The 227,447-nt window shown below is 50.2% G+C and overlaps 2 protein-coding genes across 7 annotated transcripts; both read right to left on the bottom strand.

Moving 5' to 3' along the window:
- Positions 1-10,202: 10,202 nt before the first annotated feature.
- NKX6-3 (NK6 homeobox 3) lies at positions 10,203-14,335 on the bottom strand. Its single transcript, XM_054565975.1, has 3 exons — positions 13,954-14,335; positions 11,966-12,135; positions 10,203-10,442 (listed from the first exon to the last, which is right to left on the bottom strand). Exons 1-3 carry the CDS (start codon positions 14,333-14,335, stop codon positions 10,203-10,205), a joined length of 792 nt encoding a protein of 263 aa, XP_054421950.1.
- A 4,017-nt stretch (positions 14,336-18,352) lies between these two features.
- ANK1 (ankyrin 1) lies at positions 18,353-211,790 on the bottom strand. 6 transcript variants are annotated; one of them, XM_054565964.1, is made up of 44 exons: positions 211,619-211,790; positions 110,151-110,252; positions 89,470-89,568; positions 85,274-85,372; positions 84,588-84,686; positions 83,353-83,538; positions 81,368-81,466; positions 80,784-80,882; positions 80,417-80,515; positions 76,933-77,130; positions 75,462-75,560; positions 74,920-75,018; positions 74,281-74,379; positions 72,998-73,195; positions 72,338-72,436; positions 71,797-71,895; positions 67,987-68,184; positions 65,683-65,781; positions 63,528-63,626; positions 63,183-63,281; positions 61,951-62,043; positions 61,421-61,493; positions 60,669-60,692; positions 59,751-59,847; positions 58,582-58,660; positions 56,336-56,433; positions 56,019-56,243; positions 54,873-55,027; positions 54,358-54,569; positions 53,627-53,831; positions 53,157-53,253; positions 52,680-52,908; positions 51,129-51,254; positions 50,920-51,039; positions 49,605-49,683; positions 49,229-49,303; positions 47,632-47,763; positions 46,645-46,791; positions 34,024-34,582; positions 30,751-31,048; positions 26,427-26,510; positions 25,321-25,386; positions 24,855-24,986; positions 18,353-19,441 (listed from the first exon to the last, which is right to left on the bottom strand). In XM_054565964.1, exons 1-43 carry the CDS (start codon positions 211,742-211,744, stop codon positions 24,888-24,890), a joined length of 5,766 nt encoding a protein of 1,921 aa, XP_054421939.1. In that variant the 5' UTR covers positions 211,745-211,790; the 3' UTR covers positions 18,353-19,441; positions 24,855-24,887. The 6 variants fall into 6 exon arrangements, with proteins under 6 accessions (XP_054421939.1, XP_054421943.1, XP_054421942.1 ...); XM_054565968.1 differs by having other exon boundaries at positions 34,024-34,096; positions 211,619-211,789; XM_054565967.1 differs by lacking the exon at positions 211,619-211,790 and adding an exon at positions 117,312-117,462.
- Between the last annotated feature and the right edge of the window lie 15,657 nt (positions 211,791-227,447).

Here is a 227,447-nt window from a genome sequence, read left to right as displayed (position 1 = left end):
ATCATCCACTTCAGCCTGTGCAGCTCCCTGCCTGCCTGCCTGGTGTGAAAGATCATGGCCGTGTGTACTGAAGGAAAAGGGAGTCTCCTGTCACGTTGTGTGACCGCGTGGGGTGGGGGAACGTGTCTCCCTAGGGCTATCAGTCCATTAAGAATCTCTGACCCGAGGCCCCCACTCACCTTGTCTGAGGCCTGGGGCGGCTCCTGTCCTCTTCCTGCGCCAGGGCCTGTCCTGCCCCCTGGCATCCCACCCCCAGCTTACCCCTCCCCCGGCCTGCACCTGTATTGGCGAGGAGGGGGTGTTTCCCTCTTCTGACTACCCCTGTACATCTGGGCCGGTCTGCCCTGGGCTTTCCGTAGCCAAGGGGAGAGGTAAAGGCCAGAGGTAAACACTACTTTCCTATTGACACAACATTAATTCTCTTGCTCGACAGGTGAATGTGCTTTCACTCACTTTACCAAGATTAATGATATTTGTTTGCCTGCAAAGAGAGGCCTAATGAGGGGCTTTTGAATGCATGCCCTCTGGGCTGGCCGCAGGGGCGCGGAGGGGGAGGCAGGCAAAGGTTCTACTTGCAGGAAGACCGGCCTCCTCTACCGCTTGCATCGTCATTGTCCCTGTTCAGGTGCAGGTGCCTTCCCCATGGGAGAAACAGGAGGAAAGAAATATTTAAAAGAGTGTGAGCCACTTGTGTCCTATCCCAGAGGGTTATTACTGACAAGGACCCCTCAGTAGACCTGCACACCAGGGTCTGGAGGTCCGCCGGCCCCTCCCCCTGCCTGTCACCTGAAGCTCCTTCCTACCTGTGCAATCAGTCTTTGCCCCATTTGCACCCAAGGCTGTTGTTGCCTCAGAAAGGGTCAGGTCTTTGGTTTATTGCTCTCAAGAGTGACAAATAGTATTGGAGGGGACAGGCCAGGACTTCTGAGGTGGGGAGCTGGCAGAGGAGCATCAGGACACGTGAGGATGCCCCAAATAAGACCTTGGGGTAGGAAACTCCTAGACCGTGAGTGGTAACAAGATTGGATCCAAGCAGCTTCTGCTCCTTGGCTTTGGAGGCGCAGCACAGCTCGAATGGCGGGAAGGAGCCAGCCCTACTGCAGACTCTTCTCAGAGCAGCGCAGGCAGCTGGTAGAGGTGTCCGGGTGGAGTCGCTCCGACCAAGGCTCGCCCAGATCTGTGGACTGTTGAGGCTTTCCTCTCCCCTGGGGTGAGGTGGATAGGCCAGCCGATCTCCTCCTGGAAGGCAGCCTGAGTTCCAGACCCTCCAAGGAACTGCACGGTCGCTCCCCGGGACAGCCAGGTGCTGCTGCTCACATCAGGAGTTTGACCCAGAATCGGAGCTACCGTATTTGGTGTGTATAATGCGCACTTTTTTGCCCAAGTATTTGAGGGAAAAATAAGGATGTGCATTATACATGGGTATAATAGGGGGTATAATAATCCAGTGTATAACGCATACAAAAACTTGGGTGCACATTATACACGGCAAAATATGTAATAAACCCTGGGGATAGGAGGAATCATTCAACCCAGGCCCTTTCTGTCACTAAGGGTGGTCCCCTATGACGTGGCCGTCTGAGATGAGAGTGAAGAGCTGGGGAGTGAAGGGAGAGAAGGGGGAGACCCAGAGCTCAGGTCATGGTTGCCAGGGAAATAACGCTGGGGAATTCTAACTCAGGGTAGTGCCCCTCCCCCATGTGTCCCCAAGTTGTGGGCTCCCTGGCAGGGCCAGCTTATAAGCAAACAACAGGGTTTTAGTTGTTGGTTTGTTTTTTTTTAACTCAGATATATGAGGTATATATTTTTACTTTATTACTGTCCTTTCTCTTATAAATTATAGAAACCCAACTCAATCAGTCTCAAGACAAAAAGGTATTATTGTCTCCTGAGAAGGCTGGGGTAGATCAGGCCTGGCCGAGTTTGCACCTGAAACAATGATGCCCATTCAGTCCTGCTCTCCTGCCCTCCCTCGGATTTACTTTTCTTCCCAGCGGCCTCCTTCTCGGGCAGGCACCCCTCGCAGTGGCAAGATGGCTGCAGCTGCCCAAAGGGGCTCTGGGTAGAGAGTGAGAGACGTGCTGCTGAGAACAACCTGGGTCCTTGGCTCACTGGCTGGAATTGAGCCTGGGCCCATCCCTGAGCTAACCTACCACCTGACCGGAGAGATGGCATTCACTGATCGGCCCAGGACTGTGTCACTCCTCTACGCCTGGATTTGGGGGTGGGGTCAGCCTGCCCACACTAGACCCCTCCGACATGACAAAAGGGATGTTGCTCCTTAGAAAAGTCTGGGTGGCATCACCAGAGGAAGGCAAGGATCAGTGCCAGGCGAGGCCAAACCACAGCTGCACACTGCACACTCTCACGGCTCTCAGGGTGGAAGTGCCATTCACCGAGCAGCGCACTGTGCGTTACAGTTACCCTGTAGCGTGGGCACGGGCCGCTCTGCCCTGGCTGTTTGCACCTTGGCACGTGATGGTCCCAGCCAAACCCTACGTGTACTTGACCCGCAAGCCCAGCGTGGCTTTCTTTTCCAAGACATAGCGGCAGTGATTTAGCAAATTCGTTAGAGCAGCATCTGTCCCAAGAGCCCTTGGAGATGTGATTATGTCAGACCTTTCCACAGAGTCGCAGCCACGGGGCTGATGCCGAGTGGCTGTGGGAAACCTTAAGGGTCCCGCCGTCGTGCCCCCTCTCATTGGGAGGAAGAGTTAGCCCTTGAGCAGCTTTGTTCCACTCCTGCGGCTTTTTGAATCTTGGTCACTTGGGGAAGGAGGAAAAACTACAGAACCCAATGAATGTCTTTATGAATAACTCCAGGGTTTAAACTGAGCTGGGCTTCTAAAATCACCGTTTGGCAGATCTGTCCATTCCCAGTGCCCTGGGGCAACGGTGAGCGGGCCACGTTCCAAGGCTGCACCCCGCCCGGCTGAATGGGAATATCGGGGAAGGGCCCTGGGAATCTGTCCGTCTCCTGCTGTCCTCGCGGCAGGCTCGGGAAACGGCCTGAAAGAGTATCCCTGGCTGTGGCATGTCTGCTCCTTCCGGGGATGTTGACCTTCAGTTACAAAGCAGCAGAAACCGCACCAAGAAAAATGGTGTTTGCTATAATCGCGCACTACAACACAGTGATCATGTGTCTTAAAACATACCATAAAAGAAAACATCAAATTTAAATTTTTAAAAAATCAGAAATTGTCTGAAAAAAAATCAACGGAGCAAGTCAGCTCTTAAAAAAGAAGGCAGCATCTTGATCACATGTATTGAAAGTGTTGAAAAAACATAAAAATGCTATTTAGCTTAAGAATTTGTTAGCTGTGTGAAAATCAATTCATTTCTGGAATGGAAGAATCCTTGGTCATTTCTTAATATCAAAATGTATGTGGATTTCTCTTTTGAGTATCTCCTACATTTAAAGACACAATAATACAAAGTCTCCTTATTTCCATACAAGGTAAATTCCTTGTGTAAGCCAAATCTTGATGGAAAGGCAACTAGCACAACACCATCTCCCTGACAAAAAGCATTGTAATATTTCATTTTGTTGATTTATATACCTGTCCATGTTTCTTCATCAATGTCTATAGTAGTCACAATTTCTTCTACATCTCCTAATATCATATTTAAATGTTGGTTATAAGCATGTAATCTACCTCGAAGCTCTCTGTCCTTCCTCATTCTCACATAAATTCGTTCATCCAGGCTGAGCCTGATAAGATCCAGGGGCTGCTCTACATGTTGGTAGTTTGTTGCTGGTCCACGTTGGCCGCCACGTTTCAAACCCGACCAGTATGTCTTTGATTAGAGAACTTCAGCTGGTCCTCTCATGTCCTCTGCAGCTTTCAGGTCTTTATCCACCTGGGAGTGGACACAGCCCTGGGCTTAGGGTTGGAAGACAAGGAGCTTTGACCTTGGATAGGTGTCCTCCGCACTCCCAGCTTCAGTTTCCTCTTATGCGAACTGGGGATCCAATCTGACAGGCAGTCTATCTGAGAATGAAATGGAATAACATCCGAGGATGTAGACATAATGTCATAGTGAGCACAGTATTGCTGCTTGGTCATTGCTCTTCATTCAAACTCCGTAAAGTCTAAATTTTAGGTGGTGTCGACACACTGATTCTTACCGATGAAATATGCCTTTGTTGTAGTGCTCCTTCTTGTACGTTAAAGGATGTAATGCTTTTGATGATCAGTTGTGATCATCAATTGCAAGTTGCACTTTTATTAAGGTTCATTGCCACTAATTAAATTCTTACCCTTAGCCACTGCCTCCTGTGGGCTCTGTTCCCGGTGAAGACATCCCTCGCGGCACCAACAGCTTCGCGTTCCCTTGCTTTCCTGTCAGCCTGTCTCCTTCTGGACGGTGAGAATCAGAGCCTGTTCTGTGTTTGTACTCCCAGCAGCAAGCACAGTGCCTGTCAAAAAGCAGAGCTTCCACGTTGATTACATGGAGTTTAATTTATGACACATACAATCCTAGTTTTCTTTTTAAACAGTTTACAACCCACACTTACATCAAACAGGCCTCTTCTCTTTCCCCTCGGGGTGATTAAGGGTGGAAGCTCCAGAGTCCGTAGGACTTGGTTAAGTTATGTGGCCTAAGGCAAGTTACTCAGCTTCTCTGTGTCCCAAGCTATAAAATGGGTATAATAACGGCGCTTATTTCATGTGGCTTTTCTTCATTCAGTTAAATGAGCTAAGTCAAGCCCCTAGAGCACTCGTGGGAAGTAACAGCAGGAGCAGTGGCAGATTTGGTCACGGCAAGAGCGTGTGGTGCGGGGACAGAGCAAGGACTATGAAACTGAGCAGAATCACTACCGACCGTCCCTGGGCCTGGGGTACAGCAGCTCCTTTCTCTGCCTCAGCTTCCTCATCTGGAAAGTGGGGCTACTAAATTGCACATAGCTTTCGGAAGACAAACGAAAGGATGTGAGTAGGGCATTTAGAAGGAGTCCCTGTCCAGAAGGGGCCAGGTAGAGCCTTCCCTGCCCTGTGGACCTCCTGCATTGTAGGGAGCAAACAAATGCCTCTTTGGCATCCTGACCTGATGCCAGGTGGATCCTGTTGGAGCTCTGGGCCCTGGGGACAAAGTGGCCAGAGGAAATCCCTTGGCTTCTTTCCCATGGGCTCTGTCCCCCGAATGATAGAAATCCTTTCCACCACAGGTTTGTGTGAAATTCCTCCATGAACTCCCAACCCAACCTCTGACCAAACAGAAATGACATGATCCAACAGTCAGAAGAGCAGATTTTTTTATTTGGTATTATTTTGTTTATCTGAGCATCATCAGACAGTGACTTATTCTAAGTAAAATAATTTCCCAGCGAAAAGTCTTCTCAAATATACTCTTCTGACCATTTTATGCAGAAGGCAAAGGACACAGTTTACTATTTCTGAAGGCGCTGAGACATCCGTATGAATGTGAGCCACAGTGCTGTCCTCAAAGACCTCTGAGCCAGGCTGGACTTTCAGTCCTATTACCAAACGCCCACCGAGGGCTGTGCCTCTGAAGCTCCTCTTGCTGCTCATTTCCTGCCAACAGCTGCTGCTCTGTGCACGGCCCCGGCTTCTCTGAGTCTAGTCTTGGCCCCGAGGCAGCTCCAGCCTCACTTGGGAAAACAGCGTGTGTGTGCCCTGCAGCAGCTACCGTCTTGTCTTCAGAGACTTTTTTCCTCAGTCCAGTTCTAACCATGTGACACGTGGTCACAAATGCTAGGAGTCTCCTCACACCCATCTGAAACCGCCCGGGAAGTTTTTACTGAGCACCTGGCCTGGCCAGGCCCTGCGCTCCAGGAAGAAGACTCTAATCCAGATACATTCCCGCGCCCATGCCCGCTTGCGATCTTCTCACACTGCCCTGTGCGTCGCATGCTGGGCATCTTGCTAACATGCAGCTTCTGATTCTGGGTCTCAGGTGGGGCCTGAGAGTCTGCATCTCTAAAAAGTTCCCAGGTGAGGCCCCTGCCGCTGGCACTGTGGTCCTTGTGTTGGAGCATCAGGGCTTTAGCAGGATGTACAGATGCAAACGTCTTTAGTGGCCAGGAAGGTGACGGACCAAGCAGAGCCCAAGCATGTGGAAGTGTCGGGGAAATGGTGGGGATCGCCCCCTGGACCAGGCTTGCGTTGCCTAAAGGCCTGCTGCAGTTACAGTAAAAGCATTGTTCTGCCCCCGAAGAAACAGCCGCAAGCCGAGTTCAGCCCTCCCCATCTTGCTCAAGAATCCAGGATCTCAGGTATTTTGTAGGTAAACTAATCCGGTCACACACAAGTCCTTCCATAACCTCCCAGAGAGCAATTGACCTGTAGGGCTGACTACTTACAGGAGAAGGTGGCTTGTCCCCTTGTTGAGAAGACCTGCTTAGAACAGGTTCTGCCACTTCCCAGTGGCAGGAATTTGAGAGGAAGGAGAGTGTGAGTGCACGCACGTGTGGGTCCCCACGCTGTTCTAGTATTAGACGCAATTTTGTTCATTCTCCTCAGCCTTGCACAGCTGGTCATTGGCCTCATTTTACAAAGGAGGAAACTAGGCTTCAAGAAGTTAACTTGGTCACAGTGACCCAGGTACTATGTGACGAAGTGGGGACTCCAACTCGGGTCTGTCAGCCTCCAAAGCCCTCTTTGAATAATATAACAGCCACTGTACATGCCAGGCACACTCATTAGTTCTAATCTTACAGAGAGGCTGCACAGTAGGTATCATTATTCCTGCCTAACAGTTCAGTCAACTGAGGCTCAGAGGTTAAGTAACCCACCCAAGGACACAGAGTGGCGGAGCCAGGGTGTGAGCCCTGCCCGAACTGACATGTCCCCTGTGCCCCCTGCAGGCCAAGACAGGGGGTAGCTGGTGTCTGGGCTCCAGCCCCAGGGGTGGTTCGTGTATGGGGGAGGGGTGGCCAGAAGTGGGATTTCAGTGGCCCCTGTCCTTTCGAATTCCTGACAACCGGATATGGGCATTCTGAGCCAGGTGTGACACTGCCATTTCCTAACTTCACACCCGTCCTGCTGGGGACATGTCCCGAGTTCTTCTAATACTGAAGCCACCAACGTGAGGGCTATGGGATGCGGCAGAATGTGCACCTGCCTGTTGGAGCCCACGGGGCTGCGTCTCAGGCAGGGCTTGATGGCTATTGGGAGCACAGGCTTTAATTTCTTTCCCCTTTGTCTCATCCCTGAAAAGTATGTGATGTGAGAGGAGAGAAGTTGCAAGAAGCATGAATATCTAAAACGTTTTGTTTAACTCAGCATATACAAGGTGTCCCTTTTATGATCCGATATAAACAAGGCTTGGGGGGGAAGTGTCTACGGCTTATGATTTCTATATGATGGATGAAGTTGAGATAACCTTTTCTCTGCAGCAACACACACATGCACACACATATATTCACACATGCACACATATGCGTGTATGGGCACATCTGCAAGAGAGCAAGACTTGCTCCAAATTGCCCTCAGGAACCTGGCCCATTCACCCTGGGCTCTTCTCTTGCTTCGGACTCCAAATCTAGTCTCCTGGCGAGGCCTGGGCAGGATAACGAGCTCAGTGGCAGGCAGTGCCCCTCCTGGCTGGCGCCTGTGCTCAGGGCAGGGTGGGAGCCAGGGGACGCTGGGAAGGCTGGAGTCCTTGGGCCCCAGGCTCCAATGGTAGGTGTTCCAGCACTTTGATTGGAGGAGGTTTTGTTTAGCTCAGCAAATGTCTCCCAGGAAAAAACTTTTCCCAGGCTTGATTTAATACTGACCCCAAACGACTTGAACCAGACAGGCAAGAAGGATAGCTATAATAGAGCAGTTAGGACTACAATATGCTTACAACAAAGGCAAAGGAGCACAGCTTTTTGGTGATTGGCTTTTCCCTGCATACCTGCTTGATGGCTTCACACACCTGGCTCCCCGAGCTCCTGGAGGCTTTTTGTCTTAGTGGCTGTGCTGAGCTTGTGCTCGGGTCCGCCCAGGCTGCTGTCCTGTCGGCTGCAGTGCGGCTGCAGAGTCCCTCGCAGGACACCCCTGTCAGCCGAGGGCTCATCACTGCGGCTTGTGAGCAGGAGCAACAGGGTTGGTGCTCGGTTCTTAGAAGCGGCCTTCTTATTTCCTTCCCACTTTACGTGGAGAGAGGCGACATGTGGGCATCATCGTGAATTGAGGGGCGGGCTTCAAAGCAGTCTATATTTTACTGTCACATCACCCTTGCTTCTGGGTCCACTAAGGTTGTTAGGAAAGGCCGGTGCCTCAGTTTCCTAGCTGGGGTCTTCCTCCCACCTTCATGCTGGCTCAGTGACCAGATTCTCCTGCCCCGGGGGCCAAGGGACAGGCCGAAGGACTAGATGGGACAGCAAAGAGGGCAGAATGCTGGCCACTACTTCAGCCTTACTGCTGTTTGCAAAGATCATTAAAGGTGGAAGGGTCCTGCAAGCGTATCTCAGTCTAGCCTTTCGTTGTACAGAGAAGGGTCCGAGGGGCCGCCCCTTGCGGCAGGGCAGATAGATGTGAGGGCCTTGGACCCAGCCCTCAGGTGGCGTCGTCCATTTTCTGTGACTTGGTTCAGCTTCTTTCTGAGCCTCCATTTTCTCATCTATGCAGCGAGGATAACACTGCCTTCCTAGTTCCTTGTGGGGTCAACTGGGCTAATCAAGCCTTCACCATGGGAGCGATTAGTAGGTGTTCAGGTAATGTTAGCGTTTTTATCTCTTCCCTCATTCTCTTTCCCATGTGGTATCTAGTTCCCCAAACAGATAATTTTCCCCACTAGGCTATCCTTTCCTGGAGGTCAGGGACCCCAGTAACTCTTCTCAGTTTTCTCAGCACCCACCACAGTGCCTGGCGCCTACCGAGGAGATTTCAGCTGACCGATGCCAGGCGATGCTTCGGGGACTCCCAGGCATGAGATCCCCTGGGAGCAGAGGCCCGGCCCCAGGGAGGCCCCTCCCAGTGGGCACGCCAGCGACAGCGTAGCCGGTTCCACAGAAGCACGGGAGCCATGAGGAGGTTTCGGGGACTTTTATTTTTCCACTTTATTTTTTAAAAGCCAGTAAAGATGGGCAAACGCTCGGTCCCTTTTGGGCTGCATTTATCTGGTCAGCCTCCCCCGCCTCCCCCAGCCCTCCCACCTGCCAGTAGCTCCGGGTCACCTGGGATGGCAGACACCGCCCTACTGACCAGTGCCCCGCCCAGCATCAGCTCCGGGCCGGCAGGGGCCCAAGGAAATGAAGGGCTGGGGTCCCGTGCCAGCCCGGGTGCGGCTCCTCCCTGCAGAGGCCTCTCCCTTCCGGCGGGCACTGGTGTTGGCGGAGCAGGGAACTCTGAGGTTCCTTCCAGCCCTGCTGTCCGCCCCTCTCTCCGGGTGGTCCTCGCCTCAGCACCCAAGAAAGCTCGGGTGGGTGGCTCTGGGGCGCAGCATGGCTGCTAGGATTCTCTCATCTTTTCTCTGCCTCTGCCTACAACCTCGTCTTCTCCAGCTGCCGGCGGCTTGCGGTCGCTCCTTGTCTCGGGGAATCCCCACCCGGAGTGAAAAGGAGAAAGGAGGCCGGGGGACTGTACCCTCAGGGGAGTGATCCTTGAGTTTGGGTGTCAGGGGCGTTTCTTCTTGGCTGGGACCCACTTCCCCTCCCTGGGGTGGCTTTTCTCCAGCCTGGCCCTTCCAGTGGGATCCTTCCCCTGCCCAGGTCTGGACAGGCCACCGTTTTCTCCCGCGGTCAGCCAGCATCCCTCCCTGGGCCCCGGGCCCTGGCTTCCCAGCTCCCGGAGCAGAAGGGAGCCCCTTGCCCAGGGCAGCTGCCTCCCTGGGGGAAGCCCCCGTGGCTGGACCACAGTGGCATGGCTGGGACCCCACAGGCAGTTTCCTGGCTGCAGAGCCTGGTCATTTTCATCTGCCTGTGCACTTCGCAATCTGCGAGCTGTCAGGGCAAGGCCCCAGCCCCCGGAGATGCAAGATGGCAGAGAGGGTGCCAGGTCTGGGGACCAGTTTGTGGCTCCCTCTTTGTTCCCTCCTCCCTTAGCCAGGCTGGCCTTCACCACCACTTCTGTCTCCTCCTCCTCCTCCTCCTCCTCCTCCTCCTCCTCGTCCCAGTGCCCTCCCCCTCCCTCCTCCGCAGCCCCCAGGTGAGCGCTGTGCCCCAGTCCCCCTAGCAGCGGGGAGGGGCGGGGCTGCAGTCTGCCTCCCGGGATGCGGACGGCGGGCCGGTCGGCGGAGCGGCGCGCCGGGCGTCAGACGCTGTGCGCGCCCAGACTGAGCACCGAGAAGGCGGCGCGGTGCTTGCGGAGCAGCAGCCGGATCTTCTCGTCGTCCGAGTCGGGGTCCAGCGGCTTGTTGTACTCGTCGTCCTCGTTCTCCGAGGCCGCGCGGTCCGCGCCCGCGCCCGCGCCGCCAGGGGCCCGGGGCGTGGAGGACGAGGGCTCCAGGGCGCTCTTCTTCCGCCACTTGGTCCTTCGGTTCTGGAACCACACCTGGAACGACGAGGACTCTGAGGATCATGCACACCCAGCACACACAGGGCCCCTTTTGAGGAGGGTGACTCCCCTCGGTGGCAAGTACACTCAATCCTTATTTTTATAATAAATAGGCGGCTTACTAATAGAGTGAGCTGTAATATTCGCACGACCTTTTAGGGGAGGGGACAATAAAAAATTAATATTGTGAGTGCAGCAGTCCTTTTGGAGGCGGGCTGGCCAAAACTCGTACCTGTGCCTACAGTCTTTACCCCACAGAACACCATCACCAACTGTCTCTGTATTTATTTATACCACATGCAGGAGAGAAGTTTAAACACTGAAGTGGCATGTGCCCTGCCCCTCGGAGTTCACCTTCTTTCTACGCTGCCATCTGGGCACTTGGGTGGAAGATGCTGGGATGGCCCCCCAGAGGGGGGGGCGGGGGGGGGGCGGCGGGGGCGGGGGCTGGGGCGGGGGGGGGAGGGAAGGGAGCGGCAGCAGGAGCTCAAGATTCGCCTACTTTTACCACAGTCCCTCACTGAACTTCACTAAAAACTGTCCCATTAATTATAAAAATAATATATTTTCAATGTTTGAGGTAGTTGAAGAGCACAGAAAAGTGCCTAAAGCAGAAAAACATGCCACATCGTTTCGGTCCATTTAGGTTCGGCAGCGGCAGACCTCAGTGGCTGGAGAGCTGGGGCCCTGAGCAGAGCCCAGGCCTGAGTCCCAACCTTCCCCTGCACTGCCCTTTCCTCTGAAACCTGTCACCATGTCACAGAGCCGGGCAGTTCCAGCATAGCTCAAAGCTTTCTTCCTTGGTGCCCCTGCACCCGAAGTCCCTCAGGAGAGATCGAGCATCAGAGTTGCCCAAGTTGTCCCCAGGAGCCTGAGGAGGCAGAAGCCCGGTTACTGATCTCAGGCTCTGTGGTGTGCGGCAGCGGGAGTCTCGAAGGCCTCCTGCCTCTGGTATCCCATCCAAACTTCCTTGGAGAAGGAGCAGGCATTATCTTCACTTTAAAGTTTGATAAACCAAGGCCAGCTCCCTCTGCCAGCTGATAGAAGAAGCCGGAACCCGGTCCTAATCGGGCCCAGAGGCTGCCTCCTGATCTGAGTCAGAGGCTGCCATCATCAGCGCTTGAAATTTCTGGCCCAGACCATGCAAGGGGGCGGGGGGGCGGGGTGCAAGAGGCTGGAGGCCCACAGATCGGGGTTGGATTCCCACCTGTGCAGGTACCAGCCAGGTGGCCAGGAGCGAGAGGCTGTTCTTTCATTCGTGAATCCCATCTTAAGGTTGCTGTGAGGGTTAAATCAGGTTCTACAAATAAGGCCCTCAAACTCGGGCTTATTCTCGACAGTCACTTTTTGGTGCAGGAAACTACCACAGTCTAGGGCTGGGCAGACAGGCAGCGCCCAAACAGCAGGAGCTGCTGGGAGCGCAAGGCCACCCCTCTCCCACCGGGGGCAGGGCGGGGCGGGGGTGCATCCTGTCCTTCCGGCTCCTCACTGCTGGGCAGACACCTCCAGCACACACTCACCTTGACCTGCGACTCGGTCATCCCCAGTGAGTACGCCAGCCTTGCCCTCTCAGGGCCAGCTAAGTACTTGGTCTGCTCAAAGGTCTTCTCCAGGGCAAAGATCTGGTGTCCCGTGAAGGTGGGCCGAGTGTGCTTTTTCTTGTGGATGCTGTCGCTCAGGGGGTCCGGGGCTGGCGGGAGGAAGGACGAGCACAGTGAGCTGGTGAGTGGGCGCCAGCCCGGCCCTGCCTCTCCCCTAGGGCGCACCCCCTCCTGCGGAGAAGCCCTGCATTTGGGGTGGGCGGGTCATGACACCTCTCACACGAGCAGCGTCCCTGACAGTCTGACCATAGTGACTTTGACCTCCATGTGGGTGGGCAGACACCTGCTGAGAAGGCACCTGCCCCAAGTTACAGCTACTTACAGAGGGAGCTGAGGACCCGCCTGGGACACATGCCTCTCTGACTGATGTTCTTACTCAGCGATGCTGCCTTCCCCCAGGGGCAAGAGGACTTTCCTCTTGGACACAGGGACCCAAAGAAATGGATTAGGCACCTTCCACCAACAATCAGGGTCCAAGGGGCCTGGGAATTCTCCCGCTCCTGAATTCTTTGTTCTTAGGATCCCATTTTCCAGGTCTCCAGAAACCAGAGCCTAAAGCCCCAAGCTACTGTTTTCCTTTTTCACCAGGCCTGGGAGTCATCCACCCTGCAGAGTACAGACACAGAGGCTTAGGACCTGACGCTCTGCCCAGCCACAGCGGCTCGTTAGGAAGGGGCTGGGCTGGAGGGCGGCGGGGATCAAGGGACGCAGAATGCCCCGCTCACAGCATCCTGATGGCCCGTGCCCTGCCTCCGTGTGTTACAGATGAGGACACTGAGGCACAGAAAGGGGAAGAGACCTCCCAAGAGACCATCACCTTCAGTCCTCTCTTCCTTTGCTGACTTTCTTAGACATCTTCCTGTGTGTGAATGGGCACCAGGATTGACGAGCAGGAGTGTGGAGAAGGTGTGTGTTTGGTGTTGGTGGGGGGGATGGAGGAGAGAGAGGCGAGGGGAAGAGACTGCTTGAGGCCCAAAGCACCCCTCAAACCAGGTTATAAAATAAGTCCCAAGAGATGGGGTCTCCATCCCCAGGGAACTCGCTGTGTTTCAGGTGGAGTGAGGGGGGACAGGCGTGCGACCCCCGGGAGCTGTGCGGCAGAGGGAGGCCCCACCGCAGCTGGCAGCCCCGTGTTTAGACAGGAGCGGAGGCTCCCCTGCCCCTTCGTGGCACAGGGATGGCTCCCGCAGCTGCCGTCCCTCTCGCAGCTGCTTCCCAGGTCAGCCTCACCTGTTTGTGCGTGTCCTGCCCCTCCTCCAACCCCTGAGAACTAGCATCCTGGGCCAGTTCTCTGTAGCGTGAAGAGAGCCCCCGCCACAGCTACAGCCAGGTAGCTGCTCCTGGGGACTAAGCAGTTGTCGCTGCTACTACTGATGCAACCTTAAGGAGGGCGGTAGGAAGCAAGCCCCCTCGATGGCAGGCGGGGCTGCAATGGAGTCAGTGTACATTCGGGGTCCCTCAGTGGTCCAGGGCATGAGTGGGCTCCCCAGGAAGGTGATGCTGTGGCAGCTGCTCCTCACTGGGGACAGCATTTGCCCGCTTTGGGTGAAGACGTGGTTTCCGAGGGGAGAAGTAAGGTGAGCTGCCAGCTGGACCCTACACCAGGTGGGTGTGGGCTATGTGGTCTTCCCCAGACTTAAGAGACTCCCAGGTCTCCTCAGGGGCAGCTGAGGTGGCAGCTGGTGAGGGGTGGAAAGTGGGGGGAAGATGCCCTGTCTAAGCAAGATGGGGTGGTGTGTGGAGGGGTGGAACCTGCTCTGAACCCAGCCAAGAGATGGGCCCAGGCGCCTGAGCTTCCAGCTGTCCGATGGAGGCTGAGGAGAGGTGGGCGGCGGGTGTGGGCCCCGCTGTGACTTGTCCCCTTATGGCACCTCCTCCTCCCCGATCCGGAGGTTCCCTGTACTCACTGTTGCTGCACTGCCGCCCGCCTCGCCAGTCCTGGCCCGTGTCTGCCCAGCAGTTCCGGGTCCGGGTGGGGTACTCATTCCCAGCCTTGGAAAAATTCCCCACCTGGGGGCCATAGTAGACCCCCTGGGAACCCAGTCCACCAAAGCCTGCCACGTGGGGGTAGCTGGAGAGCAGGCTGCTGTTCGGCGTGGCCACGGGCCTGCTCAGGATGTCTGTGATGCCGTGGGGGGTCCCGGCAGCCAGCTGGGGGCCCAGCCCCGGGGGGCTGAGCTTGTAGAAGGAGTTCTGCACGGAGTACTGGCACACGGGGGCCTTCATCTCTGAGAACTGAGCCAGCGGCGTGTTGTTCAGCAGAAACGTCCCTTGCAGGTTGGACTCCATGTTCCTCGGGTCAGGGTGAGGGAAGGCAGGAAGCCCAAATGCAGGCCCCTAAATCCTGAGACCCTGTGCTCGGGTCCAGAATCCCATGGCAGGTTCGGAGGGTGAAAAGCACCCGAGCCCCAGACCGCCCTCCCACCTAAGGCATCGACCCAGCCCCTGCCTAGGAAGTGGCACCCACGTCAGCTGCTCGGAAGTCAGGTGCTCCGGGGCAGGTGAAAGGCCTCGCCCGTGCCCCTTCCCTCTCTCCCTGCCGGGCCTGGAGAAAGGCGGTCGTCCCCCACACCTCAGCTCAGACCCCTCCTCTGCCTCTGAGTCTGGGGACCCTTCATAAGAAGTTTTAAGTTCAGAGAAGCAACATTTCCCTGATAAAGATATGGCCCATTAGAATACAGACCAGAGACTGGCTGAGCTCCACCAGCTGCCTCGCCATTGGTTGAAATCCACATGGGCCTCACATTGGCTTTTCCTAGACAAATTGCACTTTGAAAGATTGACTGTAAAATCAGCCAGGGTGTGTGTGTGTGTGTGTGTGTGTGTGTGTGTGTGTGTGTGACAGAGAGAGAGAGAGAGAGAGAGAGAGAACACGCGTGCGCGCGTGCACTCTCTGGAAGCTCTGTTCATTCTCAGAGGGTCCACCTGCTTGTGGTCCCCCTGCTACAGCATCTAAGGAAAAGGTGGGTGGGTGAGGGGTCCTGGAGGCTCCTGAGGCAGCTGCTGGCAGTCAGTCACAGTTCTTGCAGCTGCTCCCCTGAAGGCGAGGAGGCCCCGCTCAGGGGTCGCTGTCCCAAGGTGCTCAGTCACTCAGGCGTGCAGATGCCCAAGCCTCCGTGGCAGTGTGCGATCTGAGCGTGGATGCCCACCTCCCTCCTCCATGCCGGGATGGGTAAGTTGGGAGGCTGGGCTTTGGGGAGGGGGATTGCAAATCCCTGTGACTGGCCGGAGAGCCTGGGGTTGGGAGCCTACCAGGCAGACTGGGGCAGCTCTGGGCACACTGGGTATGCGCTCTTCCTGCCTCTGCCTCTGGGCCACCTGCCCTGACCCCCTCGGTCTTCCCGTGCTCTCCACCAAGGAAACATTTGTGCCTTTGCCGGGGTAATTGCCATATCCTGTCTCGCTTGCACCTGGGTTGCAAATCTTTGATGGCAGAGATGGCTGTTGATTCAGCAGTGGTTCCCTGTGCTGAGCGCTTGGTTGGCACTCTGTGGATTTTTGATGGATGAAACTAGATTGAATCGCAGAGCACCCATATGCCTTTTTTTTTTTCCCTCCTGAATTTTTACAATATACATGGCTTTTCTGGGAGCTTTCATTTGACACACAGTGAAATAGCGGTAAATAACTTGGGCTATTTCTGCATGGGGCAGCATCCATTCTTGAAGTTTTTGTGTTTTGTCTTTTTAACGGTAATCAGCATGCCACTGGCCTGAACTGGCAAAATGGCAGGAAAGGTAGTGACTGCCAGGCGTGTGGACTCCTGTCCCTCCTCTACCGGGCCGCCCAACACCCTTCTTGAGCAGGCTGTGGGCTCCTGGGCTCGCTGAGCCACGCTCTCTGTAGCGTAAATGTAGTTTAATGCAAGAAAGACCTCACAAAGCCTGTGTGTGGACACTGTTTTGCTAGAAGTTTGGGTTAAACACAAGTAAAAAGGTTCTCATCCATCTGAGCTGGCTGTGCTACCATGCTGCTATTTTGGGAAACTGAATTCTGAATCCTGGAGTTGTCCCGCAGCCCCATCCAGGCAGCTGTGTTTCTGAACCCGCGCTTTTGGAAGCCCTACGGGCCACGCGGCTGCAGAGCCCTGGCTGGCCCCTTGGTCCGGGGGCTTTTCTGAAACTGAGAGAGAAGCTTCAGAGTGAGGCCTGGGGGTATTCCTGGGACCCTGCAAATGTGACTTTGTCACCCAGCAATGATGGGAATGTATGAGGAAGAAAAGCTGCAGCAAATGGTTAGGTTCTCATTTAAAGCCATGCTTGACAAGGGCATTCACGTTTTGGGATGCCGGGATGACACACTGGAGACCTTTTAACAAGTACTTAATCCACCCTCCCCCCTTTGACAGATGAGGAAACGGAGGACAGCTTGATGGCCAGCCCTGCACGCAGTGTTAGGAACTAATTGCTAGGAACAGGGTGATTTTCTCGAAAGTTCTTCAACTTTGAATGGCATTGAGTGCCAAGGCCAGCCACCTTCACAGGGAGCACTAGGGGGTCCCCGTGAGCATATACCAGCTGTGGCCTTGGCCGTGACCCTGGTGGTTTGGGGTGTCCTCCTCCGCCTTGGACTTGCCCCCATCTCGTGGTAATCATTAGGTGGGGCGGGAATCAGCTCTACCGCCTCAGGGGTGGGGGACCTTCTCCCAGCGTGGGTGGTCCTGACTGGGGGCGGGGGACTGTCCAGGTTTCCGGAGGTGGTTGTCTCCCTGGCTGCAGAGCACCCTTCTGACGGGTCCCGCCCCCAGGCTTCACTCCCGCCTCAGCACCTCAAACTCCCAAAGGACGAGCCAAAAAGGACAGATAAGAGCCCTGTGCCATGAGTCAATTTCTTTATTAATTTTGACATTTGTTCAGCTGGTGTAGGGAGAATGGTCTATACATCAGAGTGGGCAAGGGGAATTCTCTCCCGATTACAGAGCATGTGGGAGAGAGTCAAGAAAAGATTTATTTTCATAACAATTAGAAAAATCAAGGTAATTCCAAAACTTCTAAAAAGCGTCTAATGTGCAGACTGCAGCATTCTCTAGGCATCGTGTGGAGACCCCAAACTCCTCCCCTAACAGCTCCTACTAGCAACCGCAGCGGGCAGCCATGCCGCCGAGGGCCCGGGCCGCGGGGGCCAAGCAGCCATGCCGTACGGAGCGGAAGGTGCCAAAGCATAGGCCGGGGCCGCGGGTCGCGCGGGGCTCTGCGAGGGGCTACTGGGGGCGGCTGCAGCGGCGGCCTGGGACAGGAAGGTACAGGATCCGGGCGGGAGGCGGGCCCTGCGCCTGTCTTCCTGGGGCCAAGCGGCCTCGCCGGGGGTGCCCGGGGGCGGGCGCGCGCTCCCGCCGAGCCTCACCGCCGGCAGCGGAGCAGCTCTGCGCTCCTGCCCCGCCGGGAGGGCCGGGGCCGCGCTTGCTCGGCACAGCCCTGGGGGCCTGAGGCCACCAAGTCGGCCTTTGCCTCCCGTGCTGGCCCCTCTGAAAGCAAAAGCGAAACTGCCCGGACCAACAGGAGCGCCTAGGCCCGGCCGGCGGGGGCTCCGCGGCGCCCAGGCTGCCCTCTCGGCTGGGCCGTCCCCATGCCCCGCTCCGTCGGGACCTGTGCAGCCGGCGACAGGCACCAGGGCCGTGGGCGCTATGACACTGAGGGAGCTTCTGTGCTACTTGGAAGGTGTGAATGTGTTCTGAGGACACGTCAGAAGAGTGGCAGGGAGGAAGGTGACTGGACACCCACGAACTGCGGCTCTGGGACAGCCAGCAGAGCCTGCCAGTCTCTCTCTGGCCCTGGAGGGCGCCCGCCGCGCAGGGCGGGGCCGGATTGTGCTGATTCGGGCCTCCCTCTGCCGGAGGCTCTAGTGTAACTTTAAGGCTCTTCCCTGGTGGCACCGAGGCGAGGAACTGCCAGCTGTCGGTTTCCTTCCTGCTCTGACCCGGGGCCTGGCCTAGAGGGCTCTCCTTCCCAGCCTCGGGCCTCCTGGTGGTCTGCTGCACTCGCTTCCTCCGGCTCTCCCTCCCCGGGGCTTGTCAGGAGTGGGCCCCTCCCCCGTCTCTCCGGGTGGGGCGGAGGGGCTTGGTCAGAGTGGGGGCCCTGAGGCTGCCCAGCCTAGGCCCCCCATCCTGCGGGCTGCCTGGACTTAGAGCACCAAGTTCGCTCTGGGAGACCTTGGGGGTTGTGGCTGACTTCTGAGAACCCGCAGATACATTCACCAGCCCTACTCCCTTCCTCTTTCACTGAAAGACAGGCTGTAGCTCCTTCTCCCGCAGCTTGGAGAAGTCCTCAGGAGCTGAGCTGTTAGTGCTTTGCACATACTGCTAAAGTGTTTCTATTGGTTTGCATAGTATTTATTATTTTTCATATACACAAGGCTGATTACTGTACAGTTTACACTTTGAACACAGACTATGATATAAGTGCTTGAAGATATAGAAAAACCTCTTCTCTATTGAACATGCTGGTGCAATCCTGGGACAGCCACCAACTGAGAGAGAAGACCCTTTCAGATGGGGCGCTGGCTCCCTTTGAGCCCTACAGCTAAGCCTGGGGTCCTCACTTCAGATTCTTAAGTCCCTAACACAAGGGACCCCGAATGCACTCTAAAGGTAATGATTTTTTCCATTGGAAGATGATTAATACTGAAACTGGCAGAGAGAGAGAGAGAGAGAGACAACATAAAAAAAAAAAAATCCAGTTTATCCACAGGAGATTCTATACAGCTTCGGACATCACAGTAAAATCTGTGTGTATACTCAGTAGAGGGGAGAGGTGCCTCTGTGTGTGTGTGTGTGTGTGTGTGTGTGTGTGTGTCCTCAATGTCATGAAGAGCGTTCTGGGGGAGCAGTCCGCTGGGGATGGGGAGGAGACTGTCACCAATGGAATGGAGGTGTGTGTGGGTAGGGAAGGCTGGCAGATGAGGACAAGGATTAAGGTGCTGAACTGATTTCATGCCTAGTTCTCTTTTTTTTTTCTTTCCAGGAAGCCCACATGGATTTCTTACAGATGAGGTTGAAAAAATAAGTACCCTGTAACAAGTCAAAATTAAAAGGATTTAAAAAAATACATCCTCCCCAGCCACAAAGAGCCCTTGTTCACTTCTGTCGTCATGCGCTCTCTTGCGCGTGCTTTCTATCCCTCTCTCTCTCTCTCCCCCCTTCTTGCTGCTTTTGTCCTGATTCCCGACAGAGACAGAGATCCGTTGTCAGTTGTCGCTAGAGGCAGGATTGAGGACTGTAGGTCATGCGTCTACAGTCAGTCGTTCATGCGATTATGAGACTAAAGGAAGTCCCTTACGGAGATCAGGCCGTTAGCCTAGAGGAACGTGTGCGCCACTGTGCGGCCCTCCTGTCCAGCTCTCCTCCCGTGTGCATGGCGGAGTGTGTGGAGTTCAAGGGTTGGGTGTCGAGGTGTGATCCTGAGGGACACAAAGAGAGAAGGAGACACTTAGAATTTATAGGTGCAATTCCCAGCAAAAACCCTAAATTCTGAGTTTTGTGCTGGTTGCTCAGGGAGGGTCTGATTCAGGAAAAGCAGGCTCCGCAAGCAAGGTGATGAGCAGAAAGGTGTTGAGCTCGGAGCCCCTGACCTTCCTGAGATACCAGCCGTCCTTCCCCTGCTTCCCAGCCCAGAGGCTGCCTCTCCGAGGTGACTGACCTGGCCTTTACTAGGTCCTGGCCAGGTGAGTGAACCCCCAGGAAACCCTCCTGTGTGGGTGCTCTGTGCCTCACGGAGGAGGTGCACGCCTCACCCATGCCTATGAAGTCGCCTGGGGAGAAATCTCCCAGAGTAGATCTTGTACCCACAAAAGAGGCCATGATTGCGACCCAGGGCTTGTGCCAAGAGAGAGGCGAAGCTACGCTGCGGTCTGCTGTGTGCCGGCCCAGGGTGCCAGAGATGGAGCAGACAAGACCACGGCCTCAGGAGCTCGCGGCCTCAAGGGGTGACAGTGCCTCTTCAGCCCTGGTCCAAAGGGTCTTTTGGTCAGGTGCCTTTAGCTCCCTGCCTTCGTTCGGGGCTCTCCTGGCTCTGACGCCTTGTGTCCTCCTCTCTGCTGACGTCCTGCCCCCACCCTCAAGACCTCTCCTCCACAAAGCCTCCCTAACTCCGGCTTACTCTTGTTTCTCTCCTCACCGCTCTGGAAACTCTTCCCTCCTGCCACTGCCTTTTATACACGGCAGTCATATACTGTGGTTAAGAGCGAGAATTCTGAAGCCAGATTGCCCAAGTTCATATCCTGTCTCTGCCAATTTCCTCTGTGTAACCTTAGTCAAATTACTCTCTGTGACTTAGTTTCCTCTGCTATAAAAGGAAGGCAATAAGAAGGATGCACCTCATTAGATTGTTGTGATGTTTAAAAGAGCTAATGAGCCCCAACTGGTGTGGTTGGGCGTCGTCCCACAAAGCAAAAAGTGCAAAAAAGTCACAGGTTCAATCCCTGGTCAGGGCACATGCCTACGTTGTGGGTTTGATCCCAGTTGGGGGCGGGTGTGAGAGGCAACCAATCAATATGTCTCTCTCACATCGATGTTTCTCTCCCTCTCTTTCTCCTTCCCTTCCCCTCTCTCTAATAAGTAAATCAATAGATATTTAAAAAAAATAAAAGAGCTAAAGATATATAAAGTGCTTTGGACAGAGCGTGGTACATGAATGTGACTATAAATGGGCTCTCTGGAAATGCTACTGTCCTCGCCTGCCTTTCCCTTCTCGTGTCTGCATTCTTCCCCGGTGGTAGCAGCCTTGCTCTTCCCAGCGGTCCCCGCCCTGCCCACCCCAGTGCGAAGCATACCTCAGATAAAATCTTGAGCCTGGGGAAGACGGACTACGATCTCTCACCCACTCTTCTGCCCAGGCAGGGAGCAGATGAGAAAGTTCAAGGCTAAGAGAGAATCCTGTGGTAACTGCTCATTTCCTCTTTGGGTCAACTGGGCGCGCAAGAGGAGCAGAGACAGGTCCAGTGGGCGCGCCCAGGGAGCAGCAGGGGCAGGGCCAGAATGCCGGCCTCCTGGCTGCCTCCGGTTTCCTTCCTCAGTCCTGCACCGCTTCGCCTGGGTGGCCCTGGAGAAAGGTCTCACCCTACAGAGAGCTTGGAAAATGGCCCTACTGCACTTCGTGGCTGCACTGGGCAGGTCCTTTTCCTCTGCTCCCCCTCTGTGCCTTCCCACCTGTTCCCACCCTCTGCCCAGTGTCTGCGGCTCTTTCCTCTTTCCCCAGCACCGGACTCCAATATACCTGCAATGTCTGGGAGTGAGGCTGGACTGTAACTTAAAACAGCCAAATAAAACACAACCCCTCACCTCCCTACCCCTTCCCATTGAGATTGTTAAGCTTTAACCTTAATAAAATATTCTGTGGTTAGAGGTAACACAAGACTGACAACCACCATGTCTGAATGGGAAGTGTCTCTTAAAAAGGAAAACAAAACAAAATAAAAAACCCAGAAGCCTTTCCATGCTGCAGCTTCCGGAGAGTCTCCAGAAGGCGGAGCCACGTAGCTGCAGAGGACCGCCAACGACCAGAGCCCTGTTCCGGCCCCTGCTCGTAGCCTTCCAGCCGCCCTGCTCCGTGCTGTCTCTCATAACAGCACGGACACCCTTACTCTTGGACCTAAATACTTGGCCCAAAGCAGAACTCACCAGCTGTTACGGTCTACCTCAGACAATCAGGCCTTGACCAAAGAGCAAGCATTTAGCTTCTTAAAAACTACCAGGAAGCACGCTTCTCACACCTGCCAGGCCATAGATGCCAAATTCTTCCCAAGGTAGGAGTGATTGTGGGGACATCAGAAGGGGCGGTTGGGGGCTACTCAGTCCTCACCAGGGGCGGGGGCGTTCTGCCCTTTGTGGGGGTGTTCCGTATCTCTGAACAAACTATAACCATCATTCCTTTCAGCTCTCCTTTTAAATATAAAGTCTACGACTGTACCACATCACCTCTAGGAGGTTTGTAAGAGAAAACCACAATCAGCCATCAAAACTCACTTTTCCGTATGCATAGAAATCACTTGAGGAGCTGAGGCAGAAGCCAGAGTGCCGGGATATTAATTCAGTAGGTTGGGGGCAGGGCCCAGGACTCTGCATTTTAACCAGACTCTCAGAAGACTGAGTTACAGGGATGTGGAAAACACTTTGAGAAACAGTGGGTTAGAACTCGACAATTCATCAAGCCCTTTACAAACATAAACTCATCGATCACCATAACCACCCTGTAAGGGGAGTATCTGTGGCACTGCTATGTTCTGGCTAAGGAACCTGAGGCTTCAGAAGATCAATTGCCTTGCCCTGGTCACACTACAAATAAGATCTGCAATGGACTGACAGCCAGAATACACATGTTCCCTACCCTCACAACAGTCCTCACAGCTACCCTGATTCTTTTTAAACCTTTTTATCGAAGTGTAGCACACATTCAGAAGGGACTATCGTCAGCCTCCCTTGAGGAGGAGGACACTCAGGGCTGTTAAATGACTTGTGAAAGGTAATACAACATGCAAATTGGACAGCCAGGTCTCATCTAGACTCCCAAGCCCCAGCTTTCACCCTTTGTGAAATACATAGAGTTGATTCTTGTTACCCACAGTAATGTTCTAAATAGTCACCATGAACGCTGGATTAGCCAATACTGAACCATGGCTCCTAAGGAAAATACAGCATCAGGTGCCTGCCAGCCTCTGACTACGATATTTTTGTTAACTAGTGAATACCTAAGCTGGTTCTATGTGTGTTTTCTGTTTAAAGCCACCTTCTCTAGATATCATTGCTTCACTAAGATTGAATGCATGGCCAATAGTGCTCCAACTCATGCCTGAATGAAGCTTATCAAACACACGTATGTTCTCCATAAGGCACATCACAGGCTTCCTGCACTTAGGAACTCTAGGCAGCTCTTTCAGCACTAGTCTTGGAGGCTAAAACAGCAAAAGCCATAGACAGCCCAAAAAGGCAAAAAAAAAAAATCAACCCATGGCATTAATAGACTGCAAAAAAGACACTTGTTTACAGTCTGAGAGCTGAAACAAGGGGGCAGAGTGCCTTGTTTGACCTCCGCTGGGAGCGTGCACACAGGGCGACTCAGATTCCTCACCCCTGTGCGTGCGCCGTGAGTGACCACGGAAGTGCGGTGAGTGTTGGTTTGAGGGTTAAGTAAATGTGAGTTAGCAGCTGACTCTGCTCGTAGGAAATCCACAAATAATGAAGGCTGAGTGGGTGGCAGCCTTAAGGACCAGCGAGCTCTCCTCTCCTTCACCCTCTCCTCTGCAGCCTGCCTTGCTGGGGGTGGGGGAGGGCACGGCAGGCCTGCCTCAGCGTGGGCTCCCCCGCTACTGGCCCCGCCACACGCTTCCCTGGCCTCCCCTTGGCAGAGGCCCCAGCACTGCGCTGGAGCCGGGCTGCCCTGGATGCCTGACACCCAAGCTCAGTGGTCTGGACTCACATCCCCTGTGGGTGGTGCAGGGAGGTCATTGACAGAAAATCTAAAAGATAAAAATTCCTAGGCCCTGCCCGTCTCCCCAGGCTGGCTTGTGGGCTGCCTCTCTCCCGTGCGGGAATGCCGGGAGAACCCCAGCCCAACACAAGCTGAAACTGAAAGTCCCCACCATCAGGAACACAGGGCAGGAGGGCGTACTTTTGCTTCCACTCTGCTTTTTCTAATTATTTGCGCATTTGGATTGTTCCCAGGACTGATCACAGCTAATTTCCTAAACCAGCAGCCTGGCAGGACTCCCTGGCAGCACCAGGGTTAACACTGTGACCTCCTTAAGCTGCTGAAGAGTCAGGTCTAATTTTATCCTATCACTGGATCTGCCAGTCCTCTCTTTTGCCCAAGTGCTGAGGTATGTTGGGAAGCCCAGAGTCAGCACTTCTGGTGGCTGGGGAGCGGAGGCAGCAGCCCTGCTTTTTGCTGGATGCAGAAAGCCAGAGCTGGCTTGCCGCTCAGCCCAGAGCCAGGCCCTGGGGGGTGAAAAATGGCAACAACCCGGTTAGTGCTGTGCTGGGACCACAGTGCTTCCTCGCTTCCTGCCGACTCCCACCCCGATGCATCCTGTACTGAGCTGCCCCGAGCTGGGCACAGTGAAGAGCCTCGGGGCAGCTCAGTACAGGATCCCTCAGGGAGGACGAGGTCAGAGCTGGCCGCTGAAGCCCCCAGCACCGCGTGGCCCACAGGAGAGCTTCGCCGCTCCATCTTCACGGCCCTCCTTCGCTACACATCACCGCACACCCCGGCTTCTCAGCCCCGCGGCCCCATGCTCACTCACGCATGCTCACGCACAGCCCCCCTGACTTGTCGGGAAAATTCCATGCACCCCTGGGCCTGTTCACTTCGCCCTTTCCTAGAAAGCAGGAGAGCGACAGGTTTTAAGAACCACCAAGGAGAATGGAGGCCTTGCGTGGCTGGGCACTTCTGAAGGGTTCCGGCTTCAAAGGGCGGTACAGTTCTAAGTCTGTCACCGTTGGAGCCCTTCCTAGGGACATGGGTTGGAACAGCACAGCCTAGACAGACTCAGGTCCCCTCTCTGATGCCCTCTTCCAGATCCCTGTTGCTTGGTTTCCAAGAGAACATTACTATTGAGATTACCAAGCACTTTCACTCATCCAAGCATTTTCAGCTCTATATTTTTGCACTTCCTGAGAGGTAGGTCAGCAGATACTGATGATCCTGTTGTCTTGATGAGGAAATCGAAACTCATGAGAATCTATGCCTCAGGACCACAGCTGTTCATCCTGCACCATGCTGGGGAGAGGGGCGGGGTGAGGGGGGGAGCAGCCACTGCCAGGACCAGCCACTCCACGAAGAGCAAGCCATGCAGAAAGGGTGCAGAAAGACCGCGTTACCTCCAAAGAGGCCACTGGGGGGGGTGCTCGAGGTCACTGTTTCCCCCTTTTCAGGCTTGCCCGCTTCACTATCTGAGCCCCTTTCCTGCCCTCTATCAGGTCTGGCTGCAGGCTACTCCCTCTTGGCTCCACCTGGAGACAGCAGTAGAGACAGAACACAGGACAGATCGCACAGAGAGACAGGCAACAGGGAGGCAAGAGAACGAAAGGCGTCATTTGGAGGCCGTGGGAACAGTGCCTCCTGGGGGGAGGAGGGCTCGAGGCGGGGCCCCGAGCGGCAGCACAGTGCAGACTGAAATCCAGAGTGGGCTGGTGCGGAGGTGAGCAGCAGGGACAGGCGCCAGGCCACTCGGGGGAGCGAGGGCCTCAGAGGCCGCGGCCACCGCAGTACCTTGACGTGTTTCATAAAGTAATCAATATCGGCTTCCAACTCCCTAGGATCTTCCGGGGGCCCCTCAACAATCACCTCCTCATGCTCCTGGGTGTCATCGGCACCAGATGAGTCTATCTGCCGAACAACTTTGCGAATGATCTGGAAGAGAGAGAAGGGAGAGAGGGCTGGTGAGGCCATCAAGACACAACTTGAAAAGTGCAGGTCCCCGGGAATGATGTTGGGGGAGAGGCAGCCTTTGTCCTAAAGTGGCAAGAACAGGGACGGGTTTCTCACTCCCGCCACTGTGTGGAAACACTCGCACTGGACAGTCTCAGAGGGACTAGAACTTGCAGAGGGGCCTTAGCAGGTTTTTAATGACCCAGGCTCGACCACGCACGACTTCTATCTAGCTCACAGCATCTCCTCTGTGTTTTTTTGGTATCAGTGGAAGTCTACGCTGTCTTGCTGCCTTCCTCCGACGCCTGCAAGCTCCTGAGGGTAGAGGACATCTCTTCTTTTCAACTACAGGAATTCAATTCAATCCACCACTCATTCCCTCATTCATTCATCCAAATATTCTAACTGTTCACTCTGACCTACCATGTGCTGGGAGCGGGAGAGGAAAACGTAAACAAGACGTGATCCCTGCCTGCACGAAGCTGCACGCAGAAGGGAAGACAGGCCAAAGGGGTCTGCTCCAATGTCGTGCGAGCAGCACTGGAGGTGGGCACATGCACGGTCTTCCCTTTGCTCCTTCTCCCTTCTGCCCAAACCTAGCCCGGTGTCCAACCCTTGACCGGCAACCTCGTGTCTAGTGTGTTAAAATCTGCTACCCATTCAATGCATTTCCACATCCTTCTTAATGTGAGAGGCCAGTGGTAGTCTGGGGACCACTATGCCGCTGTCTTACAGCTCTTTCCAGGGCTCGGCATCAAGGACTAGGTTTGGGCTGCTCCGTGGGGTCCAGCCCTTCTGGGACAGTGTAGTAGGAACTCACTCAGGCTGAACCAGGCACAGTGGCTATGAGGAATGTCCTGTCCAGATCACAGACGACAAGAGCTCCTGGCAGCAGAACTGCCCCGCCTGCGCCGTGCCTACCCCTCTGTTAGCGCGGCAGCCAGTGGGGACAGCGTACTGCCTGCCCCTTCAGCCTTTGGCCCTCCTGCCTCCCCCCAGCTCAGGGGACTCTTCGCACCCACCTTCTTGGTGACAATGTTGCCCTGCTCATCTGTGAATTGTTCCTCAGTCACCTGCTCCCCTGGAATATTCTGAAGCTCATTCCCCTGCAATTAGAGAAAGGGAGAAAACTCAAGATTAGTAAGTGGGCATTTGGGAACAAGACAGCAGGGTGTGGAACTAGAACAGCAGCGGCAGCAGCAACAGTCCCAGTCCGACGAATCCTCACCCCGGCAGGAAACTCCAACTCAGCACGTAGCGGCAGCCAAACCCGCCTCTCCGAGTGTGAGAGGCGCCCCGTGGGGCCATGGGGACAGAGGACGGGATGGAGCCCAGAGCCTGCAAGAGCTCTGTGTGCTCATCCTCCCCACAGCACCGGAGGGCAGGCAAAACGGGGGCGATTATGCAAGTTTCATGGAGGAGACCCTGAGAGAGTGCGGCGCCTAATTTATTCCCCTACAGCACTTCACAGAGGGGAAAGCCCTCCCACAGATGCCATCACACTGAGTGTGACCTGAGGACAGAAGCAGGATGAGAGCGGGCCTGCCAAGTCCCAGAGCCGAGCTTGCTCGGCCATCACGGAGAGCCTGTCCCCGGAAGCCCCTCTGTCCCTTCTCTCCCAACGTGTCTCCGGCCCTGGAGCCTGGCGCCTTGCCCCAGGTCCTCCCTACACACATCGCAGCACCGTGCCCTGTGCCCCGGCCCCCCGGCCCCCAGGGCGTCCACCTCCAGCTGCAGCCCTGCCTCCTGCCTGGCGATTACCTTCAGGAGGACCCGACGCCGGATTACCCTGGTGGAGATGGTCTCCTCGTCATCGCTCAGGGCCTCATTCTCCCCCAGCTCCTTGTCCAGTTCCTGGTGGATGTGCTTCAGCACAAAGCACAGAGAGCCCTTAAAAATGTGCATCACATTCTGACAGCTGACAAGGAAGAAACCCAGCAGCACCAAGGCGACCAGGAGCTGGGTGATAAAAGTCCACATCCTCACCAGGCCAGCCCTCCGGGGACCAGTGGCGCCAGGGCTCTGGCCACTGCAGGGGTCCAACCTCTCATTCTCTTCCTGGACCCCTGAGTCCCCGTGGGACCCCTTCCATTCTCACTCCAGTCTCCAGGCAGGAAGCTGACCGGCCGGCCTCTCACTAGAACTGCCCGCCTGAGTGTCCTCCTGCTGAGCAGCCCCAGGCTCTGCCCTCACGCCTGGGTGACGTCAGCCTTCGATAATTTTAGCTTCCAAACCAGCTGCTGGGGTTGTCCAACTGGGCTAGAAGGAAGCCGGCAGGTGTGCATGTCCTGGGCACTGAAAGCTCGTGTCAAAGTCACTGTGAGAGACCCTGCCCCGCCCCACTCGAGGGCTTGAAGAGGCCATGGCCCCTCACCTTTCCTGCCTGCGGGCCCCCATGCAAATTAGAGGCAGCTCTACCCAGGGAAGCTTGCCCATTCGGGGACTCCAGAAAAGAAGGCATTCAGGGAATGCAGCTACTTGTCTGTTCCCATGGCTGCTACTGCCCGTGACCAGAATGACGTTTACTCCTTCTCGTGGGGATGGGACCAGCTGATACCCTGGAGAGTCAAGGGTTTATTTCAAAAATAGCCTTGGGATGAGTGATGTGCTCGGGCCCAGCGCAGCAGAGTCCAGAGCAGGTGGCAGGGCCCGTGCCGTTCCCATCAGCCCCCTTCCTGGGCACAGCAGCCCTGAGCGTAAGCGTGTAACGGGTGTGCCTATTTCAGGCCTGTCCTCAAAGGCTCTTCCCAGGCTGAGCTGTCAGCGCCCGCCCGCGAGGAGCAGGAACCACGCGCACGGAACCCGCCTCCCCAGGGCTGATTCACAAATGCAGCCGCAGCAGCTGCAGCTGAAAGGAATTCCACTTTCGGGATCAGGCTGTTCCTCCTGGAGCAGCAGCCCATGTGGCAGAGAGAACAAAGATCTGGGACACGACACAACGGCCCTGGAAGTGAAAGATGGGCACCTCCTCTGGGCCTCAGGTCCCTCATCCGTCAAACAGGGTGGATTCAAGTGCTCTCCTTACCCCCTTCGGTCTCGAGAGCGCTCTAAGGCGCAGGGTTGGTACATACCACCACCATGAATAGGAACGGCAACAGTTACTATAGTGCCCGCTGCTCTGCAGGCTTTGTTCCACGTGTACTTCACACGCACGCACTTGGTTAAGCCCTGCAACAGTCCTACCATGCAAGTTCTATCATTTCCCACAGAGGAAAAGAAGCCACCAAGAGGTTACATAACTTGTCTAGTGAAAGAGTAACTAAATGAAAGAGTCAGATTTCACACTGCTATCACTACACAACATTGCCTCATCTCAGTAAGAAAGCGCCGGAAAAAGAGAAGCCACAGCACATTTGGTTTTGGCCCAGCCACCAAGAGGCCAGCCTCAGGTGTCTCCCTCAGCTCCTCAGGGAAGGACTGGCTGTCTTACAGTCATTTCAGGCCTGCCTCCCAAGCCCCAAATTACAGGGCATCTCTCCATCTTTCTGTCACTATTTTCAGAGAGTCACTGGACATACCAGCGAACGGGTACTTTGCAAACCGGCACCTTAAATGGACCTTGTTTTCCTCCCCGGGGGTCCTGTCCGACGAGTAGGACAGCAGTTCCTCTACACCATCCAGTCCTGCCCTAGGCTGGGGGGCGTCAGGTATGGTGGGCCACCTCCCCTCCCCGACTCCCTCAGGTAAAAAGGAGACCTGGGCTCGCTGTGTGACCCTGGAGACACCCTCAGCCACTCTGGGCCTCAGTTTCCTCCTTTATAAACGAGGCAGTTGGAACAAATGACCCAGAAGGTTTCTTCCTGGATCCTCTGGGGTGGCCCCGTTTTCTCCCCAGGCCTCCACTCACCCAGGGCAGAGGAACGGCATCTTTCTCTCTCCCCGGGAGTCAGGGGTCCAGGCCTGGTTAAGAGCCCCTGTGCTCTGGGCCAAGCACTTGCTAATGGGAGCAGCAGAAGTGGGTGCCAAGCAACAGCTTGATGGCCAAAAAATTTCACAGGGTGGGCTGGGGTTAAACACGGACGCTGCCGCCTGTCCTGTTCGAGGCACATACTTGGCAAGGGCACATTCTAAATAAAACCTGATTTAATTCCTAGCAGCTTTGACGGTCAGCAGCCTAGGACCATTGCGGAGGCGGCCGAGCCCGGCGGTGTCCAGAGGTGCCTGCGAGGGCTGACCCCAGGCAGGAGCGCGGGGCAGGGAGGGAAGAAAGAAGCAGAGGGAGAGGGAGGAAGGAAGCCACCCCTGGATGAGGAGACGGTGCAGATCGGACAGTAAGAAACCGAGTGAGACACAACGTGTCATTTCTGCACACATTAAGAACACAAAGGCATAGAACAGCAATGCAAATTTTTATAAGAACCCATAAATTAAAAAGGCACATTAATAAGATGTCTGGGATTTGCTTCAAAATAATATAGGGGAGGTGGGAGAGAGTGGAGGGGGGTACAGATGAGACAAGATTGGCCTGGGCAGTGTGTGCACGGAAAGTTAATATGATATTCTGTCTGCTTTTGTATTTATTTGCAATTTTTCATAATAAATTTTTTTTTCAAAAAACACATTGAAATGGATGTCTATGGGAATGGAGAGGGGCAAGAGAATAAGAATGGGGCATGAACATAAAAGTGAATTAATAAAAAAAGTTCAGTGGGATAAACCAAAAGGGATGGAGGGAGGACAGAAGAAGGAAAAGGCCAGGCCACTGGAGGAGGGGGGGCGAGCCTGTGGCCGACTGCCCCCCGCCCCCGCATCGGTCCCCCGCTCCCATGGCGAGCCCACCCACAGAGTCACAGAATTCCTTGGCGATAATCCATTCACTCCCCGTTTACCAGCAAGAAATCAAGGTGCCAAGGGGACAGTGGCTTGTCCACTGCCACGCAGACCATGGTAGGACCAGAGTTAGCCCAACACCCAGTTCTCTCAGCTCTAAACCCTTTCTAAAACATGATGGAAAAAGAAAACAAACAAGAACCATGGCTTTGGGTCAGCCAGACCCGACTCAAAGCCCACTTCTGACCCTGTGACGTTGGGCAAGCTGCTCAGCCATCAGCGGCCGCAAGGCAATGGCCTCGGAGAGCCCGGGCAGTTGCGAGGACGAGGGCAGCCCTGGCTGTGCCCGGAACGCTAGGGAGCGCCACCCTGGTCAGCCCGCGCCTTCCCTCAGCAGGGGTCAGGGCGGTAGGCTAAGGCCAAGGAAGCTTGGAGGGAAACTGAAGTTGCCACCACAATTTCTAAAGAAAATAAACATGCTCGGCTCTGGGCTGAGTGAACGAGAGGTCGCCTGGGCCTTAGGCACCTTCCGGCGCTGGTGCAGGACTCAGCAGGTCCTGCTCTGCGGGCTCTCACCTTTAGCACCTCGGAGAAGGCGCGCTCCGCCTCCTGCACCCACTCTCGGGAGTCTTGTCGCCTCCGTTCCCAGTCAGCCTGCAGCCCCCGGGCCTCAGGCTGCTCTGGCTGCAAGCGCTCAGTCGCAGACACCAGGACCTTCTCGTACTCCCGAGACCCGCTGGGCTCCAGCCCTTTGACGGTGGTGACTGTTCTCTGGAACGAGTGTGGGCCTCGTGTGACCTCCTCTTGCCAGGAACCTTGGGCAGCATCTTGCAGGTACGAGACGATGGAGCCTTCGCCCTCCCAGTCCTGCAGTCTGCAGTCCCGGAAGAGAGAAAGGACACCTGGTCACCCCTCGGTCTCTGCTCCTTCAGGCACCCTCCCCCTCCAGAGCCCTGTCTCACCCAGGACACATCCTGTACAGCCCACCCAGGGGGTGGGAGAGCCTGTGCAAATCACACAGCTGACTATCCCGTCCGGAGAGGTACAAGTGGCCACCCATGCTGTCCAGGAGGGCAGGGCTCCGGGTACCAGCGCCACTGGCTCCTCCGTGTACGTGGATGGCTCCACTCTGGGCTCCCGAGGCCCTGAGCTCCCAAGGCACTAGGCTCGCGCCGAAAATCCAGTCAGGGGGGCCCCATCCCCTCACCTCACTGCCCCCCCGCCCAAGCCCTCCAGGCATCCTGCACTCAACAGTCCTCATCGCGGTGCTCATCTGACAAGGCAGTCATGCTCTCCCCAGAAACAGGCTCCTCCAAGGCTTCTGGGACATCGCATTGGCCTGGTCCCCCCACCTTTGGTCACTCCTCCAGTGTCTTCTGTTGGCTCCCCCTCATTTCCCTGACTTCTGAACACTGGGGCAGCCCAGGGCTCAGTTCTCCGGCCTCAGCGCCATCGTGTCCACTGCCCACGGGCACTCGTGCAGCCCCTGGCGGTCGCCCTCAGCCGCACGCTCCTCACAACCAGACGTCCGTCTCCAGCATCCCTTCCTTGAACTGCAGATGTGGGGCTGCCTCCTCCACATCTCTGCCCTGCATGTCTGACAGGCGTCTCGAGGACAGCGTGGTCAAATCCACACTTATGACCTTCTCCCCGAGCCTGCTGCACCCAGTCTTCCCCATGGCAGTGAACGGCACCGTTGTTCAACTTACACGGAATATCCTGAACACAACCACTTCTCGCCACCGTCACTGCTACACTCCCAGTCCGTGTCGCCGCCAGCGCGGGCCTCCCAGCTCCTCTCCCCGCTTCTGCCCCTGCCGTGCAGGCCATTCTCACGGCGTTTGTCAGATCGCCTCGAACTCTGCTCAGAACCCTTCAACGGCTCCCCATGGCTCCCAGTAAATGCCCAAGTCTTTCTATGAGTCCCGAAGCCAGACACGTCTGGCCCCCGGTACCTCCCTGTCCTCACTTTCCTCGATCACTGTGCTGGAGGCTCCGCGGCCGCCACACTGTCCCTGGCCTGTGCCAGGCATGCTCTACCTCAAGGCCTCTGCACTAGCCAGGCCTTCGGCTGGCTGTCTCCTCTCAGGTACTGGCGTGGCTCACCCCCCGCCCCTGTAAGCCTTTATTCCAATGCCGCTCTCTCAGGCTTCCCTGGGGGCTGCCCTATCTACAGTTTCAACCACCCCCTCTCCACACACATACACACCTCCTACTCCCGGTCCCTGCTTTATTTTTCCTGTCACCACGTATTACCTAGCATTTCTCTTTCAATTACTTTGAATTTTATTTACTTTATCTTGTTTACTGTCAGTCTCCCCCCTGGAATACCAACTTCTTACAGGTAGAGACTTTTGGTCTCTTCTGTTCAATGCCACATCCCCAGTACCTGGGCACTTCTGCAAATGCCTGGCACATAGTAGGCACTCAATACATATTGCTGGGTAAGGGAATAGAATTTGTCTGTCCCCGCTGGAAGGCTGACCAAGGTCACAGAGCCAGACTGTAACACAGTGAACCCGAGCTCTCAGGCCTTCTGGTTCCCCATCTGATGACCTCGCTGTCACAGTGGTGCAGCGGCCAGCACACAGGTGCGTTCAGTCGATGCTTGTTGAATGAACGGCCATCACAGGTTGTTGGGTGGCGGCCTCTGTTGCAGGGAAGCCAGAATTTCAGTTCAAATCCGCATAGGTTCGGTCTGTCCAATTCTGCCTCCTACTCAAAGGATTCGTTTAGGAACTAAATAAATCTGTGCTGTCTCACCTTCTGAACAACATTCCTTTTCCTTTTCCTCCTATGATGGTATTTGGGCCACACCAAGTGGACCCTGGGGAATGTCTAGTCAGCGCAGGCTTTTTAGTTGAGTGATGTGGGTGGGAAGAGGGAATGAGAGCAGATTTCCCAGGGCCTGGCCAGACCTGAGTGAGCTCCTTGGGCGGCCCCAGCCTTCTGGGAGCACATCAGCTGTATCCTTGCTTTAGAAGAAACTTAGGAAACACAGCAATATGGAAGAAACAACTGCTGTGACTTGTTTCCTGTGCCAGTCCAAGAAGGTGAAAGCAATACCCACCACACGTCTGTCTCCTCTCTCTCACCCGAGCCCCACCCTGTACTTGGCACAGCACCGGGAGTGTGGCATTGGCGGCGTGGCGGTGAGTCGCGCCACGGCCAGGGAGCTCTCTGTGTCTGCAGAAGCGCATACGGCCCTTCCGCCCGAACCGCCACCTGTGCTTCCCTGCCTCTGGCACAGTACCAGCCTCTTGTCACGGGAAGCTTGGTGAGGAGCTACCCACAAGAACAACCGCGCCTTAACAGTTGCAAGCTCTGTCCTGTCCTAGATAAGCCCACCAGCCTCACTCTTCCAAAGGCATAGAGTAGAAAGGACACCATTATCAGCTCCGTCACACGCAGGCTGTGTGACCATACAAAGGACTATCTGGGCCCTGGTGCTTTCAGGTTTCTAAATATGGTCTTCAACGATAAGCGCGCAACAGCGATAGGAGCCCAGAGCACCTACCCCAGAGGCACTGTTCCTCCAAGCCTTATAATCTTTCTCCTAAGTGTGCTACACCCCTCCCACACACAAACCCGAAGCCTCTCTCCTTTTAGCCACACCCAGCAGGTGTCAGGGAGGCACTGGCCTTTGCACATCACAGCTCCGTCCTTACAGGACAGAGGCCTGAGTGAGGGCTCTGGCGCCTACAGAACAAATTCATCCTAGGGCGTTTAGAACAGAGTCAGCGTCAGCAGCAGCGCCTAAGAATTCCCTCTGAACTCACTGCCAGGCACAGCCTCGCCCGGAAGCCCAGGAGGAGGAAAGGCATCCCACCGCCGCAGCCCCGCCCTTACCTGTCCTGGCTGGTCTCCAGCACCCGACTCACAGTGGGGGACTCTGTGATGCGGGCTTGCACCTTCTGCTGGCCTGAAACAAGAGACACTTCATTCTCTGAGTCCTGCCCTGCACCTGTCGAGTCCTCCTGCCTCTTACGACCTGGCAGCTTCTCTTCTGACCTCTGACCTTCCTCCTGGTCAAGCAAATCGATAAGGCCATTTGTGGCATCTGAATCCACTGTGTCGTCCTCCACAAGGTCCAGAGAGCCCAGTGTGGGGCCCTGGGGTCCCTCGGAGAGCACCCCCTCCGGCTTCCACTCGTGGCCAGTGGCGTCAGAGTCCTCGGCCTTGCTGCACTCCAGAGAGGAGTCCTCAGCAGTGACCAAAGAGGGTGTGAGGCCCGCAGACCACACCTGCATGTCAGACATCTCCAGCATGGCGTCATGCTCCGTGGCCGCCAAGGGGATGGCGTCTATGACGGCCACCTCGTTCCAGTACTGGTCTGCACGCAGCGGAGAGGGAAGCGCGTAGTGCAGGGAGGCAGGGGACAGCAGCTCGTCCTGCAGCGAGGAGTAACCTGGATGGGCAGACAGAGGGCAACATGCTCCAGAAGCGATTTCTGCCACACACGCTTACGTGCAAGTCCACGCACACGCACACAATGGGCACAGCCACAGAGAGGCATGCGCATTCCGGGCGAGGGGCTTTCCAAGCTCGAACCCTTTTGCTCAGGCCTTGTGGCTGCTGCCCAGGGTACCTGGGCAAGAGAAACAAGGCTCTGGGTTGAGTGGGCGGCAGCCAGGGAGAGGGGCGGAGAGGCAGGCGCCTGGATGGCAGAGAGAAGAGATTGGAATTTGTTTCCAATTTAGAGCACTAGATCAAGAGGCCTTGATCCAAAGGATTAGTGCCCCACCCTGTCTCCAATCAGAGGAAAACCGCACTTCTCCATGGCTGGGCAGAAAGAAATGTTGTTCTTTCTTTGCTCAAAACTTCCCTTTAGCACAGTCCTTAGGGTATCTGTCAGGAATGTGTTTTAAAGGGAGGGAACAGCCCACCCAGAGCCAGGCTCAGTAACTGAGCTGCTTTGGAGGGGTCTAATGGGTACGCCCAACACCCACAGACTTTGGCGCAGCGATCAAACAGGAAACCATTTGGTTTGGGATGAAGTAACTTTTCCTCAAGTTGCAGACCGGTTCTAGAATTTAAATGATCTCAAGAGGCGCACGTGAGGGCTCTGAGAGATCAAAACAGGGGCCAGGTCAGAGGACACCAGGAGGCGCCAGGCACACGGGCTGCTACCGGACTGCTCTGCCTGCAAGCTCCTCCGCCGCAGGCCCTGAGCCTCACGCCAGCTCCTGGGCAGCCGTGAGTGGGTGGGATTGGAGCCGGCCAGCCCAGGATGCTGTGCTTGGCCCCCCGGGCAACACGGCCTGTTCACGTGTTGGTTCCTTGCTGCCTGGCTCGGACCGGAGTCCCTGCTAGCTTTCTGAATGGCTGGTATTGGTTCTCTGGTGTTCAGAAGTGACTTGACACCTGAGTGAGTGGCACGTGTAAGTGTGTGAGGAATCTGTGCGCCAGCTGAATGGGCACTGTCCTGTCAGACGGCTCTTCCGCTCTCCTCCAGCCAGGGGTGGGGGTCCCTGTGAAAAGGGGGAGAGAGCCTCTGACTCCCCTTCAGAGCAGGCGCCAACCTGTGGGTGGGAGGAGGAATGAGAAGCCAGGATTCTCCATTTGGCTCAGCTCACCCGGGGAACTAGGGAGCCGGTGTGTGCCTGCAACTTCGGAAGACCCAGCAGAGCCAAGGGGGGACCGTGGGTAGGGGAGCAGCTGCCTCCTGCAGAGTCTCTATAGACCTTCCTGTGTCGGCAGCAGCCCTTCACCTAGTGTCCAGGCTCTGCATCCTGCCATTCACCCTGACCCGCCGGCCAGCTCCTTCCCGGGCTTGGCCTTTCTGTAGCCAAATGGGCCTCCTCATCCCCAACTCCAGACCTCAGCTGCGGCTCCCCCATTCCTTCTCTACGTCTGACAATACCATCTCCAGCTATCCTCATTCACTTGTTCAACCACAAATTATTCATTGAGACCCAATTACATGCCTTATACCGTGCTAAAGGGTTGGGGATTACAGACGCACAACACTCACAGAAAAGACAAGTTCTCTTTGGCCTCTTTTTTCCTGAAGTTTTCCCCATGACTTCTGCTCACATTGATTTGCCCCATCCCTGAACCTGCTCATGAACAGTACACTCTCCTTGAGAGCAGGGATGGTGTCTACCTTGTCCTTCCCCTTGCCTAGAACAGGTGGGGGTTCATTGGCCCTAATGACTACGGCAGAGCTCTCCAGGTATGTGAGGGGGACACGGGAGCAAGAACAGGTGACCTCACCCATATTTAGTAAAGCCACAATCGCTATCATTTACACATATTTCAATGAGCCAAGAACCGTGCTATGTGATTGACATACTCATACATCTTCTTTAATCTTCCCAGGAGAGTTTTCTTCCTGGCTGATCTCTACAAGTCAGTGTGGTTCCATGTCCCAAAATTACGAGAAAGAGGAAGAGACCATGAGGTGGTGGAGTGGCTGGCAGGTAGGGTTTTGTAGTGGCAGAGACTAAGGGGATCCCCCTTTTGTGTGTGACCAAACTAGGAACAAAGAGATGGGAGAGCAGGAGAAATGGATGGGTCAAATCTTACCACGACATGAACTCCACGTTACCGTATGTGAAACCGGGACCCGAGGAATTGGTAAACCAGGGGCAACGGCCTTCAAATCTTCCAAAGAAATCTCTCCAGATATATGCCAGCAGGACTTTCAGAGTTGAGTGCGTATTTTCCTTCGTGTTATTTTGAAAGCTTTATTATATTATTTCCATTACTAACTGAGCATCTGTTTTGTATAAAACATATTCTGACACGTTATCTTAAATTATTATCACAACAACCCTGTAAGGAAAGTAGTATTACCTACTTTATAGATTAGGAAACTGGAGGTTCAGTAACTCGCTTAAGGCGCAGAGTTTATCAGAGTGGCCTTTTAACTAGATTCTGCCATTAACATCTTTTAAAGATAGCTTTACTGAGGAATAGTGGACATACAACTAGTGAACATTTTTAAAGTAGAACATTTGAGAGGTTCTGATGTAGGTGTATATCCATGAAACCACCACCGCAATGAAGAGAGAGGCACTCATCGTCCCTGAAAGGCTTCCTCACGCTTCTTTGTAAATCCTTCTTTTTGCCACCCCATCCCCAGGTAACCTCTGACCTACTTTCTGTCACTATACATTAGTTTGCATTTCCTCGGATTTTGTGTAAATGGAATTACACAGTGTGCACTCTTTTTTTTGTCTGGCTTCTTTCACTCAGCTTAATTAGTTGGGTATCATCCACATTGTTGCATGTATTGATGATTTTTGCACTTTTATTGCTGAGCTGTATTCCCTTGGGTGGACAGACTACAGTCTGTTTATCCATTTACCTCCTCATGGGTTTTGGGGTTCCAATATGGGACTTTTACAAATAAAGTGTTTTCCAAAGTGGTTGTCCTATTTTACATTCCCAACAGCAGCATATGAGAGTCCAGTTCCTCCATACTTGGAATGGTCAGTCTTTTCCATTTTATTCTTTTACGTAGTGGTATCTCCTTGTAGTTTTAATTTGTATTTTCCTAGTGATTAATGGTGTTGATCATCTTTTCATGCACTTATTTGCCACTCGAACATCTTATCGGTTAAGTTTCTGTTCAAATCTTTTGCCCATTCTAAAACTTAAGTTGTTTGTCTTCTTATTCTTGAGTTTTGAGAGTTCTTTATATATTTCTGAATACAAGTCCTATAGCAGGTCTACCAATATTTTCTCCTAATCAGTGATTTGTCTTTTCATTTTCTTCGCAGTGTAATTTGAAGAGTAGAAGTTTCGATGAAGCTTAAATTATCAATTTGCTCTTTTGTGGACCGTGCTTTTGGTGCTGCATCTAAGAAATCTTTGCCTTATCCAAGATCTCTGAGGTTTTCTTTTATATATTCATTGAGAAGTTTTACTTCCAAAAGTTCTTATATTAGGTTTTAGACTTAATATATAACCCATTTTGAGTTACTTTTTGTATATGGTGCAAAGTATGAATCCAAGTTCATTTTTGCGGACGGATATCCTACTGTTCCAGTATCTCTTGCTGCTGCCACTGAATTGTCTCTGCACCTTTGCCGAAAATCAGTTGTTCATACACATGTGGTGCCATTTCTGGACTCTATTCTGTTCCACTGATTTATTTATCTTTATGATAATACCACACTTATTGATTACCGTAGCTTTGCAATAAATCTTGAAATCAGTTAGTGTGAGTCTTCCAACTTTGTTCATTTTCTAGGTCATGTCCATATGAATTTTAGGATTACTTTGTTAATTTCCACAAAAACTCATGCTGGGATTTTTGTTGAGTTTGCATCAAACATATAGGTCTATAGGTCCTTTAAGGAGAATTGACAACAATGTCAAGTCTTCTGGCCCATCAACAAGGTGTATGTCTAGTTTACTTAGGTCTTCTTTAATTCCTTTGAGGGATGTTTTGTAGTTTTCAATGTGTAAGTATTTCACATTTTTGATCAGGTATATCTTCAAGTATTTCAATGTTATTGTAAATGGTATTCTTTTATAATTTCAATTTACAATAATTCATTGTTAATACATAAAGTTCAATTGCTTTTTATACATTGAAATTGTATCTTGCAACTTTAATTAAACTCACTTGTTAATAACTTTTTGTAGATTCCACTGGAGTTTTTATACAAGCAATCTTGTCTGTGAATAAACTCAGTTTACTTCTTCCTTTCCAATGTGGTTGCCTTTTATTTCTCCTACTTGCCCTGTTGTACTGGCACCCTTACTACAGTGTTGAACAGAAGCAGTGAGAATAGATACCATTGTCTTGCTACTGAACTTAGAAGGAAAGTATTCAGTCTTTCACCGGTGAAGCGTAATGTTAGCTTTAGGTTTTTTGTAGATAACCTTTATCAGGCTGAATAAATTCTTTTCTATTCCTACTTCGTTGAAAGTTTAAAAAAAAATCAGGAGTATATGTTAGATTTGTCAAATACTTTTGTCTGCATGTATTGTGATGACCATATTGTTTTTCTTTTTTAATTTGTTAATGTGATGAATTGTCTTGATTTATTTATTTATTTATTATATACTCTCTATTCTTTTAAATTTGGTTGAGGTGAGTTTTATGGTCCTGAATGTGGTCTATCTTGGTAAATGTTCCATTTGAGCCTAAGAAGATTGTGTATTCTGCTGTTGTTGGATGAAGTAGACTATAGATGCCACTTACATCAAGTTGATTGATAGTGTTGTTGAGTTCAACTATGTCCTGATTTTCTGTCTGCTGGATCTGTCCATTTCTGACAGAAAGGTGCTGAAGTCTCCAATGATGATAACAGATTCATCTATTTCCCCTTGTAGTTTTTTGCCTTGAATAGTTTGATGCTCGGTTTTCAGTTGCATACACAGTAAGGATTGTTTTTGTCTTCTAGGAGAAATTGACCTCTATATTATTATGGAATGCCCTTCTGTATCTCTAACTTTAATTGCTTTGAAGTATGCTCTGTCTGAAATTAATGTAAGTATTCCTGCTTTCTCTTGATTCGTGTTAGCATGGCATATTTTTTCTCCATCTATTTACTTTTAACTTGTATGTGTCTTTATATTTAAAGTGGGTTTCATGTAGATAACATATAATAGGGTTGTGTTTTTTGATCCACTATGACAATCTCTATCATTGAATTGATGAATTTAGACCATCAACACTCAGGTGATTATTGATATAGCTGGATTAATATCTATCATATTTGTTACTGTTTTCTCTTTGTTGCCCGTTTTCTGTGTTCCATTTTTGTCTTCCAGTCATTTTCTTCCTTCTGTGGTTTTAATTGAACATTTTATATAATTCAATTTTCTCACCTTTCTTAGCACATTGCTTATGTTTTTTTAAACTTTTTTTAACTCTTGCTCTAAGGTTTGCAATGTACATTTACCAGTAACACAAGTCTACTTTCAAATAACATTATACCACTTCATGGGCAATGTGACCTTATAATGACATAATAGTCTTAATTCTTCCCTCCTGTCCCTTCTTTCATAGATGTCTACTGTCATCCATTATTCATTTTGCCCATATATAAGCATACATAAGCATATAAAAATGTGTGTATGGAGATGCATATGACATATACTTAAGCATACATAATTAAATACATTGCTCCTATTATTATTTTGAACAAATTTATCCTATAGATCAACTAAGATAAGGAAAACAGGAGTTTTTATCTTCATTCAATCCTTTGATGTTCTTCCTTGTTTTATATAGATCTGAGTTTCTAATTTGTATTATTTTCTTTCTCTCTAAAAAACTTCTTTTAATATTTCTTGCAAGGCAGGTCTGCAGGCAACATATTCCCTCAATCTTTGTCTGAGAAGTATTTATTTCTCTTTCACTTTTGAAGGATAATTTTTCAGGATACAGAATTTTAGGTTGCTTTTTTCTTTCTCACAACACTTTAAATACTTCACTCCACTTTCTTCTTGTTTTCAGGGCTTCTGAAGAAACATCTGATTAGAAAATTGTATATTTACCCTATCTGGTATCCTTTTCCTTTCGCCTGAAGGGCTTCCTCCTCCCCCTGCCTGTTAACATTGCTTATAGCATGACTTTCCTGGCGATTAAGTCTTTCAGCTTCTGTGTGTCTGGAAGTCTTCATTTACCTTAAGTTTTAAAAGTTATTTTTGTTGGGTATAAAATTCTAGGTTACCTTAGAGATGTTCTTTAAAGATATGGTCTACTTTAAAAATGTTGCTCCACTGTCTTCTCACTTGTATTGTTTCCAACAAGAAATCTGATATCCTTATCTTTGTTCCTTTATACATGCCGTTCTCTTTTTTTCTGCTTTTAAGACTTCCTCTATCATTGGTTTTGACCAGTTCGTTTAAAATATGTCTTGGTGCCTTTGCTGTGTGCCTCAGTTGGTTGGAGCATCATTCTGCGCACCACAGGTCTGCTGGTTTGACTCCTGGTCAGGGCACATGCCTAGGTTGTGGGTTAAGGGAGCTAAGGGAGGCAACTGATCGATGTTTCTCTTTCACATCCACGTTACTCTCTTTCTCTCTTCCCCCCTTTCCCTTTCTCTAAAAGTCAATGGAAACATATCCTCAGGTAAGGATTAAATATATATAAATGGGCCTGGGCATAGCTGCTTTTGTTTCTTGTGCATGTATTTCATTGAATTCCTTGGATCTGTGTTGCTGTAATTTTCATCAAATTTGTAGATATTTCAGCCATTATTTCTTTAAATACTTTTCACTCTGTTCTCTGTTGGGAACTTTAATTTCACAAATATAAGGTCACTTGAAATTGTCATATAGCTCACTGAAAGAAAATTTTCTTTCTGTGTTCCACTTTGGAGAGTTTCTATTACTATGTAGTCAAATCCACTAATTTTTTCTTCTATAATACCTAATGTTTTATCTTATCCAGTCCATTTTTAATCCTACACATTACAGTTTTATCTCTAGAAGATTGGTTAAGGTTATCTTCCATGTCTCAACTTTTCACCATTGTTGTCTGCTAATTCTAGCATCTTAGTCAGTTTTGGGTTAGTTTCAATTGACTGATTTTTCTCCCCATCATGGGTCATGTTTTTCTCCCTCTTTGGATGTTTGATAATTTTTAATTGGATGTCAGACATTGTGACTATTTTCTTGTTTGGCACTGGATATTTCCATATTCTAATAAATATTCTTCAGCTTTGCCTTGTTATGCAGTTAGGTTATTTGGACATAGTTTGATCCTTTTGAATTTTGCTTTTAAGGTTGATTAGGCAGGGCTGGAGCATGCTCAGCCTAGGGCCAGTTATTCTCTGATTCTGAGACAGACCCTTCCTTTGTTCCCTATGCAATGTCTGTGAGAGATCAGTCTGACTGTTGGGAATAACTGATTAATACGCAAGCAGAACTTGCAGGGGAGCCTCTCAAGGTCTCCCAAGTCCTTTGTCTGTGTAGCTGTCTCTTCTCTGGTTATCTATTTTGGGACCTCTAGCTACTCCAGTCTCCCTGGACTCTCAGGAACTTCTCCTCAATCCAGGGAGTCCTCTTGGACTTCTCTTCCCTATGCCATGGCCTAGAAACTAGCAACAGGATTCACTTCGTATATTTCCACGTCTCATGGATCACCATCCTTTGCTGCCAGATGTCCAATGTCCTGAAAACTTTTTTTCCATACATTTTGTCCTTTTTTTTTTTTTTTTTTTGGCTGTATTAAACAAGAGCGTATACCCAGTCCCTGTTACATCATTTTGGCCTGAAGTGAAATGCATCTTAAAGAGCCCCTCAGGTGTGTCCTGGTGAACATTCTGTCACTCCGGGAATCTCAGTAAGTCTTGATGAGGACTGAGAGATGGTAGCTCTGGTGGCCACAGAATACCTGAGGCTCGTTCTTGGGTATTCTTTGCGACTTTTCCACCTTGAAACTTCCAATGGTGTTCACTTTAATGAAATTTCACTGGAATGAAAATATGTCCATGAAGAGACCTCAGGCATACCGTCTCGTGGCGTGTGCTTCTCCTGGAGCCTCTCCCTTGGGAGCAGTATTTAGGGACTCTGCCTCACTGCTCCCTCTCAGTCTCCAGAGGACCCCGCTGACCCACCCACACCCCCACAAACTCGGATCTGAGGCTGTAGGTGGCCAAACCCAGTGCCAGAGGGATTTCTATAAAGTCAGAACAATGCTCAGTAATGCCCGAGCACATCCTCATAAAGAACATCTCGTGAGCGAGGGGCCAGACCCTAACAAGGTCTGCTGAGTTCCCTAGGTTGCATTTCAGAAGGATCTCTCACTAGGCCTCTCATGTGACTGCCGTAACTCAGTCACCGGCACATCCTTCAGTCTAGAGGTCTCCCCTCTGGGGTGGCACGTTGGGGAAATCAGGTAAGAGGCAAACATACATACTGATTTGGGGGCAGAGCACAGTCCAGTGGTCCCTCCCAGGTCTCGCCTCATCTCGGGTTATCACACTGGGTCTCTGCCGATCCAGATGTAATGTTTATCCTATTAGTTTAATGTCAGTAGCAAGCTAGACGAAGAGTGGACAGACAACCTGGCCTCAGACAGGAGCCATATTCAGTACTTGTATTCATTTTATTTCTAAGTAGACATAGACATTAATATATGTTCAATTTATCAAACCAAATGGAGCTGACAAATACGGGTGTGAGGGTCCTTTTTTCCTTTCATAGGAGAAATCTGTTTTATTTTTAGGAACATGCTATTTTTTCTGCTTTTGGGCAAATTTTTTCCTACATGTTTATTACCCGAGGGCCGAGGTTATCTCCTCTTGTGTAGGAGAAGCGGCCTTTTGACTTAAGTCTCTTCTTGTCTGGCCAGTCCAGGTGCACGTGGCAGGAGGAACCAGGACGGAAGGAAGAGACCTCAGGTTTCTATTTCCCTGGCACCACGGGGCACCCAACCCCTGCCCTTGGTTCCCATGGCTTCATAAGGAGGCTCAGACAGGAGAAATGAAGTAAAACACAAAGGAGGCGAGGTACGACCGTGACCATCAGTGCAGAGGGCTGGGCTGGCCCCCGGACAAGCCACCACTGCGCCCGCCCAGGAGAAAGCCAGAGAGACCGCAGGAGGCTCCTGTCTCCCTGCCTCCTGCCTCTACCCCTCCTGCTCCTTCTGTTTAGGCCATAAGCGCACCCAGACATGGGTGGTCTTCCTGGGACAGGGAAGAGGGCAGGAAAAAACAAACGAAAGCCAATTTTGGTGCCCAGAAAGGCAGAAGGGACCGAGCTTGGGGTCTGTTTCTGAGTGTGCGCTCAGGCTGTGGGGGGCAGCACGCACATGGGGCACACATCCTGTGCCCACCTATCAGGGGACCTGCTGGGGGAGGGGGTGCAGAAGGGGTTGACGAGGTTGGACAGAGAAGCCAGGAAGCTTGGGATCATCTACAATCAACTAAGCAGGGAGAGGGAATCCTTTAAAAAACTTAAGTTAGATCATGTTACTCTTTTGTTTCAAAGCCTCCGATAGCCCTCCATCTCATTCCAAGTAAAACTCAATGTCCTGAGGATTGTCTGGAAGAGCTGGCGTCCTGCGGCTCTCTGACCTCTGCTCCCGTCCGTTCCTCCTCCCTCCTTCTGCCCCTCTGGCCGCTCCCTGCTCTGTGGTCACGCCCGCATCCCTTTACGGGCCCACTGAATGCGCCCTGGTCTGGCTGCTCCTTCCCGTCTCCATGGCTCACACCCTCCTCTCCTCCTGGCCTTTGTTCACATGCTGCTCACTCCCACCGTGACTTACCCCCTACCCCAGCACTCCCAGCCCCCTCACTAGAGTCTCTTTTCTTCCACACCACTTGTTGTAACCTGTTAGCACATTATATAATTCCCTTACATAGTAGGTTATTGTTTCACTCTCCAAATAGAAGGTAAGCTCCATGAAGGCAGTTTTGGGATTTTTGCAGGGGGAGGGAGTCTGTTTGAGGACCGATTTTTCTTCCCTGTCTAGAAGAGCAGCTGGCACGTGAGAGGTGTTTGGAAGGTATTTGTCAGGTGAGCTGACCAACTGAAACAGGGACCTCCCCGCAGGGCACAGAGAGCCAGCCTCACACAGGGACTGAGAGCTCTGTTCGGGCAGTGGCGCCTCTGGGCCGGACTGGGGCTGCGAGGCCTATGGCCAATGAGAGGCACTCACAAATGCCTGGGTTTGTTACTCTTCTTAAAAAACATGTATTGTAGTAAGAACACTTAACATGGAATCAACCTCCTTCACCGATTTTCAATTGTTGTAATGCCTTGTGTATTGTCACCTAATTCTATGGGCCCGTTGTCTTGTAGATTCATAACTGGGGCATAAAGAACCCAAGACCTTGCTGATTTGATTTCATTGAAAGAGCCTGGGGATGTTAAGAAACCCAGCCAGGCGGTGGGCTATCACACAGACAAGGAGCGCTGGGCCCGCGGGGTTTCCTGACGTTGGCAGCATTCCCCCACCGCCCTCCCTTCTTTCCTCTGTGGAAGCGAGTGGGTCTGCCTAGGGGTCCCTACAACGCTCCAGCCAGGTCCCTGAGACACGCCGGGGCGGACCACTGTCTTGAAGCCCTTTACGCTGAATGTGAGGAGTGAGCAGTGCCCAGCGTGCAGCCTCCACGGGGAGCCGGAGACAAGCCCCCACGCGCACACACACATGCCCTCGCACACAGCCGGGAGACACGGGGCGGGGAGGGCTGGCAGTCTCCCACGACATGCATCTGTGGAGGCCGACGGCTCCTGAACACCTGGCCGAGGCGGAGACAGTGGAGACAGGCGGTGGGAGAGGATGAGCGGACTCCAGGTCCAGATGAGGTCAGAGGCAGAAGAGGAAGGTGACAGGGCGTGATCAACAGATGAGCCCTGCACCCAGGGGTGCTAGATGGCGTGTTTCAGGAGACACAGGACATGGAGAGAGACATGGGCGCGGGGCTCAGCGTGAGCAGGCTCCACCCGACAGGAGGAGGCCCTGTGCCCGGCCCGGCCTAGGACTTACCCACTCACGGCCCATGCCCGGTGCCACAGGTGCCCCCAGGAGCGCACGTGTGCGTGGCCGGGGGCGACCATTAAACTAGGAGCGTGGGGAGCGTGAACAGCACGCTGCGGCTGTCCAGGCTGGCATGTTAGGTGCCAGAGGAAGACAGTTCACAAAATTAAAAATTGTTTTTCAGGGTCTGTAAGGAATCTTAGGGATTTAACCCAACTTGCTGATTTTACAGAAAAGAAGATCTCTCAGCTGCACATGGAGTTGGGGGAAAAGGGACTAGAACCCGGCCTCCTGGCTCCCACCACAGAGCAGGCTCTGCTTCTGTGCCCACTGGCTAGGGGCGGGCAGGTGCAGGACTGGGGGCCGGGGTGGGAGGGCCGCAGCCTGCTCCTTCATGCGGCTGGCTCCTTCCAGGGCTGCCGAAAGGAAAGTGGTCCTCCAGAGACCGTAGTGGGGTGCTGCGGGCAAAGGTCAACCCCCGCCCCCAGGGCCTGGTCACATTGGGGACTCCCGTGCCATGCTGAACCACATCAAAAAGAGTGAGGGAAAAGGGATAGGGTGAGAAAAAAGGGAGAGAGAGAAAAGAAGAGACCGGACTCAAAGCAAAGTAACCCACTTCGCCTCACAGAAGGGGTTGCAATAGGACTTCTAAAACGGCTCCCAACTAATCCACATCAGACCCTGGGCCAGACGCTCCACGCCCTTTGCTCTTTAGGCACTGACTGTTTTAGAGATGGGGACACAGGAGCCCAAAGAGCACCCATGCTTGGCGCAGAGCCACACAGGGCATCTGTGAATCGTAGGGGCAGAAGTCGAGCAGCTGCTCCAAAGTTGAGCTCTTCCCACTATGACACCCAGTCCCCCAGCAGCCTGTCACCGATCGGAGTGTCAGAGAGCCTCCGCGCGGAGAGGCGCAGGCCTGTCTCTCTTGCTCACCTCGGTTCTCACTGCCACCGGGGAGGGAGTTTGTGGAGACAGACCTCCCACCAGCGGGAGATGGTTTCCTTAAGTGTCTTGTCCCGGAGGCTGGAAGGCCGGGCTTGGCTACGGCCCAGCTCCTTCCAGGAGACACTCACCATTCATCTGGGAGGGCGAGGAGGAGTAGTCCCGTTCCGTGTGCCGCCGGTCCGGTTTCAGGTTGCGGCTTTGCCTGCCAGAGCCTTCCAACATGTTCACGATCTCGCTTCGGTCAATGTTCCGCAGGGCGGCGTATAGGTTCTCCACTGCCAGGGAGAAAAAAGAAGGCGCTTGCTGAGGGAATTCTATCGTGGGGCTGTGTGGGATCTCACCGGGCTTTGAAGTTAGCCCCGGGGAAAGGGGAGAAGGGGGGAGATGGTTTATTTTTCCAGACTGCGGAGGCATTCCTCTTTTGTCAGGATCCAAACAAACTGCCTCTTCGGAGGAGATGCCATTACCCTTCAACAGATCTTTTCCAATCCCTAACAGCGGCCCATCTCAAAGCACGGAAAAACTTTTGTCATCTAAGAATACTGCAAGAAAAGGAGAGGAAGAATGACTGGATTCTATGCTTTTGAAGAAAGCCTCGGTCCTTCCCAGTTGACTTGAGATGCAAATGAAAACACTCAGTTTCCTCTTTGTGCTTTTGACTATGGAGATTTGGTTGAGGGGGATCTGAAAAGAGTGGGACAAATCTTCCTTCCGAGTTGGAGAAAAAGATGTTTCTGGGAGAAGGAGAACAGGCTTTGCCCACCCGCGCTCCATCCTCAGAGGACAGTTCTCATTTGTTTGAGAGGTTCAACAGGACGTCCCATACCCTACCCGTGTGCTGTTATCTGGGGGTCCCGGTGCAACTGCTCTCTCATTCTGGGGGTGGGAAGAAGACGGAGGCCAAGAGTTTCTGGTACTCTCCTCTAGCAGGACTGCCTAAAGGCCTAGTCACCCTGAGCTCTGTGTGTGTGAGAGAGATGGACAGAGAAGGCAAAACAGATTGATTCCAAAGGCGAATGTCACAAATGGAACATGAAGGAAGAACTACTGTGGAGAAGGCTAGGTCCTAGAACAGGTTTTGGAAAGAGAGGCGCCCTCAGCTTGATGGTACTGACTCTTTGCATTTGTGCCTTCACGGATGACCCAGAGGTTCAACAAGGCTGCACTCTGCTCCAGCAGAGAGTTGGGGTTTTCTACACGGATCCTGTTGATGTCTTCCACGCTGAACTGCAGCTCCCGGGCCAGCTCTGCAAGCAAAGAACCAAGACCGGGCGTGAGCCAAGCCAGAGCTCAGCTCTGGCTCCCAAACTGGGCCCTGCGGGCTGGGGTGTCCAGCAGGGAGCACCTTTGGGTTTGGCATTCTTTCTAGAACAAGAAATACCAAGTAAAATGCAGACACCTACATTTTTGTATCCCCAGGAAATGGGGCAGGAGTAGGGGCGCTCAATAAATAGGCATTGAATGAATTAATGGACGGACATCGTTTCTTCCTCTCATCATTTCATCTATAAGATGATGAGGCGGCCTCTCAGCGAGGTTAGCAACTTATTCAAGGCCACAGCCCCAGCTGAGCCAGCTGATGTCCACTCCATGGCTGTCTTACTACACCAGGATGCCACTGACATTGCACCAGGATGCAATTATAATGGAAATGCATTTCTCGCATTTACATTTCTTCAGGGAGAGGCATTATTTACATTTTAAATGAAAATACAAGTTCCCATCTAAATGCAAGGCAATAACACAGAATGTTTACTTATTTTCCCTCTCATTATTTTTATTGCTATTTCTCACAGGTGCTTTAGAAGGGAGAACAGCATCAGAGTCTAATTTCAAGGATGAGAAAGACCAAGGAAAATTAATAGTGAACAACCATCTCCCCCCCATCCCCCCCCCGCCCCCGCCCCAGCCCCATAAGAAGCAGGAGCAGACATTCTTTTTTTGGATTAAACAATGAACAGCCTCTGAATTTCTGCTGTGAACCTTTGTCACCCTGCCCTCCAGCAAGTTACTGCTCAGGTTTCTGACTGAGGGGAGCCGATGTATATAAAAGGGAAAAAAAGGGGGGGTGGGAATTAAGTTATAGGGCCGGTGGCTGAGTAAAGCACATTTTGAGCTTTCACTTTATTTTGCCCACTGCGTCACTTCAAGTAAGATCAGCCGTTACTGTTGACAAGACACCTGGTAGACTTCAGCTACTGCTGGAGGTTGTAAGTGAAAAATGTTGAGATGTGGCCTTTAACTTGCCTTTCCCCTCAGCAACACCAGCTTGTGAGGAAAGGCACTGAGAAGTGGGCAGGGGGCGGGGGATGTGCTGCCAGGTGACAGATCTTTTGTTTGAATGTTAGTTATTTGTTTGCTGGATTTTCTGGGCACTGTCACTAACTAGCTGCATAAATAAAGTCACCCTGTTTCTCTGGATTTCAGTTTTCCCATTTGTAAAGTGAGGTGAACTAGATCATGTAATGTCGATCATTGATTCTTTCTTACCAAGGAAAACCATACAGGAATGAGGGAGGGAGGAAGCTCCCACCTTTCTATTGGGCCCCAGAGGTGTTGCTTGGACAACAGATCTAGCTAAGACAATCACAACACAATCGATGGTAAAAAGAGACTTAGAAATGCTTTCACCAGTAGCTCCTTAGAGGGAGGGGGTGCAAAGGTAGATGTACACAGGCCAGGTACTTCCCTCCCTCAAATTCCCGGACTCACCTGCCCAGCTGAGACCAAGGTGTTCTGCTATAATCGCCATCTTCATATCTGCTCGATCTGTCCCACTGAGAAACCCTGGGGAGAAGCATTGGATTTCATTTAGTGGCCTCGATGGGACACAGAACCGGCAGGGGTGAGTAAATGACCGCAGGCGGGTGCTCAGTCGGGCGGTGGGCCTCAGCGTGCACCGGGCTGGTGGCTAACCCTGTAAGGGTGAGGTGGGAGCTCAGGCCAAAGGCTCCACCTGCACCGCAGTGTTGATAGCGCGCTGAGTCAGTCTTATCGACACGGCGCCGTTGTCAGGGTGCGGAGAAGTGAGCTCACTCACAGCCTCCTTGGGAGAGGTAGCAGGCACATATCACAAAGAGGTTTATACCCAGTGTTGATTCGCTGAGGATGCTGTATCTCAGGGCCAGCGGTGTCAAAGTCCTTCTCCTCTCATCGGTTCCGCTCCCCTGCAGAAGGAAGACAACAGAAGGGTGCTTGGGGTTTTAGGCTGATCCCCCTTCTCAGAGAAGGTGATTCGAGCCCATGGGCCGTGGGGCGGGGAAGGACCCAGTCCTGGCGAACAGTAAGTGCCCCACTTTGGATCCTGAACACGAAAAGTATCAGTGTGAGAGCGAGAGGGAGTGGATGAGGCCCACACACTCGATTAATAACACCAGCAATGGCAACTCGTGAGGCCCTCTTCCTGTTCCAGGCCCTGTTTAATGCTCACAACAACCTATGAGGAATAGCTATTATTCTTCCCATGTCACCGATGAAGAAACCGAGGCATAGAGGGGTTAAACAACTTGCATAAGGTCACTCAGCTAATGACTGGTGGAGCTGGGGTTTGACTTAAAAAAACAAGCTTCTCTTTCTAGATTCCTTTCTGTTCAAAAGACCCATCTGTGATACTGGTGCGAGGTTCAACACCCTGTGGAAAAGCACCCAGGTGCTTACTCAAAGCTGCAGGAAATCCTATTTTGAAAGAGAGGCTCGTTCACCTAGTCCCCAGACAGGAAAGAGAAACCGAGCCATGGATGTATGAATGTAACCTTGCTTCTTTTCCAGTTTGGCAGGGAAGGCTGATTACTAAAACAACCCCGACAAAAACGCGGAGACATCCATCTCCCTGAAGTCCCTGGGATATGTGCTGACTCCGCTGCTCTTACAGGTATCGACAAAGGAACATCCTCGGTCAAGATGCCTTGGCTGAGCCCCCAAACCTAGGTGTTCGCAGTGGTTGAAACACCAGGGCTCCCTCCCCAGAAGGCCTGGCTCCCTGGGGAAGATAAGCAAGTCCATTAAAGGAGGCTCAAAAAACACTATCAAACGGCTGGGAGATCTTGAGCAACTCGATGCCTAGTTCCAAGCCTCAGGGGCCTCAGACGGAGGGTGCCCAGGTAGAAGCCTTTCAGGCTCCTGCAAACCTCCTAGAAGGAAAGTACTAGAGAGCTTGGAGTCCCCGTGTGAACAGGCATCTTGCCGTCTGCCACTGATGTTTCGTTCCTGAGCTTTGCAGAAAAGGCCACGCCATGCTGTCCCTGCCAGGCCACAGCCAAATGTCAGAGGAGACTGAGGGCCTTTCCGCACCTCAGGGAATTCAAAGGAGGAAGCCCTTTGGAAGTGCTCACCCTGCGGTCTGTTTGGGGACCTCCTCAGGGACCCTACCTCTAGCTCAGGGTCCTCCGCAGGGGGCAGCTCACCTTGGTGCAGGGGGGCATGGTGATGTTCAAGTGGCACAGAATGTGCTGGGTGTCCTCATACTTCATTGCCTTCCGCAGAAATGACAAGGACCCTCCTGGTTCTCGACTGCTGTCCCTCACCTAAATTCAATCACACAGGAGAAAGACTCATGAGTTGGCTGAGAGATTTCTGCCTCCTAAACTTTCCAGGCTCAGGGGAGAGGTCGCACCTTCACAGGAATGGCCAAACGGTTCTCCCGAAATGACTGGAATTGGAAACTCCGCTGCTGGGCAGCTTTTTTGATGGGCACCAGGTTCCCGGAGAGTTCTGCAAACAGGGCCGTCCCTTCCAGCACCTGTAGGGGAGGGGGAAACACATACAGCTTGTCACATAGAGGTACCCAGATGTCCTGTCTCTTGGCTTTGGTCTTTCATTCTGCACGACACACCCTGTCTACAGCATGAGGTACAGTCAGTTTGCTCCAGGAAACCACACTGTTTTGAAAAGGTTTTTATTTCCAGGTTACACTTCCTTACTGAAAAACATATTTTTTTAAAAGTTATTTATTTATTTATTTATTTATTTATTTATTTTTAGAGAGAGGGGAAGGGAGGGAGAAAGGGAGAGAAACATCGATTGGCTGCCTCTCACAAGCACCCAGACTGGGGACTGAACCATCAACCCAGGCATGTGCCCCAACTAGGAATCCAACCAGCAACACTTTGCTTTTTGGGACAACACTCAATCAACCGACCCGCACCGGTCAGGGCTGAAGAGGACTATATAAGAAGCAGGAACCACCATATGTCCCTGATGGCTGATCAGGGTTGCTCATTGCTGTCACAGTACTCTAGAACTCCACGAGGCTATCACAAAATGACTTCTGAAAAAAACTGGTTTTCACACCTGTCCAAAAATGTTCAGTTGATGCAAAGTGCCAGGAGGATCACAGGATATTTTAATCTCACCCTTAACATAAGGGCCTCTACTGTGTATAAAACGTTTTCAGCTGACCCATTTGACAGTTGAGGAAATTGAGGCCCAAGCAAAATGAGTGCTTTGCCTAGTCAGTGCTTCCTTCTAGGCCCTCAGCCACCCACAAAGGCTCAGCACCAACTCCGAGGCCAGACGTTTGGAAAGGTCCTGGCTTGTTACACATCTTAACATGAGTGAGTATCCTGGGATCAATGGCAGGTTCCAATCCAGTGCTTTACTCCTCACATCATTTGTCCAGCCCTCTCCCCTGCTTTCTCCTCTGGACGCTAACAAAATCCTGGCACAGCAGGTCAAAGTGTGGGTTCTGGGGTCAGACTACTCAGACAAATCCTTTCTCTGCCCTTTACTCTGTTATGTAATCTTAGGTTGGCTACTTAACCTCTCTCCACCTCAGGCTCCTCATTTGTAAATTAGGGACAATAAAAGTACACACAGTTATGAGAATCCGGTGAGATTATGCTAGCCAAGCACTTTTGCTATTACCTGGTACCTAAGATCTTTAGTAAACACTGGCTCTTATCATCACAGATCACTGGGCCAAGAAGAAATTCCTCACCTTTGGCGAAGCTTCCCTAGGATGCTGCTCAAGAGAGGCATCAGGGAGACAGCCTAGGAGGCCTCCCCCGTCCCCCGAGGAAGGCCTTCCTGACCGCTCTGGGTCACAGTGTCCTGGAGAAGCAGCCCACATGTGCCCTGTCCTAAGCCCAGACGCTCTGTCTCACTGTGGGGAGCGAGGCAGGCCCGTGCGTGCCCAGCAGCAAAGGGGCCTGGGTGCTGTATGTACCTCTATGTCCCTGCTCCGGGCCACTTCAATGAAGTTCTCGTGCTGCTCCAGGGTCTTGTCCACCTTATCGTCTGTCATACAGTAGCAGCGCAGCCGCCCTTCTCGGGGGTCATTCATCTTGGCAAAAATCACAAACTTGGCCATGTAGGGCACCGCAGTAAGCTCCTTGTACAGCAGAGTGGCGAAGTTCACAGCTTCGGCGGTCCGAGGACAGTCCGACAGCCAAAACCTGAAAAGGAAGACTAATTATAAGCATGCTTCTCGGTGCCCGGTGGAGAGCTTCATTCCCCACCGGACAGGAGCAACCCGTGAGCCACATATGGCCCGCTGGCCACGGCGGGGTTTCTATGTGGCGACGCTGAGCTTCGAGCCTGCGACGGGCACGTTGGGGCATGAGGACGGCTCCCTGCCGGGGCAGCGCGGACCCCGCCACACAGGGCCCCGGAGTCCCCAGGGCTGGGCTGAGACGCTTCTCACCTGGCAGAGACGTTGGTGGTGAAGGTGGCACACTCGTTGGCATACACGAGCTTGGTTGTTCCTGTTATGTCTTCCCACTGGGCTTGGTCTGTTCCTCCTGCAACAGGAGCAGAAAGCAGGCTGGGGGACAATCTTCTGGACACAGACACAGAGCTTGCCAAAGCAGTACAGGCCCAGCGCGCCAGGGCAGAGACAGGCACATCTGGAGGAAGCCCTGAGCACACCGGTCCTCCCAATACTCTCCCCCTCCACCTGGCAAGCCACAGCACCCTTCCTTAGCGGTCAGAGGGAGCTTCCGGCAGGGCGTGGATGCCACTCAGATGCATCGCCCCTCCATCCCTTCGAAGAGCATATCCCCGGGAGAAGCCACCAAGGGCAAGGTGACCGCTGGATTCACCTTCTCCCATCTCCCCCTCGTGAGGTCGAAAGGAGGACAGGAGACAGGCCAGAGGCAAGGGGCCACCTCTCACCAATGACACTGCAGAGCAGGCGCAGGCTGGTGGTGTCTCCCTCCCCGCTGTCCCGTGGGTTGTCTGTCCAGGAAGGAGGGAGTGGGATCCGAAGCCCGATGGGGCGGTGGAACTTCCGGCGCCTCGGCTCCACGGTGACAATGGGGCTGAAGGTGGCCTGGTTGCCCAGGAGTTTGGTGACTAGGTCATCTGGTACAGGCTGGGCCTAGGAGGAGCCAAAGGGGGACGCTCAGCCCCAGAGCATCGGAGGGGCTCGTGGGCAGGAAAGAGCACAGTCCCCAAGCGGAGAGTGAACTGCCCGTGCGGAGTGCGAAGGGGGCGAGGGCGTCCCGCTTCTGTTGGACCAGGGGGCCTGCCCCGTCTGCCGTCGCTGCCTCGCTCTCCTCTCTGCGCCCCTTCTCCCCATCTCCCCGCGGCTCCTCGTTCCCGGGGTGGTGCCTCTCTGCTCAACAGTAGGTGCCCCTCCAGGGGGCCATGTGGATGCCTGACAGGAGACTTGCAGTGACTTGACAGGGCGCTGCTGCCGGGCCTCACCCACCCAATTTTCCTTTGAGCTTTAAGGTACAAAATCTCTAACCGAATTTTCAGGCACTGGACTGCAGTGCGGGGGAGGTCCTGGGGATGAGGGTTGTCCTCCCGAGGGCCCTGAACACCTTCCCCGTTTCGCGGACTCTGTCCGAGTGCAGGGGGTAGGGGGGTGCCCCAACTGGTGAGGCGGAGGCCTGTGTCACCTGCAGAGCCAGCTTCACTCTCTTGGTGACAGCATTTTCCGGAAACGTTGCCTGCACCAGGGGCACCAGCTTGCTCTTCAGAGAGCCCCCCTCAGGGCCGATGGTGTCATAGTCCTGGCAGAGCCGTGACATGATCACGAAGTACAAGGGGAAGTCCGTGGTGATGATGCGGCAGACCCTCTTCTTCTCCAGCTCTTCCAGGCTCCCCAGCTCTGGAATCACACGGCGTGTGCCGCCAGGCCTGGTCATGCTGAGCCCAGCTCGGCCGCCACGGTGCCCCAGAGCCCCCTCAACCCTGGCTCCCGGGCTGCGCCTCCCCACCAGGCGCTGGAGGCTGAGCTGCCTGGGGCTCCCTCAGATGTCCCGGTCCCCGGAACTGGACTTAATGGGCCACCTCTTATTTCTCAGGGCTCTCCAGACTCCAGGTGACCCAACAGCACCCCCCCAAAGTATGACCTCAAGCTCCGTCTTCCCAAAGGAAGGCACCTGCCCTGGGGCCCCAGGGCCTCAGTCACCTTCGTCCATTCCATTGAGGATCTGATCCAGGTAGCTTTCTCCATAGCGGCTCTTGTGCTCCTTCCACACGGAGCCGTTTTCACTGCGCAGCACCACGAGCTCACGGTCCCCGCGGCCGTGGGAGGCAAAGTGGGGGATCTCCACAATCACAGGGCTGAGGGGACAGAGCGGATGGTGAGGAAGTGCGTGGGTTCAGGGGTGTGTGCTTTGTGGCAAAGGGAGGGGGGAGCAGGCATGGAGGGCAGTTGGTTCCTGCCTGGAGGGAGAAGGGGTCCTGTAGCCACAGTGGGGGCCCCGCCTGTGGGCAGTCCCGACGGTGGCACACATCCGCCTCAGGTCCCTGAGCCACGCCAGGGCCCCTGTCACTCACCACCGGGCCCCCATCTCACTTTGAGGCAAATACCCCCGCCCTTGGGCCGGATCCTGAGAACCCTCGTGACAAGCCCGCACAGGGGCCTGAACCTCTGTGAGCTTCTATCGATCAGCGACAACGACACATCCTGTGCAGGGAGGCCTTCACAAGCACATTTAAAAGGGGGAATCAACACAGAAGGCTTCTGCAGGCTGCTGTGCGAACGGTGGATGGAAGCTCAGAGGTGGGGACAGGAAGTGGACAGAGGCCTCCTGGGCGAGGCCTGCTTCTCACTTGGCAGCTGGGGAGCCTGAAGAGTAACGAAGCCCCAAGCGCAGCAGAAGCCCAGCCTGCCCCAGACAGGGCGGGGAACGGGCCTCTGAAGCCCGCTGACCTCGCCGTCCTTGGGGGCAAGGCTGTAAAACTGTCTTTTGTAAGACTGTTCCAGAGCTGAAATATTACACCCTTGGGGGTCCCCAAAGTAGCCCTGTCTTCCCTACCCCTGCTCTAGTGTCACACAAGGTATTCAGCTCCACCTGACCTGCGGTTTCCTTAGTGTACCCAGAAAAAGGCAGTTACACGGGGCCAAGGGCTCCGGGTTCTGGTCCTGTCAGGACAGCAGAGAACGCGATAACGTGGAGTTCTGGGCTCTCCTCTCTCTCGGCCCTGTGCTGGGTGGACCTGGGCGGTCGCTGCTGAGACAGTGACAGACCCGCAGCAGTGACAGACCCGCAGGGCGGGGACAGGTGAGGGACATGCTGGGCACACGCACCCAGGGAGAGGGGCCTCTCACCTCAAGAACTGGGCGCCGGTGGGCCCCAGCGCAATGATCCTGCTGGCCAGGCCTTCCTCCTCGGCCAGCGGGGGCGGCGTGTTCAGCTTCTGCGGCTTGACCAGGCGGCAGGTGATGCGGGTGGGCGCCGCGCACGTCCGAGGCGGGATCACCACCCTCAGGCCATTGTGGCGGCTCCCTCTCATAGAGCCTCCCCGGGCATCCACCATGAAGCTCACCAGAAACCTGAGGCACAGGCAGATCCATGTTGGGCATCTGGGCGCTCCCTCTGAGAGAGGGAGCATGGGGCCCAGAATCCCTTCCCGGGGGTCACTCACCCTGTGTGGACGGGGCTGGCTACAGGGCTGATGTTGTCTGAGGTCTCCGTGGCTGGGCTGCTGGGGATGAGCGAGTCTTCATCATACTCTTTAGATGCCTGAGGGGGAGAGAAAGGCCAACTGTCTTATCACCTCCCAGGTGACAGGTGCTGCTCTCAGGACAGCGATGTCATGTCCGGCTGGGGAGGCTCGAGGGCGCTTCCTCACCAGTAACCACAGGGACCCATGGAGGAAGTGCTTCCACACACTCACCCCTGACCCTTTGGGTACAAGGCACCCTGGCGTCTAAAAGGAAGCATGGGCTTCTTCCTACTGCCATGGCCCGTGCGTGGCTCAGCGCCCTGGGACAGAGCTTCTGAAGGGGTGGGGCAAGCCCTCACTCTGGTCTGGCTTCAGCCTGAGGCCCTATACCCACCGCTGACCTACCCACCCTGTTCTCCAGCTACACCCCAACGTGCGGCCTCTGCTCTAGGTGGCCTGGTTTGCACGCTGGCTTGGCAGTGAGCCCTGCACCATCATCTACTAGCTCTTTAGCTCTGGGCGAACCCCCCACCCCGTAGGCACCTGCGGTACATGAGGGGGCTAGAACAGGTGTTTGCCCTTGGTCGGCGGGGGGTCCCTGTTTCCTCATCTGCAAATGCGGCAGTCCCCCTGCCTCACAGTAATGTTACAACTACAGGGACACAGGGCTGCCTCACGCAGGGCCTTGCACCTCCCTGGGACTCATGAAAGCCAGCGGGGCCTGGATCTGTCCCCGTCCCCTCAGGTCTATTCTCAACTCTGCTCTCGCTCACGCTTCCCCACGGGAGCGGACGCCCTGTCCTCCTCCTTCCGTGGTCCAGTCCTGTCATTTGTCATCTCTCGTCTCCACCATGAATCTTTCCCATTGACTCTGATCTGGAAAAATTCACACCATGCAGTTGAGCACTTGGGTAGTTACGCTTCCTGCATCCTGGGCTAAATGATTTCGCGTAGCTGAGCCCACCGTTGCTGGGTGGACCGTCAGCTCGCTCCTAGGAGGCAGGGATGGGTCTGAGTCCACCATCCAGCCCTCTGAGGGACACCTAGTAGGACTCTAGCAACACCTGCTGACTTGAGTTCCTGGCGTAAGCAAGGAGTCAAAGAGAATGGGTTGGTCAAGGAGCAACGGGACACAGGTCCCCTCTGCTGCTTTCTCATTGCTGTTTTTGGCAGCGCCCAGGGAGCATACCCCAGCAGTACCGGGGCCGTATCTGACCATATCCCCCACATGCCACCCAGTGAGTGACAGCAGCACCTGCCGCCACGGTATACCCGGCATGGAATGGCTGGCTGCACAGCTTCACAGCCATCTGGGTCCGGGCTGTGGCCACCACACTCAGACTCACACCCTTGTGGTGCCGGTGGGGGAGACCAGCCTTCACTGGGACACAGGCTCAGCTATCAGGCCTCAGGTGGTCATTTCCAACCTCCAAACACCACACTGCTTCCTTTTAATCTTAGAAAACCCCCTCGCTCTGGGGGGAAAAGTGCCAATGGCATAAAATTAACTAAGGGGACATTAAACTATTTTCAACCATCCTGCCCTTTTGGGGGGCAAATTCAGGTGGCACCCTCGGAAGCCACAGAGTAGGATACTACAATGAGTAACAGTCCAAGGTGGGAGCAATCTCTCTGCCACCCTCTTTCCACCACCAACCAGCCTCCCAAATACAATAAAATTCCAAACACCAATACCAAAATACAAGGTATTGGTATTTTACGCTCCCCATAATCCCTTGAGGAAGGTGAGGCAGAAAGTGCTCCCTCTCTTAGGGAAGTAAAAGAAGAGGAGCGCCGAGTCCCATGACTTGCTCGCTGCTTCACGGTAGCTGCGTGCTGCGGCCTCGGGCTCCCTGTCAGCGCCGTGACCTGCTGCCCCCGCGTGCACAGAGCATGGGCCCCAGGGCTGTGGCCCTGAGAATGTGGGCTTTGAGGCCGGATCATCTGGGGTCAGGTCTCAGCCTTACTCGTGTCTGGACGAGCATAATGATGCTTGACACGCCCGTGAGCTCGGTAGACGCCCATCCATCGAGTCTGGAACAGTGAGAACTCTGACAGCCCAGGAGCAGCAGGTCACGTGGAGCCACGGACCCGCAGGGCCCAGTAAATGCTACGTGCTTCCCAACTATTAGTTCCTGTCGCACTGCAGGTCATCTCAAAGCAATCATTGTTCCAGGGTCCCTGTTCTCCGCAAAACGGAAGATAGGAGAAAGGCTGCTTCTTACCTGTTCTGGCTCTTCAGACCTGATCACCACTGTCTCAGGTGTGACACAAGGAATCCTCGGGATGGCTGGAGATTCCACCCTGTGCACCAAGAACAGTGGAGAATCAAAGGGATGACCCTTCTAAGTGTACCCCTCCTTCCACAATAACCTACCCAATCCGCCTGGACCGCCGCATTCGCACATGCAATACACCTCAGCCTCCACCACCAACCAGCCGCCTGCCTCCTCCTCGAAGCCCTTCCCCAGAGCCCGTTGCCCTCAGATCTCGCTGAAGGACCTGCCTCCTCCATGAATCTTCCCTGCACTCATCACCGCAGTTCGTAGCCGCAGAGCCCTTGTTGACGGGATCCTCGCTCTGGCCTTCACGTCTTATTCTGCATTGCTCTACCTCTCGGTGTGTGTTTTAACCCTACCAAATAAACCTGTATTTCCTTTATGGCCAGGGGCTGAGTCTTGCACTTCTTTCTAACCGATGCTCAATAACTACTAATTGCTTACACATCCTTGTCGTTTCACTTCCTGCTTTTTCCACTGCTCTGCTTTGCATAAGCCATGGCACTGAGCTGGCACACGCCTATCTTTTCAGAACACGCCAAGGGCTCAGTGTTTCTATGCCGCTGTCACTTTTAGATTTATTTGCAAAATATCCCTGTGCGCTAATGTACCCACAGCAAAATAACTCACAGTGTCACAGGGAGGAATGAGAAATGTGTTCCAGGCAGATACAGACTCTCTGTGGGTTTCCCCTAATGTACAGAAGGATGTGGTCAGTGTGTGAGCTTAGCTTGCCACCAGTTTCTCATGTGAATTTTCCTCAATGGATTTTTCTGGTGAGAGGCTGAGAGTATATGAGAGGGAGTGGGGTATGCATATGAGGCTGCGAGTGAGGGGAGGGAGACAGTTGGGAGGCAGAAATACCAGAAGAGGAGGGGAGACACTACGGGCCAGCATGCTGTAAGGGAAGCCTCCCTGTCCCCTCCTGTTGCTCAGGTATAGAGCTATAGAGCTAGTTTATCCTATGGTGCTGGATAGTCCAACCGACCAGCACCCTCTCCCTGTTAGTGGCACACCCAGGGCCTGGCCTTCTTGTGACTTTTCCCTGCTCTGGGTCCTTCTACTCTGAGGTCCAGGGCGGGACCTCGGCCATCCACGGTGCGAGCACTGCTTACACTTGGTCTAGCTTCGGCACAAAATCCAGCAGCTCTTTCTCTTCATCTATATCCCTGGAGTCCTGCCTCTCAGCCTTGGAGCCAACGAGTTCTTCACCTGAAACCACATAAGTTCGAGTGAGTGACAGAATAGAGACATCCTCTTTGTCTTTAAAAAGTGCTTTGCCCGGCCCTCAGTGCCAAGGAGTGGAGGAAGGTCTCCGATGCGCGAAGGGCATCGTGAGCAATGTCTTCGACCAGCCCTGTCCCTCCACCCTGGCACCCAGAGCAGGGCAGCCAGCTCCTGACATCTTAGTCTGTCCCAGGCTTTGTAGAAGAAAAAAAAAAAAACACAACCAGAAAGAACTTTTTTTTTCTTGGCAAATTCCACTTCCAAAGAGCCCTTGCAGAGCGCACAGTGACACCAAAGAAAGGGTTGCCTCTGTTCTTTCCCACACCGCACGCTACAGAAGAGTAAGCCACAATGGGACAGAACCCGTTCGCTTAGAAGGGCTGTGCGGTTTTTGTAACCAAGAGGTTCAAACGACGTCTGCAACCCAGACTGCCTCTTTGTTCCTCTCTCCTTGCTTGACCTGGGGTTGGAGCCCTCGACCTTGCAGGGTCATTTGCTGTCCCTTAGAGTGAGTGTCCCGACTGTGTGATCCGGAGCTGACAGAATGAAATAACCACAACAGCTCATGCAGTCATGATCACAAACACAGTGGCATGGGTACAGACACGGAGATGGAGAGGCAGGCGCTCCCCGCCAGGGCATGGATCTCATGGGTGTGAATTTCCTGTTTCAGTCAAGCTCCTGGCATCGGGTTGTTAGCCGTCAGAGGAGGGTGGAAAGCGGGAATGGATTAGTGAGAACTTGGATTGCTTAGGGTGAAATGCACTTGTGAGAAAGGACCACAGGGAACAGAAAGTGTTTCATACCCATTATAGTTATATGAGCAGTTCCTGGAAAGCAAAGAAGAGCCAAGTTTAAGAAAGGACAGGATTGAAGTCAGTTAAAGCGAGAGGCACATCACCACAAGGGCCACGCGGACGGCTTTCATCATCTACTTGCGAAGTTATTAATTCAAGGGCCAGGGAGATAACCAGTCCAGTCCCACCACTTGCAGCCTGAGGGCTCCTTTCAAACTTAAGTGAGGAGATAGGCTTATCTCGGGCGGTAAAATACTACAATACTCTGGGATTCATAGAAGTTGCAACTACAGTGATTTCAAGAGCATGGATATTCCCCAAAACTCACTGCTTCATTTTATGTTCAGAAGAGCACAGTATTAAAGGAATTCGTAGATTTTAAATAAACAGCTTGTCCTTCGCTCAAAGCAAAAGGAAAGCATCGGGCAGACTTATGACAGTTCTTTACAGCTTTGGTGATTGGTCTGAGTAGAATCATATTCTATGTATAATATATGCAAACACACATATTCATGAAACTTCATGGGATTTTGTACTGTAATCTCCAAGATGTAGATTTTCTTCTAAAATTACATTAACTGAGTATTTTTGATAACAGAGAACATCCTTAAAAAGCCATTCTCTCTGGTTTCAATACAGACCCTCAGAACTCAGATGTGCTATAAGGACACTTGGATGTGACAGGAAGCGTGACAGGGGGTGCTCAGAGTCCCACGTGTCCCCTGACTTTACCCAGACTTTTGTTAAATCCCCGACTTTACCTTCATCTTCAGAGACATCCAAGATCTCATCTACCGTCTCAGGGAAACTCATCCGGTGCTTGTCGCTGACTAACTAAAGTAAGAAAAAGCAGAGAATTCAACCCAAATAGAGCAGTGGGCCCCTTCACCTGGTCAGGACTGGAGACAGGCAGGAGGTGGGGCAAGTTTGTCCCACAGGAAGAAAATCAGAGCTGACAGGTTATCAGCTTGGAAACTGATATCTGACAGGAGCCATAAAGGAGATTAAAACACCAGTTTCCCATTGCCTAGTCCCCGCCCCAATCCCATCCTGCTACACCCTCCTTAGAGCTGGTCACAACCCTAACTCCTGTGTCCACTGGGTGGCAGTACAACTCCATCTGATGGGGGAGACAACCCTCACCCCTCCCGGCGTTTTGGCCTGGTTCTACCTGGTATCCTAGAACCCCAGAAGAGCTCTACTTCTAATAACCCATGGAGGCACCCTATGTGTGTTTGCAGGCTGTGTGTGTTTGGGATGGGGATGGGGTGCAACGAAGAAGCAGACATACCACGACACTGGGTTCGTCTGTGACAACCTTGAGCACGTCTGTTACGGAAATGTAGCCCAAGCGCTTGGCTATGGCCAGAGGTGTGGTTCCATTCTGGGAAAAAGCAGAGAGCGGGTGAGACCAGACAAGGGGATGGAGCCTGGGAGGAAAGCCCGCCCCCTTTCCGTAGACAAGCTGACATTCTAATTGCTACACAGGGTTCTAGGTGGACAGACTGCACCCTGGAGCCGCGAGCAAGGCCCCTGCACATCTGTGAGCCCAGACATGTGCTGGACGTTCGCCCGGGTCCAGGAGAGAGGAGGGCAGGGATACTTTAAATCTGCGGCGCTGAGGGTAAGAACACTGATATGAGAGCAGGGAAGTCCTGCAAAGACAAGTCAAAAACTTCCTAGAGGATACCAACTGGAAAGAAATGTGCCAGGAAGACACCATATGCAATTTCAGGAACATGAGGGTGCAAAGCGATGCCGTTCATGGCCCTCAGTGCCAGTCCTTTGGTGTCTGTAATTGAGCACTACAATGGCTAAGGCAACCCATAGACTTCAGTGAACTCCTCTCAGGCCAATCGGAAGTCACACATTACCAGACACAGGGGAGGGATGTAGTTTCTACTCTGACTTTAAGAGAAAGAGTGAAGGGAGAGTAAATTGACATTGAGGCTTTATTTTTCTTTTAAGGTCTCTAGTTCCAGGATGTGTCCTGGGCCCCACACAGACTCAGCCTCATCCACAGGTATAATTGTAGCAACCACACCAATAGTCTGAGGTCCACACACTTTCCGAGCTGGAGGCAGCCATGGGGATAACCTAGTAAAACCTGTGAGCGGTCCGGTGAGGAGGTTCATTCATACTGAACGAGCATCGCTGACGTGGCTAACGACAACCCCCAGGCCCAGAAACATCATGCATTACCCAAGACACTTGGTCTTGTTCCTTGGGCCATACTGAGAGAAGCTCCACAGATTTTAGTGAGGGTTTCAACAACCATATTTAAAGAAAAATAAAAGGGAGAGGATAAATGGTGCTTGAAAGGATAACCTTCAGTTCACCAGAGAAACTAATCCCAGCACCCCACGGCCTGGGGCACCCAGGCAGCTAGGACTTCACGGTTCTGCAGCCCGTCCAGGCCCCAAACGCGCAGTGAGGGCAGGCGAGCCCGTGCAGTTCAGGGACATCGCGCAGGGCTGCCCGTGAGAGCGGCTTTCCGAAATCAGGAACCGGGCGGGCACTCACCGAGCTGACCTCGTTTGGGGAAGCACCATTTTTGAGAAGCAGCGTCACGATGTCTGTGTGTCCTTGTTGGGCCGCCTGGTGCAAGGGGCTGTATCCTAGCTGTAAAGCAAGGCAGACATTTTGGCGGGATTAGCTAGCTCGCAGAGAGAGAACGGCCCACATGTGGCAGAGCCTATCCATCTTCCAGGTGCAACATAAAAAATGCATTTCCCCCATTTCCTCCTCCAGGGTCAAAGCTGAAAACTGTGGCAGAGCCCCAACTGTGCCCAGAGCCACGCTGGCTGCATCCTAATTTGGTCCTTGAGAGGTGTCAGTATAGCAGTCAGGTCTCAGGCGTCCCCGTACCTTCGTCTTGGCATTGACGTCTGCCTGGTGCTGCAGCAGAAACTTCACCAGCTTGATGTTTCCATAATGACTGGCCACATGGAGGGGAGTGTAACCCATCTGAAAAGCAAGGGATGAGAACGGGCGGCCAGCAGGGTTTCTGGGCTTACCAAGGGGCACTATGAGCTGTGAGCAGTAAAACCCTTACAACAGCCGATTGACAGGACAGGTGGGGAGGCCCTTCGGAAGGCTGACGGCTGCCTTCTAAGGTGAGAGCTGTACTGCTGTGGCCAGTCAGATACTGTTGGCCTGGGAAGGAGCGGGCTCAACGTCGGACAAGTGAACTCTGAGGCGCCCAGGAAAGATCCAGGCGAGATGACCCAGGGCAGGTGACTGGGAAACTGGTGCGAACCTGCTGACGAACTCTAGCTAAGGGGATGCCTGTGGAGCGCGTAAAGTCTCGGAGCTGAACAAGGTCGTTCAGGGTCAGGGTAGAGAGAAAAAAGGGGGGCCCATCGACCAAGGCAACACTTAGAGGGAGACCAGAAAACTCGACTGTGAGGGACCAGCCAAGAGGAAGGGGAAAGACCAGGAGACCCGTGTTACAGAAGCCGAGACACGTTCTTCCGGTGGGCGGGGTGGGGCAGCCATCAGGCCCTTTGCTGGGAAGGGAGCTTAGGTGAGGACAGTTGGTGGCACAGAGATCATTGCTGACTCAGATGAGAGCAGATAACACTCCCATGAAAGGTGAAATCCCATTGTAAATACCCCCAAGAGGCTGCCCGAGTTGCTGAGTAGTAGTGTAATGAGTTTTATTCTATGTATTTATTTTTAGAGAGAGGGGGAGGGAAGGAGAGAGAAACATCAGTGCGTGGCTGCCTCTTGTGCGCCCCCACCTGGGGACCTGGCCTGCAACCCAGGCATGTGTCCTCACTGGAAATGCAACCAGCGACCCTTTGGTTGGCAGGCCAGCACTCAGTCCACTGAGCCCCACCAGCCAGGGTGGTAGTGCAAGGGATTTTGTAAGAACTGGTCATTGTTTGAAAGGAGTGCACTTCGGGTATTTATTTTATTTATTTGCATTTTGGCTGCAAAGGAGCTAATTTTCAAGGAATCTGTTCTGCTGGACATTGTGGCGCTCCCTCCAGAGGCCGACTAGCCAAGGCCCTGTCAGTTCTTTGGTCGTGAGTGCCCCTGGAGGGCAGGTGCCCGATTTCAGACGCCATCTTGACACAGGCCCTGCAGGCTGAGCCTCAAGTAATAATATGGCTTTGGGGCCCCCACATTCTAACCCCTCAGTGTAAGGTCTCTCGTGAAAGGACCCCAAAAGACTAACCTAGGCCCACAAAAGAAGCCTTAGACATCTAGAACAGTCTTGGTTTTCAAGCAGATTCTTCTTGAAGCTGTAAGCAGCTGAGGATAAAATACAGTTTCTAGATTTTTGTCAGGGAGACTTCAACATGGTGTTGTTGACTGGTCTTCCTGTGAAACTCTGGAGGGGGCTGGGGCTGGGGAGGTATCACTTGTTCCTTCCTTTTAGTACAGCTGCCTTGTGGTGAAAAGGAACAATATGCCCCTTCTTCCAGGAAGGCTCCTTCTTTACCGAAGGGAACCAGTCTCCTCCCTTTGTGCTTCAAGTCGCTCTTCGGTGCCTCTCTCAGTCTGGGACATCACATTAGGTGTGTCCCTTCCCGCCTCTGACAGTCACCTCCACACTGAACTGCAATCTCTGAGGCAGATTCACTGTCTGTGCCACGCATGGTATCCTCAGCCTCCTCACAGAGCTCCTTGTACACAGAGAAGCTCACAGAAAGTTGGGCCGAATTTAACTGAGTGCTGGAATGAAAGGGGCTGAATTTTCGAGCGAATCCTGGGAAGCCTGACACTTTGATATCCTGCTCATGTAAGGCAGGTCTTGAAGTCGTGGTTAAACATTTCTCTCGGCTTTTTGCTATAGAGTCTCAAAGGTCTAGCAAACTTCAAAATCCCCAACTGGAAATTGAGGCAATTAGGATCAGTGTCTTCACTGCCACCCCTAGGAAGTGGCAGAGAAAAATATGTCTCTTGGTCCTTGGAGTTTCCTAGCTCCAGGAGGAGCCAATTCTGAAGCCCAAGGGAGGGAGGCACGCGGCAGGGCTGTGGGCACACACGGGGCAGGGGCCGGAGGGAGACTTACCCGGGTGGTGGCATCCACTGTGACGCCGTGTTTGATGAGCACGTCTGCTACTGGAACGTGGCCTTCTTGTGCTACCAGATGGAGGGGAGTGAGACCGCTCTGGGAAGAAAAAGAAGGGCATCACCTGGTAGCCAGTAAAGAGTTCCAGGCCACGATGAAAGAGCACTGCCCTGGCCGGTGTGGCTCGGTTGGGCATCATCCCACAAACAGAAAGGTCGCCGGTGTAGTCCCTCGTCGGGGAAATGCCTGGGTTGGGGGTTCAGTCCCTGGTTGGGGGTGCCAACCAGCTATCTGACATTGGGCAAAGTTCTTCCAGCTCTGAGCCTCCGTATCCTTACCTAAGACATGAGGCGGTTCAACTAACTCAGAGGTCAGCAACATTTTATGTATTAAGGGCCAGATCACCGATATTTTAGGTTTGTGTCTCTGTGGCAACTACCCAACTCTACCGGTAATAGTGAGAAGGCAGCTACGGCCAACACATAAACAAATAGCAGGTGGCTGTGCTCCAATACAACTTTATATATACGAACAAGGAGTGGGCCGGATTCGACCAATAGGTCATCGTTTGCTGGCCTCTGAACAAATCAAACTTTATTTACTTTCCAATTGTAATATTCCCAATTTCCAAGGTTCAAGATGAGCTTCAGAGCCTTGGTTTCCTTATCTAGAAAATAGGGATTATCACTGACCTATTTCAAGGGCAAAGTTAAGATCATTTGAGAAAACAGATGAAAACTCATTGAAAAGCCAGATGTGCCATTTAGATGTGGCGTGTGATTAGATCATAGCCAGTGTTGCCCTGCAAAAAGGATGGGGGATCTTGCTGGGACTAAAAACACCATGTTCTTGGCGTTCTCCCCACAGCCTTCCCGTGAGGAGAGTAACGCACCAGAGAGCTCGTTTGATTTGTGTGTACTCCCCCAAAAATGTCAGAGAAGTCTTCTCCCCTCTGTATCCGCGGACCTCAACCTGTTTTGCTAACTGTGGGCAAACGAAGCTGCAATTCTTCTGCAATCAAGGGCAGGGGGCAGGGCCCGTCCTTCCTCCAAGGACTCTCCCTGCCCGCCTCTGTCTTCTGTACTGACCCACGGCCCATGCGCAGTGCCTCTCCCTCAGGCTGGCCCAAGGGAGTCCCCTCGGTGAGTCCAAGCCCCCTGCCTAATCCCCGGGGTAACAGTCACCTGCCTCATAAAGGCGGTGTGTGGGTGAGTGAGGGTGTCTCCAGGACAAATGGCACGAAGAAGAACCCGAGAATCTCACTCAGGGTCCTACCATGACGCTTCCTTCCTGGGGGTCACCTGTCCCAACCTGAATTAAGAGCCAATGGAGCTACAGGTTTTTAAGAAATCATAAGTTATCCTTAAAATGTTTGCCTTTCTGAAACTATATTATGTTCACTTATCATCAAGAAGTGGCCCTTCGTATTGAATGATTCCACTTTTATGAAATGTCCAGAATAGGCAAACTCATAGTGACAGAAAGTATATTAGTGGTTGCCAGGGACTGGGGGGTTTGGTGCACATAGGAAGTGGCAGCTAATGGGTATGAAGTTTCCTTTCTGGGTGACAAAAATGTTCTGAAATCAGATAGTGGTGATGGTTGCCCAATTCTACAAATATACCAAAAACCACTGAATAGGATATAATGAAAAGGGTGAATTTCATAGTATATGAACTGTATTTCAATAACTATTTTGAAAAAGAAGCAATTCTTAGTCTCTCTTGGGTCACGCATCTCTTTGAGAGACTGATGGAAACCATGAAGACTTCATCCAGAAAAATGCTCACATGCCCATCATCCTAAAATGTGTACAAATTTGGAAGGTTTCAGACTTGTATGCTAAGAGTCTCTGGATTGAGAACCCCTAGTTGAATGTATAGGTTGGCATTCTTAAAAATATCTTCCCCACTGAAAAAGAATATTTAGTACCAAATTATTTAATACATTCCGGAATGTAACACTGGCCTATATTTGGGAAAGTGTCCTGTGGATTTTAATATTGACCATTTTACAGGTTCTTGAACCAACCTATTTAGAAAGAATCAGCAAAGACTTGGGCACCACATAGCCTCGGGGTCGTACAACCTTGGGAATGACAGATTCTCTGAATCTGTTTTTTTCATTGATAAAACTAAGATAAAATCTACAAAGGGCTGCTGTGAGACTTACACACGTAGACACACACACCTCATTCAGAACCTGGGCACACAGTGGGCGCTCGCTATTCAGCCATAATATCTAGTTAGCTAACACTAAACCATCACTGAGACCAGAGGGCCCATTTGAAGGTGCCATATTTACCTTGTTCCCCAGGTTGCCGTTGGCTTGTTTGGAGAGTAGCAGAGCCACCATCTCTGCATGACCCTCCTGGGCAGCCAGGTGAAGGGGTGTCACGCCTTGTACCGACTCCGCATTCGCTGACGCCCCGTACTGCAGCAGGCTACGGGCCACCTCCATCTGGTTCTGCTTGGCAGCGATGTGCAAAGGGGTGTAGCCGTTCTGAAACAGAGGAATGGTTCCAGCAAGGCTGAGCTGACAACATGAGCACGTGCCTTAAATGTCGCCCTCGGAGGGAGGGCTAGGCCTAGCTTCTGGCCTGCTGGACCCCCACCAAGCAGGGCTGGTGTCCCCCAGGAGGGCGACTTCAGGAAACCAACAAGCCAACCGCGCCTGTGTGATTTGGAGAGGCCCCACAAGCCAGCACACATCCTGCACCTTCTTTCATCGTCTATTTTCTGTTTCCTTCTCTGACAAACTGCTGTGCAGGGAGCACTCTCACCAACAGATGATAAGATGCAATTAGGCCGCCTATAGAACACCTAGAAAACTAGGCGTGTAAGGAAATAAAAGGTTCCCATTTCCTCCTTCCTGCTTTAAGAACCCCCCACCCCCACCATTTCATAAAAGAAAAGGAGCAGAGCACTTCTTTCCCTGTGTAACTGGGCCAAGTGCCCCCCTGGGCTTGCCAGCTTTAGGCAGGTGGTGTAAGAGGACATATACCTGGCAAGGGACTTGGGAATGTGGCGTCAGTCCGGTTCCACCCTAACTAGCTGTGCAATGGGGGCAAGCTACTCAGCAACTTCTAGACTTCTTTTGTATTTTTTTTAAGCCATTAAAAGTGGACAATAACATCTACCTTGTTCTTAAAGTTGTTGAATAGATCAAATACAAGAGTACATGACGGAGATTTCCAAAATTAAGAGAGAGAAATAATAAACTTTGGTATATGGTCCACAAGACATTTTCAGCCCCCAAAGTAAATCAGCTATGCCACCGTGCACTGTTTATCTGGCTGGCTTTTCTTGTTTCTTTCACTTTTGGCACCAGGACGTTCTCAAAGGAGGATGCAGCTAATGCGGGGCCAGGCCTCGGGACTTCTGAGCAGGACCTGTGACTTTCTAAGCATATGCCCACCCAGCCCCAGAGCAGATGGCACAAGGCATATGGTCCCCTGCCCTGGCCAGCATCCTTTGCGCTGTCCCAGAGAAGCCCGTCTCCCGGCCAGCGATGGTCTTCCTGGGGAAACCAGCACTTCCCATTCTGCAGGGTCACTGATGAGAAAAGGGCCAAAGAGGAAAGGGGCTGACTAACAGAGCGAAGTCCCAGTAAAGGGATTTTTGGGGGGACTGGGAAAGACCCACTACAAGGTGGATTTTATGGAGAAATGCAAAGGCGTAATTTACCCAAAGAATTAAATTGAGTTAAAAAATCTTTCCATTTAAACAATTATGTAAGATAAGCCATTTGAGTGTTTCTCTTTTTTAATTTGATTATGTTACGAGAAAACATTAAATTCTTCTCTGTAGGTTGTTTTCCCATAGCAAGATCGGCATTTGGATTATAATAAAGTTAATTAAACAAAATGAATTCTGTACTACATCAAACGAGAACAAAGAAAAGAGGTGTGGTTCAGCGGAGCAAGCCTGAGATTTGGAGCCGTCCCCAAGGGGCGGCCATGCTCTCGGAGCACCGGGGAGCGCCTACTCTGTTCAACCGCCGGGATGAGCTGGGATGAGGCAGCTGAACGCCCCCTGGTGCCTGGCCCACTGCAGGCATTCACTGCCTACCAGCAACACTCATTAGGACCTCTCTTCATGTACCAAAGACTCGAGCAATTCAAAGTATATTTAGGGAAGCATAATCAGAGTCCCGGGCCTCTGGGGCAGCTGGGGTGTCCGCACTGTTAAAATGTAGATTCGGACTGAGAAGGTCTAGGGAGGCCCAAGATTCTCCCAAATTCAGGTGAGTGTCCCTTCTGAGGAGGGAAGACACCCTGGCAAGGATGGCACCCTGTCCCACCAAAGGGCAGGCTGGCCCTGGAGGTGGCTTCCTCCCTGGAACAAGGGCCCACTGCCAGGCAACCCTGGTGGACGCTGGGCTACAACTGTCCGCCTCACAACAGGGACCGCCTCTCGGAGCTTCCTCCAAACCAGGACCTGTAGGTGACAAGGACATGAGCCCGGAGGCAGGGGATCAGGGAGAGGTTAGGGAGGGCCAGGTGCCAGTGAAAGGCTCAGCTTCCTCAGGAAGTGAGCTCATCCACAGGCAGGCACGGTGGAGAGAGCTGCCTAAACGTTAAAACAACATTAGCATCAAAATGAGAAAGGGGAGGGTTTGGTTTGGGTGCAGAGAGATTTGCATGTGAAATTCTACAAAATTGCCAGACGACTTGGTAAACTATTTTTGCCGTGGAAACAAACCCCATCTGTACAGCGTTTGTGCTTGGATAAATCTCTCCTTAAATACCATGAACCTGGCTCTGATTTCTTCTGTGCAAAGGAGGGGAGCGAGGAGGAGGGGAGTCCAGCTTTTTATTTTTAGACGCAGGAGTAAGTCACATCTTAGCAGGGCCGCATGCTCTGTCTACACAGTGACGTGGGCTTTGCTACAACAGCAACAGGGATGGGAGCCCCAGGAGACAGGGGCATCTGGGCGACACCGTCTGCAGGAAAGTGAGGCCGCAAAACTCAGATGAGCATCCATTCTGAGGAGGACAAACAAACTGAAGGCCCACACTGGTTTTCCCTGACTTGGCTGCGTCCCCATGAAGTCAGCAGGTGTCCGCTGGAATCCCAGACCAACCCACCCTCCCAGCTCCCTCCTGAGAGACCACGCTCGGACTCCCACCTGGCCGAGCACGGGGGTGCGCTCTCCCAGAATCATGCCCCTCAGCCTCGGCTGCCTATCAAATGGCGGAATGGCGAGCTCCTGAATGCAGGGATGGCTTGTGTCCTTCTTATCTAAGCCCCGCTCCCCCTCCTAGCCCCTACTCCTGTGCGTGGCCACCAGCCCCACAGCGCCCCTCTCCTCCCAGACAAACTCTGCACACCCTTCCATCCTACAGGGGCAGCCTAACCCCCCGCCCCACCCCATAAAATGATCCTCTGTTTTATCCCTACACCTTGTGTTACCCCTCCCACCCCTGCCAGTCTGCTCTTACATAATAAGCAAGCCTAGTAGCTCCCTTTACCCGGGTTCCCTTAAGAGGCAATGAACCTGCCACTCTGAGCAGCGCAGGAAGCCAGCACACTGGTCACATGTCTACCACATGACATACAGGGTGTGCCTCGTCAGAAAACACCACGATCTAAAAGTCTGAACTCATAAAACATATAGATTTGGGGGGGGGGGGCGGTGCTTGCTTCAAGTTTCCAGCCAGTTCACCCCCAGCCCTGAATATTTCTCAATGTGCGGCCAGTGCACTGGAAGCGGAGAACAAGACGGACCACCCGTGGAGATTCCTGCACGTGCTGACTGCTGACCTTGGACAGCACAGGTGCAAATCTCAGCAGACACTCAGCGCTTTGGGGAACACATCTGTGGCGTAAAAAGAATCCACCTCTGTGAGGTAACCTGTTGCTAAGAAGTGTTATCCACTTCCCACCCCACTCCTGGTCCTCAAATAGTGGTGATTAGACTGCAGGTTACATTTGTGACAGTGGGGCAAGGTTTCTGAGGTAAAAATAAAAGCAAAACACCAAAGCCCTTTGTCTGCTTCTGGAACAGGCCGCCCGGAGGGAGGGGCAGGCGGTCTGCTCTCCGGGGGCCGAGGCTACGAGACCCCTCGCTCGGCCTGGACTGCCCTCCCGCGGTGCGGACCGGCAGGCTTACCCAAGCAGGACTGTGCGGGGAGCCACCCCGGGGCAGCAGCAGCTTGACGATGTCCAGGTGGTTGTGATGCACGGCCACGTGCAGGGGAGTGAGGCCATTCTGCAGCGGGGCAAGACCGACAAAGAGAACAGCTTTCACTCAGTTGACTTTCTCCTTAGGGGTTTCTTTAGCTATGGGCAGCACCATTCTGGGATCTACATCACTTCCTTTATACAGTCTGATTAAAAATGCTTCCAGGACCAATCTTGACAGAATTCACTAAGAGCATAACCAGCCAGACCCAGGGCCACCTCCTCATCCCTGCTGAGCCTGATGGGGCGGTGCTATCAGCACACTTGCTGGGAATAGGCCACCAGGTCTTTCTAGAAGGTCAAGGCCTTTGTCAGAAAGATCAGTCTTCCCAAAGGTCATTCTCTCTAGGTAGCTGCCCATTCAAAAGATGGATGAAGTGGGCTTAGACAAGAGGCACTCTTCACAAGTAGTCGAATTTATCTTTTGTCCTGGCTTCCGACCTGAGAGAGGGAGAGAAAAGCAAACTCACCTTTCCGGCTGCATTTGGATGCGCGTCCCGTTCCAGTAGCACCTCCGCCACCCGAGCCTTCCCATACTTGGCCGCCACATGGAGAGGGGTAAATCCTTTCTGAGGAGAAACACAGGCTGTCAGAACCATGGGGAGCCACAGCTGCCCTCCCTGGGGCAAGGGGCAAGGGCCCAAGGCAAAGGAGGCGTCCCACCTTAACAGGCAGGGGGACGCCAGTCAAATACAGGGCACAGCATGTCCGATCCCCCCCGGACGCCAAGACCTCGGCAGTCAGCAGGCTTCCTCCAACACCCGCCACCCACGCCTCTCCTGGTGAGCATAAAACCACCCTTTGTTGTGACTGGACCGCTAGCTCATTGAGGGCAGGGTTGGGTCTTACTCCTTCTTGTATCCCAGAACTTGTCCAATTTGCCTAGAGCAGGTGCTAAGCAAATAGCGATTTTAAAATACATGGATGAAGGCTCGGTGGATGAATGAGAAACTATAGTCCACCCCCTTGCTGGGGCAGAATGATGACCTATCAGGCTCACAGACGGTGGCTAGTCCTGTGGGTGCTGGCCCTGGCACAGAGGAGCAGGTGGCAGTGGCCCTCCTGTGCCCCAGGCCCGGCAGTGACAGCCTGTGCTAGTCACCTAGAGAACAGGAAGAGAAAGGCTGTACCTTGGTCATGCAAGCCTGGGAGGCTTCCTTTTCCAGAAGGGCCAGGACCGTTTCCACGTGGCCCTCTCGGGCTGCAATGTGCAGGGGGGTGTGCCCGGCTGTAGTGGCCAGGTTGGGGTTGGCATTGTTTTCTAGCAGGAGCTTCACCATGTTTGTGTGGCCAATGCGAGCTGCACAGTGAAGTGGGGTCTGGTCATCCTGGAACCCGAAGTGAAAAAAAAAAGAACAGAACAATACTAAGGCTACTTAATCCAAAGCTTCATTTTGCAAAGGAGGAAGATGATGCTCAGAGAGGTTAGTGACTTTCTCAAGGTCATACAGCTGGTAAGGTGAAGAGATGGAATTCAAATCACATCTCTGAGTTACAGAAGCCAATGTGCTGTCTCTCACAACTCCTCAAGTTAGTCATTTCTACTTAGTTGCCCAAAGGCTCAGCCTTCTCATCTGTGACATGGAAGTGATAATATTAAACCCCTAGGACTATGGTTAGGATCAAGCAGATAGTATATATAGGATGTTTCACACAGTATTTGGGATGTGATAGGACTCAGTGAGTTGTAGTGCCGACAGCTGTTTCCCGAGTCAGTCCTTAGTGGGCGCTTGTCTTTCTCTTAGACACTGCCTTGGGGTCATTAGAGTCTAAACTGCTGAAGCGGAATGGGGACCTTTCGCCCATCCCACCCCTTCCTGTTTATGCCTGATGCTGAAAGGGTCTAGTGGGTGAGGTCTCTGTGTTATTGGGCCCAGCTGGGGGCCTCCCTCATGTGGTCCCAACAGAAATCAGAGTCCTGACTCTAACGGAGCCTTTGTCCCCTGCAGGCTAGGAGAGCCTGCTCTTGGCCAAAGCCGTTCAACTTGCAAACTTGGCAGCCTTTCTTATCCTCCATGCACCCAATACTCGAAAATGCTTCTTACAAGCAGGAAGCATCCATGTTTAGATTAAGTCATTCCTGACTGATTTTGACTGGCAATCCTTTCTTTAAAAAGCTGCTTCTCTTCTTATCCTACGACTCTAACCACTATGAAACCCTTCCAGGCCAATGAACGCTGCAGGCCAGCCATGCTCCCTGGGCTTTCATCATCCTAAAGAAACACAGTTCTGATGCAAAATTGTCTCTGGTCTTGTCAGAACCCCTGCAAAGCAGAGTCTGAGTGTTTAGTGCAACGGCCACGGGAATCTTTGTGCCACCGGCACTACAGCCAGGCCTCTAATTAGGATGGATTCCTCCTCATTGAGCTCGAATTGCTTGCATCCCAGGATTCTTCCCGCCTCCGGAACGCACCTTGGCCTTGGCATTGACTTTGGCTTTGTTCTGGAGCAAGTATTTGGCAACCTCTGTGTGCCCTGCCCTGGCTGCCATGTGTAGCGGGGTCTCCACTTTCTGCAAAATAACAAAATTATAGATGTGTTAATACATGCTGGGTTTCCAAAAGGACACACGCAGAGCTCGAGAGGGTGAGCTGGAGAAGCTTGGCTCGTTTTCGTCCAAGAGGTGGAGCTGCCCCAGCAGGCAGCTCCTTCAGCCGTTAGCCTGCTGATGCCGGGCGGGGGTGTGGGGGTGTGTGTGTGTGTGTGTTTGTGTTTGTGTGTGTGTGTGTGTGTGTGTGTGTGTCCTCAGTATACTTACAAGTAAATCCCAGAGCTCATGAATGTTTAAAAATGCAAATGTGTTCCTAGATAACACTTACAGAAGTTCCCAGATTATTGTTCAAAATATGCTCCCCCACTCCGAGACTTACAGATGTGTGACGAGTTTAACTGGAAAAGCATCAGTATATACGGATGTTCTCCCCAAGTCTGAAGCCTCTGCTCTTCTGAGAACTGTACTTCTATCCCCCGGGAGATCTAAGGATCACTGGCTAAAGCTCCCCTCTGAGCTCCTGGTGCCGAGAAAGAGCCCTTGCTCTCCCCGTGGGCTTACCACGTTGGAGACATTGGGCGACGCCCCGCGCTGCAGGAGGTTCTTCACGATGGGCAGGTGCCCCATGAAGGAGGCCACGTGGAGAGGCGTCAGGCCAGACTGGAACAGACAAGACAGGAATGAGAAGAGAGGAGGCTTTCCTGCCCCTCCAGAGAAGACACCACCCGGGTGTTAAGGCTTGTTGCCTCTCGCTGCTCTGGAATGGTTTTCCAAGGAAAGGGAGTTCAATGAGATGGATTCATTTCCAGGAAAACAACTAGAGGGAAAAAAGTCACTCCAGGATGATCCTGCCCACTGTTACAGCTCAAAAAATTGCAGCTGGTCTTAGAAAGCGCCCTGAGACTTGATACATGTGCCCTTGTCTTAGTCACCCCTGGTTTTTTCCTTGGAGCAGTCTAGGCTTGTATGTACACACACCCCTGTAGCCACACGTAGCTACAAAGAACAACTCCCCAGGAGGCTCCCAGAGGAAGGCTGGGGATTGGGGGCGGGGGGGAGGATATGACAGGACACCACCCGTTCATCTGCAGAGCCTCTCCTACCTCGGTGACGGCGTCAATGGAGGCTCCTGTCTTCAGCAGCAGCTCCATGACACGGACGTGGTTCTTCTTGCAGGCGATGTGTAGGGGGGTGAAGCCATTCTGCGGCCCCACACAAAGAGAGACAGACACACAGGCGCTTGCTTACACGTGAGCCCGAGGAGCACCCAGGCTGCCTTGCTGATTAAAAGGCAGCCGCGGCCCCAGCTCGCCAGCGACCTCCCACAGACCAGAGAGTCAATTACTGCACATCACTGAAGAGGCAGGTGGCTCTCATTTTATCTACCAGGCACGTTCCCGAGCATGTTGTCTATAACCCTTTTTTAAAAATTTAATCATATTTTTGGATGCACTAAAAGAGCATGCTGTTTAAAATTTCCTCAAGGGGAAATTTACAATAAAGAGTACTTTTGTCAAGCAAATCAGGCTCCCTCTTCCCAGAAACTGACGATCACTTTTAGTGAATGGATTTCTGTGCATCAGCTCTGCTCTAAAGAGATGTGCTAAAATGTAAACCCTACAAGGGCAGGGATATTTATTTGCTTGCTTTGGTCTGTTTGCTTGTTTTTTTTCCAGAGCTTTCTCCCTCTAAAGCAGTGGCTCTCCAAGTGTGGGGGAGACTTTGTCCCCCAACCCCACCTTGGGGGCCTCTGGCAATGTCTGGAGATATTTTTGATTGTCACAACCCGGGGAGGCTTGCCATTAGCACCTGGCAGGTAGAGGCCAGCGATGCTGCTAAGCATTCCGCAGGGCTCAGACCAGCCCCCAGAACAAAATAACATCAGGCTCAACATGTCAACAGTGTGGAGGCTGAGGGCCTCTGCCTCCCCTAGAACAGCGCCTGGCACGTGGCAAGAGCTCGACAGCAGCTTTCTGAATGAGCGAATGTGCCATCCTTGCAGGCCCTGGAGACTATTCTGCCTGCTAAATTCTCTTCCCTTGGAAAGGGGCAGAGGGGAGAGGCTCTGCGTAGAGCTCCGGCCCCAGCGAGTCCCTGACCCACCCAGGACGGGGCGAGCTTTGGCCTGAACTCACCTCTATGCAAGCAGCATGAATGCCACAAGCCCCTCGGCAGAGGCAGGAGGCTTAGCTCAGGCCATTTCACTCGTCCACAAAGCATATAAAAGAGCCAGGAAGTCTCTAAGAAACCTCTGTGCCTCGGCTCTGGGCCTGGCTCAGATGGAGTGGTACACCCCACCCAGGTGCACACTGTGAGCTCTGCTCCCTGGGCCCACGCCCTCCCCCGACCTCGGCCAGTTGCTGGGGACCACAGTCCTTAGGGGTTCCTGTCCTGCCTGTGTGATGCCACACCCCGTGGGCCTTCGCATGCCCGACACCTCCCAACCTCGGCAATCTCGGGAGTAGAACCAGGTGCCAGCTGGTGCCCCCCAACAAGGCTCCGCCACGTGGCCCTGGTCCCACCCCACCTCGGCCCTTGCCCCTCTGGCATCTTCTCCAATAACCTCCCACTCACCAGCGCTCTGGAGTTTGGTTTGGCCCCTTTATCCAAAAGGACCTTGGCCACTCTGTGATGGCCACAGTGGGCTGCTACGTGGAGTGGGGTCAGGTGATCCAGGGTGATATCATCTATCTCCGCGTTGTATTGCAATAGAAGTCGGACACAGTCAAGGTGGTCTCCCTGAGCCGCCATGTGAATTGGGGACAAGCCGTTCTGGGTGAAGAGGGAAAAAACAAGTAGTCACAAAGGCTCCCGGGGACAGAACACGGCAATTCAGGGCAATGACTCCAACCTCACTCCCTACTTCTTCCCGACACGACACTTTGCGTGGCTCCCGAGTCCGTGCTCACGCGGGGCTCTGCCCACACTCTTCGGTCCGCCCCGCCAAAACCTCCCAGCCAGCCCTAGCCAGGTCCGCCTCTTCCCTGACCGCTCTACAGCTGTGGGCTTCTCTTCTCCGTGCCACTCACTGGGACCTTATTCTTGTACTTGCTGAATTATGTTCATATATAACTTTTCAGGTGTGCGTATCTCCTCTCCTTACTTACTAGCCTCTTAAGATCAGTGACCGTGCCTACTCTCTCTTCTATAAGCCCACAGTGCCCCATACATGCATGTAACCCATGTAGTGTGGTCCTTAATCAATGTGGTTTTGAATGAATGAATGATGATAAAATGGAAGTTGGGTCTAAATCCTTCTGTTCTTTGCTCCAAACAAATACATGTCACTTAAAAATTTGTTAAGGAGCTCTGGCCAGCGTGGCTCAGCTGATTGGAATGTTAACCCAAAAGGCTGTGTGTTTGATTCCCGGTCAGGGCACGTACTTAGGTTGCAGGTTCAGTCCCTGGTTGGGACATGTATGAAAGGCACCTGCTCAATGTTTCTCCCCCTCCCTCCCTTCCCCTCTCTCTAAAATCAATAAGCATGTCTTTCCGTGAGGATAAAATAAATAAATAAATTTTGTTAAGGATTCTGCTTCTTAGATAGCAATTTATTTAAAAAAATTAAAGACTGAGGAGACTCATTCATTCAGACAGTAGTTCAGAAAAGGTTAATTAAATGATTAATGTACAGCAGGTATTGGTAAAGCTCTGGGGAAACAGAAGAGAACAGACACAATCCCTGGCCTAAGGAAGCTGGTAGGTAAAAGACATAGAAAGAGATACATTGTTGCTATTCAGTATGACGACATCAAGGAAAGCATGATCAAAACACAGAGGTACATGGGATGGTGGATTCAGAATGAGGACGGAAACACAGGGAGAGAAGGCTTCCCGGAGGGGGCGATCCTTGAGCGAGGACGGCACCAGGAAGGGAAAGGGGGAAGACTCTCCCAGCAAAGGAACCCGCGTGTGCAGTACCAGGGACAGCCATCCTAGGGGCACCCGGGGGCCTGTATTCAGTTAAACACGCAGGAGAGGCAAGTGTGAGGGGGTGTGGAGCTGCACTATGAAAAGGCTATGAGCTAGGAAACTGGGACTTCTGCTTTTAGAAAGTGATGATTGAAAGGATTTTCAGCAACACAATCAGGCTGCGTGATAGGTGGTATTCGTGTTATGGGTTGAACTGTGATCCCTCAAAATGCACACAGTGAAGTTCTAACCTCCAGGACCTCAAGATGCGACCTTATTTGGGAATAGGGTCGTTGCCGATGTAATTAGTTAAGAGGAGTCATTAGTGTGGGGCCTATTCCAACAGGTCTGCTGTTTTATAAAAGGAAGAAATTTGGACACAGACACACACACACACACACACACACACACCCACACACACACACACAGAGAAAATGCCGTGGGAAGATGAGGAAGACAGCTGGGTGACTGATGCTTTCACAAGCCAGGGAATGCCAACGATTCCAGCAAACCACCAGCAACTGAGGGAGAGGCCAGAGGCTGGTCCTCCCGCCCCGCCCTCAGCGGAACCAAGCCTGCCGGCGCTGATCACACGGCTCCAGCCTCCAGGGCTGTGGGACAATAACCTCCCTTTGCTTAAGCCGCTGGCGTGTGGTGCTTTGTGGCTGCAGCCCTAGCAAACCAACACAGCGCTTTCCATGTACTGCATTTTAAAAAGGTCACACCCTATTTCCCAATTGAAAAGAAGCAAGTTCTCAGTAAAGAATTTTCATAACCATCCTTTTTAGCCCCATTCTAATACTCTGGATAATGTAATATCATTCCTAACTTAGGATACTTACAAGTTTAAATACAGGGCCTCTGTGGAAAAATGTTGTGAATTTCCTGACCTAATAATATAATTGGTAGTAGCAATTATACCTTCATTTATCTGAGGGTTTTTGCTTTTCTTAAAAAGATTATTTATTTATTTTTAGAGAGGAGAAGAGAGGGAGAAAAAGAGGAGGATAAAAACCAATGTGTGGTTGCATTTCCCGTGCCCCTTGCTGGGGACCTGGCCTGCAACCCCAGCATGTGCCCTATACTGGGAACCGAACCAATGACCCTTTGGTTCACAGGCTGGCCCTCAATCCACTGAGCCACTCCAGCCAGGGCAGGGTTTTTTGCTTTTATATGTACTTTCAAAGATGTTATCTCATGTAATCATCCCAGCAGCCCTGAGAGAGAGGAGCAGAACTCTCCAGATAAGGAAACAGAGGCACAGAAAGAGTAAGAGACACGTTCAAAGGCACACAGCAAATCAACCGTGAACGGAGGATTATGTGAGATAGAAACACACACACACCCCTCAGTTGGTGCTGCAAATCCTGCCCCGGTTACAGACAGCTTTGCAGAATACTCACATCAGAATTTGTCAGAGATTAAATCGGCTTTCATGTTTTAACGATGCTACACTTTTATGACCATGAACGGGCCTGGTATCTGCTTTGCTTTTCTAAATCCATGTCCTCTAAGTTCACCCAAAGAATGGGGAAAGGCCTGGAGGAGGGGCAGGCAGCACCGGGGTGCTCTGACCCCTGTAGCTCCAGGAAGGCCTGATTTCAGAGCCGAAGGGAGGGCCTTGGCTCTGGTCCCTCATGGACACCGAAAAGAATTGTTTTGTTTTCTTTTTAACTTCAGTCTGGCCCAAGCTCTGAAGACTTTTCCAAGGGCTTAGCTCCTGTCCTTTCTGGAGCCGGGGTGAAATAGACAAGGGTTGATCTAAAGCTATGGTCAAGGACAGCCCGTGGGTTGAATCTGGCCTGCTGCCTGTGTTTGTAAATAAAGTTTTATTGGAACACCACCACTAGTTTGCATATTATCCACGGTTGCTTTCTTGCTACAATGGCAAAGTTGAATCGTTGAGACAGAGACCATGGCCTGCAAAGCCTAAAAATATTTACTACCTGGCCCTTAGAGAAAATATCGCTGACCCTGATCTAGATAATAATTAGGGCTCCTATGTGACTGGCATTGGGGTAATCACGCACACTGGCTCGGTTAGCAGTGTTAGGATCGCTGTTTCTCAGAAATGGGATCTGCGCCCACGCTGGCCTGACCTGGAGCCCTGTGTAAAAGATGCTGTTCATGGGAAAGACGCACGCACCTTGGTTTTGGCTTGGATGGGTGCGCCGTGGTCCAGCAGGATCTCTGAGATTCGCACGTGCCCATTCCGAGCTGCACAGTGGAGAGGTGTCAATTCATCCTTTAAAAAGCAGAGTCACAAAGAGAAAGCCCCAAAGGCGCCTATCAGAGGTGGTCGGAGAGAAGACTGCGCCCAGCGTCATTACAGCCGCAGAAGCATGATGCTTCCTTAAGGACCAGCTTGACTCCGTCCCTGTCCCGCTACTGTTTCCTGCTGCCCCCGGGCTCCCACTTGGGCTGCTCCGGGGGGCTGCAGGACCCTCGCCAGCTGCCCACAGAGAGCCCAGCACTCCCCCCCGGGCCTTGCCACAGAGCTCACTGGCACCTACCTTGGTCCTTGTTTCTATCTGGGCCCCGCGGTCCAGCAGGAGCCGCACCATGATCACGTTCCCCCGGCGGGAGGCGATGTGCAGCGGCGTGATGCCGTTCTGGAGGGGAGGGACAGGGCCGGTCAGGGCATGGCCTCCTCCTGTGGACAGGGGCGGCTCCATACCCCACTCCCTGCCCCCCACGCTGACCCCCACCCCCACCCCACAACCGCAGGCGGTACTAACAGCCACATTGGGCCTATCATTAGGACATTTTTCGCCCAAAAAAGATTTCAAAGCCTGTAAGGACGATAGCATCATGGTTTAATCACATCAAGCTGGCCAAGCCCAAGTCTCCCTGGGTCAACAGGCTGGCCTAGAAAAAAGCCAGTCTCCGGCCCTCCAGGTGTCCTCCCTCAGCAAGGGGCAAATGGAGACTGAGGGATGTGTGATTGGAAACCCACGAAGAAGGAGCCCTCATAGAGCCCAGGGCTGCCTCCCCCACAGGCCCGTGTGGAGAGCGGGGGATCAGGCTGCCACAGGAGAGGCGGGAGCACCCAGTTTCTGCACATGCCCCCCGCCCCGGGCCTGCCCGGGAGCCTCACCTGTGGCGTGAAGTTGACGCTGGCTCCCCTGTTGAGGAGTAGCTGGGCCACGTTGAGGTTCTCATAGTGAGCTGCGATGTGGAGGGGGGTAAACCCTGTCTGGGGCACGACAGAGGGGGAACAACTTGTCACATGCCATGTACTATCATTTGCATCTCAGAATCAGCCCAGGGATTCTGAAAACGTTGGCAGGTCCAGAGGACCCTATACGTAAAGCAGATTTAGACTGATGAGAACATTTGCGAAAAGTATCAAGAGAGTCTAGGACAAGTTATATTCAAAAGCTAGGTGAAAACATTTGTTTGCAAGGCTATATGCACTCTTATGTTCATTGTGGCATTATTTACAGTGGCCAAGACATGGAAACAACCGAAGTGTCTGACAGACGACTGGATAAAGATGTGGTACATATATATGATGGAATACTACTCGGCCCTGAAAAAAGATTGAAATATTTCCATTTGCAACAACATGGATGGACCCTGAGGGTGCCATGCTAAGCGAAATAAATCAAGTCAGAAAAAAGTTTAGAGCTATGTGATTTCACTCATGTTTGGGGTATAAAACTTAAAGTAACAAATAAACAAACAAAAACTCACAGGCTCAGACAACAGTGTGGTGGTTACCAGAGGGACGGGGGTGGGCAGGTAGTAAAGGAAAAGGGAGTCATATACGTGGTGACCGAAGGTGATTTGACTTTGGGGGGTGGGCACACACTGCAATATCCAGACCATGTATCATAGAAATGGACACTTGAAACCTATATAATCTTATTAACCAATGTCACCGCAATAAATTTTAAAAAATAAGAGAGAGAGAGAGAACGTAGCTCCATACAAAAACCTACAAAAAATACAAATAAAAGCTAGGTGCTGCCTCTGAGTGACCCGTATTCTTCGTTTTGTGGTTCACGTGGACGAAGCATGGACCAGGATTACCTCTAGCTCGGCAGGGCCATTCATCTGAGTGCTCACTTAGAAGAGATTTTAATTACTGTGTGAAAAGTTGTGGGAGGGTCTATGATTTTTTTTTTTTTTAGAGAGAAGGAAAGGGAGGGAGAAAGAGAGGGTGAGAAATATCAATGTGAGAGAGAAACATCAGTTGGCTTTCCCTGGTGCACAACCTGACCACGGACTGAACCCGCAACCCAGGCCTGTTCCCTGGCCGGGAATCAAACTAGCGACCTTTCGCCTTGAGGAATAATGCCCAACCCACTGAGCCAGGCTGGTCAGGGGAAGGGTCTGTGATCTGAATTCAGCCCCTATAAGGGTGTAATGGCTCAACTGTTCGGTCAGAGGCAGATGTCTGGCCTCTCGGTGGGTCCAAAGTCATCTTTCTGTTCCATAAGCTCAGACCATACGTAACACAATCAGCACCTTCCAGACCAAACCCAGTGGCCATGGGGTGGGGGGACTCTGAGAATAACCCAGCGTGAGTCCATTCCCGCTGTAAGACAAGAAATGAGCATGCTCAACTTACCGAGAGTAGGTCAGCAGTGACTCAGAACATTAGACAGCACGTTCAGAGGGCTAGCTATCCAGGCCCCTGGGATGACCCAGCACATCCTCATCTCCATATGCGGGGTCACCTCCCTCCCTCCACCAGGGGGCAGCCAGGAAAGGGGAGGAGGAGAAGTTTCTGGAACACCACCTGCTGGGATTCCCAAGTTTCACTCTGGCCGGAGACCCCTCCTGCCCGCCTGGACACTCTCCTGGAGGGCCTGGAGCGACAAGAACATTCCCTGCCCCACGCCAAGCCGATTTTCCTCGGTGTCCACCAGGGCTTCAAAGTGGGGCTCTTACATGTGCCGGGGGGGGGGACCTGAAATCACTGTGGGGCTGGTGCTCTGTGTGCACGGCTGGCACCATCTCTGGTCTGGGTTGGCTCTTGGGGAATTTGTTGGGAATTGACGGTGCCCTGTAACCCATACGCCTCTATGGCCCAGGCTCTAGAATCCTCCTGGTCCTCCATCGGGCTGCCCTCACCTTGGAAAGCACGTCTGGGTTGGGGTCGTTCTGCAGAAGCACCGCAGCTGTCCGGGTGTCGTCGTTGCGGGCTGCAATGTGCAGGGCAGGGAGGCGCACCTTCCCCTTCGTCCCGTAGTTGATGAGGTGTGCCACCACGTTCTCGTGGCCCTGCTGCAGAGCCACGGCCAGAGGGGTGAAGCCGTCCTGGCCAGAGGGGAGGAGGAAAGATCAAATTGCTCTGACTGTAATGGACCACGGGCTGTCCTCAAGGCGGGACACCGCGTCCACACCTCAGGCTCTCGCTCGAGACGGGCCCTCGGCCTCCAGTTCTCTGCTCTTCAAAGTCTTCTCATTCTTCAAGCTCTGCTTAAACACCCCCTCCTCCCTGCAGCCTCTCCTGGCCCCACTCACCTTCTCTGCCACCTCACGGAACCTACAGTAATTTTTCTTGAGAATTTATTTCATTTTCTTGAGAATTCATTTCATTTTCCTTTAGAACGTGCTCCTCGTCTGACCGCGTGCTAGGAGACGCATTTTACTGCCTTGTTTCTTTTCCCACCCTCCTCTCACCCCAGCCACGGGTGCCAGGAAAGTGCCTTAGACATGGCAAACAAGTATTTATTTATTCGTTTCACGAATGTTATTGAACACCTGCCAAAAGCTAGAAACCATGTCAGGCACTAGAATTTGATTGTGAGCTCCTGCTATTAATTCCCTCAGTTGTATACGGGGACCTCCTGAACTGGCTAAGCAGAACGAAGAACAGGATCACGTAATCACTGTCTTACAATGTTAGAGCTCAAGAGAAGCCTTAGCTTGAAGTTCAACTCTATCACTTCATCAATGACAAAACTTGGGATCAAAGTGGCTTGTCCGAGGTACAGAGTTCATGGCAAGAGCCTTTCTCACTAAGGTCCAAAACAGGCTTGTCAGCCATACAGACCCACACCTCCCTCACCTGTCCAGCTGTCAGTGTTGGTAACAGTGGGGGTGACATGTTAGACTCTGATGTCATTTCTCTGCTATGTGTCTGGGCATTTCTCAAGACCCGTGATTCTGTCCCTTACTCCCTTACAGAGCCGACAGCAGCCAGGGTGAGCGCAGTGACCGGAAGGCCAAGAGTGCTCAATGGCACTTTACACTGATCGTGACACAGGATGTACCTCAAGCCATGGCCCAGGAGCACGTGTCCCCACAACCACATCCTACCCCTAGAGACTTGCACTGGTGAGGCCATTTCCCAAGGTACTTACTTCTGTGGCTACATTCTGATTAGCTCCATTCTCCAGTAAAAACTTAACCACTTCTAAGTGATTCTCTTGTGCTGCCATGTATAGGGGTGTGAAGCCCTTCTGTAAACCAAGAGAAAAAGGCATTGCAATTTACCCACAGGAGTGAAAGATGCTAAAACCAGCGCAAAATCCTCTCAACTCAAGGACAGTGCTCTCCTCATCCTGTCTTCACCTGGCCCACCCATATACCACCAGGTATAAAAACTCATTGCCCTTTGAGACGGCATAGTGGGATTATTACAAAAGGCCACAAGGTGGGGGCAACACTCCACGGAAGCCTGTTTCTGCCCCTCGCCACCATCGATCAGCCTCTCCCACACACTTCCCTTCTGTTTTCGCTCCCCCATGCCCCAGCCCCCACACACAGCTTCCCTCCCCAGCTGAGCCGTAACTACATGTATTATTGCACTGGTTTACTGAACAGGGAAAAGGTCCACATGACTAACCACATCACGCTTAGAATGTGTAGACGTGTGAAAAAATAATAAAGGTGCCTTCTTCATTGCTTGGAGACACATCACTAAAAATTTTAGACTCGGCTACACGGTGTGTGTACGACCCAGTAGCCAAGGTGCCCTCTGCGTGACAGATGCACGGGTGAAGAAGAAAGGCAGAGCCCTCTTGTGCTGGGACCAGAGAGCCATCACCTGCGACTGGGCATTGACGTTGGCGCCATAGTTGACCAGCTCCCGGACGACCTCGTCCTGACCAGCGAGGGCGGCGATATGCAGAGCTGTGTTCCCTTTCTGAAACACACGGGGGAAAAAGGGGAGGAGGTTCACCACCAGGCCTGCGCAGGTGACTGTCAAAGGTACAGGCACAAGGATGCTGTTTGGAGGGTGCGCAGTGGCTTTCTTTACAATCAAAGAGGGTGACAACACACATGACCCACTGTCCATCTTGAGACAGTGCTGAAAGCACAAGAGGAAACTTCTTCCTGTTTTCCGTGAAAAACTAATGTCAATCAAAGACACTAATCTGCTGCCGGCAGGAGCAATATCTTGTCGCCTGCTAACAGGCAGTCGGCATTCCTCAGGACCCACACTAAAGGTTTGCCGGACAAGCCGGCCTTCTTGGGACTTCCCGCATCTCCCAACCTGTAGCTCTGCGGGACAATGCAGAACTCCCATGGGGCCCGGAGCTCTGCGGAGAAGGAGGCCAGACAACCCCATGGGCTCCGCTCCCCGGATGCTGTTAAGGTGACACCCGCTGAGCAAAAGCTGGACCAAAGTGGACAGGGGACTGAGAGACAAAGAGAGTGAGAAAAGTGTCAAACTGAAAAAAGAGTAGAAATATGTCAAGGAGTTCAGGATAATAAAAGGAACTATATAATGTATGCAAGGAAAAGAAGAAAAATATGAAAGTAAATGGGTGAAAAATAAATAGAATAAAATCTGGCAAAAGAAAATACAAAGAAAAGATATTTGAAATACTAATAAGTAAATGTTATGAGCAAGGTTCACTAAATAAGAGAAAAAAGTCAGAAAGAATAAACAGTAGAAGAAAATGAGAGACACAATTGTTTTAAAGTAAACTTTTTAAAAACTCAGAGCTGACAACAGAGACTAAGAAACCAGTCAGATTCTGAGAAGGTAAATGGGACATTCAGGCTTTCTTGTCTGGCTTCGTTCAGGAATTGAACAGTAATTCCTAGGCAGGGTTTGGGTCTAAAAGGCCTCTTCTGTTCCAGGAGCCTCCTGGCCTGGCTCCTCCCGGCCTCCCGGATGTCCTGGGGCTGAGCCGTCAGCACTTTCTCCAAGGATGACTCACCCACATGACCCCACTGGAACCCACGCTCAGGGGGAGGCAGGCAGGACAGGCCCCGCTTGACAACTTCTGTCAAATAGGCCGGGAGGGAGAAAATGGGACCACAGCTGGACCCATCTGTCCCTCTCCTACTTGAGTAGCAGAGATCTCAAACGACCTCATTTTTTTCTAGTTCAGGTGCTATATCGTTTTTAACACGGACTTCCAATGCACTACATGTGCTTTGGCCGCCTGACTACTGGGAGAGAAGGTCCTGGTCCAGGCAGAGCCGAGCAGCACGGGGTGGGGTGGGGGGCAAGCTCTGTGGCCACCCAGTCACCACTGCCCCAAGTGCTCACAGGCGAGTGAGGCGGCCCCACCGAAGGTGCCCTGGGGGCTGGAAGGGGCTCAGGTCTTTGAAACATGGCCTGCGGCCTCCCAAACCTGTCTTTTTGGTATCTCCTTAGGCCTCATCTGATAAACAAAGGGTTCTTCCTCAAATCTCCATCAGAGAATAAGTGCCAGAAATAAATGTCCAGACGCTAATTAATCATTTTTCATAGAAGTCCAAAGAGCCTACATTGAGAGGCCTTGGCACTTGGGTCCGACTCGCTCGCTGTACAAAGTGGAACAGGGCCGTTGGCACCAGAACCTTGCCTAGTAATCAGGACTCAGCACTCCAAGGCTCTCTACTGGAAGGAGGAGCACCGTGTCCATTCATTGTTCGTCACACGCTGAGCGTGTGCATGTGTCAGGCACTAGGTGAGGCCTGGAGGCGCACAGAAAGACAACGGAGATCCAGCCTCCTCGTCCTCAAGAAGCTGTGTTGATGTTTCTTTCATGTGCTCCTTCCTGCCTAAAATCACTCTACGTCAGGGCTCTCCCGTCTAAACCTTGTGAAGGGAAGCTGGTCAGGCGTGGAGCCCTGCCTGTGGGTCTTGGCCACGGCCATGTTCCAGAGGCAGCCTGAGGGCAGCACTGGTCATGAATAAAAACCAAGGGAAGACCATGGGCAGTGTGGGAAGCAGACTCCCCCCATCTCTACACACATGGTAAGTCTCAAGAAGGCCCCCTGGCCCTGGGTCAGGAGTCACCGGAGTAACATGTGCCTGTTTTCTCTGCCAAAGGAACACATCCTTAAAGAAGCAGGAAAAATTTCTTAGCTCTATTTGATCCACCCAGACCCAATGTCTCCGTTTCCAGGGAGTCCTAGAGCTCATAGAGGGAGGGTGGCTGTAGTAGGTGCCGTGTGAACGTGGGTGGAGGGGTTCAAGCTTATTTTCACCTCCTACGTTGGATACTGAGCTCTGGCCTCTAAGTGGTGGAGATGGTCGTGTGGGGAGAGAATGCATCTGTTTTGTGCTTTTCAAATTTCTAAGCACAGTTGAGAAAACTACATCAGTTTGGGCTTTTTAGTCTTTTTTTTTTTAATCTTTCTCAGGCTTGCTACAATTCCCCAATCTGTGAGGACTCTTCCTTAGCCCACGGTTTCAGTTTCACCTTTTTCCCCCCTCCCCCGTGTGGCATTCATACACCACGCTGGCTTATAAAATTTCTATAAATAACAAAGACGCACCAAGTGTTCGCTTGCAAAATAACAATCGCAGGGGAAAATTCGGAAGGCGTGAACGTGCTGCAGCATAATGTTTGTGCAGCCCTTGGGGGAATGCCAGGGGAAGGAAGGCGGCCTGGCCCCCGCGGAGCCCGTCAGATGGCACGCGGCTTGCAGCCAGGTCGGGGAGAGAGTCAGGAGGAAGCACCGCTGCACCCCTTCCCGGCGGAAGGGGCAGGGTAGGAACAGCAGGTATTTGTCGCGGTGTTAGGGGAAAATGCCCACAGACATTCAGAAAGAGCAGCTCCGTCTGTTTTACCTGTGAGATCTTTTCACCTTCGGGAAATGACATGAAAATTACAGAATTTTACCTCAAGAGATGATTCTACGTTCATAATATTTTGGGAGTTCACTTCATAACCATAAATTATATCTGTTCTCTGCATAGTGTTCTTCCTGGTTCTGGGCTTGAGAGGCGGCACAATGTTTGCTGCCCGGAACTGAAATTGAGGCTGACTGAGGCCAAGTTTAGTAAACAGCAAGTGGAAAATAAGAGGCTGGAGGGACAAGCCCGAGAGGAAAGCCACAGGAAGTGACAGGGGAAGGAAGAGAAGAGGAAACAGGACTCGAGTTAATAAACAGAGGCAATTTTTTTTTTTTTTTGCTTAGTTTTGTGTTTCAGTGACAGCTGCATCCTGCTTCATGAACAAATAAAATGCATGTATGTAAGAAATAACATGGGTTTGCAGCCTGGAGGTGCATGTGTTTCATGACTGTGGTTTCTGGGCTCAGGCCACTGGTGTTTATAATCTGCTGTGATGGGGAGAGACAGACCGCTGGGAGAGGCGTGACTCAGCCTCTGCTGAGCGCCTCCTGGTGAAAGAGAAGGCTGTTCAAGGTAATCAGTCAGCAGAGGAGACAGGCCTGGGGCTGGCCGAGAAAGGCTTGCTGGAGAAGGTTAAGTGAGAGGGATCTGGACTCTTCCACAGCCCTCAGTAACGACAGTCACCGATATTTATTGATTCCTTCCTAGGTGCCAGGCGTTCCATACACTGCACTATCTCATTTCATTTTCATGCCAATCCTGCAACTAAGTATTACAATCTGCATTTTACAGATGAGGAGATGGAGGCTTCTCACTGGCTAGGTTGCTTAAGGTCACAGGGTACGAAGTATCGCAGGATTTGGACCCCAGGCACCTGACTGCGGTGCTCACAGTGCTCTTTGTCCCTGTATTCAAGTCAAGGACCCTGAGGAAGCATGAAGCCACCAGAAAAAAAGGGGTTCATTTTTAGATTTATAGTCTAGTGACAAGGATAAGGCAAAGGCCTACTGAATCTTTGTAGAAACATAGTCCTGTGTTTTCAGGTGACTTCAGGGACTCCCAGAACTAGGAAATGATGGGAAAGAACAAGAGAAATTCAGAAGCATGTAAACATGCACTGACCAAAGGCTGTTTTCTATGCCAGGGTTTGGGACAATATGTGAAGGACCCATACACTTGAATTTTTAATATAAAGCTTCCCCACTCCCTAAGAGACGTACCTTGGTTGTCGTTTCTAGAATGATTTCTTTGTGCAGAAGTTCAACCACCATCTTCACATGGCCCTCCTTAGAGGCCAGGTGCAAGCCGTTCAGCCCATTCTGTAAGGAGCAGAGAGGCAGGAAGGCGTGGTTAGTGGGACTGCGCAGCAGCCAGCGGGAACGGGTCCCTTCCTTGCAAAGGCCGGAGGGGAAGAGCTGAAGGGACCCTGAGTGGTACCGGCACGAGCATAGAGCAGAGCTAGCCCGGCCTCTCCGAGCAGCTCTTCTGTGGGAGCACCAGACAAGAGGAGAGCAGGGAAAGAGGGTGATAACCAGACCATCCCCATCTCCGGATATGAATCGAGTGTGGGAAGGTCTCACGAAGCCAGTGGATGACCTTGAAATTCGGATCCTGCCCAGGCTTTAGGCATCCACTTAACTGAGGCTGCACAGCTTCAACCCCTGGTTCATTTTCACAGTAGCAACCAGAAAAAGTAAAGAGGCAACACCAGTGTATCCTAAACATTGTAGAGCTACATGTATAAGTAGAAGTGTATTAATAAAAAAAATAAATTTTGAAATAAAGTCATATGAAAACTAAATACCACCAACCCCCCAGCTATAAGATTTCCTCAATGGAAAAATTAGTATGGAAATAGCTTCTCTGCCGCCTGGCCATTTCAAATGTGACCAAAACTGACAGCTACATTTCAGGAAAAAGAAAAAATGGAACAAACATTTTCCTGACCCAATCACCAATCCACAACAGTAGAACTCTCACTGACAAGTTCAAGTTTCAGCTCTGTCTGGTGACGCTACTGCTGTGCCCTGGAGAAAGCAGCCTGGCTCGCGGCTTCCTTATCACCCCGCCCCTTCCTGGCCTTCCGATCCAGGCACTTAGACACTTTCAAACTTTCTGGCGAAAGCAGACTCCAAAGAGTGCTGCTTAGAGCCACAGATTATTCTGACAACATGACGGAACTAATTTCAATGAACTAAATTTCATTTCCAACGGATGAGTAGATCTTGGCTCCATGTAGAAAATGATTTTAGTCACTAAGCAGTCTCCACCTGATGTTTGTGCCTTGTTCCTCTCCTCCTCCCTCGCCTTCAGCAACTCCCACCTCTTCTCCCATCCCTCCTTCCCAGGGGATGTCCCAAAGCCACGGCAGGCTCTGGCTAATAAGAAAGACCCTGGCCACACAGACAACAACGTGGTGATTACCGGAGGGAAGGGGGTGGGGAGAGGAAGAAGACGGTAAAGAGGGGATGAATGGTGATGGAAGGAGCCTTGACTTGGGGTGGCAAACACGCAATACAATATAGAGATGATGTGTTATAGAATTGTACACCTGAAACCTGTATAATTTTATTAACCAATGTCACCCTAATAAATCTAATAAAAAGTAAAAAATAAAAGATAGAAAAAAAGAAAAGAAACGAGAAAGGGAGGGAGGAAGGAAAGAAAGACCCAGGCCATGAGGAGGGGCTGGGCTTCTGATGGTCCCTGACTCACCTGTCCTCAAATATCCCCACAGCCTCACCATGGGTTCCTGAAATTCCTACTCTCCCTTTGTGTCAGGGCATCCTTTCCAGAAACCAAATATTCTACCTGGAAGTGGCAGTGCACTGACCCTTAACAGATTAGTCCCATTGCTTTCCTAAAACCAGCAGAGGAAAGTGACGAGTAATTACTAAATTAGAGACACAGGACAGGTACCCCATGGTGGGAGAATGGGAGGTGTATACAACTCTCTTTGCCCAGGATCCTCAGACAGGGTAAATGTAACAATATAACAGGTGCCCTGGATTCTAAAGAAAAGAGTGGGTTCCAAAGGGAACTTTACCTACTTCCTATTTAGATCAGCACCCTGCCCTTCCACCCCCCTCCCTAACACACGCACACTCCAAATGCAGAGTGCAGCTGGCCACATGTTTGCATGTCAGCCCAGCCAGCCTTGTCAAAGTGTATGGGGGTGAGAAGAGAAGGAGGGGGGTGGGAGATGAGAGGGTGCCTTCACCCAATGTTTCCCCATGCAAATGTCCGGAAATCTCCGTTGGATTTCCTCCTCTTGCAGGCTTTGAACACCATTAAATGTGGGGCCCAAAGCACTGTAAATTATCACACCTCAGTGTGGATGAGCTTATTAGATAAAGTCTAGGTCAGAGCCCATTTTGATAACAGAAAGGGAGGGAGTGATTGAAGGCAAGACAGCAGTTAGAACAGGAGTCTGTGGGAGGGGGAAGAGCACTGGCCTGAAGGAAACCAGTTCCCTCAAACCAATTTGCAAAACACAAATTCACTGAAAAGCAATTCGTCACGTGACTGTGCTCTGGGAGCCACTCCGGGCTCTGTGTCCTTAACTCTACCCTGGGCAGGTCTGCACCACGAGCTGCAGAGCGCCTTATCAGGAAGGTCTGGCGCTGCACGCAGGCACACTGTGTTGAGTTGGGATGGGGTGGCTGCGGGAGCCGCAGCTGCTGCGGCCGCCGTCGGCTTATCGCAGGGGACTCAGCTGTGGCAGCAGCGAGTGTGGGGGGCGCTGACTGCTGGGGTTTCCGTGCTCACTTGTGCAGCACAATCACGTCCCACGGGCAGTGGTTGGTCCTGAATGCCTCAAAGCTGGGAACTTGGCAAGTCTAGAAGGAAAACACCTCCAGTTTCCTGCTGCTGCTTGGGGTGGCTATCCCTGCTGCTTGCAGCCAGTGTTAGAATCTCCGTCCAGAGGGGATTCGGGACAGACGGTCTGCGCAGACAATGCGCAGGGTGTTAGAGACCCTGCTGAGGAAATCAGGGGCCAGAGTCGTAAAGGGGTTCGCTAAGCTCACACAGCCTTTCTAGGGCACAGCCACATATAGAACCAACCTGGATTTCCCAGAAAAAGCAGGGTGGCGGGGTGCGTTTCCCTCTAGAAACTAGTATGTTTCTTTTTATCCGACGGTGAAAGCCTATCTCCCCGTTTTTATTATCAGGCAGCTGAGAGCTAATGCTCCGTCACAGCAGTCAGCCCTAAGGGTCTGGCCGCAACTGCTGGAGTTGCTCTCCAGGATCATAGCTCTGGTCCACACACAGCCTCTCCCCTTCCCGCCCGATGTCACACGCCACCCTCTCAAAGCCGCACACGTGGCAGAAGAGGGACCATCTAAATAGATCTGCATCTCTAATCATTTCACTCAGCTCCCACCCTGATCCCGGTTCAAGGAACTCTTCCTTTTTTAGGATTTTTAAAAAATTTTTTGCATTTATGTTTAATTTGTTTTCAGTGCAGCCACCCTAAGTTATTAATACTTCCAAGTCTCATACTGTGGGAACCGGAACCTAATGCGCTCAGCGGAGCCATGGAACAAGCCCACCCTGGCACAGCGCTGACAGCCACGTGGGAGGAGGCCCAGGAATTCAGCGCAACGCCGCGCAGGAACCCGCGTGGCAATCGTTTGTCTCAATATAACTACAGGTACAGTCACTGCGGTCACTTCATGCTGAGCATTTACTTAATCTGATTCAGCAAACGTTTACTGAGAACCTGTTCTGTGCCAGGCTGGAGGTGAATAAAAGACAAACTCTGGCCTTAAAGAACTCACTTTAGTAGAGGAAACAGATGTATTAACAGTAAATGCAAACTTATGTGAAAATGCCCAAACTGGCATGTGTAAGACGAGAAGCAGCACAGAGGAGAAAGAAGTTGCTCTGTCAAGGAGGTCAGGAAGGGTTCACAGAGGCTTTTACAAGGCAGCCGGTGCATAGCCAGGGTTTAAGTTCATTAACAACAGCAACATGAGTAGCCAGTGTCTGAGTTTAAACTCTAAACCCGTGAGGTAAAATTTCAGGAATTAGGCTCCCAGCAATCCTCATCAAGTGGCGTTCTCTTTCTTCCAGGGAGCCTCTGAATTCAAGGGATACACAGCATCCAAACCCACTGGAGCAAGTTTCCTCCAGCAACTTGCCTCAGCAGGAGGACCGCTGGCTACCACCCGGTAGCCAATATGCCTGAATGCCAGGAATCTAATTTACTGCACACATACAATAAGAGCTTGCACAATGATCTTATCAGATGCATAGCTGGTCTGTACAGGAGACCACTATGGTACCAAAGGAGTGTTTCACGAATACATACTATATTTAATACTTTCTCTTTTAAAGCAGTGTTTGTTGATAAAATAAGAAGAGGCAAGGGATATAAGTTCTGTGAGCTATTTGTTCTTAGCTATAACTAAGAACTATAGTCATAACTATAATTATAGCTATAACTATAAACAAAGAAGAACTATAATATATCACCTGTTCAAAGCAAGGATCCATGTGTTTTGCTTTAGTTAAATTGAGTTGTTTGCTAAAAGGCAGGCTTGCTGAATCTTGCTTCCCATCTTTTCATCTATTCCATGTAACTTTCACAGCCAAATGGCAGACAGGCTGCTGAGGGACAGGGAATCACACATTTCTCTCCCCAAATAAATGGGAATAGAAGATAAGCAGGAAGGAGGTAGAGGAATATGAGAGTAAATGCTTCAGCGAAATTGGAAGCAGGGGAGCAAAGCAATAACTACTTGTGGCCATTTTATAACCACATGCCTTTCTCAGAAAAACACCAGCTTGCCAGATTCCTCTTGCTAAAGACACCTCCTTCTGGGTCCCCAATTACACTTATGTTAGACTGGCTGATAGTATCCCACAGCTCTTGGCTGCTCTGTTCTGCTTTTCTTTCCCCACTCTTTTTTTCTATTTTGTTTCAATTTTGATCATTTCTATTGACTTATCTTCAAGTTCTTTGAGTCTTTCCTCTGCTGGGTCCAGTCTACTGGTGAGCCTAATGAAGAAATTCCTCGTCACTAAGGAAGTGATTTTTTGTTTTTGTTTTTTTAATTTCTAGCAATTTGTTTGAGTCTTATAATTTGTTTCTCTTCTGAAATTCCCCCTCTGTTCATGAATGTTGTCCCCTATTCCCATTGGATCCTTTACCATATTAATCACAGTTATTTTAAAGTCCATCTGATAATTCCAACATCCGGGTTATCTCTGAGTTTGGTTCTGTTGACTGCTTTGTCTCGACAATAATTTCTTTTCTTATGAGTATGTTGCAATTTTTAATTGAATGCCAGACATCATGTGTAGAAGTGCAATAGAGACTGAAGTAAAGAGCACTTATGCATAGAAATAGACATGCCTCTTCTTCCGTGAAGTTTAGCACGGCTGGGGTGGGGGGAGCTGAGTCAATCCAGTCAAGAGCTGACCGAGGTCTGGGTTTTGTTTGTTACCGTCAATGCACCACAGCCTTCACGTCCCTGTAGAGGCAGGCTGCTGTTACCTTGAGCTTGGAGTAGGAGCTGGGTGATGAGGGTTTTTCTGTGTTCTCAACCTCCCCTCAGCTTTCAGCCACCCCCGTGTGCCTCTGCCTCAAATGGGGTCTTTCTCCACACTCCCAGCCCCCTCCTGGCAGCATATGCTCTCCCTTGTTACAAGGTGTTGAACATGTCGGGGAGCACAGATGTTCTTTTTTGTTCTGATCCATCCTCAGTCTTAGGCAGGCTGTTGCCTGGACCTCAAAAGTAGGATTTGGGGTTTCTAGGGTTTTTTTGGGGGGGGGGTTCTGGTATTCCTTCCCCTCTCCTCAGTGGCAGCAAAACCTGCCTTGTCTCTATACCTGATCTGGAATGGAAGGTTCTTGTTCTTCCTCCTGCAGCAGCAGACGAATAAGTCCTCCTTATTTTGGTAGGGTCCTGCCCTTGCCCAGGAGTCGGGGGTTTGCCTCTACCTTTCCTGCAGCGGCACTGGCTCTCCACCTGTGTCCTCGGGCAGGATGGTTTCCCACCCCTCCCCAGGGGCAGGGGCAGCTAGTTTCTATTCCTCGCCATGGAGAATGAATTTCTGCCTGTTGTCTGAGAGAGCTTACTGTTGCTTCTCATGAGGGAAGAGTCTAGGGAAGCCGGCAAAGCTCTGTCTAGTCTTTCCCCACCCACCCCCACCTCCACAGCCACCAAGGGAGGCTCTCTCTGGTCTCCTGACTTATCCCGATGTCTCTCAGGAGCAGCTGGTGGAAGCTTGTCAGGGACACACTGGACCACATGGGCCCCTAAGAATTTGTTTGATTTTGGTATGTGTGGCCACCACCTCTGTCGGCTATATTCTGGCAAAGCAGAGACCGTGGCCCTCTCCCTGGAGGGGCTTCTTGTCCCTCTTTGGAATCCGGTTAACTTGGTGGCTCTACTACCATAGCCCTCTGATAGGATCAGGAAAAATTAGAATTCTGTAGAACTTCCAGCCCTTGCTCACTGTCAGGATGGGAGCAATGTTCTTGGAAGCTTTTACATCCTACATACTCCTTCTACTGAGCCTCTAAGGCCAACTGGCCCCGTATGATCTCGTTCCACACGGTTCTAATACAGCAGACAGTCCTTTTAGGCTCTTTTTTTAAATTTTTTTGGCAAAAATATTATTGCTAAGCATACACCTGGAGTTTGTCTTCTACTTTTGCTCTTTTTCAGGTAAAATGTCAATTTAGAGGATTCTTCTGAGAAACAATCTGTCTGACAGGAGGAGGAGGAGATCACAGCCAGGCCGTTGGTTGCAACATTTTTTAAAAAGAAGAAAAAAGTCATATTCAGCCTGACTGATTTATTTGGAGTATTTTCTTGTACCAACTGTGAGGAATTCCACAGGCAAAATACACAATTCCAGACATTTGTTCTCAGCAAATTATTCCTCTGTTTAGCATCTCTGATTGCCCCAATTACACTAATTGATTAGTAAATGTACAAATACAGTAGCCATGTCATGGGAAAGTTAATGCTTATCCTGCCCAGAGCAGAAGATGGTTTCAAATAGAAAGGATGTGATATCCTGAGATCCTATCTCTCTTTGGAAATGGCAAGGACATAAAAGCTGATGCTTACATTTTTGGGCGGACACACAACCTTTCCATTCCTTTTCTCGCAGCCACTTATTTTACCTGCAAACACGGCCCCCACAGAGCTGGCCGCCCCGAGCCGTGTTCCGCGGGCCTCGGGGCTCGCCTGCCCTTTCCCACCCCCCGCCCCTGGAACTCATTATTTCAGTCCTCCAGCCGCTTCCTTTGAGTTAAGCACTGCATTTCCAGGAACTTAAACTAGTGTGCTCATGTAGTATGTGGAAAGTATGACCTTTTTATTCATAAACACCTACTACCATGTATGAGCTCAGTTAACCAGATTAGATGGCTGCCTTTGTGCAGGGCTCGCAGGCAGCAGGGCACTGGCCATGAGGCCTTAGTGGGGAAGGAAAGCACTAGGGTCCTGGGAAGAGTAAATCAAGAGCAGTGGCAGAGAAAGCCAAGAAGTCTGACGACTCAAGAGCAAACGAAAAGGAGGTATGGGAGGGGGACTTCTAGGTCGCTTTGCCTTCATGCTACACTTCACTCCGCTCATGTGGTCAGTAAAAAAACAATCAGAAGATCTTCCCCATAATAAAAGGACAAGAGTGTATATGTAAAGGGTCATATACCTAGGCTTTTATATATAGGTTTTCACTTTCGTATTCAATATGGATTCTCTTTTAGTTCGCTGTATCTGTCAAGAGAAGGTAAGTATTATACTCTATGTTACAGAAGTGTAATTCCCTGAGTAACAACCAGTCTGTACATTTGTGACCTCTGGCTTTGCCCCATTATTGGTTCCTATTTGTGGAGCAAGATCACTTGCGTTATATATTTGCAAGTCTACAGGCCTGCAACAGAGCAGCAAATAAGAATTAAGCAGCGCTTATGGAGAGAAAAGAAAGGATTCAAATGGCTGCCATTCCTGTTCCAAATCCTGAAATTGATGGGAAAGAGCAAAGCAGTGAGGGAAGGAAAATAAAGGCAAAGACCATGGAAACCAAGGAAGGCAGAGGAGACAATGTTCAAACAGGAGATGACAGGACAGGAAAGAGGGAGACGCTGTCACAGTGGGTTGCCTAGATAGGGAAAGGAATTACGCAACTAGCAAAACCACTACTACGACAATAATAGTTTTGATTTCTTTCTCCAAATTGCCTGCATCAAATTTCAGCCCCAAAAGAAAAGAATCCAAAAGTGAATGGGAGTTCTCCCACCTTCTCGTCTCTTCCATTCCCTTCCCTCTCCTCCTCTCCCAGCTCGGAGATGTAGGCATCTGAGGAAGCAGGTAGTGAACCAGAAGCAAAGCCCTGCAGACGCTTTGTCAGAAGTGTGTCTGGTGTGTGAGAAAGAGGAGGGCTACTCTGGCGTGGCTGAGAGGTTGTTACACTGAGCACATAAATTAAGTATGGAGAGGATGACGCCAATCAGTGGGAGTCAGCTTTCTCTCTGTGAGTAGGGATTTACAAACCTGGAAAGAGGAAAGGCTAGAAAGAAGCCTGAGGTGTTGGACTAGTGTTGGAAATACTGACATGCTGCCATGGATTTTTAAAATATATATACACACAGATAGCTGTAGAAATAGTTTACAGATGTGTGCACACAGGCACATGTAGCAACCAGCAGCAATGGGCACATCGAGTGATCAGATTTTGGTGTCTAAATACCATCCTTGGAAAAATGGCTGATCCAGAGTTGGGTCAGGGAAAACACAAAATGACCTTGGGACAACTTGTGCCAAAAAGTAAGAAAATGCTCAAACAATGATGAGGACAGGTCAAAGAACAAAGAAGCCAGATTATCGAAAGAGCTCATATTGGCCTAATTTAGCTTTGAACATTGAAATACATCATGAGAATATGAAATTACTGTCCATAAAATAAAGGAAAAACCCATGAGTTTGTATAGGTATAAATAAATATGAACAAAATAAATCAATGAGGGAGGAGGAAAAGCTTATCCCTCAGTAGAATGCCAGCTAATAAATGTACAAGAAAAGATGGAGACGGAGAATCATTCTTTGGAACCTCATGGTTGTAGTTAATACAAGTTAAAGACATCAATGTGTGCCAACGGTGATGGCTGGAACTTTGATGAGAAACAGGGTATTGGCATAACATCAGTATATTTGCCCACCTCTGCCCGGCAACAAAATACCGAGAAACTACAAAGGAAAACATCAATGATTTTATAGTAGAAAAACCTGGTAGACACCAACTCAGGTGATCAGGATTAACATCTCCAGGAGGGAAAACGGAGGGTGATTTCTGTGGTATTCCAACTGAAAATGCCCCTAGTCTAGTCAGAAGCAAACATGGGCAGACGCAGTTAAGGTTCAAATTACAGAACGGGACACTGTCAAAAACATGAGAGACAAGCAAAGACTGAAGGAAGTGTTTTATGCCGAAGGAGACTAATGAGACATGACAATGAAATGCAAAGTGTGTTCTGGGTAGACTCCTGGAACAAGATGATTCGAGATGATGGAGATGGGGCTGGAGATAGACATGGGGGTGGAAGAGGTGGCTGGAGGGCAGGAAAGAGGGCATACAGGGTGGCCGGGGAAAGAGAGGGAGAGGAACAACTCCTCATTGTTGGGACAGTTGGCAAAATGTTAACGGGGCCTGTGGACGGTTGTGCAGCATCCCTGTTGATTACCTGGCCGGTGTCTTAGAGCGTGGCTATGAGGGAAAGTATGCTGACTTTTGGGTTGTGCCCACTGAAATGTTTAGAGGTGATGGGGAATTATGTTATATATAGTATATATGATAGACAGGTAGATGGCTAGCAAATGCAGTACAATGGTAATAGAGAACTGGAGAATCTGGGTGAAAGAGATGTGGGAATTCTTTGTACTATTCTTGAAACGTTTTTGTAGATTTGAAACTCTTTAAATTTTTGAAAATGAAATTGGAGGTCAGAGAGAGTGGTGGTGGAAGAGGCTGCTGCAGAGGCAGAGGCAGGGCTGAGCCTCGGGGCTCCGGCCATGGGAGCAGAGGGCGGGCGTCCGGGGACCCAGGGCCAGGGTGAGGAGCTGAGCGTACACAGCCCTCGTGTCCGATTAGGAGACGTGCGAGTCTCCAGACTTCAGGGATTATTCCAGGGTAAAAGTCCCGGAGTGCCACCAAACGATGACCGGTGACCGGAGAGCAGCCCCTGGCCTCACGTGGGAACCAGGTGATGGGGAAGCCTCTTTGGGAGGGCAGGTGTCGGGTTCTGCAGGGCCATCCCACCTGCGGCCTCTTCTGACCCAGATATCGCAGGGCTCCCCAGACCCTGCTTGGTGGGCTGGGTCTGCTAAAACTATGTGATCCTGGAATCTGATGGATCAGAAGCCAGACAGAACTGAAGCAACTGCCATAACCCGGGCAGAAAATCATACCTTATCTCCCTCTCCAACCTGTCTCTTTCCCAGGGATGGGGAAAGTGGAATAAGTGCAGAAACAGGGAGGAAAGGACAAACTCAGAGAGAAAGAAAGAGGTGACGCAGATGGAAAAGAACAAGACCAGCTCTAAGCACTTTCTCTCCTTTGTTTTACTGCAATCTAAATTTAGTGCTCCTACCCAGGTAGCTCTTAAGACTCATAGTTTACTAGATATTCATGAAGAGGAAGAACACTCTAATCCTTTTCATTATCTTTCAAAGAAAAGAAAGGAAGAAACCCACAACTATTTCAGTGCTGTGCAAGGAGGCGAATCAACCCCGGATCACCTTCTCTCTACTCTCAATAAAACCCTGTGCAGCCTCCGCGCTCCGCGAAGTCCCCTGGCTCAGAGCAGATCAGCTGCCGGCGGTGAGGCCCTTTGGGAGGCTGGAGGAGGAAGTGTGAGCTCAAGTTAATGAGAGAATGGGACTCTGAAATTCAGCTCAGCAGCTAAGAATATCTCCTATGGACTAGAAACAGTTTCTATGTCCGAGATCTTGGCATTCCTTTAAAAAGAGAAAAAGAGCCAGACCTTCAGAAGCAGGGCAGTGGGGTTTAGAGCAAAGAACAGTAGATAAGGAATTGAGGCCTCTGAACTGTCCTCCTGCCCAGACACTTTATACCCCTGGGCTGCAATCTTTCTATATTCTTCTATTTTTTTTTTTTTTTTTTTTTTTTGAGAGAGAGAGAGAGAGAGAGAGGAGGAGAGGGAGAAAGAGAGGGAAAAAACATTGATTGGTTGCCTCTTGTGTCCCGACCAAAGGCGCCCAGGCCGGTGACTAAACCTGTAACCCAGGCATGCACCCTGACCAGGAATAGAACCGGTGACCTTTCGCTTTGCAGGACTCCCAACCAACCCGGCCACACCGGTCAGGGCAGGTCCTCAATCTTTGTATCTTCAAAATATTAGAACTGCTCTACCTCCCAGCTTCCTCTTAATTCTACAATTCTAGAATAAAACAATGTAACAGCTCTCAGAGAACAATTAAGGTATGCATGTAGAGATGTATAGAAAAAAGTATGACAAGATTCACACCACCCTGTTGACAGAGACTTGGGGCAGAGTGGAAGGCTTACAGAAGACTATATATGAGTATTTCTGTATAGTGTGACTTTTTAAGTAACTACCATGTATTAATTTTGCTGTTAAATTAAAAATCACGAAACAATTAAAATCAGGGGTATGGTTGTCAAAAAGGACAAAAAAAGTTTATATCAAAGAATTCACGATCAAATGTAAATAATCCCAGGCAAATTTACATGTATGGCCTATTCCAATCAGAACGAGTAGAAACTGGGTTTAGCGTTTCCTCTAATGTACAGCAAGGGAAATCTTCCTTCCAGGCCCAGATCAAATGTCATTTTTCTCTGTGTCTTTTCCTGTCTCTCTTCAGCACACCATACCCTATTTCCAGCCCCTCAAAAGTAAACTGCTCTTTCAACCATGTTCCCATGGCATTCAGCGAAAGCTCTAGCAAGGCCCTTTATCAAATGGAACTGCATTTATCTGGTCTGCTGTCTGTGCCTTTCAACAGATAGGACTTCTTCAGGTTCTGTGTTTTCCTCACCTTTGTGTCTCAGATCCTAGCATGGGGGCTGGCACACAGTGTGTGTTCCATAAGATTCTGCAGAACTGAATGCACATCATGCAACCAGACACAGACACAGCGCTATCTTTTTTCTTAGTCTCCCAAGAGTAGTACTATCACAGCCGGTCCACATATCGTACAGTCATAGCAATCAAACCATAAAGGGGAGTGTGGAGGGTGCAAGATGTTCCAGATCATTCTGAGGATGCCCTTCACACTTTTCGTCATCCCTATGATCCCAGAGATGTCCCTGATGTCACTACAAATGGACATCCTTATGTAACTGAATTGGTCAGTTAACTCTTCCTTTTTCAAGAAAGGAGGGAAAAAGAGACCAGTACAAGGAAGGTCGCCCAGAGGAGTAAAGAGCTCTGCTGCAAGTCTCAAGTCCACCTGCAGGGTGCAGTGTAGAGACTCAGTCTGGGAGTTGGGAGACCCAGCCTTGAGTTCAGGAAGACTCTTCATCTCTCCGAGTCTCACTGACCTCACTTGTCCTGCTAAGTCCACCTCACAGGTGATGTGAGCACTAAAAGCTGCCATGCCTGGGGAAGGACTCAGGAAAACAGAGACACTATGGAACTGCAATCTGTGGTTATCAAGCACTGTGGGTCACTCTGACTCATGATGTGTAGTCAAATTACTTTAAAACTGTAGATTGGTCATTATAATTAGCAAGATGAACATCAGATAGCTTGTTTCTGCTGAAATGCAGAGGTAATTTACCTATTTAAAATAATTCAGAAGATAGAGATTTTTAAGTTCCATTGTCTTCACTAATATCTTTCTAGTAAGAACTGCAGAAGAATCCATGGTACCAGACAGGGGGCATCTACTTGCTTCTCTTACTTAACTGCTCCCGCCCCACAGACCACGACTTTCCTATGTGGGGAGCTGCAATAATATATTCTTCTCTCTCCTTCATTGCTATTCCAGAGCCTCAACAAGGCAGCAAGTTTTCAGAAGGCTTAATATGAACATATTATCATATTGGGAAGGTTTTCTGCATGAGTTTGGGGGTGCAGGTAAAATTAGGAAACCATGTAGTTGAATGCCATTTCTATGCTTGTCATAGTTCCTAAGAAAGAGGAGATGACAGAGAAAAGTAACCGCTTCTCTATCTACACTGACCTAGACATAACCTTTGTAGCCTGACACCCTCACTCCTCTTCATTGACCCCTTCCTGCCTCACTGAACTGCTGGCTGCCTGTCGCCTTCACTGCTCCTGCCTTTGCACAGTCTGTTCCTTCGGCTGCATTTTCCTTTCCCCAATTCTCTACCTTGCAAGCTCCTACTCTTCCTTCAAAGCCCTTTCCTGAGTCATTGGCTTTTTGGCCACTACCCCCAGACCAGAAGCAGTGTGAGAATAGACACTGGGAGTCATTCAGCTTTGAGTAGCCAGCACAGGGCATATTCAAGCACCTTAATAAATATTGTTGAATCGAAGAATAAATGAATGAAAACATTCTCTGTGCTTGTTCTGGATGGCACTTATGACACAGAGTTTGTAACCTTCTACGTACAAGCTGGACTTCTTTACCTATCTCTGAGTTCTTTGAGAGCAGGGGATATATGAATTTCATCTCTAGCAAGGTGCTTGGATCCTTTTAAGTGCTCAATACATATTTGTGGAATAAATAAATAATCAGAGAAAGTTTCGGTGGTCTTAAGTGCATCTCATCAGATCCAAAGTCATAAAGCCCAGAAGATACTCAGAAGTAACCTTTAGACCTCAGCTTTCTGAGATATACAATAGGAGTGTTGAATGCCATGACCACTAAGCTCTTGGATTCCATAATTTGGGAAGGTAGCAACTGTCACAATCACCAGAGCCCAGGAAATCCCGATCGAAAGACTTGGCAACTGGTTTCTGCAGAAAAGATTACTCTGCAGCAGGAACTATTGTTATAGGTGCTCCATTTATTTGAAGTGCCTAAAACCCTTTACTTTTCAAGATAAACAAGTACCCAGCCGTGATGGCGAACATGTGAAATGTACATGTGGAAACTTAGGGAACGTCAACGAGACTAGCATGTCTTCACATGCTTCTGCTGGCTGTGCTCTAGCGTTGGAAGTCGTTTATGTTTTTGTGAACATTCAGGTGGCTGGGCTTCTGGATACTGCAGCCAATATTGCCACATACTTGACGAGTGGGGCTCGTGCCAGAATCCGAACCACAGAGTCATTATGCTGTGAATGACTATTTCACAATGCTCTTAAAAGTGATAGCGCTTAGATCAAGTTCCTCCAGGGGCTAAGCATCAAGTACATAAGCTCTCATCATTAGTGGTTACAGCAGGCTTAACATCCACTGACTGAACTGATGAGCACCTACTGTGTGCCAGGTAGAACCCTGAAAAAGAGCACTGAGTGAAACCAAGTCCTCCCCCCGTGAGGTGCCTACATTTTAGTGGAAAAGACAGAGAAACACAGATGCATCATCCTAAGTCAGGTAGTAGTAAGTGCTATGGAGAGAATCAGACAGGCTGTGGGGACAGACGTGCCTGGGATGGTCCAGAAGGGCATCTTCTGACCCCCTGCCTTATGCCAGCACTGCAGGCGAGGCTTCTCTCTTTGGTGGGAACTCTTCTCCTGGAGTCTCAAGTAACTTTCTTATGAGGAAGGCCAAGGGAGCCAGTGTTTGCCAGCATAACAGGGAAGAAAACAGAAAACTAAAGAGGTGAGGTTTTTGGCCCTTGGAGTTACAGATCACGGTGCTCAGTGGAGCATCCCAGTTGACCAAACAATTCTAGGAATTCAGGAGAACAGTGGCTCTGAGCATTCTCCGCTTGTGGTTTTTGTTTTGTTTTGTTTTGTTTTATTTGGCTAACTGGTAAACGTGTAAGGTCAGTTCGTTCATTGAACAAAGTATTTTTTTTACATTGCTATGGCCTCCATAGTAAACTATTTTCATTTGATTAAGTAATCTAGCAGTCATTCTGGAAATGACACATATGAAGCTGATACTGGGGTGTGCATAATTATGTAGCCATTTATTCAAACGAGTACCGAGCATCTACGATGGCATACCCTAATCTGGGTGCTGTGGGGAATGCACAGTCATGACCTTCACCTTCAGGTGGCTAGGTGTCTACTGGGACAGATAAGATGGGCTCAACATTACCGTGCTACATGGCAGGACACGACTGAGCTGCAAGAGAGAGGCTGGTCACTGAATTGCAAAGGCAGAGATGACTTCAGGCTCTGGGGATCAGAAACATCTTCACAATGGGTTTTGAGCTGAGATTTGTATGAATTATCCCATTGCCACATGGTTCTTGCAGTGGCAAGAACGACATGGTCCCAGGCTGACAAAGGGGCCCTGGTGGATACAGGGTCCTTCTGTTGTATGTGCTAAGACCACGATAGCCAGGGTGACGACACAGCAAACCCAGGGAGGCGAGTCCTCCAGCTTCACCACCTCCTGGTCCTCTCTTACTCAGAGCTACTGCTGGGATCTACCCAGTCCACGGCCTCAGCCACCTGGCCAGTCTCCCTGCTTCTGCCCCTGGGCCCCAAGCCTATTCCCCCCACAGCACCCAGGGTGATCATTTAAAAATCTACATCAGGGCTCTGACTGGTGTGGCTCTGTGGACTGGGCATCATCCTGTAAACCAAAGGGCTGCTGGTTCGAGTCCCAGTCAGGGCACATGCCTGGGTTGTGGGCCAGGTCTCTGGCTGGGGGCACGAGAAAGGCAACCAATCACTGTGTCTCTCACACATGGATGTTTCTCTCTCTCTCTCTTTCTCCCTCCCTCCCCCTATCTCTAAAATAAATAAATAAGACCTCTTTTTTAAAAAATCTACATTAGATTGGGCATCTCTTGTGTAAAATCTCCCAGTGGCTTTCCATCACCCTTATGGTAAAATCCAAGCCTTCATCAAGCCCTTCGGGGTTTGGCCCTGGCAATTCCCCCACCTCCGTGCCTGCCGCCTGCCCTTTCATCACCCCACTGCAGCCACACTGCTCTTGCTGTTCCCCAAACCAACCCAGCTCACCCCTGCCCCCGGGACCCTTGCGCATGCTTCCCCCTCTTCCAGGAACGCTCTTCCCCAGAAACCACATGGGCTCATTTACTTCTCCTGGGTCTCTCATAAGCCATGTCCTTCCAGAGGCCTTCCTTAGCCACCCCATCTAAAACACCTTTCTCTTACATGATAATTCTCATTGGCTGACATTATATATTTCACTTTCTTAGTTATGTCTGCCTTCTTTACTGACATATAAATGGCACAGGAGCACAGGCTTTGTTGATTCTGTCTGTCTTGCTCAGTGCCTGGAATAGTACCTGGCACAAAGTAGGTGCTTAATAAATACATGTGGGATGATCTCACAGAGGCACTGGTGGGATAATATTCAACATGCCTCTCATCCCAGTTTTCATCAGCCAACGCCAGCATTTGCCTTCCTCGAATGCTGAATGACTTCCAAATATCTATCTTTGGGTTGGACCTCTTATCTAAGTTCCTGGCTCCAATATCCAATTTCTTAATATGTATCTTCACTTCGATTCCTCAAAGGCCTTAAGAGGCTCTCACACAACCCTGTCCTTTTCTCCTTACCCCGTATCCAACACCCTGAGTCCCCTCCCAGTGCTCCTGGTTTCAGTGAACGGCGCTTCCACCTCCAGAATGAGCTAGACTTCTGAAATAGTTCTTACCTGAGGGCTCCTTCCCTGCCCTTCCTCGTCCAATTCAGCACCGAGGTCTGTTCACCTTGTTCCACCTCCACACCCCCTGTCTTTACTCAAGCGACTGACATTTCTCGCTGGACTACTGCAATAGTCTCAAACCCGGCTCCCCCCCATCTGCCTCTAGGCCCCTCCACATGCCTTCTGCACAGTAGCCAGTGTGACCCTTTGTGGCACACCTGGGACCATGTCATTTCTGTGCTCGAACCTGTGGTTCACTTTGCTTCCCTCTGCTCTTGGGATAAAGATCAGAATTGTGAACATGGCTCCTGTAAGCAGGATGGATATTCTACCAAGACATACCGTACAAGTTGTTAAATGCTAAAATACCTCCGTTCCCCTTCATCAAGAGCCACTGCCTCAAGCTCTGGAGTACCCCCCACCCCACCCCACCGTGGCTGCTCTGGACACTCTGCCTCTCACCCAGATCTTTCCTCTCCCTCATCAACTACAGGATTAACATGTGGAGCAGCAGGTGAACACACCCCCATGCACACAATGTGCACAAACATGCACATACACACACTGCTCGGGCCCTGGGGCACGCTGTCCCAGTTGTAGACCACTGCCCCTGCAGTTGTGACTATTGCCCCTGCCTATCATATAAGGTCCAGCACAACCCCGACTTCACCTCTCCAGCCTTATCTGGTCCTTCTTGCTCTCCACACTGCAGCCACGCTGCCTTCTTTCAACTCTGTGCTTTCCCTGCCTCAGAGACTTTGCACAGGCTGTTCTCTACAATTGGAAGGTCCTTCCCTTCCTTCGCCTCATTCACCTCTACTCATTCCTTAGCTCAACTATCTCTTCCACACAGTAGCCTTCTCTGACCTCCAACTCTAGGTCAAGTCTCTCTTATATGTATTATCATAAAAGTCTCCTTCACGGTGCCTAACAGCTTGGTTTTCATATCTATTGATGTGCTATTTGATCAGCAGCTCTCAGCAGCAGTGCACTACAGTTCAGAAAAGATGAGGACTAGAACTTTTTCTTTTACTATGAAATCCCTAAAGCTCAGCACTCCATGTACACATGGAAATGTACAGGAAGACATGGGCTGAAGACAATGGGTCTAAAGCGTAAACAGTGCTTGAATAAATGAAAGACTGGCATACACAGAAAGATATTGCTGCATGCATGTGTGTGTGTGTGTGTCCTTGTGTGTGAACTTTGAACATAATGATGATGATAAAAATGAGTAGACATAATCTGTGCAATAAGGAAGCTGCCCTGAATATTGAGATGTCTCTTATGTAAGCCAAGAGTTCCTCTTTTCACACTACTTAGAGTAATTACTTCCTATTAAGGCAAGCAGCACATGCTCTTTCCACAAAACATACTGTTTGAAAGTGTGTTACTTATGTAAGGATCAGCATTTGCTGTATTACTGCTATCACAGTCCACTAGCTCAAAAAAGATTCAAGCCAAAACACATTCTTAAGCCATGACCCCAGGATCAGAGCCTGTTTTTATCTTCTCAAAACAATGAATGAATGCTTTTAAAGAGAGGAAGTCTCTAGAGCCGTTACAGGCTAGCCTTGTGAACATTATCAAACAGCAGCATTGTTCCGATGGGTGCACTAATGTGTTTAATGAGGACGCACATTCAGCTACTATAGTCCTTCCCCATTACCCGTACTATTCACTCAAAAGCAAAAGCCATAATGCCCTATAAAACCAGAATGAGGCTTGGGCAACACTGGGGCCCCAGGGGCGCCCATCTGCAGCTCCCTGCCTTCCTTGAACAGTCACAGAACACAAAACAAAGACCAACAGGGCCCAAGGTCTGGGGCGCTGGGACGAACTCAGCAGCGAGGGGCTTTGCACTGCGGCGAATCCTTCCTTTCACTCCCCTCCGGCATTCGCTGTCTTGCTAGCAGCAGTTCGCTCTTTGAAAGAAAGAGGCTGGTGTTAGCCAGGACTGCAGTCCCCAGTCTGAGGTCGGTGCCTCCCCTCAGTCTCTCGCAGGGCTAAGCGCGACCTGTCACTGGCACTGAGCCCATCAATCGATTGGCAACGGCGTCAATGAAGTGCAAATAACGTCTGGTTGCCTGCTGCTCTTGGGCAGAGATGAACCGAGGAAGCGCTCTGAGGAGAGAGAGCAGAGGGGCAAGCCCAGTATCCCCAGGGCCTCACGGACAGGAGGCCAATCAGGACAAAGCCGTCCCCCGGTGTCAGCGACATCTTCCAATTCGACACCGAAAATGAGCCCTGGCTCAAGGCTCATGAACGTTCAGTTGTCCCCATTTCTGCTAAATGCATCCCTCTGAGAGCTGGCACCTTAGCCCTCGGGAGGCCTCCAGGGGTTTGGTGCTCCCCAGTCGGAAACTGCACTGCGGAGAAACACGCTCCTGGGTTTCTGCAGTCCTGCTCTGAACAAAGGGAGCCTCAGAACCGGCCTCTCCCGCCAGCGGTGCATCCTGGTGGTGAGGGAACAACTCCCTCAGCTGGTGGTGGGGGTGGGGGTGGGAGCGGGAACAACATGACCTATGGCTGTTCCTGGGGAGCCGTTCAGCGGGTCCCTGGGCCCCCTCTCCTGAGCCACTCCAGGACGCCCTCTCCGCACCCATACTTAGCTCCTAGCACCTCTTCTTGTGAAAGGAATTCACGGTTTCAATCTGCTAGCCAAACGCCAATCTTTAGCTCTGCACATTCGGGGAGAAATGTCCTTTGGTCCACGTTGGTACATTTGGGTGGAAGGATGCAAAAAGAGGAGGAGGGTTTGCCCCTTCTCGTCCAGTTCGCAATCTGAAGTCCAGACCACACGCTCCATCTCCCCTCTGAAGTTCACTGCCGGGCGCCTGCCTCCTATCACACACCTACTTCTGTGGCCCATCCCACACCGCCCGCGCCTTCCCCTCTGATCTTTTAGCTCTGAATTTCTTCCACAGAAGACCAACTGAATCCAAATGGGTCTTGGCCCTGGGAGAGAGGGCAAGTGGAATTTTGCATTTTAAGCAGGGGCCGGGGGACAGGGGCACATTGCCAATGGAAAAGTTAACCTGCTTCCCAGGAATTTGACCCAGCTGGTCTGTAAACAGGCAGCCAGCCCACTGCAGCATGGATGTATCTGGAGGTCACTATGCTATGTGAAATACGACAGTCCCAAAGGACAGATACTGCACGCTTCCACTTCTATAAGGCGCTTGGGGGAGCAGTCACATTCATAGATAGAAAGTCGAGTGGTTGCCAGGGACTGAGGAGGGAGGCAGGAATGGGGTGTTATTGGGTGCGGAGTTCCCATTTTGTAAGATGAAAGGAGTTCTGTGGGCGGATGGTGGTGAAGGTTTCCCATGATATGAATGTACTTAATGCCAGTGAACTGTATGCTTAAAAATGGTTAAGACTGTAAACTCTATAGTATGTGTATTTCACCACAATTTAAGACAATTTTTAAATTGTTAAAATGGTAAAAAAAAAAAAAAGTCACAATTAGTAAATTTATTCTACATTGGAAACTGATTTAGCATGTGCACCTGAACTGGCAAAAACAAACATCAGTCATCCAATCCACAAGCCCAAGCCACACCCCTCTTCTCTGTCAAGGGGTGACTTCCTCCCTATTGGGTCAATTCCTAATCCTCAGTCTGATTCTGCACTCCAATCAGTCTCGCATACATTCTGTTTCCTTACCACCCTCTCCAGAAACCAAGCCTCTGTGACTTAACAGAGAAGCTGTTTAAGCCACATTGGTTCTCCACCTGAGCCAGACTCGCCTTTGTCAACACCCTGCGAGCAAGTCCTCATCACTATTTCCTGCTCAGCCTGCAGGGAACCCTCAAAGGCTGCTGACTGACAAAGGACATTTAATGTCACCACTGACACAACATCATCCTTCAAAGCCCTTCCTCCTGCCCCTTTCAAAGACCACATATTCTAAGACCACAGCAGGGACCAGGGGCAACTTCTAAGGGAAGAGGCCGCAGGGGATGGAGCTCGGGCCAGCCCACACTGTTCCGGCATCAGCCCTTCTCTGTAGGGCCCTGGACTGGGACAGGGATGTGAGCGCCAGGGTTAGGGCCTTCAGCAGGCGGAAGCCGTTGGGGACTTTTGAGGCTACCGGGAAAAGGTTAATAGAAGCAGATTAAAACTCTCAGGGAGTGGCAACAGGCAAAAGCCACTCTTCAGAGGCCACATGCTGTCCCCATCCCACTTACCTGGTTACAGGTGTTAATGTCTACCCCATTCCGCAGGTGATCCAAAGCTTTGTCCAAGTTACCTGATCTTGCTGCCCTGAGAAAGCTGGTAGCAGCATCGGCCTGTGGGGAGAAACAGCAGGCTGTGAGCACCCCCTGGGCGGTACCCACCTCACGATCCCATTCAAGACCAGGGCTGCGAGAAAGGGCCGGGGTCAGGGTGGCTGCCTCGCACCCTGCCGTTATGACACCCTGGTGCCCACCATAGTACCCAAGTGCGGTAGAGGCCCTAGGGCCCCTGGCCAGACTGTAATGGGAGGCTGCCTTCAGGATCCGCCTCCCTGCCTTTTGGTATTTTTATGAGCATTCTCAGCTAGGACTCAGGAGGTGCCAGCTTTTGAGAGGGGACTCCATCCTAAAGCTGAGTGCCCAGCACAGCCAGGTGTCTGACTGCTTTGCTGTTTCCAAGGGCTCTATGTCCTTATCACATAGCCGTGGCCCCAGTGAGTCACAGGTGCAGTCACCACAGGAACCAAACACGTGCTCTCCACTGCGATTTCGTGGGTTTTGTTTTTTAAGTAAACAGCACTTAGTATTTACAGGGCACAAAGAACTACTATCAGCACTATATAGTTACACACATGCAGACATGCATTTAATCCTCACTGAAAACACCCAAGGTAGTAAGTACTATCGCGGTCCTCATTTTACAGATGAGGGAACCAAAGCGCGGAGAGCTGGAATGACGTGTGCAGTGCCACAGAGCAGGTAAGAGGCACAGCCAGGGCCCCGAAGCAGGCAGTTTGGCACTGAAATCAGTCAACTTAGCCTCCCTGCTCAACTGCCAGCTTAACAGGAACTTTAGCTCACAGGCGCCCCTCATCCTGAATGAGAGTAAAGCACTCTGGTTGCATAGTTGTTGCTCCGTCAATTTTACCAACCTACCAAACACTTGTTTGTATTAAGGAGGAGTGGCAGCCCTGACTGGTGGGGCTCAGTGGGCTGGGCGTCGACCCATGAACCAGAAGGTTGCTGGTTCGATTCCCACTTGGGGTACATGCCTGGGGTGCAGGCCAGGTCTCCAGTTGGAGAGGCAACCAATCAATATTTCTCTCGTACATCGATGTTTCTCTCCCTCTCTTTCTCCCTCCCTTCCCCTCTCTCTAAAAATAAATAAGTAAAGTCTTTCAAAAAGAAAAGGATGAGTGACAGTCAGAAAGAGTGAGCGTTGGGGACAATAAAATAAAGTCGACGAATGCAAACAAGTGTAGTTGGAAAGCGCATAATTGGAGGAGGGTGAGGTGGCTCAGAGCAGCTCCCCAGCGAGTCGCTGAGAGCCCTGCATTCTCAGGCACCTCGGCTCCTGGTTCCTGATCTGTCAGTCAGGGAGGGTAAGGCATTTCTCATACCCTTGCTGTGAAGCTAAAAGGAAATAATATATACTATTGTAATTATTGAATATTATACCAGCGCAAGTGGAGTACAGTGCTTGGCACGTGTGCCTATTCAGGTGGAGTCTGATGGGTAAGAGTTGTCACAGGACAGGCCACAGGTGAAGCATGTGATGCCATTCAGCCAGAAGACCCATCCGTGCCTTGTAGTTTCCTCTCCCCTTGGGGACACTCTGTCTCCTTCCTTCATGCATTCTTCTTAGAGTGGTGGCTGAATGGTGGCCCCCAAAAGATGTGTTGGTGTGCTAATCCCTGCAAACTATGAGTGTCACTTATTTGGAAAAAGAGTTTTTGCAGATGCTCTTGAGTTATGTGTCTTGGGATGAGATCACCCTAGATTACCTAGTTTGGCCCTAAATCCAATAGCAAGTACCCTAATTAAAGACAGAAAAGAAGGTACACAGAGAAGGCGATGTAAAGACAAGGTAGCGATGGAGGTGATGCGGCTACCAGCCAAGGAAGCCAGCAACCAGCAGAAGGTGGAAGAGGCAAAGAACAGACTCCTCCTGAGGGCATCCAGCCCTGCCCGTACCTTGATTTAGACTTATAACCTCCAGACAGCGAGGGAATAAATGTCTGTTTTAAGCCAGTAAGTTTGTGCTAATTTATGACAGTAGCCAAAACTCATACACGTTAATAATGACCAAGTAAACATGGAAGACAAAATCTACAGCCAACAATCTCAGTATTCTACAACTGAAACCCTAATCTCCTCCCCAAAGCGGGGGCTCATGCCTTTGCCAATTAAACAGTTCATTTGGGGCACAAAAGACTCTGCAGCCTTACAGACACCCCTTCACAGCGAGGGTGGCCCCGCCCTCCCCACCCTCTGTCTTAGGCCTCCAAACAGCTCTACAAGAGCTGCTTCCTTTCTCTGCCTGCCCCACCCCTTCCAGAAAGCTCTGCCTCTGCCCATTCACAACATAGGCGCTTTAGGATCTCTCAGCCCCCAACAGCAGGAGAGCTCCTTCTGCTTCCCTCCCTGTGCTCCCCACATGCCCACCTCTGTCTGCCTCCAGGGCCACACCCCGATTATTCCCCGGACCCTGAGGCCCTCTGCCACTCTCCTCTGCCAACTCCCATCGTTCCTTTCTTCCAGGTGCACTCAGCTCCTAGCTCCTTGGGGATGTTGTCCTTGTATCCTCAATAGTTATCATCTTGAAATGTAGAAATGGGAGTTTGATTTTTAAAATGTATTTTAGAGACATCTTTCTCAAGTGATTTGATTTATGCATGTCTTCTCTCCCCAGCCATACTGTTTGATTCTTGGGGACCAAATCTTCTACCTCTTTTGAATCCTTCAAAGCATGAAGTACCTACTAGGCCAAGACCTCCCTTGGTCCAAAACACAGGGCACCTAATGTCCCAAGGTTTCTCAGCAAGAGATCTGTGGAGAAGGAAATATTTCATAAATGAGGATCAATCTGTTGGATTCCTAGAGAAATCAGACCAAAAGTTTAGTCCCTCAGAGTAATGTCTGTCTGTGCCTGCTGATTCAGAAATTCGGTCCACAATTGTGTGTTTGTATATAGTCACATTTTTTTTTCTCTTATACCCAACTACTAGGGAAAATACTGTACAAATCCCTAAGGATGAGAGTTAGAGAGACATACCCTACATATCCCACCTACCCAAATTATCTTCTGTAGCACAATACCAGGATTTGAGATGAAAACCTGAGAACTGTGGGTAAAATTGATGCAATATCAATTAATGATACTGTGTGACTGTTCAAAGCCCTGAACCTAGGAAGGGAAGGAGCATACGGTATTAATAACAGACAGGCGAGCACATAAACAGAGGGCAAGGGAAGTCCGATCTAGACTCAGCTAAAGAGGGTTAAACAGTTTCTGCAGTCTCTGCATGCTATCAGGAAATTATAATACTATTACCAGTCATTGAGCAAGCGTATTAACAAAGTAACATCTTTTAATCCTCGTCACAACTGGTCAGGTAAGTATAACTACTATCCCCATTTTAGAGGTGAGAAACTCAGGCCTGGAGAGGGTAACAACTTGCCCAGGTTCTGTAGTAAGTTAACAGTCAGGAGACTGCCCAGGGCTCTCAGGCTAAAGCCTATGCCTTTCCACTGCCCTTGACCCTGAGGTACATTCTCAGCAACCTAAACCCGAGGGTGTCTAGACAACTGTGACAGGTCGTAGAGCTTGGCACGGGCCGTGTGTCTTTGCCACTCAGACAGTTAATCCATGGCAGAGAAAGGGTCCCCAGCAGATCCCAGCTCTGGCCCCCGAGCCCTGTGTTAATGGCCAAGACAGGCCTCTAAAAGGGAATTGTCTTGTCCCAGTCCTTCCTTTCACTGATGATAAAACTGGTGGTAAAAATAAAGTGACTGGTGAAGGCCACCTAGATAGGAAGTAGTGAAGTTTCCTGGCTAAGGCTTTCTCGTTTTCCTTTCGGTCTTCTCTAGGCATAGAGCAATCAGGGCACGAGCAGGACCCTGTGGGTATCTGACAAGCGAATTGTGGATATTCATGTCACTCTCACTGTGCCTCACTCAGTTTAATTCTACAATGTATTTACCGAGGTTCTATTTCAAGTTCAGGATCCTGCTAGGGCGAGGGGAGAGAAAAAATAAACCAGAATGTTGGTCCCTGCCCTCGCAATTTGAAAAACAAAGTGGCTCGGTTATAAAGGGGTCCCTTGTGCACGCACGCACCCATTGACTCCCTTTCCAAGCGCTCACTGCGCCCCACCGAGGTGCGAGGAACAGTTAAGCTCCAGAGCAAAGGCCCTCATTGGAACAGAAAACCCATTTTCACCATCTTGCTCTTCTGAGCCCATACCACCCATCTATCTAATTCAACGACCTCCAATTCAATGACCTGTCCTAGGTGCAATTTCCTGACGCTTTTAGGAATAGTCTGTACAATTCAACAGGGCAGAAAGACAGCCCAAAGAATCCATTATGTTCCTTTCAGAATATTCATCTGAGTAAATACTAACCAGGAAAACACCAGTGACAACAATAGAACACTGACCAGAGTATTCCTGGGCTGTGATAAATCGGAGCGGTGTCCCTAGTCCCGTCGGAGACCGAATGTCCCCTCTGAGGCAGGGCAGCCTCAGAGAGGCCTCTCCATGGAAGGAGACTCAAGGACCTGCAGGAGCCTTCCCTGTGTCCAGAAAATCAGTCCACAATGGCACTAAGTCCTGTGTCACCACCAAGGAGCTGACACCCCCTCTGAGCACCCCACCTACCAAGCCTGCTCACTTGTATCTTTGCCCGTCCACATCTTGAGCTTCATTTCCATCTAACTTTACCTGTGAGAAAACGGCCTGTACCTGCTCTGAGAAGAGGAGGAGTGTGTACATCCGCTCATGTACCCTGGCCGCAGCCCTGCTGGTCAATCCCCGTGACTTCCCTGAACTCCCTCGCACCCAAATAAGGAGGGGGTGGCAAATGTACATTTATAGTTGTGAGTATGCAAAACCCAGGGTTTATTTTTGTATTATTGTTTATTAATTATTCTATTATTTAACATATGAACAACTGTGAACCTGCTTTTGCCCCACCCGGTAAGTTTTACAAAGCTCTTACCGGGTTTTGAATACTCTACTTAAATTACTTCATTTGGGCTCCCTAATAATATCATGAGACAGACACTTTCATTGTCTCCTTTGTATGTGTGAGGTAAATGAGTCACAGTGAAATGAAGGAACTTGTCCAAAGTCACACAACCGATACATGGCTTGGCCGGGACTGGAATCCAGGCTGTGTGCCTCCAGGGTCTTTCTCTCAACCCCAGTGCGGTACCGCCCCACGGGCTGATGGCTTCCTAGTGCCCACAAGATTCCTCTCGAGTCCGGCTCCCGCTGGAGGAAGCCTTCCACCTGCGCTCCAGTCCCACTTCAGTCTTCACTTCAGGAGGAAGTGAGTGGAGGGGAAAGGAAGGGAATAGAATTCCTCCTGGGACTCAAGTTGTCATAAGCGCTGCTCAGGAAAAGGGAGGTGAGCCCTTGGTTACCTGAGACACCCAGACTATTATTAAACTTGCACTTCCTGAGTGGGGTGATATGAATATAGCAATACAGAAGCAGCCGAGGGGCTCCAGTGTCCTGGGAGGGAGAGGCCGGAAGTGTGCGTTGCTAAATGGCCGTGTGACTGTGACACAGGAGCATGGAAGGCTTCGGAAACATGTCCCGGGTCCCCTCTGGGAAACTGTGCCAGGCAAAGTTCACTTTCAGGCCGGCTAAGAGAATCCCAGGGCCTCCTCACACCTTCTTGGCGCTTGAGGTGGCCCAAGTTTTCCCAGGACGAATCATGACTGACTTTTTCAAGGTCTTTTAGTGCCACATTCTTATCTCAAAAGATGAATGGGAACTGAGCTATTACCAATTTCTGTAAACAGCGATAAGGTCGTATCTCCTTCCCAAACGGTCTTGTCTGGGCAAAATGCAGTTTCTCTAAGTCACTGTCAGAATTCCCAGGAAGAGATCCTAGACCCTTTTGCTGCGGGTACTGCAGCGCATGCAGAAGGCTAAGCTCAGCGGGCGGCACAGCAGGATGGGCAGCGGCCTGCGTGGCAGCCGGCCGTGGGTGCCCTCCACGGCGGAGTGTTCCTCCACGCCTGGTGCCTGGAATCCCCCGGAGCCCAAGGCGGTCCTCCCAGCAAGAACAGTCAGCTCCTGCCAGCTGGCACACCTGTGTGGTCCTGCCTTTATCCTATTGACTACAGAGAAACAGAACTGAACCCTGGGCCGGAGTGTGTGTTTCATTAGGGTTTCTTTCCTTTTTGTTTTGTTTTGTTTTCCCCAGAAGTTGCTCTGGTAAAGATTTACAAATTGTCTTCAGGACCCCCACTCAGACTCCCACTGGCAAAGATAAAATGAAGAAACTAAAAGGGTCACTGAGGAAACGATGTGTATGTAAGTAAGCAGGAGTCCTGGGTTCCCTGATCCTTTCCCTACACAACTGCGAGGCCTTGGGAAACCCTGGCGTTCTTCGGGCTGCTCCCGCACCGGGCCTCAGTGGCTGGGGGATGCAGTGACGTGGGAAAGCCGGAGTGGACCCTGACGCTGGGAAGACCTGCTGCGAGCCCCTGCTCTGCCACTTGATGCTGTGCCTGGTAGTTGCCACACCTCAATTTCCCCGTAGCTAAAATGGGGTAATACACAGCTTGCTGGGGCGCTGTAAGGATGACAAGGTACAGGGAAAGCGCCAGGCTTCTGGGCACACAACAGGTCTGCCTTCCTCTTGCCCCATTCATTGCCTGCTATCTCTGGACATCCGGGCCATCGTGCTGCTAAGGCTTAGGGGTCAGGCGTGCCATGGGCAAGGCAGTCCCTTCTCTGGCCAAGGCCAAGGCCGGGCATCCCCTCTGGTCCAGCTGGGTCCCCGTGAGGGGCAGCCGTGAGGCCCCGCAGCAGAATCCGACCGGTGGGACTCTCCTCCCAGAGTGAGGGGGACGCGGCCTCAGCTAGGGCCCCGCGCGTCCCGGGTCCCCTCTGGGAAACTGTGTGGAGGCTCCGCGCTCCCGCGTGCGCCGCTGGCCCGCCCGGGCCGCCTCCGCCGCGGCAGCCTCCGAGCCAAAGGAATTTTCCTCTGGATTCTGCCTGAAGCCTCGGTGGCTGCCCGGAGCGCGTCCCCGCACCCTCTCGAAAGTTGGCGCTCGCGGAGCCCGCAGCAAGGGGCCCCGTGGCCCGCACCCCGCACGGCAGCCCCCAGCGCGCCGAGCTTCCGGCCGAGCGGCCGCGGCCGGTCGTCACTCACCGCAGGGTCTGGACGGGACCTGCCCTGTCTCGCTGCCATCGTCCGGCACCCGCGCTGCAATCCGAGCCCGGCTCCCTGCTCCCCCGCCCCCGTTATCTGCTCGGCGGCGCAGGGAGCGCCAGCAAGTTACGCGGCATCTGGCTAAAAATACAGGCTCCGTGCGCTGGGCTCGGGCTCCGGCTCCGGCGCGGACTCTGCGCCCGCCCGCCCTCCAGCCAGCCACTAATGGGATCTCTTCATTTTCTCTCCATTATTATGTCAGATGGGAAAGTTAATGCGAAGCGATCTCCGGAGGGAAGGCACCTGCTGCCAGGCCCAGAGGAGGGGGTGCGTGGAGGGCGCGGTGGGGTGGGGTGGGGTGGGGTGCGGCCAGGGCTGCAGGTGCGGGCCCTGGGCGGGGAGCCGGCCCTGCCGCTGCAGAAGGAGGCACACACGTCCAATGGAGGTGAGGAGCTCCAAGCTGCATGGCGCTCCCGCCCTGCCTTCCGCCACCGCTGCCCTAATGAATGGGCCCCGGAGCCTGCAAAGACTGCCAGGGTGAGCTCAGCAAAGTCTATTTATGCCCCGTAACCAATTTGCATGTTTTGAGCTCTTGCATCGTGTCCGAGATCCCAGCTAATCAGCCGATTCCTGATTCTGCCAGAGAGCGGAGACGCGAAATGAAGCTGAGAGGCAGGACGCAGATCTGTTACTACCATCTCCTCCATCCCTCGAGTCTGCTGCTGCTAAGGAAGTCTCACCCAGGGCTGGAGTCAGCTCCCGGCTTTCTGCTCCAGGACCATCCTCCCCGTTTCCTGAGGTCATTTCAGGGGCAGATGTCAAAAAGGATGACAGGATTGGTCTTGAGGGGTGCCACCAGGAATTGTTAAGAGCAGACTCAACACTGAGCTATGACAAATGGTCAGCAAAAGCAATGCCAGGTCCCGGGGCCCCTGGCCACACTGCTTGTTCAGATCATGGCTGTTCTGTATTATGAACCTGGCCTCATGCTCTATCCCAGTAGCAGTCCACATGCAGTACCAACTGCGTTCTTTCCACCCCTCCTGCCCTGACTCCTGGGTAGAGTACTGCTGTATGCCGCTGAGGGATGAACACATTGAGCACCTTGGGGGATGGATGTATTGCATTACCTCTTTGTAACCCTCACAGCCGCCCCATGAGGCAGACAGGGCTATGATGGCTGCATGGATAGAGAAACTGAGCCCAAAGAGGTTACGAGTCAGGACCAAGGTCACCAATAAACAGAGGGTCCAAATGACCTGAAGCCCTTCCGTGAACAGCACTGCCAAGATTCCTAACAAATACGTATGTGCTCAGAGCAGGGAAGAAATAAGGTAGAAGATGTCTCAGAAAAAACTCTGAGAGTGTTTTCCAAAGTAAGTTGCCATTCCACAACTAGGAGAAAGTCCTAAATTAGTGGGATAAATAAAGATCAAGAGAAAAGGTCAGGATGTTGTCAAAAATGAGTGATCTGAAGTGTATGGTGCAACTAACTCCTTCCCATGTGGGTGAAAAAACTGGTATTTGAAGACAGCAGCATCAGAATTCTCCAGGCCTAAGATCCTCAACGTCATCAGAGGATGAATTTCAGAGCGGGCGACCTCTGAAAGCTGTCTGGGAAACACCCACTCTGAGGCACCAAAGGGCAGGGGGTCCGGGTGCAGGAAGCCACTGCAGCCCCCTCTCTTCCCACGCTCGCGTTTTTAAAACACAGGTCATGCCACAGGTCTCACCTCATGCCTCTTAAAGCTGCCTCTCAGATCTCCCATCCTCTACATTGAGAGCTTCGATTAATAAATTATGGTTCCTGGAACAGCCTTGATCATAGAGCCCAGTGGAATATCTCAAGGGATTCTAAAGCACTGTTCCAACATTAATATTTAGAGAGAGAGAAAATGCCCTACTCAAATGGAAGATGAATAATATGCATAATACTTTCAAAACACTGATATAATTGATTCGCTCAATGAACTGAAAGAAAGGCTATTTTTTAACAGCTATCTTAAGGTATAATTGACATACTATAAACTGCATACTTAAATGTATAACTTGGTAAGTTTTTATATGATGAGTATCCCCCATAAAACTATTACTACAATCAAGATAATGAACCTACCAAAGTTTCCTCCTGCCTCTTAGTAATTCCTCCCTCCTGCCAGTTGGTCTACATCCTTGTCAACAGTTGGTATGGTCAGTCTTAATTTAGACATTCTAATAGATGTGTGCTAGTATTTCAGTGTGGTTTTAATTTGCATTTCTCTAAGAACTAATTATGTTAAATATTTTTTCAGGGGCTTACTTGCCATCCACATGTATTCGGGTTTTTGGTTTTCTTTTTGGTTTTGTTGTGTTTTGTTTTGTTTTTGGTAATGTATCTGTTCAAATCTCTTGCCCATTTTTTAACTGGGTTTTTTCCCCGTTATTGAGTTTTGAGAATATCTGTATTAAACTGGGATCTTGCAAGTGAAACATTCCAATTAAATAGCAAAAAATTCCCAGTCTAGTATTGGCATGCAGATCTCGTAACTCCTAAGCCCAGTGTTCTTTATACCATACAATGCTATGGGTCACACAATCACAGAGAAAGAGAAGAGACGGTCGCAGCGGGCCAGAAGCCGAATACAGTCCGCAGTGCTGTGCGAGCACTGGGAAAGCGGCCGAGGTGTTATCGGAGGACTCGAATACTCGGGGCTGCCAAGAATTCTTTTTTTTTTCCTGGTAAAGTCTTTTTAATGGTCTTCATTTTACAAACTGTCAAGATGGCAGCTTTAATTATACTTGCTTTATCTTTTTTCTCTTTTTTTAATTTTTAAATTACAGTTGACATCCGATGTTATTTTATATTAGTTTCAGGTGTACAATGGTTGGACATTCATATAACCAATTAAGTCTAGGACTCACCTGGCATCATACATAGCTATTACAATATTATTGCCTATATTCCCTAAGCTGTACTTTAAGGATTTTTTTTTTTTTTTTTTTTTTTTTTACAATAGCCATGACTTCGTTAGGGTTAAAGCTTTGCAACTTAGACATGCAAAGAATCAGGCAAGGTCCAAGAGGAGAAGAAAGAAAGAAAATGATTACAGACATTTCGCCCAGTGAGGCCTGAGGTTAAAGGAACCGAGATGACAGACACATACGGAGAAGAGAAAACTAGAAGATACAGCCCTTAAGATGTAAACTCCTCCAACACTGGGGCCTGCACCCCAGCATGGAGCTAACTTTACGCTGCCCTTCCCCAGGTGTGGCAGCCTGGTCCCCATGACTCAGTTATAAGCTTCTCACAGGCAGAGACAACTTGGTTCAGATGTTCAGGATGCCCGGCCCCTCCTCCTCACTTTTCCCTCCAGCTCCCTATGTGACTGGCACAGTGCTAGGCAGTGGGGCCAAATAAAAGCTTGCTGACTGAGGTTTGAAGATGACATACCCACTGTGTCCATTGGTCATAAGGAAATTGAAAGTCATGCGGTTAAATTGATGTAGAGAAGGTTTAGATTAGAAAGAACTTTCCAGCTGTGAGGGGTGTGACTTAATAGAACTCATTATTCAGGAAGGGCTGAATCTCTGCTGGGGATCCTTCAGGATCGCAGAAAAAGATAACTCACCATTTGATGTGGTGTACAGAAGCACAGAATAAACAAATTAACTCCTAGGGATCTTTCTGGGTTCTGGGGATTCAGAAAGATAAGCCATTATTTTTTCCCCATTAATTAACTGTCCCTCCTCAAACCTCCATCCCTGCTACAGCCTTAGGCAACAAATAATCATCCTGTGCTTTGCCTGTTTCCTACTTTTCTTCATACCTCAAGGCTGCACTTTTTATTGCAGGTATTTAGTGTGTCCAGGAGATCTGCCAGCAATAGTTACTGAAACTAAAGCAAAGGAACAGAAAGGGAGGGATGGGCTAAACAAAAAACTAGGAGTTCTCAGAGAGAATGCTGGACCAGCTGTCTGTCCTACAGGTTCACGGAATCCGCAGGTTTGTTCCAATCTTGCTAAATATTTTACCAACTGTCCCCGCAGTTCCCTCTGCAGACAAGCATAATGAAGTGCTGGAGGCTGCGTCTTTAGAGTTCTCTGTCCTCCGGGCCATACGAAGCTACATCAGGAGGAGATGGTGCAGGGGGGAAAGGGAAGAAAATTCATTGTGTAATTGTACAACTCTTGGGCAGAGTGGGAGCCTAGGACAGATGACAGGTCCCCTGCCGTGAATTCCCCTGTGAACCTTTAGCTCTCCTAGAAACTGGGAGAACACTTCTATTTTGGTCAAAAGCTTGAAGCAAAGAACCCCAGGTGTGTGGGATTCTCAGATGACTCTACCTCCCAGGGCGCGCTAGGGAACAGAAAAGGCGTAGGCGGCTTCCGGTGGCGACCAGGGAGGACACAGCTGGCTCCTCCCTACAGGAACATCAGCATGGTGATACCACCCTCCCCTGCAGGTCACTGGAGGACAGATGTGGCCCTTCTGCAGCCCTTCCTTTAATCCTCTTGGCACTGTACTCAGACTTGGAACCAACTTAATAACAACAGCTCTATTCGCTTTCCTGGGCAGCCTTAAATTACTTGAAGTTAATAAGCCCACTGTAGTTGACTGCGTAACTTGTGATCAGGGAAACAAATTTTCTCAGTGCTGACTTCCTCATCAGTAGAATGAAAATAACTTGGCCCACCTCTCCAGGTATTGTGAGAGCAATGTAAAAATGCCTAGCGCCACGTTGGGCACGTAGTACACAATAAATGACATTTATTTTCCCTCCTTCGCCTCTCTTCTTTCTTGTCAACCAAAACATTTGTCAAAGGTTAATACCTCCCCATCCCCCACCCCCAGATACATGGGGTGGGACTGATCTTGTTTCTGCCCTAGAAAATTAGGGCCTAACCCCTGTTTATCCAAGGTCAAACATCCACATCTGAAAACAGGACCCCAAGAATCCCCAGTGCTCTGATGTAGCGACTGGACCTCCTGGGTTAATAATGCACCATTTTCCATTTCTATTTTCTCTGCAGTGAGAAAACAATTCTCCAGTTGTGCATACAGCTAAAGCCCTGCTCCGGCGCCCTGCGTCTGACAGCTCCTCTCACAGGGATGCTGCATCGTGCTCTGCTGACGTGTCCGGCTTCTCTCCCCGTCACCCTTCTATCTGCCCTGCCCCTCGCCCACGAAGGGAGTGGACCCAGCTCCTAGAGTCTCTGGGCACAGCCGATAAGGGTGGGTACCAGGAACTCCACCCTTTACCAGGAAAGGCAGGCTGCGTTATCGCCACCGGGAGCCAGCGCCCCACACCCCGGGCATTTGTAAGCCATCAAGAGCATCACTGCTGGGAAAATGTTGTTCCTCTTACAGACACCATCACACCCTCCTACACCAGCCCCCTCCCCAGTTACTGAGGAGGGAACTTTATGTGGAACACACGCTGCTCATGTCATGTCGAGTGGACCCAGAAATCTAGTCTGACTCCCTTCAGACCATATAATTCTTTTTTAACCTTTTCAGTAGTGAGGGAAGAGAGGGAGAGGGAAAAGGAGAGTCGTGGTTGTTTTTCTATCTAACTCCATGTGGTGAGCTCCCAGTGGCCGGTTAAGGCGCCCTGCCTCAATGGAGCAAGGGATCCCGAGAGCGGATCTATTTAGGGAAGTGATCAGAGCCGGGTATCAGGTCCCGCGGTGCTGGCATGGATCTCTATCATGTTCTTTTTAAGAGGGTTGGCCAGCCTGGAGTCTATTTTTAAACCCATGAGAAAGGTGTTACATGGATTCCAGAGAGGGCCACCAGTAAACCTGAGATCACTGCGGGGGAGGTGGGGGAGAGCAAAGCTAAATCCAGGACTTTCTCAGCACATACACACAGGGGTTCCCCTTAGTCCTAGGACTAGATATTGACTGTCCTCCCAAAGGGATCTCTTGGGTTGCAGGCCCACCCTGACATGACCTCAGTGGAATTTGATTCCTCTTGAGACCTTAAGTTGGGAAAGGGTTTGCCCTCTGGGTCAATTTTTCAGTATTGAGATTTTGGGGGGTTTTTTTATATCCCCACTCCCACTGTGAAAAATCAATGTGCTTTTTAAATATATTTCTCATCTCCCTCTCTTCTGATTTTCAGATCATATGCTCTGGACCTACCCTTCCACTCCACCCCCGGCTGTCCCCCTAACACAGCGGAGCCCGGAACCAAGGCTTTGCCAACGGGAGGAGCCAAGCAGAGCCTGAGCTCCCATGGTCTCTGTTCCCAGCACCCCAGAATCCTGTCCCTGTGTGGAGAGAAGGGTGGGGAGTGGCAAGTCAGCAGGGGACAGGGTTATTTTGCCAATAGTGAGAAGCAAACAGGCATCCAAACGCCACTGTTTCTCATCAAATAACCAGATGAAGAGAACAGAATGTTTTATGTACAATAACAAATTTCAGCTTCAGTATCCATTTCTCTTTTTGGATAAGAAATACAACCAGAATTCCTGAAGAACTAAATGCCTTGAAAACAAGCAAATGCTTTTGCTGAGCAGTTCTGGAACCACCCGGGACTACCTGGGCAGGGAACTAAGTATGAGAGGTGGTGTCTTCTCATAGTCATTCATCTTGGAACCCCACGCCCAGCAAAAAAGAAGCTCCTACTGCGTGTCTCTTGAGTTGGCGAAGACGATCCCGTTCCCCAAGTCAAGCAAACGGGAGCTTCAGCCAGGCTAAAGTCAAAACAACACATGCGAGTGTTAGTGTGATGGCGACCACACACCAGAGGCTCCATAAATGTCAGCTGAATTGGAATCCGAAGGAGTCCAATCAATTCCAATTTTAGAATGTATCACATCAGCGGGGAAAAAAAAAAAAACAATCACATGTTCGGGGCTGGTTGACCAAACCGTTCATTTCCCCACAAGCTATTACGGCCCCTGTGGAAACAGCTGTGGAAACACTGTCATTTGCTAGGTGGGGAAGTCACAAGAGCTGCCCATCCCAGAGCCCTGGGCTGTGCCGCAAGAAAGGACCCCTCACCTAATCCACACCTCCAGCCTCCCCCGCCCGCAGCCCCCGCAATCTCCGTTAGCACTGAATTGCCATCCAGGCCCAACTGCCAAGGCAATGAGGCAGACAGCTCTCAACAGCTCGCCTCTCTCTGCGGAGGGTGAGAAGATGTTGGGACGTCACGAGGTGCGTACATGTTATTCTAATGGCACCCGCAGCATCCCCCATCGTCGGGCGTGCCAGCCCACGCTGTGTCTCCATGCCTCATTTCCCCACGGCGTGAGGCGCTGGCTACATTCGGAAGTGACGCTTCAGAACATATTGCCTGGCGGCTGCCAGGGCAGCCCAGATGCAGGGTGGAGATGACACACATTCTGGGAAGCGTGTGTGAGACACACTGCCAGAATGGTCCCATTTACTACACTGGGTCCACTGCTTCCCGCGGTACGGAAACCTGCCTCTGCAGCCTGCTGGCAACGGGAAGAGACTGCAAACTCAAACTCACTTCTGGCTGGGACGCGCTAAGAGGGAAAACGTTTTGTTTTTCAAGTTGCCAAGTGGACTTGAGCATCGGCAGTGAGCCGCATGGTTCCAGAGTTTCTGAAGGATGCCCAGCGTCAGTTCAGACAGAGCTGCCCAGCAGATCCGCTCAGGCCTTTCCTTTATTTGAACAATTCTCCCTAAAGCGACAGCCAGGATGGGTGGCCATCGCCAGACTGACCTGCCTGAAGAATTCCAGAGGGGTCTGGGCTCCCCAGAGTTTGTCCAGCTTTTGGAGCCAGGCAAACGGTCCCAGTTTAGGGGAGGTGGCCTTGGGACATCCAATTGGACCTGGGGCCTGGGAAGATCATGCTGGTTGACCCCTCCCTCCCTCCCATGTCCTCTGGCCCATGATACCTCATGGTAGCGACAATGGGATACTAAGGGAAGAGCAGGAAGGGGAAAGGACTTGAAAATAATAGCTAAAATTTACAAGCCAAGGAATGTTTTAAGCATTTTAAATATCTTTACACATTTAATATTCACAATCACCCTACGAGGTAGCTACTATAATCATCCCCATTTGACAAAAGACAAAGCCAAGGCACAAAAACATTAGGTAATTTGCCCAAAGTCACCCAAGAGTACTACAATGCTTTGGGTGGTGTAGGAAGCAGAGTGAAGGGACTTGGATTTTGCTTGATTAGAGGAGGCTAAGGCAATTTTTTAGGGTAGGCAAGAAAAAGAGGAACTCAGCATTATCCCAGAAAAATTCACCTTGGAAATCTGAGTGCAACTAAGACCTCTTCATTAATTTGGCCACTCTCTTGTCCGAAAAGACCCTGGCCACTGATCCAAGGCATAGTCGATGCAGAAATGTTAGGCCACTTGGTCAAAGGTACGCAGGCCCTTTCTAAAGGGTTTACTGAGAGGTGACTGAGCTGAGGCTGCCTCTTCCCAGAGGGTTGGGGAAATGGAGAGTTTTGAAACAATAGTTGATTTTAATCCTAGTCCACTCCAGTTGACTTCTCTAGAATTATAACAGTAACTGCAGTTACATCCTCTTCTCACCAGACAAAAGCAACTCCGGAAGCAGGTGCTACGCCTTCCCATCAGGCCCTGGGTCCTCAGCCCCGAGGAGGGATCACGAGGCCACAGAGTCCTTAGGGATCTGCTGCTGTGAAACCAGCTTCGTTCCCCTTCATCCAGGCTGGCCAACTGCTGACTGAAGAGGTTTCCTTTCTCTTCCTGGAGCCAAAACAGTCCAGAGAAATTAACCAATTAAATTACCACCTAGCCTACCTACCACTGAATTTCACTGTTCCTCAAAATTTGACAATGGGAAGACAGACTCTTTCAAGACAGAGAACAGAATGATAGCTGTCAGAGGGAAGGGGGGTTGGGGGACTGGTGAAAAAGGTGAAGGGATTAGGCCAAAAAAAACACCCCATAGACACCAGCAACAGCATGGTGATTACCAGAGGGAATGGGTTGGGGTGGGGGGGGGCAGATAGAAGAGGGTATAGGGTGGATAAATAGTGATGGAAGGAGACTTTACTTGGGGTGGCGACCACACAATACAATATACAGAGGATGTGTTCTGGAATTGTACACCTGAACCTATATCATTTAACTAACCAATGTCACCCCAATAAATTCAACTGAAAAAAAAAAGATCCTCTTAAGCTCTTTTCAATAGGGTATTTAGCAGCTACCACTGAAGAACACCTTGCCATCCGTCTTCTGTTCCCTAGTTCTATTTTCTCTTTACTACCAAGGCAACAAGAGCAGGTGCCACACAATATTTTACAGGGGGCTGGTCATATCCTTAATAATTGAATAGAGACCATTATGTTTCTATTTAATCGTCTTGTGAATTCTGGCTGAATTCTCTTTCAAATATCTTTTCATACAGTATTTATATCATCTCTTTGATAACTATTTAAATAAAACAGGTGAGGCAGTAAGCTATAAATCATCAGCCACCTCTACATTTCTCTTCCTCCTGCTAATGTGCAGAAACTCCCCACCCCCACCCCGCCCCACCACACACACGCTGGGTGAATCCCCAGGCATGCTACTCACTGGGAGATCTCTAATCCCCACAATCATGAAGCATGTCTAGATGCTCCCTTTTTAAAACCTTAGCCTCGTATCTTTTTAAAGAAATTAAATGTTTTGGATCTATTGATGTTTTTTCCGTCTCCAAAATTTTATGACTTTATGAAGACCTTTTTTCTACTCTAACAACCACCACGTAGTCCACTTCTACAAGCTGCTTTTCAACACGACCTTTCTCAGCACCCCCAACCTTGAACTCCTAGATAAAGGAAGGGTAAGTATTAGAGAATGAATAAGAGAAATGGGCAGTGAACCAAGTATCACTAAAAAACCATTATCATTTTGATAATGACTGAGCTGGTTCTTAGCCTCCAGAGAGAGAGATGTTTCCAGGATTTCTGAAATAAGATACGAAGATGCTAATCGACCTTTCCGAAGGTAAATCATTGCCAATATCCACACCACTTTTAGTCCCTCAAGCGATTTTAGGCTGAAAGTAACAAGATAAATTATCAATACAAGACTTAGTGATACAAGCAGGTCTGCTTCTCATTCATTTATTCTTCCATTCAAACATGAAATTGTTGAATTGCTGTGTGCACTCTGAGAAGCCAGCGACAGACACTAAAAGGCCTGTTCTATGGTTCCGACTCTGGGGAAGATTGCAAGCTCGTAAGGTGAAAGATATAGCTATATTGAACATAAAAAGAACAATGAACACATTAAAGACTCAGTGAGACAATAGCTCAAGAGCTGCCCCATGGCAGCATATGATTAAAACCAAACAAGAAAAGAGTGCTGGCAGTTCAAAGGAGGGGTTAAGATCAGAGGGGGAATCTTTCATGAAGTTTGAACCAAACCTTAAGGACTGCCAGTTTTTAGGGAGTCATGGGGATCAGTTTCAACACCACCACAGCTTATTTGGAGCCACCTGCATTCCAGGTGTTTGCTGATAGATCATCAAAAAGAACATGTGCTTTGGCGGAACATGTGGATCCAGAAACAAACCCTTGCCAATGAAATATACGTATGTTAGGCAACAAAATAAATAGGCCTCCTCTAAGGTAGTGTGAATATTATGCAAAAGAATAATCCATTCCTAATGATAGCACGGCTTTGAAAGTTTCAAATGTCTCCTGTCATGAGATTGAAGGCAGTTTCCATCCCTCACAAAGACATTCTGCAAAGAGGGAAATAAGATGATGGTTGTTCGATTCATTCATTCGTTTAAGAAATGTGTGTGTCTCTTAGGTGCCAGGCGCTGTTTAGGATCCAGCACCAGACAGACAACAATCCCGCTCTCATGGAGCCTGCATTCCAATGGGAGACAGGGATGTGGACAGAGGGGCTGTGGACAGAGAGGCAATTAGATAAGGGAGACGGTAAGCACCGTAAAGGGAAATGCGGTGGGGAGGGAACGGAGAGTGATGCGGAGCCGGTTCTGGGGGCATGGGACCTCGCTGAGGACGGGACCCTGGGGCAGAAGCCTGAAGGCAGGCAGGGACGGACCTTGCGGTACGTGGACACCCACAGGTTGTGAGAAGTCAGCTGGACAGTCAAAGACCCTCCCCTGGTCCCTCCCATCACCAAGATTCGCCTGGGGGGCCCTCCTCTATACCTACAGATTCTATGCCATGGGCCAAGCAATTGCAGGCACTCATAGTGGAACCATAAAAAGAATGAAAGACAATAATAATAGGTAATATTTTTGTGGGTGCTTCTCATGTGCGAGGCACTGTTTTAGGCATCTTGCAAGTATTAGCTCATTTAATGCTTGCAGCAATACCAAGGGCAGACGCTCTAATTATCCGTATTTTATGAGCGGGAAACAGAGGCACAAAGAGGTTAGGAAACTGCCCAAGTCACCACAGCATATGAGCAGTGGAGTCCAGATTTGAACTCAGCAATCTGGAGCCCAGCCTGCCCCTGTAAGCATTCTGCTCTAGAGGACAACAAGACGGTCGGATAGAAAGCCCAGGAACTCTGAGGAAGCAATAAATAAAAGAGACATCAGGTCTGGCTGGGAGAGAGAGAGATGAGAGAAAGCCTGGGCAGGTCTCTTCTCTAACAGCTCATGGTGTGTTCTACAGCAGGGCTTTGTCCAGGCCACTTATTCTAATTATTATTTAGCATTTGCCAAGTGCCTACCCTGTCCTGAGGCCAATGAGGGAAGCTGAAGTCCCCGGGCGGCTGAAGCAGGGCTCCGGGTCCTTCCCGAGCCTCACCTGAAGGCAGCTGGCCAAGTAGACCAAGTAGGAGGCCCACATTTACCTCTGGATTTTGAACTAGTAACATTCAATTATTTCCTCTTGGACTCTTCATTGAATTTGTAAACAGCATGAAAACTTTTCAAATGCCTGTAGGAGTTTGTTGAGTTAACCTGAGTGACTCATTATTACAGCGTCAGCTTATTCTCCTCTCCTCTCAGAGATGAGACACCTCCTACACCCACCAGGCAGCGGGGAGGGGAGCAGACTCCTCTCTTACACTGAATTCTTCCCACCCAAGTGGGTATTTGCTTCTTGGGTCCACAGAGTATTGGATTCCCTGGAGTCTGAGGCCTGGGTGGCTCCAGAATTACCCAGGCCACTTTGAGGGATTGTGTATGTGTGTGTGTGCGCGCGTGCATGCCTGCACATACATGCATGTGGGAGTGTGTGTGTGCATGCCTGTGTGGTGTGTGTATGTGGATTGTCACTGTTGGGGCAACTTCAGACACTGAGATAGAGACAAAGAGTGGGTCAAGGGAGTTACACTCCAGGGGCTGGGGGCTGGGTGAGGAGGGAAGACGGAGAGGAAGACGGGGCTGCTGGACTCTCTGTCTTTCCCGCAGGTGAGTGCAGTATCATTACCACACAGATTACCTAAGGAGGGTACAGGCAGTTGGGGAGGGGGGGGTTGTGGGCAGGGAGAGAATATAACACACATGCAAATAATCAAAAGTGGTTTGGCACTGAGCTTCTCACAGCACCGCACTAAGAAATTGGTGAAATTGCTAACAGGAAATGCTGAAGAGAAGCGTCTTTGCCCTGTTCTTCTGTATCTGTGGGAATCCCACTTACCACTGTCTGTTTTAACGGAGGCCTCCGTTTGGAGGCTGGAGAGGAGATGAAAACTAGCCAGGGGTTTTCTTGGTGACGGCTGTGGGATCATCTGTGGCGTTGCCCCTCACCCCAGGTCTCCACGGCCACCACCGCAGCCTTCCCCTGCCCTCTGCAGCTTCCCGAGACAGTCAGCGCGCTTTGGGCTGTCCGCAAACCCACAGCCAGGGCCCCTGCCCAGTCGCTCCTCCCTGCCTGGAGGGGCAGCATGCTGTGCAGTTTGAGAAACTCCTATAGGCAGGTGCCACATGAACCGCCTCCCAACAGTTGTGTCACTTGGCTTCTGCTTGGGTACCACACCCCGAGGGTCATGGAGTGGACCCCCCTGTCCAGAGCCCCCGAGCCCTGGGTGTTCAAGTTCTGATCTCACCACATTGCCAACCCTCCTTCTCTCTTTATTTCCAAGTTGCCCCACAGCCAACGCCAGTTTTGGAAAAGTCTACCCTTGTTGGGGGGCAGCTGAAAGAAAAAGAAACATTTCCATAGACAGCTGTTAGACCAAGCACGCAAATCTCAAGGCCAGGACACAGGGCCAGAAAGAAACTGGCACGCTGTACAGGACGCCCATCTGTGTTGGGTGGGGATGTGCCTGGCATTTCTTGGGCGGGTATTTCAAATCGGGAGAGCACCGCTGCTATCCCTCAGGCCTCCTGACGCCACTCCTCAATGTGCCTCCCTTTATCTGTTTGCCACTAACTAGGGAGTGACAGCAAGCAAGTCACCTAACCATTCCACTTCCCAGTCTCCCCCTCCACAAAATGAGATCTTATTTCCCTGCGGGAGCATCAGACGCTGTGAGTCCCTTCCGCATCCTGCAGGTCTGTCCCCAGATACCTCTGAGGCTGTCCTTGCCCCTCCCCCGTATTTCCCAGCACTCATGAGGGAGGCGCCTCCTGTTGACAGCTATCTCAGGTGGTCTTGGATTCTTGGTGAATTAAAACGCTAAGCCGTCTACGTGAATCAAGCTATAGCACATCACATAAATTAACTTTTATTTCACCTTACATATTTGGAGCTAGGACCTCTCTGATCACTGACGCAAATCTAAGTTAACGAGGTGCAAATCTGGACCCCAAATTAGATGAAAGAATTCTTTCCTATTCAGATGATAAAATTTCAAGTATTTCATTGACTTGGTCCTTAGACGCCAGCTGATCAGAAAGTCCCCAGATTTTTAAACGCTGCATATACAAAATGGTTATAGGCGTTCCTAAAATATCCACATCAGAAAAAGCTTTTTTGTTCATCCTAAATCCATTTTCCCTGATTAAATGATTTTCTCATTTCCCCAGAAAGCTGTGAAACCAACCATGCAAACTCTCCAGGTCCCACAGACCCAGGAAGAGAAAGACATATTTAGATAAGTCAACCCATAGCAAAGTAACTGCACCAAAGTGAACACAGCCCACACCATGTCTGCTAACCGAACCCCATTTCCTCTCTAAGTTGTGTGTCTTATAATCATGTCATCCAGGGCTGCCATGTCCAGGCCATGTGAGTCCTACTCCTTGTCCATGCCACTGTCCTTCCGTGGAAATTCTTGACGGGCCTCCGATCAGATACTGTCCTCTTTGGAGAATTCTAATTGTTGGCAAGTTCTTCCTCATAGAAATCTGATTTCCGATGAAGTCTACCTGACCCTTGACCTGGTACTGACCTTGGAAATAGCAGGGTGAGTCTCTGAGCCTGCCAGTGACACCCTGGTGACAATTAGGGACTTCCTTTCAGCCCCTTTAGTCTGGCTTCTCTTGCTTGTTCTTTCAAAGCTCCTCCCAGCCACAGTTCCAGGCCCTTTTCCTTAGTGATTCCTGCCTCCATAAGTGCTCCAATTACTAAGGCCTCTTCTGAAACGAAAATCTGAACACCATCCTCTCAATGCAGCCTGACGCTCCGTTTCCCCAAGTGTGTTCCCAGGAACACCAGCCCTGTGCAGTGCTGCCCCAGGGGGCAAATGTGGGAAACACAAACCCTATCCTTAGAGAGTCTCAGAACAAGGGAGCGAGTTAGAGCTCTGAGCAGCCGTGGAGAGAACCTATCAGTGGAGTTTAAGCCAGCATGCCTCAATGGTGCTTGACTACGACTCTATTTCCCCACAGAAGGCAGTTTCAGGGAAGGCAGGTCGCCCTCACCCTGACTGACCTCCAGCTGGCTGAGCCCCGCACGCTGTGTCTTGCTTCTCCACCCGCTCTCTGCTACCTTAGCCACCCCACCCGCCTCCGTGACATCCGGGATCTAATACCATTAAAACAGACACCTCTGTTGCAATAGCCAACTGTATTTCGTGAATTCCTTCCTAAAGCAAAACACCTTTTGGGGATATAATTAAACAATTCCATAATTTTCCTGTTTTGTACATGTGGATTTTAGTACACTACATTTTCATCTTTTCAGCAAGCCTTGTAATACAATTAATGCATTGTTACCACCCATCACAGAAATATTTTTTTAAGTGATTGATGTTTGTCATTAAATTCACTAACAAATATGAGTGACAAGGAGAAAATTGGAAATATTTTTGGTTACTTTTAGTATGTGCAGTGTATCCGAATCTATTCAGGTAAAGCTTTTTTTTTTTTTGCCTTCCACGAAAGACTTTATGTATAATAATTTTCTGAGGCACTTGAGAGCTAACTACTGAAAGTACCCCCCTGGTGAAGCTTTTGCAAATTAAGTAAACATCCTGTCATGCATCTGTTGTGGGTTCAGAGGCACATACGCTGATCGAGGGTGTTCTGCTTTGGGTTTTTTAAGCACAAGGGAGAGCCCCACACACCGTGGGGCCAAGGAGACTTTGTTGAGGGAATGGGCACAGTGGGTGATAGAGGGGTCAAAGGCGGCCTGCCGGGGTAGTGCCACAGGGCCAAATACTTGCACTGCGGGAGCCAAGCCTTTGGGGAGCGGCCTCCGGGAGTCTGTGAGGAAAGCCGCGCGGGCCCAGGGGAAGGGATGCCCTTCCCTGCTCGGAGCCCTTCCATTGCTCCTCACTGCTTTCAGGGTCCTTTGAACAGCCTGGCAGGTCCTTCCAGATCCTTCCTGGTCCACTTTGCATCTACATTTCCAACCTGATCTTGTCCCCCACTTCTTCTCCTGCCTTGAACCAACCAGGAAACCCAGTGACACCAGGGTCTTCCCTCATGCTGTCCCCTGCCTCTGGGGCACCCTCTGTTTTCCCCTCTCCCTCCATGCTCGGCTGTCTGCATCGAATCTGTCCCTGACCCCACCTTCAGGTACCATCTCCATGGAACCTCCCTTGGTTTCCTCTGCTTGCAGTGCTCTCTGTCTCTTCTGGATTTCTAAAGCCTCTTATCTCTTGCAGTGGCTTCCTCTCTCCGTTGGAATGAGAGTGGTTTATGCCCTTGCCTCATCCCAGCGTCCATCCCGAAAGTGCTCTAAGAGCAGCCCCCCAGCCTGCTTCAGGCCTGCAGCCCGCAGGACGCCACCCATCTCAGATGCTCCGTAATTACCTATCGGCTCGGAAAATGCTCCCGAGCGAGCTTCTGAAGGGGCGGGACAGCGGGCAGGTCCTGACAGGGACTAGGGAGCTGGGAACCTTTTCAGAGGGAGGCCTCTGTGTGCCAAGGGCAGGACGGGAGGCTCCAGGCCGCCCTGCGCTGCTCCCGGGCCTCTGAACGAGCTGCCTTGAGAGGGACACGCTGACCCATGGGAGCCCCGAGGGATGGACGCCCCAGTTCAGTTATCAGCAATGTCTCTAAGCTGGGCACACTGTTATGTTACACAAACAAAACTAGATGCCAATAAGCAAACACACTTAATCAACAACTTAATGCTGCCCCATGCACCACTTGCTTGGAATACATAGAGACGCAGTTCCTGATGGCCACGTTGCCAATGAATGGAGAGGAAGGGGTGTTTTGCTTATCCTCGTCCTGGGGCATCTGTTTAAATACCGCGGTGTGCCTGACACACCCACAGCAACCTGCTGATACTAACTCAGGACGTGACACCCAGCTTTTGGGGGTTGTCACTGCCAATTGTTATTATATTTGCATTTTTCAGATGGAGACGCAAGGATATTCAAAATAAGTGATTTTTCAAAACCCCACAGGAAGACAATTTAGATGGAGACCGAAAATCCAAACCTACCAACTTGTCAGTTCATCACTCCATCTGCAAACGCTTTTTAACCAAATCTGAGAAAGACTGCAATTCTAATAAAAGACAGTTTTTATGAGAGATCTACAAAGAGAAGAAAAAAAAGAAATGGTGGAAGTGGTTCCATTTAATCATTCAATGCAAGGACCTTGACACATTTTCACGTTTCTCACACACACACGCGTGCACATGCACAAGTCAGAGCTGTTGGTAAATGAGCATTCACTTTTTTAACTCCACTGCAGTCACTGAGTGCTGGAGGCGTCCCAAAGTTCAGATGGACCAACTACTAGATGAGGACCATGGCTTTTTTTTTCTTTTTAAATCCTCACCTGAGGATATGTTTATTGATTTTAGAAGAGGAAGTGGGGGGAGAGGCAGATGGAAAGAAACATCAATGTGAGAGAGAAACATCAGTCAGTTGCCTCCAGCAGGTGCCCGGACTAGGGATCGAACCCACAGCCTACTGGTGCACAGGATGACCCTCCAATCGACTGAGGCACCCAGCCACGGCTTTAAGGGGCCAGAGGACGGGGGAAGCTGTGAGCTGGAGAGAATGGTGGGACCTTCTCTGGAGCAAAGGACAGGTAGCATTTGGATGGGAACCAAGAGATGGAAGTGGAAGGAAAGTTCGGGCCTGAAGGCCAACAGTTATGGTTTGGATTCTACCAAAAGCTTGAGCAAATTGGGTTGAAAAGCTCCATTCTAACAGGTGACACTGAGGTAACTCACATGCATTTGGCAATGAAAAGACCTCTACTGCTATTGCCTATCTCTAAATGCAGACATTGCCACTTCCTGGCTCTCTTACTTGAATTTAACTCCCCAAAACCTGATACGGAAAGCTAGGAGAGATAAGGAACTTGAAATATGCAATAACAGTACCTTCTGAGAGGTGCCTAGCAAAATCCACACATAATGCACAACACTAGTTAGCTTCAGAAGTCTCCCTGCAAGCCTGGATGTCTCTCAAATAAATCCCAGTTGGAAAGAATTTGGCTCATCTGATTAAGGTTCAACCGAAGAAGACAGAAAGGAAAAAAAAAAAATACAATGGCCCATAAATGGCTACTGTAACATTCCTACTAACAACACACCAACGCTCAGACTGGCGCCTGCAGAGGCTGCTAGTTTATCACACGCTCTTGCCTACAGGCCTAAAAGTGGCTCCAGAATCTTTCTCATCATAGCATCCCAGGCAGCTGCTACCAACCAGATTGGCATTGACACGGGCAATGAGGTTCATTTTCTATTCCAATGTTGTTTAATCAGCAATTTGTAACAAATGTGATGTTCTCGGCGGTGGGGCATGAATGGTTCATCATCAGGCCTTACCACCGTCGCGATGACGCATTCTTCCAGAACTTCGCCCCCTGTGTCTCTGATTGCATGTTTTCCAGAACACTGTTATCACTGACTTGCCATTTAGATTTTCTTAATGGGACAGAATTCAGTGACCAGAGAACACAAGTGAATGAACACACACAAAAAACCGCCCAGAAAACCAGAGAAGTCATATTTCTTGCTGTAAAGTTGGCAGGCTGATGTCAGCATCAGATTATTCCTGGACTAGCATGAAGTCAGTTCCCAAACTTGTTGTCCTCTGGTTGTGCCTCAAAATCAATTTTTTAATTTCGACTGCGAGCCAGGGACCAGATCCCAGACCAGAGGGGCTCCGCTATGGACAGTCTGTCGATACCCTCCGACAGCGACCTGGTTTCCTTTCCTTACCCTTGACAGCAGCAAGACTCAGTGTGCTCATCTGTAACAGGGTATTTATTCCTAGGGGGCTCCTGTGAGCATTAAAGCAGCTGAGGTGTGTGAGTTACACAGCATCATGACCGGTATTTAGTGGCTACTCAGCAATGTTCGTCGTCTGCCGATCTGCTCGACTAGGGCCTACTCTGTTCTCCCTGGGAGAGCAGTGGCGCTGCTGGCTGGCCTTTGCTCCCGGCCCCGCCGACGACCCCGGCTCCTCAGCCCTGCCAGAGTGAGCTTTCTGATCATGACACTCTCCTACTTAAAACCCTTTGCTGCCTCCCAACGCCTGTAGGATAAAGTCCAAAGTCTGAGGCTGAAAAACAGAAACCTTCTACACCGAGCCCCTGCCTCCCTCTTCGTCCTCATCTTCCAGCACTCTCTGTCACCCACCTGTCTCTAAACACCTAGTTCATGCACCTTTCCCAGGCACACGAGGCATTTCTGCACTTTCTGGGCTGCTGATCACTCCCATCTTTTCTGCGGCTGGCACCTTCCTGATCTCTGCTTTGTGAAATTCTACTGGTTCTTCAAGGCCCATGCAAAGTTCTTTTCTTCTATGAAACTTCCCTGACAAACTCCTTTGTTCAACTGCAGAATTAATTCTTCCCCATTCCAGCCTCCCACTAATGTAGCACTTACCTGAACGAAAGCTCTGTTAAAGGCAGGAAGATATACTTTTTTAATTTCTTAGAATGTTTAAACTTATTGACCCAGAGAAGAGCACGTGATTTCAAAAAATGACCATAACCAACATTTCCTAATATGCCAGGCTCCAACGTCGTGTACTCCTCACAACTCCAGGACAATCACTGTCCTCTCCAGTTTACAGATGGGGAAGAGGAAGCATGGGGGGGAGCTTACAGTGCCATCTAGAAGGTGGTAGAGCAGGAATTCGAACCCAGGTGGTCTGGCTGCAGAGCCCAGAGGCTGGGCCACTGCAGTCAGATCGTTGGTCCTTAGTGCTGCTTGGGCGAGTCCACCTGCACTGTACCTTTTGGGCATTGGGGGAACAGGCTGGTGGGGAGAAGGGCATATAAAACATTAATTTCAGCACAACCAGTATGTGAGGCAAGGAAGATACACACCTACAAGCAACAAAAGACAGGCAATCCAATTAAAAGTTGGCAGACCACCTTAATAGATATTTTTCCAAAGAAGGCATACCGAGGCCAACAGACATATGAAAAGATGCTCAACATCACTAGTCGTCAGGGACATGCAAATCAAAACCAGATTTAGAGGTCACCCTATACCTGTTGGAATGGCTATTATCAAAAAGTCAAACAGCAAGTGCTGGCAGGGGTGCGGAGAGAAGGGGCCCCTTGCGCAGGGCTGGTGGGGCTGCAAAGTGACACAGCCATTGTGGAGAGCAGTATGGAGGGCCCTCAAAATGTTAAAAATAGAATGGCCCAGCAATTCCATTTCTGGGCAGCTAACTGAAGAAAACGAAAACACTAATTTGAAAACACATATGCACCTTTATGTTCATTGTAGTATTACTCTTACAATAGCCAAGATACGGAAACAACATAGGTGTCCATCAATAGATAAATAGAGAAAGAAGATGTGTATACATGTATGATGAAATATTGCTCAATCATAAAAAAGAATAAAGTCTTGCCATTTTCAACAACATGGATGGATCTAGAAGGCATTACGCTAAGTGAAATAAGACAGCGAAAGAAAATACCATGTGGTTTCACTTATATGCGGAATCTAAAAAACAAAACAAAAGAGAAACAGACTCATTGATATAGAAAACAAACTGCCAGAGGGGAGGTACGTGGCAAAGTGGATGAAAAATGTGAAGAAGAATAAGAGGGACAAATTTCCATTTATAAAATCAGTAAATCATGGGGATGTAATATACAACATAGGGAATAAAGCCAATAATATTGTAATGACTTTGTATAGGACAGATGGTTATTAAACTTATTGTGGTGATCCCTTCATCTGGTATATACATGTTGAATCACTGTGTTGTACACCTAGGGCTGATATAATATTGTATGTCAACTATACTAGGAAAAAATATTAGTTCTTTGTATCTCTATGATTCAAGATCCTGTTATAAAGGCTTAAGTGTATGCATTTAATAGAAGATTTTTAGAGATCAAAACCCTCAAAGAACATAAGGAATAATATCTAATGGCAGAACTTCAGGCTTCCCAGAAGATCGGGGGTAAAGGTGTGGAAGGACTGGGAGTGTCTGCTGGTACCTGCAAGCCACGTCATGCAGACAGAAATATTAGCCAGCCCCGGAGAGGCTTAAAAATGACACCCCTAGCCATTCCTTCCCTTTGGAGAAAACCAAAAGCGCAGGTACCACTGTGACCCGACCACCCACTGGGAGGCGAGGGGGCCGGAGTGGGACAGGGGTGGCGCCTGGAACGGTTTCGAGTAGCTGGAACTGGCCCCATTGTTTGCAGCTCAGCAGCCTGGCTCATGGGCTGGGCCGCCAGAGAACGAGAAGGGCTGGACCCAAGCCAGCGTCCTCTCAGCTTTTATAGGCACTAGCTTTGGGGAGGAAATTGAAACCAGGTGCTCTTTCCTACAAAAGATTGCTTCACAATCCACTCCTGGAAAGGACAGCGCAGTATTCTGACCAATACTGTCCCGGGGAGGGTCACACTGGCTTCGCACTGCCTTCTCCTGGTGACAGCTGGTGCCTGCAGCTTTCTCACGAGGGAACATCCGTCCAGCCCCCAGGTAGGAGAGAAGGGCTGTGGGCAGGGTTGTCCGCTTGCTGTGTTTTTTTCTCATCTGCCCATTAGCAAGTGTTCCCTCCAAGCAATCCGCCCTGCCTGCATTCCCAGACCACCTTCCACACCAGGCTAATAGATTTTAGGAGCTGGTCGGTCAGGCCCATTAGCATGGGCCCACTTCCTCTGTTAATGAGCTTCTCTTCCTTCCTGTGTTGTGACAGTAAATTCAGGAGATAAATCAGCCTCCACTCAGAGAGCAAGCCGCAGCGAGGCAGTGGTGGTCAGGGGTGAGTGGAAGGTAGGAGAGCAGATAATTCCATTTCTCACTTGATCTGTAATTGGTTGTCACTGTCTGTCAGAAAATGACGACAAAACTCTGAACCTGGCCTGTGCACGTTCACTCCAGCCTCAGTCCAGGAGAGGGGAGTCAGAGAAACTGGGGCGCTTGGCCCCCTGGGGCATCAGCCTGTGACCGCTGACCTCTGCACAAGACCTGCTGGAGATTTATTTTCCAAATAAACAACCCAATGCATTCCTAACACTCAGTCAATGCTCAAGGTTTGCGCAAGTAAAGGGGAAGCAAGAGCTCCAACTCATTCATTGCTTTGAAATGACTTCATTTAACAAATATATTTTTTTCAGCTGCATGTTTGAGACCTTGGTTGTGCCGGCGGGGGAAATAGAAGTGACTCAAAGATGAGTCAGCCGGGGCTGCCACCCCCAGCTTGCAGGGAATGACATATAGATGAAGAAAATGAGAAGGGCCTTATGGGAGAGGTTCCATCAAAATGCCAGCAGAGTTCAGAAGAAGGACAAACAAAATCCCAAGAGCACAGTGTGTAAAAAGTCAAACTCACAAACCATGAGAGCCTTGATTTCCAATTTTGTGACCAAATTAATGCACGGTATTCAGTCGTGAGGTGCTTTGCAAGTAATCTGCTATTTATTCATGAATGCAACTGATATTTAATAAGCACCTACTATGTGCCAAGCTACATGCCAAGGTTACAGTCGTGAACAAGACAAGCAAGAGCGCTTAGCTATGGAGCTCAGCAGTATAAAACTTTCCCACTGCAGCCTGTGGAAGAAACTGACAGGCGTGCGGTGTGCCTTGAGCAGTCCTCGTGGGAGCAGGAGCAGCGAGCAGGGCGGGAAGGGCGCACAGGCCAGGGCAGGAGGATCACAGTGAGGAGCCCCGACCCCTTCCTGAGAACAACATGAAGCTGTTGAAGACTCAAAGCAGAAGTCTGACACGGGGCAGACGGGCCTTTCTACAAAATCGCCTTGGTTATTTGTACAGACGGGTTTGTAGGGAGCCAGACCACCTACAGGGAGACCATTACTACTACCTTTTAAAACTAAGAGAAAATTCGAAGTTCCCCTCCATGGCAATGCTGCTTTCTCATGCTTATTATACCCGACAAACCTTCTCGACAGGTAGTATTCCAGAACCACAGCTCCTGGAACCGTGCTCTATGCCGAGGTCCAAAGAAAACTACAAAGGATTGTCAGCAGCTGTAATTACAAATAGCTGCACTGCGCATGAACTGTAATTTATAGTGGCTTCCGCTGCCTTTTAAATTTTACCCATGGTAATTTTTTAAGTAAAGAGTATCTGTGGCACTATTTGTTTTCTCATTAAATTGGAAAGTGCAAGGGAGCAGGGGATTCTCTGCACCTGGGTATGGCCGTGAACTACAGGACGGGCCAAAATGTCAATAGCCAGCCTGTGTCTCCCAGAGAAGAGAAAGCTGAGAACCACTGCACTAGAGGCTGGGGGTAATAATGCTACCTGCCACTGTATTAGGTTGTTCTATCTGGTAGCCTGTTGTTGGGAGTCTGGTTTCAAAGCCCTTAGGAGGTCACAGGTACAGGGAGGAGTTGAAGCGTACCATCTGTCTAGCCCCAAGACTGTCTAATGCTTCTTGTCTTGCTCAGGGTAGAAGTAGTGTCTTTCTAATGCTGCACAAGGCCACAATTGTTCTGCGCCCTGCCCTCTCCCCGATCTCTCCCTTGACCCCACCCCCTCCCATGCTGCCCTCCTCCCCCTGCTCCAGCCATACTGGCCTCTGGGTTCTTCCCACAACACACGCCCACCTCAGGGCCTTTGCGTTCGCCACTTCCTCCAGAGTCACGCACGGCTCTCTCCCTCCCCTCCTTCGAGCCTTTGCTCAATGTTTTCGATTTCTAAGGAGATATGAAAAATAACGTTTTTCATTCCAAAGAATTCTGCTAACCAAAATCATTTTTATCAGTGCCCATTACACATTCAACTAGCCACCTTACAAAAGTTTCCCCCAACAATCATAATCGACAAATACGTTCATCACCAGTTTGATATGAGAAACCCTGGCCGCCCAAAGAACAGAGGTCTAAGATATCATCCAGCAGATCGGGCCAGAAAGAGGAGCTACTGGCCCAGGACTGTAGGAGTCTGACTCGGACAGCGCAGGCAACTATCACAGACCCTGTTTCTGGTTTATGATGCGTCTAAAGGCAATCCATCTTGACCGTAGTGATGTAACTGAGGAATCTGTAACTTCTGATAATCAACAAAGTTTAATGTTTAAGATTCTTGACGTCAAATTTTAATCCCAGTTAATAGCCATATATAATCTAACTTTGAAACACAACAGCCAAAGTAAACCACAATGAGGCTTCCTCAAAGTGCCTTCTTTACATTGCACACTCCCCACATTCCTTAACCCCCTGGCCTGCTCCTGCCCCAAAGCACTTCTCATCCTTGAGTAAGTAAGTATGTATGTATGTATGTATGTATCTATGTATGTATGTATTTATCCTCACCAGAGGACATGTACACTGACTTTGGAGAGAGAGGAGGCCAGGGGGCAGGAGGCGGGGGAGAGAAAAAGAGGAACATTGATGCAAGAGAGAAACATCGATCGCTGCCTCCTACACACGCCCCGACCAGGGGCTGAACCCGCAGCCTAGGCATGTGCTCTGATTGGAAATTGAACCTGCAACCTTTTTGGTGCACAGGACAACGCTCCAGCCAACTGAGCCACCGATGATGAGCCCGGCCATCATTTATTTTGTTTTGAGACTGTGTCCTTGTCCTGCTGGAATGTGAGCTCCATAGGGCAGGGCTTTGTGTCTTTGGCCAGGCAGCTATATTCCCAGTGCCTGCCACAGGGCCTGACACAGCAGGTACGTGATAAATGTTTGTTAAATGTTAACAGACCTTGAGGACATAGATTTTCTGTTACATTACCTTTAGGAAGTACTCTATTATCCTTACTTCCTCTCTCTTTTTTTTCTTTAGCAACAACAGCAAAACCCACCTTTCTAAATATGTTTTACTTAGATTAAACTCAGAATGTCAGCTGATTTTGCAGAGACTTTGGCCAAATCATGTTGGGGCAAGGGGTGGCAACCTGAGATTAAAATCGAATTACAACTGACCCCTGAAGTCAAGGGCCAGTTGAGTTTACCTGACCCCACTTATAAAAACCCTCAAGGCTTTCGTTTCCTTTTCTCATGCTTTCAATTCAGCCTTCCAGCAGACACAGTTCTCCCATATTTAAAAAAGAAAAAAAACAAAAAAACTGAGTCACAGAAGAAAGTGGCTGTCCCACAGCTACTTGGTGGGTGAAAGTCGTCATGGTAATTTTAAGCCTTTTGTTTATAAGCCATTCTTTATTCCTGCAAAATGCGGGGCTCGTATTTGGGTCTGGAGACAGTTCTTGTGTCCCATGTACCACTCGGTCACTTCTCTGCATTCTGAGGTCTGTGCTGGGCAGCCTCTGAGACTCAAATGCAGCTGTGGCCTGGGGTTCCCCCATGAAAGGAAAAGACTGGATGAGCTGAACTTGGCTCCTGCTGCTGGGGAACTGAGCGCCGGAGTCCCTGGGTTCCCCCACAGACCCTCCCCCTTCCCAGAGGAAAAAATCAATCATCAGAAAGGCAAATTGCAAAGACGCCAAACCGCTAAAAAGAAATTCCCACTTAATGTTGCTTCACTACACCCACAGACTTTTAGACAAGTACAAGGGTAAATGCCCACTCTGGCCACCGCATTAGGGTCCCTCTGAGCATGCGGCCTGGGGCCCAACTCTAGCCTCTGAATCCACCACCAAAACCATGAACCTCCCCCTGGCACAAGACACTTCAAAAAACAGCACAGCCAGCCGTGCTGCTACGCAGTGATACGTCCTATCGTCCCAGGGAAGGGGTGGGGCCGCGAGTAACCCTCCGCAACATTCATTATCGCTATGAAAATATCCATTAGACCCTATCTCCCCAAGCCACTCTGACGCTTTTTGCTCTTACTTAGACTTTTCTTTCTCTAGTTGGTTAGCCACATAAACTCCAAATTCAGTGTTTCAGGAACGGAGAAGGTGTGACAATGAGGTGACTGGCTTTGGCGGGTCTCTGAGAAAACAAGCCTCCTTCCAAATGGGGGTGACCCAGGTCCCCCAGCGGAGCAACCCCTCCCTTTGTCTCCCTCAGGGCCTGTGACAACACACCTGAAAAATACATTGCTCAGTAGAGTCCAAGGAAACTTCTAGAATTGCAATAGAGAGACTGAAAGACTATAATCCAAAGATAGTTCTTCCCAACTTCTAATGCAGAGAGAACATAACTCAGAGACCCAGGTAGGTAGAACTCAGTTTGACAGCAAATCTCATACTGTAAAAGGTATGAGCGGGATTAACCGAGTCAAGCAGAGGCCACCTGCTACCTTCAGCGACAAAGCAACCCAGTGCTGATGTAACAGAAAGCACAGGGCCACCCCAGGCGCCACAGCCTCCGCCACATCCCAGGACTGCTGCAGCCCACCCCCTCCCCTCCACCGCCCCCAGCTGCCTGCCTCTGCCCTCCCCGCCCCGTGGAGCAGCTGCTCCAGGACTCACTTTGCAGAAGCCCATCCGGCAGGGCATGCTGGCCCCTCACCAGGGTCCTGCCGAGGGTCGGTTGTGCTTTGCCGCAGAAACAGCTGGGGCTGCGGAGGCACCGCTGCTCTGCGGGGACCTGGAACATCTGCGGCCCTCGCACAGGCCTTATCAGCAGCAGAGGCACCGGCAGAGGGGAGGTGCCCCCCTGGGTTATGCAGATTACAGGGGTGCCCTCGCATGCTCCCACTCAGCCCGGCCCTTTGCACCAGGCCTGGGCCGCGCAGTCCCTGCCGCGCGACCCCCGGGCATGAGCAAGGCAGGGGCGGCCCCTGCGAGAGCTGTGCTGGGGGTGGGGGGCGGAGGGAGCACGTGCCCGCTGCCTCTCCCCTCCACCAGCTGCCAAGTTTGGGGTCCAGGGGTCCTCCGGAGGCCAGGCTGCCCGGCGTAGGCTGCGGGGGCGGGGGGTGAGGGACAGAGCCCCCTGGCGAGGTCAGCATTCCCTGGCCAGAAGACTCCTCCAGGAGTCAGTGGCCTTCTCTGAGTAACCGCCCTGGGTCTTCCGGACACATGGCTCTTCCGGACACATGGCTCTGAGCCTCTCTTTTTTTTTTACATGCTTTACTGGGGGGGCCCCTGGGTTCCTTAACTGCTGATTTGTAGGGAATCTAGGTACAGTCTCAGTAACACTGGGACCAAAAATAATAACCTTCCTGGGAACCAGAGATGAACCACCACAAACAGCGGCAAGTGGGGGCCGAGGCAGCTCCCAGGCCCTGTGGCCAGGGTGCCAGGGCCGCCCTGTGAGCCCCGGCTGGGCCTCTCCCACAGGCCTGGCCCCGGGAGGCTTCGTTTGCAACATCCGGCCATCACACAACGGGGTGAGGTGGCACCCGCCCAGGGTGGCTTCACCCGGTGAGAACGCTGTGCCCCGGAATAGCACCTGGTGGCGGGCAGAGGGAATGGAGGATCTAAAGGGACTGAAACGTGAGGCCTGGAGAAGGGCAGTTTCCCGGCCTCACCTACACGGGCCCGCTGCTTCCATGGAGCACATCCATGTTTGTGTTTCTCGAGATGTGCTGACACCGCTGGGCTCAGTCCTGCCTGAGAAAGGCCTCCCCACCCCCCTCACATGTCTCTCTGCCTCCCGCTGGGCTGAGGCTGCTCCAGGTTCCCTGAGAGGCAGCCATCTGGCTTCAGCGCTTTCCTGCAGATCCAAACGGCCCTGCTGTGAGGGCACAGCCTCAGTCGAAAACGCCAAGGGCTGGTCCATGACCCTCTGTTTCCCTCAGCAGCTGGAAAGCCCCACCATGGCGGCTGGGGCCACCTCAGAGCGGGCCCACCCCCCGGTGTGGTGTGTGTGTGGTGGGGGGCAAGGCAGTTCTACATTTTGGCTAAAAATAACCACCATAATCATGATAGCACAGGTCCTTAGCAGGCATCTACTGAAGCACAGAATTCAAAACAATGGTGTTTGGGGAGGAGGGGAGCACCGTGACGGGGGAGGGTCACCAGGAAGTTAAAACATACAAAAGGAGCAGGTCATGATCGGCATGATTTCAAACAACTACCACAAGATAAATGGTCTTGTTTGGCAGCAAAGACAGGGCTAGGCTAGGCCGTGAGGCCCGAGCGCTGCCCAGCACCACACCCGGGGCCGGAGGGAGCTAGGAACCGTAGCAGAATTGATACACGGCAAGTGCTCCATAAAGGTCTCTGGCACAGATCCACGGTCATCCCCAGCAGGGTGATAAGAGCAGGAGGCCATTTCACCATCCAGAGAGGAGAAGAAACAGTATCCTTCTTGTGAATGCTCTCAGGCTCTGAGGAGAACATGCCAGCAAGTAATCATGGAGCGTAACAAGGATTTAGAAAATGCCCTGTACAGAGAAACTGTAATTTCAAATCTTTGGCAACAGTGGAGTCAGGCAGGCTTGATTCTGCGAGGTCCTTGTGCGGTGCTTCCGAGGGCGAGATGGTCTCTGTCGGCTCCCTGAGCCCTGGAACTCCAGCAGCTCAGCGTCTCTGGGAGCCAAGGTGCCTCGGGATCTAACCCCAGGACGGGCCCTCTAAGCAATGTAAGACATTGTCCTATGCATACATCAAAAGGGAAAAGAGACCAGACACACGTGGGACAAACCGAACAAGCAGGCTGAAGGGAACTGGGCCAGTCACACTAGCAGCTTGATTTCAAAGAACTGGACTCATGACGTGCTTGAGACCCCAAAATCATCCCCGGAGGAGTTTCCCTTGGCAATCAGGCTAAGGATGGGCGCAGTTCAGGGATGTGGTTTGACGTGGTCTTTGTCACTCCCTGTCCTGTCAGATTGCTGCCAAGAGCTTTTCCCAAGTTCTCTGTCATTTATCTTTCTTTCTAATCTCTGAAAGGAAACCACAAATGCTGTCCCAATTTGTGAACTGCAAGGATTGTGAGGATTCCTTGAAAATTCAGCACCCCCCGCCCCAGTCCCTCGCAGGCCCCTCTCCTCTTTGTTTTGTTGGGTTCTTTATGCACAAGTTCACCCAGGTGCTTCCTGTGTGCCAGGCACTGTCCTAGGCACTTGGCATTCACTCATATGATCTTTATGATTACCCTGAGGTGTTCATTGTCATTAGGATGTTTACAGATGAGGAAACTGAGGCAGGGAGAGGGCAAGAAACCTACTCGAGAAGAGGCACAGCCAGTTTCAAGCCGGGCGGTCTGGATTTTCAGCCATGAGGCCATCTGCTTCTGGGTTAACGCTTTTAGTTCACAGTCGCCCAATCCATTTTCCTTAACAAGTATGGAATTCAACAACTGGCGGCTGAATGTTTCAAGTGTGCTTGTCTCAGGGTTCGATTTTTAGAAGATAATAGATAAATCAATAAGAGAGGCTTTTAGATTTTTTACTGTAAAAGTAATGGCATCCTCATTGACAAAAATGTGAAAAATAGAAGCTATTGCATATAATCTCAGTCTCTCTCGGCACCCCCAATATTTTGATATATTTCCCTGCAGCCTCTCTTTCCATGCATAGTTCTCTCCCTTTAACATTTTTATTATGAAATACTTCAAACAAAAAGAAAATTACAGAAAACATCTGTACAAAAACTCCCGTGTCCACTTCTCGGCTCCATTAAATTATGCCGCATGTGTCAGATTTTTTAAAGAAATAAAATACTAAATACTGTTGAAGCCCCTGTGCAATGCACCTCGATCCCATCCCTCCCTGTCCTCGGGGTAAGAACTAACCCGAATTTGGTGTTTCACCATCCTGTGAATTTTCAATACAAAAAGTAGCAATTATTCAGCCTTTGTTACTTCAGGTTATGGGCCTGGGACATGCCACTTGGCCTTTCTGAGCCTCATTTCTCCTCATCTATAAAGTGAGTACCAAACCTTTGCTTATACCCATTTATACCATTAAAAACAGGCTTCACAGGACTGTTGTGAGGATCATAATAAGTGTTTGATCTAAAAGCGCTTTATTGTTATCAACAGAAACAATAGTCATGCTTCTAGACAGTCTTTGTCAGACAGATCTGGGTTCTCTCCCTTAACAGGCACATGACCATGGGCGCCTTACTCACTTGCCTCGGTCCCTCAGTTACCTCCACCATGAGAGAGAGGAAGAGCACTCGCTCCCGGGGCTGCTGAGAGGACTAAACAGGGCAGCGCGTGTGCAGGGCCTGCCGCCCCAGGGAGCGCTCGGGAGTGTTCCCTGCTGTTACTAATCTAGTGACCGTCCCGCAGACGTTTAAGAATGCACACATGATACATACTAACATACAGAGATAGTTCCAGACATAAGATCTGTGGTGTTTTAGAACCTGCTTTTGTTAATAATATAGAAATGTTTTTTCACATGAGGACAGTAACACAGGCGTATCATCTGTGAAGACTGCACAGTACCCCCTCCCGGGGCTGCTGGCCACTTCATTTAGTCCGCCCCCGACTGCTGCATACTTAGGTTCTTCCTCAATGCTTTTGTTGCCAATTTAAGCAACGTTACAATGAGTATCTTGTATTCTCGAATGTGATTATTTCCTTAAGATTTTTTCCAGATGTTTTTTCAAGGCTGGCTGATGTCAAAGGTTATGAACATTTCTGAAATTTTTGTCTATTTTCCTCCAGAAAATGCGTGTGACTGTTTTCCTGCACCCAAACAGCCAGACACATCTGACCGCACTAATGTGGCTCCATCCAGGGAAGGTACTTGCCTGGTGACATACTTTCTAGAACTGTCCTTTAACTGGGGGATAGTCTTAATCCCCACTGCGATCCTGCTCCTTACAGTTTTTCCATGTACTTATTGCAAGTTAAGGGCATGACCACCTGATTTGGCAGTTACACATGCTGGCTTAGCAGAGGTTTATTTACCTAATTACCCCCATCCCATGAGGACCCATAAAACAAACACTGCGTTTACACCAAGTCCTCACCTCTGTAAGGACCTCCAAGCCAGTGGGAGATTCCATCTTATAACAACCATGGTATTATGTACATCTGTAGAGCAACTTGCCATTTGCAAACACATTGACAGAAACTATGGTATGTAATACTCAAAACAATCCTGGAGTATTTATTATCATTAAAAATTATTATTTCTATTTTACAAAGTGAGAAACTGGAACTCAGAAAACTGAGTTGCCTGTGGTTCTGCAACTAATTAGTGACTGAGGCCAGAATCTGTTCTTCTGACAAGGTCGTAGACCCTCCCCTGCTACGCGGCTTCTCCTACTTTGTGAAAATAAATCAGTCATGTTGTTTAGGGTTAATTTATCACTGGTGCTCTCTCACCATCCTTTTACAGGGTGGGGATGTGTATTAGGGATGAAGAGGAGGGAAAGAGAGAGAAAGAGAGAGGGAGTGGGAAGGAGGGGGGGGTTCATTTTGCTTCAGGATCCCCCAAATTCTAGCTTTACCCCTGATCTAATGGTAATAACATTGAAAGTGCTGACAGTGCCATTTAATGATCATTCTCCAACCTGGGGGGCATTTGGACTCCTAAAATCTTCAGCTGGTGCTCTCAGATATGGCACAGTTTGTCTGATTTTTTAGTCTGGCATTTGCTAAATTGAGGTGGTGTTTGGGGAGGAGAGTCAGCCATTCCAACAAATGCTGAGTGTTCAAAATCCAGCTGAATAATCAGTGAATGTAAAGTTTCATGTTAGAAGGCTTAAAAGGGGAGGGTTATCCTTTATTTCCACTGAAAAGGCAAATCTCAGGTCCTGGAAGCTCAGACCTGTTCCTTCCACCCCTCAGGTATGGACCTGGCCTCTCTGGAAAGGACCTGGGTTTCCACAGCGAAGCCATCTGCGGCCCCTCCGTGGAGGCTGCCTGAAGCCAGATCAATGTCTCTCTTAATAATGGCCAGCAAACCCACTGTCTATACACAGTGATTGCAGGTCCTGTATTATGTCACACGGGGTCACAGAACTCAAAGTGAAAACAAGCCTTAAAGGCTAGCCGGCACCAGAATCCCTCTTCCCACAGGGGAGTGGTGCCACCTCCCCTTGACCTTCCGAAACGACGTGCGCCTGAGGTTCCGACGGCCCTGACTCACACACAGAGGCAGACACCTTGTGACTCCCTCCTCCTGGTCCCAGTTCCGCCTGCCACCACCTCCCTCTCGGCTTTAATGCTCACACAGGGCGGCTGCTGCCCTACCTCGCTCAGGCTGCCTCACCTCCGCCTGGGCCTCAAGTCCAGGTGCTGCCTTAGGCGGCTGGATGGGCATGGGCTTGAATTCAAGCTCCATCACAGGTCGCGTAACCTCCTTACGCCTCAATGAGCCTCACTGTCCAGTAGGAATAACAACAGAGGCTACCTCCTTGGGCTTCTGCGAGGGCTAAACGAGATCACGCATGCAGGGTGCTCACCGTGGCTGCTGCACAGAATGCGTGCTCAGTAAATGTAGCTATTGTTAGCACCTTTATTTTCTCCAAAATACTTTTATTTTGTCCATGTGTCTCAAAGTCTTGCATCTGGAGATCCTGACAAGACACAGGAGAGAGAGCAATTATGGTCTCTATTCACCTGAAAACACTTAACGTTCGACCTTTTCCAGTGTTAAATGACTATACTGGCTATGTCTGCCGGTAAACAGTAAACGGTAAACTATATGGTGAAATCGTATGTGGCTGAGGCTGGGCCCCGTAGCACGTCACCAAAGCCACTCTTTGGGCTGACACTGGTCCATTAAGTAATCCTCTTTGTGTATGGCTGTGCAACTAGTTTCAAGTCACTGAACTATTACCATCCAACCCAAATGTCATCACTTTCCTTCATTCTGTCCACAAAAACATCATGAGAGACTGTTAACATAAAGCATAGACAAGATAGAAAACTGAAATATGATATTAAAAAATACATATAGAAAGAGGTTCTAAGTTTTCTTTCCATGCTGAAATGGTCTTCCCATATATCAGAAGCCGATGTCCTCACTGTCTCCCTTCACTGAATCCTGCACACATTTGTTTACAACACAACTGCGTTGTTTGTAATATAACCAGCATGTGGCACTTAAGAAGTCACTTTATTTTATTATAGTTATCTGTGTACATGTTTGTCTCCCTTATTAAAAGGAAAGCTCTTTGGGGGCAAATATGACAATATATTCCTTGCTAGATGTCATCCAAGCATGGGGTTTCGAACATGATAGCGGCTCAGCAATTGCCTGTCAAGTGGACCATGAATGTCTGTATGCATGAAACAATGAATGAACAAATGATTTCTCTCAATAAACTATTGTCGAGTATAACAAAAGGAAATGAGATCAGTTGGGCGTGACTCATTCTTGATGAGCCCATGCTAGCTGCCAGACCTCTGTTTTCCCCTCACTGGTCATAAACCATCTGTTAAACAGTCTATTCTAAATCTTTTTCAGGAATTTGGCATTGTGAAATCTGTTTTCTTGAAGAATGAGATAGCTACCTGCTTCCAGTTTTCCTCTCCAGTCCTTCAGAAGTTCACCAGCATCTCCAGAGTACCTCTGTGACCACATGTCCTCATTTACTCGGCACCAGGAAGGACAAGCATCGGGACTAGAAAACGCGAGTGCATTCAACACTCAAGTACTAACATAATGGCTGACTGGAAAAAAGATAGCTCTTTCCAGTTGAGTGGATTTTGCAAAGTCTCCAAACTTAAAAATCACATATTCCAATCAACAAAAATATTTTTGAGTATATACCATCAATATATGGGCATTTATAAACCTGTAAATCATATACATGTGCTACTGTGCCAATCCATTATGTACATTATAAAACACACCACAAAACAGAAATTTTAAAAAAAGGAAATATCTTCCTCCTGCATTTTCTCATTGACCCCACTTTGGAGATCACAGGACCATCAAGGCTCCCATCAGGGTGATGAGCGAACCGTCCACCCCCACTCCCGCAGACCAGAGTATCCAGCTTGTATCCTCAGCCTTCCTGGCACCTCCCAAATGTGTGCCACTGGTCACAGGGTGGAGAGCCGGAGAGCACGGCTGGATCTCCATCCTTTAACTGGAAACACGGTACGAGAACATGGGCAACAGAGGGTGGTTTGGGCGTCAGCCCCCTGCCTGGGAGCCTTATCCCAGGCAGGTTTCTGAGCACCACCAAGTCGTCACCATCCATCCATAAAAGAGGAAAGCTAACATCTACATTTCGGACTCTTGGGAGGATTGCGCGAGGTAGTATGTGTAATGTGGGCACGGAACCGGGGCCCAACCAACGGCTGTCTCCTCTTATGTACGATGCATGAGCTTTTTGTGTAGATGGTGGGGTCTATAAGAAATGAAGTCACTCAGCTCTCATCAAAAGCCTCCATATTGATGCATAGCAGTATGTTTTCTTCTAGCCAGTAGCTGAAGATATAATTACTTAGAAACGCTGGAAGGGACAATCTAGGGAGAGAAGTGGTTGGTGCAGATAAGAAAGGGAGTGGGAGGTAATGAGCAACATGAGAAAAAAGGCGCCCAACTTAGGGAAGGAACAGACCTATTTACCCCAGTTTACTGCCCTCCATTTTTTTCTCCAGGGGAATAATCTTTATATTAGATATAGTTTGAAATGTAGTTTTACATATATTTAAAATGTATCATGTAATGTTTAAGGCATACAAAAATGACAAAGAAAAACATGACACATAGCTATGTATCTAGTACTCAGCTGAAGAAATAAAACACTGGAAACAATTAAAATCACCTTTTCCATCACCTCCTTCTCATCTAACATTATGAATTTGTTTCTATCACTCCACACACTTCGATGTACCTTTATAACATACACCTGTATCCCTAAGCAGTATATAGTATCATTTTAAATATATTTTTAAACTTACAAATATGTTTTATTAATATATTATTATTATCCCTTTGGTTTATTAACTCATTCATGCAACAGATTTATAAAGTGCCTACTATGTTCTTTGTGCCATGATTAATTGTAATAACAATTTTTAAAAATCACTTTCCGTGCCTGGAAAGATGTCAGCATAAGCTACATGCAAAATGATTCCTCTGCAAAATCATTTTTGGATTTTGCAAATTCCTACTGCTTCCATTTCTCTATTTCAAGAGCAAACCCACCATTCTGTTATTAGGCCGAGCAATGATGGATACTGTGATTCAAGAAGTGGAGCATAAGGACATGTCACGAATGTCTAAGTGAGTTCTCCCCAGAGAAAGCAGGCGGAATGTCTAGGAAAGGCGGGGAGTTCACCCCCACCTTCACGAGTCTGATTTTCTAGACAGCAGAGTTCAGAATAGAGTGGGATTCTCCTGAATGCCATCCAAGGGAGTTTAGCTACAGAGGCATCTGCATGGGAGTTTATGCCAAAGAGACTACTACTCCTCCCAGTTCCATCCCCACCGAGCCAGCAAGTACAGAGGGCTGGCTCCAGACTGGTCCCTGGCTCTGCGGCCTGTCTTCCTTTCACAGGCTCCAGCTGCATGTCACCTCAAAGCGGGAGACCCCACCGGCCTCCCTTCTTGCCTTCCACAAGCCCCAAGTAGGTGGAAGAAGAAAGTGAGCAAATTGCACAAATTATCAGCAGGGTAACTCAATGTGACACTTCAGCCCACTCTAGTTTTCTGTTATACAGGCTTCTGGCTAAAAAAGGTTCTGTTGGTTCATGATGTTCCTTGTCCTTTGGATTAAGTAAATAAAAACACTTCTATGAATACATGTGATGAGTACTTTATTAATCTTTGACTGCAATTGTTGATAAGTTGTGAGACTCCTGCAGCCTCTGTCCGCTCTAGGACTGGCCTTTGGGTCCCACCTGCACTTTAATCACACTCACTGGGCTGCTCACTGACTGTGTTCCTACTGTGTTCCGGGTGCAAGAACTGCCCTTCAACACCCACTCGCCAGAAGTCCCTCTCTTAATAAGGAACAGTGGGTTTTGTTTTTCTTCTGGTTGTGAGAATAAATCATTTCACTGTAAATAGAAAATACCAAGTGAAGAGAGGAAACTAAAAATCACCCATGATCTCTCCATCATGTGATTAACATTATTAGATTTAATACATTTGATTACAGCCTTTTTTCTATGCATATGAATAAAACATATTCTTTCAAAATTGGATTCATACTATGTATATAGTTTGTAGCCTGGAATTTTTTCAAGCCTCACTGTGGCAATAAACACATCATTCTTTTTCGTGCCTCTATCTCAGGCGAGCTGTTGTTCTCGGCTTCCCCTCCCCTCCCACCATCCATCTAACTCTTCCCCACCTTTAATTCCCTATCCTGCAAAGCCTTGCCTAATTATCCTGGTCTGTATTCATTTAATTCCTGTCAATATCTTCAGACTTAGTTTATACAGGTTGTATAATTCAGTGCTTGATCTATTGTCTTGTCCTTTCTAATAACTTTGAGAATTTGGTCTATTAATTCCTGGAATAAATAGAAGCTCCGAAAAGGTCAGCAACCATGTCTCACACATAGTTGGTGCTCAGTAAGCATTTGCTGATTTTCAGATGGATTCATATTTTAAGGATTCCATTATCCCCCCGACCTTTGGTGTTTCTATGCAAAGGTGAAATTTTTCAGATAAAGCCGCCAAAAGTGGGGAATAAATAACCAGTCTTTATAAAATGCTTCCATAAAGTTTATCCTAGAAAGGTGTGGGGCTCACATCTTGTATTTTGATAATTCAGCCCTTCCCTCGGCTGGTGCAGACATAGCATATTTCTCTATGAAGCACAGACAGAGGGCTAGAACCAGCCTGGAACTTTCTGGGCTGGAGTTTACTCAGGGTGGATCCCTCTAAAGGTGGAATAATTCACACATCAAATAAATAATGAGAAGCAAACTGTCCTCACACTCTCTTCACAACTTACAAATAAAATTAAAATATCTTTAAAAGAAAATTCAGGTTAGAGAGGATTGCAAATTAATGACAGCTATTTTCTAACATTGAAGGAGCATCTTTCTGACCCCATTTTGCAAAGGAGATTCCCTATGCTCCCAAACACAAATCCACACACACGCCCCCTGCTGGAGCCAGCAAGAGTAACCGCCCCACTTTCTGCAACTCACCTATTACTAATAAGGGGCTGAGCTTCTTCAACTCCGGTTCTGTTCCAGGGCCACAGAAACTAAAGAGGGCACCTTATCCCTACCTCACTGGAGGGATTTCAAGTCCAGGCCCTCAGCAACCACTTGGAGTCACCAATCCTTCATCACCTATGTTTAATGCCTAATTCAATAGTCAAGGCTGTGTGCCAGAGGAGAAAACGGGGACAGGGTGTCTGGGTGCTATTCCTCTTCCTCCCAGACACCCACCATGCCTTCTCGTGCTGCCCCCAACCCCAACCCGGCACTTTCTTGGCTGTGTGTGACTTTGACAAATCACTTCACCTCTCTGGGCCATGTTTCCTCATTTGTACACGTGTCACAGCCTTCTTCCAGCCCACGATCTAACACTGTGAAACAGCCTTCTCTACTCCGTAGTCCCAATTTTTAAGTGCTGGAAAAGTCCCATGTGAGGTGTGTGATGCCCCAGATAGGGGTGGGGGTAGGCTCTGCAGGTCCCATCTGTGGCCACCAGCGTCTATTTTCTTCCTGAACCCCCTTCCTTAAACAGCAGCCACGGTACACCCCAGAAGTCACCTCCTCCATAAAGCCTTTCTTTCTTTATAATCACATCATCATGGTTATTACAGATGGAGGGAAACTTTCTCCTCCGTGCTCGAAGTACATAAGTACATTTTGTTCACTCTGTGGTGAGTGAGCTTTATTGCAGAAAGCTCCTGCATCCTTGCAACAGTAGCACTGAAATGCCCTCAGGCGCCTCTGTGAATTGGATTATTCCTGCACGAGCTACAGCGGCAGGGCTGGGGAGAGGACACTTGTGACAAACACAGGCGCTGTTTCTCAGGCATGTTACACTGTCTGAGGGGGAAGCTGCTTTTCACTTCCCTGAAGACGGTTCATGGGTTTGAGGAGACCCTGAGAACAGGCATCTGCAGACAGTGCAAAAGCGCAGGGCGGGGGCTGGGATAGAAGGCGCTGGCGAGCTGTCCCTCCTCCTTGAGAAGAATCCTGAAAACAGCCGGCAAGGGCCAGTTTCCATACAAGTCCCTGCGCTTTGCTGCTGGCAGACATCCAGGGGGCCCCTCCTTCCCCTGCGGGTGGGCTGAGCACCCCCTCCCCATCCTTCAGACACCATGGGTCCACTCGAGAGCGCCCCCTGGAGGCCGCCGGGCCGTCTTGGTTCAACTGGCTTTAAAGGGGGCAGGCTCACTGTTTAAAATAAAATAGAACAAACGCTATTCTGACTCTAGAACCATTAAAGAAGGGCTATGGTGGGGAGGGTCTCCTGCGCACTGCACAGATCTCGTTATGTCCCCTCCCCATCCTCCTCTGCCTCGGATGGGGATCCCTATTTGCACGCCAGGGGCATTTATGAAGAGAAGTCTGAGGTTTCTTCTTGTGCCTTCATGATCATACCTGATGTTTCTGAGGGGCTGTAGATACAGCGCTTAATTCTCATTGCAACCTTGTGCAGTGGGGCCATGACTACCTCCATTTTTCTGATGCAGAAGCTGAGGCTCAAAGAGGCTAAATGCTATGCGCTCCAGGCTGCACTTGCAGTGAGTGGAAGTGGATAGGAGTGCAGGCAGTCTGACCCCAGAGTCCTGCCCCTCACCTCTGGGATCTGCTTCTTCCTGGTCGAACCCACCGTATAAGATCTGGCATTTATATTTCCTTAAAATAGAGTAAACGGTCTTTTAAAATTCAGGTTTTCTCTTTGGGTCTCAATTTTAAGTGCACTAGAAGACCTACCTCATTGTTCCAGACTGCCCTCCCCTAAATGGCCTTTTACAAAGAAATCTGTCTGGCAAAGTATTTCATTTTTACAGGTGAGGTTCCTTTATCTTTGCCTATATATTCCCCAGATACCATAGGTGAAAGTATCTAGCACATTTTGCCTGGCACACAGCCAGTACCAAACATCTATTTATTGGCCCTGGCTAGTGAGGCTCAGTGGATTCAGTGTCAGCCTGTGAACCAAAGGGTTGCCGGTTTGATTCCCAGTCAGGGCACATACCTGGGTCGCAGGCCAGGTCCCCAGTAGGGGTCGCATGAGAGGCAACCACACATTGACGTTTCTCTCCCTCTCTTTCTCCCTCCTTTTCCCTCTCTCTAAAAAGAAATAAACTCTTAAAAAGTATATCTATTTATTGGATCTAATTTTGTGCCAGCATGAGTCCAATTTAGCTTTTGCCTGCTTCCTCTCAACATGAGGGACACGGCAGGTCCCTGTGCAGGAGGAAGGCGGTCAAACTGGGACAGCCAATACACGCCCCCATTTGAGGCTTCCAGACCCAGTCTCCAAGACCAAACAGCCACAGCCTCTCCTCCTTTCTTCAAAATACACGAATTTCTACAAAGTACACAGGCTACTGGGTAAGCATGCGGTTCCTCTCTGGGGTCATCTGCTTCTGATGAGGCTTATTAAAATAGGAAACTATTTTTAGGCTAAATCATCAATCAAAAGTATAATCCATTCTGGTATGACTGCTTTCCACAGATAATAAAATCCCATCAACTTGCTCCAAAGAAAAAGTGACCTACATAACGACGACAGCATGAATAACAATTAATCCTGTACTGAAATGTTCAAAAGCTGGATGGTGGTACAGCCATGATTCCCAAGGAGTATCGGAAGCTGCTGTCTTGATTCTAAACTTGCGGCCGATAAAGCAATGGCTGTCTGGGACTACAACTTCAGGGACAGGACCCAAATCCCAAATCCCAGATAGCAGGGTGATGTAGTCAGAACTACACAAGGCAAAGCAAACAGTACCCAATGCTCAAGGAAAAACTCTGAAAACCAGCTGTGCTGGTTCTGTTTGAGATCTCAGAAGAAGGATTTTGTTGAGGACTCATAGGGGAGTAATTTTATACAGGGCTCCATCATGCCGAACAATCAGGGCCAGGGCTGTGTCTACAGTGCTCTTATAACCCTTCAAGAACAATTCAGCCTGTGGCCATGGCTGTGTTTACAAAGCCAATTAGTTCGTCTCGTCGAATGATTAATCTCTTTGGCCACGTTCCTTATGAGTGGCTGCCCAGTGTGTTCCAGAGAGGGTCGCTCCTGGGCGTAAGGCTGCAGCGAAAGATGACAAAGGGCACAGCATGATACAGGCAGAAGAGCAGTGACCCAGGAGGCAGGGACCAGCTTCTGGCCTGGACCTTGACAGTGACTTTCTTTGGGACGCTGGACTGGTCCTGGACCTACCTCTCCATCATCTGAAAGGTGTGGGATGGCTGGGGACACCCACTGGTTTCCTGGTAACAATCAAGCTCACAGAGTTTCTATAATGCTAAATATATACTTAACACATGACCTGGTAATCCCATTCCTGGGTAGGTATCCAAGAAATTTAAAACCAACATTTATTTAAATACCTTATACGTGTGTTTATAGCAGCTTTATTTATAATCACTCCAACCTGGGTACAACCCAGACATCCCTGGTGGGTGAATGAATAAACGAGCCTGCATATCCATGCAGTGGATCACTACTAAGGAACGAACCACCGACACTTACGACAAGATGGAGAGACCTCAAGTGCCGGTAGAAAAGGCCAGATGCAAAGGCTACGCAAGGAATGATGCCATTCACCTGACATTCTGGAAACGGCAAATCCGCAGCAGCAGGGAGTGGAACGGAGGCTGCCAGGGGACTGGGTTGGGGGAGGACTTGGCTACAAAGAGGCAGCATGAGAGGATTTCAGGGGGGCGATGGACCTGTTCTGAATCTTGACTGTGGTGGCTGGCACATGACTCTGCATTTGTCACAACTCATAGGACTGGAGAAAACGGGGAGTGAGTAATTGAATTTTTAAAATATAAATATTAAAAATTATTTTAAAACTCAAGCCGGGATCCTCCAAGACTGAAGAGAGAGAATGACTCCCCACCAGGAGGAGAGAGACAGGGAAAGAGAAGGCTCCCCAAAGCCAGCTCCACCCCCAGGCCCCAAGTCCCCAACTGATACTTCCTCTGGCCTCAGGGGGCACTGCTGCCCTGTGCCCGTAGGACCGTGACATTCCCTCCACACTCTCAGCGCCACAGACACCAGGCTGGACCGTGTCTCGGAACCTGGCTAAAGGCTCAGGGCAACAAGGGGGAAATAAACCCAGACAGGAACGTCCAACTCATCGGCTCCCGGCCCAGCTCCCAATCAGCCTCGATGAGACAGAGGCCTCCTCGGGCTGGCCAAAGACCTGGAGCCCCAAGAAAGCAAAGCCAAGGGGAGCAACCCGGGTTCTGAGGCCCTGCTTCCCAGTCCCCTTCTCCTGAATGAGGACCCACTTCTTGATTGATTGACAGCAGGAATGCCCACCCCCTTCAAGGGAGGCTTCTCCACCAGGGTTACCAGAGAAAATACAGGATGCTCCCAAAATTTGAATTTCAGATAAACAATGAATAATGTTTTGCTATGAGTATGCCCTGTACGATATTTGCAAGTATTTTTATTTGCTAAATCTGGCAGTCCTATCCTCCACCCGTCAGCATGTGGCCTCGCCTGCCACACATCAGAAGGTAATTTGTTGCACCTCCATCAATCTGGATCCACACACCCACATTGCCTTCCTCCCGGCGCGTACCCTGGGGATTATAGAAGGGTCTACTAGGCAAACCTCTTTAGAAACCTGGCCCCAAAGCAGACTAGGGTGCCCAGGAAGGAGGGAGAAAAGGCCAGGCAAATAGCATATACCCTCTCCGACCTCTATTCCCCAGAGAAGCTGGACTCTGAGGCCAAAATATGAATGGGGAAGGTGGGGACAGGCAAACCTAGCCTGAGGCTCTATTCATGAGTAGGCTGGGCTGAGGGCAGCTCCAAGCCCATCCCAGGATGCACGAGACCCTCTCAAAGGATGGAAGCAGTCACTCATAGAGACCGCCCTTCAGATGCACCCTGCAACCTCAGATGGATTTGGCCCACCTCCTAGGTCTTCCCCAGTCACCCCTGGGTGCCTCTTAGAAGTCTCCACACGTTCCAAGGCTCTGTGATTACAGCAGGTGTCTGGGGGAGGTGCCACCCACAGGCCCCACAATGCAGGGAAGGGGGTGGCATTTGTTTCCTGGGGCTTTTTATTTTGCCATTAACAGAGGGAAAATCTGTCTGGAATTTATATTAAAAGCTCCATCAGATGCTAAGCAGCTGCTCCCCATCTGCGAGGCTGCTGGAACAGGGTTAAACTGAAACGCCAGGGATTTAGGTTAGGTTAGACATGGAGGAGGGTGTTGTAACAAGAAAATGGTCAAAGGTGGGAACGGTCACTGCCTAGGATTGGGTCATCTGCTCCTGGTTTCCAAAACATAAGTTAGCATTTGCCCAGAGGAGGGCCGGATGGTGTCTCAAGTTCCCACCGTAGCCTACCATTCTCCCATTCCTACAGTGACCAAATTATTTACTGAGCATGCCTGTTCCAGGCGCTGTGCTTGTGCTGTGGCTACAAAGACAAATACAAAACAGTGCTGGCATTCTAGGTCATATTCTAGGGACAACCAGCACCCACAAGGGGCCAAAGTGGTAACGGAGCTGAGTCTGGGGAGGTAGGTGCACAGTGGGAAGGCTGCAGAGGGAGGTTCAGACGGGGTTTCCTGGAGGCCTCGCCTGAGCCGAGTCTTAAAGGGTAAGCAGAGGTCAGCCAGGAGGAGGAGGGGTGGGGCTTGGAGAGGGCAAGGGACGAGCTCCAGGCACAGGACCCAGTGTGGGCAAAGGCAGGGAGGCAAGAAACAGCTGAGACTGGGCAGGGAACGACAGTGCGGCTGGAGCCAAAAAGTGGCGAGTGAAAAGAGACAGGAATGGAGGGCTGCTGGGCCCGGCATGACAGGTTAGGGGTTTCACTCTCTCTTGAGCAGCCAGGAGGGTTTTTAACATGGCAGAGTGCCACGTCCAAGGGGCATCTGAGGAAGGTCGCTGTGGCAGCAGAGAGGAGCAAGGATGGTGAGCCTGAGACAGATACGGAGAACACTTCGGAGGTGCCATGGCAGACCTGGGTGAACTCCAGGATTCTAGATTCCATGGCTCTTTGGGCTCAGATGGCGGTCAGCTGGCTAGGCTCATACAGATGAAATGACCTGGGCGCCAAGGGCGGTACTCTGGTCTAATTCCTGCAAACTCCAGGTGTGTACACAAGCACCCTACCCGGACCAACCAAACCCCATCCCCTAACCCCAGGGCACAAAGCACAACCAAGTCTGCTCTCCGATCTCCAGCCTGGCCCAGCCTCCGCCCCACCATTTCAGCCAGAGCTGCATGAGTGCACTGGGACCTGGACCTGCAGAAAAAGGTTCTCAGTGTCCAGGGCAGACTTTTGGTGGTCACCACGGTGATGCCCTGAAGGCATCAAAAAGGAAACACAAGGTACAAGAATATGGCCCGATCTTAGTGGGTGCAATGTGGAGGATGGAGCCTGGGTAAGGATTCCAGGGCATCTGTGCCCACTGTGGAGCTCAGCATCCTTGCTTATCCAACCATGGGCAGCAAAAGCTACAGTCCTGTTGGGCCTAAGGCTCCTGTAGAGGGTTAAGATAAGTACATGCAGCTCAGTGCTGCCGCCTACTGTTCTCCTCCTGACATTGCACACACTCCAGAAGCACCTCCCCCCACTGACTAGGAGGGTCATGGGGGGAGGGACTCATTACAGGCAAGTGAATATCTGGAATAGGGTTGAAGCAGCCACAAGCGGTTTAGGTAGAAGGGAGGAGCCATTCTCAGTGAGTCTTTCCACGTCCAGTCTCAGGAGGAGTGGGTGACCGGCTGTTGGGAGGACACTCAGGCCAAGGCTGGATAACCCCCCGTCCTGGGGACTTGAGGAGACAGGAGGAGGAACACAGATGAGCTCCGGGGCGACCAAACTGTAGCCCACAGGCCAAACCCAGCCACTGACGGTTTTGTACAGCTCACAAACTCAGAATGGTTTTCATGTTTTTAAATGGTTGAAAAAAATCAATCCAGAATAACAGTTGTGGTGGACAGTATGGTCTGCAAAATCTAAAATATTTACCACCTGGCCTTTTACAGAAGTTTGCCGACTCCTGGCCTAGAGGGCAGCCGAGGTCTCTCCACTCAGAGATGTCGCGGGGGGGGGGGGGGGGCGGGGGGGGGGCAGGGCTGCCCTGGAACTTTGCCACCAGGAGCCCGCAGCTCCCCCAGGGCGGGTGGAAAGCCTCGCCAGCCCCACTGGGGCCCTCGCATCCAGCAAGGCCCCCTGATGCCTCAGGGTCTCTTTGAAGCCCCCACCAGCGAAAGGGGAGCGGACCCTCTCTCTCCCAAGGGTTAGGAGCGTGGGAAGGTGCTGGGAAGAGAGCAGCTGGGGTCAGATGTGCTGGGCCCGTGCCCAGCACAACCGTCCGGCTGGGAGCTGCTGCTCCCCCTTGGAGCCCTGTCAGGGCTTGACGTGGCCCTGCGAGGCCTCGGAAGAATCCTTCAGCAGTTTTGGTAGGCCCCGATTTGCCAGAAAGTTCCCCTGTGCCCAGCTCAACTCACAGGACTTGTCAAAATGACCTCCTTTCATGCTGCAAAACCCTTCTCAAGAAAGAAAACCTGCTGACAATTCAGTTCGTTAAAAAAAAAAATTTTTTTTAAGAAGAAAAAATACTCAGTTCTTGTTCTTTCTGAGGGGAGAAGAAGTCATTCGTAACAAAGAAATGAAGGAAGGTTTCACCCTCCAGTAATTTCTTGCTCTGTCTCCTGCCTATAATGGCGGGTGCTATGTGATTAAAAACAAGAGCACCCGAGGACAGCAGATGCCAGGCTGTAGGCGCACCTGTGTGCCAGGCGCTATGGCAGGCCCTTTACTAATACTGTCACAGCACTGCTGCTAGGGTCCTGCCTTCCCCGGGAGGCTGGTGGTCTCAGGGGTCCTGGGCAAAGTTCAATGGACTCTGTGCCCTGGCTTCCAGTAGGCGACCACTCAGCCTGGGCTGGGGACCGTGAAGGCGGGAGTAGTGGCGCCTGGGGTCTGGACGTGGAGGCCTTTGTCCTGGCTCTGCAGCTGGCAGCTGTGTGACACTTCCCCGGAGGCTATGTGCACTGATTGAATGAGACTAGGCCAGCAAAACACTTGCACGTAGAAACCCCTGGGAAATGCTCATTTTCCTTACATTTCCTTGACCCTGAAAATGGAGGTCATATCATCAGCCCCTTTCTCACAGGGTCATTTTAAGGCTCGGATGAAATAAAGGACACAGTCAAACTGGATAGCTCTAAATTTTTATAGTCATGTGTTCATTCAGCAAATAGCTATTAAACAATTCCTAGATGCTACTTCCTAGACCAAGTTCTAGGATGAAGGTGAACAAGACAAAAACAGCCCTTGCTCAGGTGAGACTTAAGTCTATTTTTCATAAATAAAGATGGCATGATTTTATTTCTCCAACACGTGATCCCTGTGTTCGAGAGTTGGGGGCAGAGACCCTGACCGGGGGCTTTCCATGCCGTCGTCCACGGTCTCGGAACCTGGGACCCTGACCGGGGGCTTTCCATGCCGTCGTCCACAGTCTTGGAACCTGGGCGTGGCTATTAGAGCTTTTGTTCCCCCGCCTGAGAAATGGGACACCACCACCTGTGAAAATCAGATGAACTCAAATGCCACTAAGCTTTTGGCCTGGTTTGTGGTACATGACAGATCTTTAAGAATGTTAAGTTTATCCGATGACAGACCGATATCAGGAGGCATAAGCGCATTCACCTTAAAGACTAAGGCTGCAGGGAGAGCGGGGGCACCCGGAGGCCCAGGGAGGAGGACTGGGCCTCAGGCGCCACCTCCCCCACGTATCTGTCCCCTCCTGCCATTGTGATCTCTTCCTGAGCCCATAAACAATGCCCCCCAGAAGGCAGTGCCCATGGATGTATTAATAACATTAATCGCTACCATTTATTGGGCACTCGTATGCCAACACCGACCATCTCATTTAATTCTCACGACAATCCTATCAAGAGGTGTTATTGCTATCCTCATTTTTCAGGTGGGGAAAGTGAAGCATGGAAGAGTCTAGTAAATTGCCCATGATCACATAGCTGGTAGTTAGAGCCATCAGGACTGGGCCTTAGTCCATCTGACTACAGAGACCACAGGCTGCACAACCTGGATTACCTGGGTGGGTCCGGGGGATGGCAATGAGCCCAGGGCGCTTGTGAAACACATTGTCCTAAAAATAGCTAACATTTGTCAAGCACTCACTATGTGCCACACACTCCTGTACTGTGTCTTAAAGAGATCTTAAAAATGTAACAACAACCCTATCCCCTGTACCCACGAGGAATTAGGAACTGAGCTGCAGAAAGAGGAATTCACCTGCCTTCCCCGTGTCAGTAATTTCCAGTTATAATCGATGCTTTTTTATAATAAAAGTGTTGACTCTGTGCCAGGCAGGTTCTAAGTAAGCACTTTGCAGGAAGGAACTAAGATGGGCACCACTGCTACCCTTACTTTTGCCTGAGATAAGGAAGTGACGTCACTCGGCCAGGGCTACCTAGGCTGTAAGTGGCAGAGCTGGATATACGCCAGGCAGCCGCCTAGCCCCAGAGCCGCCGTGCGCCGCCTGGCATCCCTGCCTGAGCTGCAGGGGGCCAAGGCGAAGCAGCGCGCCTTCCCACGAGACCTCTGTGAAATGTACTGCATTCGGTGGGCGACAGGCTCGGCCTCCCAGCCTCTAACATGGACCGGATGAGAATTCCTTGACATACTGCCCTGGAAAGTGGCGTAGTGAGCCCTAAATCCTCCCCCACTGTGGGATCTCCCCAACGTAAGGGTTAGGCACCCCTGATTGGGGCTTCACCTTTGTCAGTGGCCTGATAACAACCAAATCAACCCAAGTTATACCCTAGGAAATTTCTGGTCACCAGCACTCCTCAAAACTGTCAAGGTCATCAAAAACAAAGGAAGTCTGGAACAGCATCACAGCCAAGAAAAACCTAAGGACACATGATGATGAAACAGCATATGGCATCCTGGAACACAAAAAGGGTATGTGGAAGAGGCTAAGGCAATCCGCGCTCCTAGTTAATAAAACTGTATCTACACCGGGTCATTCATCATAACAAACGCAGCACAGTCATGGAAGGTGTTGATAACTGGGGAAGCAGGCGCGGTGTATATGGGAACCCTCTGTTCTATCTTTGCAATTTTTCTATAAATCTAAAACTGTACTTAATAAGTGTGTTATAAAAAATACATATTAATGATACGACTTAATTTTACAGCTGCATCCACTTTTTCACATTTTAATTTATCTTAATGAGCTCAGGCTGCTGGGACAAACTACCACAGACTAGAGGCTTTCAAAAACAGGCTATTTCCAGTGAGGCCCGCCCTGTGGGACAGGCGCAGCCCGCGTCGCTGGGCACAGGAGTCTGACAGCCGGTCCAGCTCTGCCTTACTGGGAGCATCCCTTTTCTGGAAGACACAACCCGATGTTCCTGGTGCTGGGGTCACATGTGGTTTGTCCAAACCCAGGGGTGGCACTGGATGGTATACAGGGCCCAGGTCAGCCTGTTTAAGAGGAAGGAAGCCTTGCTTTAAGCTGGAGAGAAGCTACAAGGCACCATGCTGACCACTACCCAGGCTGTCCTAGAAGCCAGAGAATGACATTGGGGATGGCAATGGGGTAACAAGACTCCAGGGGACATGAGGGCGAAAAGAGGCGGGAAGGACAGAGCCGCCTCTTATGTAGCACTGTGGCTTTCAAGTGAAGGTCTGGAGTCAAGCCTTGGTTTGGCCATTTCCCAGCTCAAGTGACCCTGGGCAAACCATGGGCCTCCTTGAAGACTCACTCAGTTTCTTGATCTGTAAAATGGAGATGATAAGAGCATCTAACTCATGTGATTGCCATGCAGATTAAGTGAGAACATGTATTAGTATTTATACGGGTAACTACCCAAAGACCTAACCAGAGAAGTCATTAAAGCATTTTGTTGGGGATTGGGGCCAGCAGGTGGAAGGGATGGGGGAAGGGACTGTCGCTGTTGTTTAACGCTGTACATCCATTATTTGGATAAAGTAAGTGAAAAACCTGTTTTAGGTGAGACTGTGCATGTAGAGCCCTCGGTCTGTGTCAGCGCGCAGAGCGAGTGCACAGGAAATGGTGCGGACCACGCAGATCGTGCGGACCATGCGACTGGAAGTCTGAAGACTCATCTGTCACCTAAGACATTCCTTGGGGTTCCCTGGGGTTCCCCAAGGGATGATGATGATGGGAGTCTACAAAATCTTGGTGAGATGGACCAGTGGACAAGAACTTGTTTAGTGAACCCTAGAACACCAGAGCAAGGAGATGCCTCCTTAAGTTTGAAGGAGGAGATTCAAGAACAAGTTTCAAGAGATGGAGCAAGCTGGCAATCAGAGAGGTAGGTCAGGAAGGGCTTCTGCAAATCTCATCATGAAACCACTGAGAGGAGCCCAGGAGGCTTGGAGTGTCCCCGGCCTTCTGAAGCTGAAGTCTCGTCTCAGAAGGCCAATGTGTTCTACCCCTGGCAGACCTTGCTACCCGCTCAGGGGCATCCACAGATGAGCTGTGCGTGTGGCCCGAGCTAATACAGACAGCGAGACACAGGGGTAACGGTGGAGCTATGGGCGTATAGGCCGACCCAGATCCGGAAGGTGGATGGACAGGTCCACAGGAGCTGAGGTCTCTGCACCTACTGTCCCAGGGGGAGGCCGTACAGAGGGCAGCCTTCCGCCGCTCCATCACCACCGTGCATCCCCGACCTCACCCTACGCTCGCGGACATTCGCCACCCCACGCGCCCTACGTCCTCCCCACCCCACACGTACACCACTGCCGAGGGGCAAGCACAGGCCATCGAGTCAGAGGCTCTGGCCTCCAGCCTCACCACTCCTCCCTCCTGACCCCAGACAGAGCTCTTCACCTCCCCGAGCTGAGGTGGCCACAACGTAAGTGCAGACCTACCTCCAAAGGGGCATGGCGAAGAGCAAATGGGGAAACGAGTCTGTGAAAGAGCTGCATGGGCTGCCAATCAGTTTACAGATACAAGCTGCTGTTGTTATTAAGTGGTCAGTTCTGCTTTAGATTACAGAAAATGTAATTTCTTCATCCAAGGAAATAAGAATGGGGGTAGCGGGGCGCAGGCGCAGTGTTAGGAGAGGAAAGGTGAGAAGCAAGAGCCTGAGAAGCGCCCTTTGGGATGAGCCTTCTGGCCCTGCCTGCACCTCCGGGGCCAGAGGCTGAATTTGCACCAGCTTAAGATCAGGAGAAAGGAAAAAGTCATCCTTATTCAGCTAATTGGTTGAGTTCATGTTTATCCTGAAAAAGACACTCCACTCTCCCAAGACAATGCGGGAGCAAATCTTGTCCCCAATAATGTGAATTGAATCAAAGGACTAGAAGGTCTTTATGTGGCCTCGGGGCTGGGCCGCCTGCCTCCAGGGCAGCTGTTTCACAGTGGGGTCTGCCCTCTAGAAACTCAAGAGAAGCCCCATGGAAAGGTGTGGGCCTTTGGGGAGAGAGGGCTTTGCAGCATGAGGGAGTTCTGGTTGGGAAACAGTGAGTCACCCAGTTCCTGCTGAAGTTCCACTCATTCTGTGAGTGGGGAGAGAAGAAATGATTAACTCTAGGAAACTGGCTCATTTGCATGATCATTTGCATAGAGGTACATCAATTATGCCTTCCTGTGAAGTAATCTGACCATGAGTAAAGGCAAAAGGAAATGGGTTTTTCTTTCTGTTCCTTGTCCCCATCTGTTTTTTTTTTCCTCCTCCCACTGCTTTCTTAAACAGACCAAAACGACTTGAAGCTTTCACAGCAAAAAGTATGTCAGTGCATCCAGCACACAGAAATTTGCAGACTGTATTCTGCAGTCATCAAAAAGTCCTGCTTCCTTCCATCTTTTCCCCCACCTCATCTCCAAATTCATTTCCGCTGTCTTCTCTGCAAAATGGAATTCTTCAAAAGTCAGAGCTCACTGTCCACGGAGCCTGGGCATTCTCGAGCTGGCAGGGCTCAGCGTGGTGAACCAGACTGGAGGCTTCATGAGGGCAGGACGCTGTCTCTCTTAGCCGCACTGTCTCCCAGGGTGTGTGGTTGGACAAACAAGACCCCCTGACCAATAGAGGCCCAGAGCAGGGCTGTGGCAGGGCCAAGTTCACGCAGCTTGCTGTGGACACCACCAAAGCCCTCACCAGCGCCCGGAACTCTTTCCAGAGGCCCGCACTGACCCGTTATACTGGCACCGGGGCAGCCTGGGCAGACGCCTCTGTGCCCCTTTCAGCAGTATTCGCCACAGAACAGCAGCACCAGATGAGCCGGCCTGGAGCTAGGGCAGAGTTCTGCCAAGGGCTGCATGAGCTGCAGCCATGCCGGCATGTGTCACCTGTCCCCATCTGAGCCCACTCCTGAGGCCGGCAGCCCTGAAGGCTCCCAGAGGCTGGCATTTGTCCCAGAAGCAGGGGCCAAGGGCAAATTGCTTCTTAATTACTGCTTACAGTGCAAGTTTTTGCTTTGGCCTGGGTAATGGCCAATTCTCCAAAACACGTTGAGTCTCTTATCAGCTTGCTGCGAATTGATCCTAGGAATTGATCCTAGTCCGATCCGTGGATCCTATTGTCACCAAAGAAGCTGCAGCAACCACCTGAGACACAGGCTCCTCCCTGCAGCTGGAGGGAGCCTGAAGGCCCTCCTCCCAAGCCACTGGGTCCTCACCCCACCCACCCCACCCCTTCAGATGGCCTGACGCCAGGACCTCCTTATCAGGAACCTCACCCACTCAGCCTGGTCCTTACCACAGGGCCCAAAGGACTCCAAAAGGGACCGTTTCTAAACCCCGCATGACAGCCTGCTCTGTGGCTGTCCCTTCAACAGCCACAGAGCAGTTTCACAATCCATCTCTCATTGGGTTTTCACACACAAACCTTGGAGGCAGGCAAGAAAGGCCAAGGGAAGAAAAAAAAAAAAGATTTTTCTCACTTTAGAGTGAACGAACAGATTAGGCAGTAGAACAGAGTCAAATTCAGAACCAAAAGAGAACATAAAATTAATACACCTAGCACTGACAACAAAATCTCAGTGGCTTGACACAAGAACTTCACTCCTTGCTGGTATCACAGTCTAGTGTGAGCTGGGTGACTTTTTGGGTGGCTGTCCTCCAGGTGGGCACTCAGGGATGGAGGCCCGTTCCATCCTGGGACACCACTACCTCTAACCTTTACCTGAGGAGTTAAATGTGAGGAGGAGGATGCAGGTAAATTCGTGGTGATGCCAAAAATGGTATAACACAACACTTCCGCACACATTTCATCAGCCAGAACTAGTCATGTGATTATTAACTGTATGGGAGGCTGGGAAATGTAGTCTTCCTGTGGGACCGGAACAGGAAATGTACAGGAGAGCATCCAATCACTCTCAGCTACAGAGGGGACAGTGACACTGACCTTTATCAATGCAGTTCTATGTGCCAAGCACATAACACCTCCGTGGAGATCACTCATCTTCATTTCACCCGTGAGGAGATTCAGAGTTCAGCACTCTGACTCCAAACCCTCTGCTCTGACAGATGGATATAGTCTCCTTGGAAAAAACTGAAACATTACAGAGAAGATCATAATCCTTTATGGCCATCCTACCTCCTACCCCAGATCCTCCCAAATTAACTCCTGTTACTAATTTGATGTGTATCCTTCTGGATTTTTTTGTGCATGCATTTATATGCATGTATGTCCTCACAGTGATTATCCAACTGATGTACCATGTTCTTTTAAAAATGGAACTATACTATATATGTGCATTATTCTCCAACAAACATCTAACACACACCACAGCTCCTTATAAATACCTAATGTTTGTTCCACCAGATCACACAGACTCCACCATGGAGTAATTTCTTTATAAGGTATAGCTAGAAGGCCTTACCGAAAATGCAAGCACCTCACAAGGCAAGTGTAAATTTTGAAGCATTAACAGTCATTCACACCTTAGCTCAATATCGTTTGTCTCTGTAGGACCAGACCCAAGGGGACTAGACACAGAACTGATGTCCTCTCTTCTCCAACAGCCAGCCTGGCCCACTGCCCCCTGTGGGAACACTTTCATCTGTACCCTAAGACTATGTCCTATGCGGACAATTTCTCAGCAATTCACTCAGGATATTGGAGGTTGAGGGAATAGATCCCTGAGGGTAAAGAAAAAACTTAACCTTTTTAAAAGTGAGATTAAATGAAACCAACTTGCAAAGAGCCCATCTGGGCAGCTGAATGCATTGTACCCCAACATCATCTCAGGTAATCCTCACAGCAATCCCTGCATGCAGAGAGGTCGATACGTTCATCCCCATTTTACGACTCGATACCCCAAGTCCAAAGGAGGGGGCACAGTGCCCACGGCTGGCATGCAAAGCCATTTCCCTCGCCCGTGTGGACCCCGCCTTCCCAGGTCTGGGGCCGCCGCCCTGAGGGGCCTGCCCTACAGCCCCTAAAGCCCTTGGCTTTATTTACTCAGCTTCTGTCCTGCCAGGCACAGCACCAGGGATTCGAACCAAACCTAATACATGAGTCAAATTTCACTAAACCGCATGACCCTTGAACCAAGACTTGATGTCATTTCATTGACCTCCAAACCACATTTGGAAGGACCCATTTTGTATTTCCTACTCATCCTCCAAGACCCCACCTTCTAGATGAGGCTGCCCTGGTGTCTTCACCGCAAGCGATCTATCCCCTCCTGAAAGCTCATGAGCACTTGATGTCTATACAATTAATAGGCCAATTAATCAGCTTCACCTTGTGTCAGCTCTTCTTTGGGCTGTTATTTAAATAATTTGTTGTCATAAGTTATCGGGAGCTTCTGCCATTATCTCCCTAAGCAGAGGATAATCTCCTTGAAGACAAAGGCAGGCTCTTGACCGTGACCACCAGCCCTACAGAACTCAGCCTGGTGTCTTGCACACGATAGGTACTCAACACACACTAGGGGCTGTACATCACTTCAGCATGTTAATGTTTTCACTTTTAATACTTTAGTATTTTCACCTAACAGGATAATGCCTTTTCTAAATAATCTCTTCAGTTCTCTTCATTAGCGCATGTCAATCCCAGTTTTCTCTCGTACATCCTCTTAACTCTTTTTCACCAACCATGCTGAAATTTGAGAAAACTCATCACCATCACCATCATCATGATCGCCAGTCAAGTGCCTGCTATTGGCCAGGCGCTTGCTGTAAGCAGCCAGCATCAGAACAATGACTTCCATGTTCCCTTCTCCCACTGTTGCTATGGCACCATCAGCCCCCGAACAGCTCTCCATTCCCTCACTGAACCCTTCCCGCAGCCATATGACTGCTCACACGCGTGAGAGCCACACAATCCTGTCATCACTGTCCTGTCACGTTACGTGAAATACATGCTTTCATCCTCTCTACTGCTCTATCAGGTAAGTACATTTTTTCCATTTTACAGATGAAGAAACTGACGCTGGAGAGGTTCAGTGACTCACTCAGGGTCTCACTTAAGCAACTTCCTTTAGCTCTTGTTACAGTGCACGGCAATTGTTTAGTCTGCTGGCTAACAGCTCTGCCCAGTGCTTAGTAATTGTTGACACTGGGTGATGGTAAATGGAGGGTTCGTGAAAACTCTTCTGTGCATATTTGACATTTTTCATAACAAAAATTTAAAATAAAAGTTACCTCTCCAAGCAAGAAGAAAAGCACGTTACTAAAATAGGTCTCTAACTTACGCACTAGAAAATTGCAAGTACCCAGAATAGAGTAAGTGTTCAATAACTAGTTATCAAATGAAAAACAAATGAACGAAAAGGCCCTGCAATATGGCCCAGACCCCACAGCTAGTAAAGGCAGCGGCTGAGCCAGGAGCCAAAGCCGGGTGTGTTTCACTCCGAAGCCACTGCACATCCCCAGGCCAAGCTGCCTTCCCTCTTTGTTTAGGCAGGGAGTGGTAATTGCCACCCATTGGAAGTCCTTTAAAGAGATTTCAGTGGTTTCTGGAAAAGAAGTCCCCTCCACAGAAATGCTACCTGCATCCTCTCACTCAAAATCTGCTCCAGCGTCTGAGCTGGCAAGCACACCTGGCTTCTGACGGTAAGATGCCTTCCTATTCGATTTGAGTGCTTAGAGATCAATAGTGCGGCTGTGGGGTTCACAGAAAGAAACCGGTTACATCTTGATCAATACCAACAGCAGGGCATGGCCATCAGCTTACTCGGCTGCTTCTCCCTAATCTCCCTCTCCCTCTCTCTTTTTTTCTCTTTCCCTCTCAGAAGCTTCAGCAGGCCCTGAGAACCACAGAGAACGTAGGAGCAATGGAGCAACAGAATGTCACAGGGTCAGCAGGAAAGCCAGGGCCCACGCTGCCACCAACTAGCTAGGTCTCCAAGCTCTGGACCTAGAGGAACCAGAGCGGGGGAAAGTGTCCTCATGAGGCTAAATGATCATGGAGGGCCTAGCACAGTGCCTGGCCCAGAGCAGGGACCCACAAATCTTTATTCCGTGCCCCTCTCCTGCCTGCCAGTCACCACCCTGCCTCTGGAGACAGCTCCACGGCACCCACGTATTGAAAGCCTCTACTAAATAAATGCAAATGTGTTAACCAGCTCAGCTTTACGTTCTTCCACCACTGGTCTCCGGTCCTTAGCTCGGTCGCGCGCACAGTAATAACCCAAGACAAGGAGCTTTCTGTATATTATCCTTGATCTTCCAGACTCTATCAGTCAGCATCACCCCCATTTTGTAGCTAAGAAAATGGAGGCTTTACGATGAAAAGCAGCGTATCAATATCATACAGCTAGTAGGTGGCTGAGTGCAGGCTATCACCTGGGAGGGAACATTCAGGCAGAAGGAAGGAAGCACAGTTAGGGGTGCTGAGCCTTGAAGAGGAAGCCGAAGGGCACAAGGACGCCTTGGGAAGGCACCAACGGTGTAAGTGCACAGAGAGGTCACGGGCTGTTCTACATCATTCGCCCTGAAACCGACTGTGGGTCAGTAAGAGGGACTGGCCCAGCCTACGATTCTGCCCCTGTCTGAGGGCCTGGGATTGGTGGTAGAAATGGGGGCTCAGCTTGATATGAAAACCAGATGGCAGTTGTGACGTTCTGAGGTCATACCACTTGCCTCTGCTAATTGATCATGAGAAACCACAGGATATTCCAGGTTGGTCAAGGGGCTCTGCCCCAAAAGACCCCCACCCCTCACTACCTGTGGCTGCCATTTATTGAACACCTGCTCTTTGCCTGGCACAACCTCATTTCACCCCGCAAGCAGCTTCTAAGGAAAATAGCGTCGGAGTCGTCACAGAGTTGAGGAACTGCAGTGCACTGAGGTCTGATGCTTCCTCTAGGAGGACACAGCTAGTGGCGAAGTCAGGAGCCAAACCCAGTCAGTCCGTCCCCGAAGCCACGATCTGCCCCCTCCTCCTGCCTGGCCAGAGCAGCACGGCAGAGTCTCCTGCCCCTGAAGGCCCTCCACGGCTTCCTGTACCTGGCCTGACTCTCTGAAATGTTCCCCCAGCACCCCGCCTGTACCCCCAGACTGTGACTGGGACAAATTATCCTTCCTTCTCTTCCCTTCCTCCACAGGTGGTCCCTGCTTCAAGCAGACAAAAATATACAAAAATCCAGGCTTAGAAAAAAAAAAAAAAACCCTGCAAAACAAGAGAGAAGGAAAATACTCACCTAACCAAAAGGCTTCTTTGGTTTTATGGGATTCACCTAGTGCACTCAAAAATAAGACACAATTTACAAAATTCACTTGACACTCAACTTTTCAGGAACATGACTATTGTCAATTTACAAGAGAACAAAACAGTTCTTTTTCCTGGCTTTCCTCCTGATACTGACATGCCAAAGAGAGTCAGGGCTTGCTGGAAAATAATTTACTGTACAATAATGTTCTGGCAACTTTGCTTACAATGTGACTTTAGTGCAATGTTCAAATAAACTTGGAATTTCTGTATTGTAAAGGCAAAATAACAAGGAAAAAATAGCTAACTTAAAAATGCCCTGGCAAGATCAATGAAATATATTTTCGACCTTTTCTTCTTCTGGGGTCTAAACATTTTGTTTGTCTCCCTCTGAGTAATTTTTCAACTTGAAATTTTATTATTGATTTTGCTCTAGGCTCTATCAATGTACTGTTCCGTTGAACAATCAAATTTACTTGAAATTTTATATCTTAAAGATGGCAAAAAGATAAGACTAGAATAAACTGCTTCTTGCCTTCTCTAAATTCAGCCCCTCACACCCACCCGCACCACCTTGTAACAACAGCTACTGAGAACGGGCATTGTCGCAGCGCAAGGTCCCTTTCCTGTGGCTGACGCTGTATTGGCTAATGAGGGGCCGCCATGTTCAGCCCAGGCACAATATACATACCCTTTCTCATAAAAGATACAAGTGCTTTCCCATTATCAGGCTAACATAGCACTTACTTACTAATTAATCTTAAACACTTGGCTATTTGTTATGGCTTTCAATCTCGCAAATTAGTTAAGTGGCAAAACCACATCTCCCTACAGAGGGTCACTTCTCTGGGCAATTTCAGGAGGAAGAGAACATCTTTCATAGAAAACCTCACATTAAATAGAAAGGAGGGAAAGGCAGGGGGGTACTTAGTTTATGTAACTGCCTGACTTAACTTTGAATAAAGATTAAAATGGAATCTTCTGGAATCCATGTAGCTCAGCTTGGCCCCCAATTCCGCTGAGCCAACCAGGAGGCCAAATAACACTTCCAACAGAAACCATCTACATTACCTAATAGTCTGGAGACCCAGAAAGGCTATATCACATGAACAAACATTCTATTTGACAAGGACCCCTGCTTTCCTGAAGTACCTTTATATACATTAACCCACTGGATCCTCACAATAATGCTGAGAAGATGGAGCCACTTGTTCCTCAAAGTGTGGTCTTCAAGCCAGCAGCGTCAGCATCACCTGGGTGCATTTTAAAAATGCAGAACTCTGGGCCCTACCTTAGAACTACAACTCAGAATCTGCAGTTTAACAAGCAGGAGTACCAGGTGTCTGTGTGCATGTTAATACTGGGAAGTGCTGCCCTAGTATCTAGAGCTCCAAGACTTTTGTATTTATCTCTGTATTCCCAACTGCAGTGTCAGGTAACAGCTGATACTCAAGAAATGTTAGTTGAATGGGTAAAAAGATAGATAGGTAGGTAGATAGGTAGGTAGGTAGGTAGGTAGGTAGGTAGGTAGGTAGATAGGTAGATAGATAGATAGATAGATAGATAGATAGATAGATAGATAGATAGATAGACAGACAGATAGATAGACAACAGAATAAATGAGATGCACTGTGATGGGACACAAAAATGTTGTGATCAAAATCACAACGATGCAGACCAACTAGAATTCAGGTTATTTTTAGACTCATTCATTTTCCAATTTTGATTTCAAGGTGAAGAAAATGGGCTGCAAATCTAACATGAGACCTCCCTTTTAGAATGTGCTTGATGCCCTGGCTGCTGTGGCTCAGTGTATTGAGTGCCGTCCTGAGAACCAAGGGACCACCAGTTTGATTCCCAGTTGGGGCACATGCATGGGTTGTGGACCAGGTCCCCAGTAGGGGGCGCGCAAGAGGCACCACACACTGATGTGTCCCTCTCTGCCTCCCTTCTTCTCTCTAAAAACAAAAAAAATCTTAAGAAAAAAAATATGCCTGAGTAGAGGGAAGATATATAACAAACGGCACTGCATGAAAGCCATCCATCCACCTTCGGTCAACATTTCAGACCACTGGGTCACGTTTAGAATATTTTTCACAGTCCAATGCAATTACAGAAGCCACTTTACCTATGAAGGTACCAACAGATGCACCTTGGTGTGTTTGTTTTTCAACCACGTTGAAAATCAAATCATTCTGAGTTACAAGAAGTCAGGGGGGAAAAAAAGGTCTCTGCCTACCCAAGATAATTGGCCCTATTTTTATAAAAATGAGCACGACAACCCTGTGGATTATCTAAATCTGGATTTTGCTCTCAGTGCATTCTGCAGCCTGGACGCATCCCCCTCCTCCTTTTCCCTGGCATCAGCAAGAACGCCAGAATGCATTAACCCAAGAGGGCAGCGCTTCGCTCAGGACCTGCCCTTGCCAAATGAACAATCCTACAGCTCCTGGCTCCCGCACCATCCACCTTCTGTCACATCCAATTCATCACCTGCTGTAGGCCGGGCCTGCAGACTGCAGTCTCCATGGGTTTAGAGGCATGACATTCTGAATCCAGAGCTCCAGAGATCTTCTGACTGAGCTCCTCCTGAAGGCCCGTGAAATTCTAACGTCAACAACCCAGGATAAAGTCTCCTCCATTATAAGTCCATGGATGAAAGGTCCTTTGGGAATCTGTTTTCTGTCCCTCCAAACTGGAAGCCCTTACCCTTTTTTTTCTGGGTAAGGCAAAACGCACATCAAACACACTTCTTGCTTGCCTTTGATTTCAAGGGACCTTCCTGAGAGCTATTTGCAGAGTCTCTAGGGTCCAGAAGTCTTAGGTTAATAATCCCTCATAGAAACACAAGCTTGAAGCCTTTGCTCTGGTCTTCTAAACATGACTATACCTCATCTAATGTTAACACCCACAAGACTCATTTTAAATCATTTGCCTAAACGTGGCTTACATATTAGACAGGAGAGGCTTTATGCAAAGTGGCAGCAATATGCATTATGATCACAAAAAACTGGGTTTGAGTCCCCATTCATTTAATAGCTCTGTGTCCTTGACAAGCCACTTAATCTCTCTGAGTCTCATTTTCCTATCTGAAAAATAGGAAAGATAATATACTTCATAGGGTTTTCAGACAGTGCATGAGAAGTGACTATCGTGTATGCCTTGTACTTAAGGTACTACTATGTCTTGGTGTTTAATAAATATTATTTCAGTGCCCGCCCCTTGTTTTCTTTTTTTAAGATTTTATTTATTTATTTTTAGAGAGGAGAAAGAGAGGGAGAAAAACATCAAGATGTTGTTGTCCCTTGCGCATCCCCTACCAGGTACTTGGTCCGCAACCCAGGCATGTGCCCCGACTGGGAGTCGAACCAGTGACTCTGTATTTCATAGGCCCACACTCAATCCACTGAGCCACACCAGCCAGGGCCCATTTCCTGTTTTCCTTTCCCTTAATGACAACTGACAAACTCCCCAAGCAAGCTTCTTACCTTTAAATACTTTGAGTCCCCTTTTTAACTCATTCTTTTGTGTTAAGACATTAATGAGCTCTGTTCAAAATCTGCTTAGGCCAAGGGGGAAACACCCAAGTCATCTGTCCAGAAACATTGGGTTGGCAATTCTTTCCACATGTGAGCCACTGAAGGAAGTCCTTGAGGATGTTCAAGTTGTTTTGAGTCCCATTGGAAAAATGAGAATAACCCTACAGGAAAACAATAATGACACAGGTGATCGATACCAAGTGCCAGGTCAGCCACTCCGACAGTGAGCGGAGAAGGTGAGGGACACATGAGGCCTTGGTGATGAAGTCTGGGCTCAGAAGTCAGGCAGATCTAGGTTTGAATTCTGGCCCTTCTGTTTATCATCTGTGGAACACAAGGCAAATTCATTTGAGTCTCCTTGTCTAAAAAAAAAAAAAGAACAGCAACGACAAAACCTACTCCACAGAGCTGTTGTGCAGCTTAAATAACATGCTTATGTAAAATACCTTGCATACCACACGGTTTACAGAGAGCTTAATACATTAAGGCCATTCTCATGACATGTGTGGGGTTGACTGGAGGAGGCTTCTGGAGCATGGCCTCGGCAGCACAGGGAGCATCCAGACCCCGGATGCAGGCAGGGGCTGCGCACAGACTCAGACTGCCCACTGTCGTTACTGCCACCACCACGCTCAGAGACGGCGCATTACGGCGGAAGGACACTGCACAGGGAACCGGCGGAACTGAATCCTTGGTTATTCACCCAAAGAGGGCAGGCTTGGGCGGTCCCACATGGGGGTCTTGAGGCTCCAGGGTGCACCATGAGAACCTAGAACAGAGAGCAGGCTTGGGCGCACCATGGGAAAGCAAGCTCCCTTGGGACGGGAGGGGAAGGCAGGAGGCCTAACAGCATGCTCCTAGACATGGCCTCCTAGCCTTGGCCGCCTGACAAGGTTTGAGTTTCTTAAATCCATATTGCTTTAGTGGCTACTTTTTTGACAGTTACAGGTTATGTGCTCGATAAACACGTATCGATTGATTGATTTCTTCTTTGGCTAATGTTGCCAGGAATGAAACTCTGTGTACAGTGTCTCAAGCACAGAGTTATGAACTGCCCATCTCCCGACCTCTAAGGCTCTGACTGCATGGAGCCTTACGAGGCCAAGCAGGGGCTCAGCGGTGGCCACAACAAAGGGCAGCTTGACAGGCGACTCTAGCCCCAATCCGCTATAGGAATCCAGGTGCCCGCAGTCCAGATTCCCAAGAAAGTTGCTAATCCTCTCCTCTGCCACCAAGTGTTCAATCTCACTGAAGAAGGGAAAATGAGGGGGAAGACGTGGTCAGAGAGGAGGACCTGGAACAAGTACATCTCCCTCCTGACACCCACCAGCAGCAAATAAGACAGATACAGACAGAATCTGCTCAAACATTTATGACATCAAAGAGGGAGGAGATAACTGGGGCGGGGGAGGGGGACCTAATTCTAGATGGGCACTTTAAAATTCTGCTAAGTCTCCAAAGCCCAGAGGAGCCAGATCATTAAAGGCTCGTCTCCGCGGGCCAGGAATAGCTCAAGATTTATGCCGCCCGCCGGAGAGTCCTGCTCTGCCTGCATGCTGCCTCGGAGCACGCGGTGCAATCTCACCATGGCGTAGAGAAGTTCCACTGCCAGGGTTCTCGGGCAAAGGCACCCCAACCTATAAACAAACCCAACCAAAGAACAGTCAAGGCCAAAGCTAACACCCTTTGTAAAACCGCAGCCGGATAAAACTATGAATGCTGAAGAATGCGTTCATGAGACACCCAGATGCTAAGGGCTTTGCTCAGGACCGTGGGCTGTGGGTGGAAACTCCAGCTGTGTGACGTGAGCAAGTTACTTAACCTCTCTGAACCTCAGGATCCCCATCTGCAAAATGGGAGTAATAAAAGTACCTGCCTCACATGACAGTTGTGAGGATTAACACAGGGGACATTCACAGGACAGTGCCTGGAACTGAACCAGGTATTCAATAGCGCCAGTTGTTTTTAGGAGACGCATCTCACCCAAGTACAGGGTATGTAAAGTAAATGAAGGGGTCCACAGTAAATAAGAGCATTCTCTACGGGGTGGTCCTCAGGGCTGCTGTGGGGGCCAAACGAGAACCTGTGAGGGGTGAAGCTCCTCCTCTCCCGACATGCACGGAGCAACATCTAAGGTCAAATAAACAAAAACCTACATCAAGCAAGTCAAATAGTTTCAAGCAGTTTGTGGAGAGAGCAGTTGCTGCTTCCACAACCCTCTCCTGTTTTAACAAACTCAGAAATGCTTCATCCTGGAACCCCTGGCGCAAGTAAGTGATCAGAATGCTAGCAAGATCCCCTGAAAATAGCCTGGCAGGAAAATCAACAGGAGGCAAGGCCTTTTTTTCTTTTTCTTTCTTCTTCTTTTTTTTTTTTAATCCTTACCTGAGGACACTCTTTCATTGTTTTTTTTGGAGAGAGAGAGCAACATCGATTGGTTGCCTTCTCGTACACACCTTGCCCGCGGATCGAACCCACAACCTGGGTATGTGCCCTGACCAGGAATCAAACTCATGGCCCTTCTGTCTATGGGATGACATTCCAACCAACTGAGCCACGCCAGCCAGGGAGAAGCAAGGCTGTTGAGCAAGGCTGAAGAGAGGGACTGTCTGGGCAATAGACTCTTGGAAGTGACTGACTGGCAGATACTGAACCTCTCAGCTGGAATTAACTCTCAGGCAGCACAATCACATGCACTGGATAAAGCTCTCTTCCAACAGGATGGTAGCTGATGATATAATATTTTATAGCATGCAGCGTTTTACAGTTTTACATAATCCTAGCAAGTAGCATTTCCCAAAGTGTTCTGTGGAAACTAGTTCGACAATGTGCTCCCTTCTTAAAGGGTGCCATGGAGAAAAGTGGGAACACAGCAGAATGTAACCACTATTGTACATTTGCAATGCACAGAGTAAAGGCACTGAGAGGTCTAGCAGTAAAGAAATGCCAAACTGCCCTGGCCAAGTGACTGAACCATCATCCCATACACCAAAAGGATGCGGGTTCAATTCCTGGTCAGGGCACATACCTAGGTTGCAGGTTCAATCCTCAGTCGGGGCATATATGGTAGGCAACTGATTGATGTTTATCTCTCTTTTTCTCTCTTCCTCTTTCCCATCCTCTCTCTCAAAAATCAATAAACATATCCTCTGGTAAGGATTTAAAAAAAGAAAAGCAAGAAATTTTCAAAGACAAAAAAGAAAGAAATGTCAACTTCGTTTGAGGGAAGAACTGGGCTTTGTTTTTGGTAGAACACCACAGAAGTAACACACTGAAGTGGCACTACCTTAGAGCTCAGCTGCAGCAGAAAAAGCCTGGTTGGACATCCCTACTCTGCTCCTGCTCATTCAGCTGTTAGTTTTTACTCGGTGCCTTGATTTTCCTGTCTCCGGGACTCTGTGCTTCTGGCCTACCAGGCCTCACCGAGTGCAGCAGAGACAGCCAGGCCTACGCCCAACACTGCGGCCGACGTGAACGCAGGAGCCGCCCCTGCCCTCTGGACAGATGGCCGCACAGGGGAGATGCTCCGGCACTGGCACCTGGGAGGACCGGAGGGCAAGGGGTTCCTCAGCCTCTCCCTGCTAAATTTTAAAGGACATTCATGTTTTACTTTATTAGCATCACTTCTTAGAAAAATCATAATCTCGCCTGCTGAAGGTAATTCCAAAACTGTGTCCAACTCGGTGACTGCCCTGTCAGGAGTTTTTGGTATGTAAATATTTATTTTCTGACCCAAATTACATAATACAATATGGACTGCTTGGTAATTTGCTTTTGTTTTAATGCATACTAATACATGTATTTTACTATGCATATTAATACATAGTAAATATGAACACTGTTTGCTTTTGGTAACATTCATAGAATCTTAGTTTTGGCAGCTTAGGGTCCTGGCTGGACTGATTGAAAAATCTTCCAAGTAGCACCCTCATCAGTGAGGGGCTATTAGCCCTATTCTGTGGATGAAGCAACCGAGGCCCAGAAGGGCGCCTTAAGAATGTCACACGAATTGTAAGACATAAACTGGGACCCAGAGCCGAGGGCCCCTGCTTCTGAGATAGAAAACAGTCTTTCTGTCAGGCTGTTCCTATGAGTCTAAGAACTGAAAAAGTACACAAAGTCAGTTCATATTTGTTCTTATTATGTAACATTAGTTGCCAGGAATGAGTCGGCTTCATGTTAAGTGATTTCTTTATATTTAAGGGCACCATTTCCTCCAAAAGCCGAATGGAAGATTATTTCTCCCACTGGGTTATATATGAAAAAGCCTATACTCAGGTTTCCTTATTGAAACACTGGGGACACTTAGCGCTGGCCACATGGGCCGTGGGCAGTCCCTCCTGCAGAGGCGGGCTGCCAGCGACTGTGCACGAGAGCCGCCGAAGGAACCGAAGGAACCGGCCAGCCCTCCATGACCCTCCCACCCTTTGCTCCTCGTTCCTTGTGAGGTCGCCTCACACCAGAGCACAGGATTTACTGGCTGGTAACCACACTGGGGCTGCATTGTAAACAACAGCAAACCTCATCCGCTTCTGCTACTGTAATTGCACCATAAATAAAATAAATGGAAGAATTTAAAGAAAATTAAGCCCTGAAGAGAGATTAGCACAGAGAGGGTGAAAATGATCAGAAAGGGAAAATGATCACCCCAACCACCTCATCAACATACCGTTGCCTGTCTTTGCACCCGGGGAGGGTGGGGTGTGCAGGGCCATCCAGAGCTGGCGACTGCATCGCCCCCTCTCTGCCTTCTTCCAGGGCCCCGTGCTGGGCCAAGCACCTGAATTTTTCTACTGTCTCCTAATAAACATCCTCAACTTATCCCCCCTGGAAAGGTGCGTCTATGGCTGGAGTGTTGACCAGCCAGATGACAGGAAGGGAACCCAGTGGTCCCTGGCAGCTTCCCTCCAGCCACTCACCTTACACGGAAGACATGCACCCGCATCCTCCTCCCGGCCAACCTCGCTGTGGCTGGCCCATGAGCACTCGGTGTGCGGCTGGCTGCAGACATGATCTGGCCTGTGTTCCTGAGATCCTCTGGCCTCCCAAAGACTCCGTGAGCCTGGTGTCAATGGGGGCACAAAGAGCCGAATGCGCCCGGTGTGGACACAGAGCTCGAGCGCCCAAGTTGGTGGTAGCTGGGGCAAACTTTCCCCTTCAGTCTTGGCAAAACGACAGACTCTCAAAGCAACAGAGCACTGCACTGAGGAGGGGTTAGCAGATTTCATTCCCATAGATTAAAGCATTAAAGACTTGGCCAAGAGCCCTGGAGAGTTTTGCTCATTTATAGGAACAACATTGCATATTATGAAGGAGCCACTACTCATTTAAGTTGCTATAAATCCCACATTTTCAGGGGCTCTGTAACTCCACAGGTGCCCCAGGCCTACATTCTCTGAGCGAGTCTCAGAAGGGACTCCAAACAACCGTCTAAAGATGATGGTCTCCTTGAAACAAGAGTTTTTGCAGGGCCTCCTCCTCTCCATCCTCAGGGTGGTGCCTGAGCCACAGAAGTTACCACTCAGCAAATCTCACCTGAGCTCAGAACGAAATGACAGCACGTGAAGCCCTGCTCTGCCTGCCTAGCAGAGTGTTTGACTCAGAGTGGGAGCTCAGTGAACACTCAGGAAATGAATAAATGAATGACTTCCTCACTCGCGGCTCTAGCTGTTCTCTGCTTTGATGCCTCCCGAAACTCTATCTCTGGCCCAGCTCTTCCTCTCTGGTGCCAAATCCACACCCCCCCCCCCCCCACTGGCAGCCAGAGCAGATGACCCTGGGACACCTTGGGCTGGACACATCTGAGAGGGAACTCATTAACTTTCTCTCTGCCACCTACCCACTTCCCCTCCTCCCCGCTGAGGGCCTGGGAAATAGTTCTCAAATCAATTCCCTCTTCTCCATCCACCTCCACAACTTCCCTCAGGCGTTCCTCACTTCCCAGAGGGATCATTTTATCACCTCCTAATTGGCTCCAGGCTCCTCCTTACTGCTCTCTGCCCCCATCCTTGCACCAGCCTCCAAAGCCACTGCCCACAGTAACCCCAGAAAAGCGTTCTACAATGCAATGTGGATGTGCCCCTCATGAGTCTCCAGCGTCCTGTCTTAGAGCTGCTTCATGCCCGCCACTACCAGCCTCTCTGCCCTCAGCTCACTTCTCCTCCACAAGTGACTCCTGCGTCATTGGAACTCGAAGGCCCCCTACAGGCACCCCTTAGGTGGGCGGGTCTACAGCCCGCCCTCTCTTTTCTTATATTACAAAATATACAAATACAAATGCACACGGCCACCCAGCAATAACCTGTGTTCTGTTCTGTCTTAAGACATCATGATGCCTTCTTCACCTTTTCCCAGATGTAATTTGTTTTTCTTTTTTGTGCTAAAAACACGTAACATAAAATTTACCATCTTAACCACATTTGAGTGTATAGTTCAGTGGCATCAAGTACATTCACACAGTTGTGCAACCTCCGCCACCATCCACAGAGTTCTTTTCATCTTGAAAAACTGAATCTCGGCACCCATTAAGCCACAGCTCCCCATGCCTCCCATCCCCAGCCCCTGACCACTACCATTCTGCTTTCTATCTCCATGAATTTACTTACTCTAGGCAGACCGCATGTAAGTGGAGTCATATAGTATTTGTCCCTTTATGACCAGCTTATCCCCCTCAGCATAATGTCCTCAAGGCTCATCCATATAGCATCTCTCAGGATTCCCTCCTTTTCCAAGGCTAGATAATATTCCGCTGTTCGGATATACCGCATTTTCTGCATCCATTCACCTGTCGATGGACACTTGGGTGTCTTCCATGTTTTGGCCGTTGTGAATAATGCTGCTGTGAGCATGGATGTACAGATACCTGCTCTAGTTCCTGCTTTCAATTATTTCATATACCAAGAAGTGGAATTGCTGGATCATATGCTAATTTTGTTTAATTGGGGGGGAGGGGGGACGTCCATACTGTTTTTTATCCAAACACCATTTTTACATCACTTCGCGCTTTGATTCTGATCATGGGGGAGAACAGATCCCAACAGCCAGAGAAGCAGCCAAGGTACACATAGCTACAAGTTCACCGAGAGGCCTTAGATAGAGACCTCTCAGGACAAGAGCCTCCAAGGGAAAGGTGGGTGCCAGGCTTGCCCCCCACACCGCTGATAGTGCTCCTCTGCCTTCCCTTCTTATATGGGCTTGTCCCAGTGGCAAAGGGGACGGAGACTGGGAGGAGCTGGGAAATACCGCGGAGAGAGAAGGCACTTTCTGATCGATGAGCCACTGGAGAGCTCAGAAGAGGACGCCCATCACTGTTTCCCATGGTGTCTAGCTGATGTTGTGACACGAACAGAAATTTCTTTAAATGCTGTGAACCAGGCCTAAGGAACAAAGCTTCTGAAAAGGGGGATCTGGACCCGGCGGCTCCGCCCTGCCCCCGCTCTCCACTCCAGCCGCAGGGAATGGCTCGCAGGTCCCGAGCGAGCCTCATCCTCCTTCCCGGGCTCACACATGCTGTTCTCCACACCTGGAGCGCCCACCCCCCACCCTGCCCCTACCCTGCAGCCGCCCCTCAGTCTCTTGCCATGGCCTTCCTAAGGCCGCCTTTCTGGCCCCCGGTCTATTTTTGTCCTCCTCTGGGCTCCTAGCAGCTTGGCACACCTCTGTCGCTATGCTGCTTTGTTGTCTTTTTCATTATTGTCCCCCCCAACACACACACACACACACACACACACACACACACACACACACACCCCTTTATGTTTCTCCATTAAAATGAGAGTGTTTTTCATTTCTGGATGCTCAATGCTTAGCCCAGGTCCAGGCACACAGCTGAATCTCTGCAAATATTTATGGAAGGATGAATGATCTTTCTAAAGCAAGTTTTGGTGACAAGGGTGTTGGCAGTAGTACTGAGATAGGGTTCCTCCACCTCGGCTAATCGACATCTGGGCCTGGGTAAGTAAATAAATCCTTGTCGTTTGGGCTGTGCTGTCCCCTGAAGGATGTTTAGCATCATCTCTCCTCGTGGGATGCCAGCAGCATCCTTTCTCCCAGCTGCAACCACCTAAATGTTTCTAGAACTTTCCAAATGTCCCCTGCCGTGTGGGGGCCAAAATCAGTCCCAGTTCAGATCCATTGCACCAAGATGACGTGCAATTATTCCAGCAGAGTGTGTCCTCTTACGGACCTTCGGAAAGTGCAAGGCCTCGATGCAGATTCCAGACAGTGTATGAAATCTCAACAGAAATAGTCACAACGTTTATTACCATCTCGTGAATGCTTTATAACTTTATATATCTTGTGAATAATTAAGAAATGTGCCTGCAGACTTCTTCCAACAGATCATCTGGTAGGAATTTTAAATCATTTGCCATCAGGTATTGACCCTGGTCTGATTCATTATTTACAAACCTCACTGAAGCCTGGGATGAGGAAATGCGTCAAAAATGTTCCGTTCAAAATCTTTTTTGAAGAGCTTAGAAAGTGGGAGCGTGGGGGGGAGGGAGAGGAGCGAAGCCCCTGGAACAAAAGTTCATAGTGGCCGGGGTTTCAGATGGGAGCAATTTCACCCAAGGCCTATTTAACGAAAGGAGGAACGGAAAAGATGAGGCCCTGAAAGCGCAGAAAGAAGAGGGACGGCCAGGGATTTTGGCGCCCAGGTAAAGCAGGTCCTAATCAGAAAGGGGCAGGGGAAATGGTCACCTAAAAACATTTCACAGTCTTTGGAGAGATTAAATGCTCGCAGCACAGGAACGACGGGCACAAGGGAGGAATTCAATACATAACGGTCTCCCTTAGGCTGAGACGGGAGGAAAGAATCACCGATCCAGAGCAGGGAGACAGAACGAGTTCTCCCTAGTCTCTAACACTGTGGGTTGGACGAGATGACTCCACCAGTCCCTTGTCTCTCGATACCAGCGGGAGTCCCCAGCACCCCCCCCACCCCCCACCCCCCGTGCCACCGTTAAGGCCCTAGGGAGGGAGGTGAGGGCTGCAGATTTTGAACTTTACTGAGAAGAAGAATCATTAGGGATCTTGCTTAAAATGCAGATGTTGGGGCCCCATCGTCAGAGATCTTCATTCAGTCACCAGGCGGCAGCAGGGCCAGGCGCTGTGTTTTCACAGCAGGCCCTGCGCACCGGGTCAGGGATGCAAAGGCCATCGTGAAATGCTGCCCCAGCATGGGGGCTGCCCGGGCACTTGCAGAGGCAGCACCCACGGAGGGCCGGGGTGCTCTCCCACCCCCGGACGCTCTGGAGGCTGCAGGCAGCTCACGTTCTGAGTTGGTGATACCTTACTCAATAAAAGCTGACTTGCAGTGGTAACTAGCCATCACATGTATTTTCTGGATGGCTGCAAGTCCAAATGTTCAATAACTCAGCAATCATGTTGGTCTCAAACTTTAATGTACAGAAGCCTGACTTAAGAGGGGAATATTTTTTAAAGTTTCTGGAGGTCTACCCCTAGGGAGTCCAATTCACTAGACTGAGGAGGGCAGGACTTGGTGACGTGAACAGCGTTCTAGATGACTGCGGTTCAGCGGGTGCAAAGACCACCCTGCAGGCAACACAAACACAGGTGCATGAGAGGGTCATCTCTTTGTGCCCTGAGAGAAGGTCACCTAGGAAAGGAGAAGATCCAGCCAGATAAGGGGAGTCATCCTGCCCTCTCAAACCTGCCATTCTTTACCAAATGGCCCTGAAATCCTGTGGGTGACCACGAGAGGGATAATAAGAACAATGGCTGGGCTGAAGCTACAAAAAAAAGGAGAGGTTTTGAAGGGCACACTTTTTATGCTAATATACTCACAGTCCCTTCTGAAAACAAGGCAGAGTCCCCTGCTCCATTATTCACTCACCCTTATTCATTCAAACCACATGCACTGAGCTCCAACCATGATTCACGCCCCGTGCTAGGCACCTGGGACATGAATGGCACTCCCATCCTAAAGAATTCCCTGTACCTTCACCATTGCTGCTCGGGGGTCCTTGGCCCCACAATATCAAGGGGTCTCTGGCTAACCCGTAGCTCCATGGACCATGGAAGAAGCTGCACAAAAAATCTAGGCACCCGTCAAGGCCTGAGAAACATGCGGCCTTGAACAACAGCACTGCCGAGAGGCCCATTCTTAGGGACGATGAACAGACTCAAGTTCTAAAGAAAGTCAATGTAATAAATTCTGAGCCCGCCCAGAGTTGAGCCAGAAGAGGCTGGGGGTAAGGGTGAGCCTGGCACACACACCAGCCAAATATTCCTGAGGCCTCAGCAGCAGTAGCCCAAGCTCGTACCCGCAGAGCTCTTGGTCCTGTCAGCGACGCTCTGACGGGGCACCCAGGCTGTGCCGCCCATTGGTGCATGTGGCAAAACTTGGTAAAACTCCTTCCAGAATCAAGGGCAAGCTCCTTTCCTGCCTTCCTAGCTATCACATGATCACATGATCCGTCCGTTCCTTCTCTTTTTCTCCTATTGTCCTCCAAACTCATGCTCCACTCATAGTCACTGTCCTCAAGAAGTGGCCCTGTCTACAGCATCCATGTCCAATAGAGCAAGTCCACCTATCTCCCCACAGACTACAAACCCATCCAGGTAGGTCCCTCCCATCAGGCTGGGCCCTGACCTAAGAGGCCCTATGCTAACATTCCCCACTGCCCAGGAACATCAGTCAAGACCACTACTTGTCTACTTAGACCAATGTGGACGTTAATACAACTCTTTATTGTTCTCTGATTTGTCTATGAGTCTGAATCTTCTCTTCCTTCAGTGGACTGGAAGCCACCGAAAGGCATCCTCTCCTCATGCCCCCACAGAACCTAGGCAGGGGCTAGATCCACAGTAGATGCTTCAACAAATCCTACTGAGTTCACTTGCTTCCCTGCCCCTCTTTCCAACCAATCATTAGATACAAGCAACCACATCTAAGGCAGCACACAGTGGAAAGTGGAAAGCAAAGGCGCTTTGCTGGGGTCACACTGGGGTCCTGATGCCAGCACCTGTGCAGGGTAATCTTTGACCAGTTATCTACCTGTTCAGAGCCTTGATTTTTCCATCCTTCAAGTGGGGGTGGAAAGTCATCAACAAAAAAACAAAGAAACCAATTTAAAAATGGCAAAGGACTTGAATAGACACTTTTCCAAAGAAGATATACGAGTATGGTCAATAAGCATATGAAAAGATGCTCAACGTCACTAATCGTTGGGGAAATGCAATCAAAACTACAATGAGATACCTCACACCCATCAAGATGGCTACTATCAAGGAAACAAGTGTTGGGGAAGATGTAGAAAAATGGGAAGCTTTGTGCACTGCTCGTGGTAATGTAAAATGGTACAACCGCTGTAGAAAACAGTATGGCAGTTTCTCAGAAAATTACACATAGAATTACCGTATGATCCAGTAATTCTACTTCTGTGTATATTTTTTTTAATTGAAAACAGAGACTTGAATAGATATTTGTCCACAACACTTACAGAAGCATTATTCCCATTAGTTAAATGTGGAAGTAACCTGTGTCCATCGATAGATAAATGGATAAACAAGATATTGTACATTCCTATCACGGAATAGCACTCAGTGTTGAAAAGAAATGAAATCCTGACACATATTGCAACATGGAGGAACACTGAGGATATTATGCTAAGTGTAATAAGCCAGTCACAAAAAGACAAGCCCTGTACGATTCCATTTATATGCAGTACCTAGAATAGTCAAAGTCATAGAGACAGAAAGTAGAATGGTGGTTGCCAGGGGCAGGGGAGATAGGAGAAATGGGAGTGGCTGTTTCATAGGCAGAGTTCCGGTTTTGCAAGATGAAAAGAGCTCTGGGGATGGAGGGTGGTGATGGTTGCACAATAACACAAATGCACTTAATGCCACTGAAGTATACACTTAAAAATGGTTCAGATGGTAAATTTTACGTTATATGTATTTTACCACTTTAAAAAAAAAGCGGGGGTAATAGAGATGGTCAAATCCAGCATAAAAGTTCTCATAAAAATTAAATGAGATGTGAAAGTGACTGGCATCAAAATGTTTCCTTCCCTTCCTCTGATCATAGAAATATATGCACTCGCACCTAACAGCTCCCGCAGGGGAGGCGTGGAGGGTGGCGGGGAGCCCCCTGGCCTGGGATTCAGGGAACTCTCCTTCTGCCACAAGGCGCCCCTTTAGAGCTTCACTGCCCTCAGTAAATGCCAGGAGGTCCCTACCAGCTCTGAGAGTCAGAGATTCCAGGGCCCCTCTCCAAGGACAGTGAAGGGTTTCAGGGCGACACTGTTCACAGCTTCTGACTTCTGGGTTGAATCATGTTTGCCCTCCAAAAAGATAGGTTCAAGTCTTAACCCCAGTACTTGAAATGTGACCTTACCTGGAGATAGGGTATTCACAGAGGTAATCAAGTTAAAATGACATTATGCAGGTGGGCTCTAACCCAAGATGACGGGTATCCTTATCAAAAGGGAAATGTGGACACAGAGACACACACCCACAGGGACAACACCGTATGAACATGAAGGCAGAGATCGAGACGATGCTTCCACAAGCCAGGGAGGGCCAAAGAGTCCCAGCAAAGCACAGGAAGCCAGGAGAGAGACCTGGAACAGGTTCTCCCTCGCAGCCCTCAGGGGACCTGCTCTGCTGACTCCTTGATCTTGGACTTCTAGCCTCCAGAGCTGCGAGACAATAGATTTCCATTATTCAGGGCCCCCGCCCCCACGCCGGTCCGTGGTACTTTGTTATGGCAGCCCCAGCAAGCTAATAATACACCATGCCTCTAAGAGCCCTGTTAGAAAATGTGTGTTTGAAATCTGTGAGGTTCCCTGAAGCTGTGGTAGCTGCCGTGGAGCAGCGGGCAGGCGCTGCGCTGGCCGCGGACCCACAGATCTTGGAAAGCCCAGCACAAGCCGAGATGGAAGCCCCTCCACTGGCCCGGGAGGAGAGGCCCCTGAGGTGAGGGACGGGAGAGTCTGAGAGAGGCACCCACACTCCAGGTGACATGGCCGCAGCAGCCCCTGATGAGTTTCTTATTTATAAGCTGCTGTCATCATTTCTCTCAGTCTAGCTCACTTCGGTGTTTTTAATATTTCAGAAACAGAAGAGCCGAGCATTGCCCAAGCTATTCGTAGTCTTCATCATACCAAACACTTCCTCCAAAAGGATGCTGCAAGATGACTCTGACTTAAACGGCTCGCTGGTGCTGCAGAGGGAAGAAGCTGACCCCCTGGAGGCTTCAGCACCCCCAGACAGAGCTTGAACACAGCCGTCAAGAGCTGCATGGTCACAGCTGAGAGGCCTGGCCTCCGTGAGCCAGGACACGGCCCCTGCGCCCCACCCCCCCCAGGCCCTGCCTGCGTGTTCACCTGCCGCTCTGTGCCAGGCACTGGGCCAAGCCTCTGTGCACATTATCCCACGGACACCTCCAGTGCTGCTAGTTCCCCCATTTCAGAGAAACTGAGGTCCAAAGAAGTTCAATCACATGCCAGGAGCAATGCAGGTGATTGTCTGAAGCCAGGATTCTAATCTAGTCCTAACTCCCAAACCCCAGCTTTTCCCTACTAGCTAAGCTATATTGCTGGGAGGTCATTCTAGGTGAAGGTGACGTGGAGGGCAAAGGTCCAGAGTCACAGACCTGACAGCCACGGGGGGCACATCTGGCTGTGGACATGTGATCGGTATACCCGGGGCACGTGTCGAGCAGGGTGGGGACACTTGCTCTATAATCCTCAACCTGGATTATAAAGGGAGGTTAAGGTTTAAAAAAAAGGTGATGTACCTGCAGAAAGGCTTTGTAAAGCCTGTGAGGGACGAGAGGCCTGCCTGGGCCTTTCCCTGGGCTGACCCCCCTTCCACCTTGGCTTCCCACTGCCCTGACCTGAGGAACGCTGGCTGAGGTCTCCAAGCCTCAAAGCACTTCCGCCACCGTGATGCATGCCAGTGGCTGGGGACTCTGCAGGGCCCGCATCTCCAGTCACAAAGGCAGAGGTGTCTGTGGCAGAACCACCAGTCGCAGGGTTAAACCCTCAAACCTTTTCCACTAAGCAAAAGCGAGCACACTACAGAGGGCGGAAGGCTGAAGCCATCAACGTGGAAAAATAGAGTTGTTTTCTGCAACAGCTCATCCTACCTGAGTGTTCTCTCCCTGCGCTATAGTTCATCTTCTTTAGAAAAAAATCCTTGTTCTATTTAAAAGATTTGATTGATTTCACCTGTAAAGAAACAAGTGACTAAATTTTTCCCCATTGCCTCCAAGTTTCATTTAATATCATTATCTCTAACCATGTTTTGAGCGCCTCTCAGAAGAATGCTTTCTCAAGTCGTATTTGATCCATCACGACCTGACAGTGCCACTCTCTCTGCGGGACAGCATCCCTCTCCAGGCCTCCTTTTCCTTATCTGTAAGACGAAGCTGATAATATCAATGTCCATAAGTTACATTCTGAGCACTTACGTGAACCAGGCAAATTACATTCACGATCTCATTTAATCCTCGCAATAACCCTACCAGACAGGCATCAGTAGTCTCATCCCCATTTTACAGGTAAGAAACTGAGGCTCAAGGAGGTTAATTGACTCGTGGGTACTAGGGGGGAAACTGGGATTTACATCCAAGCTACCCTACTCCTCAAGGGGAATCACAGTGCCCCTTAAGGATCAAATTAAATAAGAGAGTGCAAACCAGAGCTCTTTGTAAACTGGCAAATGTCAGGCTGAGGTTCACGGTTATTTCTAGGGGTGTGAGGGGCTCCCACGGGGTCAGGCAGTTCTGGAGTGGAGCCTCGTGCCCTGCCTGCGTCAGAGCTGGGGACCCCTGAGCCGCCCCTTCCTGGAGCACTCGTGTCTCCTCGGGCTACCAGCACAGCAGTACCAATGCCCCTCCTTGGGCCATGGCTGGACCAGGAGCCGAGCAGATCCAGTCAAGCTGAACACCAACACCTTCCCCCACACACACGCACCTACACACACACACATGCACACACACAAGCACACGCACACACGCGTGCACACACACAAAGGCAGGCGCATAAGTACTAAGTCGCCCTTAGAGAAGTGGGGCCGTGACAAGGCCCAGGTTCTTGGACATCCTGCAAGCAGCGGGGAAGGAAGCTGCATTTTGGGTGGACAAGGCATGGGAGTTGCGCCCCGAACTGCCTAGGAGGCACCCTCGTTGGCCTGCAGCCACTGCAGATACAGAGCACCTTGTGGCTCCCTCCAGAGAAGGCCTTCTGCCACTTGTCAAGGCCCAGGATCTTGGAAGTGCCTCTGTTTCAGAGCTTATTTTTTTCATCTTTATCATAATTTGCTTCTACTAAATTAAATTTCTACTCACTTAAAAGGTTGCAGTGGGCCCAGGAAAGGAACAATGAGCTATGGTAAGAGCTGTTTAGCAAAGTAATAGTTTCCTAAAGTTCATCTGCTCGCCTTTGCGGCACACCTGGGTCCTGCGCCGCCGGGCCCTCCAGCAGACCTATTGCGGTGCTGGATAAACACCCATCTTCCTCAGCGAACTGGGATGGAGGGGGGCGGGGTACAGCAGAGCTCCCTCTGCTTTTGCCCTTATCTCCAAGCACAGTGTGCTACCAAGGAGGTGACTGGTCTACAGCAAGGGGCCCCGCCAGTGCTCCCCTCCCAGCTGGCCACTCTTCAGCACTGGCAGGGGAAAGATCTACAACTGAGGATTTCGCTTCCTCAGCTCTGGCCTCATTTCGCTCTGCTTCCCCTCCACCGTCAGGACTTCCTGCCTTTAATCTTCCAATCTCTCCAGTGGCCGACCCTCCCTGGGGCTATTCCTCCAGGCATCTGCATTTAATATGAGTGTCTAACTTAAGACCAAAAGCTCCACCCCAGCCAGATTCTCAGAAGAGATGGTGGGAGTCTGCGGTGGTCCAGACAGGAGGCATCTTTCCTCCCTGGGGCAGACCCTCAAGACGCTCTCATCCATTTACAGAGCTTCGGATGGCAGATGGGAGGGCAGAGAGGGTCTGCAGGGGACATAGGGATGACCAGGCTCCCCTCCTCCTGCTCCATCTCTCCCCAGTTCTTAACCCCAAGTCCTCCTATCCTGCTCCTCCAGGTTCCGGTGGCCCAGAAGGAGGGCTCTGCAACCCTTTGGAGCACAGGGTCAGCCAAGCTAGGTTCTAGCGCTCAGGTCCCAGAGCAGGGGGTGGCAGCAGTGGGCTACCACGTAATAATCTGGGGCAGGGAGGAGGGAGGGCCGTGATGCACAGCATGGGTGGGCATGGGTGGAGACAGAATCTCCAGGAACCCAGGAGTCCTGGAGAGAGCGACCGCTGCCCTCTCTATACCAAGAGCTCCATGCATGACCTCAGCACTGATACTGGAGAACTGACAAGGGAGGAGGGGAAAAGCTACAAATGACTTGGCCAGGGAGAGCCTAGACTTCACCCCAAATCTATCCAATTCCAAATCTGGCTCTTTCCAACAGGCCACCCAGGTTCAATGGCAAGGCTCCACAGCCAGACACATCTGTATACACAGAGGCAGACACTTCCAAAGTCCAGTTCACTTGGTCTATTTGTACCAGGGCTTCAACAACTGCTGACTGAATGAGTAGGCGTCCACGGGGGCTCTCTTCCTAAGCAGGTGGGTAGCCTGGCCACATGCAGGAAAGCCTGGGGGTCCCGGTGCGGATGACTGATTCCCTGTATCACCAGTTCTCTGGGGGCCCTTTCTCTCTGAGGGACAGCAACATCTTTCTCTGTTCTTTTTGCTGTGTTTTGAGATGATCTAATGTTGCAGGTCCCCAGGGTGGAGAGGCTCCTGGGCAAGAGAAGGGAGGCCTGAGGACACCCGCTTGGCTTTCAGTACTCAGTTGCATCCATGCACACACACGCCTGCTCCACCCTGCCAGCCCTGAGCCCTGGGGGTCCTCGTGAGCCAACACCCTCACCTGGCACTTGCCAGCCAAATCCAGAAGCCCATCCCTTAATCCCCTCCCCAGGCTGCGAGTGGCCTCCCCAGCCCGGCTACTGGTCTTCGCGAGTCTACGTGCACCCAGGGAAGTCCCTGATCTTATTGGTGGTTCCCAGCCGCCTGCAGATCTGTCAGCGCGGTCGCCCTGCATGACAGTGGCCACAAGGGCTTCGGATGGTGCCCCACCCCATGGTGCCCCCACCCCATGGTGCCCCCACCCCCAGCTGCCTTTCCTCGACCTCATACTAGTGCCGGCCGCTCAGCGTCCCGACCCCACCCCGGAAGAGGGGTTGATATGGAGTGCGCAAGGCAGAGGGGATGGCAAGCATAGATGTGCATTTACCATTTCCTTCCAACCTCCAGCCACAAGGAGAGGTGAGGAGGGACAGGTGGCCTATTTTACAGGTAAGAAAACTGAGGCTCGGAGAAGCCAAATGAGCACGTGGTATAGCTCAGATCCGAGCCAAGGTCTGTCCAGCACCGAAACCTACCGTGCTTTCTTTTACACCAAGGGACCTGACTTCCAACCTGAATGCTGAAGGTGCCAAAGGACACCTCCAAAATGCCCGTACCCGATCCTCACCAGATTGATGGATTTTAAGAAACCAACATGATAGATGTGTGGGTTATGGAAGTCTCTCAACTTCTGTACCACTTTTAACTTTCCCAAGCAATTTTGCATACTTATGTTTATAGGAATAATCTATCAGGGGTGGGACAGGCTTCGTGAAATTTTTTCTTTTCAATTAAAGGCCATTTGATCAATGTAAAAATGAATGTGATTTAGTGGAAAGACTTGTATTTACAAATTAGCAAATCAAAATTGTTTCTGTGCCTAATTTTTTAGGAAAACAAAGATATGTCGTGGAACTTCCACACTGTCGCAGAGGGACCCCAGGAAAAAAATGAGTAGGCACAGCCGAGGTCAGGAGAGTGAGACCCCCGCTATGGAAATGCACACACGGCCCATTCTGATGGGTGAACTCTGGGCTGGGGTGGGGAACAGGGTCACCGGCGGGGCGGGGGGGGGGGTGGCGGCAGGGCCCGCACTGCCTGTCGCTGGCGGCCCATCCGAGCTCCCAGCGAAGTGGAGCTAGAGGCTGACCTGCTGGCCCTCTCACCAGAGGCCACAGGCGAATCTCACCTTCAGTCAGGTCTGGAGGAAGCTGTTTATAAAAAGAAGCTCCTCTGGACGTCCCAGCTGCCACACCTAAGATCAAATCACACCCAAGGTTAAATGGACAGAAAAAAAAGGGATAGCCCAGGAAGACAATCTGACGTCCAGGACTGCTACAGAATTTGCATAGCCCAGCGCAAAATGACAATGTGGGGTCCTTTGATTGAACATAATGATTCATTTCAAAATGGCCATAGCAGAGTATTTAATAAGCTCCGAATCCTTCTAAGCAGAGGACCCTGCGCAGCTAGCGGTCTGCACATACAGTCAGCCTTGTCTACAACTCAGCAACAACAACAACAACAAAAAAAGGGGAGCGGACAAAAGTTTTTAAAGGACAGCACGAGTAGAATGGAAGCCATCTACGAAGCAGACCTGTGACGTGGGGAATGTGATCTCGCCACCCAGGCCTCGGCTATCTCATCCGGGGAAAAGGGGATCAAGTCTCTGGGCTGCTGCCCTCCTGAGTTTGTTGTGAGAGATCAAATGAGATAATGAAGGTGCAAGCGCCTGGAACCCTGGAACGGGGAGGCGAGGCACAAATATAAGGGAGTACTATTATTCATCCAGGCCCGCAGAGCTCTGGGATTTCTGAAAAACAGTGAGATTCCGCAGCAATTAAGTCAAATTAACATAATTCAAACAAAACATCTAATTTTAGCGATGTGTAACAATTCCCCCTCAGCAGAAGAGACAGGGCTGCCTCTCATTGGAGCAGCAAATGCCAGAGACGCAGGAGAAACCAGACCATCCTGACACAGGCCTTGCACCCAGGCAGGCACCAGACTGCTTCTGTTTTCACAACTGAAAGGTGTGCCCCTGATGGCTTCTACTGCATCCCGCAGCGGAGCCAACCTGCAGGCCCAGCTCCTTAGACTCCCCAGCGACTGAGGAGGGCGCGCAGCCAGAGCAGCCCCCAGGAGCAGACACAGCAACTCCCCTGCGGAAGCGGGAATCAGAAGCCCAAGGTCCCTCCAGGACACTAGTCCTGCAGCCTCATTCTGCCTGCATGTGAAATAGGAGCGATCATCCCTATCCTGTCTTCCTCTCACAAAAGACAGTTTAAGGAGTTAAAGACAATGATTCTGTATGTGTGCGTTGAATGTAAATCACCAGATTCATTCATTCAGCCAACAGGTTCTGAGGATGCAGAGATGACTGAGGTCTATCCTCTGTGCACGGTCAAGAAAGAGAACAAGCCTTTAACCCGGAGGTTGGCACACTGTACTCGAGGGCCAGACCCAGCCTACTGCCTGTTTTTGCACAGCCCAGGGCTAAGAATGGTTTTCCCATTTTGAAATGGTTGGGGGAAGCAAAGTGTAACATTTTGAAACATGTAGAAAATGAAATGCAACTCAAATTTCAGCATCCATAAATAAAGTTTTATTGGAACACAGCCATGCTCATCCATTTGTGTGTTGTTTGTGGTGCTTCTGTGCCACGATGGCAGAGCTGAATACTTGCAACAGAGACTTAAAAATATTTACCATATGGCCTCTTACAGTGAAAAGTTCACCCACCTCTGACTTAAATAAAACAGTGAGTGCTGTGGTAATGAGATTAGCAGTGCTAATGGAACACAAAAGAGGGGGCAATTATTTCTTCTTAATGAAGTCAGGGAAGGCTTCCTGAAAGAGGTGACATTTATTCTGGATTTGAAAGATGACCAGGAGCTTATTGGGTAGCCAAGGGGAGAGGGGTTTTGGACTTTCTATCCAGCCTTGCCAGTATGAATAAGGCATGGGGTAGGAGCGGGGGGCTGGGGGTGTACAGGAACTTGTAGGAAATGGCCCAGCACATATTTAGACGACATGAAAAAAGGAAGGAAAGGAGGCAAGAAGATAAAGCTGAAAAACCTACAGTATCCTCACAAAGGAGCTTTTCTTATTCCCTCTTCTCCCCAAGGAAGAAGTGCAATAAAATAGTAGGTAACCAAGACAGATAGACACATAGACAGACAGTCATATTCCATAACTCAAGGTGCAACCCGACCTCGCATCCAAATAGTACTCAGAAGTCTGAGGTTTGGCCCCACTCAGCCATAGCCTTGGGGAGGTCCCCGCCTCCCAGCCCTCAGTTCCTGCCCATGGAATGAGCAGCTGTACTTGATGAATGTGCCCAAAGGCCAGAGATGCAGGGAACAAACTGAACGCCCACACCAGGCCACTCTGGCAGCTCACCCGGCCCTGAACACACCCGGAGCTGCATGTGGCACCAAAGAGCACTAACTGGGCAGTGAGACGAGGACCAGATTGTTATAATCTACCCAGGACACGTTTCCTTCCGCCAGGCCCAGGGAGGCCTCAGCCTTCTGTGCCCAAGCCGAATGCCCTGGCGGCCCCTTCCCTCACAGCGACGCCCAGAGGGTCCTGAATCACGTAGGCCCTCTACCCACAGTCAGGGCCACGTCCAGTATCTGCACCCTCCTCCTTGTGCTGCCTTTACTTGGCGGGGCTGTTCCCCTGTGGAACGGAAGAACCAACGTCCCTCTTCCCTTCTCTGAGCCCCTCCCATCAGGTTGTGCTCAGAGCCTCACAGCTTGCAAGGGCTGGAATTTCTCACGGGGCCAGAAGAGCCAAGCCTGGAGAACTGCTCCTAGGATTTTCTTGGCCGCTAAAAATAGCTGTGTGACCTGGACAAGTGATTTTCTTTCTCTGGACACAGTTTCCCCCGAAGGGGATGGGGTATGAGGCCTCCAAGTCCCTTCCGAGATGCTATGTCCGCTAGCCTACTCCAGGCCCTAGACAAGACAGGTGGGAAAACCCAGGTCCAGAGAAGTGGAGTGATTTTGCCAAGCTCACCCAGCCACTTCCTGAGGGACACAGGGCCTTCCTTAGTTCCTAGTGCTCCCATTCTAAGGCACAGGTTGTTCACTGCCTTCTAGGTGTCTGTACGTGGCGGACCCAAAAAATCCAGAATTTATTTGTAAAAAATTGTGTACTTATTCTTACATGTTTAAACTTCAGTCTCCTTCAAAGCACTCTCCATTTGATGCAATACACCTATCGAGACATTTTTTCCACTGCTCAAAACAGTTTTTGAACTCATTGATTTTGATGCCTTTTAATGCTTCTGCCTTTTTGTTTGTTTGTTTGTTTGTTTGTTTCACATCCTCCACATAGGCAAAATGTTTCCCTTTGAGGCTTTTTTTCATCCAGGGAAGCAAAAAAGAGTTGCTCAGGGCAAGATGAGGTAAACAGGGAGGGTGGGGCATGCAGGCCATGCCATTTTTGGTCAAAAACTGCTGAACACTCAGCGCTGTGGGCAGGTGCATTCATAAATCACCCATCATGAAATGGGCGAACGCATTGAAAGAGTCTTCAGAAAAAATTCACTGAATCCGAGCGCAGCCTCTCACAACAATGCCAGCTGGTGCACTGATACAGATGGGTTCCTAGAACACTCACCTAGTGAGGGAAGACTGTACTACAAGGGGCCTGCCCTCCAGAAGATAATTCGGGTTTTTTGGGGGGGTCCTCCCTCATATCTATCTGTCTGTCTATCCGTATGTCCGTCTCTATCTCCGTATCCTTATCTACGGTGCTGGTTCGTTTGGAGGGAATGCATGTCTTCTCTCCGCACATGAGAGTGGTACTTTATCTTACAGAGTCAAAGGAACTAACGTGTATAGTTCTCATCAAGTTCTAGGCTCTGTGTTAAGTGCTTTAAAAATGTCTTCCATTTTTTGCTCCTCATCTGTCCCCATTTAAGCACTCTGTCTATCTGATTTTGTTTAATATTCATAATAGCCCTAGATGCAGTAAGGTGAAGGTTTTCAAATCAGGCAGCTGGTACGAACCCCAGCCCTGGCTCTGAGAGAATGTATGACCTTGGGCAAGCTACTTAACCTTGCTGAGCTCTCCGAGGTCCTCACCTGTAAAGCAGGCTGCTCTCCCAGCCCCTGTGTGGGCCAGAGCTGTCCCTTGCCTGCCCTGCTCTTTCTGAGGAGAGAACATCGGCCACCACCCATGGTTGGGCCTCACTGTTTTCCTGCTGGTGGCTGGGTAGGTAGTCAATAGATGAGAAAAAGAGAAAACAAGACAAATTTTAATCCCCAGTGCCCTGCATCTGCTACCGCCTGCTTGTTATGAAAGCCAGGCCTTGGGAGAGAGACGGACAGCCCAAGCTTTCAGCTCCAGCTCCTGCACCTCTCGGGGAGTAAAATGCGCCTAATCTTGCTGAGTCTTACTTTGCTCCCATGTAAACTGGGGAACCTGACCTCTGCTTCTCCGCAGGGCTTTCAGGAGGGCAGTGAAATGACCAGGTCTGGTGGGAGGAAACACTTGGCAGTCCAAGCTCTGTGTGACAACGGCTACTGTCCGCGCGGCACCCGCTTCCCTGCCCCCAGGGCTCTTTGAGGGCTGGACACCCAGGGGTCTCATCTCCCAGGAGACGCGACCACTGGAGAAGGTTCTAGGCCAATGAGAGCCTGGGCCTGGAGGTCCCCTCGCTGGGACAGTTCTCTCCTTCCTCCCCAGCCCTGGCAGGGTAGCGGCTGAAGAAAACAGGACAGGCTGTCAGCGCCTGGGCTTCCATTGATCCAGTGAGTGCTGCGTTCCAGGGAGGGGAAGGCCAGGGGGCCAGAGACCAAATTTTAAAAAGCACTGCATTGGGGTACTAAGCTCTCCTGAAAGTGCTGGCCCCTCAGAAAGTCGGTAAGTGACAAAGCTGGGCTTTGTCCAAAACAGGCAATTCACCTCTAAAAGAAGAGTCTCTAAAAAGCCGGGACTGTCTGACAGAGCACATCGCACGTTCCCCAGCACATTGCCCGCCCTCGGGGCTGGAGTTTGCTAGGGTCTGCTTTCCAAGACAGGGCTATGCGGCCCCCTCCCCCACTGGAGTCAAGGACAACAAGCTCCACAGAAGGAGGCTCACTTTGCTCGTGACCTTGAAAGCAACTCTGAGTATGACAGGCCCAGTCACCTTACACTGAAAATAGAAGGCACCTGCCTCCCGCTTTCTCTGTTCACCTGGGGCAGAGGTTACTCCTTGTAACACATGAAGAAGGGGGCACCCTGCTGGCCTCAGCAGGAGGTTTATAGGGTCATAGGGGTGCCCGACGATATAGGCTTCCTACAAACGTACACCCAAGGGACCAGAGCTGTTTCTCTTGAGCATTGTGACCTTCTAATTGCCCATGTGGCCCCTGTACTTTATCAGGATGTTTTCCTCTCCTTGATCTGCCCAGTGTCGGTGTTGTGAAACTAATACGTTGGATGGGATGAGCATAATGGGGCTGAACCCAAACCCCATGCTGGGTGGTCTTTCGTACTTTTGCTAACACTCCTGTGCCCTGCAGTTTGGTACCCGTCAGACCTGGACCACAACCCAGGACAGCCTCCTGCAACCAGGCCTCCCTCCCAGCGCGCCTTAGGCCAGGGCGAGCCAACTGGCATCTGGGACCCACTTTGCCCTGTGGCTCTGTAAATTCATGGAATCACGGAATCACGAGTACTCCCAAAAGAGGTTTAGAAGGCCTCTCGGCCAACCCCCTTATTTCAGAGATTGGGAAACTGAGGCCCAGAGAAGTGTCCAAGGCCACACAAGACAGTGAGAAAAACGAGAACTCAACCCCATGGCCTGTTCTTTTCCTCCACAACCACACACAGTCAATGTCCACAAATCTGAGGAGCGGAAGGGGAGGAAGGAGAGGCTCCTACAATCCAGATCACACGCCGGCTCCAGTAACGGAGAAATACAAGATAATGAACTAGTTTCATTTCCTGACTGAGTCAAAAATCCTGTGTTGTCCTAGACCTTTGTTGTAAGTGCTTTTAGCTTTCAGAGGCCTGGGAAACTCCCTGAGCCCACACAGGGACACCTCACCAGCCCCCTTCAGGTTCCCTTTCTGTACCATCTCTGACCCAGTGTCAAGGGAGCTTCATGGAGATGGCGAAGTTGGGCCATAAGGGATGCGTAGGCATCAGACCGAGCTCCAGGGAGAAGGGAACAGCAGGTGGAGGTGCAGGGCAGCACAGCGTTGCACACCCTGGGAGCGCGGTCGGGGCGTGAGGCGGAAGACCCTGGTCGTCAGCAGATCCTAATGGCCAATGGGAAGTATCTGAAAGGTCTTATGAAGGGAAGGGACAACTGTCGAAATGCCTTTGAAAAAAAACATGACTCTTGCTGCTAGATGAAGACTGGGCCAGAGGACAAGACTAGAGGAGGTTATCGCAGGAATGATGCTTGGACAAGAGCAGGGGCAAGGCAAGCAGGGGCGGACAAAGGTAAATTCATGGCAGAGACCCATCTAAGTTCTTCCTGAAGAATCTAATGATGGTATCGCTTTTCCCTTGGTACAGGATTGTTAAGAATTTTTTTTTCCCATCTGCCTCTTTTCAAGGTCACGATTGTGTGCGGGACAACACTGACATGTGGGTTAAAGTTTTAAGATATAAGCACACGGCTTGGAGTCCAGGTCTCCCTCAGGTGCAGATCTGTTCAAGAATGAGGTCAGCAGGTTATGACACATGTGACAGGCAAGAAGGCAATGTTAAAAGAAAGACAGGCTGCTTGTCAAGGTTTTCTCTACCTAAAGCAGACAGTTAGGCCCACCTGCTCGAGAAACGCGGCCCTAGCGTCATGGCTCCCCAGACGCCACTCAGGGTCAGCAGACAGGCGGGTCTCTTCCGCTGGGTGCTCTCTGAAGGCAGAGAAGACGCTCAGGCTGAATCCCTCGCCCGCCTGGCCCCGCCCCAGGCACCCCACGGCAGGATGTAACCTTAGGTCAGCAGGGCAGCGTTCTCATTTCACAGTGACAGAGACTGAAGCAGCTCATTCAAATGGCACTGAAGCGAATCTGCCAAATCTCCACGCCAAAGGAGACTCTGACATCTCCACAAACTCAATACAACTCGACAGACATTTCAGACTTTGAAGCTTTGCTGACTTGGGCTGTCTCCGATTTTTCGTTTTAATTGGAGTTTTACATCAGGTTCACATTTCTCCACAGACTTTCGTAATTCATTTAGCAGACTGGCAGCGATGCTGGACGAGCACTCGCAACCTTGGGAGGTAACCTTGACGGCCATCTCTGGAAAGAAGCTCACTCTGTTTCAATTACATACAAGGTGAGAATTTAGCTAAGCAGGCCCAGACTTTCACCTCTTAAATCCTATTTAGCATTTAAGAGGAAACCTCTGGTGTTCATATTTTTAAAGATCTTTTTTTATCCATTCAGTGCTCTGGGTGCAGACGTGTGTTGTCGTCACCCCGCCCCCCACCACATCCACCGCCTATTTAATGCCCACGCTTTGATTCCATTGGTTGCTCCAGGGTAGGCGATAGGCGTGAGCGGGGACTGAGGCATTGGGGCAGGCACTGATCGAGAGTTTACTACATCTCAGGTGCTTTACATATATTAACTCATTCCATCCTTCTACCAACCCTGCGTGGTTGTGTGGTAGCTACTACTCCGCTTCGCAAACAGCAAAATGAAGGCTCAAGGGAGGCGGGGGGGGGGGGGACGGGGGGGAACTGAACACCTTGCCGAAGGTCGCCCAGTCAGTAACATCTCAGCCCAGCTACCAGCCCAGGACCATCTGACTCCATCTAATGCCGAAGCCCATATCTCATGGCTGCTTTGACATCAAGATGACCTCCTGACACACACTAGCGTCCTTTTAATTTTCTGTAATTTTCTGGTCCCCGTGCCCAGAGGCATACCAGAATAACACGGCGCGGGGGGGCCTAACCTCATCTAGGACTGGGAGGCAACGTTTACATGGAATTCTGATGGAGGAGACGGGGTTCGTGTTTGAGGCGAGTCAGCAGACGGGACGATCTGCGGGCAGAGAAAGCACATACATCCAAAGTACTAGAATAAGTTCGGAGAACAGCTGGGTGCAGCACGTAGGACAGAAAGAGAGGCGCCAGGGAAGGCAGCTACGGGCTAGCTAGGGGCGCCCAGGAAGGCAGAATGACGAGCCGGGACTTTACTCTAAGGGCAATTAGGGAACCGCGGAAGGATTTAGAGGCAGGAGTGGCGAGATCTGATTTGCATTTCTGGAAGATCACTCTGGCGGCGGAGTGGAGGATTAGACCCAACACGCACACATTTTCAGGTCGGTTTACAATGGACAGCTTCACATGCCAAGACCCGACTGCCCAGGCTTTCGGGACCACACTCCAGCTCCACTATGAGCCAGTACATTCTGCTGCTCTGTTACCTACTTGGCTCTAGCCCACATCACCTTGGACTTCTTTATTGGGGCGGGGCGGGGGGAGGTCATCTCTAAATTGCAGCTTTCATCTGCCGAAGACACACAGGCAGGAAAGGACCTGGCTATGCTCTTTGACAGCAGGGCATCCCTGTCTTTTCTTTTAATTACATTACATTTTTAAATTACATTACATCTAAGTGTATTCCTACTTTTTTATTAGAAGCATATTCTTAAAAACATTCTCTTAAGCATCGTATTTAGTGATTGCACAGCATTTCACCGTATGGGTGATGGCGCCAAAGTCATTTGTTTAAGAGTGGGTTAGTCCTGCCTCCCTACAGCCCACCTCTTGCCCCAAGGGCTTGCCTTCCCTGCCAGCCTGAGCATCCAGCAGTCAGGTTCCGTCCGTGCATGTGCCTATTTAAAGCAATCCCTCAAAAGTTCTGCATTCCAGAAGAGCTCAGGCCCCAGCTGGCTGCCTCTCCCTTCCACCACCAGCCTGGCGGGTTCCCCGATATTTAGGAACATCCTGACTAGCTCTCTCCCCCTATCAAGTGAGAGCCCCAGGAAGCCACCTAATAATGTATTTCCCAAAAAGGCATTACTTTCTTCCTAACCTGTTCCCCCTCCTCTTTCCTAGCTCAGTGAAAGGCAGCACCAACTAACTCCCCAACGCCAAGTCAGAAATGAAGTCTTATAGACATTTAATCACACATGCATTTAATACACACATGCAAGTATGTTAGCATATGTCAAAATGATACCTTCAGCATCATTCTTGACTACTTATTTGCACCCACTTTATTACCCACAAAGACCAACTTTCTCAACCACCCAAATTATCTCGTTTGTCACATGCCCTCCATCCCTACCAGCCACCCCAGCGCACGCCAGCCGACCCCTCGGCTGGGTCATCATCCGTCAGCATTCCAGGTGCCCGGCTCACCACAGCATGACCCCACCCAATCCGTCTCTGCACTGAGGGCACAGTAACCTTCAGGCTTCTGCCTGGAGCCCCTCAGGGCTGCCTTCGCCCTGCAGACCCAGCTGGGCCTGGTGTCAGCTCCTTCTCCAGCCTCTCTCTGTTCTCTTTGCTCCTGTTCTTGGGCCTACGGTTCCCAGACCACCTTCTCCTCCAGACCTCTTGTGCTGCCCCTCCACACGTGCTCTTGCTTCATCTGACTGTCCTGCCCCTCACTCGCCAGGCTGACCCCTAGCTGTCCATGAAGACCCAGCCTCCACCCCCGGAAGACCCCTAGCCCATCCCCTTCAAGTTTACTTCGCCCATAGGTGTGACCACAGTGCTAAACTCAATTCTTAACTTGCCACTTCCTTTGGGGAACTGGATACAGACTAAATAATAAGTGAATGCAAGTCCTCTACTTTCTCGTGTCTTCCCTACATCTCCTGGTTTGACTCCCCTCCGTCTTCCCCCATTCCATCAACACGTGCCTGTCAGTCTGCTAGCACAGCAGCTCCCCAATGAGCTCTACCCGGGAGCCTGGCTCCACCCACCCCAGCCCCAGATTCTGGACCGGGAGGAGGGGCAGGTCTTCCTCCTCCTAACAAGCCTTGCCCCTTTTCTCCCAGCAGGTGGCTGTGACGCTAGCAAAGCTGAGAGGCCACTGGGACCATCTCTCCCTTCCTCCTTTCCTGTGGGTCTCGCCTCAGGTATTTGGGACTGTCCTTTCAATCTTAGAACTGGGTTTAGGAGTCATGGCTCTGGCCAGTCCATAATTAGGTGCCTCCTTCCCTTTTCCTTTAACGCTGCTTCTCACTCCATCCCCTCCTCTCCCAATTCTACTCTAACGATAGTCTGTGCCTTCTCACCCCCTGTGCCTGCTTTCTCCCTCAGGGCACTCCTCTTTGTGGGCATTACCTCACCCACTTTACTTCTTAGGGGCAGGAGATGAGACCGCAGGGGTCCAGGGGATGGACGGGAGAAGGCGGGCTGCACTCACCTTCTACTCCCACCTGCCCCTGACACGCTCAACCCCACAGCCGGCTCCGGCAAGGGGCTCCTCTACGTGCCAAGCAAAAATCCCAGAGAGGAGGAAAGAGCAGACGACAGTGGCAGAAACACTGTCATTCAGTTTCTGCGTGTGTAATGTCAGCGCATTATTAAACAATTATAGGGAAGAGATGCTGATGATGGAGAAATCCCCAAAACAGAAAGTAAAGGGGGAAATAGCCATTTTGTGAGTCAAGTGAGCCAGACACAGAGCAGGTAACCCCGACGACTCGGGTTTCAGCGGCTCTTTCATCTCGCCTTTTGTCATTTCCCAGATGCCTGGACAAGGTCCTTACCATCACAATGGCTGACTCTGAGACCCACGAAGGAGCCTTTGGACACCCCTGTTCCCGCTGGAATCCAGACTCCAGCGCTTCTGTCCTGAGCCCAAATCACCTGCCTCCACTGTCGGCCTTCGAGTACTTCCTCCTCCGGCAGCGTTTGCACTAAGCGGCCGTTCTTCTCATGAAGGCAGGAAAAACAGCATCAGTTTGGACTCCCCTCTCAGCGCCTAGCATAGCCTTGAATGCCTGTGGGTCCAACAAATGCCTAAGGCAGCCTAGTGCAGAGCTCTGTGAATGAGTTTTGAAGTCAGGTTTAAAAGCCCGGCTCTGTCCTCATCTGACCCATCTGAAGGGTGTTTGGAGGATCCCGGGAGGTGATGGCTCTAGGGCACGCAGGCTGTCAATAAACACACACCCCTACCTTTGGTAAGCAAAGAAGGTTGCTTTGCAGCTACCACTGTCAATGATACTCTGAAGTGGATAAAAATGTAATATTAATTGAAACTGTACTGGCACCTTAGCAATCGGAGAGATATTTCTCTGAGAGGAAACATCCAGTCACATTGGAAGCAGGTAAGGAAAAACGTTGTTTTATTAAAAAACTGGCTGGTCATTAGATCTTCTTTGCTTTCATGTTGAGTGCCCACACTGCAAGTTCTCCTCCTTTCTGGCAGGGCGTATTATGCTTGCACCCCTAAGGGGCACCGATTCTCCCTGGAGGAGCTTGGCCGCCGGACACCGGGCCAGGGATATCTCCTGGTATACCCCACACCCTGGACTGGTCGGCCACGGCCCTCACAGGGATGGTATTCCTGGAAAATTAAGGAACCACTTTCATGTCCCCCCTTTGATAATACAGCCGCAAGTGCCAGGCAGGACTTTAACAAAGCCCACCTCAAAACTGTAGGCTGGACCCATGTAGATAATTAAGTCTATGATAATAAATCTTATCGAAATAGAAAACTCATTCTTCTCCTGAAAAAAAAATGAAGATATAATTTAAAGCATCCTTTTCTCGTGTGCCAGCACTGCAATAATAATGTGTTGGTCCTCCCAGGCAAGCATCAAGATTTCCTGCTACCACAGAAAGATAGGCATGAGCTTTGGCATTGCATTTATGAGAAAGAATAAGTTAATTCACAATCATATTATTAACTATAAGCTCTGAAACACATGGGAATTTTAAATTTTACAAAGCACACCCTCATTAGATTCTCATTCCCATTTTACAGACAAGCAAACTGAGGCTCAGAGGAATTCAGAGGCTTGTTCACTGCATGTGGCTGACAAATGCAAGAGCCACAAGGGGAGCCAGGCATCTGACTCCCAGCCCAGCGTTCTGCAAGAGGCAGACTTTTGAGCTGCTTAATGGAAACCAAAAATGGAGGTATGAAGCCAAGCAAACCTTATTTGTCTTTATACAAAAACCTAACATCGATGATGACAGACTTTGATCAGATGAAGTCAGGGGAAAAAAAATAGACTTCCTTGGTTCCAATTCTATAGAAGCAAGTCCTCCAAAATCAAACAGAAAGATCAAGAAAAAAGTCTGGACCTCTTAAATGTAGCTTCTGAATCAATCCAAGCCATAAATATTTACTGAGTGGTTATGTACAAAGACTCAGGTTTTGGCTTCAGGGAACTTACAATCTAGAAGGAATGAAACAAGAATGAGTACACACACACACACACACACACACACACACACACCCGCGCGCGCGCACGCAACAAATGACAGGTCAACATAAGGCAGAGTGTGGGGTGATGGGGGTGGGAGTGAGGCAGGGCATTCAGGAAAGATTTTTTGAAGAAGAGAGCCATGGGCTTTGACGTTGGTGGAGACCAGCCTTCCAAAGGCATAATGAAGGCAAAGCATGGGAGTGGGCGGACAGACGTGAAAAGCACCTGGCACACAGTACCCCTTCCCACTGCTTGCTCATTTTTATTGGAAGGAGGACTAAGGCCTTAGATTGAGGTTTAAATTTAAAAAAAAAAAAAGCATTGCTATATTGAGAGGAGACAGGCAGAACTGGTGAGCAAGCAGTTTGCTGGGGTGAATAAAAGAAGAGAGAGGTCCCAGAGGCCAGCTTGAGGTCCCCTTCATGAGGAGGTCACTTGCTTCAGGCTCCGAATCTCAGCTGCAGCCCCACCTATTTTCAACAGTGGCTCTGAAAAGCAAATAATGTGCAAACCATATAGTTCTGGACATAACTGAGGGAATAACATCTCTGCCCGCAAAAGCTCCCTCTCCGGGCCTGGCGGACGGTGGCAGGGGTGATGGAAGCACCCAGGGAACAGCCCCCCACACTACCGCTGCAGCAGGGAGGGAGGTGCCGGGCTAGAAGACCCGGGGCCCAGAGCAGGTCTGAATAGCCCACATCTTCGGCCTCTGCAAACACCTCCCAAGAGCTTGAGAGGGGCAGGGCCACTTCCATTTTTTGAGGCTCCCAAGGTATTAAAATAAGAAGAGAAGCCAAAGCAGGGTTACCAAAGTTGTGGTGCATTTTGGAACCTTCCAACTAATAAATTAAGACGTTTAGTAATGAACACACAATGCAACAGAATTAAACTATTCAAAATCCAAATAGAGATATTATACGAATATCAATTCATGTTGCAACATATACTGGTGATGTCATTTAGCAACAGGGCCTAGGGTTTAAAAATGTGTGATGAACATCATTCTCTTTCGACCTTGTCAGTTACCTCTTGGATTAAATGTATAAACTCATTTGGAGGTAACAGCAGAAGCAGAAGCGTAAATTTCAGGCCCTTTACAAATGGGCGATGTGGGCCCACGTGACCCTCCATCTACCATCCTAGTGATAAACCCGGCCCAACCACTCCGGTCTCTCGCAGGTACCCCCAAATCTCCTCTGTGGTTCTAATCACTGGCTCAGCCAAAGACATCTCTGCTGTCCAGGAGCAGGGCCCGGTCCAGCTCTGCGAGGGATGCTGAGGGCCCTTCTGGGAGCATGGCATAGAATGGAAAGGCTGCCGGTGCTGCCTGCGCAGCAAAGGGTGATGCTCGCTTTCCACTCCTGGGCTTGCTTTTTTCTTTCTGCTCCCTCCTCTGTTTGGCTCCTTGGGGCCCTTCGCAAACACTGCTATTCTTCCAAATGGCTAAAAACACTTGACACTTAGTGCAGCAGAGACCCTGCAAGGAACTAACTACCTGCTCAGTGGTAGAATTCACTGCACCAAAAAATTAGATGGTTCCACTGCCTTCCTACAAATTTCTATTGTATTGCAAATGATCAGAAAACAGGGCATTAGCAGGCTTTCTTCAGGTGCCCCCAAAAGATAGCCAAAGAGAATATTGTTCACCTGAATACATGCCTGTGACCAAGACAACATCTAGGCAAGCAGAGACAAATACATGGATTCACTCATTCGGCCACTCATTCCACACACATTTACTTATTACATGTCCACTATTTGTCAGGTACTGAGCTAGGTATTGGGCACACACCTATGTGAATAGGGCAAGATCTTTTCCTTCACCAACATCATAAGATGAAATAGGTGGAGAGAGCGAGGGACAAACAGAGCGCTCAGTAACACTACCGTAGGGTAGTTAACAGGTACTGCAGGTAGCAGGCTTGCTGTGACCCCTGAAAGTAGGGCTGAGGTGCCAGCCCCCTTTCTTCCCTCTCTGTGTCCCTCTCCTCTTCATCCTCTCCTCCTTTCTTTAACTCTGCCCCTCTTCCTCACCTTCCATCCTTGGCCTCGCTTCCTCCTCAACCTCCCTGTCCTCCTCTACTAACCCCAAGCTCTGGGTAAACAGAAAAAGCACAGGCATCCTCGTGCCCAAGGCTTCCTCAGCCCTCGAAAGCTGTCGTTCTTAATGCAAATGTCTGCTTCACTCATGCTCGGCAATTCATTTATTTCCATCCAAACCTTCAGAAGCACGGGGACTTATTAGTAAATCTCATAAATCCTGGATTTTATTCTTTTTTAAAAACCTGAAGCTCCACCAGCAAGCATCGGACAAGGATGTGTGCTACACAAACAGAAAACTGAATGAAGCCCCAGAAGAATGCAGGCGTTTTCAGAGCTGCCGAGTGTTAGCTCAGTTCCCCGTGTCAAGGTGGTTTCTGTCGGTGTCAGTCAGTGCGTCACAACATCAGCCTCCGTCCCCCATTGCACAGCACCCCGGAGCCAGCGCCTTCCCACACAGAATCATCAGCTGTAAAACTGCAACCACCGTGGAAGTTACAACCGTGATTATTTCTACAAACGGGGAGGGATGCAGTTCTGCTCAGTCAGTCCCGTCAAGCAGGTCACCCATGGGGCAAACACCTTCCCTTTTAGTAAATTCAGAAGGCTCATTGTTTAGCTATATATTCATATGAATTACCAATTCACTGGAATAAAATGTTTATTTGCATGTAAGAGGTTCTTTCTTCAGGCTGATGGGAGGACGGTTCCACGGCCCCCCCATAGCCTCTGACCAACTGCAAAGTCCTCGGCTGCTTGATTTTAACATACTTTGCCTTGAAAAATTACTTCATTTGTGAAAGATGGTCTTAGACCTCACCTTATATGAACTTTCAATCTAGCCCCCCAGTCATCTGCTTTACCAGCCCGTAGAGGAGCCTCGTCTACCTGCTGTAAATACTCCTCTCTGCGTTTCTCTGCCTGCCTCACCTTTCCCCCGACGGCCTTCCATCCCCTTGTAATTTTGCATTTCGCTATAAATTTTAACTCTATTCTCTGAGATGGCTCTCAAGGCCATGCCAACGGCTAAGAGAGTGCGCAATGATTATGAAACGCACAGGGAGGACCCCCACCCTTCGCCCTGTACCATACACCCCCTCACCCAAAGAATCAGCTTTAAGAGTTTACGACACCGCCATCACTTTGAATTTAGATTTCCTTATTATTGTTGGGTCAATCGCAGCACACAGGATACTGCATAAAATAATGAAAATCTGTATGGAAGATTTTTGCAAGCTTACTGACGCAGTATGCTGTGACCAGCTAGTAAAACAACAAAACACAACTCAGGGAGAGGGGAATAGATCATCACCTACCACTGAAAATAGAAATAAAATTGGTTAATAATGTAAATAGCATAAAGATTAAGACCTAAGGAGGAAAAAGGGATATTGAAATTGCACTTTCATATGCATGTATTACAGTCAGGATTCGGAGTTACGTTAAAGGGTGCTTCGTAGAATGAAAAGAAATCAAAGAAGATGGGAGAGAGAGGGTTTGTTTTTTTTTTTGACTATTGCTCAGAAAAATTATTTATGGTACCAGGAGCATCAAAAAAGAAGCCTGAGAGCAAAAAGTAGGATAAAAACACTGAATGAGCAGTCTGGAGAGAGGATCGGCTTGGCTCCTAAAGCGACAGGCAGGACTGGAAATAGAGAGCACCCTAGCAAGAAGTTTACATTCATGCCAAGAAAGTGGGTGAACACCGTCAGATATAAGCAGTCTTCCCCCAGCCTGACTCACAGGATGGGCCCTGGCATTTCAGACCCCAGCAGCAGGACTCCATGAGGTTCTCTCTAAGTGGCACCAACCCAAACTCTGATTCACCATCGGTTTGCGGAAGGCTCCTTTTTTTTTTTTTTTCGGTCCTGCTAAAGGGGTGGTACTTTTGTGAAACTACTATTCACACACAAGATGGCAATCCCTTGAGGGAGGAGGGGCTGTCTTTGGAAGGGGTACGGGAAAGCCTAGAGCGGGCAGGTTACTTCGGTTGCCATCAGAGGACACCTCTGCCCCTGTGTTTCATCTCTAGGGAAAGGCCGGATGTTGGTCTTGTTGACCAGCCGGTGTCTGCAGTGGGACCCACAGGCTGCCTGTCCCCACACCCTGCAGTCAACCACAGGCTGCAGAGACTTCTTTCTCAGGTGAGACAATTTCAGGAAAAAAGTGTTTCCTTCTCAGCCGAGACTAGTGCCTCTGCTCCGGAGCAGGAGGGGCCCTTCTCCCTGGCCAGGAGGCTTGCAGGCCGCGCTCCACATTGACTTCTTCAGGTGAAAATGGCTCTCCTGACGCTGGAGTTCAGCACCACCTCCAGTGCCCAGAACTGCATCCGAGCACTCCTGGCCGCCTCCATGGGGGGTGGCGGGGGGAGGGGGCAGTTCTAAAACGCCTCTTGGCTGGAGTCCTCTGCCCAGGTAACTGCCCCTTCCCTTCCAAATCAAAGGTGTTACCAACCAAATGGTGTTTCTCACTAAAGGTGTTTCTAAAGGTGCTCTAAACCGGCGGTTGGAAGACCCCAGAAACGAAGGGAAAGTGCTGACCACAGCGACAGCTATGCCAAGAGGTCCGGGTCACTGCGGGGGCAGAGCTGCCTCCTACTCCTCCACGAAGAGCAGACCTGTCCTCCGACCAGGCCTCGGGCCGGGCTGCACGCACCCGTGCCCGCCTTCCAAAGGTCGCTCATCTTAAGTGACCCGAACCGAAGACCTTGCCAAATGCCCGGGGTCATGCCTTTCTGTCGCTGTCCCCGAGGGTTAGGAAAGGCGCTTCCTGGGCGCGAGAAGGAACAGGGAAGGACAGGAGCCCCACTTGTTCAGAGACCTGGGAACGATGCTCTCCGCGTCCGAGAGCGGGTCACCGACGCAGGCGCTAAGCAGAGAAGCCGCCGGAGCCCGGAGCCGCGTTTACCCCAACCAGCTTCCCTGGAAATCCAGAGAAGCAACGAGCCGGCGCAGGGCAGCCCATCAAACCCGCGGGCCGCGGGGAGGCCGGAAAAGTTCCTCCGCGAGCGGCGCGGGCCTGCCGGCATCTGTCCGAGGTGCTGAAAGGTCTCCGCGGGCCACCGGCGGGCCCGCTGGGGTGCGCCCTCCGCCTCGTGGCCTCCCTCTGTGCCCCTCCAGCCGCCAGCCCCGTCCTCTCCCCGCCGCACCTCAGCTTCTCCTCTCCTCCCCTCCCGCCCCGCGCCCTCCACTCTCGGGCGGCATCAACTCCGCCGGCCCGGGCCCCGCGCCCCCACCTCGCTCCCGGGTCTAACGAGCGGCCCCCTCCAGGGCGCCTCTGCCCCCGGGCTGTCGCCGCCGCCCCTTTCTTACCTTCTTCTTTCGGTCACGCGAGCGGTTCCTCCGCTTCCTGTTGGATTCCTCCTTCTCCTTCTGCTCTTGGAGGGCCTGCGCCTCAATGTCTTTGATTTTCTTCAGCTGTTTGGCCGCTTGAGCCATGGCGGGTCGCGGTGCTCCGGTCGCTGCCTTCCGGACCCCTCACACTTGGCAATCCAGGTGGCGACACCCTCCCAAGGAGGAAAAAAAGGAGGCTCTGCTCTGCGAGGGGGGAGCTCCTTTCCCCGCCGCGGGAAGGATGCGGCCGTGTCCGCGGGGGAGGCGGCCGCGAGCCGCGCAGGGCTAGGCGCGCCCGGCTGCCGGCGGCCCCCGGATGGCGCCTCCTGCCGCGGCCCGAGCTCGCTCGCCGGCTCCCGGGACAGGCTCTGGGCTCGGGCCCGCCGCCTCCCTCCCCTGTCCCTTCCTCCCTCCCTCCCTCTCCTGCGGCGGCGGCGGCGGCGGCGGTGGCGCGGGGGGCGGGGGCGGGGAGGCGGCTCGTACTGCGGCGGGCGGCGAGCGGGCCGGGGAGGAGGCGGACTCCAGCAGTTAACGCAGGAGGACGCGGGGGCAGCCTGCAGCCGGGGGACCCGGCCGGCCCGACGAGGCTCGGCGCGCGCGGCGCCCGCGCTGGTGCATTGCGAGCGCCCGGCTGCGGGCTGGCGGGCCGGCCGGCCGGGCTTCCACCACTGCAGTGGCACCGCCGCCGCCGCCAGACGCACGGGCTCCGCGCCGTCGGGTCTCGGGGAACAAAGCCGACCGCTCTCCCCGGAGCCACTGGAGCGCCGCGGAGGACCCTGCCGCGGGCGGCCCCGCCGTGCCGGGGCGCGAGGGAAGGTTGAGGCGGGCCCCGCGCGGAGGCGACCCCGCGGACCAGCGCGCCTGGAGGAGGCGGCGGCGGAAGCGACAGCAACGCGGGGCGCGGAGGCCCGGCCCGCGTGGCTTGGGTGGGGGCGGGGCGGGGGCGTGCCTGGGGCGCCCCCGGGCGGCAGCCGCTGCGGGGCAGCGACGAGTCAACTCCGAGCCTCGCTTGCCTTCCTGCCAAGGGCACTCGCGAGGGGCGTGCGGGGCGCCAGGGCTCCTCGGGGAAGAGCCCAGTACCCCGCCCCCCCCCCCGCTCCCATCCCTCGCTTGGAGCTCGATTTGTCCCTTTCAGCCCCTGTGGGACTTTAATTTCCATATTTACCAATTATAGATAGAAAACGTGTCTGAGATGAAGTGAGCGGTTTCCTTTTGGTCCTGTCTGACCGGAGTGCAACTCGGTCTTCGCACCCGGAATCGCCCACCGCCCATTCCCAACATCTCACACACTCTCACTGGGCAACGCCGTCTGTACCTGTGTTCAGCTGTAAAGAGCACACACCTGGCTGTGTTGGGTCACGCAGCTGCAAACGAAAGCTGCAGGAGGGGGACGGGGCCTTAAGGTCACCTCCCCGGGTAACAGGCGGGAAAACCGAGGCCCGGACTCGGGAACCACGGCCCCTTCACTCTGGTGCCGCTTCCAACACACTCCTTCCCCATCCAGTGGGACGGAGTCTTTCGTCCACATACGGCTACAGAGGGATTTGTGAAAATCAATATTTAAGAACTGGTGAAACGTTAAGAAATAGCCTGCTGCCTTAGGCCCTCCTAAGCTGGGTGCTTGATGCATACATTTAGCCAGCCAGACTAGAGCATAGAAAGAATCTCGACTACACCATGGGAAATGACTCCCCAGGGGCTCTGAGCTGGGCACCCCTCCCACACAGCAGAGGCTTGAGGAGTGGTTGAATCACCCACCTCCTCTCCAGCCTCCCTGCTTTCCTCTAATTAGAACCTTTCCGCTGCCCCCTATGTCCCTATCCTGTATAATGCTCTCCACCTAGATGCTTGCCAGCAATTAAGGTGTTTGCTGAACCTTGCCTTGAACAATGTCCTTTCCCAAGTCTGGGTCCATACCCTCTCCTCTTCCCACTGTAGATCAGCTTTGTCCAGCTGGAAAATGAGAGCCACAAATGCCAACCCCATATATTACTTCAATTGTCAAGTAGACACATTTTTAAAAGTTAAAAAAAACCCATAAAATTAATTTTAATAATATATTTTATTTAATTCAACATATACAAAATATTTTAACATGCCAACCAATAAAAAAACGACTAGTGAGATACCTCACATTCTTTTATACTAAGGCTTCAAAATTCAGTGCGTATTTTATACTTAGAGCACGTCTAAATTCAGAGAAGGCACATTTTAGTTGCTTAGAGCCACGTGTAACTTGTGGTTACTGCGTTGGACAGCACAGTGATAGACCCCCAGGCCAGCTCACCGTGACCCTGGCTGCCATCAGCCTCCAGCACCCAAGGCACGTGTTTTATCTCAGCATAGACCTACTCTGAGCTCCATGTGCCTGTGCTCCTCAGCCTCCTACCCCCCTGCGCCTGTATCCCTTTTTCCACCCACCAATCTATCCCCTACACCGCAGTCGCATGAGTCTCTTCAAAGCACAGATCTGATCATTGTCACTTCTCAGCTCACCATCTGTTTTTGCTCCTGGGGGGAAGATCAAACTCTTTTATGGCCCCAAATAATCCGGTTCTTCCTACCACCTTGGTCTTGTTCACCCTGAACCTTCAGTGCCTTGTATGGTGACTGATACACAGTACGGCTCTTATAAACATGTGTTGAAGAAATCGACAAGTCTACTGTGCTATGGCTTAAAGAATAACAACAAAACTAGCCGATGTTCAATTCAGCACTTCCATTGCCCCACGTAACACCAGCATTTTATGGCGGGGTGGGGTGCGGGGAATGGAGCACACGGGGGTGAAGTAGCTTGCTCAGGGTCACACAGCTGGTCAATAGTGGAGCCAGAATGTGAACTCTAGCAGTCTGGCTCTAGAGCAGATACTCTTAACCATCACACTGCACTAAATTCGTCAATTTCCATTATCTATGAACAACGGTACTGATAAAACCTCCCTTAAAGGTTGTCAGGAAGACCAGAAGAGAGAGTGAATGTGGAATAATTCGGTTAAACAAAATGCTGTACCAAACTTCAGTTTCTTGATATAAAGAGTGAAGAGGTTGGACGAGTTGGTGTCTAAGGCCCTTTTCAGCTTCAGAATCCTGATTTCTCTTCTATAGCTAAATCCTTCTAGGAGCTTTTTGAAAATCAAAAATATCTCATAGACACAAAAGGGAAACATCATGAATGAACAGTGGGCAGTGGGTACAGAAGTCCTGCCTTGGTTCCACCCACATCACACCTAATCAATATGGTGGCAGCTCTGGCCCTGGATTTCCAGAATTCAATAGGGGGCAAGATGAAAATGCTGTCCATGTCCAGGGTTCACTCATAAGGTAGTCCTTTTGGATCCTATTATATCTTAGGAAGCCTGCAGGCTGAGAAAGAGAGAATGCAATTGTGCTGTCTGAAGGCATTTGCTCCAACAAGCTGATCTAGACACAGGAGCATGTGACGAGGAGTGGCAGGGGCTCTCGCTGGGTTCTTATGGCAGGTGACGAGCCAGGAAAAACAGACACCGGCCACCTCAGCAGCTAGTGATGAGCATCTCAGGGCTCCCTCCTGCCTGGTCAGAGAGGACAGACAGTGTGAGGCATCTATGGGGTTCAGAAATAATCCTTCTAGACACCCTTCTTGTCAACAGACGATAATAATAATCACCATTTACAGTATTGACCGTTTGCTCTGCCCCCAGACACTGCTAATCGTTTAAGTAACATTTATTTCTCACAAAAGCCTTGTTTATCCTTGTTTTCACAAGAGGAAGCTGCGTGTGTTTACCTGCCTTCCCTGAGGTTACACATCCAGTGGGATGGAGTCAGACTGCAGATCCAAGCTGCCTAACTCCAAGCCTGACCTGGACAAACTATCAGGTGACTGGATTTGCCAATGACTCCTGGGGCTCTCCTGCAGTGCAGAAGCAAGAGTAATTACTTGAGTTAACACCTAACACACTACTCCCAGGCAGGCAACAAGAGGGCCAACTTACACCTCGGAAGTTGTAGAAACAGAAGCGCTCTGCATAGCATCAAGGTTGAAGAGGCTGCCCGCACTCGACCAGGTGTAGGCGCTGGCGCTGTGATCCCCTCTCAGGCTCTTTTTGCCTTTTTTTTCCCTTGCACTCCGGAGTCCTGTGTGTGCCATGGTTAGGACAGTCTTCTCACTCAAACACACAGGAAAATGGCCGAGAAATGCAAGTTGAGCCCACCACTCCCCCACTACCCTGCCAACTGCACAGGGGACATTCCTTAGAATACCCCTCCTCTTTCTTTCTCCCCATGGGGTGATTATTATTCAAGGAAATTCTGTATTTCAGTGGGGCCCCTTTTATTTAGCTGTTAAGTAAAGGGACAGGGGATTCATTTTTATATTTATGCTTTCTTCTCTAAGATTTCCAACTGGTTCTCCCAGCCCCATTCTGTTATAATGTGTTCATGCAACTAGACCGATCAGAGTTCTTAAAAGAAACATTATTAATAATTAATAAGGCCTCCCAAGATAAAAGCTGCCTCCCGCACTAAATAATATAAATAGCTAAAATATATTGAGTGTACCATTCTTTGGAGCATATTTAACCCCAACAACAGCTCCATGAGGTAGGTGCTATGATCATCATCATCATTTTACAGATGAGGAAACTGAGGCACAGAAAGAATGAATAACTTGTTCAAGGTCAGGGGCTAGTAAGTCATGGGACCTAGGATTTGAAACAAGTGTCAACGTTTAGAGTCTGTGCTTTTACGCCAAAGCTAGAGCCGACATCCTAAGTTGAGGTTGGGCTTTGAAGGTCTCTTCTATTCTGTCCCTGCACCCTTGGTTCCTGCTGGAAAAGAAGGGACCGACTATTGTCTACCAGCATTTGAGGTCTCTGTCCCGCTCACTTGGGGGGCCCAATCATCCAGCCCAGTGTCATACCCTGCAGGTATTCAGTTCACATTTGAACCAGAAAAGGTCATTACAAGGCATGAATGTTGACGGTGGAACAGGAAAGCAAATGGAACATCAGAGAAACTCAGAATCCAAAGGAATTGCCTTTCTATTTCCCAACCAATGGGAGAATTGGATTCCTCTGCTCACTCTCATGCTCCCAGACCAGATCACACCCCAGACAGCCTGCCCAAGAAGGCCTGTTCTCTGCTCCGCGTGGAATTCAAACTCTCTGGTGAGACACATCAATTATTCAAACCCTTCTTCTGTGTGATATACCTCCAAATATTTGAGGAGCGCTTTCAGTTCTCCCCTATATTTGTGCAAAATAATATCAGGAATTCATAGCAAAAGTGAATATTGAGTTCAAGAATTCCTCATTTCCTGTCCAAGATGTACAAATAATGGCAGCATATCATTTTAATCATTGCACTTCGCAGGGTGGAATTTGAAGAGGTAAAAGAGTATATATGCCAAGGTGTTCAGAGAAAACAGAAAAATAAGAAGATGCTTTGCTTTTGGATTCTTGGAAAAGGCTGGAGTAAAATTCGTTTATTCAGCCTGCCTGAACTGGGCCCTCAGAGCCAGTCGCCAACCCTGTCTGCGGCTCTGTCTGCTCTTGGAAACCTCAAGCCCCCCTCCCTCCTTTCTCCTTTGTCATTCTCAACAGGTGCCACTGTCCTCCACTTCACGGAAGTGGAGGCCACCAGGTCAAATGTCCCTAGCTTCCTTCCCATCTTCACCATTCACATTTGTCTATGCCAACCCCTTGTCAATGTTTTTCCCTTGGTTCATTTGAATCTCAACTGCCGCGTCCCTCTCCACGAGCCCCTCCCACTCAGCCTGCAGACTCCGCACAAGCCATGACTATGCAATGGCCCTCTCTCTTCCCTCCACGTCCAAGCTGCCAGAAAGAATGGTCAGTGCTTCCTCACTGTCCTTGTTCCTCATCCTGGGTGCTGTCCCCACGCCACAGAACCAATGGTCACATTTGCATTTTGAATTGTTTTTAAAGATTTTCTGTATTTATTTTTAGAGAGAGGTGCAGGGAGGGAGATAGAGAGGGAGAGAAACGTCTATGTATGGTTGCTTCTCGCGCGCCCCCTACTGGGGACCTGGCCGGCAACCCAGGCATGTGCCCTAGTCTGGGAATCGAACTGGCAACCTTTCCGTTCAGAAGCCGGCACTCAGTTCACTGAGCCACACCAGCCAGGACTGCATTTTGAATTTAACTCCCTGGTGCATTTGACCTGATTGCATATTGTCCTAGTTTCTGACACGCTGCTCTCTCCTTGTCCTCCTATCTCCTGAATGCTCCTTTCAGCGCTCATCAAGAAAAACTTCTGCCCCCTCCCTTTTTCAGTTTGTTCTCCCCCCTCCATGATCTCAGCCTACAACTAGGACTCACACACCAGTGACACTGAATCTGTAACTCCAGCTATGACGTCTCTCCTAAGACTGAGACAAGTAGTGAACCCAAGGCCCCGTAGACAGCACCATCGCAAGTCAGAGGCATCGTCCCCTATCCTGGCATCTCAGTTCCCTACTGAATGGCACTACCGTTCACCCATTCACCAAAGCCAGAAACCTGGGGTCTCAGGAGCTTCCCACTTCCTCTCCTTTACACCACCAGCCCTGCTGCCCGCTAGATACCAGAGTCTTTCTTCAAAGCTAGTTCTCAAATTTGAATGTGTATTCAGGTCACCTCAGGGATTTTAGTAAAAATGTAGACCCTGATTCCGTAGATGTGGATGGATTGCAGCAATTCTCCACGCCTCCCTGTACACAATGATTTAAACATGCACACCCTGTGTAACGCTACCCAGATCAGACAGAGAAGGTTCTAAACAAAGCAGCATGTTCCTCTTGCTTCCTCCCTATCAGTGTCTTTCCCCAAAATTTAGCACTCTTCTAACCTTGACCATCCCAGATTACCTTTGTCTAGGTTCAAACTTCACATAGATGGAATCAGGCAACATGTACCCTTTTGTACAGGACTTTTTTTCACTCAACATTATGTCTATGAGATTTAGCTGTGGCGTTGCATTACTGTGTCGTATTCCATCATGTGAATATACAACAATTTATTTATCCTTTCTCACGTTAATGGACATGGGTTGTTTCCCGTTTGAGACACTATGAATAAAGCAGCTAAGGACATAGCACTCATGTACACTTCTTCTGGTAAAGGCATCTAATATGCCCAAAGTTGAGTTCCTGGTGTTTTCCTGCACATTGTTCCTTTCACAGTCTTGCCCATCCTGGATATTGTTAACTCCATTTCTCCAGTCATTCAGAACAAAAACATTGGCATTCTCTTTATTCTTCTTTCTCGCACATTTCAAATGTGATTGGCCAGCTAATCCTACTGGCTCTGCCTTCAAAACATATCCAGAACTCAACTACATCTTACCAACCCTCCTGTCTCACTCTTGCCCAAGACGCCGTCATCTCAGCTCCAGCCACATGTGGCATCTCTCTGTCTCAGGGCCCGTGTACCTGCTGTTCCCCTCACCCCCTTAGCCCATCGGCTTGGCCCATACCCTCACTTTCTTTTGATCTCTACTCAAAAGTCACTTTCTCAGTGAGGTCTTTATATTAGTTTGCTGGGGTTGTCATAACAAAGTACTGCAGACTAAGTGGACTAACAACAGAAATATATTGTCTCAGAATTCAGGAGGCTGGAAGCCCACGATCAAGGAATTGGCACAGCTGGACTCTCTCCTGAGCTAATAGGGAGCCTTCTTCTCCTTGTGTCCTCCCACGACCTTCCCTCTGCCTGTGCCCTAGTCTCCTCTTCTTGTTAAGTCACCAGTCGTATTGGGTAAGACCCACCCAAATTATCTCACTTTAGCTTAATTACCGCCATAAAAACCCTATCTCCAATGACAGTCACATCCTGAGGTACTTTGGGGTAGGACTTTAATGTATGAATTTGGGGGGACAAAATTCAGCCCAGAAGAGTCTCCCTTAACACTTTATCTAAAATTTCATCCCCTTCCACCCCACATACTTCATTTCTACCTTTCCTGCTATATTTTGTCCCTTAACACATCACTATCTGTCACACCGTGTGGTTCGAGTATGTGTTGCGTTTCTCCGCTGTCTCTCTCACTGGAATGTAAGCCCCGTGAGAGCAGGCATCTTTGTCTGTTTTGTTTACTGCATTAACCCCAGTGAGTCTCACAGCCTGGAACAGAGCAGGCACTACGCTAATACAATGAACATATACAATTTGTATATTTAATTAATTAAAGCCACAACGGTTTTTGCAAGGCCTCCAGAGCCTGCTGGTGCTCATATTTCTTTGATTATTTTTTATTAAAGATTTTTTAATGAGCTTTGAAAATGAACTCATCATTTAAAACATTTGCCATCATCATTAATTGCAGGCTTCTGCTCATTTGTTAGCAGGCTGTTTTCTCCCCAGCACCTTTTTCCTTGATCCAACTGTAAAAAGCCTTTTCGTTTAACCTCGTTTTTGGCACCAGAAGGCATGTAATTTTTTTTCCTCCTGCCCTTCTGTTTGGTATTTAAAAACACAACCAGAGGCATCAATGCAGCCTTTTTTTTCCCCTCTGGTGAATTTTCTGTAGTTGTGGGCTTTGCCTAAGAAGACTAACTATAGCCCCAGCCAGTGCGGCTCAGTTGGTTGGGTGTCGTCCCACAAACCAAAAGGTCACGGGTTTGATGCCTGACGCCTGGTCACAGGGCACGTGGCTGGGCTGTGGGCTCCGGTCGGGGCGTGTGCAGAAGACCACCAGTCGATGTCTTGCATCAGTGTTTCTCTCCCTCTCTTTCTCCCTCCCTTCCCTTCCCTAAAATCAAAAATAAAAATAAAATTTAAAAAAAAGGAATCAATACATAAAAAGCTTAAAATGCCAAAAAAAATTCAATAAAGGAAGAAGGCAAAAGGGAAGGGCAATTGCTTTACTAAAAGATACTAGTTTAAAAAATTATCTTCTTTTGAAGGATTCAGTGTGCATTTCTTTCCTAGTGGTTTTCCTCCACTGTTTTTAAAATGTGGGTAGACTTACACATTTTCATTCATATCATACTCGTTAGAGCACTTGTATTGCATCAAGTTAGCTAGACCTGTTCTGGCATTTCTTCGGTAAAAGACCTTTTGTTGATCGTTTCATTTTTTTGCCCCCTAGAATTTCTAAATGCTGCTCTGGGCTCCCGTTTTGGAATCTATGGCTTGTGTGAGAGCAAGGCAGCAGGGTGGCGATTTGGGCGAACTGGAGGAGTCAGGGGAGGGAGGCGTGTCCACGCACCTCTCCTCTCCCCAGCACCCAGAGAGTCCCTCAAGGCTTTTGTCCATTCCCTCTGTGATCAAGGCTCAAGGCATATCACGGAATAGGCCTCAGGGGTTTCACAGTCTCCCTCACTCCTCAGGGCTTCATTCGGCATTTCAAAGTCAGGGAGGAGGGCTGCTGCCAGAGCCCCAGGCTGGCTGACGGAATCACAGGATGTCAGAGCCAAAGGCATGTCCAAGGTCCGAGGATCCCCATTTTGCAAAGGAGGGCTGTGATGTGCAGGGAGGCAGTGGGACTTCCCTGAGGCACCCCAGGTTTGCCTGCAGGGGCCAGGAGAGCTGGCCAGTTTCTCCAGAGAAGTCCTGGGCTGGTGGCTCTAGGAAATGCAGAGCTCAAGGGAGCAGACAGACCTCTGCAGGGCAGCCATGGGGGTGAGTGTTGGTTTGAGGGCTAACAGCGCTTTTAGCTCATCCAAGGTGCACATGGCCAAGTGGGGTCACAGCTCAAGGTTGCGCCTCAAACAGACAGAACAATGCATGTTGCAAGAGGGGCCTGGTCGATGGCACCATCTCTTAAGAGCCCCCCCATTCCACAGATGGCTGGGAGCTGGTGCTGGCACAGGGCAGGAAACAAGGAAGGGAAAGGAACCGTCGTAAAGGGCACACACTACCGCGTGAGCAGACAGATGCGGCCATGCCCAGGCCGCCTGGAGCAGAATATGCAGCAGGAGAGGGCGGTGTGGTCTCTTCCTATCAGTGACAGCCCAGGGACCTACTCGGTGACTTGGATAAGTGACTTGCTGAGCCTCAGCAAGTGGGGACACAGCTCCTCTGGTCTCTCTTGTCCCTTCACTGCTATATCACCAGCCGAGTCCAGGGCTTGACATAGTAAACTCAGGAAATGTTTCCTGACTGACTGACTGAATGAGACATATGTCCATGTACACAGTCACGCACAGGCTCAAAAGGACAATTCAGATGCGTGACACAGGCACGCTGCCTACACTCCTGGGCCCCGGCTCCCGCATCACTAAGATGAGTTGCTCTGTAAGGTCCCTCCCACTTCGAATACTCTCACATTCTATGAAGTTCTCCAAATGAAAAGGCAATTTCTCATCTACTAAGACGAAATGCAATTGCCCAATACTTTAACTGTAGAAGTGTATCAACATGGAGAGTTTAAAAGTCATCTAAATGTAAGCTGTTTAACTGTAAGAATTCCGTTTAACTTTAAATGTGGGTTGGGTCTGGTTTCTAATCAAGCAGAAGGTGAAAGGCCTTCAGGGTGAACAGGCCCAGGTGAGACCAGAAGTCAAGGCCAGGGAAGGTGGAGGTGTGGGCAGCCCACCATTTTCTTGAAGTAGGAAGCCGAAGAGGGTAGAAGAAACAGACAATTAACAAGAAAAAGTGAGAAGAAGCAGAATGAAAGCAAACGTGAAGGACAGGGAGATTTAGGGCCAGGGAACTTAAAAGATTTCACAGGCAGAGGTGACTTCATTCTTTCAAGTGTGTATTGAGCATGTCTACTGCTTAGCCCTGTACAGAGAAAATATCGTGGCATTTAGCACCTGTGCTCCAGCAAGCAGCTGAGCAGGAAAAAATCTAGTGCCCACAGGAAAAAGTAGAAAAGGGTTTCAGTTAGCCTACAAGCATAATGGAAACATGTCCATACAATGGAAAACTGTGCAGCTTTTAAAAAGAAAAAAAGAATATAAAATAAAAAGAAAAATGCAATCCCCATAGATTGACACACATGGTCTGTCCAGAAAAAGTCCAGCCATTGTTAATATAATGAGAACGGTTTGTGCCATATTGACGTAACCTGGCTGCTAAGGAGAGTGGGCTGGAATGGGCATGCATGAACACTGATGATCTCACAGTGCTAGTCAGTGGGGGCAGTAGATGACGTTGAGTGAGCATGTGTACTGTGTGACTGTCGCATTCAAAATGACTGAGTGAGCAGAGCAACGCATCTGCAACAAATTCGGCATTAAGCTGAATATTCCTCCGCAGAAACTACTGGGATGATTCAGAAGGCCGCAGCTATGGGCAACTGGTGATTGGCAGCTTCATCACGACCATGTGCCTGCTCATGCATCACGTCTCATGCGGAGTTGTTTGGTGAAACATCAAATCACCCAGCTCACCCAGCCCCACTACGGACCAGATTTGTGCCCTGCAACTTCTGGTTTTTCTCAAAACTAGAATCACCTTTGAAAGGGAAGCGATGTCAGACCATCCATGAGATTCAGGAAAATACAATGGGGAAGCTGATAGTGATTGGGAGAACTGCATGAGGTCCCAAGGTGCCTACTTTGAAGGAGACTAAGGTGTCATTGTTCTATGTACAGTGTTCCTTGTATGTTCTTCAATAAATGTCTCTGTTTTTCATCTTACATGGCTGGATACATTCTGGACAGACCTTGTGCAGACATGGAACTGATATCGAACCCAGGTTCAGCTGCCTACCGCTCGAAAGCCAACAAGCAATCCAGAGACAAGGGCTGGTGGAAGGAAGGTAGGTTAATTCGAGAGCCAGCAGCTTGCAAAGATGGTAGGCTCATATCACAAAGACCATTCTAACAACTGGACTCTGGCAGGGGGTTTTGTAAGGAGAGAGAAGGGAGAAAAAAAAATACAGAACAAAGTTCTCCACTGAGGGGACTATATGGAAGCCAACACATTCTATTCAAATAACTGGTTGAAGGTCAGCAAATTTCCCAAAGCTAGAATGTCTGAAGGTTGGATGAAGTCTGCTTCTTTTGAAGTTAGTTCCTAGAATTCTTAAGCAAACAGGCTCTTTATTTGCAATCACATATTAGTTAACAGGTCATTTATAGAAATAATGCTAAGACTGGTGGGGTGGGTTACACCACCTCTCCAAAATGCAGTAAGTGATAAAAATAAGATGAAGAGTATTGATGGTAGGCTTTCAACAGGCTAATAAAACATGAGAGCAGAGTGATGTGAGAACATATCTGTGAACAGAAGTCATCTTTCTATGCCTAAAAATACATAGAAAATGTCTAGAAAGATATAAGGAAAATTCTTAACTAGGCTGCTCTCAAGGAGAGAAACAGAGGATTGGGGAGGAGAAAGGAATTTAACTTTTCACTGCATACATACCCTTCTATGAAGTTTTATTTCTTTAATGTATGGATGTCTTCCTTTGCTTACTAGTTGACTGCTTCTAAAAACATCATTTTTAGGTTCTTCTTTGGTTACTCTGGGTTTTTCCTGCATCTCTCTCCTGGAGAGTCTCAATTACCTCCTTGCGGGACCTTGAGGAATTTATTTGTGTTCTTGTCAGCGTACATCGAGTGAAGATGGTTCTATTTCCTTTCTGTTGTTTTGTATGTATCCTCCAGGTGAGCACCGCCAGCAGCTTGTAGGCTCTTCTCCCATCAGTCAGGTGACCCTGCTCTGCCAGGTGACAGACCCACTTTGGTGCTGGCACATGAGCCTTGAGACAGCCCTGGACCTGCGATCAGCTCTTTCTCAGAAGTCTAGTGAAGAAACAAAGCAGTTCCTAGCTCTCATTTGTTGTGTATTTCTCTTCTATTTTCTTTTTTAAAAAAACTGTAGTAACATAAGCATAACAAATTTTACTGTTCTGAGCATTTTCAAGTATACAGTGGCATTAAGTATATTTACATCATTGTGAAATCATCACTGCTGTTCATCTCCATAACTTTTTTATCTTCCCAAACTGAAACTCTGTATCCATAACTCCTCATTCCTCTCTCTTTCCAGTCCCTGGTAACCATCACTCTAGTTTCTGTCTCTATGAATTTGATGACTCTAGATATTTCATATAAGCAGTATCATACAGTTTTTATTTCTTTTTCTGCCTGGCTTATTTCATTTAGCATAATGTCCTCAAGTTTCATCTGTATGGGTAGCATGTCACAATTTCTTTCCTTTTTAGTGCTGGCTGAATAATATTCCACTGAATGTATGTAACACATATAGTTTATCCAGTCACCCGTCAATGGATACTTGGGTTGCTTCCACTTTTGGCTCTTGTGAATAATACTGCTATGAATGCTATTATGGTATACCACTATCTCTTGTTTTGTTTTTAACTTAAATTTAGGACTTCTGGTCAAGATGGCAGCATAGGTAAACGCGGCTTACCTCCTTACACAACCACATCAAAATTACAACTAAGTTATAGGACAACCATCATTCAGGAATTGAATTCAAGTCTGACAACTACAGAATTAAAGAAATCACATCCATCCAGACTGGTAGGAGGGGCTCAGATGCAGAACAGGCTAGTCCCACATCTATGTGTGGCGGATAAAAATTCAGCAGGGCTATCTTGGGAGCAAGAGGTCCTAGTCCCACACCAGGCCCCCCAGCAGAGGGTTCCAGTGCCAGGAAGATAAGTCCCCATAACTTCTGGCTGCAAATACTAGCAGGGATTGAGTTGGTGGAAGAACCTTCTGCAGTCCCAAGCAGCTCCCCTTAAAGAAGCAACACACAAACTTACTCAGACTCACTCCCTCTGAGCTCCAGCACCAGGCACCAGCTTCAAAGGCACCAGTGGCACCCAGGGCAAATCTGAAGTGCGTGGCATCAAGGCAAGAGCTGGGGCACAGCTTTCTCCCAGAGAGAAAGGTGGGCAGGGCCACAGAGCTGGTAGGCAGGGGCCATATCTGAGACTCCGTCAAGCTGGGTAACACTGTACGCCCCATCCTGGAGATGCCCTGAGGCTCCGTCCCACCCAACTTATAGCTGTTAACTGTGGCTTTTCCACATGAATGGCTGATTTTGGCTTATGCTTCAGAACTTCCTAAATTCTTTAAGTCAAATTTATATACAACAAAATGTCCCCATCTTATGTGTGCAGTTTGATTAGTGTTAAGCAGACACAGAACATTTCCAGCACCTCAAGTCCTTTGTACCTCTTTGGAATCTGTCACCGCCCCTCAACCCTAGGCAGTCACCGATGTGCTTTTTTGTCATTCTAGATTAACTTTGCGTTTTCTAGAGTTTTATACACATGAATGATAGACAATGTACCCTTTTGAATCTGGCTTCTTTTGCTCAACATAGAGTTCCTGAGATTTACCTATATTGTCACGTATCAGTTCTCCTTTTATTGCAGAGTAAGTACCCCATTGCGCGGATATTCCACATTTGTTCTCTCATTCAACAGCTGATGAACATTGGTTTCTTTCCAGCGTTGGGCATTTGTGAATCAAGTGGCTATGCAAATTTGTGTATAACTCCTTGGATATACATACGCTTTCCATTTGTCTTGGGTAAATACCTAGGAGTGCACTTGCAGAGAAGTGTCTTGTACGTTTAACTTTCTAAGAAACTGCCAAAATGTTTTTCAAAGTGGTTGTATCATTTTACATTCCCACCAGGACTATGTAGGAGTTTAAGTTGCTCCACATCCTTACCAACATAGAGTAAGACCGTTGTGTGGTGTCCTGTTGTAGTTTTAATCTACGTTTTCTTAATGGTTAATGATGTTGAACATCTTTTTACATACTTATTGGTCATTCATATATCTTCTTTGGTGAAGTGTCTGTTCAAGTCTCTTGCCTGTTTTAAAAATTGTGCTTATTATTGAGTCATAAGGGCTCTTTATATATTCTGATTACAGGTCCTTTGTCAGACATTTCTATTGCAAATACGTGTATCTTCCAGCCTGTGGCCAAAGTTTTCATTTCTAATGGTGTCTTTTGAAGAGATTTTTATTTTAATAAAATCCAATTTATCAATTGTTTTATTATAGGGTTCACATATTTGGTGCCCTATTGTATTCTTTTATACTTGCCTTCTTTTGCTCGTTACACCTAAGATTTATTCATTGCATGTAACTGTAGTTCTTTAATTTTCATTGGTGTATAGAATTCTTTTGTATGTACATACTGGGAATTATTTATCCACTTTATTGAAGACATGTGGGTTGTTTTGGGCCATTAAAAATTTTACTGCTATTAACATTCTTGTACATGTATCCTTGGGCATATATGCATGTATTTTTCTAGGTTTATAAAAGTGGAATTTCTGGGTGATAGGATATATGTAACTTCAACTGTACTAGATGCTGTAATACTAAGAAGTGTCCAAAAGCAGTTAAACTAATTTATATTCCACCAATTAGTTTATAATATAAACTAATTTATATTATAAGAGTTCCAACTGCTTCACATTCTCAGCAATAGTTAACATTTTTTACCCTTTCATTTTTACTAATCTGGTGGTTCACTGTGATCATTCATTTTTCAGCACTTCTTTTCATATTTAGGTATTTTAACTAAGGCCATAAATTTCTCTCTAAATACTTGTTTAGCTGCATCTAATGATTTAAAAAAAATATTTTTATCATGAAAAATTTAAATGTGGAAAGAATAGTATAATTAACTACCATGTACCCATTAGCCAATTTCAACAATTATCAGCCCATTGCTGATATTATTTCATTTATACCAGTGCTGGATAATTGAAGCAAATCTCTGCCAGAGTATCCTTTTACCTATACAAGCTTTTATTTAATGCTAAAAGAAAATGACCTTTTAAAAAAGAAACACAGTATCATATCACACAAAGTGTAATATACACACGTAAATAATAACAAATTCCTGGTATCGTCAAATATGCAGTGTTCACATTTCCCT

The sequence above is a fragment of the Pteronotus mesoamericanus genome, unplaced genomic scaffold, assembly GCF_021234165.1.
Source record: "Pteronotus mesoamericanus isolate MK-2021 breed Mesoamerican mustached bat unplaced genomic scaffold, CSHL_Meso_final contig_169, whole genome shotgun sequence".
Lineage (NCBI taxonomy): Eukaryota > Metazoa > Chordata > Mammalia > Chiroptera > Mormoopidae > Pteronotus > Pteronotus mesoamericanus.
This window is presented reverse-complemented; position numbering and strand designations above follow the sequence as displayed.

What these genes read in the sequence shown, in the direction of transcription:
- NKX6-3 (XM_054565975.1), bottom strand. Translation starts at nt 14,335, where the DNA reads ATGGAGTCCAACCTGCAAGGGACGTTTCTGCTGAACAACACGCCGCTG. An exon ending in CGGGCGGCAGTGCAGCAACA is followed by an intron (nt 12,136 to 13,953) that starts GTGAGTACAGGG and finishes TCCTCCCGCCAG; the next exon opens with CCCCGGACCCCCTGAGCGAC. An exon ending in TGACCGAGTCGCAGGTCAAG is followed by an intron (nt 10,443 to 11,965) that starts GTGAGTGTGTGC and finishes TCGTCGTTCCAG; the next exon opens with GTGTGGTTCCAGAACCGAAG.
- ANK1 (XM_054565964.1), bottom strand. Translation starts at nt 211,744, where the DNA reads ATGGCTCAAGCGGCCAAACAGCTGAAGAAAATCAAAGACATTGAGGCG. An exon ending in GCGTCAACTTCACGCCACAG is followed by an intron (nt 80,883 to 81,367) that starts GTGAGGCTCCCG and finishes CCTCCCCTCCAG; the next exon opens with AACGGCATCACGCCGCTGCA. An exon ending in GCCAGCCCCGTCCACACAGG is followed by an intron (nt 56,244 to 56,335) that starts GTGAGTGACCCC and finishes CCTGTGCCTCAG; the next exon opens with GTTTCTGGTGAGCTTCATGG.